Below are 240,981 nucleotides of genomic sequence, written 5' to 3' on the forward strand. Positions count from 1 at the left end.
AATTCTACAAGAAATCTTTTCTCAAAAACTTTCTTTTAAATCGAGCGAAAGACTAGTTTCATAATATAGGTTAATGCTTTTTTTAAGATCATCAGGGGTAGTCTAAATAATAAAATGGAAATGCGACATAAATATTTATTACAAAAACAATAATACTAAAATCATTACCACTATGTAAGAATACAATTTTATTTGTGTATCACAGATTCAACTCAACACAGGTAAATTCTAAATATCGTTACCAATATACAAAAAGATAATTGTATTTTGATACTACGCATATAGTAATTGTAACTACTTTAATTACAATTAAGTAGGTAGGTATATAATGATCCGATTAAATAGGTAGGTCCTTTCGTCTCAATTTTTATGATGTCAAAACATAAAGATACTTAATATAAATGTTTAGAGACACAACTACTTAAATATCTTGGAATAACTAGAAATATTAAACAACACAAAGAACATCCTTTTAATGTTTTATTTAAACAAAAATACGTTTTCTTACTAAAGTTTGAAATTTCGGCAGAGAATTCAAATTATATTAATAATATAAAATTAAGAATTATGTGTTATTAAACCTATATTTTTTTATGTTTGAATCAACAATTTACTTGCTATAATAAAATATTAATCTGTTCTGTCATATGTACCTACCTTGACTTATCAAACGAACCAATTTCTTTCGTTCATAATAAAAAAAACGAGATGCTTAATTTGAGATGTTGTAAGAAAAATTTTGTAACATTTTTCATAAGGCAGATATGTTGAAATTCAATATTTTATAAATATTAAACCTATATTAAAATTTATTATTTTAATTTTAACCATCTTCCCAGGTAGGATTACATCCAGTACAAACGCCAGGAGGATGACATCATCATTTACACATGTATTGTGTTCTAAAAAACACTGATTTAGGTAAATTGGTACAAAGGTAAGTGGTATTTTGAATCTGAACAAATCCACTCGGGCTTACAAAAGGTTGAGGCATCCTACTAAAAAAAATCTAAAACATCTTGCTTCTTGCTAACGATATTGTTCTTATAACCATATTTTTATCAAGAAAAGGCAGGATTTTTTGTCGCCCGCATATTTTTGCGCAAAACGTTTTACAGGTTGTATTTATTGACTTTGCGTAGAAACATTGTAGGTTAAAATATACATATATACTTTACAAATGCTTAATTTACTTAATCTGTCTATAAAAACACTAGGTTTGGTAACCATATCATGACCGACTAGATCAATCACATAATATCTAGTATATTTCCAACATAACCAAATTAATTTGCTATTTTTATAAAACAACACTCTAACCTGTACTTAAACTTAATTGCTAATTCATACTCATAAAATGCTACAAAATTAAGAATCAATCAAATAATTCTTCAGGAACTAAATTACGAGACATTGAGACAGCTACCTGGTAGTCGTCATAAAAACTACATAAAGGCCTCTCGAAACTCGAAACACAGACACCACGATGTGCAGGGTTATTCAATCGTCACTTGATAAGCAGACCAATACACAGCATTACATAAGTAGGTAAACTTATCACGCGAACACTTTCTAACGTCGTCATTGCCGTCAAAGGTCATCAGAGCAGCCAAATTGCTCCTTGAAATGACAGGATAAAAATCACAATTTCACAGATATTACTCGATTAGTTCAACACTCTTCAGGCAAGGCTGGCAAACTCAAGTACTGCCGTCGACTCCGCCTCCTTTTCTGCGTCCTACAATTCTTCAGCTCCATATTACTGCACTCTTTATCCTCTGGCAAAGGAGGTAGCCCCCGTTTTGGACGCCTTGGTATAACACACTCTGTTGAATAATTATTAATATATTCTTTACTCCTCAACATGTCCACGTCTGGGTAGCATAAATGTGTACCAACTTTCACCAACATTTTGTTTTGATACGCGTGCGCTTCGGTCTAAGCGAGCGAGGTAACTGTGCATCGACGGATTTATTTTTAGATTAGTGGCGTGCATATGAAAACATAGATTGTTTGGTTAGTTCGTAGTTTAGTAAACACGACTATGTGCCAAATCGAAGTACTTATAGCCAGACAAAGTCAATGAATGTTACTTAATATTGTTTACTAGCTTCTGCCCGTGATTCGCTCTCGTACCTACTCGTCTCGTTGTCGTAGTAAACAGCAATTTTATGAGAAACAGTACTTTTTCCACTGCAAAGGTTACGGAGTCTACCTGAGGCTATTAATCCGGGAGAATGATGATGATGAGTGCTTTTAAACGAGATAAAACATATATTTTATCCTTCTTAGTATTTCGAACTAATGGTCTATTATTTTTATTTAGTAGAAGAAGCGCACTCAAATTCTTATACAAACTCACTTTCGATTAGAAAAACAGTATATATTTTTCTAATACCTAACCATAGAAATCTAGAAGAAATTTCTTTTAAAATAAGTACTTATAGCCTCTCAAAAATAAGTATTTTTTACATCTTCAGCTCTACTTGTAAATAAAAAGAAGTTACATTCAGATATTTATGTAAATAATAATCTTTTTATTCCTCTTGGCGAAATCGCGTTTACATTTTCACCTGACTGGAGAGGCTGATTTTGGATTGGGTACGGTTTTTGACCTGAGAATACCCGAAACCGCCGAGCATGCGTCATGAGAGATAAGAATGTGGATGAAGCGAAAGAAGTATGCAGAAATCGTGGCAAATGGAGAGATATAGTCTCAAAAGAGGCGTGATTTTATGTATGTATGTATACTTAAATATGTTGCCTGAGGAATTCTTTCTGGCAAAAGTGTGACACATACACGACATACAACTAAATTTTGTATGTACACATGTGACTCGCGCTGCATGATGTAATGATTATCTCATCTTAAACCTCTATATTTTTGTTTTTGATAGATTTAATAAGTTTCAATGACGTGTTTGACGCAGTGGGTCTGTTCTTGCCTCGAAATAGATGTATGATGAACTCGTTCTAGATGTATGATAATGTATACGTTTCTTCTACTGTAGTTTATATCTTTAGTAATTGGCATATTGGAAATGTTAAAAAAGAAAGAAAATTAGAATAAAATAGGAAATAGATTTAATGGTCCTTTACTAAAGTTTTGGAAACCACACGGCAGTTTATTCCAATGTCAATGAATTCTCCTTAGACTTTTTTATGGTCCAAGAACCGGGTCATTCGGGAACAATGACAGGACATTAGCGTGAATCATCATGTATATATGCAATACATGTGGCCCATACAAACGACGAGTGATATTTAATTAATATATCACTTCACCATAAACTGAGTAACTATCAGTTTATGACGACGTGATATCATTCTTGCAAGTATTACATTTTATTTACTTATAGCTGTGCCCTAATGTGTGAATAGTTATTTCGGGCATCATTATCATGAAGCCCTCAAGGATTAATAATTTTCCCCTTTTTTTATTATTTCTTCGCTCGTGATATTATATAGCCTAAAGCCTTCCTCGATAAATGGTCTATTCAACACAAAAAGAATTTTACAATTCGAACCAGTAGTTCCTGAGATTAGCGCGTTCAAACAAACAAACTCTTCAGCTTTATTATATTAGTAAGTATCGCTCGTGATATTATATAGCCTAAAGCCTTCCTCGATAAATGGTCTATTCAACACAAAAAGAATTTTACAATTCGAACCAGTAGTTCCTGAGATTAGCGCGTTCAAACAAACAAACTCTTCAGCTTTATTATATTAGTAAGTATAGATTTATGTACACAGATAACATCGATAATGATAAACACAAGAAACAAAATTACAAAGGTTCTGCTTTTTCAAAAGAAATCTCTTCCAGCAGAACCGAGAGAGGAGGCATGGAAAGGGATTTTATGATATCTCATTACTTTTAAATGTTGTTTATACCAGCAGCAGTTTAAATGTAAGCAAGCATAATAAGACAACTCTGTTTTTTGCAAGAATATCGCTCTGTGCACCCCAGCCAATAGAAAAAGGCCTTTGGGACCTAATTTATGACAAACCTTAGGCTTCAAACTTTAGGCTGCACCTTTGGTGTTCTGACCCCGAAATAGTGCCTTGTCGAGTTATAATATTTTATGACTATCTACAAAATATTACTATTGTAGTTTAGGATGACATTTTATTCGTTAAGGAAATTTTCCCAGCATATTTTGAATATGAAACTTGTTTGGGTTACCGTAAAAAACATAGGAAAAGCGAAAAAGAATTATATTTTCCCTTACTAAGACGCCATTTTTCTAATAGAAATCTACTCATTTCATCGTCAGACAGACTGTGTTTTTAACATTTTATTAACAAATAAAGAATCACCTTGTATAGTTTATGTATAAGTAAATAGGTACGTAGTTATATCAATTACATCAAATCAGTGCCATGAAAAATATATTATAAAGGACCATTATTTAATTTAGAAACTTCAAATTTGATGCCAGTTTAGATGGCGTCCTATAAACAAAGTACTCGTACAAACCTTCCTATGAATGCAGAGGGTGCATCTACGGCGTAGACCTTCGTAGCGGTGTTCGTAGAGGCTACGCGAGGGTGCCTATGGCGTAGAGTAGACCGTCTTAGATTATGCTTCTAAGATATTTTTAATCACCTCCTTAAATTAATAAGAATAAAGATTTTCTTTGAGAAAAATATAGTTTTTTTTTGTAAATTCGTAGCTTTTTCTAGAGCTTGTTTTAGTTTTTTTTAAAAGTTTTATTTACTTAGTAAATTAAACAAGGAGACTGAATGGGAACGTTGGAAGGAGAAGGTTTAACGAATGTAAATTTGATTCTGGGATGTAGCGGTGAAAGGTCAGGTCAAGAGTCTGCATGAAGAGAGACATTGTGGATGAAGCGAAAGAAGTATGCAGGGATCGTGGAAAAGTGCTGTTGTGCTTACCCTCCGGGGAAAAGGCGTATTTTTATGTAAGAGGCGTAGGTGATAGAGGCCTTTTTTGTCTTTTTAAAACTATTGGCTCTGTCCATCCACATCACAAGGGATATAGATAGGGGTATAGTATCGACTATCACCAGAGAAACTTTATCAGCTGAAACCATAATGTAGTTATGATTAACATGGACTACTTTAATATCTTAAATTAAACTAAACAGCTAATCTTATCGAAAGATTCAACTCGAAAAACCACCAAGTTTAATTGAGTCGATCACGTGAAATGTCAGTCGGTCATGAAACTATTTGAAATTAGAACGGCATTTTGCTTAGGTGTGTAACTGTATAGAGTTGTCAGCTGGTGCGGCTTGGCGCGCTTCAAAGTTTGAAAACCGGTGCCAACTTCCGGGCTCTGTCTATTGATAGCAGTTGCAGTTAAATTTACTACATAGGTAATTACATATTTCGAACTTTTCACACTATTCTTTGAATTCCACACAATTTAATCGTGAAGTTTGTCGGTTGTGCTTTTACGGTTTTACAGCTGGATCAAATATAACTGTATTTATAATTTTAGTTGTAAAGGACCCGAGGCTATATTTTTTTCCTGTGCAGTTGTGGGTAACAGCTAATATTACTAACATTTGATCCATTCTTCCTTCTTCCTCGACATAATTTAATAAACGCTGAAATCACATACTTATCCGTTGGGTCCATCAACTTTTTAATTTTCTTTCCAAGAGACTGATCGAAGTATCCCGTGACTAGATGGCTGGAAACTTCTTGGGTTAAAGATTAGATTCTGGATACGTTGCCGTGGCCACAATTTATATATTAGATTTGTTTTTATCTTTTCTCTTTTTATTATTTATTTTTAACTTTATTTTGCAAATAAGACAGTTTTTGACATTAATTACATCTTTAAAGTAAGTATGCAGGGATCGTGGCAAGTGGAAAGAGGTAGTCTCTGCCTACCCCTCCGGGAAAGAGGCGTGAGTTTATGTATGTATGTATGTATTTAAAGTAAGTTTCAATGCTTTAGGATCTTAAAAGTATTAGCTGTCAAAAACGTCATTTATGACAATAGCAGTCAAGTTCCCGCTTGACGGCTTGTTGACGCGCCGCCATCTTAATTTCAAAAATGGCGTCTTGTGAAGAAGCTTACATTTTCTTTTCTTTGTAAATATAAATGAAATACCAACCTATTTGTATTAATTTGGTAGTGAATAGTGTTTATACCAGCACATAACAGTTTTCTATTGTTTAGGTAAAATAATTTATCATTGACCGGACTATAATCAGTAACAATGAAGCGTACATAAAAATAGTGCAGCGTTTTCTCGTACCTCTATTATTTTTTCAACTACTTTGAAACTTACTGTTGGATGAATTTCAAGTCAGCTTTGATATTTTGGTTCTCCCAATTTGTTATAAGGCGAAGCATAAAACCAGTCTTTGATGGCATACAGATACTCTAAACTCACAAAGTGTGTACAAACATTTTTCAACATCCACATACATACAAAATTGTGATGATTGGAAATGGTAGTTTAGCCAAATGCACTTTTCCTCAAATTGGGGATGTCCTGGCACAAGTTTAGGTCAAGAGTATTCTAAACCATGAGGCATAATGTGAGTCAAGAACTATGCCTGTCTATACTATTGTCTCTCCCTACCTGTGACAATAATAGAGGCATGATTTTATGTATTTACATATTTTCTATTACAGGAGCTGTTATGGCAACTCCCAATAATTACAAGACAAACACTTCAATGTCCATGCCAAGCCCACAAGGCAACCCGCGTTTGTATTCCTTTTTTTTTGTCTTTATTAGAAACTGATCAATAGATAATTAGTATCATTAGACCACTGACTCTAAATACAAACTAGTTTGCTGAACTGGAATACCTTTGTAAATTTATCATATTTTAATTATAATCAATCATCATCAATCATCATCAATCATGTCATTTTACAAAATTTTATGCTTTATAAAATACATATCCAAATAATATCATTTTTTTCTGTGTGTTTTGTTCATTAATTTCTATCAAAATAAAAAAATTTGCCATTTATTGTTATTGAAATTATTCATAATAACTTTTTATGTATGCTCAGTCCAGCAAGGTCAGTGCCTTAGAAGATAGATGTAGAATAGAATAAGCATAGATAGATAATAAAACATATAAATGGATAAAAATTTTATGTTGTAATGTGCTGCCAGTGTTACTGATAAAGTTTTTATTTAAAAATAAAAATTAGTTTGTTGTCTATGATGTAGCATTTTTGAAACTAACTTTTTAACATGCAATTAGTGGCCAGTATGCCATCGCAAGCTTAGCAGGGCTGAGTTCTTGGTATGGCTGGTTCTAACTGCAGTTTCCATAAAGCATGGCTCCAACTCTATGCTTTTTCAGAGTTTTGCATCAGTAACATACTATAATTTCTGTTGATTTTGAAATTTTCCATGCATTTAGACTTACATTTTTCTCTTATGTTGGTTTTGTTTCATGTTTTGTTATGTCGAAACAGACTACATGATTGCGGGGCCCCCCATGAGTTTCGGTATGATGAAAGGTAATACCTCAATCTGATTGTTACTATATTATATTTATTTTTTTCAAAATTGTTTTTCACCCTCATCTGGATTTAGGTACTCTATGGGGATTTTATAATTTGTAATAGCACAAAAATTTCGTTTCCACATCACAAGCCATTCAATCTCTTGTTATTTTGTTTTTTATTATTATTTCAACATTCTATTCTTTCTTGCTAGAAGCCTACTAAAAAACTAAGCCAGTACTGACTGCTCGCTCTCACTAATCTTTTGAATAGCGTTAGTGCATATTTGATTACATTTTATTTGCCCCGCCCGCCTCCCGTCCCCCTCCTTATGCTTTTTGTTTTTTTCTTTCATTGTATTGCCGCCGCTGCTTGGCTTGAAGGCGGTATGAATGCACCGCCGCACCATAACCAATACCAGTACCATCCGCAATACCAGGGTGGTCCCCCGATGGGTCACCCGGGGGGTTACGGAGGTTGGCAGCCTCAGGGTCCGCGTTTCGGTGCAGAGAGCGCGCGGCGCTCCGCGGGCGGCGGCGCGGCCGCGGGCTCGCAGCCCGGCAAGGACGATAAGACGAGCCCGTTCGTAAACACGTTGCATTCACACCCCGGGTTCCAACCGCAGAAGATTGGGAAAGGAGCTGGAGTGGTGAGTTGAATTTTACTATTTTAAATATTAGGTTAAAGTTTTACTGCATGTATGGCGCAATTTATTTCACTACTTAATTTCCTTATACATTATTCTATTGACCTTTATCATCATAGAAGCAGCAATGTGCAAACTTAACAATAAGACACTGATTTCCTGAATTATACTGACAGAAAGTTATAGCAATCAAATAATTGTCACTGCATGGTTTACAAAATAAATTTATAATATGAATACTTACTATTAAATTACATACATACATATAATCACGTCTATATCCCTTGCGGGGTAGACAGAGCCAACAGTCTTGCAAAGACTGATAGGCCACGTTCAGCTATTTGACTTTAAGATAAAATTGAGATTCAAATAGTGACAGGTTGCTAGCCCATTAGTTTTTAAAAAGAATTTTAGTCTTAAAAAGAATCCTAAGTTTGTAAGCCTATCCCTTAGTCGCCTTTTACGACATCCATGGGAAAGAAATGGAGTGGTCCTATTCTTTTTTGTATTGGTGCCGGAAACCACACGGCACTATTAAATTATGGTATTATATTTTATATTTATACATATTTATAAAAATTTCCAAACCATTCCAGGGCGCCGGGCTTCCAAAGCCACCGAAGCCTCCAGAGAAGCCGCTGATGCCTTACATGAGATACTCCCGTCGTGTGTGGGACAGCGTGAAAGCCTCTCACCCTGACCTGAAGCTGTGGGAGATAGGGAGGATCATTGGAGGCATGTGGAGGGACCTCCCCGAGGCAGATAAGGCAGGGTTTGTTGAGGAGTATGAAGCTGAAAAGGTAATTTCAATTATTTTTCCCACATTCACTAGATAATTACATTAAAATGTTTTAAGCAAATTAAAATATGATTATACCCGCCCAATCACAGCAAGCTTGATATCCTAAAATACTATTTGTCATATCTAAGATGATTTGAGTTTAAAATTTTTGAGGATTGAAGAATTAAACTTTAAGGGTTCTAAAACCAGATGAAATGGAGAGACAATATTAGAAAAGAGACCTTAAGCCCCAAAGAATAATGGTTGAAGGTGTAAAAGAAACTATGCAAAGATGAGAGATAATAGAAATTTTATTTATGTACATAATCTCTTACCTACCGCAAATCCTAAGGAACGTCTTTCTCGGTACTTCTTTCTTTTATCAGGAGTATGCAAAATTTCAAATAACTGATTTAGTAAATGAAGATGTGGCGGTAACAAACAGACATTTCGACTTATTAGAATTCTAAAAATTCGTAAGAGACCACTAAGGATATAAGGCGTACCTCAGGCTCCTATCCAAAGATGGACGCAAGTGAATCTCCTTGGTTTGAGATTTATATTCATTTAACATAAAGATATCCTAGTATTACAAAAGAAGCGTAGCCACTGGCATTAGTTATTAATCAAATAAAAATATATTAATTTTGGGCTCAGGCGCAGTACACAGAAATGTTGAAAGCGTACCAATCTTCGCCCGCGTACATACAGTGGCTCGCTCACAAGTCTAGAGGTACAAACTTGGACCTTACGCCGGTGCAATGGGGATCAGTGTTGCGTGTAATGCTACGTCACAGCTTTCTAACACGGTTTTTGCATGTGGTCTTCACTGTGTATTTTTAAAAAGATTTTTAGTCAATGGCAAACTTTGACGCCAAAGCAAATTTAACTTTACGTCTTTAAGTATAAAGGACCAATTTTGTATGAAATTTTTTATTGTTACGCAATTGACTCCGTTGTACGCAAAGATTTGCATACACGGTACTTTCGGTTACATTATTTTTCTAAATAATTCTAAATAAAAAAGTCTCTTAAGTAGAGAAATCACATCTGGTTGTACAGTAAGACTTAAAATGCCTATTGCATATTTCGTGCAGACCACATGCGATTTTTGAAGTCCTTTTAGGAGGTGATATACAAAATCAAACCTTATACCTTGGTGATAATATGAAAGAATCATCAAACTCACCATTACTGTCTACAACTAAAGATGATGACTTTTGATGATTTCTTCTGAACCATATAACCGAAATGTAAGGTTCAATTTTGAACAAGCAATATTGGTACCCATTGTGACGATTCCATCAACATGACATTATATTATAATCACTCGGAGTTAATAAAGGCCATTGTAAAAATAAGCACCATTTTAAGACATGGTTAGACGCCTTTCCTTTTGTTATTTTTTTTTTTACTTTTTTGTCTAATTAAGGCAACAAAAGAAAAATACAAGAAAGAAATGTGTGCAATCATGCTAATTGATACCCTAGTTCATTGGGTGACGTTGTTTGGTAAAAATACAGTATACGGCAGTAAGTAAATTAGTTGTAAACTTTGTTTTATACTTTTGTTTAAGAATAACATTTTATTAAAATTTTGACTCAAAAATTATAATCAAGTCTCTTTATTTGTCTGAACGCAAATTATTTATGTTTAATGTTTTCAGTTCGTAATATCGCCACTGAATTAATAATTATTAACAATGGCGACTCACTGGTCCTCAAAGTTAAATATGATTCGCCATTAAGAATAAGAAATCTTTATTATTATACTCAAGTATACTTTATTTCCCTGCCTATTTCTACTATATTGTAAACCTACAACGCCACCCAACATCCCCACACCACCAGTGACTAACGCACATTAACGCAAATTTTGTACTCTACATGCACATCACCCATACTTGCACCGGGCATAGACGGAGTATGAAAAAACACTAAAAGCCTACCACAATTCGCCGGCTTACCTGGCGTACATAGCGGCAAAGAATAAGGCAGTAGGTAAGATGACCGCGTGTTTGTTAAGCATGTGACATTTTTGTACCACTCTTGGCAGATTTTGTCGGGTAAAACATTGATTTTTTGAGGTAATTGTAAAAAGTAGTGTGAACATTTTTAGAAGTTATATTTTCGTGATTTTGTTAAGTTTGAATATGGCAACACTTGGTGTATGATGTTACTTTAAATATTAAAAAAAAAAAAACGGTTATATAGTAGTATTTTTTGTTACAAGTTACAACCAGTTCAAACACAGACAAAAAATTTTTTTTTTTTACTATTTGTGACATAATCTGTGAAGAGTCGACAAATGCGCAGTTAAAATTTGAATTTGACGTATTTTTTTTTTTCTTATTAAATATATAGAAAAACTTATTGGTATATGATTTTGGCGATAATTCTTCGTGCTTTTATTAGTCGTCGCATGCCTGAGATTCGAAAAATTTAATTTTACTGAAATACTTAACATCTATTACACTAGACAATTTCATCACTTTTTTAAAACATCTTTTCATATTTCATTGTTTTCATTTCGACTTCTTTCAATTCTATTAAATAGTGTATGTATTTTCTATGCTTAAGGCGCTAACTCATTTGTTCGCTGAGTGAATTTGCTATCATAAATTTCAATTTGAGTCTTACAAATTGAGTACCACAAGTTTGTAACGGATTTTAAACTTTCGCATTGTTTTATACTATTTAATATTACATTAGCATGACACGCGCTATGACGTCTTTGTCGCGCGATAAACCATCGCTGTTACGCTTTTTATTATGACGTGACGCGGGACAGCTATAGTTTATCGAGCGATATTACAATACTAGCGCATTTAATAATATTTGTAAACGCGAGTTTGAACTTTCTTGCCATATTAAAGTGGTATACTTTTGTATGTGAGGTGGCGACCTAACTTCGTAATTGCTTGGTGATAGTGTAATTTTTTTCACGCTAATAATAATTTCAAATAGTAGTTGTTTGACAAGCTATAAAGGTATGGTTATACCAAAGCGTCTTGCGAATAATTATGCACTAAAAGGAAAGATTTTAACTAGTTATAATATAAAATTTATGTTGGTAATCTCAACATCAAAATACCTTTATAGTTGTTTAATATAAATTTATTCTCTTAATAATTTATAGTATGCATGTTTGTGATATACTAACATAAGAAATCTAAGTCTTTTGTACATATTTAACAAAAAGCCAGGCCAACATGAAATAAAATGACGTTACTCTTTAGTATCGTCTCGTTGTGTGACTGACACTAAGTCGCTTCAAAAAATGTTGATACATTTTTTATTAAAACATCCTCATTATGTTTATTCTTTTAATAGTACAACTTTTGAAGCTCTGCATATTTTATCTAATTCCACTCTGGAAAAAAGGACGACTGAATGTTTTTTTTTTAATATAAAATTCGTGAGTATAGTCACATTGCAGCCACATAGATGGCGCTGTACTTAAAACTATCTATTTGGAATACAGTAATGCTTGGCCGGCGCTTTTTTGAATATGTACGTTACATATACCGTGTAAGTCATGAATGTTAAAACAATATTCTTGCGTAAACAGTAGGTAATTTGGAGGAGGAGAGTTCGAGCAAGAAAGGCGCTTCACAGAAGGAACAACAACAACAGGACAGAAGAATAGATATCCAGCCCGCAGAAGATGAAGAGGGTGCGCACTCTATTGTTTTTTTTTATTTGTAACTCGCTTTTACCCGCAGCTTCGCACGCGCCAACTAAACGTGTGAATTTAACGCCACCTACAAAAGCATACAGGTTTTTCTCACATCCCACGGGAGCTATAGTTTTTACCGGGATGAAAAGTGTACTTTTCATCTCGGTCCTTCTCCAGACTTACAAAGAATTAATCGTATACGCGAGATTTCCAGAAGATTGGTTAAATAGGAAGAGGTAACAAACAAACAAGCTTACTTTCGCATTTATAATATTATTTGGAATTACATCAATATCATACATACATATAATCACGTCTATATCCCTTGCGGGTTAGACAGAGCCAACAAGTCTTGAAAAGACTAGTAGGTCAGGTTCAGCTGTTTGTCTTATTGATAGATTCAAATAGTGACAGATTGCTAGCCCATCGCCTTAAAGAAGAATCGCAAGTTTATAATGTTATCGATATCATAATTTTGAATTTCTTAATAGTCAACCAATGTTAAGTTGTGAAATAAATCTCTGTGCCATGGCCTGCTCTAACATGAGAAAGATCCTCTAACATGAGAAAGATCCTCTAACATGAGAAACATCCTCTAACATGAGAAAGATCCTCTAACATGAGAAAGATCCTCTAACGTGAGAAAGATCCTCTAACATGAGAAAGATCCTCTAACGTGAGAAAGATCCTCTAACATGAGAAAGATCCTCTAACATGAGAAAGATCCTCTAACATGAGAAACATCCTCTAACATGAGAAAGATCCTCTAACATGATAAAGATCCTCTAACATGAGAAACATCCTCTAACATGAGAAAGATCCTCTAACATGAGAAAGATCTTCTAACATGATAAAGATCCTCTAACATGAGAAACATCCTCTAACATGAGAAAGATCCTCTAACATGAGAAACATCCTCTAACATGAGAAAGATCCTCTAACATGATAAAGATCCTCTAACATGAGAAACATCCTCTAACATGAGAAAGATCCTCTAACATGAGAAAGATCTTCTAACATGAGAAAGATCCTCTAACATGAGAAAGATCCTCTAACATGAGAAAGATCCTCTAACATGAGAAACATCCTCTAACATGAGAAACATCCTCTAACATGAGAAAAATGCTTATTACTCAATTCCACCTTTACCTCAATTCCAGACCAAGACGAGGGTCTGTCAGTGAAGCACGTGGCGTACGCTCGCTACCTCCGCAACCACCGGCTGATCAACGAGATCTTCTCCGACACGGTGGTGCCGGATGTCCGCTCTGTGGTCACCACCGCCAGGATGCAGGTGAGGGGACCAACGTCGTGGTGGAAGGCCATGGGATCCCCCATGATTCTCCCTCGAAATGGCATGGCGCACCATATACCCCATCTCGGCCGTGTAGAAATGACTGTTTGCAGAAGTTATGTACATTAGTTTAAATACTAACCGATCAAATTAAGGACGTCCTGGTAAAGGGTCAGGTCAAAAGTACCCGAAACCGCCGAGCTTGCATGAAGAGAGTTATGAATGTGGATGAAGCGAAGGAATTATTTATTTATTTATATTTATTTATTTATGTATGTATGTATGTTTCTACTAACCGATGGTCTTACGGTGAGGGAAAACTTTGTGAAGAAACCTGCACATTTAGGCAACTGGATGTGTAACCATGATCGATACTATACGGGTTAGGTTCCCCTGGAAAGGTTGCGGAGGTCAGACCGGAGTCGCTTCGTGTGAAAACCTGACTCACCCCATCCAGGATCCATGGTCAAGGGCTTAACCCGGGTTCTTCTCTAGAGTGGTGAGAATGCAGCCGGGACAAAAGCCAGGAGGAAGATGAAGGCAAGAAAGGCGCGTCAGATGGGTTTTCCTAAGTAGAACATAGTATATAGACAGGTCAACAAAAAGGGAGTTATTTCGTTATCAAAAACAAGGGACACATTAATTTTAACCTGAAGTTAGACACGACGGTCACCAAAATAAAGATCTCCGGTTTAGTAATAAAAAACAATTCAGCTTTACTTATTAAGCAAACTTCACATAAACTGACTTCAATATCAACTAATGCTCCGTTTCAGATCTTGAAGAAACAAGTGCAATCGCTGACGATGCACCAGAAGAAGCTGGAGGACGAGTTGCAGCAGATCGAGGAGAAGTTTGAGAACAAGAAGCGGAAGTTCATTGAGAGCAGCGAGACATTCCAAGAGGAACTAAAGAAGGTGATAATGCATACATACATATAGTCAAAGTCCCTTGTGGGCTAGACAGAGCCCGGAGTCTTGAAAAGACTGATAGGTCACGTTCGTTCGTTCATGATGGTATTGAGATTCAAGTAGTAATAGGTTGCTAGCCCATCGCCTTAATAAAGAATCCTAAGTTTATAAACCTATACCTTAGTCGCCTTTTACAACATCCATGGGAATGATATGTAGTGATCCTATCCTTTTTTCTATTGGTGCCGGGATCCACACGGCACTGTATTGTATGTATGTATACATATAACTGTATATGTTGCAGCACTGCAAGCCGGCGGTGGATGAGGAGACGTTCGGGCGCATGGTGGAGCGCGCGCTGGAGCAGATGCGGCGCGGGGGGGCGCCCGCGCCCGCGCCCGCGCCCGCCGGCAGGAGGGACGAGGTGCGAGCGAGAAACTGTGTCTATTGATACTACGTTATCGGATAGTGTACAATGATCTAGGGAAGCATGGTGAATGGGTGAGAAACTATCGGGCGCGTGCGGCGTGAAGTCTTAAGACACGCCGCCCGCGCTCGCCGGCAGGAGGGACGAGGTGCGCAAGAGAAACTGTGTCAATTGATACTACGTTATCGGATAGTGTACAATGATCTAGGAAAGCATGGTGAATGGGTGAGAAATGTGGTGAGAAACTATCGGGCGCGTGCGGCGTGAAGTCGTTTTGACACGCTGCCCGCGCTCGCCGGCAGGAAGGACGAGGTGCGTGCGAGAAACGTGTGCCAATTGATACCACGTTATCGGATAGTGTACAATGATGTAGGGAAGCGTGGTGAATGGGTGAGAAATGTAGCGAGAAACTGTATGTCGCGTGCGGCGTGAAGTCTTAAGACACGCTGCCCGCGCTCGCCGGCAGGAGTGACGAGGTGCGCAAGAGAAACTGTGACAATTGATACTACGTTATCGGATAGTGTACAATGATGTAGGGAAGCGTGGTGAATGGGTGAGAAATGTGGTGAGAAACTATCGGGCGCGTGCGGCGTGAAGTCGTTTTGACACGCTGCCCGCGCTCGCCGGCAGGAAGGACGAGGTGCGTGCGAGAAACGTGTGTCAAATACTACGTTAACGCACAGTGTACAATAATCTAGGAAAGCATTGTGAATGGATAAGAAATGCATGAATGTATGTATCATCAAGTTTTTCTAAACATGAATGGTTAATTTTTTTTTTATATGAATTTATTTTCTTTCTCAGCCAATGGACCAAGACCAGAATCCGATCAAAACAGAGACGAACGGACCCAACCCGCCAACGCAAGTGGACAAGGTGTCCACCACGGAAGTGAAGCCGGACGGCAACGTCACCACCGAGTTGAACAAACCGGAAGTAGAGGTCAAGAAGGAGGAGAATGGTACCAATGGGCCGGAGAGCGAAGGTATATATTTAAATTTTCTAATTTATTTTTAAATAATGCAGGTATCAAAAAGTGCCGTGTGGTTCTCGGGACTAATGAAAAGAATAGGACCACTCCATCTCTTTCCCATGGATGTCGTAAAAGGCGACTAAGGGTAAGGCTTATAAGCTTGAGATTCTTATTTTTGGCGATGGGTTAGCAACCTATTACCATTTGAATCTCAATTCTATAATTAGGTCAAACAGTTGAACGTGGCCTATCAGTCTTTTCAAGACTGTTGGCTCTGTCAACCCCGCAAGGCATATAGACGTGATTACATGGATGTATATCAAAAAGTGACGGGAAAAGTTTAAAATCTATCGTTTACCTTTCCGCATCTACAAATGTAAGTCTTTTATGGTGCCTATAAACGGGCTTTAAAAATTGCCATGGCCGTCTTTCAAGGAGCCGTAAAAGAAGAGAAGCCGGAGAAACCGGAGCCCCGGGAGCCCCCCGCGGCGCCCCCCGCACCCCACATGGCGTCCCCGCCGCATCACCGTACGTACACTACACTCACTTTACTTATCTGCTATATGTATTGATTGGCCCGGGTCTTTGATGTTTATCTATATAAGTATTTATTATAAAATATAGTATCGTTGAGTTAGTATCTCGAAACACAAGTCTCGCACTTACTTCGAGGCTAACTCAATCTGTGTAATTTGTCCTGTATATACTTATTTATATATATTGATGATTAGTGGCAAAAAAAACTAACATACTGTGCCGACCCCACGTAGAAAGTGGGAAAAGGTAACGACGAAGTAGAAGATATATTGATATTGATGATATATATATGTATATATTGACGGTAACTGATTAGCTATCGATTGTCAACACTCGTGACATTTATTATAATCATTTAAATATAAAGCTCAATGAAATCATCATTTCCAGCCATGATGATGCCCGCCCCAGCGCCACATGGCGGCCCGCCTCCGCCTCCAGGTATTGTAAAAAATGTTATCTCAAAACGAGAATGATGTTTATGCTTTGTTATGTGATGGAAAAATGTTAATAGACACAAAAAATACAAAATATCGTTTAAATTTTCCGATTCCAAAATATTGCTGTTTCTTTTTTTATATTTAACATAAAAATATATATACAGTTAAATATTTTTTTCAATTGTTGTCTTACCTGTGTTTGCTATTTACCGAAAACTGAAAAAAAAACACCTGTTTCCAATAAAATATTTTTAATAAAAAAATATCCATCTCTTCTAAATGATACAAGGAGTGGTTGTTAAACATTAAGGCCATTTTCCTTCACACAACAAAACATAATAACAAATTTTTATACTTTCTTAACATTTCGTCTAATGCCGGGAATTACTTTAAAATAATTTTCAATTAAACAGTTCAATTCCTTCATTTCATTCAATGGCTAACACACTGTCATACTTCTTTTGTTTCACTAAGAAACTATCTCATAAAGGGATGAAAGTCAGTAAATTGACATTACCAATTGGTCACTGTTTCAGTTACCTCCATAATTAATATAATTTAATACAATACGTTTACTGAGTAAGAGGAACCGCCCAGAGGAAATGTCTAAATTAAATCTAATCAAAGCTTGTAAGAGTATCATAAATGACAAGGAGCGTTTTAAAAACGCTCACCTAATTTTTTTACCTGAATCGGAAAGTCGCCACTGCGTCAAACATGACATACAGACTTATTAAATATATCAAAAACAAAAATAAGGAGGTTTAAGATAATCATTACGTCATGTAGCGCGAGTCTCATGCGTACATACAAAATTTACTTGTATACGTATGTTGTGTATGTGTGACATGTTTGTCTGCCAGAAATAATTTCTCGGGCAACATATTTAGGTATACACACATACATAAAATCACGCCTATTTCCCGAAGGGGTAGGTAGAGACGATTTATATTGGCAGAAACCATGTAGGTTCCACTTGCTACAATCTCTGCATACTTATTTCGCTTCATCCACATTCATGACTCTCTTCTTGCATGCTCAGCTGTTTCGGATACTCTTAACCTGATCGTTTGCCAGGGCGTCCTTAATACAAGAAAAACCTTTATATGAAAACTAAAACTAATAATTTGGTAATGTCAATTCACAGATTTTTCAAATAACATTAAGTTCCAATACGGTTAACGGGTGCTAATTTTTAATTCGGTGAGTCACCCCAAGCTGAAAAAGTTATTGCTTTCTTAATAACTACGAGTCGACGCTTACAACATTAAATAACTCCATCAGAAGAATCAACGTATGGATATTCTTCTGTATATGTTCAGTGTTAATTGTCTTATAGCCATTTACAAAATAAACATTTTATAATTGGTATTACTTTATTCCTGGCTTTTTTCAAAACCCACGGTCAGCTTTAAGTGGCTCGCCTATAAAAATTTGCGCTCAAACAAATACTTGTGGCTTCCATTACGTGTCGCTTCTATTGCACTTGTGCCTCATCCTTACTGTGTGTGCGCATTGTATAATTAACACGGACAAACAACAGACAAACACTTTTTATATATGTCTAATTAAGAAATCATTTATAATGCCTACATTTTGAAAAGGCGTCAATATTTTTTTAACATACCTGATTTTATATGATTAATACACATTTATAATGTGTAAATAAGCAATATAATAAGCATATTGTATAATTAAATTAAATTTTAAAACGACCAAACTTTTACTTAAGGCCATGTAAAGCTGTCTGTATGTAAAATACATATAAACACAATTCCATTGTGTTTTTTTTTTCATTTGAATTAATTATTAGTTTTCATTAACACACACATACCGCCAAAAAAAATTATATTCTATATAGTGTTTGTCCGTTGCGGTACATAATGGTAACGGGTTGTAGGCGCGTACGGGTCGTACGGCGGGCGGTACTACGGCGGGTACGCGGGGGGCTTCCCCGGAGGGTACCCCCACTACTACCCCGCGCCGGAACACTTCGCGCACCCCCACCACGCGCACCCGCCGCCACATGACGTGAAGCGTGAGTAGCACGGCACTCGGTGGGGTGGACGACTGGTTTATATAAATATATAAAATAAAATTGTATATGTTATAGAATTTAAATATAAAAAATTAACTGTTTATTAAACGCACGGGTAACATGATATGTACATATAAACCTGCTTCTTGAATCAATCTATCTTTTAAAATTTGTTGTGTAGTTTTAAAGATTTAAGAATACATAATATAGCCATTGAGATAGACTAGACACGTGAAGCGACTTTGCTTTAACTAGTGATGAAATGTATATATAAAACTCTTCCGTTACTAAGTGACTGATGGAAAACAAACAAAACAGCGTAGAATGTTGAAATTAGTATGGAAATTCCTTAGGGAGTGTAGGAAAGAACTAGAAGAGTATTGCCCAAAATTCCCACGGGAAGGGAAGGCTCTCTAGTTGTACAATAGTTAGTTAATTTTACATGTTAAAAAACGACCTTGTTTTTAGACCGCATTTTCAAGTGGTTTTCCGAAGTGAAAAACATTCACTAAGTCCTTATTTTCACCATAGTGGGTCACGTGCTGATCACGCTCTCCCCTAAGAATTATACAAAGACGCATAGATGATATCCCGTTAATTCTACCCTCTTTTCCATACTTATAGAAAAAATTGATTTTTATCTGAAAAAAATAAGATTCTTTTTAATATAGACCAAACATAGATATACTTATTTCTTTACGTGGTAGAAAGGTTCAATTTACGATTTATTAGTCCTAACAAATAAAGATTAACGATAAATTTATTTCCTTGCTGCTGTTTCACTTTATTTTATGACGTGATACGGGATAGCGATAATCTATCGCGCGATAAAAACGTCGTCGCGCGTGCGTAGTAATATTAGCTCCGCAGGCGTTCCAAATACTACATAATTATGCCAAAAATAACCAGTCGTGTACCCCCACTGCGAATTACTAACAATTTCTTCACTCAGTATAAATGCACCCTAACTATGTGCACAAAAAAAACTTTGGTATTTTCAATGTTTCAATTAATTTTCAAAAGGGATGTTACTAATGTCAAATTTCACTCACTTTTCGTTTTTCACACTCATTGTTTCATGATGTTTGCTTTTTAATGTAAGTCTCTTTGGGGTTTTTGTTTTCAAATAGATCTAGAAGATTGTAAAGTTCTCTTCTTCATTACGCGTCGGTACAGAGACAAGACGAAAAGGCTTTGGCGCCGAGACGATTTCAAACTACTATTCTAATCTGAGGTGGCCTAAGTTTACTTGAAACAGATTATGGTGACCTTTTCTCAGCGGTGGGACAAGCACAGACATGGATCTAGCTAGATACCGCAATCTGTTAAGCGAGCCTTAATACATACATACATAAAATCACGCCTCTTTCCCGGAGGGGTAGGCAGAGACTACCTCTTTCCACTTGCCACGATCTCTGCATACTTCCTTCGTAGCGAGCCGTAACTTTTTTCTTTAAACTGTAAAGTCAATACGATTAAATAGTATGACTAATTCAATTTTTTGATTTTATTAACTGAGAAACATCAAACTGATAAACTACTATCACAAAAAGAACAGTTTCGAAAAGAGGTAATATGATCACATTTTTTTGTCATACGAAGTACTTACTCACGGTGTTTAGCTAGTTTATGTCTGTGTCACGGGATAGAGCATTAGATATATATTAATTAAGTCAAGTCCATATCCCTTGCGGGTAAGACAGAGCCAACAGTCTCGAAAAAACTGCAAGGCCACGTTCAGCTGTATGACTTCATGATGGACTTGAGATTCTAATAGTGACAGGTTGCTAGCCCATCGCATACAACAGTGGTTCTATTTTAAAGTGTCGGAAACCACACGACACATAGAACATTTGATGAATAGAAAAACTTTTGCCTTACAATAGAACAAAAATGTATATATGGGAAAGAGGCAGTTCGTGGCATACCATCACGCCTGTTTCCCATACATAGATTTTTGTTCTATTATTTTTTAAGCATTATTTTGTACTACATACATAATGTAGAACAAAATAATGCTTAAAAGTATCAATGATTTTGTTCCAGCGGAAGAGCCGCCGGCCAAGAAAGAGAGCGAATGATTATCGCCGAAGCGCGTCGTGAAACGGCGTCGCAAGTCCTCGCCGAAGGACAATCAGTGAACGATTCACTGTTCTCAATAAAACAGGCCTAGGCTAGACTTAGAAATAGATTTTCTAAATAGAGGATACAAGATATCACTTAATGTGAGGATAACGTTATAGGAATGGTTAATTTAATATAGAAATTTATTGTTAACTTTTCTCAATTTAAATATTTTTTAAATGTTGACTTTCTATTTATGTGACAAATTGTTGTATACAATAAGTGGTCATTAGCGTAGTGACATGGATTTTTTCTTGTGAACTTGACGTATTGAGTTCTAGCCTCGGTCAGATCAAAATGGAAAATGATCTTTAACACATTGGCCAGGTCTAAGATGTTTTTTTTTTATAATTTCCTAATATAGTTTGAGTAGAACCACAAGGTTTAACTACTTTTACTGACTAGTGATGGGTGATTTGTCCTTATATTTTTATACACCTACGTTCTCTAGCATTTTTTGCGTTATTATAAAACTAGTCTAGGCCTGTTTAGTAAATACTAAGCCCAGAATTTGGGTATTTTTTGAGGTGTCAGCCAAAACCAATATTGTTTTGGACTGCCATTGGACCTCAGTGACAAGTGAATATTATTAAATATGACATTATAGTATGTAAATTCCATTCATATTTTGTATAACCGATTTATGAGTTGATTTAATTATTAGTTGTATGAATGATGTATGGATATAAATATAATTATATGAATCATATCTGTTTGTTATTTCTTGTTTTCATCAAGTGTTGAGCTAGGTTCCTTATACACTTATCGACTTCCATTTAACCTCCACTACCAGGATCATGATAGCTATTTGTTGGAATATGTAATTTTTCTCGACCAAATAATGCTCAGTAGCCAGTAGAACAGCTATTGAAACATATAAAGTCACATCTTTATCTCTTGCGGGGTGGAAAAGCCACGTTCAGTTATGGCTTTATGATGGAATTAGATTCAATTAGTGACAGGTTGCTAGCATATCGCCTACAAGAGGAATACAAAGTATATAGGCTTAGTCGCCTTTCACGACATCCAAAGGAAAGAGAACTAATTCTATTTCAAAGTGCTGGAAACCACACGGCTCTTACAAACCTCAACTAATAGGCTGGCTCTTTCTAGCATAGGCAAGAGGTAAACATGGATTTGGTGTCTGTATACAGGGAATAAAATGTAAACAAAATTTTCATTGGGACATAAAAGTATATTTGGAACATTGAGATAAGAACTTACATACTAATTTTAATCACTAACTATTCCTATAATACATTGACTCTTAAACTTAGAAGGTAAACACTCATAATAATTATATCTATTACACACCCCACTCAGGCATGTACGGCGAAATCAAGTTATGGGGGTGAATGTATATTGCGCCATTTTGGATAAATTTATATATCTCATATGGCACTTAGGCTCCCCATAACTTGACCGCTGTATTTATTTCTATTATGGCTGGCGATAACGCGCAGATCGCCGCCATTTTAAATTCAAGTTATCGGTGCGGTACCCAAGTATTGCTCCCGAGCAAATACCTACAGGTATTGAACCTTATTAATTAAGGTACAACAAAGTACCTAAACACGCTACGCTGTCATTTAGCGTGATTGTCGTGTCTATTTTTATAAAACCATTTCTAATACCGGTATATTTTTTGTGTTATTTATTTATTTACTAATTTATGTACACAGAAAACGTCGAGACTGATAAACACAAGAAATGAAATTACAAATATTCTGCTTATTTTAAAAAAAATTCTCTTATAGCAGACTCGAGATAGGAGACATGATGGAAAGGGTGACAGGCGTGTACTCCACTTATTCACAATGGGCATAAAAATACATTCCAGAGAATAAAAAGTACCATTTTGCAACTTATATTTTATCTAACATTGGTCGCTACGAATTTGTTACTTTCGCAAGGGGCTATTGCTGAAATTTTGTCACTATTACAAATCCTGACTTTCTTACTTTGGGTCTCAATAAGTCATTTTCGCAGTTCGTCACCTTCATAACTTAACAATAAACATATTGATTACTAGTTGCTGCCCCTTTAGCACGGCACCAGCGACGCCATTTTTATTGCGCGAAAACATATCGCTGTCCCGTTTCACGTCATAATAATGGACAGTGGACCCCATGTACAATGTTAAAATGACAAAATTGAAGTGTTTAATATTCAGCGATTGCCATTTGCTAGTGACGAAATGCGTTACAACTCTAACACTGGTATCAAAAGTACTGGTGTGGTACCTGTATCGAATCAAGGCAAATAGTGGTATTTCAAATCCTAGTTGCGAGTACAATTAATAACATTTCAAATTTTCCCTGTATATAGCAATATAATTTGCAGTGGATTTGTGAGATTGATATTGTTTTGTAAGAAAGATAAAACTGTTTCTTTTTCACACAAATTTGCATGTACCGGTATCAATACCAAAGAGGTAATTATTTCTAAGTATTGTCCTAAAAATGAAGTGATGGAAAAAAATGGCTTCCCAAAAATACCCGATTTTAAGTCGGATGACAATAAAGAAATGCTTTGTCTACGCTGTGAATATCCGTGATCTCAAATTCTCGATAAAGAACCTTAATGGTACATGCCTTATCAATGTTTGTGTAGAGCTCTACCATAGAAATCGGAATAATATGAGACTATAGAAATGGCTAGTACTGATAAACGTGACCATAACGTTTTGACAATGGCAGTTTATAACTGCGCAATAAAAGACGACGACACGTCATTTCTATAGTTTCGAGTACAGTGGGCCACATAGGAAATTATACCACCATCGTACTGTAGAATCAAAAATGATTTAATTTTCTATTCGGCCGATTGTACAATAAATTATTTCTATTCTCTTATATGATTCCGAACTGTATGCTTACAGAGCAAAATTTTTGGTAAGTAACGCAATTTGTAACCTTAAATTTATTTACATTATGTGTACTCTTCTTCTTCTCCGCTCTCCTCCTCTCCTTCATCTTCTTCTTCAGTCTCGTAAGCGTCTTCTCTGTTTGTATTGTTGTTTCTCCCAAACTCCGCTATGATCGGCCTTCCGCACATTATTGTACCGTTGACTTCCTCCAACGCTTGGATAGCTATGTCCTCACCTGGAAGAGAAATTGATAATTTTAGTGACATCTTCTTTATTAAGGATATGCATGTACCACGAGAGAAGCCGTGGCGGGACGTTAGTGCATATATAAAAGAGGAAACTGACTGAATGATTGACTGACCTGACCTGCCACATATCAACACAGTCCACACCACTGGGTCTATTTGAAATTAGGCATGTATGTACTTAATTAGGTCTAGAGGTGCACTAAGATAGGATTACATTAAATTCCCGCGGGAACGAGAATTAACAGGATTTTTAGCAGGCGGAGCGCTCGTTTATTTTATTCCGCACATGTTTTTTCTGCCACACCTTACTTTCACTCCCATACATTAGCGTTGGCACAAACCAACCTCTATGCACCGCCAGATAAACCTTTTTGTATAGCTCTTCATTTATAAGGGCACTCCAAGAGGAAAAAGGCCTGATTTCACTTGTTCTCGTGTAATAACTAGATTTTTCAAATTCATGGTCAAGGGCGCATCCCGGGCTCTTATCCAACGCCGTAAGGACGTTGGGAATCCGGATAAACACCAGTACCATGATGATTTTCATACTGGTTCTAGCCTAAATTTATCCTAACTACAGTCGATACGCTAAAAAGTGGTGAAGTTGTAACCGGTACTAAAGTCAGGAGGAAGAAAGAGTAAATATGCTTGTAGGCAACCTTCTTGCTAGACGCCATAGCAACGGTTGCCATGGTTTTGTTAGTGAGTTATGTCAAAAATAATTTTTATTGTAAAAGCTTCTCAATTTTTATGTTCATAATATAATTATTTTAAACAGATTATTTTCTCCTCTTTTCCCCTTCTTTCTTCTGTAGGAATTAAATAACTTTTTAACTATACTTCCTACAACTGGTGACCCCGACGTAATCTGCATTATGGCAAACTGGCCCTCCACTTGCGCGAACCATATCGCCGGTTTTTCAGGCCAAAACGGAGGAATTTTCATATGTGCGATTATATTATACTGATTATTTCTCTCCTCTTTTCTCCTTCTGTAGGAATAACTAACTTTTATAACTATACTTCCTACAATGCTTATAAGAAGAATAAGGTTACTTACTGGTAAAAGAAACAAATGCCTGCCCCCTCATACGTCCGGTGAGGAGGTCCACATTGATCGGGCCTCCGTTAGACATCATAAACTGGTTGAACAGCAGAGCTAGCTGCTCTCGGGTCACTGAGGAAGCCAAGTTCTTGAGGTACAACACCTGATGAAGAAATCTTGAATTTAATAGATGACACGAGTTTCAACGTCGATGGTCTAGCGGTTGAAGTGCTTGAATGAAAATACGTGATGAAAACGTAGGCTCAGGTGCAAATCCTAAAACGGCCATTTATAATGTCGTTCGTACATAGCCCCGTTACATTAGTTTAATTGCTAACCAATGCTGTTACGGTGAGGAAAAATATTGTGAAGACACATTCAGGCAACTGTATGTGTTACCATGATCCAATAAGTGTTAGTTTTCCCTGCAAAGGTTGCATAGGTCAGCTTCGTGTGAAAACCTGACTCACCCATGCCAAATTCGTGGTCACAGGCAGACCCCAAGCTCGTCTCCAGCAAGATGAGGACTCAACCGGGACTATACCTATCATACATCATGACGATGTTTGTTTGACCTTGGGTAATTATCTATCATACATCATGACGAATTAAGGTCAAACATAGGTTACTTTTTCGTCTGGGCAAAAGCTATTAAGCTCGTTCTACCATAACAATATAGAAAAATTTTAAAGACCTACCTTGGACGGTATCCCAGGCTCATAGTCTTTAAACCTGTCAATTTTCCTAATATCGTCCAAAGACATCTGTGTGCCTTCCAACAGCTCCCTCTCAGCGTTATTCACCGGAGCTACAATTTCCACCGCTTGATACTCCTCCTCGTGGACACACCCGCAGTCTCCTGGCAAGGCCTCCAGCCTCACAATCTTATTGTTCCTTATTGAATACATCACAGGTTTTTTCTCAGACGGACCTATAATAGGAATGTCAACGTTCTTTGGCTTTGGTAATTCTTTCACATCCCACAGACTGCCTTCTCTATTCACCGTTGGAACGGGAGCTGTTGGGATCTCAATGTGGCCGTCTTGGTTAAGTATTTTCTCTTTACTCCGTTCGAATCGACGTAACTCTTTTCTCCTTTTACTAAGAGGTGTGACATCGCCGTCTAAGTGACCGAATAAGTTTTGTTCAATCTCCTTGAGGTTGTTCATCGGGTGATTCGGGTCTGGGTAAATGGTGATAGGTTTGTCTCGGAGCCTCTCGAATACATCAACAGATGGTGGGGATGATGTGCTCGGATTGTCTTTGGATTCTTGACTGAAAAAGAAATAAATAATAAATATATACGGGACAAATTACACAGATTGAGTTAGCCTCGAAGTAATTTCGAGACTTGTGTTACGAGATACTAACTCAACGATACTATATTTAATAATAAATACTTATATAGATAAACATCCAAGACCCAGGCCAATCAGAAAAAGTTCTTTTCCTCCGGTGTCACAGACAAGCGTACAACCGCTGCATCACAGAGGCCGTCAATGAAAATAACTTTTTGACACATTTTTTTAACTTTTCAAAATATTAAGAGTCCATCTACCAGAATCCACGAGCTTGCATGAAAAGAGTACTGAATGTTGATAAAACAAAAGCGGAAAGATGTTAAAGCTGCTTACCACTCTGTGAAAGTGACCTGACTTTTTGCATGTATGTACATATACTATATCACCCTCGAAGTAAGAAGATATATCTCTGGACTTGTGCCCATAAATAAGTATCTGCCTTATCAATATCAAAATAATCTTCTGATACAATAATTAAAAAAAAAGGCTCTGGATTTTTATCAGCATCCAGGTAACAGTGATGTAAAGATGAGACTAAGCTCATATCAAAACAACATGAAGATACGACCTACCTCACCGTCTTATCATAATCACTAATCTTCTCATATATAGACTCCAATTTTCTTTTGAGAGCTGACGCTTCTACTTTTGGTTTCTCCACACCGTTTTCATTGTCCCTGTATAACTTAACTTCCTCTGAAGACAGGCCGGCCTTCTTCAATTTATCCAACATACGTATTTCAGCCTCCGCCCTTCGGAGATCTTCAATTGTTGAAATCCCGTAAGTCATTATGGGCAAGACTTCGGTGGACCTCTCAAACTCCTTGGGCATTGTTTGGGAACTAAAATAGAGAGAGATAACTATAGTTTGTACAACATAATTGTGGTTGAATCGGTAAGGCTTAAAATTTCGTGATGTGCAGAAAGGCATAGGTTCGAATCCCATCTATGCCATGTACAAATGATATTCTTAGATTTTTTATGTAACGCTGTGATGTTTGAGTTTGCTACATTAATAAAAGTTTTTTTTTTAACTTTGTAGCTGTCATCCTTTGAAAAACTATTTTCACCACAATACCAGAATTCTGGTATTAATACTGATATTGAATTATTTTCCGTAATAGATACAGGTATTTGGCAGCCCTAATCTTTATCCCTTATGGGATAGACAGAGCAAGGTCCTAAAAATTAAAACAGCCATGTTCAGCTGTATGAGATTTAAATAGTGACAGAATGCTGGCCCATCACCTAAAAGAAGAATCCCAAATTTGTTGACTTACTAAAAATTAAGAGATACTCAGCGGGCATACATTATGTTTTTAATTGCAACCAGCTGCTTCTTTTCCTTAGCAGATTGTAAAGGTTTATCAAGGGATGAAGACAATAATTTGGAGATCCTTCTTTGTTGACATTATTTTTAAGACTTTTCCTGTTTATGTTAGTAATTTGTTATTTATATAAATAACTAACTTTTATACTCTGCGTGATTCTACACACTCCACACTATATGGGAAAAATTATGGAGTTTGATTTAGTGGTTTAACTGTGAAGAGGTACAAACAAACTCATATTTGGATTTTATATTAATAAAAATAATATAAGTAGTATTACTATATGAATAAAGCAATTCAACTAATTTATAAACCCAAGCAAGTCCTTATTATGATAATTATTATTATCACTCATCCATTTCTGCCATATGAAAATGTAGATTATTAATAAATAACATTTCATAATCATGTATTATTTCTGAATGCTCAAAAGATTTTCAATATTTTACATTAAATTCCCTTTGATTATACCAGGAAAAGAAAGTTATTCATGGCGTTTTTATAGTCAGGTTGGTTAAATAATTCAAGATTATAGCAACTGGTGTATGTAAGTGATAAATATAGTATATTAATGTACTTCTAATGTGCATAAACAATAATAAAAGTGATTAATAATGTAGTACATACCTCATGATTAAAATTATGTCGCTTTGAAGAACACAAGCGTCTAAGTAATTACATATTCATTTTAAATGAAATTGATATGTAATTACAGCTGATTTTACAACACAAATTATTTAGAAAAAAACCACGGAGCAACCAAACTCAGAAAATAGTACACAGAACAGAAATGAATAGTATGACTATGAGTATGAATCGATATTTTGTTGGATGATTGACAGTAGTGTTACTGCTCTATAGTCAATGTCAACTATCGATAAACGTTTCGTAAGTTTGAAAAACTAGGTACCTACAAAAAAATATATATTATAAATTAAATGTTTCGGTTTATTGTGTTTAAAGTAAAGAAATCTTTTGTTGAGGAAGAAGATATAGTGACAGGAATAGGAAAGGAAAGGGTATGTTAAGATGGTTTGACCATGTGGAAGGCATAAATGCAAGCGAGTTGACTAAGCAAATATATAAGAAACGTGAATAAAGAGGTTGGAGTTGAAAGGCCTAGATGAACATACCTAGACCTAGATAACATACATCAAACTAAGGACGTCCTGGCGAATGGTCGGGTCAAAAGTACCTAAAACCGCCTAGCTCACATGAAAAGAGTTATCAATGTGGACGACGACGTGAAATTGCGTGAGCAGGGATTGACAGTTGCAAGTTAAAAAAGTATGTTATCTCTACCTACCCCTCCGGGTAAGAGGCATTACTTTATGTATGTGTGCTTTTGACAATATTTTAAATAAATATAGTAAAAGTATACGCAAGTAATTCATGTGGCAGGTTCAAATTCTACCTCGGTCATCTACCAATGACTATTTTCTTCACTACATAGTATAAAACAAAGTTGCTATTTTAGTCTGTTTGTCTGTATGCTTAAATCTTTAAAATTACGCAACGGATTTTGATGCGATTTTTTGTAACAGGTAGAGTGATTCAAGCGGAAGGTTTTTATGTATAATGTATAATATATATAATTTTGCACCCGTGCGAAGCCGGGGCGGGTCACTAGTAATTTTATACATTGGTTAGAGTTCTAACCAACCAATGCAAGGGAAAACATCGTTCGGTAACTTGCACATTCAAGCAACTGAATGTGTAACCATGTTCGAATAGGCATTAGATTCCTGCAAAGGTTGTAGAGATCAGATGGGAGTTGCTTCGTGTAAACACCTTATTCCACCCAATCCAGGATCGTAGTCGTAAAGAGGTTGCTGGATGTAACTGCGACTAACGCCAGGAGAAAGAAGAATGATGACATATTAGTAGTATCAATAGAATATGTTATCCATTCATGAAGTTAAACTATCGATAGGCAAACTACCGATAGTTAAACAGCCAACACTAGTGGACACCATGTTGTTAATTTCCCTTTGACATACGATGTCATGATTGACATTGACAACTTGTGCTTGTCATGCAAAGACAAAAAATATGTGTTTGTTCTTGTAATCTACGTGTTGTGCAATTTTTTCACAACACAAGACCAAACATTTCATTGGTACATGGTGGCTTGTTTTTTGTATGTACATATTTCTCTGACATTGTATTGTATTTCTGTGTGTTGTATTTTGCATATTTATTTTCATTTATATATTTTCCATGCGCATTTTAAAAACAGAATTTGCTGTTTTCAATAATTGATACATCGTCACATCAAAAGCTAAGCAAGCGTCGGGCTCCACTCGCGCCACAGTTCGTCATGAATTCTTGGGTAAACGAGTACCCCGGCATGCCGAACCAATTCGGTATACCCATGAACCAAATGATGGGGATGATGCCCAATCCAATGGTGATGATGCAAGAAATGCCCCAGCAAATGAGTGGTAACCAGCCGCCTGAAAACGTGCCTCCTCTTATCGGTCCTGTTGCGCCAGAAGGTTTCGTGGCAGGCAACAGTAATGATGCAAATGATAAGGACGGGGATGACAATGCTAAACTACAACATGAAAAGACTCAGAGAAGCTCTAATCGTAACGATAACAGAAGAGATCGAGATTTTCGTGATAGAGGTACATTTATTTTACACATACATTTATTGTACACTAATTTTATTAAGTACAATAACACGTCTGTGGTTCTGCTCGATTCTCAGTATACTCCTAGACCACTAAGGAAGCTACATGCCAAACTTCAAAAAGATCTAACGGTTTTGTCTCAGTGTGCCCAAGCACCCAATACCTAATATAGTATATCCCTTTAGAAGGATTTAATAAAATAATAATAACAATAAAATTATGCTTTAGTTATTGGTTACAATACACTCTCTAAATAAATACTATACAAAAATAAATTTTTATAAAAGTAGAACTGTAGCCATTACAAACTACAACTATTAAGAACAAAGTTGCGGGCAATACCCTAAAAGTGATGTCTTTCAGACCGTGGCCGAAAGCGTTCCAGATCTCGTGACCGGAATGAAAGGATGGGAAGGAACAGGGATGACAGGAGTCGTCGCCGCACCAAATGGGATAATGGGCAAAGTCAGCCAATACCTGATCAGGGAATCAGTCCAGGAATGAACCCGGTTATAAATCACGGAATGAATCCTGGTATGACTCCCGGAATGAATCCTGGGATGAATCCTCCAATGGCAAATATGATGATGCCCGCAGGTAAATGATCCTTTTTTTATGATACAAATTAATCATGAATGAAAAGGTTTGTAACATACATGAAATTACGCCTTTTTCCTACTTTCTCCTCTGTGCCTTGGATTTAATATTTTCCTCTCATATAAGTAATGTTTTTCTTTTCAAGATCATAATTAGTTTTTATTTACATATGTACCAAAATTGAAATTAATTATTAGATACATAAGTGATTGTTAGTAAGTAAAATGAACTTTAATTGTTATTTTAGGCATGATGCCATTCAACAGCAACATGATGGGGCAGCCGCCAATGGACATTCAAAATGCTGGCAACATGCCAAACATGTCGCACATGGGCAACATGGGCCCCATGCCCAACATGCCAATGCCCGGCATGAACATGATGCCAGGCATGAACATGATGCCCGGTATGAATATGATGCCAAACATGATGGATCAGAACATGATGATGATGATGCAGAATCAACCCATATACGTGGCCGATGGAGTCCTACTTCCACCTATACCGGGTTCGTCGACACCTAACCGTAGAGAAAAACCAGACGGCTGCAAGACGATATTCATTGGTGGTCTACCGAATGGCATTAGGCAAGAGATTATAACTGAGTTGTTTCAACGTTTCGGTAATATTATCGGTGTGAAGTTACACAGGCAGGGTGTATGCCATGTGCGTTATGAGAAACATGAGAGTGTTGAAGAGTCGTTTGTGATGACCGGATGGCGATTCAGATATTCAGATCAGTCGGATAATGAAGCAACTACGCTGTTCATTGATTACGCTTTGGTAAGTTTGTTTTGCAAGCTTTCTATAATTTGTAAGCTCACTCATCTTTATTGCCCATAAAAAATTATATATGTAGTAAGTGCCTCTTTCTTATTTTTGTTTTGTTACCTACTTAAATTTTGCAATCTGGCAATTATAAATTACAAAATATTCTAATTGCAAAGGTTTTAAATCGCAACAACTAATTATCGCAAAGTGGGTTTCACGGAAGCAATTTATTTGCTGTACCAAAAGCATTCTATTTACGTTACAAGTTTTTAATCATTTGTTTTTCAGAACCGCGAGGACCAAGCTGAGTTCGAGCGTAACAAGCGCAGACGCGAGCCGACGCCGCCTCGAGTGGAAATGTTCAGTCCGGCCTCGCTCACCGCAATCTGTGAGAAGATCAAGACAGACGACCAGTTTGCTGAGGCCGCACCTGTGAGTATGAATGGTTGAGCGGAACGAGCGTAGTTCGAGCGCAACGAGCGTAGTTTGAGTGCAAAAAGCGGAGCCTCACGTGGAAATGTTCAGCCCGGTATCGTTCACCGCAATCTATGAGAAGATCAAGACAGACGACCAGTTTGCTGAGGCCGCACCTGTGAGTATGAATGGTTGAGCGGAACGAGCGTAGTTCGAGCGCAACGAGCGTAGTTTGAGTGCAAAAAGCGGAGCCTCACGTGGAAATGTTCAGCCCGGTATCGTTCACCGCAATCTATGAGAAGATCAAGACAGACGACCAGTTTGCTGAGGCCGCACCTGTGAGTATGAATGGTTGAGCGGAACGAGCGTAGTTTGAGCGCAAAAAGCGCAACCTCACGTGAAAATGTTCAGCCCGATATCGCTCGGCGCAATCTGTGTGAAGATCAAGACAGACGACCAGGTTGTTAAAGCCTGTGAGTTTGAGCGTAACGAGCATAGTTTGAGCGCAATGAGCGGATTATGAGCGTAAGAAGCGGAGCCACGCTTGCTGCGCTCATAACGAAGTAATGCGTGCAAATGTTTAATCTAGCCAGACAACATTTTTTATGTCATGTGAGATTTAACTGTCCCCAATCGCTCACACATGATATATTTTAATAACTAATATTTCGCCGCAAATCACAACATTTTATGTTTCTTTACCAATCAAGATCAAATCACCGGCACGAATGTTTCCGCGCATTCTCACTGACAAACGAAAAATAATTTTTCCTCAACGTGTTTTATAAATGTTTAATTGCAGACATTGGCCGCATGGCTGGAACGTGGGGAATGCAACAAGAAAAACGCGAACACTTTCTATTCGCTAATCCAAGCCAGCAATAACCAAACTCGACGGCTTTTCAACGAGAAGATGTCCTTAGATGAAGACATTGAGAAGATGAAAACTCAGCTCCGAGAGAAATTCTCGCTTATCATCGGGCAATGTAAGTTATTTGAATTGTTTAATTGTAGATTGATATTTTTGATTAGGAGCATTGACTGGTTTGAGGACGACTGAAGACATGCGCTAATTCCTTCCCCCTAAAGATGTCCTTAAATGAGGACATTGAGAAGATGAAGACTCAGCTCTGGTAGAAATTCTCTTCAATAATTGGGCAATGTAAGTTTTTGGCCATTTTTATTGTAGGTATTTTAAAAGTAGCATTGCGGATTTGAGAACAATGGAAGATCAATTTCCTCTTCGAATCAGAAACAGCCAAACTCGACGGCTTTTTAATGAAAAGATGTCCTTGGATGAGGATATTGAGAAGATGAAGACTCAGCTCCTGGAGAAATTCGCTTCAATAATTGGGCGTTGTAAGTTTTATTTTAGAATAATATTTTTGAAATTTAGCGTCGCCAGATTTGAATGAGGACATCTGAAGACCGAGCAGTAACAACCAGACCCGTCGGCTGTTCTATGAGAATATGTCCTTAGATAAGGATATTGATAACATAAAGACTTAACTCCTGTAAAAATTCTCATCATAAATGTAGTTTTTTATTGTGATATAATATTCCTTGAATAAGCGTACAGAAGACCCATTCTCTAATTCAAGCTGGTAAAAACCAGTGAAAATGTCCTTAGATGAGGACATTTAGAGGCATGCCTTAGGACAGGCGTAGCAGTATGTTTGGTAAGTACTTCTGCTTAGGTATCATCTGATTTATTTATACATCATAAACCCCGTCTCGTGCAAGAGAGGTGCTGTAAGATACTCGGAACATGTTGAACCAAAATGGCGGCGGTCTGCATGGGTGCTATAAAAGCAATGACACCTGTAAACATGTTCTAAGAATTGGTCAGCTTAGGAGCTCTGCGCCTTTAGAAAAATGCTTTTAGTTCCTTGTTCTGTCTTCCCCGCAAGGGATATAGACGTGACTATATGTATGTATATCACCAAGTGTAACTATTCTTATTATTATTCTTATATAATATTTCGCAAAGAAAATTTCATTGCGACATTACAGCTCTTCGGAATGTTGATTCGTCAAAAACACTATTCGAAGACCTATCGTATTTACGAGACTTCGATCCCGAGATGTCCATCTGACCACAATATTACAAGAGGGAGAAATACTACCACTGTATGGAACGCTAGCTGACTTAAACCTAAGGACGACGACGACTGGAGAATGTCAAAAAACTACTCCGAGCTGCGAAGTATAAAGGCTTAAGGGCAACTGGATAAATGCAAACGATTAGAGAGAGAGGGAGAGTGCTTCTAGCCAGATGTCGTAAAGGTTGAATGTGGATAAAGCGAAAGATGTATGCAGGTATCGTGGCAAGTGGAAAGATGTAGTCACTGCCTACTTCTTGAGAGAGAGTGTCGTAATGTAATGTATGTATAACGTTCCTCACCGCTCCAGAAAGCTAAATGCTGTAGATTCACCATAAATCGTCTTGTCTTCATGTCTAACCATGTGACTACAGTAAGTGTTGTAATTTGTCGAAAACAGTCGAGAACATCGCGAAAATATTGACAGCGGCGAAACACCAACGGGTCTCCGACCACTTCAACAAACAGCAGAGGAAGAATATCGAGATGTGGCTCAAAATGACTGAGGTGGGTTTATGGTTTGGTAATAGACGTAGAAAAAAAGGCGGACGGAGTGTGGCTTAAAAAAAGTGAAGCATCGTAATGGCGGCAATTTGTTAATCTATGACGTACTGTCACTATTGGTGAGGGTGTGTGCGTGAAGCGTGTATATATACAGTGGGTCGGCATACTATTTGTGCTTCATTTTGCCGTATAGGAAAACTCCGTCTGCCTTTTTTTCTACGTCTGCGGGTTTGGTTATGTTTTTATTGCTTGACAGTTTGACTGGCCAGGAGCGAAGAATATCCTCATTTGCTGGTAACTATGGAGGAATCTAAATAGATCGTGTAAATGCTTGGATTTCCAAATTTGTAAGCCGTCGTCGTGAATTATTTTTTTGGAAATTCAACAGGAAATAACGCGACGATTCGCATAATTACTACCTATGAGTCGAGTAGTCAGCAGAAGTTGGTGTAATGGTTATTACTTTTGCGCAAATTATAACAATCCCTGTAATCAATTTTACCAAAACGCAGAAAGGAAGATGAAAATATCTGCATTTTCTTTGCACTTGGCTGTCAAATTGTCAAGTCGAAAGTGCTCATTTTGCAAGAAGGGTTCGTATCACGACGCGTCATAAGTAACACATATAACTACACTAGAGAGCGACCGCAGTTTCGCCCGCGTTTAACGAAAACTCCCGTTATCTTCCATTGCCGCGGCAATTTCCAAAAATACCGTAACCCATGTTAGAACGCGGATTTTTATCTATATGCATACCAAATTTCATATGAATCGGTCCAGCGGTGAAAGCGGAACAGACAGACAGACTAACAGACTCGCATTTATAATATTAGTAAGTTATACTTGCCCCGGACACTCCATACAATTGCAAACTCCTTTCTTTAGCTCCTTTAGAATTAACGTGCGTGCCTATACATATAAAGCCAGTATGCAGCGCCGAATCGCCTCATGACCTCGCGATACGAACATCATCTTAATGGACAACGATAAAGGTGCGTTCTCACATAAACCGAGGAGGGCAGAATCGACATTTTCATACACATAAATGTTTAGAGTGTTAATAGGGCCAATGATATTACAGCAGTCGCAACTTTTGATTGATTTCATTGAGTTCATGTTTCATAAAGTTAAGATTAGTTGATTTCACGCATCTCCGCTTATGTGGGAACGAACCTTATTTTTATAATGTAAGGACGAGGGAAGAATTTTTGATTTGTACAGTGAGCTGCATGTAAAGGTAGATATCGGCGTCGGCGTTTTTCTTCTACCGTGTAATTTTATTAGTTTCTCAGTTTTTGCAGGACGATTCTTTTTTTTGTGCCGTGTGGTTCCCGGCACTATTACAAAAAAGAATAGGACCACTCCATCTCTTTCCCATGGATGTCGTAAAAGGCGACTAAGGGATAGGCTTATTAACTTAGGATTCCTCTTTTAGGCGATGGGCTAGCAACCTGTCACTATTTGAATCTCGGTTCTATCATTAAGCCAAATAGCTGAACGTGGCCATTCAGTCTTTTCAAGACTGTTGGCTCTGTCTACCCCGCAAGGGATATAGACGTGATCATATGTATGTATGTATGTATGTATTCTTTTTTTTTTCTTACTGGTGAGCTGCAAGGATTTAGCAATAGAGAAAGTTTGAAACTTTCACATTTTATCGCTGAACCTGAATGCAGAAACTGGCATTTTTTGACATCCTTTAATACCAGGCAATTTTTACTTGATGACCGAGGGAAAGCGAGGCATTTCATCTGGTGACTAATTTAACGATTACCTAAAATACCTTCATATTATTATGTCATTATGAAAAATGTCCCTTTTTTTAAGGTCTTTAAATACCTATAAGCTTGCATGAAGAGAGTTATGTATGTGGATGAAGCAAAGTAAGTATGCAGAGATCGTGGCAAGTGGAAAGATGTAGTCTCTGCCTACCCCTCCGGGAAATAGGCGTGATTTTGTGTATGTATGTAAGCTGTTTTTTATTAAGATTTTCTGGACACCATAGATCATCAATAGTCATCGAGCTGTGCTGGATTTGCGAAGATCCTGATGAGGAGATCTAGTTGTAAGAAACGTCGCAACAAAAGCTTTAGCAAATCGAGAGGTGCGTTGGAGGGGTACATCATATATGGATGGAACTTCTGCCCACGCCGTGTCGGAATGGAGAGAAATCAACTTATACCAATCCAGTGCTTACTCTTCTCAGTGAAGCCGGTACACACAGATTCGCTACCAGTGGGTTTTCAAGGATTTGCAGCCGTCCAGTTGTAAGCAGCTCTTCTGGCAAGACTATTCTACCACCACCCATGGCTCTCAACTCTAATTATGCGTGCCGAATCATGAGAGGATTGCGCTGCTCTTTAACAGCACACTCTTTCTTGACTCCCTACAAACCTGTGTCCCTTTAGTTCAGTATTACTCACCCGCTATTCTAGGGAAGGTGACGATACACGTTACGCCTCGCGTAGCGATGCCATCACCCAATGGTACTACTTCCAGGTGCAGCATTACTCCATACAGGATCAGCCTTGAGCTGTATAAATGTTCAGCCGTTGGTCCGGTGTAGAACACTTCGGACCCTGGAGAGAATGTCCAGTTTTTACAGCAGTCGTTCCCACAGGTGCCAGCAGTTCTCCATACAGGATTGGACCTAAGCTACAGGTTTATTTTTTGGTTTGGTGTAAAAAAAACGTCGGGCCTTGGAGAGGATGTCCGGTTTTTGTAGCAGTCTTTCCCACAGGTGCCAGCAGTTCTCCATACAGGATCGGACCTAAGCTGTGTACAGGTTTATCCTTTGGTCTGCTGTAAAAAAAAACGTCGGACCTTGGAGAGGATGTCCAGTTTTTGAAGCAGTCTTTGTCACAGGTGCCAGCTGTTATCCGTACAGGATCGTTAAAAAGCAGTCTTGAACTAGAGTTCCTGGTTTTTGGACGCAATCGGTCATTTAAGGAGTTGTGAAGGTAAAAATTAAGGTCAAATCACCAGTGATATGCGGGCTTAGATTTAAGCTATGATACATTTTCGGTATAAAAAAAATTAATGTAAAACATTTATTTCTTTCTTTTATTTATTGTATCAATAAAATTAACAAACTTTGTACTCACATTATCAATGTGTTTAAAAATTAGTAGTTTGATAAATAATAAAACTGATAATAAAATTCTTTTAATAGATTATTTTAAATGTTTTACTTTAATCACTAATAAGTTAACTGTATAATCACTTATCACATACTGACCATACGCTATTGTTCTTTAGGAGGTAAATAACATGAAGGAAGAATTCAATTCTCTCTTTGACGAGGAAGAAAATGAAAAGCCAAGCAGAAACTCTGTATCTCTGGAGAAATATGAACAGCTTAAGGTGAGTATTCCTCTTCGCCGTAATAAGCCCATCTTATTTTTTATCGCCTTAAAACAACGTATCTTGATCAAATAAAGGACGTCCTGACAAAGGGTTTAACTCCCGTGCTCGAAATCCCGAGTTTGCACGAAGAGAGTTATGCATGTGGATGAAGCGAAAGATGTATGCAGTGATCGTGGCAAGTGGAAAGATGTAGTCTTTGCCTACCCTTCCGGAAAAAAGACGTGATTTTATGTGTGTATGTTAAAAAAATGGTGAATATCATTTTGACCCATAAACATGTATGTATGTTTGTCTGCGATTATTTCGCGTTTGGCTGAACCGATTATGATGTGATTTTAAGAAAATGTTTATGACACTTAGGGAAAGGTTTTAACGACTTCACAAAAGGAGGATATCGATTGAAGGCGGTTTTTCTTATAATAAAGTTATTTATGATTACATAAGTAGGTACGCCTTTTTACCGGAATAGATGATGCGAAAGAATTTTTCAGAATCTTTCCTATCGCTATCTTAAAAGGTGACTAATGGATATAGACTTTTAAACTTGGAATTCCGCTTTTTGGGGATGGGCTAGCAACCCATTACTATTTGACTCTTCATTCCATCATAAACGCGGCCTTTCAGTCTTTTTAAGATTGTTGGCTCTGTCTATCCTGCAAGGGATGTATATTCAAGTATTATTTTTTTCTCATAATGAAGGCGGAAAATGAAAACTTAATGTTCGAGCTGGAAGGGTACAAGAACGAGGCGTACCTCGCTAAAGACGAGGCGGAGAGGAAATTCGAGAAGTTCAAAGCGCACTTCATCGCTCAGAACGCACTGCAGAACAAACAGGTTAGTTATATATTCATTTTAGGTTTAACTACTGTTTATTTTCAAGTCCCGGCACCAATACAAAAAAGGATAATACCACTCCATCTCTTTCCAATGGATGTCGTAAAAGGCGACTAAGGGATAGGCTTACAAACTCGGGATTCTTTATTTAGGCGATGCGCTCATTGGAACTGTGGCGACATCTATACGCCACACACAAAACTAACAGCCAATCACAAAACAACTGTCAATCATAGGAAGAAATTTATTTAGGCACAAATCGTATCTATTTCGTAACGACTTTCAATATCCAAAACGAATTATTATTTTATGGATAGAATATCCATATGTTGGCTCTGTCTACCCCGCAAGAGATATAGACGTGACCATATGTATGTATGTATAGAATATCCAAAACGAATTATTATTTTATGGATAGAATTGATCTATTAGCATGGGACGAAGTCGCGGGCGGCCTCTAGTTAAACATACATATATACGTAAAATTTCGATATGTTCAGTAGATACAGCGTAAATAGAAAACAAATAAACAAACTTACATTAGCATTTTATAATATTAGTTAATACCAACTCATTTCATCCACAGCAGTACCCGCCTCTGCCCCCGCCACCGATGCCAAACATGATGATGTCTCCGGCGCCCGCGCAGAAACCCAAACCCCCACCGCCGTTGCCTGATGACGACAAATACATGACTTCAGGTACGCATTCCTTTTTCTTCTAACTTTTTACCTCTATTGATACAAGAGAATGTATGAAATATAAAAATATAAAAAAGAATAGGACCACTCCATACCTGTAACATGGATGTCGTAAAAGGCGACTAAGGGATAGGCTTACAAACTTGTGACTACTATTTTAGGCGATGGGCTAGCAACCTGTCACTATTAGAATCTCAATACCATCAAAAAGCGATAAAGTTGAACGTGGCCTTTCAATCTTTTCAAGACTGCTTTGACTACCCCGCAAGGGATATAGAAGTGACTATATCTATGTATGTATGAAAACTATCAAAATGTTAACCACATTCTCTCTGATTTTATACAGGTCCCACGGTACTGCCCTCAGAAGCGAAGCTGATCAGCGTCCTGACTTCATTCCTCCTGGTACATCCACTGGGAGCCTCTCTGGACTATATCGTGTCATATGTCAGATCTATACTGCCCAACATAAGCCGTGCCACAATCCAGGAGATCTTGCGGAGACATTCCGATGTGTATAGGAATATGGGTAGTAATCATGACAGCAAATGGACCTTTGTTATGTTTGATATTATAAAGAAGGAGTAAGAGAGCAGTTTTGTTTGTATCTAAAGGTTTTAAGACTAGCATTTGACTGCGGTTTTGACAGCGAAAATGAATAGAATTTTTAAAGCTGTCATGTAAAATGTTTACAGGCATACATACATTCATAAAATCACGCCTTTTTCCCGGAGGGGTGGCAGAGACTACATCTTTCCATTTGCCACGATCTCTGCATACTTCTTTCGCTTCATCCACATTCATAACTCGCTTCATGCAAGCTCGGCGGTTTCGGGTACTCTTGACCTGACTTTTTGCCAGGACGTCCTTAATTTGATCACATACGTTCATCTAGGCATTCCCACTCCGATCATTTCCTCCCACACTCTCCTTATATATTTGTTTTTTCAACCTGCTTTCATTCATTTTCTATTCCTGTAACTTCATCTTCTTTCACATCACAACATTTCCTTATCACGCTGTTCATTATCCGGTCACTCAATTTCACACCCATCATACTCCTTAACGCTCTCATTTCTACAGCATTTGTTCTGCTTTCGTGCTTCTTTTGCCACACCCAACTTTCACTTCCATACATTAATGTTGGGACCAACACGCCCTTATGCCCATTCACCATGTTACTTAAAGACAAATATAATGACGCGACGGATGAATATCTAAATATATTAGCACATTACGGTTATACTCCTGGACATAATTACCGAACGAGAGAACACAGAAATCTAGATCACTGCATGATTAAATCAACGTTTTCCTCTACTACTGTGGTTTGCCACGCCGATATTACTGATCATAGCACTGTATTATGTAGTCTTAACACATCTTTAGAACACGAAGATCACAGCTACAAAAGCACTAAAATAGATTTCGATGCTCTTCTAAATACCATCAAAGACGTTGATTGGACTGATTTTTACCAGATTAATGACCCTAAAGAGGCTATAAATTACTTTTTGAATGTCATGAACAGTGCTCTTGAAAAACATAAAACAACACGAAAAATTACTAGTCGTAATGTTATACGTAAAAAATGGATTACTCCGGGTTTATTAAAATGTATTAGACGTCGAGATGAACTTCATATGAAAACAAAAAAATTTCCTGATGACTCTGATCTACTAAACCATTATAAATCCTATAGGAATTATTGCAACAATATACTTCAAAATTTAAAAACCGAACATGACAAAGCAAAAATTTTAGAAAATAAAACAGATATTAAAAAATTATGGGACTCAGTTAAATCTATATGTCATATTAAAACTACAAAAAATAAAAGTGAAAAACTACTTCAAATTAAACGTGACTCCTTTGAATCCTTGAATGTAGTTAATGATTATTTTAGTTCTATAGGGGAAAAACTTGCAAATAATATTCTAGATAAAAGCGGACAAACTGAAATAGACCTAGCTAAAAAATTTAAATCTAAAACCGATTCAACAACCCCCCATTCATTATTTATGACACCTACAAATGAAATAGAGGTAACTAAATTGATCACATCGCTTAAATCTAGTTCAGCAACCGGACATGACAATCTTAGCAACAATATATTAAAAAAAGCCAAGAAATTCGTAGCAAATCCAATTGCGCATATCTGTAACTTAAGCTTGTTGTCGGGTACTGTTCCCTCTGAATTAAAGGTTGCAAATGTTGTTCCTATATTTAAGTCTGGAGATCTTCTACTACCGGAGAACTATAGACCCATATCTCTGCTAAGCGCACTGTCGAAAATTATTGAGAAAGTGGTTAATTCGAGACTCTTAAGCTACTTGGAGGCAGGGGGACTGTTGGCCGAGAACCAGTACGGCTTTCGTTCAGGCAAATCCACGGAGGATGCAGTAACTGATTTGGTTACACATACCATTGAAAAAATCGGTGAGGGACAAAAATGCGTCGGTGTCTTTCTGGATTTTGCTAAAGCTTTTGATACTGTTTCTCGGCCAATACTCCTCTGCAAGCTAGAAAAACTTGGCATAAGAGGGATTGCTCTAGAGTGGTTCCGCTCATACCTTTCTGAACGTAAACAGAGAATCTCCTTAGAGGGCTGCTGTAGTAACTATGCTGACATTAGGTTCGGAGTGCCGCAAGGCAGCGTTTTGGGTCCTACACTCTTTCTCGTTTACATAAACGACCTGTGTTCCATGAAAATGACAAATGCAAAAATTTTTACATATGCTGATGACACCGCAATCGTCTATCATGACGAATCATGGGACCGGGTCCATACTGTAGCTCAGAGAGGGCTTCAGGATGTACATGTATGGCTGCAAAGTAACCTTTTGAGTGCAAATGTTGGTAAAACTAAAGTTGTCTCATTCAAAATTAGTAACAGAACAGGTCCAAATAAATCTCTAAAACTTCGTCTTCATAGTTGCCAACAAGAATGTCAATGTGAGAATCTTGAGGAGGTTAAAACGATCAGATACTTAGGAGTTATCATTGATGATAAATTTAATTGGTCTGCACAGGTTGAAGCAGTTTCTAAACGTCTAAAAAAACTCATGCATATATTTAAAAGGTTAAGATCTGTTGCTGACCATGATATTATTAAACTAATATATTTGAGTTTATGTCAATCAGTAATCTGCTACTGTATAGTGGTATGGGGTGGAGCTCCAAAAACTTTTATATTAAAACTAGAAAGAGCTCAACGAGCCATTCTAAAAATAGCATATAGTCGTCCCAGAAGATACCCAACTAAAAAACTTTATTCAGAGCGTCAGCTCCTTAGCGTGCGTCAATTGTATATATCAGCAACTATTCTACGTTTTCACAAAAATGCCATGAAATTAGCAAGAAAATTCTATAGAGGTTACAGATGGGACTATCCAAAAATCAAAACAGTCTTCGCGCGTAGGTCATTCAAATTTATGGGTCCATACCTATATAAGAAAATTTACAGGGTGGATAAGACCATTGTCAAAATGACTAAATTAAGATGTAGACGTACTGTATGCAAGTGGTTAATGACTAAAAACTACAATGAGACGGAGAACTTGTTACTTAATGTCATATGAAATTATGCATTAAAAAAAAAAAAAAAAAAAAAAATATATATATATATATATTTTATGTATAATATATATAATGTATAAAACATATGTTTAATATATATAATATATATTTTAAATATTTGCATGTTGTTATGTATATATGTATTACATGTATTTCTAATGTACATATTTATATTTATTGTGTTTATTTATTTATTTATTACAATTATATGTAAGAATACTTTACAATTACTATTTAACGTACGCTCTCATCCACAAAAAACACAAATTAAAATTGTTTAATAAATTTAAGGGGAAGACACTGGTCGCCACGACACAGGGAATCCTAGTGTGACGGTCAGTGCAACTGTTGTAGAAAACTCTGTATTTTTTGTACTGAATAAAACATTTTTCATTTTTTTTTTTTTTTTATGTTCCCCGCTTTCTCTCCTCTCCTTTCAATATCACTATCACACTTGCCATCTGATGTTAACTTTGATCCAAGATATACAAACTCTTTCACTTGCTCAACTTTTTCTCCTCCAATCAAAATATAACATGTTGTAATTTCCTTCTCCATTTCAAAAACTGTGATGTTTAATGTTTATAAGAGAGCATTTTATGAGAGGATCATGTGTTTTGTAAATGTAAGACTAGAATTAAAACGAGGTTTCACTTGTGTTCCTCAAAATGAATGAAAGTTTAAAAATAAAGCTATCATTTTTGATGGAATTAATGTTGATTTTGTTTAGTAAATAAGTATACTGGTAAAAAAAAATGGGCATTTGTCTTAATAGTAAGCTTTTGCCCGCGGTTACTTTTTTTTAAGATTTTTAATGTACAGATTTTACCCGTCTGCATATTTTAATCTTCATTTCCAAATGAGACGTTTATATATGAGAAGTAAAACATTAGTTATGTAATTAAAAAAGGATAGTAGATTTGTTGTGTTGTGTTGCAAAAATATGAAGGACTTTTTTTCGAATGAAAAATAAAATAGGTTATAATGTGCCGTGTGGTTCCCGGCACCAATATAAATAAGAATAGGACCACTTCATCTCTTTCCCATGGATGTCGTTAAGGGTGACTAAGGGAATAAAGCTTGGGATTCTTCTTTTAGGCGATAGGCTAGCAAACTATTTGAATCTCAATTCTATCTATAAGCCTATCAGCTGAACGTGGCATATCAGTCTTTCAAGACTTCAAGTCTTCCGCGCAAGCGATTTAGACGTTATTATATGAATGAAAAGGGTAGAAGATAGGCTTTTACTGTGCTTTTTCCTATAGCTTTACCCATGTGATAAAAATGTAGCAAATTCGTATTGTATTAAGTATACTTATCCGTTGTATCCGTGTATCACGGAATTTTTCATAGTAAAAAGGGCAGTCTTATTTTAAATGATCAAGCTAAATTTTATCGGCTTTAGTTGTATTTCTCTGTATCTAATGTATATTTTCCTAAAAATTCACACTATAGTTGTATTTTTCAATAAATAATATTTTACGAATTATTCCTTTTTTTAACAATCCTAAGTAGAATATACCGTCTAAATACTATAGTGACGACCTCTGGGGCACAGCGATAGAGCTGTTTGTGTGATTGATTAGTATCTCGAAACACAATACAACTTACTTCGTGGCTTACTAAATCTGTGCAGTCAGTCTCGTATTTTTATGGAACCTGTAGATCGGAAATAGCTCTTTATCAAATTGTTGGCCACAGCACCCGGTATCTTTATCCGGTTGAGTCTAGAATTAAAAACTGCCAGGCATCGCATTTTTTTTCATAATAATATAAAACTTACGCGCCGGGCACTAGGTATACCTGCCAATTCACTAATACACTAACACCGACTAGATCAAGCTTTTAGTACAAGATCTTGGTATAAACATTACTATAAATACAAAAATACTAAATCTCATTTTTAATCTTCGACTGTCTTTGATTGTTGCATATTACGACTTGCATGGAAAGTTCTTCTGTTCTGAAACAGATCTGATTATACCAAAATAGCCTCTGTAAGTTGGTACCTACCTAATTTACAGGCACTTTACAATGGCATTGAAACGGGCTGGTGAGCACGTACCTATTTTTTTTTTATTACAATATTTTAAGATCTCCCGCCTTCTTTTTATGGTAGATTTGGTAGAACAATTGTAATGGCAATTCTTTGGTAGAATAAATGATTGGCTGCAGCAAGTGGAGCAACACTATGAAGTAATGTCAACGTCATTTTACTTTAGGTTTTAAAACTTGTTTTGGTAGGTTCGTGTTGTGTTGTGTAAACGTTGTTATTTATTAATTTAATTCAATTTTTGTTTCTAAAATGAAGAAATGGTGGAATTGGGTGCTTGGAGTAGCTTTAGTTTGCCTTTTATTCCTGGCGATACCTTTAACGTATTCTAGTAAGAAGCAGGCTGCGTTACATGAAATGTTTGAAGAATACGTCGAAAAGTTTAATAAAACTTATAAAAATAATACAAATGAATACGAAACAAGGTATCAACATTTCGTGGTGAGTTATTTATTTATTCCATAACGATGTACCTACCTCGTTTTGAGGTATTAAATTTGTTTGGAAACTGATAAAAAACGTAGGGTTAATAACATTATTTTGTAAACAATAATAAAAGATAATCCGTGAATTCTTGCTGTAGTTATTTAATTAGGTACGTAAATTATTTAGGTTTAACCCACTGGTATCTTTATAAACACTATTAAATTTTTATGCGGTACGTAACTAGTTATGCCCGCGACTTCACACGTGTAAGAAATAGCCCATCGCAATTTTCGTAGTACCCCAATTTGTTTCGTCAACTAAGGTACCTACCCCTTGCACCATTTACTATGAGTACAAAATTTAAATTATTGTAAGTAGCAAGATATAACATAAGAGGTGATAGATTAATAATAATTATATGTTTATCATAATTATAAGAATTCACTTTTTAATATTGTTGGAATGGGATGCAATACTAATTAGACTTGGTAATATGATCATCATAGAAATTTAAAGGATTTCTTAAAAAGTCTCTTATAAATGTCACTATTTGAATATCAATTCAATCATAAAGCCAGACAACAGAACATGGCCTTTAAGACTGGCTCTGTCTACCCTGTAAGAGATATATATGTGATTATATGTATGTATGTCTCTTAATTTAAATCTCTATTTAGAAGAAAACCGTAAATACATGAGCTGCTTATAACCTTTATACTTATATTGCGCCATATTTAAAAACCATTCAGTCATTCTTAGTTTGTGTTAATGATAATGTAACTATCATAATATTACATTACTATAATTAAATGCATATTATACACTGACCGAAACAGGTTTTGTAAATAAGTTGAACATAATATATTATTCACGAAGTAACTGGTTACTTGGTTCAGATTTGATCAAATTTAAATTGTCAATGTTGTAATTGAAGCTTCTAGAATGAGCAGGCTTTTATTCATTATAACTTTTTTGACCTTAATAATATATGGAAATAGGCAAAAAATATCATGAACAGACTACTGATGTTCCAGACATGGCCCCGAAAAAATATTTTTAAATATCCACATGTCAATAAAGCTCAAGATAAAAAAAAGTTGTAACTGTATTATTGGTAAAAATTATATGCTGTAAAAGAATTCCATGTGATAAATATTTTTGAATTTTTTAAAAAAACTATCTTTAGCACTGTCTTTCTGTAGCAGACCATAGACTTTGAAGGCAACAGTTACAATTAAATTGGACATTGACTGACAATTTGAAATTTTATAGGTTCCTGAAATAAATATAAATGGGACAAAAATACACAGATTGAGTTAGCCTCAAAGTTCGGGACTTGTGTTATAAGATAATATTTTAATAAATATTCTAATGTAATAATCGCAGTTTGTTACCGCTTCTTCTGCACTGACGCCTTGGAAGCGGCAGTAAACTTAGTTTTTAAGTAATTTATTTGACGTCAACCAATGTTGTTAAACCATACGACAATTATTAAGCGATATATAGTATCCTATAATAATGAATAAAAATTTTGAATTTGAATTTGAATATGCATAAAGATAAACATCCAAGACTCAGGCCAATCAGTAAAAGCTTTTTTCTCATCATACCCTGACTGGGATTCGAATCCAGGACCTCCGGTGTCACAGAAAAGACAGAGGTCGTCTTTGGCTAGTTGGAATCTTTAAAATTCTTGTGGGAACATGTTTTTTCTCATGATTTTTCTTTTCTTCGATTTCTTTATAAATTATATAAATAAATTAATATCCACAATATTATTTCAAGGCTTCTGTAGCGGAAATAGAAAAGCTGAACTCCGAATCACGAGGGCCAGACCAATACAAAGCTCGATATGGTCTGACTCACCTGTCAGACATGTCTAAGGCGGAATACAAGGATATACATCTATCTGATGAGAGGATGAAGAAACCTCCAAGATTGTATGGTAAAAGGTGTGTATTATACAAATTACTACACCATTCAATTCATACTACTTTTTAACCACCTTCAAATAAAACTTGGTTAACAGTTTGACCTGTATGTTTACATGTATGTTTGTCCGCGATTGTCTCGCGTTTTGCTGAACCGATTTTGGTGTTGTATTCAGAAAAGTGTTTGTTACATTTAGGAAATGGTTCTAGTAATTTGACTGACAGAATCAAAGTCATCAAAGAAGGTATATATATATATATATATACTGTATAGGTAGGAATACGCCATACTGCTCCAAAATTCATCTCTCCTCCTATGGGTCTACTGGAAGAGTACTTCTTTTGAAATAAGTAGCACCTTTGTACTAGAATTACTGTAATAAATGCTCCTGTATATAATTTTGTGTACATAAATAAATGAATAAATAAATAAATAAGGTTAATATGGGGATCTTTCAGATTGAGTTTGTACATAGCCTATAAAACCCGCAGTTGAAGAATGTACCTTTTGAAAAGTGAAATACTTAATTTTTGTTTGCAAATGTTACCTTTTTATAATATTAATAAAGATTCATTTTATTTTCTTACAGTTGGAGCAAGACTAACGACCGTGACAAGTACTATATGGAAGAGCCCCACGGTGACCACCAGAGGAACAGATGCTGTAGTGACTCCCATGATAACATTTATATCATCATCAGGAAGAGACGTGCGGTGCTGCCTCTACAAGTCGATTGGTATGTTACATACAGACATATACTCGTATAAATCATGCCACGTAGTGCCGTGTGGTTCCAGGCACTCTAGAATATGACCACTCCATTTGACATGGATGTTGTAAGAGGCACTCGTCTTGTACAACATCTGTGGGAAAGATATGGATATGCCTTGCGGGATAGACAGAGCCAAAAGTCTTGAACAGCCTGAAAGGCCACGTTCAGCTGTATGGCTTTATGATGGAATTGAGATTCGAATAGTGACATGTTGCTAGCCCATCGCCTAAAAGAAGAAATCCAAGTTTAAAAGCCTATCCCTCAGTTGCCGTTTACGACATCATAGAAAAAATTTGGAGTGGTCCTATTCTATTTTCTATTCGTGCCGGGAAATACACGGCAATATGTTTAAGTTTTATAGGAATAAACTTTATATTCTTTAATAACAGGTTTTTGTTTCAATTTGTCAGGCTTCCGTGTTATGTTGACCCAAGGTGACTCAACAAGATTAACGATTTTAATATCTTTTTAAAGAAATAAAACCCGTTTAGTACCTATACAATTTGCCCGCAATTCTATTTTTAATGATTTTTAATGACATATATACATATAATCACGTCTATATCCCTTGCAGAGAAGATAGATTGGGTGAGTCAGGTTTTTATACGCGAAGCGACTCTCATTTAACCTCCGCAACCTTTGCATGTAAACCTAACCCGTATTGGATCCATGGTTACACATTCAGTTGCCTGAATGTGCAGGTTTCTTCACCATGTTTTCCCACAGCGTCAAAGCATCGGTTAGTATCCAAACTAATGTACATAACTTTGAAAATAGTCATAGGTATACTGCCGAGGTGGGATTCGAACCTGTGCCTTTCTGCACATTACGCATTTTAACCGGGCACCTTATCGATTCGATCACCGACGCTTGTCGTTTAGGAACTTCTATACAGGGTGACATTTAAAACAACAGCATCCTTTTAAACATAGACTATACACATGCTTCTGAGCCGTTTGAGCCTATTTTTATTTAAATTAAACGTCATCATTTTCACATTTAAAAAACCCTCAAAAACTACGTCACATGCTTTATTAAAGACCAATACTACAAAAAGAAATTAAAACTAAACATGTAAATAAATGTCTGAAAAATAAATTATTTTTCTACTATCAAGATCAAGTCAAGATTCACAGTGCGAAATGGTTATTAACCGTTTACGCTATCCACTGAACTCCGCATGGCCATAGCGCATTGCGACATTCAACCTTAATTCCATAACATTGAGATTAAAATCCTATCAAATTGCACGATGGAAAATGAACCGATATTTTTCTTTTAACGTTTTTAAATATCCTTTAGATGAGTACACTTAACAGTTAAATTTATGCAGTTGAATTAAAAGTCACCCTGTATAAGCGTAAAAAAACCCAATAGGTATTCTAAAAGTATTATTTATTTCAGGAGGGCGAAAGGAGTGATAGGTCCCATACGAGACCAGGGTCTGTGCGGGGCGTGTTGGGCGTTCAGCACGGTGGGCGCTATGGAAGCCATGGCAGCTATAAAGACCGGGAAACTGGAGACCCTCAGCGTTCAGGTATACATCTAATGTTTAAAGAACTTTATTTCTCATAAAAAATACAATGGTATTTCACTTACTGAGAAAACATTTTTACAATTAAATTATACAATGTGCGTGTGCGGTTATCAAAACTAACAAATAAAATGAAGGTACAACTAAAAAGTTAGCGCATTCGCATCGCAAAGGAAAAACGAGAAGTCACCAAACAATCATGGATATAAAGCTTACCTTTGACAGTTAGTATAATGTTCAGAGAAAAAAGTGGGGGAGGTGTTTATTGTACACACATATATATGTAGGTACCTACGCATAATCACGTCTATATCCCTTGCGGGGTGGACAGAGCTGACAGTCTTGAAAATACTGATAGGCCACGTTCAGCTGTTTGGCTTACTGATAGAATTGCGATTGAAATAGTGACAGGTTGCTAGACCATCGCCTACAAGAGGAATTACAAGATTACTAGCCTTTCCCTTAGATTTAAAAATACTGTCTGAAATAGGCAATGAGAAACTATTTTTGGTATCACTCTTTTATTTATCAGAATCATCTTCATTGTCACGGCTCCTCCACCATTCGGGAGCCATTCTGAAGCCGGGGGCACTGCGGCCTTTCAGTCTTTCAAGACTATGGGATTTGTCTACCCCGCAAGGGATATAAACGTGATTATATGTATGTATGTATCATCCTAGCGTTGGTTCCAGTTGCGTCCTCATCTCTCTGGAAAGGAGAAAGCTTTTTCGACGACAAATTAAATGATACTTTTGCAACATTTGCAGGAGAATTTTACCCAAATCGGATCATGGTAAAAGCTGCATTAGATGAATTTATTTATTCTCTTAGTAGTCCTTGACCATGGATCTAATTTTTAATTAAAACTGTTGTCTTAAATGATCTACAGGAGGTGATAGACTGCGCCGGACTAGGCAACAGCGGGTGCGCCGGTGGCGACATCTGTTTGCTGCTCGATTGGTTGCTCATAAACGACACTCCCGTGGAGTTTGATAAAGAGTACCCGCTCCGGCTAACAGATGGCGCCTGCAGAGCGAAGAAAAACGCGACCGGGGTGCGCGTGGCCAGCTTCACTTGTGACGAGTGAGTTTTTTTAATATACCGTCTTATTATTAATATTATAAATGTGAAAGTGTTCCGTGTGGTTCCCGGCAAAAATAAAGAAAATAATAGGACCACTCCATATCTTTCCCATGGATGTCGTAAAAGGCGACTAAGGGATAGGCTGACAAACTTGAGATTCTGTTTTTAGGCGATGGGCTAGCAACCTGTCACTATTTGAATCTCAATTCTATCATCAAGCCAAAAAGCTGAACGTGGCCTATCAGTCTTTTCAAGACTGTTGGCTCTGTCTACCCCACAAGGGATATAGACGTGATTATATGTATGTATGTATGTGAAAGTGTATGTTTGTCCGTCTTTCACATCATAACCACTGAAGCGATCTCCATCAAATTTTGCATAATTGTAGCGTGGAATACGGAGAAGGGCATTGGGTACCTTTAATTCTGGTAAAAACTAAAGTTCCCGTTTGATTTGCAAAAACCGGTATGCTTTTGTTGGTGGCGCCAAATTCTTCGCTTTTTGTAGATGGAATTAAATTCACAGGCAACGCTACGTGTAAAAGCTAGTTATTAATTTAAAGTATAATGCAACGCGGAACTAAAAAATCAGTTAAATAAATAAGTATAAATAAATAAATAACAATACAATTCGATACAAATTATCTTTATTGCCTATAAAAAATTACATATATATATGAAACGTACATTTATACTAATATTATAAAGTTGAAGAGTTACGTTTGTTTGTTTGTTTGTTTGTTTGAACGCGCTAATCTCAGGAACTACTGTTTTAAATTGAAAAGTTCTTTTCGTGTTGAATAGACCATTTATCCAGGTAGGCTTTAGGCTGTATAACATCACGCTGCAACTATAAGGAGCAAAGAAATAATGGAAAATGTGAAAAATAAAACGGGGAAAGTTATTCATCCTTGAGGGCTTCAATGATGCCCAAAATAACCATTCCACGCGGACGAAGTCACGGGCACAGCTAGTTAAGAATATGTTAAGCAAAGACGGACTTATCTCTAATCAAACTCTTACGGGACAAATAGCACAGATAGAGCTAGTTTTATAGCGAATTATTTGTCATTTCATTACATTTCAGTTTCGTGGGCGCCGAAGACAAAATCCTAGAAGCACTTGCTACCCACGGACCAGTATCTGTGGCGGTAAATGCCCTTACCTGGCAGAACTACCTCGGTGGAGTTATACAATATCATTGCAGGTAATTATAAAATACATTATTACATGTGCCGTGTGGTTCCCGGCACCAATACAAAAAAGAATAGGACCACTCCATTTCTTTCCCGTAGATGTCGTTAAACGGCGACTAAGGGGTGGGCTTATAAACTTGGGATTCTTCTTTTAGGCGATGGGCTAGCAACCTGTCACTATTTGAATCTCAATCCTATCTTAAAGCCAAATAGCTGAACGTGGCCTATCAGTTTTTCAAGACTGTAGGCTCTGTTTACCCCGCAAGGGATATAGACGTGGTTATATGTATGTATGTATGTATTATTACATATATAAATATATACGGGACTAATTACACAGATTGAGTTAGCCTCAAAGTAAGTTTGAGACTTGTGTTGCGAGATACTAACTCAACGATACTATATTTTATAATAAGTACTTATATAGATAAACATCCAAGACCCAGGCCAATCAGAAAAAGTTCTTTTCTCATCGTGCCCTGGCCGGGATTCGAACCCGGGTCCTCCGGTATCAGAGACAAGCGTACTACCGCTGCGCCATAGATGCCGTCGACATACATACCATCACGCCTGTTTCCCATTGGGGTAGGCAGAGACTATGGATTTCCGCTTGATCCTTACAGTAGAGACTTCTACCGCTTCTTCCACACTCATTACTCTTTTCAGGCATATTCGACGATTATGGGTTATAAAACATACATATGCCGTGTGGTTCCCGGAACCAATAAAAAAAAAAGAATAGGACCACACTTTCCCACGGATTTCGTAAAAGGCGACTTGGGAAAAAGCTTATAAACTTGGGATTCTTCTTTAAGGCGATGGGCTAGCAACCTGTCACTATTTGAATCTCAACTCTTATCATCATATCTTATGGGGTAGACAGAGCCACCTCGGAGGGGTCATGTAGTACCACTGCAGCCCTCATAGTATGCCACTATAGCAACAAACAAATGATTTATCTATCTTTCTAAGAGTTTTAACCTCTTTGTGTACTGATTGTTTGTACTGGCCAGTTATAAAAACATTTATATTCCGAGTTCCAACCTACTTAAAACTAGTCTTTTGATATTAAGAAGAAAATGCTGCAATGCAGGGTGTTACCGCTACTTCTGCACTGACGCCTTGGAAGCGGCAGTAAACTTAGTTTTAAGCAATTTATTTGACGTCAACCAATGTTGTGAAACCAAAAGATTTGTCAATTATTAAGCGATATGAAGTATTCTATAATAATGAATAAAATTTTTGAATTTTGAATTTGAATTATTTGATTTCGTATGCAGAGATCGTGGCAAGTGGTAAGAGGTAGTCTCTGCCTACCCCTCCGGGAAAGAGGCGTGATTTTATGTATGTATGTATGATTTCGTATGTCCTTTTTTTTCCAGCGGTTCACCATTCGACCTCAACCATGCAGTAGAGTTGGTCGGCTATGACCTCACGGCTGATGTGCCGTATTACATCGCGAAGAACTCATGGGGCTCCCAATTTGGGTTAGAGGGATATCTCCATATAGCAATAGGGAACAATATATGCGGTGTCGCGAACGAAGTCGCTAGTGTTGATGTTAAGTAAGACTTTTTGGTGGGAGACGAAACGTTATTAAAAAAAAAGGTCGACTTTTTAGGCCCGAATGGATTAATGATATCACTTATTATAAAATTATATTAAACATTGGCGTGACTGAGATTTTAACAAATTATATAAAAAACCAAACTTGAAATAGCTGATGTTAAGACTGACTTATTAAAAATACCTGACAAACTGATGGGAAGAGTGAAGACTGACATATACAAAAGTAGGACTGACGATTCATTCATGCCCTTAAAAAAAGCATTTAAAAATAAGGGTCTCAAAGTGAAAAATGTGATTTAAGAAGAATTTGTTCGATTTGATTAACATAATTTTTTTTTGTTTAAAAAAAGTCCCAATTATGCAAAATTGAAGTTAAATAATTTAAAGTTTATTTTATATAGGTAAGTATATTGTCTTTTTAGCATTAACCAAATATTTCTAAGTTCAGAACATGAGACATTAGGGCTAATAACGTTTATTTTAATTTTTTGTGGAATCTCTAGATTAATGCTTAAGTGAACTTCAGAATTTATGTGCCAAATATGTGCCTCATAAAGTGCCATTTTTATAATTTTTAAATAGGTTTAATTTGTGTTGATTTATACATAGACAGATACTTTATGGAACAAATAACAATCATAACAACGTTTATAATTATAATATTGAGTTAGATTAGAAAGATGATAAGTATACTTATTCGAACAAGAAAAGTCATAAGAATATTAAGCTCAAATATATATTCTGCTTCGGGTGGTCGAGTTGTTAAGCTGTCAGATTTTAAAACTTAGCGATTAGCATGGTCGAACTATCGATATTTTTAATATACGATAGTTGACCTCTAAAATCATCTACTCTATCGAAAAAATAGATAGCTCAGTTTGGTACAATATAATCGTAGACTACAATACTATCGATAATAATTTCGATCAATACTATCGACGGTTTTGACCAATTGATAGTAGCGACATTATCGATACTATTGCTACCAGGGAGTAACCAAAGGGATATAATAAATTTTAATCGATCAAGCTTTTTTTAAATTTGTATGTGATTTACTTAAATACATATGATTACGTCTATGTCCCTTGCGGGGTAGACAGAGTCAACAGTCTTGGGAAAACTAATGTTGTTATTGCACAGGGTTTATAGGTATTGCCTTAAAAGATTATACAAATTTTTATACATACATATATTTAGCGTAAGAAGTACAAATGTTTAATTTCATCACATTATAATTATTTGTTATTGTTGCTGGTTTTTGATGTATGTATTTTATTACATTTAAGTGATATGATGCAATAAATAGTTTAAGTTTAAGAAGCCTCATAGTAGAATGTTTGTACTTTCTAAAAATATGTTAGTATTTTTGTAATATCGATTTTCTGTTATTGACTGTAAACATATCTAGTTGAAATTAAAATAAATAAAAAGGGTTCATAATTAATTTCTTTTTCATTGGATCTCCAGGAAAATCATGCATCGGCCCAGAACAAAATTTATAATTTATTTATATCATTTTGTTCGTATGTTTCCTTATGACTTCAGTATTTTGTTCGATTCTTCGGAGTAGTGACGTAAAAATGAAATATAATTTACTTTCGAACAATAACGATAGAATAGAATATATTTTTGAAATGTTGGTTTATATAATTAGTTTATTTTTAATTGTGACGTTTGTGACAATATTTTCCTGTATTTTAATGAAAAGTTGTTGGTATTTGGAGGAAAATTCTGCATTCATTGAACGGGTAAGTTAGTAACAGTCCATATAAGTAAACAGTGAGTAGGTATAAGAAATTGGTACGCATTTAGTTAAAGATTCTAATGTGTATGAATCTATGTGGGTAGTTAAATAGGCAGTACCAAGGCGACGGAGAGACGGCTTAATGTTTTTTTCTTAATTGTTTCAAAAACCACATAAAAGCATTTTGTATGTATTATATAAAATTATTAGTCTTCAGGCGAAAGATAAAAATGCATACTTACCAGATTTACTTACAATGATTTTCCTGGTTACACAGAAATTTATTGTCTGTAAAATATTTTAATGTAATGGCAACATCTATTTCCATAAAGTATGTATGTGCCTATTCAATTATTTTTTTTATTTTCTTAACATATTTTTGGTGCCGAAGCCCAGGTTAGGTACCTACATAAAAATAATCATCAGGTCTTCTTTATATTTTCGGGTTTTTCTTGAGTCGCGAGGGATTTTATCGCCTTTTCACTCATTTCGGTAATCGCTGCACTTATTTATTTATGTATATTGTTTATCTATTGTAGTTTTTATGTACATATATATATATTGTTTATCTATTGTAGTTTTTATGTATGTATATTATAATTATTTTATTTTATATTTTGTGTAGGTATAAATATATTTATTTAGTTTAACCCCACATGAAGTTCTCTGTAAGACCCAATGGTTGACTGGTAGATAATGCTTCTAGCATTAAGTCCGCCAATTGTGCTATACATTTGTATCTTGTGCAATGAAGTTTAAATAAATAAATAAATATATTTTCAGAATTTTACAATCTTGCCAAGTGAGAAATTTAAACCGCCTTTGCACCCAATAAAAGGGTGTCGACCTACACATACAATTAGAACATATGATGAGAATTTTCCTGATGCATTCGACTGGTAAGGGATTCTTCACACGGCTCAGGAGGAACCTGGGTCCTCTCGGGCAAAAGTGTATTACCCTTTCCCTTAGTTGCTTTTCACTACGTTTATGGGAAAAATATGGAGTGGTCCTATTCTAAAGTGGCAGGAACTACATGAACAATACAATTTGTAGATAAACTATGCGATCATCTGCCTTCTCAGGTCTGTCACCTGCTATCTGGTCAGGATTATCTGACTTCGGATGTTGTATTTTTGTATGTTTTTTTTTTTACATTCACTCATTAATTATTGTAATCACGTCTATATCTCTTGGGGGTTGACAGAGCCAGCAGTCTTGAAAGACTGATAGGCCGTGTTCAGCTGTTTGGCTTAATGATAGAATTAAGATTCAAATAGTGACAGGTTGCTAGCTCATCGCCTAAAAGGAGAATCCCAAGTTTATAAGCCAATCCCTTAGTCGCCTTTTACGACATCCATGGGAACGAGATGGAGTGGTCCTATTCTTTTTTTAATTGGTGCCCGGAACCACACGGCATGTTTCTTTTCAGGCGAGATAAAGGTGTGATCGGAGATGTAATAAATCAGTTATACTGCAATGCTTGCTGGACTATCAGCATCTTAGGTGTGATGGAGTCTATGGTAGCCATCGATGAGATGGCAAGGGGCAAATTTGATGGCGTCACGAGACTTAGCGTTCAGGTAAAGAGATTTATTTATTCATTTAAAACTTTAAACAAAAATGTACAAAAGGTGGACTTAATGCCGTTTGACATTCTTTACCAGTCAACCAGCTGACCAAACAGAAAAACTAAGTAGGTGGTGCGATAAAGTGCACATGCATACTGAAAAAATACATACATTACAAAAAAATGCATAAAGATACATAATATACATTAGAGAGATGATTATATTTAGAATAGTTTGTTTACAATTTTAGTCGTATAAACATACATATAATCACGTCTTTATCTAAGGGATAAAGTGTCAATCTGATTCATTCATCATGCTGCTTTCCAGGAATTGATAGACTGCTCATACAGAAATGGTTGTTCAGTAGGAGACCCACGCACGGCCCTCGAGGATATGATGGAGAGGAACATGAGCGTGGTCAAAGAGGAAGAATATCCTTTGACCTTGAAAGAGGAGCAGTGTAAGATTCCAGACTTCAATCGAGTTGGTGTCATGGTGAAAGATTTTTCAGTACAGTGGTATGTATCGTTTATTTTGTAAACAAATCATGACTATGTCCCTTTACGGGGTAGACAGGGACTTGAAGACCATAGCTGGATAGTGTAATGATGGAATTGAGATGCAGATAGTGAAAGGTTGCTTCCCTAAAAACTTAAGGAGAATTCCAAGATTATAATCCTTTCCCTTTGTCGACTATAACAATGTGCGCGGAAGAAAAAGCTGGCTACCGCAAGCTGGTATTGAAGCTTGTACTGAATGAATGAATGAATGAATAATTTCTTATGTAATGAATGAGTCATATATTAATGAATGTGTTTTGTTCCCGCAGTAGCCTTTTACGTCATCCATTGACGATCGAGTGCCGAGAACTGCTATAAGATAACTGCAAAATTTCTGTAAAAATCCGTTCTGTAGCTTTAACTCTACGTTAAGAGATAAAAAAAAACTAACTATATTAAACCATTTAAATGGCTGTGTTATTTCTTTTTTTTACAGCAAACTCTCGGCTGAAGAAATGATGGCCCTTATTTATCACCATGGCCCCGTGGTCGTCACAGTGAATTCCTCACCATGGCTGTTTTATACGGACGGAGTCATCACGTGGAATTGTCCTTCGTGAGTTCATTTTTATTATACACTAGAGGCCGCCCGCGACTATGTCCGCGTAGAACCCTTATCATAACATAACAATCAATCCAGCGGGAACTCCGGGATAAAAAGTAACCTATATGTTATTCTGGGTCTTCAGCTTTTTAGTGAAAGTAGTTTTTGCGTGAAAGAGTAACAAACATCCATACTGACATACTCACAAACTTTCGCATTTATAATATTAGTATGATAAATCTGTCACGTATCTTTATTCCTTAAGGGGAAGACAGAATTAACAGCCCTGAAAAGACTGAAAGGCTACATTCAGCTGTATAGCTTTATTATAAAATTGAGATTCAAATTATGATAGGTTGATAGCCCATCGCCTACTTCATCCCAAGAATAAGCTTATCCCTTTGTCCCCGTTTTCGTCATCCATGGGAAAGATATGGAGTGGTTCTTTTCTAGATTGCTGGAAACCAAACAGCTATACATACCATACCATACCATCACGCCTGTCTCCCATTGGGGTAGGTGGAGAATGGATTGCCATTTTTTTTTATATTACTTATTTATATCGACATCTTTGCAGTTCCAGACCAAATCATGTAGTACAAATCGTTGGCTATAATCGAACAGCAGAAACGCCGTATTATATCGTGAAAAATTCTTGGGGCGCCAGCTTTGGGATCGACGGATACGTAAAAGTAGAGATGGGAAAGAATATGTGTGGTATTGAAGATTATGTAACTTCAATTCGAGTTAAAAAATATTTATAGCTGCTAATAATTATGTTACTAGTTAAAAACTTACATACATACATACATAAAACACGTCTCTTTCCCGGAGGGGTAGGCAGAGACTCTTCCCACTTGCCACGATCTCTGCATACTTTCTTCGCTTAAAAACTTTAATGAATAAATAAAGTTTTTGATTTAAGGGTAATTATTTATTTTTATGTTGGTACATGTAAAATGTGCTCGTGCCCATAGGGAGGGTCATTTGGGAGGCGTTCATGGGGCCGAAGCCAACATGAAGAGGCCCTTTGTATTATTTTATAAGGCGGCGTTCTCATTGTTATAATATTCTGACACATTTTGATGTTAGAAATGATATTGATATTTATTTTTTTAACAATACACCCGCCATTTTTGACTCACACCATTTTATTGTAATTTTTATACATTTTGTAATGTTCTTACATACATTGACACATTTTATTAAACACATTGTAAATCATTTAATTAATTTCCCAATTCAAGCAGCGACAACAGTAGGCCCAACTAATTCAGAACCAAATTTGTACACGACAATATGCTCATATACATCGCCGGGAACCAAAATCGCGCTGGGGAAGTTCTCATGATGGATGGCATCAGGATAGTTCTGGGTTTCAAGGCAGAATGCTCCGTGGCGCCTGTACCCTTCACCAGATTTACCAACGAGAGCCTGTTCAGAAGGTTTTGGTAGAAAATTTGCGGTGTAAAATTGAACTCCTGGCTGATTGGAGTAGACTTCTAGAGACCGACCTGTAGGATGCTCCACTCGCGATACGAAGTTGAGATTCTGAAAGTGGAATAATTTTAAATATATAATATATACACCTATGGGTGAACGTGTCCTATATCCTATACCTACGACAAAAATTTCAATGAAACTGTTAATACAACTGGTATTTTTTGTGTTGATTTTAATTATCAGAATTATTGCCAACACACCTAGATACAAATCCCATCTTTATTAGACTTTCCCTAAGTCGCCTTTTACGATATCCACGGGAAAGATATGCACACTAAAGTGCTAAGAACCATACGGCATAATAATAAAAAAAATGAATTAAGTTCTTAGAAAAAAAAATAAGTAGGTAATAATTTAGTTTATTATGACATCACATCATTAGGAATCAGTTCTTACGACAGAAATAGAATCGAGAGTTCTTACCTTATTATCAAAGGTAGTTATCACAAAGTTATCATCAAACAAATCCTGTTTCTTCTCCATGACGTCAGCGAGGCGGCGTGGCACTCGGAAGTCGAATGCTGTTCCTCCCACGGGAATCAGTTTTCCAGTTGGAATTGATTCTGAGTCTGTTTCTGTGATTCTGATGGCAAAAAATATATAATTTAACTAGCTGTCCCTGCAAATGTTGTTTTGCCATATAAATATTCTTTACGCAATTCCTAGTTAAAAAAATGTTGCGGGTCGAGAACCCTATAGATGTTGGCCGATTCTTAGACCTACATAATATGCTCACAAAATTTCATGAGAATCGGTCAAGCCGTTTCGGAGGAGTACGGAAACGAATATTGTGACACGACAATTTTATATATAAGATAAATATTATAAGCTTGCTTAAAAAAAGAATGAATGCGGATGAAGCGAAAGAAGTATGCAGGGATCATGGAAATTAGAAAGAGGTGGTCTCTGCCTAACCCTGCGGGAAAGATTCATTTAGGTATGTATGTAAATAATATGAGAGGATGGGCTTTAGATACAGAAAAACGAAATGTGTTTTTGCAAAGTTGAAAAAGGTCATAACAAGCCAAATTGTTTCCGATTTTGATAGCAACTAAGAGTAATTGGGTTAGCCAGGTTACTCAGTCGTCGTTTTTATCGCGCGAGAAACTATCGCTGTCCCTTTTCACGTCATAATAAAAAGCGAAACAGCAGTAGTTTTTCGCGTCATAAAACTGGCGTCGGGCGTGCCTTGCTACGGGTTATATACTCTATGTCAGAGAGACCCAAACTTATTTTGTCTACTGCCCACTTTGAGAATAAATATTTTTTTAGCGCCCCCAATTTTAACCTATTTAAAAACCACTATAACTTCAAATTTGTTTAATTAATTATTATTAATTGTTCTGGGTCTCTTACCGCGCCCCTTGAGACCTGCAGCGTCCACAAGGGGGCGTTATCGCCTACTTTGGGAAAGACTGCTCTATGTAATGATAGTTGAAGAAGATATACCTGTCAGCATTGATAGTGACCACATGGTCGTACAACTCCTCAGCACCAGCCTCGTGTCCTCCGAGATTGAAGTATGAGTGGTTGGTGAGGTTGACTACTGTCTTCTTGGTCGTGGTGGCCAGGAATTTGACGTGTAAAGAGTTGTCTTCAAGAACCTGTAACATTATTTGTTTTGAAGGTAGAAGGATAACAATCCTTCCTGGCATTGTCAAAAACCAGGATAAGAAACAGCGTTATTAGAGAATGTTGTGATGTGAAAGAAGATATGGTAACAGGAATAGAAGAGGGTGTGTTAAGATGGTTTGGTCATGTGGAGAGGATGAATGAAAGCAGATAAATTAAGCAAAAATATAAGTAGAGTAAACGGAAAGGTATGAAGGCCTAGACGAAAGTGCCTTGATCAAATCAAGGACGTCCTGGCAGAAGATCAGGTCAAGTGTACCCGAAACAGCTGAGCTTGCATGAAGAGAGTTATGAATGTGGATGAAACGAAAAAAATATGTCTACCTCTCCGGGAAAGAGGCGTGATTTTATGTATGTAATACAATGCAATAGATAAACTTAGGGCTTTCTTTGCCAGTTGAACCCTTAGACTTAACTAAGAAGTACAAATGGAGAATATTACTTCAGACAATAGGTTTGTATGAAGAAGCCGTTACCTCATAAGTAACATTGGTAAGAAGATCACCAGGGTACCCCTCCTCGCCGTCCTTTGAGAAGTAGCTGAAAGTCACCTTCTTTCCGCTCACATTAGACCTCCAGTTGACCTGTTGAGGAGATCAGTTTAAACATACTCCGTTAGGAAATATTATCTCATTTACAATGTACTAGCGGTCCGCCACTGCTCCGCCCGTGGTATACATATATACATATGGTCACGTCTATATCCCTTGTAGCCGTAAATAATCGATTCAGTATTTTCGACGATTAGAACTTACAAGAAAGTGAAAGAAAAATTTTACCTCTTTGTTATCCAAATAAATATAAAAGCAGAAACTGACTGGCAGACATATCAACGCAAAGCCCAAACCGCAGGATTTTCCGAAATTCCCGCAGGAACGGGAATAACGGTAATTTTTTACGTTTTACACGGGCGGAGCCGCGGGCAACTTCGAGTACTAGTATATAGGTAGGTAACTGTTAGTAAAGATAAGGAACTTTCTAAGAAGGAGCCGTGTGGTTTTCGGTACTTTAGAATAGGACCACTCCATCTTTCGTTTTTCGTCCCGTGGATGTTGTAAAAGGCGGCTAAAGTAATAGGCTTATTTGTCTAGTGCAGCTTTTACAATGAACCAATATGCGTTAAGTTCCCCTGCAAAGGTTGCGAAGCTCAAATGGAAACCGGTTCGTGTAAAAACCTGACTTAATCAAGGATCATGGTCAAATGCGCACTTCGGTCTCCTCTCCGGATAGTGAGGATGTAAACGGAATAACACAAGAAGACTTTTTGTAAATCTCCTTTCATTTCATACAAACATACATACATAAAATCACGCCTCTTTCCCGGAGGGGTAGGCAGAGACTACCTCTTTCCACTTGCCACGATCTCTGCATACTTCCTTCGCTTCATCCACATTCATAACTCTCTTCATGCAAGCTCGGCGGTTTCGGGTACTTTTGACCTGTCCCTTTACCCTTTCATTTCATAGCCTCGTAAATAATTTAATACGCACCTTATCAAACCCCCTCACTCCTCCATGCAAATGGTTCTCACCAATGTTCTTCGCCAGCTGATAACTGACCCCGTCGAGTTTGAACCTGGCTCCTCCGATCCTGTTGGCGCACCTGCCGACCGCTGCACCAAGGTACGGGACGTTTCTTGTTGTATATGATTGGAGGTCATCGAACCCTAGGACTATGTCTTTGTAGATGCCGTTCTTATCTGGAACCTGAAAGTTATGACCTGACTGTCGAATCTGTCCCCTCTTTTAGGGGTAAGAAGTCATAGGCGTAAAGGTGTTGAATCGGGAAATTCTTTTCGCAAAATCGTATGGGTGGATGAAAACCTTTAGGTACGTCATAGTTTTCTTTTTCATATTTCGATTTTCACATTCATGAAGTTTATAAATGTGGAAACGGTAATAACTTAAAATATACAAAGTAACTATGAATCTTTCCGTATTTTTGCCTTTATGTTCAAAATTTGTGTTAATACATACGGGAAAATACTGAAATTTTGTGAATAGGTGTTTTGTGAATGTTCTATTCGTTGGCAAAGACCGTTAATAATAATTAAATTTTTGTGACCGTCACACGTAGGTATCTGAATACATAATAAGTATTAAAATGGTAAATACACAAAATAAAATGTCACAACATTCATTCATTCATATAGTCAGTCACGTCTATATCCCTTGCGGGGTAGACAGAGCCAACAGCCATGTAAAGACTGATTGGCTACTTTCAGCTGTTTGGCTTAATGATAGAATTGTAATTCAAATGGTAATAAGTTGCTAGTCCATCGTATAAAAATATCCCGATATTATAAGCCTAGTGCTATCCCTTAGTCGCCTTTTATGACATCCATGGGAAAGAGATGGAGTGGTCCTTTGCTTTTTTCTATTAGCCGGGAACCACACGACACCAATAGAAAAAATAAAGGTCACAACTCTAAAAAAACGGCGTTGTAATTTTTGAGCTGTCTGTGGTTCATCTCTGATGGATGATGGTAGGTACCTTACTAAGGTATCGATTTAATTGGGGCTAAAAAGATCAAAAGTATGAAAAGTTTAGAACGCACCTTGATAGACTGAATGATGGCACCATATGAGATGACTGACAGACAGAGTCCGCTGGGCGTCTTCCAAGTGTACTTCTTTACCAGGTCACCTTCGAAGGACCCAAAGGATTCTTCACTCAAAGTCACCATTGTTTTGTCTGTAAATAGAAAATGAACAACACCCTACTTTTTATTACGTGGTTCGAATGCTTTAGTACAATTTCTATGGGTTCGAATATTTTTTGTAAACAATATAAGTTCAAATCATTCTATGCGTAAAAGATTTGTTTACAAACATAACGTAATACAAATATTCTTACATTAGATATTAAATTGTGTTCTTATCAGCCTACCGCTCACACACTACACTACAAACAACTGTAATAATTTCCTGTGAAGTTGGTCTGAATTGTTCTATATAAGGCTGCAGTTAGACGACGCGAAAAAATTCTTGCGGCCGCCGCGCGGCGACCGCGCGGTGGCCGCGTACTAACTGTTCAGTTATAGCAAATTTATGTTTTATTATCTAGGACGTAAAGTTGAAATTAATTTTGAGTAACTAACTGCGCGGTGACCGCGCGGCGTTCGCTCCTCGATCACACGGCGGCCGCGCGGCCGTCTCGCTCGAATCACTCGAATGTTCTCGATGTACGCCCCGCGCCGGCGTCCCCGCATTCTCCTTTCATTGGACTTGCGTAGACATCGTGACGCGCGGACATCGTGATTTCGAAGATGGATGAACTGAGTATCAATCCTGAGACATTGATATCTTTAGTGGAAGAAAGAAATATCCTTTGGGATAAAACAAGCGAATCCTATAAGGATAAACGTCAAACACTAAAAGCCTGGCATGACCTATGTTCAATTATAAAAGAAGATTTCAATGACCTTCCAATTGGGGAAAAAAACACATACGGTAAGTTTTCCATCTTTTATTTGGTAATTAAAAAATTGTGAACATTCATCATCATCATAAATCGCAAAAAAATATTATTTGAGTTAAGTTTAAAATTGTTTTTTAACTGTGATATTCTTGCAATAAACGAGTGATTTGATAATTTTGAGTATCTATATATATTTGTTTTGCCATGGTACACTGCCCTGAGGAGAAACAAAATATTCAGCAAAATTTTGACGAACATTGTCTGCTATTAAAGGATCTGCATATTCTGATCGTGACAGTGTCTGTAGTTCAAAGCCTGAATCGACAATTAAATTACCTATGCCCTGTTCTTTATGTATGAAGTTTTGTAATAAACAACAGGTTTTTACAATGTCGACTGTGAGCTCCAAAGATACATTTGAAGGCCGATGGAGGATCCTCCATTTATTGGCCATTATGCCGAAAGCGCATTCCACATAACGTCTTGCTCTAGTAAGACGATAATTAAATATTGACATTGTTTCATTGAGTTCTCGACCACTAAATGGTCTCAGTACATTTTTGTGCAACGCGAATGCTTCATCCGCGACAAATACGTACGGTAATTGAAAATTAGTCTCTGGAATCAGAGCAGGCTGTGGTAAGTTAAGTGTATTGTTCAGCAGTCTCTTCCAAAAGACAGTTTCTTTAAAAACACTTGAATCGCAGTCCTTGCCATATGCACCAATATCTACAAATATAAAATTATAATTGGTGTCAACGACTGCCATTAATACAATAGAAAAAAAGTGTTTGTAATTTAAGAACATTGATCCAGATTTTGTAGGTTTAATTATTCTGATATGCTTCCCATCCACAGCACCTAGGCAGTGGGGAAAATTTGCAATAACAGCAAAGTCTTCAGCAATATTCAGCCATTCATTTTCTGATGGTATTTTCATATATATGTTTACTAGTTCTGACCATATACAGTTACACACTTCTTTAATGATAAACGATAATGTTGTTTTTCCAATTCTAAATGCGTATCTTAAATCGGCAAACGTGTGACCTGTTGCCAAGTACCTGTAAATATATAAAATGATATTAAGGAACTTATTTCAAGCAATTAATTATACTAATAGTATTAATATTAATTAACATGTTTCCTGATAATGAAACATAAAGAGGAATCATGCGAATTAAAAATAACTATATTTTTTAATGTGAATATTATTTTTAAATTCCAGGTAAAAAAGTTATTCAGAAATGGAAAAATATGCGAGATGGGTGGATGAAATGCGAAAAGAAAATGAGGGAAAACAAATCTGGATCTGCAACAAAAAAAGTTCATAAGTACCCATACTATGATAATATGTTGTTTTTAAAGAAAATATACAACCCCCGCGAAACTAATTCAAATTTTAAGAATTCTGAGCCAGGAAAAAGTAAACCAAATACGAAAAATAAAGAATTGAGTGATGTGGATGCAAAATTCATGAAGTTTATGGACTCTGTTGAAAAAGAAGAAGACAGTCGTATGATGTCGTTCTTTAAAGGAATTTTACCAACTGTTGAACAATTCAATGATGAAGATACTGTTGAGTTTCAGTACCAGGTGATGTCTATTGTGAGAAATATAAAAGCTAAAAACCAACAGCTCCAGAATGCTGGTTCGAAAAGGCCTTACTTTACTCCACCACCCGAGACTACGTATCGTCGAGAAGGCGAAAATGTATCATACGAAAGCACCTATCAGTATGGTTACACTACTGCTGCTGGATCTGGACGTCCGACAACACAACAATCATCTTATTCTGAAGAGTCCGAATCTACCGTAGGTGGAGAGCAATACAATTTTGCCAGTCCATCCAATTCAAGTATCGACGATTTAGATTTTACAAATATATAGTCTGCCTTACAAATTTATATATATAATGATTAATAAATACCACTTGACCAAGTAATTGTTATTATTTATTTACTTACCGCAATGTCACTGCTAATCTTTCTGTGGGGGTAATACTGTCCCGCATGTTAGTGTTCTGGTGCTTCAATTTATCATGTATGAAGTTGAGTAGTTTATCAAATGTTTTAACATCCATTCGGAAATAATCTGCGAATTCTTTTTCATCTTCTCGCAATTGGTTGTATAGCGTATGAAATTCACCAAACTCTTCTCGCCGTGCTAAAATAGGATGAATCCAAAATTTTCTACAATTCTTTTTTTCTTTCTTTTTGCTTTGTCGGTACAAGTAATATGCAATCATAATTTTATTCTTCTTAGTCAAATAGCTCATAACGAACACGTGTGAATTTTAAGAAAGACCAAGATCAACTGGAAATGGTTCGGGTTCGCAGTGGCGTGGCCACCAGGCCTGACCGCGCGGCCGCCGCGCGGTCACCATACTTTCGTCGCGCGGCCGACACGCTGTAACATTCCGCGTCATATAAACGCGCCCTAAGAGTGAAGTTAACCGCATGATAATGATATCATTAATTTACACTGGTCGAGTTGTTTGTGCGAGTTTAATGCACTTTCTACTACTGAATTAAAAGAATTAAAAAAAATCAAGAAATTAGTGTTTATTACTTTAGGTAAATCACTAAAATTGGTAATAAATTATGTAGAACCATTGTTAATTAACGGGCTTTACAATATATCCATTTCATTTCTCTTCTCTGGATGTTGTAAGAAGCCTAGCGTAGCCATAGACCATGAGGAAACCACATGCCTGATTACAAATCTCTAGATTCAGCGGTTTTAGCTTTTTAGGTATTCAAACATACATACATATCATTACGTTGGCTCTGTCAACAGTCTTGAAAGGCCACGTTCAGCTGTTTGGCTTAATGATAGAATTGAAAGTCAAATAGGTTGCTAGCCCGTCGCCTAAAAGAAGAATCCCTTTATAAGCCAATCCCTTAGTCGCCTTTTACGACATCCGTGGGAAATGGAGTAGTCCTATTCTTTTTTTATTGGTGCTCGCTATCCTCAGACGGCTACTTGCTGAATCTCGTGTCTATAACTAAACCCACGCCCGCTTAAACATTGTAAAACTAGTCGTAATAAAGATTGTAGTTATTTTATGGATTTTAAAATTACTTCATAAAACTCTTACCTGCGACGACCTAAATATCACATCCTCTTTTGTAAATTTAAATTTATCTGAGCGTACTTAGTTAATAGTTATACCTATGTATGCGAAACGAAAAGATATGACAGATATGACATGTTGCGTTTATTTTCTTCACAGGTATTTTCATCTCAGTAGAAATACTTACTATTCCCGTGAAATTTGTGAAAATATTCGCCAGTGAAGCCGCAGGTAAAATCTAGAATATACTGAATATAATTTAAATTCAATCAAGTCCATTAAACATACGCTGTTACCTAATAAGTTACTTGCGGTGATCGATTTGTCAAATTAATTCGACCAATGTAATTTTATACAGTAAGTACTTGTAATATGCATTATTTTTATTGTGGTATAGATATTATGTAGTTACATACATACATGTGCGGTCATCGATTGCTATCATTTCAATTAGGCACTTACTGATAAGTGCAAAATTATGTTCTAATTGTATATGTACTTATTAACTGCGTTATGAAAACATTTCCGTGAAATAGGTATGTTATGATACCAGTTTTTTCTAACAACTGCCTGCGGATATCCAAAATTATTAAGTATATTTTATATAAAATTCCGGTTGGAAATTTCCATGGAATCTTTCGATCCACATGGTACTTAGTTCTTTTGTCCTTTAGTCGCCTTCGACAACTTTGAAAGGAAAATTGTTCTTTTCTACTTTGTGGGATTGGCGTTTAAGTGAAATAATTAAAGAGTAATAGATATTCAAAGAAATCTGTTACTTAGTATAGTTAAGTTTGTGATATCAAATAAAATATTTTTCTTTCTTTCTTTCAAAGACGTTTTCATTTATTAATTAAAATACAACATCATGAAGTAGATATTTAACTACCAATAAATTTACGAGTACATAATATGATTGAGATTGCTGTGTAACGATATTTTCTTTTTAATTCATTTAAAATATTTCGGCATAAATTATTACTCGATATTGCATAAGAATCCCTTATAGGTACCTACAAAAAGCAATAGATTAAGTGTTACAGATATAATAGGTAATACAAAAACGCTCCATCTCATGTATATGAATGGAAATTTACGAAATTAATATACCTACTAAGTATAATAAAACAGAAAATTTTGTAACTGGAAATGCTTTTGGTTACCTACGCTTATAAGGTTTTAATTAAAATTCAAATGTCTTGCGATAACCTAGACATTGTGTTATGATAAGCAGAGTAGATTCAGACGAGATTTATCATAATGTTATCTATAATTAAAGATATTCATAAAATTGTTCTTTTCCACGTCATTCAAATTTGCTCAAGACCAATTATAAGTAGGAGCCCTTTACAGAATTCTTTAAAAAATTAGATGTCTGTGTTTTTGTTATAAAATACTATGCCCGCGACTTCGTCGGCGTGGAATATTTTGGGCATCATTTAAGCCCTCAAGGATGAATAATATTCCCCGTTTTTTTCACATTTTCCATTATTTCTTTGCTCCTTATAGTTGCAGGGTGATGTTATATAGCCTAAAGCCTTCCTCGATAAATGGTCTATAAAACACAAAAATAATTTTTCAATTCAACTTTTAAACGTTCCTGAGATTAGCGCATTCAAACAAACTCTTCAGCTTAATAATATTAGTATATATTAATTTATTACAGTATGCATGTTGAAAGTTCCTACATAGATAATATCCTGCTCTTTAGACACTAGCCATAGCCGATTTTTAACAGACTTCAAGTAAAAGAGGAGCCTCTCAATTCACCCATTATTTTTTTTTAGATTAGCTATAGTACTTGGGATACCTAGGTAAAATTCAGATAGAAATTCTCTGTCTTCATCTCCGGAAAAGATGTGTTATTTCATGTAGGTATGTCTGTAGGAATTATAAGTCGTAATATAAACTTTACAGTTCACACAAAATGGCATCACATCAGTAATACGCAATTTTTTTTAAGAATACCTTAATTTTTTAATTTTTATTAAAACACATAATTTTTAAAGTAATCTCTACATCTTAATATCAGATACATACATTCATACATATAGTCACATCTTTATCCCTTGCGGGGTAGACAGAGCCAACAGTCTCGAAAAGACTGATTGGCCACGTTCAGCTATTTGGCTTTAAGATAGGATTGAGATTCAAATAGTAAGAAAACCAAGTTTATAAGCCTATCCCTTAGTCTATTATCAGATTCATGAACATAATTTGGTCGAGAAATACCTACTAGTATTCAATGAGACACTAAGAATATACATTTTTTTATTGGGTACCAGTGCCTACTAACAGCATACATTAATTCATCAAGACTTTATCACTACAAGATGTTATCAGATCACGCTATCTCCAACTTGTCAATGTCGCCGCCTTCGTTCCCGTTCTCCTGGACGTTGTCCCCCCACGTGAGGTTCAGGCTCTTCTTCATGCCGTCATCCAGGGGGGGGATCAGGGAGCGAGGCAGCAGGAATGTCGACAGGTTGAACAGGTCCAAGAATACTTTGTAGCGGTCGCTGGAATGGCATAAAAAGCATATGGTAGTAAGTAACAATACATACATACATACATTTGTTTCTTTTATAACTATGTAGTTACTATTTTCTTCTAACATACATACATATGGTCACGTCTATATCCCTTGCGGGGTAGACAGAGACAAGAGTCTTGAAAAGACTGAATGGCCACATTCAGCTATTTGGCTTAGTGATAGAATTGAGATTCCAATAGATTTATTGTAACTGTGTCAATTTCTATGCAATAAAGATATTACAAACAAACAAACTAACATATAATCACGTCTTTATCCCTTAGCGGTTGCCCCGCTATCTTCGTGATAATTTATCTGCAGGATTAAAAATGACATACCATCTGTTTCGTAAAAGGCGACTAAGGAATGCCTCATGATATGATATTTATTTGTAAATTGATAACTCAAAAACTTCACCTTTAATTTTATGAAAAATCTGAGCCAATCTTTGATTACTAACTAGATCTTCAAGAGTAAAAGTAAGTCAGGAGTGAAATACACCAACAGCCAATAGGAGCGAAAGATCTAAATTTTAACCTTTTTTTGCCTAAAACAAATTTAAATTGCTACATACATTACACACGATCACGCCTGTTCCCCATTGGGGTAGACAGAGACTATGGATTTCCGCTTGCTACGATCATTATAAACCTCTCCCGCTTTTTTCACACTCATAACTCTTTTTGCTAGGCAACGATAATTGTGTTTTCTTTTTAAATGTCATTTAAAACCATTGACAAATTAGTTACTGACTTGAATTTCTATAACTAGTTCCAGTGAGCGGAACTCTTTGCAGAAAAAAAACATGTTTACAAAAGGTTTTTAGCACCAAAGACGATACAAAACAAGTTAACATCGAAATACCGAATATCTTATCACTATTTTTATTACACTCGCGTGTCTCACAGAGCGATATGAACCGATAAAAAATACTTATACAGTTCGTGGTCACAATTTGACCTCTTAACGGTAGCCTTTTTGATAACCGCTAAAATATTACTTGACAGTAGAGGTAGGATAGTTCATTTCTCTGGGTATATTACCTACTGGAATAAAAGTATCTAAATAATTTTATTAGATATACTTTTTATTGAAGTTTTCTAAAATAAAGTATGGTTAATTCATTATGATCCATTTCAATTCTGTTTTATATAAAATTATTTTACACAAAATTATTGCCGTGTGGTTCCCGGCACCAATAAAAAGAATAGGACGACAGTCTCATTTCCATGGATGTCGAAAAGGGCGACTAAGGTATGCAGTTAGAGTAGTACTAAGTAAGTACCTGAGTGTGGACCGAAGGTACTGGTACCCTGAAGAACCACCAGTGCCCAGCTGCTGGGATCCTATCATGCGCTGCACCATGATCACGTGGTTATCTGCCAAGAACGTAATTCAAAATCACTAAGTATTAATCTATTAAGGCAGAGACTACCTCTTTCCACTTGCCACGATCTCTGCATACTTCCTTCGCTTCATCCACATTCATGAATCTCTTCATGCAAGCTCGGCGGTTTCGCGTACTTTTGACGGTAGTCTCTGCCTACCCCTCCGGGAAAGAGGCGTGATTTTATATTAATGGTATTTTTATCAATTATAACGGCCTCTGTGTGTGGTGTCATGACCATAATGGAAATAAAATGTATGACGAGGAAGACTTGATCATAGCTACATACAAACATATATTTAAATCAGGTCTGTATCCCTTGCGGGGAAGATAGAACCAACAGTCTTGAAAATACTGATATGCCACGATCAACTGTTTGGCTCAATGTTAGAACTGAGGTTGAAATAGTAACAGGTTGCTAGCCCATCGCTTAAAAGAAGAATCCCAAGTTTATAAGCCTATCCCTTATTATCTTACCTACAAGTGGAACTTAAAGCACTATGATGGTCGAAATGTTCTTCCTCCTAGCTTTAGTCCCGGTTGCATCCTCACCACTCTGGAGAGGAGCCCGGGGTATGCCTTAGACCGTGGATCCTGGATTGGGTGAGTCAGGTTTTTACACGAAACAACTCCCATCTGACCTCCGCAGGGGAACCTAACCCGCAATAAAGATACAGCTAAAACAAATTAAATAAATAAACCCGTACCTATTGGATCGATCATGGTTCAAATCCAGTTTTTGCTGAATGTGCAGGTTTCCTCACAGTGTTTTCCCTCATCGCAATAGCATCGGTTAGTATTCAAACTAATGTACTTAACTTTAAAAATAGTCATTAGTACATGGCCGAGGTGGTATTCTGAATGTGCAGGTTTTCCTCACAGTGTTTTCCCTCACCGCAATAGCATCTGTTAGTATTCAAACTAATGTACTTAACTTTAATGATAGTCATTAGTACATGGCGAGGTGGTATTCTGAATGTGCAGGTTTTCCTCACAGTGTTTTCCCACACCGCAATAGCATCGGTTAGTATCCAAACTAATGTACTTAACTTTAAAAATAGCCATTGGTCCTGGTCCTGGTGGGATTCGAACCTGTGCCTGTTTTCGCCACACGCATTTCAAACGGGACACGTTACCGATTCGTCCACCAACGCTCTGTCTATGAATGTCGAAATACTAGACTACAATGGGAGAACACTTACGAGATAGGATGGACGGCGTAAAGGACAGTATGACGAGAAAGGGAGTGACCAGTGTGATGGCAATTGACAGAACGCACCTTTAGAATTAAAGAGACCTAATCCAAAATTTTGACTTTCAGTCATAGAATTACTTAAAACGACCATACCTACCAACTTTTATTAAATTTATAAGGCCTATTTTCGCGTGAGAGGAGCTACGCGTATATTTCGGTCTCTTTCATGCCCTCCCATCACCCAATGTGCGTTCGGTTTGAGATCGGTTTCTTTTTCTTCTCTTTTTTTGGATAAGCTCTCTATAATTCTAAAGGTGCGAGAAGTAATTGGAAAAAACTAACATGGTTTTCGCTGTTTTCCTAAAACTGCTTTTTTTGGATAAGGTCTCTATAATTCTAAAGGTGCGCTGAAGTAATTGGAAAAAACTAACATACCTAGATACTGTGCCGACCCCGCGTAGAAAGTGGGAAAAGGTTACGATGAAGATAAATGGGTGAACACTTACACCGCCATTTGGTGATGAGGCTGTCGATGTCCATGAGCAGCGTCAGCAGCTGGTGGGGCTGAGAGAAGCGCGGCTCGTCGCGGTAGATGGTGATCATGATGGCGCCCTGCAGAGCTCTGTGCGATAACCTGGTTTGTGTATGTACAGAGACATATTTATGATCTCCGTCTGGTTTCCAGCACTTCAGAGAAGGCCATTTATTAATATATATTTGTGCCGTGTGGTGCCTGGTACCAATTGAAGAAAAGGATAGGACCACTCCGTATTGTTCCCATGGATGTCGTAAAAGGCGACTAAGGGATAGGCTTAAGGCGACTAAGGGATAGGCTTATAAACTTGGGATTCTTCTTTAAGGTGCCGTGTGGTTCCCAGCACCTATACAAAAAAGAATAGGACCACTCCATCTCTTTCCCATGGATGTCGTAAAAGGTGACTAAGGTAAGGGATAGCCTTACAAAATTGGGATTCTTTTTTAGGCGATGGGCTAGCAACCTGTCACTAATTGAATCTAAATTCTATCATTAAGCCAAATAGCTGAACGTGGCCATTCAGTCTTTTCAAGACTGGTGGCTCTGTCTACCCCGCTAGGGATATAGACGTGATCATATGTATGTATGTACCTCCTCTCTCCCCGGGACCTCAATGCGTTATGGACTTTAGGGTCGAAGATGGAGCGGTAGATCTCCCGGCGATTCTCAGCGTCCTGCAGGCGGTGCTGGCGAACATTCTCGTTGGGTTCCGTCTGAAATTTGTATTTTTATATATATAGTTGGGGTTCTATGAAAAAATATTGTTGACTAGCTTCCCCCCGCGACTCCGTCCGCGCGGATGTCGGTCTTCGCGTGGATTGTTGATTTATATCACTACATAGTATAAAACAAAGTCGCTATTTTATTCTGTTTGTCTGTATGCTTAAATCTTTAAAATGACGCAACGGATTTTGTTGCGGTTTTTTGTAACAGGTAGAGTGATTCAAGAGGAAGGTTTTTATGTATAATAACATTTATAATTTTGCACCCGTGCGAAGCCGGGGCGGGTCGCTAGTAATTAATATAATTCCGGGAAATCTTCTGTTAATGCACCCCTAGACTTCTTAAAGACATGGCTTTGAAATATGTACGTTAAGATGTCAGTTAATCGGTGTCCCCTTAAATTTAGATTTTGTGACCTTTCCATGCATTATTTACTCTTCTTCCTCCTGTATCTAATCCCGGTTGCATCCTCGCCACTCTCGAGAGGAGTCCGGGGTATGCATTTAACCATGGATCCTAGATTGGGTGAGTCAGGTGGGTCAGTCAGACGGAGTCAGTCAGAGTCGCTTCGTGTAAAAACACGAAGCAACTCCCGTCTGAACTCCGCAACCATTAGGGGTAGACAGAGCCACCAGTCTTGAAAAGACTGATAGGCCACGCTCAGCTGTTTGGCTTAGTGATAGAATTGAGATTCAAATAGTGACAGGTTGCTAGCCCATCGCCTAAAAGAGGAATCCCAAATTTATAAGCCTATCTCTTAGTCGCCTTTAACGACATCCGTGGGAAAGAGATGGAGTGGTCCTATTCTTTTTTGTAATGGTGCCGGGAACCACACGGCACCTTAACCTTTAAACCAAACCACTTCAATGATTTTCATCTAACTTTCTCTCTCTCTTATATCTATTCTTACATGGTTAGAATAAGTGAATTAATAAAATACAAACCATAGCAGCTTCAATATCATCCGTGATAGTTTTGTTCACGGCCGCTTGGAACTTGCCCCAGAAATTGAACCCGTGAGCTTGAAGTCCAGGCGTGCGTTCTAACCACCGCTCTATAAGGGCAAGGAGGGCTGGCTCTTGTTCTGATCTGTAAGAAGTTGGACACTGGATTGATAATAATCTAGATAAATACATACATATAGTCATGTCTATATCCCTTGCGGGGTAGACAGACAAAGGGATAGTCTTCAAAAGACTTACACGTTTAGCTGTATGGCTTAATGATAGAAATGAAATTCAAATAGTGTCAGTTTGCTAGCCCATCGTATGCATAGTAATCCAATGAATAGAATGGAATAGAATAGATTTATTTTCAAAATTGGATACAAGGTATCACTTATTGACGTCACATAACATAACTTAAATCTAATTATAACTACTACCGCTTCCAAAGCGCATGTGTAGAAGAAGCGGCAAATGCAGTAAGTAATGTAACGTTAATATTTAGTGTTTTATTTTCTGAAAAATTAACTGTGGTTTTTGACGTGACAACGTCTTATAATTCGATTGAGCCGGCTGCACGCACGAAAAAACATGACTCATGCGGCGTTACCTCGCTCTGAGGCGTTCCATGCAAGGCTTGAAGTGCAAGCGAGAGCGCGGAACGAGCGACAAAGAGGCACAATCGGCCTTCGCATTCGTCAGCGTTCGACATCCGTCTCTCTCCTACTTGAGTGAGCGATGCGTCTGCGTAGACAGTTGCTATACTATACTACATTTACATCTTTCGGTCGAGTATCAAGTGCAGTGAAAAGTGAATGTGGCGTATCAGTATTTTCTTAAGACGTTGTCACGTTCAACTATCGTCAGTAAACCGACTTTACAGACAACCGATTTTTTTTATTCTACATACATACATACATATTATCACGTCGATATCCCTTGCGGGGTAGACAGAGCCAATTAGTCGCTATTTAGCTTTAAGATAGAATTGAGATTCAAATAGTGACAGGTTGCCAGCCCATCGCCAAAAAGAAGAATCCCAAGTTTGTAAGCCTAGCCCTTAGTCGCCTTTTACGACATCCATGGAAGAGAGATGGGAGTGGTCCTATTCTTTTTTTCTATTGGTGCCGGGAACCACACGGCATGTTTCTTTTCAGGCGAGATAAAGGTGTGATCGGAGATGTAATAAATCAGTTATACTGCAATGCTTGCTGGACTATCAGCATCTTAGGTGTGAGGGAGTCTATGGTAGCCATCTTTTATTCACACAAGTCTAATTTTAGTTTAATTTAGTTGCAGTTTTCATTTTCTATAGCTTTAATATTAATTTCAGTTCTTAAATTTGCATAACACGGACATCTCATACAAAAAAAAACTAATTTGTTTATTACAAGAATAGATATTGTAGTTTTGATTAAATACATTTGACATGATGATGAATAATTTTCCCTTACTTGTGTAATGCGTCCATGGCGGCAGGATCGTCACCGAAGACGGTCTGGTAATTCTGGTTGTATTTCACTCGTAAAGCCTGCTTCAGTCCCAACTGGAAATGAAGTCGGGACCGTAAGTAACATTGAATAATTCATTCATTCATATAATCACGTCTATATCCCTTACGAGGTAGAAAGAGCTAACAATCTTGAAAAGACTGATAGCCAACGTTCGGCTGGCTTGGCTTAACGATAGAATTGGTATTCAAATAGTGATGGGTTGTTAGCCCATCGCCTTAAAGGAGAATGTCAAGTTTTTAAGCCTATCCATTAGTCGCCGTTTACGACATACATACATGTATTCACATGGGCCTAAGTAAAGAATTTTCAATTTAATTTCAAGCATAAAAGCTTACTGCTGCTGCGCTGCGCAAACTTAGTCGAATAGCCGTGGAGTTCGATCCTTTTTTCGCTCAGTGAATTCAAGCGTCACTTACTATAGTAAATAGAAGTAGTAGTATAGTAAAGTAGAACTCTAATATACTGATTATAATCAGTTACCAAATTAAAGGTTTATAGTCTATTTCTCATTATTCTGGCCTGTAATTATAGTGTAAGAATGATAATTATAGTATAAATTAATACCTTATTTTCCAAGAGACGAAACTGTAGGCTCTGAAACCCGGAGGCAGGTCGGAGGTAGTTTCGGAAGTCCATGAAATCTAGTGGAGTCATGGTCTCCAAGATCATCACTTGGTCCACCAGCAGCTGTAAATCAAGTTTAAAGTTAAGTTTGGAAAGAAATAACCTAAACCGCTTAGTTATAAATCATCTGCCTCTGTGGCGCAGCGGTTGTACCCTTGTCTGTGGTAAACTATGTCCCGGGTTTGAATCCCGGTTTGGATAAACATCCAAACACAGGAGTGCTTATTTGTTTCATTTTACGACATCCAGGTAAAAGGCTTTCATTTTAAAATGCCGGGGACTACCCGCAAGATTTAACTGCTTCGGATTATAGTTTTATATTAACTAAGTATATACCTATAACAAGCCGAGCTTGCATAAAGAGAGTTATGAATGTGGATGAAGCGAAGGAAGTATGCAGAGATCGTGGCAAGTGGAAAGAGGTAGTCTCTGCCTACCCCTCCGGGAAAGAGGCGTGATTTTATGTATGTATGTATATATATATACGCTGTATGAAATAAGAGACGTTTTTTTCGGAAAACTACTACACAGTTTTTAATTTATTTTTATTTAAACTTTATTGTAAAAACAATGTTGATACAATGAGCGGACTTAATGCTAAATGCATTATCTAACAGTCAACCTCTGGGTTAAGCTGAGAAATTAAGTGGATGTTCAAGTTTATCATAAGTTATCTCAAACCGCCTCATGATCTAAGTATAACGAGTTTATTAAGATCATCAGTTACCGATCACTTTCATATCAACCTTAAATTTCATATCTATACTAATATTATAAAGCTGAAGAGTTTGTTTGTTTGAACGCGCTAATCTCAGGAACTACTGGTTTTAATTTAAAAAACACTTTTTGCATTAAATAGATTTATCGAGGAAGGCTTTAGGCTGTATAACATCACGCTGCAATAAGGAGCAAAGAAATAATGGAATATGTAAAAAAAAACGGGGAAAATTATTAATCCTTGAGGGCTTCAATGATGCCCAAAATAACTATACCACGCGGACGAAGTCGCGGGCACACCTAGTCTTGCTATACAAGCTTTAATGTTACTATACAAATTGGAAACAATAAAACGATGAAGTAAGTACCTTAGTTCGGACACTGATAATGTCAGGTCAAATGTTAGATTACGACTGTTTATGTGGAAGCGACTGGTTTTCTTGTTAAAGAGGTTGTGGTCCAAAATGTGGTTTTATATACAAACTAGCTGTTGCCCGCGACTTCGTCCGCGTAAAGTTCGAGTTGAATCTTAATCATACAGACAGACAAAAATGTAAAAAAAAAATTTTCTATCCGTTTCAGTAAAAATATTAAATGTACAGACAAAATATTTTTACCGTTTTATTATATGCAGTATTTTGATTTTCAGTTTTTTTAAATAAAATACACAAACAACACAAAAAAAAATATTGTTAATAAAAAATAATATCTTGTTTTTGTTGGGACTCGAACTTGGACCGCCAAATTCGCAGTCATGACAAAACTTAGGCCGGTACGTTAAGTATAACTAAGACCACACGCAATCATAGGCATCTTTGTCCCAAACGGGATAGACAGGACAACTCCATCCTGGAGTGGTCCGATTCTTAAGTGTAAATTTACCTTATCAAATGTTGCTACATTATCTTCAAAAGAGCCTATTGTTTTTTTTTTGACTCGAAAATATTATGAGAATATTACGTCCACAGAATTACGTCGATAAATTATTTGATAATGATATCAGAACGCGTGTTTATGAGAAGAAAACGTCATTGATAAGGGCGATAATTCCGGTTAAAAACAAAGTTAATGTTAACCAATAAAATGTGCATGACAGCCTACTATTTGTTACTAGGATTTGAAGGCCTGAGGCTTCGCTTCCGTGTAAATTTCCAGTAATAAATGTTTATTCTGAAGTTTTAAACGCGTGGGCGGTCGAACGGTTAACGTTCCCGAACCAGGGAGGCCCAGGTTCATTTTTCTACCACGATTATGCACTAATGACTCAGTTTTAAGTTGTGTACATAATAAACTCAAGAACTGATTGACCGAATTTGACGTAATTTAGCCCAGCGATTGATTAAACCTTCAGGAGTAACATATGCAGATATCTAGTATATTTCACGGTAATGGGAAAAAAGGGAACTTAAATTTAACGCGGCAGGAGCTGCGGTTATTATATGTACATAATGTGTACAATATGTACATTAGTTTTATTGTTAACCGATGTTCACGCTGAAGGAATACTTTGTAAGGAAACCTGAATAAGTATTTAGGCAACTGGATAGCCGTGATCCAATATGTTAGGTGAAATGAGAGTTGTTTCGTGTAAAAATTAACAATTGCTGACTTTTCTTAACCAGGATCGGGGTCAGAGGCCTCTTTCGAGTGAGGTAATTATGTATGTGATTGTGCAACCTTACCAACTTATATATAAAACTGGTGACATAACTTTTAATAAACACTAGCTGTGCCCGAGACTTCGTCCGCGTGGAATAGTTATTTTGGGGCAACATTGAAGTCCTCAAGGATGAATAATTTTCCACGTTTGTTTTTCACATTTTCCATTATTTCTTTGCTCCTTATAGTTGCAGCGTGATGTTATATAGCCTAAAGCTTTCCTCGATAAATGGTCTATTCAACGCAAAAATAATTTTTCATATCAAACCAGTAGTTTCTGAGATTAGCGCGTTCAAACAAACAAACAAACTGTTCAGCTTTATAATATTAGTATAGATTAAGAAGATACAAATTTTACAAAGCTTTTACAAGTCTTAAGGTTACCTACTTGGTAAGGATTTACTTTTTTTTGGTCTTTAGGTCAAGGAAAGCACTTTCTTTGACAAAGGCCTCATAAGTAATTTGAAATATGTCACCTTGGGGACTAAGTAAATGAAGAAGGGATAAAATATACTTAAGTGACAACATTCTTAAGAAGGCTTATAAACTTAGGATTCCTCTTTTAGGCGATGGGCTAGCAACCTGTCACTATTTGAATCTTGGTTCTATCATTAAGCCAAATAGCTGAACGTGGCCATTCAGTCTTTTCAAGACTGTTGGCTCTGTCTACCCCGCAAGGGATATAGACGTGACCATATGTATGTATGTATGTTCTTAAGAAGATAAACCATTTATCGCTCACATGTTCTCATAAATCATATAAGTAGGACGAAAATAGATCTCATTGCTGCTAATATGTAGGTATAAATTATTTATCCTGTTAAAGGATCTATAATAAAATATACCTAGTAGGTACTAGTGGGTTCGCTCTCGTACTTATTTTAGAAAGAGTATTTTTTTTTGCTAGGATAAAGATAAACCTGGTAACAGCTGGTTGACTGGTAGAGAAAGCCAAACGGCATTAAGTCCGCCTTTTGTATATTTATGTTTTGTGCAATAAAGTTTTAAATAAATAAATTAACCCTATGGCCTCTTAACTTTGTATAAAGTAGAAATTTCAACAATACATAAAGAAGTACACAAGTAAGAATGAATGTTTATGCTGAAATGAAAAAGAGTAAGTAGGTATATTCGAAATGTTCTTTTCAGTAAGTACCTACTCCTTTACAAATTGGTTAAATATTCGACGGATCATAAAATATTTATATTACCTACTTAGATCAATTTTTGGTTTGAATTTTGACGCCAACGTAAATGTTATAATATCCGTTCGAAATTAGGTAGGAAAGTCCAAATAATGTTGTATTATACATATATACTATGTGTTAGTTAATCGATAAGATTTATGCGAAAATAAATTGGTAAACATCAAAACATAAAATAGTTTAAGTATATTATATCTACCTTAAGAATTAAAACCACTCTGTTAAGTCTCTTCAAGATCTCCATTGTGTGACTCTCGTCCAACCCTTCCACATCCAGTAACGACCTGACAGAGTCTACCTCGTATATGATCTGTTTGAACCAGAGCTCGTATGCTGGAATTAGAGAAACAATAGAGATGAGAGAACGAGGGTTCGTGGCAAGAGTAAAGATGTGGTCTCTGCCTATCCCTCCATGAAAGACATACATATAATCACGTCTATAATCCTTGCGGGGTAGACAGAGCCAACAGTCTTGTAAAGACTAATAGGCCACGTTCAACTGTTTGGCTTTAAGATGGAATTGAGATTCAAATAGTGACAGGTTGCTAGCCCATCGCCTAAAAGAAGAATCCCAAGTTTATAAGCCTACCCATTAGTCGCCTTTTACGACATCCATGGGAAAGAGATGGAGTGGTCCTATTCTTTTTTCTATTCGTGCCGGGAACCACACGGCTATGGCTCCATGAAAGAGGCGTGTTTTTATGTATCTATCAATGCTAGGCGTCACTCGTGGTATTCTTAACCTCCTCGACCGGTTCGGCTGGAGTACCACCTCGCACTTCCGAGCAGCGGCGCCGAAGATTTTAATTTCCATGACATGATGCTGTCTTTGTAACCTCCAATAAGGAATACAAAGAAGAAGATGCTAGCGCCGTGTGGTTCCCGGCACCAATAGAAAAAGAATAGGACCACTCCATCTCTCTCCCATGGATGTCGTTAGGCGACTAAGGGGTAAGCTTATAAACTTGGAATTCTTCTTTTTGGCGATGGGCTAACCACCTGTCACTATTTGAATCGCAATTCTATCATTAAGCCAAATAGCTGAACGTGGCCTAACAGTTTTTTTCAGACTGTTGGCTCTGTCTACCCCGCAAGGGATATAGACGTGATTATATGTATGTATAGATGCTGGAAGTGTTCTCATCTCTCGGAGAGAAGCGCCACGTCTCTTGACCATGACCTTGAATTGGATAAGTCAGGTTTTTAAACGAAGCGTTTTCCGTCTGATCTCGGCAACCTTTGCAGGGGATTTTACCTTGATGAGTGACTATGAATAGGTGCTCGTCATGGACCGGCCTGGAAGACTCGGCGCTGAGCATCCTCTGGGCGCTGAGCAGCTTGTCCAGCATGAGGTACTCCCCATACAGCATCCCGGCCTCGTTGCCCAGGTGGCTGCCATCCTGGCCTGAATCTTCCATTGACCTGGGGGTGTAATAGTTTTTTTTTTAATTGAGATGTTGATTTGGTTAAATCAATGTATATTAATAAATAAATAAATATATAGATAGGTACGGGACATATTATACAGATTGAGTTAGCCTCGGAGTAAGTTCGAGACTTGTGTTACGAGATGCTAACTCAACGATACTATATTTTATAATAAATACTTATAGATAAACATCCAAGACCCAGGCAAATCAGAAAAAGTTCTTTTCTCATCATGCCCTGGCCGGGATTTGAACCCGGGACCTCCGGTGTCACAGACAAACGTAGGTACTACCGCTGCGCCACAGAGGCCGTCAAAATTTTAAATTATTCATCTTAGCGTATGAAACCCCGCCATGTCGAGATCCCAATTTCACGTTATCTCGAATCCAAGATAAAGTTCCCTCGGTTGTACTTTTTTCTGATGAAAGAAATGCAAAAACGCCAACGTAGCCTTCCTTGCTCTCTGGTTTATAAAGAGCTACCTATTTGATCTCAATATACCGATATAAATAATTCATTTACCGTTTCAATCAACAAGAATTACTGGTCCGGTGACAAAAAAAAATATGGCCGCCTCTCGCGGTCAATGGTTCTGTATAGTTCGGCCTTGTCTATTGATGGATTTCAATTGTTTATGATTAACACTGATTTGCTGAAATTATTGTTCTGCGTGATATTTTTTGTTAAGTTTTTATTTAGTTATCGTGGTATTTAAAAAATAAAAGTCTTGTTATTAAATTGTACAGAGTTACTTACAAAAAATTAATTCAGGTTATTATCATAAAATTGCATCCTTGAATTGATGTAATACACAGTATTTTTTTAAATTTATCTACTCCAAAATTATAAAAATTTCAAAATCAAGTTCATTCATTCATATAGTCACGTCTATATCCCTTGCGGGGTAGACAGAGCCAACAGTCTTGAAGAGACTGATACCACGTTCAGCTGTTTGGCTTAATGATAGAATTAAGATTCAAACAGTGACAGGTTGCTAGCCCATCGCCCAATCAAAAATCAAATTAAAGTAAAATTTCATGTTCCCATGTTTAGTGTTTTGGTACCTTGGTTGTTTCACGAAATTTACAAATTTTATTACCACAATCTATAACATTCTTACGATGTAACTTATTATATAACCTCATGTTTCTAATGTACCCGAAACCGCCAAGCTTGCATGAGAGATCGTGGCAAGTGGAAAGATGTAGTCTCTGCCTACCCCTCCGGGAAAGAGACGTGATTTTATGTATGCATGTATCTAATAAAGGTACTATGTATAGTGCAGGGCACGTATATTGACCTTTTAGCCTCTTACATCATCATTGAAGGTTGACCCTATGGAGTTAGAAATTCTATTTCAACGGTCGTTAAATTAATTATTGAATTGAACCCTAAATTTTCGTATGCTTTATTGTAATTTGGGTACGTCATGTCATCAACCTGCCAGTTTTTAAGTATTAATTTTTAAGTTTTTTTTTAATGTATGTTTGTTTACAGTTACAATATGTAAGAGTAGATTTATCCAAATAAAGCACCTGCGAAATATCTTCTAAGAAAAATAATGCCATACATATACTTATGCTTTAAAACTAATAACGCATTAATTCTTAAAAGCTTTCAGTTAAAAGTAAGAAAGTTTTATATTTTTCAGTTAATTTAAAAAACCTACATATGGATCATGGAAATCTGAATAAGAAATATTTTTTTTTAATAATCTCATTTATAAGTTCTAAACTGTAAGCAGGTAGGTAACCTATGGTATAAACTCTGTCTATAACGAATATTTCAAACATAAAATTGTAGATATTATTTTGATTGTAGTAAGTATAAAAAAGAAATAACTTAAAATTGAACTAAATCTGTAAAATACCTAAAACAAATAAAAAGTGCTTCCTCATAGGTAGGTACTTTCCTCTTGTTAGTATAATTCATTTATTTATTTTTTAGCTTTATGAAGTTATAGTTATATGCATACCAACATAATTTTATTTGCATCTTTAAAGACACTAAATCAACGTTATTAAATTGCAATTTTATATATAAATACTACCTACCACGTGTGTGTTGTTTGCTTTTACGTAGGTACCTACATGTGCCCATGTGCGTAAATACAAATACATATTTTAGAAAAAAAAATACATAAAAGGTAGACCTACACATTTAGAACAAAATAAAAAAATGTTTAATTGTACCAACAAGATTTTATAATTTATCAGACAACCAATAAGTACGTTTAGCTAATTTAACTACTTAGGTCTTAAGCACATGCGAAAATAACCGCTTGTGTAGATTAACCGTACCTAATAGGAAAGCATAATGCATATGTACGTATACCTTAAAAATAAAAAAAAGAATTAACTTACCTCATAGGACAGGCCATTTTTCGTATTTCCCTAGCTAACCACTTAAAAAATAAATAAACTTTTAAAAATCGAATTCAGAACGCGCGCACACACCCGGCGCGCTGTTATTTGATACTGACTAGCACAGACTACGCTTGCTTGTAGCCGGTGTAGGTTTCGTCACCCCTTGCTTGATAACACGAAGACTTGAAATTCAAAACTATGAGATATTGATTCCGATATAAACAGCCGTACAGTGGAGGAAGTAGTGCGAAAAACTATGCTTTCTAAGCGCGAAAATGATCGTTGTAATGTGATACCTCATTCAGGGTACCTGCATACGGAATAAAATACTTTTTTTACTTAAGTTTCTGGCTAATAGTTTGACAGCCCTTAGTGGATTTGTCAGATGATAGGCCAGTGCATTTGCCCACAAGCTGTAGAAGACGCTTTTTATCATAGATATAAGAAATGTTATTGAGATTTCGACATTTATTTTTGCCTTGGTGTTTTTACACCCAAAAAATAAATTTCAAGATCGCATTCGCATTAAATTATAAACAAACGTAGCCTGCCTATAGATATATAGAAGATTTTGTCTGTCCTGTGCCAAATATGTATTATTAAAACTATTCAGTAGTTTCTAAGTTAATTCGTTACAAACAAACACACAAATTTCTTTATATTGTATTATAGTATTTTTATAGGCTAGTAAACTTTTGATTCATCTTTTACTATTTGAATCTCAATTTTATCATAGCTGAACGTGGCCTATAAATTTTTTTTAAGGCTGTCCGTTCTGTCCATCCCGCAATTGATATAGACGTGATTATGTGTATGTATAATATTTTTAGCATGGTTCCCGTAACTCTCAATTTTATTGCCTCAGACATGATGATGCAATATAAATTACAGAGAATCAGTTTCTGCTCCACGGCAGCATAATTGCGCGTCGCAAATGCTTGTTTATGGTCAGTTATGTTAATAAGTGTGTTTTTCCTATGAATTAACAAAAAACATTTTTTTTAAACTGTTCTCAATAAACATTAGGATTTTTTATTTACTTACTAACGACCCGGCAAGAAATGTTTAAAACTTATAAACTTTTCTCTTGAATCTATTAAATCTATTAAAAAAAAAAACTGAATCAGAATCCGTTGTGTAGGATATTTTTTACCAATTTTATGGAACCGAGTGAAGACCTAATTGAATGTCCAGAATTTCTGGTTCTGACTATAATTTAACAGTAAATAACTGTTATAAAAGCAAGTTATGTTTAAAGAACTTTATTTCTCATAAAAAATACAATGGTATTTCACTTACTGAGTAAACATTTTTACAATTAAATTACCTATACAATGTGCGTTATTAAGTACACTTAGGTACTTACATGCTTAGAACTTTGATTAAAAAGTTAGCAACGGGATGTTTCCCAAGTTATAGGTCTATATAGAGGTTATACCTAGCTAGGAAAAATAACAGGAAAATGGTTTAAGTATGCAATTTTAAAGTGATTCACTTTTACCGGCATATTTCCAAGATTTTATACATCTCATTGGATTACATTGTAAGCGAGTAAGTCTGACGGAAGGTACCTAAATAAGTAAGTATATAATGCTAGTTTATGCCGACGACTTCGTTCGCGTGATTGACTGCTTTTTATTGATGTGTTATTTGTGTATTGTGTATGTATGTATTTCCTATAGTTCAGCTGAACTATCATGACGCTGCATCAGGTGTCCCACATCTTCAGAATTACAGTACCGCGTGGTTCCCGCCACTTGATAATACGAAAAGATACTCTATATCTTTCCCAGGGATGACGTGAATAGCGACTTAGGGAATTGGTGCAAATCAATCTAGTGTAAGCGTTCATGCTGGTATTGTAGCAATGAAAAAAAATCAAAGAGAGTGCCTGCTGGTTCTCTTCCCGTGCACATTGTAAAAGTCAATCAAGGGAAGGGCTAATTAACTAGAGATAATTCTTTATTCTATTATGCGATATTGGCTAGCAACCTGCCACCATTTGAATCTTAAATGTACCATTTAATACAGCTGAACGTGTCCTTACAGTCTCATTAACCTGACCAACCTTTTGGCTCTGTTTACCCCGTATCTAAGGGATATGTGATTTTATTCATTTATTTACTTATTAAAACTTTATTGAGCCTTGGTGTGAGCCTTAAAGGTAAAAATGTTAATTTTGTGTAACATACTTACATACAATCACGTCTACATCCCTTTTAGTGTAAACAGAGCCGACAGTCATAAAAGACTGATAGGCCACGTTCAGCTGTAGGGCTCATTGATAGAATTTCGATTCAAATAGTGCCAGGTTGCTACGCCATCGCCTCAAAAAAGAATCCTAAGTTTATAAGCCTATCCTTAAGTCGCCTTTTACGAAATCCATGGGAAAGAGATGGCGTGGTCAATGTACCTACTTATAAATTGTTTCTATAAAATGTTTCCAAGCCTACTTGCTCTATTTATTTTTAAATCATGACATTAGAAATGTGTATTATATCTCGTATTAAAAAAAAGCTGAGATAATGTCATATTTTGACAGTTTGCTTGTACTACTTATTTGGTGATTTTTTTATAAAAATTTAATGTTTGGAGTATCATTACTTGATATAGCCGATGTCTAACGAAAAACTGTTGGAAAGTCATTAGAGTCATGTATAGTGCGTCAAAATTGATAAGGTACGTGTATTTTAGTAAAATTTAAAGTATTTTAACTATATGGTTCTGACACGGTGGTGAGTACCATAGGTAATATCAACTAGCTGTGCCCGCGACTTCGTCCGCGTGAAATAGTTATTTTAGGCATCATTGAGACCCTCAAAGATGAATAATTTTCTCAGTTTTTTTTCACATATTCCATTATTTCTTTGCTCTTTCTAGTTGCAGCGTGATACTATATAGCATAAAGCCTTCCTCGATAAATGGTCTATTCAACGCAAAAAAAAAATTTCTATTCGAACCAGTAGTTCCTGAGATTAGCGCGTTCAAACAAACAAACAATATAATATTAGTATAGATATATGTAATTTGAACCAAAATGGCGATGAGAATGTGCAAAATGTGAAATGGGAACGGTATGTAAGTGCTTTCATGAACTTTGCACATTCCATGACATGACATGCGAGGGGAAGGCCAAGACGAACGTAGTATATCTACCGTACCTACGTAACTCATTGTTGCTTAGAAGTTAGTGACGTTTTGGTAAAATAAAAGGTCAATTAAGTATATTCCATTCTATTCAATTCAATTCAAGAGCATCTTATATCGACGAGCTAACATAAAAACAATGATGAATCCTGGGTAGCCCAAAAGAAGTCTACCAGTATGCAGTCGAGGGTGGGAGGTCAAACGGATATTGTGCCCGAATAAAAAAGCGCTTAGGTAGCATAAGGATGCAGGTTCAAATCCTACCGCGGCGATGTACCAATGACTGTTTTCTGAGTTATGTATATTAGTTTGATTGCTTACCCAATCTGCAGATTCGCCATACCATAATCTTTTAAGGCTTAGATTCCCCTGCAAAGCTTCCTAAGGTGGAATCAAGTATTTATTTATTAAAAACTTTATTGCACAAAAATCTATCTCTACAAAAATCTATGTACAAATGGAGGACTTAATGTCGTTTGGCATTCTCTACTAGTCTACCAGCTGATCAACTTTAAGTTGGTGGTGCGATAAAGTGCTCATGTATGTACAAAATACAGACATTACAAAAAAAAAAATGCATAAATACATACAAGATACATAAAATACATACAAAGTATGAAGTATCGTGTAAGTATCGTGGTCACATGCGTCACGGAGCTCGTGATACCATAGGTGAAGACACAGCCGGGACTAACGCTTGGGCGATATATTGTGGTTTAATATGTCTTTATCCACGAAACTGACCATAGCGAAATTACCAAACTCTTTTGTTTAAATCCTTGTTCACAATAATAGTTTTTATTAAGTACTTACGCAAAGATATGAAAAAGTTAGTACGTACCTAAGTTTTTACTTGGATCTTTATATTTGTACTAAGTTAGGTAAGTAGGAGGAGTTGTTGTAAGTAACCTAACCTAACCTATCCAGTAGGGTGCTTCAAAATTGTTCGAAAAAATTTTTTTTTTAATTATTGTAACCGGGCACCTTTTCGATAGTTACCATAACACTAAAAACTTACGGGGGATTTTTTTCAGATTTTTTAAATAGGTTTTAGGGGTCGCTACCGCCTTTTGAAATATAGAGAAAAATAAAAAATCATGTTTGACATGAAATAATTTTTATTAGAGCATTATTATTTAAAAAATGAGAGAAGCTTTTAAAGTGTGATGTTAAATCAATATTTTAATATGAATTATTTTAAAAATAACGTATTAAAGATGTTTAGAAATCAAATTAAGATATCAAAGTGGACTTATTTGTGTTAGGAAATCTTTTCCTATAATCTTTGACCGCCAAAAGCAAATATTGTTTCTGCTCCTCATTGGTGGTATGAAGACGATTATATTCCTCCATGAGAGCTACTCCTCTTTCCGCTAAATCATTCACAACTTTCAAACATTGTACATATTCTTTACATTTGGTGTAATCATTGTCATAATTCCAAGAATTCACATCTTTTTTCAAAAAATCGCACGGCACTCCAATTGTTTTGAAAAAAGTGAATGTATTGTTTGTAACAAAATCTTCTAAGTTTTTGTTGAGGATAAGGTCACGATCAAGGGTCACTCTTTTAGGTGGATCTTCTGACCCTTGAATTTCGAGAGCACTGACCATCTTTGCTTTTGTTTCCGCTGTAACATTGTCGTCGAAAAATGCCAAGGCAACGAGCTCCTCAGACAAGTACCAAAGATGTCCTGTCATTTTTTTCAGTGCAACCTGTGCCAGTGATTTGTTAACCTTCTCGTAAGCCACCAAGTCCTTCAAAAGCTGTAAATCATTCTTTGGAGCTGACCTCGCGCAAGGTGCTTGGTACCAGTATTTTGCGTAAATTAGGACAACAAAAATGCAAACATCTCTTAAACCTTTGATTTCTTTTTTTGTAATTTTTATCTGTTGTCTAAATAAATACATTTTTAAAGCATAAATTGCTTTCGCCATCCATCTGGCTCGATGCAATCCTGCAGGTGCTCTAAACGATACGCCCTTTTCTGGTGTTCCTCCCAAAAAAATCACAATGAGATTTAGCAACTCCTTGTAATCGTCTCGTGGTTGAAACTGATTCAACTGTTGTGTGGCAAAAGAAATCATTGTGTCACTTATATCTTGGACATCCTTTAATGTGTCAGGGTCAGAAGTAACTGGTTTGAAGTCTCCTTGGTCAATTTGAGGCCAGTTTTTTTGAAACTTTTTAAATATCTGTATTTCTGGCCCACTTGAACAACCCAATGCCAAAACTACAACCGCTTCAAGTACGATTTCTAAAATATGGTGTCTGCACGCCAACCATAATAGCGGTTTTTCTAATTTTTGCTCAAGTAAAGTACAGGCTCCATTTATTCGCCCAGTATTTGAAGCAGTGGTATCAAATCCCATCGCCTTGATTTTATCACTTAGACCCCATGATAACAAGGTATCAACAACAGCAGAGGCCATTGCCTGTCCAGTTCCATTTGGCAGTTTTGGAACAGCTAATAGCTGATCTATTCCTTGGCCTGAAGCTAAGATTGGTAAACGGTCGACAACTTCATGTCCCGTTATATCTTCAAGCATTTTACCATCCCAGTGAACGGTTAGTGGGACCTCGGGCTTGAATTCACTTTTAAGGGACTCTGCAATTTTTTGTCGGCGCTGGATTCGTTGACGGCGAATAGACGATGAACTAATGTTGTAACTTGAAACGTCACAACCTGCGCTCTTAAGAGTTGATGTTAAAACAATGGCTGCTTTTCGGTCACTTAGCTTAGCAACGTCGAGACTTACAGCCAAACGGTCGTCGACTATTATCTTCTTACTTCTTTTTGGTTTTGTAATCGATGTAGATGGTTTTGGCGACGGAGTAATAGGTGGACTTGATTCTTCAATACCTTCCAAAGACGATGAAGATGATGACAACAACTCACACTTTTCAGTTAGTCGTTTTATACATTCTGATTCGCGCACCTTTCTTTTTTCTAACTTTTCATCCTGTTGTGATTTGATCGTTTGTATTTGTTCGAATTTTCTGTCTAGGCTGCCTATTTGTCCTGGACGTCCCATTGTTCTTTGTGCAAGTAGAAACTGTTTGTCTTCCTCTATAGTAATCAAATCTAAAGCACTGGCATGAGCGATATCAAAAAGACAATCCAGACTTTGCTTCCACCGTTCTTCCTTTAATTGTATCTGAGCTGAGCGCTTTTTCTTATTTTCTTTATTTTTTTTAAGCTTCTGCCATTCAGAGAAATATTTAAGTATTTTTGCTACGACATGTTTCTGAAGTCTAGTGGGAATACTGGCTTTTTCCCATATTTCAATAACCTTGTATGCCGCACGACCCGCAGCTTTGTTATTTTGATCCTTCTCTATAGTTTTGAAGTAAAAAAATAAACTCATTACTTCTTTGATAGACGGAAGTTTTACATGAGACAAAGTTGGTGTGACATGTCCTATTAACCAGATATCAGTATTTTTTCGCGTTGTTACACCACTTTTACTGGTAGACGCCATTATTCACCACAATCACAATATTGGCGGACTTATCAAAAATACGTCTTCACACTGGCTACTTTGTTTGCGATAGTGACACGTTTTAACACGATATTTTTTGTTTAGAACAATGCTGAGTCCTTGTACGCGGTTTATTTATGTACTTGCGGCGTGTTTAGATAACTTGCAGGGACATGTTTAGATTAAAGTACCGGAGTCATATTGCACCAAATAGAGTTTATTTTGCAAAACTTTGATGACCGGTAGCGACCTCTAAATTTCACTTAATTCTAAAAAGAAAAAATACGTATTCGTTTATTTTTATATTGAAATCAAATGAGAGTGTGCCCCACAAAAAAAATTAAAGTTAGATTTTTTGAAGCACCCTACTATCCAGGTACTTACTTTCATTTGTTATAAAAATATGATTTCATCGAAGAAGTAAGGAGTAATAGATAGATGTAGCGGGATTGATGATTCGGACTTGACTACCACCTAGCGAAAGATCTTCCGCCAGGCTAGGTAATATGCCCGAGATGTCGCCTTATGTCTGTTCGCTACTAGGTATTGAGAGCATTATACTTATTTTTACTATGATAGTTGTTGTGACTTATGGCGTAAAGATGCACATACATTAGGCGCATTCTTCGTCTATCTTTTTTTGCAGAACTGTTTGGAGGAAGACTCAAATTACGCTATTTACTATAAGGGTCTCCTACTTCCGCAGGTAAGAGTTGTTGAACTGTCGGGATAGGTACGTAGGTACAGTTGCAAGCCCAACATGATATCCAATGAGACTCTAATGCTTAATGGAACGATATTTTATTTTCGCTTTTAAAAATGAATATTTTTGTACCTAACCATGCCGCCATCATCTTGTGAGCATTGTCCGTCAGAATGCCTTTGCCTTTCTTTGTTGTGGATTGTTTTAATTCGACAATGTGATTTGTCTTTGCGATGTTCCATGTTTATGGTTTACAAGGTTGCCAACTTAGGGATATTGTTCCCGAATTGAGGAATTTCAGTTCCACATGTTATATGATAGTTCATTTCAAAAATTATTTTTTTATTAGAAATGACTACTTTTATTATGATATTATATCCATAAATGCAATAAATAAGGTTAACAAAATAACAGCTCATGACGCAAACAAATTCAGGTGTGATGTCATATTTAAGTAGCGTTTTGTAAGAGGCATGTTGGACTCACCCAAATAATGTTATGTACTTTTAATACCTGAGGCAGTTTTTGGTTGTTGATGCTTATATTTCAGTAAAGTTTTAGTTGTGAAACAATTAGTAAACACATAAAACTAAAACTCGGGAGATGTATGGTGTCGACCCTATTTGAAAGCTTTGACAAATATTTGTTTAACTTTTCCACATCTAACTAGTCGGTTGTCCTATACTACGGGTTTTGGTGACATTCAGAAAAAGTAATTGGGGTAAATTTTGATAAATGTTGGTATCACTGAGTTTTAGCAAACGTCAGTTTGATTGACGTTGAATGTACTTCATATTTACGCACTTCGTCTGGCGAAAAATAACTCATTCGGAAAAATTACAAAAAAGGACGCTTTGTGTATTTTACTGTGCATATTTACACTCTAGTCTTGAGTTTAGATTAACGAAAGTAATTTTATTGCTTGAACTTGGTAAAATATCGCGTGTGATTCATAAAAATCAGGTCCGTTTAGGTTGAGTAAGTACTATCTTGTAGTGTTGTTTTTATATCAATAATAATGATAAAAGCCTGTATTTATGATAACGATTATTGAAACTCATTTAATGTAATATTCTGCACGTAAATCTCCAATTATTTATGCGGAAGACATTGCAGTTTCCTAGCTTTTGATATTTTTTCTAATGACATCAGATATTAGTCATTGATTTATTCTCTCAAAATAGCTGGAATTTGACCTGCGGTCATAATTTCTCAAGGTTTAGGAAGCATATCCCGTTCCGTATAGTAAATTTTGTGGGTATTGATTTTCTAGAAGATTTACCTTTGTGATTCTAATACACCTTGTTTGTTTTTTTATGACATTATCATGTAATTTGGCTATGCTTGCCAATGGGAAGGACCCTTAGCTATTAAACTTAATCTGTTAGGGTAGTCTGATTTATGTTTTGAACAAACATTTTGAACTGGGTAGCTTTTGTTTCCTATATTTCCTTCACTATTCAAATCTTAATTCCAGCATAAGCCAAAGAACCAAATGTGGTCAGTTTCTGTCTTTACAATACTGTTGGCCCTATCTACCCCACAAGGCAGAGACAAGTGATAACTTGTTTGTATGATATGGGATGACTCATTTGAAAATACCATAATAAATTAAAAAAAAATAATAATATAAAAAAAAACATTTTTTTGCAACCTTTACTTATTTTTACCTGACTTCATGTTATAAAATTTTGCAAGTTCTATTCTTTCATACAAGCAATCATAGGTGCTTTTTTATACTAGCTATAATTTTACTGTTCTTCCCTCATCATATAATTTTTTCAAATTCTCTGATAACAGAATCTATCTCCTTGTACTTATAACCAACTAGTGGCCGCCCGCGACTTAGTCTGTGTGGAATCATTAACACCGGGATAAAAAGCCTATATGTTATTCTGGGTCTTCATCTACCTACAAGCTAATTTAATCGTAATCGGTTCAGTAGTTTTCGCGTGAAAGAGTAACAAACATCCATACTGACATCCTGACATTCTCACAAACTTTCGCATTTATAATTTAAGTAGAAAGGATGGTACAATTAAATTGTTATCTATACAGCACTCTTTGTGATAAAATGCCCTAGTTTCCTCTAGTTCAATAATACCAATTAATACTTCATTAATCAAATAACCTATTTTGTGATTCTTATGTATAAATAGATAAGCAACACTTTAAATTTGAGTGGCACACAAAAGACTTAACATGTTTTTTGAGGGCCCATTTGGTGCAGTCATCATATTCTTCACTCTTGAGTCAAAGGTCCCAGGTTTAATCCCCGGTCAAGTCATGATGGAAAAAGAAGTTTTGCTTATTGGCCTGAGTCTTGGATGTTTATCTATTTAAGTATTATAAATATATATAGTATCATTGAGTTAGTATCCCATAACTTAATGTCTCAAACTTGGTCCTTCCGTCGTTTCCTAGTCCTTTTGGTGAGGATTTGTCCTTTCACCCGCTCAGAAAGCCAAACACTAATAGTGTGAAGCCTCTATTTGTTTATTTGAAACTTTATTGAGCCTCAAAGATAGTTAGACTCTTTATTGCACCATAAGAAAAAGAAAAGCAGAAAAAAAAAATCTCAATGGTATATACTTGGTGGACTTAATGCTGATAGCATTCTCTACCAGTTAACCTTAAGAAAATAGAAAACATATAAATAATCCAATGTCAATTTAAGAGTGAGAAAAATATCTTATACACATATGTTTTATTCATAGATATATGTACCTTGATAAATAAGAATATAGATAAACATACATAAATATTCACATAAGTAAGAGATGATGAATCATTCCGCCGTTTGTTTTGCTTGTAAGTTTTTAAGGACATTCAACACTTGACCTGTTTCCAGAGTGATGGGTCAGACCCTGTCAGAACCTGTGACAGAGAAGCAGTCGTCGACATGTCAGGACTCGAGGTTCCTCGTCGGCTCGTCCTGCATGCAAGGCTGGAGGGTGTCAATGGATGACTCCCATACCCAGATCCTGTCGCTGCCCGATGACCCTGGCACGGCATTCTTTGCTGTTTACGATGGACATGGTGGTATGTCTCATTATGCTGCTGTGGTATAACTAAAATGCCATTATCTGACATCAGGATTTTCCCCATTTTTACCAGTAGAATAAAAAAAAAATCTCTTTCGATCTGTATATATGACTTATTGGTACCTTTAAGTCATAAATAGGCGTTCTCATTGATGAATGGCATCAGTTTAAATTTTTACCGCATTTTTGACGTTTTACTTAAAACAAGGATTTGGCAGATAACAGCATTTTAGTTATACCAGGGCAGTATGGCTTCTATCTTTGACAATTTATAAATAATACAGTTATTAAACGCGCACATAAGGATGAAACTTTATCTTTCAGTTTGAAATCATGTCAATAATGAATCTGCTAAAAGCGACTAATCTCCATACTCATTTTTATCTCCATACTCAAATACATACATATAATTACGTCTTTATAACATAAGAAGTCGCGTGGGTCTCGGTACTTTAAAATAGGACCATTCAATCTCTGCCGTGGATGTCGTAAATGGCGACTAAGTGAATATGCACATTCTCTAGTGCAGCCTTTACAATAATTGAATATGGTTAAGTTCCCTGTTAAAATTGTGGAGGTGAGAAGTAACTCGCTTCGTGTAAAAACCTTACTTATCCAATCCAGGACTTTGGTCGAATGAACCCCGCTTCCCTCCATAGAGGTCAAAAATCAAAATCAATATTTTATTCAAAAAATAGGCCTACGCAAAAACTTTTTCACGTCATTTTTCTTTTCAATAACTTAAATTTAATAAAACAGTTGCAATGTATTTTATTCTCTGCAATCTGTAAATATGTTGACAATTGCCTATTAAGAATATTCACAAAATGTGTTCTATTAAATTGTATATGTTTTTAATATCCATTTTAGGAGCAAACATAGCAGAATACGCCGGGAAGCATTTACACAAGTTTATTACGGCCAGACCAGAATACCATCTTGGAAACATTGAGGAGGCAATGAAACAGGTGAAATATTGTCAATATTTTTTTTTTCAATTAATTCAAACTATATCTATGCAAAATTTCATGCAGACTGGGGTTTTTACGTGAAAGACAGACAAACACACATCTTTACTAATATTATAAAGTTGAAGAGTTTGTTTGTTTGAACGCGCTATTCTCAGGAACTACTAGGTAGTTCAAATTGAAAAAATATTTCTGTGTTGAATAGACCATTAATCGAGGAAGGCTTTAGGCTATAATATAACATATTATACATTATACATATACATAACATAAAATAAAACGGACCCACTATAGTATTAGATTTTGGGGATCAGACCAAAACAACTCAATTTTTTTGTTCTTTCTAAAGATAAGTTCACCTATAACACTTCATATACAACTTTTTAAATAATTTTTATAAAAAATACGGTCGAATTCAGAACCTCCTCTTTTTTGCAGTCGGTTAAAATATAACTTGCCAGTACTTACGTTTTCCTTTCGTTCTATTTCAACCGACATTCGTCTTCCCGATACAACTGTACCGATCTTTTATCGTCGAGGGTTAAAAAAAACGCGATACATACAGTCACGGCATTGCCTTGACGTGCAAAGAAATGATTTGCATGTTAGTAATTTTATATTAGGTCAAGTTTACACCACATTCCTGTTATATATTTCTTACTACAGGGTTAAGAGGCAATTAATTTGAACTTGACTTTTACGTGGGTGGGTGATTTTAATACGTCATTAGCTATTTTTAACCCTTATTAAGGGTGGTGGTGTGTTTAGTTTGGCGTTAGTATGTGGATGTATCAAAGTTTGGTAGGTGAATTGGATTCACGCAATTTGTACACCTATTATGAAGTTTTGTCGATCCACGCTAATAATAGAGCTTTATAAGTTGTGACTGACTGTGAACTTTATATGACGGCCTCTGTGGCTCAGCGGTAGTACGCTTGTCTGTGACACCGGAGGTCCCGGGTTCGAATCCCGGTCACGGCATGATGAGAAAAGAACTTTTTCTGATTGTCCTGGGTCTTGGATGTTTATCTATATAAGTATTTATTATAAAATATAGTATCGTTGAGTTAGTATCTCGTAACACAAGTTTCGAACTTACTTCGAGGCTAACTCAATCAGTGTAATTTGTCCCATATATATTTATTTATATTTATATTTATTTATTTATTATAAGTATGTGTATTTTTGTAACGAATTAACTCAAAAAATATTGAACCAATATTGATGAAATTTGGTACACGGATAGAGTACTAACATAGGCCACTTTCTTTATCTCGAAATACCACCGGACGCGAAACCTGGCGCAATAGCTAGTGTATCAATAAATAGGTTTATATAACTTTATTTATATTATACGTGCCGGGAACCACACGGCATATTATATATTACAAAAATCATCCTTTCATCAAAAATCTCTTTTCTTCATTATATTTGTATGGATTGTTTCCAGGGTTTCCTCGACCTGGACCAGGCTATGCTGGAGGAGGACATGCTGCAGGAGAAGGTGGCCGGCAGCACAGCTGTTGCCATCCTCATCAAAGACAACACCCTGTATTGTGCCAACGCGGGGGATTCCCGGGCCATCGCCAGTGTGAGGGGAACTGTAAGTATCTGAACTTGAAAGATATTGCCTTGTATAAGTAAATAAATAAATATATAAATATATACGGGACAAATTACACAGATTGAGTTAGCCTCGAAGTAAGTTCGAAACTTGTGTTACGAGATACTAACTCAACGATACCATATTTTATAATATAATACTTATATAGATAAACATCCAAGACCCAGGACAATCAGAAAAAGTTCTTTTCTCATCATGCCCTGGCCGGGATTCGAACCCGGGACCTCCAGTGTCACAGACAAGCATACTACCGCTGAGCCACAGAGGCCGTCAAGTAGATATATATACATACATACATACATATGGTCACGTCTGTATCCCTTACGGGGTAGACAGAGCCAACAGTCTTGAAAAGACTAGACTAGATATATATGGAAAAAATGAATAGGAGCACTCCATCTCTTTCCAATGGATGTCGTAAAATGCAACTAAGGGATAGGCTTATAAGCTTGGGATTCTTCTTTTAAGCGATGGGTTAGCAAAGTCACTATTTGAATCTCAATTGTGTCATTAGGCCAAACAGCTGAACGTGGCCTGTCAGCCTTTCAAAATTGCTTGCTCTGTCAATCCCGCAAGGGATATAGACGTGATTATATGGATGGATGGATTTATATATATAAGATAAATATACCTTGATCAAATTAAGGACGTGTTAGCAAAAGGTCTGGTCAGGTCAGGAGTATCTGCACTACATAAATTTACTTATTCATCTATCGGAAAGAAATGGAGTGGTCTTTTTCTAATTTGCCGGGAACCACACGACGAAATCGATTTGCCTCAATTTTCCATCTTTGACCATTCCGGACTGGAGTTTAATTTAAATGGGTCCCGACCTGACAGTTGAAGTTTCAATTCTGCTTTTGAATTCATTCATTCAGTCATTCGTATAAAAACAAAGCGCCGTGTGGTTCTCGTAATACAAAAAAAAGAATAGGACCACTCCCATCCCTTTCCCATGGACATGGTAAAAGGCGACTACAGGATAAACTTATAAACTTGGAATTCCTCCTTAACGCGATGGGCAAGCAACCTGTCACTATTCGAAGCTCAATTCTCATCTTTTTTTTAAAGGTTGAATCTCTGTCACTATTTGAAGCTCAATTCTCATCTTTTTTTTTAAAGGTTGAATCTCTGTCACTATTCGAAGCTCAGTTCTTATCTTTTTTTTTAAGGTTGAATCTCTGTCACTATTCGAAGCTCAATTCTTATCTTATTTTAAAGGTTGAATCTCTGTCACTATTCGAAGCTCAATTCTTATCTTTTTTTTTAAAGGTTGAATCTCTGTCACTATTCGAAACTCAATTCTTTTTTTTTTAAAGGTTGAATCTCTATCACTATTCGAAACTCAATTCTTATCTTTTTTTTTAAGGTTGAATCTCTGTCGCTATTCGAAGCTCAATTCTTTTTTTTTTAAAGGTTGAATCTCTGCCACTATTCGAAGCTCAATTCTTTTTTTTTTTTTAAAGGTCGAATCCCTCTCATACGACCACAAGCCCAACAACGAGGAGGAGCTTCGCCGCATCACGGCTGGCGGCGGCTGGGTGCAGCTGAACCGCGTGAACGGCAACCTGGCTCTGTCCAGGGCGCTGGGTGACTACGTGTTCAAGAGGAACTACCGGCTGTCACCGCAGGAGCAGATCGTCACTGGTGAGACTTGGGGGCTTTGAGTGCTTATTGCCGTGTGGTTTCCGCCATTTTGGAATTGTCAAAGGCGATAGAGGTATAGGCTTGTTGATTTGGTATCCTGCTGTGGGCGATGGGCTAAGACATGTCAGTTTTTTAACTCCTCAGCTCCCTAAGCACAGGTCTCGACTGCTTAAGCTCTGATCAGCGCTCGCTCTACCGGCCACGTTTTTTATTTTATTTGCATTATCTATACTAAATTAGTACAAAACAAACTCTTCAGCTTTATAATATTAGTCTAATAATATAATCTAATAATAGCTTTATAATATTAGTCTAATATTATAAAGCTGAAGAGTTTGTTTTGTTTGTTTGTTTGTTTAAACGCGCTAATCTCAGAAACTACTGAACCGATTTGAATAATTCTTTCACTGTTAGATAGTCTATTTATCGAGGAAGGCTATAGGCTACATTTTATCCCGGATTTCCTACGGGTAACGTCAACAATGCAGGTGAAAGTTGAATGAGTCGGCCATCTGCGAGCTTTCCACGCGAACGCTGCGCAAACCAACAAAGATATAGTAAAACAATGTACTAAAGATGTGAAGTACTCATTTTTTGCCACAAAAAAGTCCGCGAGAGCATATATCTATCTTTTAAGGTTTACTTACAATAACCACTTTTATGTTCATTTTTTAAGATTATTTTTTCATTATAAACATCAGTTATTTTGAAACCAATTTTCTTTAATTCAGTATTAATCCTTATCCAAATAAATATGTTTATTACTTTCGGCTTTTCATGTAGACTAAAATTGCCATTTACAGTATATAAATCAGACGAATAGGTTTTGAGATATAGTCGTTATAAGCAATTTGCAGCGAAACATTTAATACGGCGAACCAGCGTTCTTTCTAATACGCGTGCCGTACCGCCGTAACGCACAACCTCTCACCCTAAACGGATATATACGGTCTCCGTTCGGTCGCGGGTAATGATGTGGGCCAAGTCGTCGCCAAGTCGCATAACAATTAGCAGCTATAATTGATAAAGCCGAGGAGGATGTTTGCAAAAATAAATATGATGCCCAAAATAACTATTCCACGCGGACGAAGTCGCGGGCACAGCTAGTATACTACAGGGTGGGCCAGGAATTAGTTAACATTTTAAAAATTCATTAAAAAAAAACTATTATATTTACATCAAAAATTATTTATTTAAGAGATAGCTTATAAAATGGAAATTACTTTTTAAAAATAATATCATTTAAATAGCCACAATCACGGCGTTGGCATTCCTCTAAACGAGCACGAAAATTTTCGAATACTCGCCGTAATAAAGATCGTGGGATCGCTGACATTTCGTCTCTTATTTTCGCCTTTAATTGAAGCAATGTCTTTGGTTTGTGGGTATAGACACGATGTTTTAGATATCCCCAAAGAAAAAAATTGGCTGGCGTTAGGTCAGGGCTCCTAGGTGGCCACGGAATGTCACCTCTTTGGGAAATGAGCTTTTCTGGGAACATTTCTTTGACGACCGGTAGGGATTCATTAGACGTGTGGCAAGTCGCTCCATCTTGCTGAAACCACGTCTGCCGATTGTAGCCGGCAAATTCTTGCAGCTGTGGTGTCAAAAATTCTCTCAGCAGCTTCACATACTCGGAGGAGTTTACTGTGATCGTACGGCCACGAAAATCCTCAAAAAAATAAGGTCCAATGATTCCTGTAGCTGAAATGGCTGCCCATACAGTGACCTTAAGGGAATGAAGAGGCCTTTGTTGTTTAGCCCTGGGATTTTCGCTGCTCCAATATCTGTAATTTTGTTTATTGACGTGCCCATTGAGATGGAAGTGGGCTTCGTCAGAGAACAAGATGTTGTCAAAGTTACGGAAGCGATCCAACATTGTTTCAGCATATGTTTTGCGTAAAATCAAATCATTAGGCTTTAGTTCTTGCACTAATTGAATCTTATATGGATGTAATTTTAAATCACATTTCAAAATGCGGCGTAAAGACGTGCGAGATATGCCTAATTCAGCCGAGCGTTTGCGCGTCGACAAATTTGGATCGCGCCGAACTGAAGCTGAAACTCTCTGTACGTTCTCATCACTCCGTGAAGTCCGTGGGCCGCCGGTTTGCTTCACATTTAGCGTCGATCCGGTCTTTTCAAATTTGTTTACCCATTTCTTTATTAAAACTGAGCTTGGGCACTCATTTAGGTCGTGTAAATGGAATTCCACGCGAAATAGACGCCGCACAGAGTGAGCGAACTATTGTTTAAATAAAATTGCTTTACCCAAAAGGCACGCTGCGGTCACGTGAAGCTATCCATGTCAACTAAATTTCCAAGAACTGAGCTAGCTGTTAGACCTCTCCCCGCACCACGCCCCTCTGCTGTTTGCGCGCGAAGTCAAATTCAAATGTAAACAAATTCATGGCCCACCCTGTATAAGTTTGGAAGCACTCCTTTCCCGCTCGAAAAATTGTTTTCCCGAGGCAGGGTATAAATCGGATCGCGAATCATTTCAATTCAATTTCAATCATCATGTATCTGAAAATGGCCTTTCAGTCTTTGCGAGGCTTTTGTCTGTTTCACTCCGTAAGTTGTGATTATATTTATGTACATTTATATGAAGGACGAATTAATTGATAAATGTATTTGTTTTTAGCTTACCCGGACGTGCAAGTGAGACAACTGAATGACGAGTGGGAGTTCATCGTGATCGCTTGCGACGGCATCTGGGAGGTTCTCTCAAACGAGGTATGCTGCTCATGATGAAACGGAATCTTTGCCGTGTGGTTCCCGGTACAAATACAAAAAAAAGAATAGGATCACTCCATCTCTTTCTCATGGATGTCGTAGAAGACGACTAAGGGATAGGCTTACAAACTTGGGATTCTTTTTTAGGCGATGACCTGTCACTATTTGAATCTCAATTCTATATCATTAAGGCAAATAGCTGAATGTGGCCATTAAGTCTTTTCAACACTGTTGTCTCTGTCTACCCCTCAAGGGATATAGACGTGACCATATGTATGTAGGAAATGGAATCAAATATAACATTGAATAGGTATGATGGTCTGAAATAAATTACAAACAAATCAATTAATCATAAAAATTCTCTTGTATTGTCTCGTTCCCCTTTTTTATTAAAATTCTAAGTTTGGATACTTTGTGATAGATTGTGAAGTTAACGTTATTGAAGAATATGCTGCAGTGCAGTTTGTTATAGCCTCTTCTGCATTGACGCTTTGGAAGCGGAAGTAAAGTTTTAAGTTATTTATTCGACGTCAACCAATGTTGTGAAACCAAAAGATATGACAATTATTAAGTGATGTTTTTAATTTGAATTTGAACAATATAACTTAATGATGTTTTAGAATAATCATAATAAAATACATCACGTGAACTTTTAGTTAAAATCTTAAACGCCAAAAATATTTTATATTCTTGGCGTTTAAAATTTTAACTAAAACTTTCAAAATGTGACGTGAAAGTCCATTTAGTAAAATTCTAAATTATATAAGAATTACTATGCCATCTGTGAATAAAAAAAATTGAAACAACTTTTATTTAGACATCATATCTATCTATCAGCGCAATAATTAAGCTATCTGTCAAACCAATAAGGTTCACAATGCGGACAAAATAAATGTGAACTGGCAATATTCAGTTAAAACTATTACGCAACAAACTGCTTGTTTCCATTCGATCGTAACACTCCCTTTACTTATATCAACAGGAAGTGATATCATTCTGCCGCGTCCGCCTGCTCAGCGGCTGGGAGCCCCACGCCGTGTGCGAAGCCCTAATGCAGCGCTGTCTCGCCCCCAACTGCGCCACCGGAGGCCTGGGCTGCGACAACATGACCGTGCTGCTCATTTGCTTAGCACCTTTCCCGCGTAGCATAGCTCCGGTAAGTTAAAATATGTCTCATAGATAACCTTAAACCGGTTAGTTAAAAAAATCTTAAGGTAGGACTTTAACTCCGGTGAGATAGAAAGATAATGTCTCTATTGTACCAACAAAAAAATAAACAATTGAAAAAAATCTTAAGGTAGGACTTTAGCTCCGGTGAGATAGAAAGAAAAAGTCTAAAAATTGTACCAACAAAAAAATTAACAATTGAAAAAAAATCTTAAGGTAGGACTTTAGCTCCGGTGAGATAGAAAGATAAAGTCTCTATTGTACCAACAAAAAAATTTACAATTGAAAATTACACTACATGTCACTTTAGGTCCTTAGCCTCAAATGAAGAAGCGGGGGAAAAATGGAAGGGCAGGGGGTGGGGGGCAACAATTTTATCACAATAGGTTAAGGTCTCACTTTTGCCACGATACGAACAAACGTTTATAATGGCTCTAAAGTGAATTGTAAGTATGGCAGAGGAGAGCCAAGTCCAACATTAAAATGTCATTTGAACTATTAAGTTGCTGTGGTATATGTGTTTGTATTTTTCTGCATTGCTTGTCATGTTTAAATGTTTAAGTTTGTCGCATGTTAGTGCATGATACTGCATGTAATGTGGCGTTTCTTGTGTTTATTGTGGGTTATTATTTCAACTGTTTATTTCAAAATGTGGGGTCTGCCAGGTATATGATATTTTTGTGCGAAATGGTGCACTTTAAACAAAATATTAACTTTACTAACTCTGATGAAAAATATACTATGATGACAAAAAGATTTAAGGTCAGATCAACATAATAATCTCAATATTTGCTCCGCAGTGCGCTTACAAGGTACTCGATAATCGAGGCCAATACTGGAATATGGCCCCGACCCGCCGTTTCTCTTAACAACGCAAATACGAACTCTATCCCAATCGCACAAGCTTAAATTTCAAACCTCCAGTGTGTCTCTTGAACTGTGATTGTGATCCAAACATTTGGACTTGGCGGCATTTTTACCTTTAATATTTTATTATACTTAACTTTTTTTTTTGTTATCTTAATAGGGAATATATTTTTTAAATTATGGTAACTGTTATATCTTTATTATATCTAGAAATCATGATTCTTATTTTGAATATCAGATGAAATACTGCCAAGTTCAACAAATAGTATCTGTGATTTTTAATGACGTATCGATCTATAGGTCGCCGTATAAATGTCAATTGACATTTACCTACCGAAAGGTAAGACTGATTTGTGCCATGCATGTTTTTTTTTAAAACTAATTTGAAAACAATAAACACTAGTATTTGATATTTTAGGGGTAATATCAGCAGGAATAATATCTAACCGTAAATTTTACGTAACTTTTTGAAAAGATAAAATTTTATTAATAGATTGTGTACGAAAAAGGTTATGGAATGTGATTGTCTTGTAATATCATCTAATAAAATCATAAGTAAAGCATATATTAATAAAGAACATATGTATGTTACGATTATGCGGTCTTTTATATAACCATTGCCAAATCAAATTGTTAATTTAATATTAGTTTAAAATAACATTATCTAGCCATGATGTGCTATTTCCCAACAAAAGGTACTGGTTTTAATGCTTCGGTATAACGTACGTAATGAATTAATACAATGAAATGTACACTTATAGAAATAAAGTAATTCTTTCAGAATATTATTGTTAACTAAATATATTATGAACGTCGGTTTAGACCATTGACTTCCACTTTTGGAGTTGACCGTCCATTCTGTGACATTTAACTTGAGACTGAGTAAATACTTATTTCATATTTAACTAAATTTACCACCTTAATATAAAATAGAACAGCACGTTAACAATCTTTTGCGTTATATCATAAATCATTGATAAGTGTACATTTTAATGTTTGGAATTATTTTTGCTTAAATATATTCACATGTTGTTTCTGATTTTGTTCAGCACGTTTATTGTGAAAGATTTGTATGTCTGTCTATGTCTGTGATAAGCATAATGCATGTATCGCTTTGATTGTTTTTTTTTTTTTTGTATTTAACATTGATAACGTTGAAATAATTAAAACAAATTTTGAATTGAAATTTAAATATGTAACTGATTCTTTTTTCTTAAGCTTCTATATGTTTTAAAATGTTAAATTCAGTTATTTGTATTTGTTTTTTTTAATGTGATTGTCATACAACATTTCTTGCGCAAGTTTGCATTTGTCATGGGATTTAATGTTAAATAATTAATTTTAATAAACTATGTATTTTTTTATTGCATCTATATAAACAACACAAATTGAGGGTTTTCTATCATAGTGTTACATCGAAAGTAGTTCCTATATGAAATGCACGCATTTAAAATGTTCCTAGAAAAACAAAATGAATTAATATTTTGTATTTGTATTGAAAGATATATAAAATAGTCCTGCATGTTTGTATATGTTGCATGAAAATATAAATTATTTAATGAATTTCATAGTATATATGTTAATTTGTGTTTTGATGTTATGCTTGTTATTTTCACAGAAATTTAAATCTTGCGTGTTTGAAACAATAAAAATATTGCATGAAATAGAGTCATATTATTGTAATATTTGCATGCAAAGAAAAATGTTTTTTGAATAACAGCAATTTTATTAACGCTTGCCTTGTTTGTCACTTGTTTGCTTCTAATAAATTCTTTAAAATCATATTTTTTTTATTTATTTTATATTGCCTTATTGATTATAATTAATTCAATTTTTTTTATCTCGAAGTATGAAAATCATCAAAGTATTATTTGACTTGGCTCTGTTCACTTCCGTGCTGAATGTGAATTACTTTCGTGGAATTATTTGAAGTTGATAAGTGTAGGTATACACGAATTACTCTAAATTCGTTTTCAGCATATAACTTTTGCACTATAGCCTTGGTCATATTTACTTTGTTGTTAGTTTGAATTCGAGATAATATAGATAGATTCTATCTAATAAATTTCGAATAAAGGGTGAGTACAAATTGGGAACACGCAATGATGGCAGTGAGATGATGAGAGCATTACTTAAAGAATATGTAGGTACGATAGGATTATCGATAGTTCAGGTCCCTGAATGTGAAGTGCCGTTTCTTCGTGATGTTTGTCTCTTACACAAATTGAGGTAAGGCATGAGCTGGGTAAAGAGCCTCCGCCCTTTATCTTCCATTCCAGCGGGAATTCCCAAAAATTATTTCTAAGCGTACCTACGTCTCCTATTCACAATCTATCTGCATGCCAATTTTCACCACGATCGGTCTAGTAATTTAGGCTGTGCGTTTGTAGATCAGTCAATCAGGCGCTTCTGCGTAATAAAGAGAGAACACCTGCGCATTGAAATTGTATGTCATGTCTACCGTTCTCTCATCGTTCTGAATCCGCCTGTAACCACTCTGGTGGGTAAGTCTGGTCACACAAAATGTCTCCTGGCCGGCCTCCGAAGCCTTTGCCGGGGAACCTAACCCATTGTGGATTACGGTTACACCTAGTTCCCTAAGTGATAACATGTTTTGTGAAGCCCTTTTTCATCTTGTAAGACCTGATAATATTGTTAACTAATTTCAGGATTCTCCAGTACCCGTGGAAGACGAGTTAGACGGTAAATTCATGACGAAAATGGACGATCTCTTATACGTAGAAGACGAAGAGGACGACCTGAAATGAAGACTAATCGGTTTGTTTGTAAATAGTTAGGTTACCTCACTAAAATTATTTAATGTTGACTAACGTTTAAAAAAGTAGGTATTTAAACAAGGTTTCTTGTAAAACATCAAGAAGTTCGCAAGTCGGAAGTAGCTAACATCATCAACAACAACATGAGTTTTAATAATTTATATTACTGTCATTGCATCGTGCCGCCATTTTGAAGCGCGCGGGTCGTGACCTGCCTCAGACTGACGCGTCTGGAACGCGTGGGACATAGATTTTAAAAAATATACACTTTGTCATTACAATTTATGAGTAAGTTAGTGACAAAACTCGTAAAACATACTTATTAATTTTGTTTTCGTTTGTTGTTTATGTTGCTGGCCATATAGCCCTGTGTTGATGACTTACAAGTAACCCAGTTTACACAGAGCACACGCGCATTTAACTCGAAGTAGATAAACGCGAAAGATTACAAACTAAAGTGTGATTTATATTTGACTGTTTTGTATAATAAATAATAAAAAAAAAACAACTGAAAAAAGAAAGCGATTGAAAATGGAGAAAAGTAAAAGTTTTGAATAGTTAAATAAACAGAATTATGTACAGATTATTACAATTCAAATTAGATATTTGACATAAACGGTCTGTACAAATAAATAACTGCTCCACAATGAAATAAAAATGTTCTTCATTTAATGAACACCTTTTAAGTAACTTTTAAAAAATATATAAAGCAGTTGTGTACATTATTAAAAAAAAATAGTAGTTGGATCATATTTTTTTTGTAAGTGACGTGTTTAGACTAATTGTTGTCAATTAAAATAATTCTAAAATTTAAGATAAGTAAGTGTAAAACAATAGATTTACCTACGTAAAGTTTAGGCCCTATACAATATGTAACAAAAAGGCTATGTAGGTGGAAACAAAATAAAAAAAACTTCCTTATTTGATCGTAGCTTAAATATTTCTCTCTCTTTATTATACGGGAAGAAAATATAGAATGTAGTCAGTCATTCTTCGTTGTTTGAATTGATTGAAAAATACCTTTTTGGTACAACCTGGTTTTTTACATACATTTTAGATTCCGTTGATTTTAGCTGAAATGGTTAAAAAAAAATTGAGAATTAATTTTACAATGTTTGAAGTAGGTTGGCGTGTATTTTCGCTTTAATTAAGCAGCTTTCACTACGTTAACAAATAATTGTTTTAAATCTAAATGTCTTGCTTTTTTTAAGTATTCTAAAGTAGTTAAGGGATAAAAATTTTCCCCTTTACCGGATTTAGGCAGAGACTACATTTATCCTCTACCAGATCTCTGCATACTTCTTTGCTTTATTGATATTGATCGATTTTTTCATGCAAAGTCGTTGGTTAAGGGTACTCCATAGCGGTTATATATTCTTTGGGGAACTCTTGACCTGAACGTCCTTGATCAAGGTACGTTCGTCTGACCGCTTTTCCTTTCAACGTTCCAATTTATTTATATTTTAATTAATATTGCAATTAATTAATTATTATTTCTTTGAATTAACCTTAACGCGTAGATTTGTTTACGTTTTTGGTAGGTACATACCTAATTTGATGGTATTAAATAATGTTACCATTACTTCATAGATATATTTATTACAATATTGATGTTTTGACAAAAATGGACATAAAACATGTTCCGTCTTAGGTATACTTTTCATTAGTATATTATTGTTGTTAGGATCCGTCCATTTTTTTTGTCAAGAATTCCACAAGCATATATTTTCTTATCGACAATATAAAGACCACCAAAAAGACATTATGGTCCTAAACGAGGGTACATTGTTCGCTTAGAAACTATGGAATAACTGAACCTACATTTTTGTTACACCTATTTGAGTATTACCGTATTATTTGTAAGTGTCCTTATTTTTTTGCGATTAAACTTTCAGAAATCGCTATATTAGGTACCTAAATTTTAATTCTTTTGACGTTTTAGTTATATGTGAATTGTGTGAAAATGTTAGCTGTAAAAGTTATCAAAATTTTTGTAAAAAGAACATTAAAATTTTGAACTAAAAATGGATATGCAAGTAATTATTATATTTTTTTTATCAATGTGACATTAATATTGAATAAAAAATATAAATTTTATTACGATAAGTAGGTAAATTATAACATTTAAAAATATAACTTTTCGCATTTAAGTAAACTGGTTATTACAATAACACACTATCACAACGATATACTAGTGCAACTTGTTTTAAGCCAATCACGTTTGAGATTTGATAGTACACGTGTGTTACATTAAGAATTGATACGTATGTGTAAAGAATTTGACCAATCCTAATTTGTTTGAATTGTATAATAATTCCACTCGCACTTATGCCCAGGTTATTGTGACTTTTATTTTAAAATCGACTACCTACTAAACAATGTAATTTTGTAAATAACAATTCAGTTTTGAAAATTTCAAATTACAATTCATAGCTTTAGCTTAATTTTTGTTTGTGTTACATGCAGACAAATCGGAATAATATAAATATGACAATTGAAATCCCATTTTTTTATTTGAAATTTCTAAAATGACGTGTCACCGTGTGGCAGCACTGGCAGCGCGCGCAAATTTCTTAGCCGTCATTATGTTGTCAAATTATATGAAACGTCATGGTGACGGATGGTCCACCTCCAGATTTCGGCGAAAAATTTACCAGTATTTACGAATGGTCTTATATTTTTCCGAATTATAGATATGTTTGCATGAGTGTTTTCTAAAATGTTGTAAAATAATTTATCCAAACTAGGTAATCCTGACACCAACCCTTCTTGGGATTTTGTAAAATAACTTGTAACTAGAATAAATATAATTGCTTGGGCATATATTGTTTCCGCTTGTTTTGATGTAGATATTGTGAGTTACATATCTGTAAATGCACTAGTCATGTTAGAGTGTGTACAGTACCTTATGTTGAATAGCGACGATGTTGTAATAAAATTTTACATTTTTTATTAGTTTTTATTTTACATTTTCAAACGAAAAAATATTTATTTTTTATACATATACATAGTGTCACATCTATATCCCTTGCGGGGTAGACAGAGCCAACAGTCTTGAAAAGACTTTATGGCCACGTTCAGCTATTTAGCTTAATGATAAAATTGAGATTCAAATAGTAACAGGTTGCTAACCCATCGCCTAAAAAAGAATCCTAAGTTTGTAACCCTATCCCTTAGTTATTTATTTTATTTGGAAAACTAACAATCTTACATGTCTATATGTAAGAAAGATTTAATAATGATAGATGTTATTATTTTACCTATATATAACCTATAATTAATTATGTAGATACATATATGGATGTGGCAATTATAGCAAAAGAAAAAAAACTTGTAGATATTATTTAAAGTTTTGCAAATGAAGTTTTAATTAAATGAATAGAAAGACCTTTTACATTGAATTGATATTAAAATTCGACAGTGAATCTTAAATTTGTGATATCTATGCTCCCGAGAAACAAAACAGCACAAGCGAGAAACTTCGCAAGCTGATAAGTTTTCTCATATCAAAAACAAAAATCTTAGGAAAGTATACACACTAACAAAATAAACATTACATAACTCGTCATGTCACCGTCATGATTATCTTTTACAAGTTGGATATTAGGAATAGTCCTACTATCCAACTTAAAAAAGATAATCATGTAAGCTGTCTATAATTTCTCAATAGACTTAATATATTTAAGTTCGCCAAATCATGAGTTAAACTGATGTGAGCTAAATTTAGTTTAACGTTAACATAGGGTTCCTAATTTACCTTAGGTATCCAACCTCGAAGTATGTCCAATTTTATAAAACCAACTAGATAATTTTATTCAAAATTTATAAGATCAAAAAATGATGAATTCAATTACCTACACTTTACAAAAAAAAATTCACGATGTTAGAAGATGTAACTTGCGTACGTATACCGCTTCAAACCAGGTGAAGAGTACCTCCCTGCTCCCCCCAATAATTGGATGAAGACTGGGGGTGGTATATATAATCTGTGGCAGCCTCCACCGCGCAGGAGTGGCGCACCGTCAGCCTCAGCGTGTGTTATATGTAAGTATTTGAAAATAGAACAAAAAGTGTTTGTGTTTAACGGAAAAAATAAACAGGTAAGTATAGAAGATTTTTAAAACGGAAAGAGGTGCAGTCGCCATTTACTTAGTGGTCATAATTTAAAGGTAAAATCATATCCTTAGAACTTATACATAAATTTGCAATCTTATATATGTTTGTATGTAATTTCTTATCTGCGCTTTAGATTTCGGTGATTCTTCCTCACGTTTGCATACACGTTCATATTTTGGGAAACCTTTCGATCAGCAAGGTAAGGCCATGCGATTTTGTTTTGTTAGTTTGCTAAAAAGAATAGGACCACTCATCTCTTTCTCATGAATGTCGTAAAAGGCGACTAACGGATAAGCTAATAAACTTGGGATTCTTCTTATTGGCGATGGGCTAGCAACCTGTCACTATTTGAATTACAATCACATTATAAAGCCATACGCTGTACTTGGCCTTTCGATCGTTTTCAATACTGTTGGCTCTGTCTACCCCTGAAGGGATACAGACGTGACGATATGTATGTATGTAAGTTGCTAGTCCATCGCCTGCAAAAATATCCCATGTTTATATTAGCCTTTTCTTTAGTCGTCTTTTACTACTCCAATGGGTAAAATCCACGGGGCATACCATGTGGACGGGGACGGTCTACCGGGCATTCCATACCACATACCACAGATTGCCACCTCACTAGATACTCCTTTCCTTTTCATGGTCTTTTTAACGCTGACCATATTAGCTTAGACCCTTTGTCTTTCTCCACACTATATGTACCTATGCAAAATTGCAACGAAATATAAATAAAAATATTCATACTACTATCACGACTATTTTCTTTTTCCGATGGATGTTCTAAAAGGCGACTAAGGGACTTTAGTGCAGATTTTACCTTTATCCAAAATGGACTTAGATACCTCTGTTGCGGAGGTCTGATGGGATTCGTTTCGTATAAAAAATCTGACTTATCCGATACAGACTCAAAAGACGCACTCCGGGATCCTTACCATGTAAAGGTTTAACGCTAAAAGAAATTAAAAAAAAATTAAAAAAATTTATTCATTATTATAGGATACTTCGTGTCGCTTAATAATTGTCAAAACGTATGGTTTAACACCATTGGTTGACGTCAAATAAATTACTTAAAACTATAAGTTTACTGCCGCTTCCAAGGCGTCAGTGCAGAAGAAGCGGTAACTAACTGCACTGCAGCATTTTCAATTTTCAAATGCAAACTTAACTCAGCTTCTTCCCGGAGGGGTAGGCAGAGACTATTTCTCTCTCGTCGGAAATACACGGTCGATTGATCTAACATAAGCACCAATTGAATTAGGATGTAAGGTTATGTCACAAGCTGGGTGACGGCCGTTTCCCGGAGGGGTAGGCAGAGACTATTTCTCGTCGGAAATACACGGTCGATTGATCTAACATAAGCACCAATTGAATTAGGATGTAAGGTTATGTCACAAGCTGGGTGACGGCCGTTTCCCGGAGGGGTAGACAGAGACTATTTCTCTCTCGTTGGATATACACGGTCGATTGATCTAACATAAGCACCAATTGAATTAGAATGTAAGGTTATGTCACAAGCTGGGTGAGGGCCGTTTCCCGGAGGGGTAGGCAGAGACTATTTCTCTATCGTTGGATATACACGGTCGATTGATCCAACATAAGCACCAATTGAATTAGGATGTAAGGTTATGTCACAAAGTGGGTGAGGGCCGTTTCCCGGAGGGGTAGGCAGAGACTATTTCTCTCTCGTTGGATATACACGGTCGATTGATCTAACATAAGCACCAATTGAATTAGGATGTAAGGTTATGTCACGAACTGGGTGACGGCCGTTTCCCGGAGGGGTAGGCAGAGACTATTTCTCTCTCGTTGGATATACACGGTCGATTGATCTAACATAAGCACCAATTGAATTAGGATGTAAGGTTATGTCACAAGCTGGGTGAGGGCCGTTTCCCGGAGGGGTAGGCAGAGACTATTTCTCTCTCTCGTCGGAAATACACGGTCGATTGATCTAACATAAGCACCAATTGAATTAGGATGTAAGGTTATGTCACGAACTGGGTGACGGCCGTTTCCCGGAGGGGTAGGCAGAGACTATTTCTCTCTCGTCGGAAATACACGGTCGATTGATCTAACATAAGCACCAATTGTATTAGGATGTACCTAAGGTTACGTCACAAACTGGGTGAGGGCCGTTTCCCGGAGGGGTAGGCAGAGACTATTTCTCTCTCGTCGGAAATACACGGTCGATTGATCTAACATAAGCAACAATTGAATTAGGATGTAAGGTTATGTCACGAACTGGGTGACGGCCGGTTCTTAGTGGCTTATCTCATTTGTAAGGCTTCCACGCGTTACATTACAACTGACAATACTTTGTTTGTTGTACATAATGTATGTATCTACAATTGTACAATTATGTTGAATTGTTACAGTACATACATATATATATATATGGTCACGTCTATAGGTATCCTTTGCGGAGTAGACAACCAAACCAAGGGCCAATAGTCTTGAAAATACTGAATGGCCACGTTCAGCTATTTGGCTTAATGATAGAATTGAAATTCAAATAGTGACAGGTTGCTAGCCCATCGCCTAAAAAAGAATCCCAAACTTGTAAGCCTATCACTTAGTCGCCTTTTACGACATCCATGGGAAAGAGATGGAGTGGTCCTATTCTTTTTTGTATTGGTGCCGGGAACCATACAATTGTTACAGTATTTTGGAATTAATTCTTTTCCCTCCCACCGTGACACCCGGTTACAAAATCGCTTGGGATCCTGGAATTAGTAATTCAGGTTTTTACACGAGGATTTCAGACGACTTTTTTTTACTAAGGTAACAGGTTCATTCATCTAGTGCAGTTTTTACAATGATTCAATATAGGTTAGGTCCCCCTGCAACGGTTGCAGAGGTCGGGCGGAAGTCATCTAAAAACATACATACATATAATCATGTCTATATCCCTTGCGGGATAGACAGAGCCAACAGTCTTGAAAAGACTGATAGGCCACGTTCAGCTATTTGGCTTTAAGATAGAATTGAGATTCAAATAGTGACAGGTTAGCCAGTCGCCTAAAAGAAGAATCCCAAGTTTATAAGCCTATCCATTAGTCGCCTTTTAAGACATCCATGGGAACGAGATGGAGTGGTCCTATTCTTGTTTTTTTATTGGTTCCGAGAACCATACGGCACGTAGGTAAATAGGTTTTTCACAGCAAGTAGGTTTTCATATTTTTGGAAGTGGTCATAAGAGAACCCTGGACTCTAAGACTGAACTAAATGATGATTGTAATTACAGAACATCTCGCTAGCGGGGGCGGCGACGCTGCTCCGTTGATATACAGCGCCCGGGGCAAACCGCCATCATGGTGGAAAAGAAGGACCTGGAAAGCGTAAGTTATTCTTCTTCCTCCTGGCATTAAGAGAGAGCGTAAGTTAATCTTTTTCTGGAGAGCGTAAGTTAATCTTCTTCCTCCTGGCATTAAGAGAGAGCGTAAGTTAATCTTCTCCTGGAGAGCGTAAGTTATTCTTCTTCCTCCTGACATTAAGAGAGAGCGTAAGTTAATCTTCTCCTGGAGAGCGTAAGTTAATCTTCTTCCTCCTGGCATTTAAATGTCCATCCACCTCAGTTTGGTCCAAAGGTTCGACTGGCAGAGAATGCCTTGTGGCATTAAGTCCACCCGTTGTACATTTAACGTGCATAAAGTTTGAAAAAATAAATAAAAAAGTTAATTACTGAGGTCATGAGTTTTTTTCAAACTTGAGTTTGGTCAGTCTTTGTCACTTACAATAAATAGCACAATATTAGTTGGAATAACAGTCAATGACCTTTAAGAATCTTCTATATACATCTTCCTCGCTCTTATAAGGTTTATGCGTTGGCAACAGTTTAACACATCTTAAGACTATCTTACAGAGTATTGTTTATAGACAGCAGCAGCAGGTAATGACACAAGTAGGAGATGTTGTCTACTTAAGCCAAGAGACGTGATAATAATGCGACGTATTAAGATAATGCCGAAATACGTAAAATGACGAGCTGTCAAACTAAAAAGCTAAACCAAATCGCTCAACGTGTTGGTAAGGATGTCGGTGATCCAAGGGTTAAGATACATGATTATAATATTTATTTCTGTAACAGGTAAATCTTTTAGAACTCAATATGCATATTTAATTTTAATTGATGACCCCTTCTGAGAAGTGAGAACGCACCTGAAAGTTGATAATGGTAGCATTTTTGGATTGCAGGGTGACCCCGCCATGGAAGGCAGGAAACCAATGGATCTGCCTACCCTGCCGAAAGCCCTTACATACGAGGAGAAGAAATACTTGTTAGCTGTGGAGAGGGGTGATATGGCTAATGTTAGAAGGTAACACCATTTTTAATAGTCTCAGTTAATTATATAAGAAGGTACCTAGTAATGTAATTATTTATTTCTTCAGAAATTTTTTATTTCTTCAGAAAGTCAATCTTTTGTCTCGCGGCCGGTAATATGTTTGGCTGTTGAAAAGTAACGTAGATATTGTCTGCTTTGCCTGACATATCAAATCTTTTTCAGTCTTTTAAATGAACAAAAGAATCTTAGAAATAGCACTAGCACCTAGGTCATAACTGAAAATCAGCGTATTGCTCTACAGCAATAAATTCGTTGAGTTGTGACCTTTTTGTATTGCTGCAACTCACACCCTATTAATTTGTATTCGAAATGAAATTGTAAATCGTGTGTAGCAAATCAAATAAATGAATTATCTATCTATCTAAAATAGCTATAAGTTAAAAATAATAAACAAAAGTTATAATAATGGCCATTATAATGAATGAGAATCAAATTGAGAACCTCCTCCTTTATTGAACTCGATCAAAAATATCCTCCTTTTACACAAACGTCAGTTCTTTTCAAATGTATAAAGCATCACGTGATTATTTCATCAGTTCAAAAGCAGGCTGGCTCGGCCTAATCTGATTATAAAATCGACTAATTAGTCAACTAACAACCCGATTGGATTGTAACGATATTAATCAATTTGTGACTGTTGACTGTTCATTTGGACCTTGGGAATTATTGCAGTCATTGTTCTACTATTGGATATATTGTAAGCCGCAAAATGTTTGTTGTTCTTTGGGTTTCATTCTGGTATTTTAGGATTTAACTTAGACGAATTGAAGGCAATTATGTTGTTATGTCATTTGACGGCTAAATCGCTTTTAATAAAATCCTACTAATATTATAAACGCGAAAGTTTGTGGGTATGTCAGGATGTCAGTACCTATGGATGTTTGTTACTCTTTAACGCAAAAACTACTGAACCGATTACGATGAAGGCTGGGTCTTTACCCAGAATAACACGTGGACTAATTTTTACCCCGGAGTACCCGCGGGATTGATAGGGTTTCTATGCGGACGAAGTCGCGGGCGGCCTCTAGTTAAAAATACGTATGAGCCACAATATTTAATTTGTATGGCATATTAGAATAGGTTTCAATTTCCCGTTCTCCCGAAGCATGGCAGGAGCGAAGCGACTCCATTTTTAGCGCGCGAAAAACTATTTCTGTCCCGTTTCACGTCTTAATAAAAAGCGAAACAGCGGGGGCTACATGATACGGACGCTGGAAATCGAACCCAGTACCTCCAAATCTCCTCCAGTATAATTAATTTCAGTTCTAATTATTATATTTTAACACAGACGTGAATATCACCGTGTGTTATAGATTTGGCGCATCTTTCTAACTGAGAGGTTAGTGCGAGCTTTCTTCGTTCAAACGCGTCGAGGGAGTTATCGCGATTTGTATGGAATTGCATTAGTGCCATCGCGTTACTATTAGGTGGCGCTGATCAAATCACATACAAATTTGCGTTTGCTTGTTCGACGCGACTTTTAACCGAGTAAATCTGGCACTGACCCCTCTGTTGCATCGTGCATGGATGTCGTACAAGGCGACTAAGAGATAGGCTTATAAACTTGGGATTCTTCTTTTAGGCAGACTAGCAACTTGTCACTATTTGAATCTCAGTTCTATTATTAAGCCAAACAGCTAAACGTGGCCTATCAGTCTGTTTAATACTGTTGGCTCTGTCTACCCCGCAAGGGATATGAACGCAATTATATGTATGTATAATTTTTCTCCTTAGGATTCTCCAGAAAGCCCACAGGCACAAGCATATAGAAGTGAACTGCGTAGACTCCCTCGGTCGAGGGGCTTTGACCCTGGCCATTGATGGGGAGAACATGGAGATGGTGGAACTCCTGGTGATCATGGGGGTGGAAACCAAGGATGCACTGCTGCAGGCCATCAATGCTGAGTTCGTGGAAGCAGTAGAACTGTTGTTGGAGCATGAGGAGTTGATCCACAAGCCGGGAGAGCCTTACGTGAGTTATATTCTGAAAGTAGAAAATCAAAGAAAAAGCCACTGAATATTTTAACATTAAGATAGATAAATAAATAAATATATACAGGACAAATTACACTGATTGAGTCAGCATCGAAGTGAGTTCGAAACGTGTGTTACGAGATACTAACTCAACGATACCATATTTTATAATAAATACTTATATAGATAAACATCCAAGACCCAGGCCAATCAGAAAAAGTTCTTTTCTCATCATGCCCTGGCTGGGATTCGAACCCGGGACCTCCGGTCTCACAGACAAGCGTGCTGCTGCTGCGCCACAGAGGCCGTCTATAGATATATAGATAGACTCTTTATAACACTATAAGAAAAAGAAAAACAGAAAAAAAAACACTGGTAATGAGGTACAAAGGCGGACTTATCGCTAAAGCAATCTCTTCCAGTCAACCTTAGGGTGGGAGGAAATTAGTTAGGTGAATTAAAAATGTAGGTGAAATATAGAACAGATTTGTCATACTTATTCAGACCTTCGGTATTTCTATGATAATGCTTACTTTAGAATATGAATTTATTGATTTAAATTTGACCAACTTTTTCACACTACTGTCGGGTCAAATATTTGTTATCCAGGCAGGTAGGTGCTGTGTGGTTCCCGGCACTAATACAAAAAAGAATGGGACCACTCCATCTCTTTCCCATGGATGTCGTAAAAGGCGACTTAGGGATAGGCTTACATACTTGGGATTCTTTTTTAGGCGACGGGCTAGCAACCTGTCACTTTTTGAAATTCAATTCTATCTTAAAACCAAATAGCTGAACGTGGCCTATCAGTCTCTTTAAGATTGTTGGCTCTGTCTACCCCGCAAGGGATATAGACGTGATTTTATGTATGTATGTAGGCAAGTAGGTGAATGAAGTCATAGACTACTAGGGAGCTAATTCCATCATCAGTGCACTTGGTGCTACAGAGGAGTGTATGCTTAAAGTTCTTCTTTATCTTTCAAAAGGACATCAACATATACGAGACTAGAAACAGATAATAAAAGATCAAAAGAGCAGTTATCACGTAGATATTATATACATACGTACATACATATAATCACGTTTATATCCCTTGCTGGGTAGACAGAACAAACAGTCTTAAGAAGACTGATAGGCCACGTTCAGCTGTTTGGCTTAATGATAGAATTGAGATTCAAAAAGTGACAGGTTGCTAGCCTGTCGCCTAAAAGAAGAATCCCAAGTTTATAAGTCTATCCCTTAGTCGCCTTTTACGACATCCATGGGAAAGAGATGGAAGATGGTCTTATTCTTTTTTATAATGGTGTCGGGAACCACACGGTCATTAATGACATATATACAGCACTGCATTACTCTAATATGTTTCTTTCTCTTATTATTTTCATAAGATCAACTTTTTTCTATAGAGCTGGCAAAAGCAAGACCCTAACACTGCCATGTTCACGCCTGATATCACCCCGCTGATGTTGGCAGCTCACAAAAATAACTACGAGATCATCAAAATCCTGCTGGACAGGGGAGCGACACTGCCTGACCCGCATGATGTCAGGTAAATTTTTTTACAACAGGTATATATAGTTCCTTTTTTTGTTGTTTTGACTTGTATTACTTTACTAATATGTTTTTGGTAAACAATTTTTTTTTTCTTTTAGATATCAATTTGCGAAAACCTTGAAAATGTGTTCCTAGATATTTGTTTGCACCCTTTCTAGTTAGATATGATGAACTGTTGGTTTTCCTATTAAAATAAAATAAATATAATAAAATATCATGTCTTTATTTGCAGTGTAGTTTGTTCCGCCGCTTCTTCTACACATGCGCTTTGGAAGCGGCAGTAGTTATAATTAGATTTAAGTGTTATGACGTCAATAAGTGATATCTTGTATCCAATTTTATTGGTGCCGGGAACCACACGGCACACGGTAAACCAGTTAAAAATCATTTCCTGGTCTCCACAGATGCGGTTGCGACGAGTGCATAAGGATATCCAGCGAGGACTCTTTACGTCATTCCCTTGCTCGGCTTAACGCTTACAGAGCTTTGGCGTCGCCATCATTGATAGCACTGTCGTCCACTGATCCCATACTGACTGCCTTCCAACTGTCCTGGGAACTGAGGAACTTGGCATTTGCTGAACAGGTTTGTTTCCAATCACTTGGATATATGCCGTGTGGTTCCCGGCGCTAATACAAAAAAGAAAAGAACCACTCAATCTCTTTTCCATGGATGTCGTAAAAGGCGACTAAGGGCTTACAAACTTGGGATTCTTTTTTAGACGATGGGCTAGCAACCTGTCATTATTTGAATCTCAATTCTATCATTAAGCAAAATAGCTGAACGTGGCCATTCAGTCTTTTCAAGACTGGTGGCTCTGTCTACCCCGCAAGGGACATAGACGTGACCATATGTGTGTATGCACATATATCACGTCTTTTATCTTTTACGAGGGTAGGTAGAGACAAAAGTTACAAGACTGAAAGGAAAAGTTTAGTTGGATAGCGTCGTAAACGGTGACTTAGGGATAGTTGGCTCAACTTGGGATTCTTTTTTGGGCGATGGGATAGCAACCTGTCACTATTTGAAGACAGCTGAACGTGGCCATTCAGTCTTTTAAAGACTGGTGGCTCTGTCTACCCCGCAAGGGACATAGACGTGACCATATGTATGTATGTATGTACATATATCACGTCTTTTATCTTTTACGAGGGTAGGCAGAGACAATAGTTACAAGACTCGAAGGAAAAGTTTAGTTGGATAGCGTCGTAAAAGGTGACTAAGGGATAGATGGCTTAACTTGGGTTTCTTTTGTTGGGCGATGGGATAGCAACCTGTCACTATTTGAATTTCAATTCCATTATAAAGCCAGACAGCTGAACGTGGCATTTTATTCATTGTGAGACTGTCGGCTCTGCCGACCCCATAAGGGAACAAGACAATATTATATGTATGTATGTATGTAAAATGAAAGGTTCAATTTATTTTCTACAGGAAAGCAAAGCCGAATATCTGGAATTGCGACGTCAAGCCCAGAAATTCGCGGTAGATTTGCTGGACCAGTCTCGGAGTAGTCAGGAGCTGGCCATCATACTCAATTATGACCCTGAAGAACCGGCTTTTGTGGAGGGAGAACATATGAAGTTAGCTAGGCTTGAACTGGCTATTGACTTTAAGCAAAAAAAGGTGAGAATATAGATAAGACAGCTATTTTTTTTTTGGTAAAACTTGTAGATGAAAAATTGTGATAAAAAAATACATAAAATTAGCTGGTGGCACAAAAAATAGTCAATTATTTTGTTTTTCAGATAAAGATAAGAATGCCGTGTGGTTCCCGACATCAATAAAAAAGAATAGGACCACTCCGTCTCATTCCCATGGCTGTCGTAAAAGGCGACTAAGGGATAGGCATATAAACTTGAGTTTCTTATTTTAGGCGATGGGCTTTAGTTTTTACGTAAGACTGTTGGCTCTGTCTACTCCGCAAGGGATATAGATGTGATTAATGTATCTACATAGATAATAGGAATTGCTTAGCCAGAGCTGTAGCTTTATGGTAATAACGTGTGAATCTACCAACAAAAGACTTTTAAGGATTCTCAAAAAAAAAGGAAATCACAGCAAATACTTTAAAAAATTCCAGTCAAGATTTTCTCATTACACACAATACGTATGAACACTCTAGTTTCAAAGACGAAGCAAATTATTATAATGATGCAAGTAATTTTATAAAACATACATACATACATACATGTTGTTACGTCTATATCCCTTGCGGGGTAGACAGAGCCAACAGTCTTGAAAAGACTGAATGGCCACGTTCAGCTATTTGGCTTTATGATAGAATTGAGATTCAAATAGTGACAGGTTGCTAGCCCATCGCCTAAAAAAAAGAATCCCAATTTTGTAAGCCTATCCCTTAGTCGCCTTTTACGACATCTATGGGAAAGAGATGGAGTGGTCCTATTATTTTTTCATTGGTGCCGGGAACCACACGGCACTAAAAATCACAAAACATCCATTTTAAATACATGTTGATGTTACGGTTCGAAAGTAGAACCCCGGGCTCGTCTTCGAACTTAAGGTACCTAGTCAAGGAAAAACACATCACTTAAAATATTCATCTATCGAAAATCTGAATAATATATTTATGTATGCGATGGAAGCCGCCATGGTAACAACAGCCCGGTAACAAAACGGTAACAATATGATTTATATATACATACATACATAAAATCACGCCTCTTTCCCGGAGGGGTAGGCAGAGACTACCTAAATCTTTCCACTTGCCACGATCTTTGCATACTTCCTTCGCTTCATCCACATTCATAACTCTCTTCATGCAAGCTCGGCGGTTTCGGGTAATCTTGAACTGACCCTTTGCCAGGATGTGATTTATTATTATGAGGAAAGTTATGGCGTTCTGATAAGTATTTTCTTTTGATGTAGTTTCGTAGATAAGACTATTTTTCAATTAGTGGAAGTGATCAAGTTTGATCAATTACTTCCTTCTATAGCAGCATTTTTCTAATTTGTAGTTTCAGTCGTTGGGTTCGGAGTTCAGGGAACGCTGTAAGATTTGGCAAAGCATTTAGTTCTCTTTTTTTAATGCAAATCTTGTTAAAACCTTTGAGACTTTAATCTTCGCACGCACATTATCTAGTTTTCATTCCCGTTCATGTCCAATAAATCTATTTTAGTGCTTTTATAAGGGCCTTAGTTCATACAAACTGAATTTTTAAGTTCTTTTCGAGTGTCAGTTTCGGCTGACCGTTGTTTACCAGTTAGTCAAACCAGTAATTCAAAATCTCGGAATGTAACAAATGTTAATTTAATTTCATTCAACTTTTATATTTAATAGGTAGGTAAGTAATTTGATCTCAAACAATAAAAACAATGTTTAATGTACAGTATTCTATAGCATTATTTTATTGAGAAATATTATTTTGTATCTAGAAATCGAAACGCTTTCTTAAAAATAAACGAAAACAAAATTATAAAACCATTTTTATTCCAGCACTCCCATCTCTCAAACATCTAATATGAAGGCATAATGGTGCCGCCGAAAGACCCATATGGAGATGATCATGATGATCTCCCAACTGGCGCTAATATTTTCATACTACTGCATACTATACATAGTCACCTTGAATAAATACCCTAAAATCTGTCTTCATTTTTTGCAGTGCCGTGTGGTTCCCGGCACCAACAGAAAAAAGAATAGGACCAATCCATCTCTCTCCCATGGATGTCGTAAAAGGCGACTAAGGGGTAGGCTTATAAACTTGGGATTCTTCTTTTAGGCGATGGGCTAGCAACCTGTCACTATTTGAACCTAAATTCTATCATTAACCCAAACAGCTGAACGTGGCCTATCAGTCTTTTCAAGACTGTTGGCTCTGTCTACCCCGCAAGGGATATAGACGTGATTATATGTGTATGTGTATGTGTATTTTTTGCAGTTCGTGTCTCACCCCAACATTCAACAACTGTTGGCATCGATCTGGTACGAAGGCGTGCCAGGGTTCCGTCGAAAGACCGCCATGGAGAAGGTCATGATAATCTGCCGAGTGGCTCTGTTATTCCCGTTCTACTGCATGCTGTACATGGTAGCTCCAAATTGTGCCACTGGAAAGCTGATGAGAAAGCCGTTTATGAAGTTCTTGATCCATGCGTCGAGTTATTTGTTCTTCTTGTGTGAGTATTCTTAATGCTAAAAGTTCATTAATAATAGACTTCGGAAGTTTTCGTTGTAGCCAAGTATGAATGTTAAAGGCCATGTTAGAACTCATGTCAGACTATGATCTGGTATTTACCTAGGTAGTAACACTGTAGTGGTAGGTCTGGCATGACAATGAAAAGTTAGATACATCGAAAATATTAGGGGATTTGGGAAAAAGAAAATTAGATTAACAAGTGGATAGTTGTGTTAGAGGATCTTTTAATAGAAAGAATATAATTAGAGAGATGTTGAACGATAGTAATAATAAGTCACGATAGTATAATTGTCAGTGTTCAACTTTTTCTATTTATCTTGTTTCTTATTTGTGAGGACCTTTAATTGGCTCTTTTGCTAACTAGCTTTATTTCTACTACTATATTATGTTTGTAGCTGTTGGTCTTCCTATTAAAAATAAAATAAAATAAAAATAAAATAAGTAAGAAATCAGGAAAGAAAAGAAAAGAAAAACCAAAAGAAGATAATAGTTGAAGAAGCATATACTGAACATTTTTAACTTTAACAGTGTTCTTTCAGTGATATTGATATTGGTGTCACAAAGAGCGGAGGTGCAAGCGATACAGCTGTTTGGTCCAGAATGGATGGTAAAAGAGTTGGAGAAAGAACTCCTGAAACAGAGAGGCAACGGACCCACGTATTTGGAGGTTGTCGTCGTGGTATACGTTATGGGTAAGATTTAAGATGGTATTAATATATATTATACTAGCTGTTGCCCGCGACTTCGTCCGCGTAAAGTTCGAGTTGAATCTTAATCATACAGTTAGATACAGACAGACAGACAAAAAATGTAAAAACAAAATTCTCTATCCGTTTCAGTCAAAATATTAAATGTACAGACAAAATATTTTCACCGTTTTATTATATGTAGTAATTTGATTTTCAATTTTTTAAATAAAATACTCAAACAACACAAAAAAAATACTTTAAATAAAAAAATAATATCTTGTTTTTGTTGGGACTCAATCTTGGACCGCCAACTTCACAGTCTTACGCGCTAACCACTGGACCATCGAAGCCGTTGCGGTGGTGTCGAAATTAAAGTAGACTACATACATATGGTCTATATCCCTTGCTGGGTAGACAGAGCCAACAGGCTTGAAAAGACTGAATGGCCATGTTCAGCTATTTGGCTTAATGATAGAACTGAGATTCAAATAGTGATAGGTTGTTCGCCAATCGCCTAAAAAAGAATCCCAAGTTTGAAAGCCTATCCCTTAGTTGCCTTTCACTTATATTTATATGTTATAGGTATTATGCTGTCGTACAATGATAAATGACTTTGAATTTTAAGTTTCGTAACTTATTTGCAGGCAAACTCATGCCTTGAATTCATTCAAATGTCGATAACTTTTTTTTAGTGAACCGATTTTGATGAAACAAACTTTAAATGTTATTCTAAGTCAAAACAAAGCAATTGGTGAAAGTTTCAAGTAAATCGGTTCAGTATTTTCGGAGATAATCGTGATCATACATACAGACAGACAGACAGACAAAAAAATTAAAAAAAAATATTTTTGCTTTCTATTATTCATTCTAAGTGTCCCTCTATTTTTCAGTCAAAAATACTAAATGTACAGACAAAATATTTTTACTATTTTATTATATGTACCTATAGATATGCCAAATATGGTGAATGTAAATGCGGATTTGATTGCTATTGAACTATTGGAAGGCATTGGTTTCTTCCTTTCTTCGTCCCATAATAAGGCTTCAATTAGTAATATAATTTATATTAATCAACAGGTGAGATTACGGTGTCTGCACTTCACTTCATTTATTGCTTGCTTGTAGCTGTTCACTAAATTGATATAGCGTCTTCCTTAAATTCACAAGAGGCTGCCTTCAGATCATTCAACGAACTCAAAGTAACAACAAAAATTTCTTCTTAACCAGGATTCATCTGGGAAGAAACACAAGAGATTTTCATCGAGGGTATCCGATCCTACCTCCGAAACATGTGGAACTTCATAGATTTCACTCGCAATTCTCTATACGTTGCTGTGACTGTCTTGAGGTTCGCTGCCTATCTCCAACAGGCTGCTGAGATCAGGAGAGACCCACAAACGAAGTTCATTCCCAGAGAACAGTGGGATGCTTTTGATCCTCAATTGATTGCGGAGGGGTTGTTTGCTGCAGCTAATATTTTTAGGTAAAATTCTTTGTCAAGTGCTCAAATGTCGCATTATATTGTGTATTTACATACCACATAAATTTCGTTTGTTGTTAATTTGAGAATACAACAAATGTATTGGACAATACTAATTTTCTCTCTCATTTTTAGTAGCAATATTTTGGCATGTTAGTTTCTTGCAAATATATCTTTTCGCTATTGATTGAAAAAGATGAAAAAGTGTATTTAAAATCTGGTAAATCAAATTTTGCTTTATTCCATGTGATTCTATCTCAAACAAGATTTAAAATGAATAACTGTTTTGTGTAATAGTCACATGTTTGTTTGTTATAAGAGTATTAAATTCAAATCTCTTCAATACATCCATTTAACTTTACTTTGTTTTCAATAATCATACCACTATATTAGATTTACAGGGATATAACCTTATTTAATAAAACTGTGATTTTTTTTCCTCAGTGCTTTGAAGTTGGTCCACTTATTCTCCATCAACCCTCACCTGGGACCTCTCCAAATCTCTCTCGGTCGCATGGTCATCGACATTGTCAAGTTCTTCTTCATTTATAGTTTGGTACTCTTCGCTTTTGCTTGCGGTAAGTTTAAGATTGTTTTTATTATTATTTTTCGAAGTCTCAGTCTTTTATTCTATACTTAATTTATCCTTTATATTTGAATCCCTATGAAGTTTCTAAGCCTATCTACTATTATATTAGTATGTGTAATTTTTGTGATTGTGCAATTTTCCGTATTCCTCTATTTTACAAATAGAAATTTAGTAATAAACTAGTAAGTATCTCCTAGGTCTTAACCAGCTTCTTTGGTATTTCGCCGATCTGGAGAAAAAGAAATGTTACGTGTTGCCCGGAGGTCTGCCCGATTGGGACAATGCCGGCGACTCTTGCATGAAATGGAGAAGCTTTGGAAAGTGAGTCGTGTGGTTTATTGTAGGCTTCTGAGGCTAAGTGGTAGTGTGCTATCTTTTGAGTCACATGATCCTGGATTTGAATCGCGGTCAGGTCAAGGGGGAAGAACAAAAGTTTTTGTGATTGGTTTTGCTAGACTGCAAGGTTCGATGGTTATATTATAGTTAAAAAAAATTTACTTAGTATTGATGAGATAGTTTGCAATTGCATAATAAAACATTAAGGCTAGCTCTGTGATTTGTGCTAATAATTCTTGTAAGGAAATCTTATGTAAAATTTCATTTCACCGTAAAGGTTAAAAGTGCGAAGCTAAAATGAAATTTCACTACCTTAAGTAAACGTATTATTTAATTAGATACTCTAGGGAAAACGCTGTCAGCCTTTTTAAAACATTTTTTTTTGTGTCATAACGCATAAGTTTTTGACGATTATTTTTACAGTATAACCTTTTTCGTATCATCGGTCGTTTTGTTACCCTTAGTTCCGCAATTGCTACACACTAGAGAGTTACCATAGTAACGCTTAAATTGTTGTGTCAATTTTTTTGGAGAGAATATCTTAGTGTTATGTTTTGTTGCGTAATTTCGTATAAATTGTTAGGTTTGTAAATTTTTATTCGTCAAAATGGGGGAGGAACAGTTTGGGGTACGACATGTGATAGGCGCTCCAATTGCGACCACAAGACTTGCTGAGCAGGCGTTAGTCTGCATACCACCGAGAGCTGCCAAGTTTACTCTAGCAGAATGGAAGCTGAGCAACGATCAAAGATGCAGAAACACCGAAGACCAACAGCAATTGGCAGACAGAGTTCTTGGAGAAAGCGACAGAATTCGCAAAGAAACTGGAGAAAGGTCAGATATTATGAAAGCAACCGTCGACAGGAGGTTGGAAGAACGAATTGGTGACGTGGAGTTCAATAAGAACGAGCTGCAAATTCAAAGACGGGAAATTTGTATTGAATTAGAGGCTCTTGGCGTTTACAAGACTAGACTTTTAGATTGTCTTGCATCGTTACAAAGTAATGCTCTAACTATATGCCGGAAATGCCTTATGTTGAGAGATGGTCGCATTGGGATTGATCTGGTCGTTGACGAAGCAGAACATGCTCTTCAGCAAGAGATAACAACTATACTTGGAGGGCAATCACTTTTGAAGAGAACACTGGAGCAGCTCAATGAACAGATGAGACGTTTGCGAGCTACTCGGTACCTTCTCGACCGAGATCTTCAATATAAACAGGCAGCAATTGATTTGGATGCTGGCTCACTTTCCCTAAAGCCAACGGATCTTTGTTTGTCAGTGTATGAAGGCTACGCTAATTTGGATCCGGCAAATATTTCCGCTGAAGAATACAACGCTTATTCTGCAAACAATATTAAACTTGCAGCTAGGGAAGTAACTAGCGCCCGTCCTATTCGTATGTTTGTTGATACCTTACTCAAACAGGTAATCGATGACTTATGGGTTGCTTATAAGAAATGCAACCACGCATTTAATGAAAGAATAATTGAGACGAAAATTGCGAAAGCAAAGCTTGAAGATATGCATCGTGAAACTACGCAAAAGATCGCTGATATGCAGAATAACATATTGGAGTTGCAGAAAGCCTTGGCCCAGAAGGAGGGTAACGTGGGCCTAGCTCATGTCAGGCTTGGAAGAAGAGCTCAACGGGTTGGTGCTGAGTTGGTTCGTGATCCGCCAGGCCAGGCTTTGTATTATGAATGTGAAATGCTCCGCCATAGCGTTGAGCAACTTCAGCAAATGCTTCAAGAGGCGACATCATCACTCCGTTACCTTTTGCAAACCCAGATTCAGTTAGAAGAAGACATAAATGTTAAAATGAACACACTGAAGATTGACGAAGTCGACTGTATGACTTTGAGAGAAACTATGGACTATCACGCGTATTAATGAGCAACAATAATAAAATGTAGAATTTTATGTTTGGGCATTGATATTATATTTGACTCACATCTTTTTTAGTAAATTTATTGATTCATTCTTTATAATTAATATGATTTCCAATATATCGTTTTATTTTATTCTCATACTTATATGGCATCCTTAGCTGAGCCTTTGAAGCCTGAGTCTGCTACACAAATCACCATCAGATACAATGGAATAATCAATACTATCATAATTAAACATCATTGATTTAATTTTACAATCAGCGTATTCTAGGCGTAGGCCTTCTTCAGCATTGTGGGTCTGGGAAACTTCAAACTGGCTGGCATCAAGAGCTACAGCTTCTTCTGGGGTACCGTAATGGTTGGCTCTACTATGCTATTAAACGAGCAATATGTATTTGAACCCATTTCAGTGCTGGTCAGGTGATCAGCGTGTTCATTATCCCGTCGGCGTTGTAGGTTCGATTTCCAACTATGAGTATAGATTTTTGTGTTTTTTATTGACTAGAAAAACGAAATACTTACTTGTTTAACTAAGTATTGATTCAATATCTTTACCGCCAGCGTTTTCGAGGCGTCCCAGTCCCTCTTCTGGGCCTCCTTCGGCATGGTGGGCCTGGAGAACTTCGAGCTGGCCGGCATCAAGAGCTACACCCGCTTCTGGGGCCTACTCATGTTCGGCTCATACTCTGTGATCAACGTCATTGTCTTGCTGAATCTACTCATCGCTATGATGTCCAATTCTTACGCTATGATTGATGTAAGTTTTTGAAAATGAATTATTCTACTGTAATTTGACTTCAATGCGAATCTAAAGTAATTTCTGCATTTTTTTCTCTTAGGAACATTCCGATGTGGAATGGAAGTTCGCCAGGACTCGTCTCTGGATGAGCTACTTCGAGGAGAGTGCCACTTTGCCTCCCCCATTTAACATTATGCCGACGCCCAAGCTGCTCCTCAAGGTCTTGAGGAAGAAGGATAAAACTAGCAACGAGAAATCCGAAGTGAGTAATTTACTTATTTTACTTCTTCTTTCTCCTGGCTTTAGTCCCAGTTGCATCCTCACCACTCTGAAGATGATGCCTTTGACCATGAATCCTTGATTGGGTGAGTCAGCTTTTTACCGAAGGGACTCCCATCTGATCTCCGCAACCTTTGCAGGAGACCCTGACTCGTATTGGATGGATCATGTTACACATCCAGTTGCCTGAATGTGCAGGTTTCCTCACGAAAGTGGGATTCGAACCTTCGTGCCTTTCTGCGCAACACGAATTATATATTTATTTATTTTACTTCGTTAAGAAAGGACTTTTAGGAATACCCGCGGGACTGGGAGATAAAGGGATTTGATTTGATTCGGCAGAGCCGCGCTTGGGCGCTGTCTAGTTATCATTATATTCGTATTTTAACAATATAAGCATTTGTCCGCAATGTTGTACACTATAAAATAAAGTGAGTAAATATGTACTTTTTTAATAATATCTTGACGATTAGCTTTTGTCCTGTTCTTCCCGTTCACGTGAGAATATGCGTATTCACTTAGTCGCCATTAACGACATCTATGGGAAACATTACGAGGGGTCCTTTTTTAAAGGCGGTTTTTCTAAACCACACGGAATTTAATAAATAGTTACTATCTATTCCTTCCGTCTGAAGACAGGCGCCATTACAAATAAGCATTTTTTTTTAATTTGTTTTTACATCATTTCTGTGATATTACCCAGTCAATTAACGTATGTGTTGGTAACACAATGCAAAGCCATCATACGCAGGATGCCGAGCAAAACAGGAAATTATTTCAGTCACTACACAAGAATTAAATAAAATGTAAACTTGGAAACATGTGGAAATTACACACTTAATAATATTGAGCATGAACTAGTGGATAAAGTTCCTTGTCCTTTAGTTGCTTTCTACGTCATCCATCAAAATTGTAATTATGAAGGTTGTAACAAACATACCTACCTAAAGGTATTATTGCAAAACAGTACGAAAAGTGTGCCTGCATTTAAATTGAAAATATATAAGTATTATAATATACATACATAATCCATCCCGTGAGTAGGTCCGTAGATTAGTCTGTACAAACCAAACAGACATAGGTATACTATCGCTTTAGAGCCGTGTGGTTCCCGGCACCAATACAAAAACAGAATAGGACCACTCCATCACGTTCCCATAAACGTCGTAAAAAGCGACTTAAAGATTGGTTTATAAACTTAGAATTCCTCTTTTAAGTGATGGGTTAGTAACCTGTCATTATTTGAATCTCAATTCTATCATTTAGCCAAGCAGCTGAACGTGGCCTATCAGTCTTTTCAAGATTGTTGGCTCTGTCTACTACTAGCAAGGGATATAGACGTGATTTTATGTTATGTATGTTGAAATTAAAATATTTTTAAGGTTTACAATTACGTATGTGGGCGTAACAAAAGTATACAAGGAAACTCTTTGTCAAGATAAAGGAATATAGTCGCGTTTGTTAATTATAAAATTAATTTTGTTTTTAAACACAACTCATTGAATAACCCCTGTGGTTTCAAAGAGGCCCATAATTTATCGTTTTTTTGACATGTTAATTAAATTTCGTATAGAAATAATTTTATTGTTTTTGTCCCTGCTGTGTGTTTATTACTGGATATACCAGGAAGATGTTTTTTAAGAAATTTAACTGTAAAAATGAAGGTAGATTGGTATAATTATTACTATCACTATCCCTAACCCTGACCCCTAGAAATGACCCGATCGATCTATATAAGACCAACCATATGACTTATTTCTGTCTGTCTGTATGTATGTACACGCATGATGCGATAACTATTGCTTCGATTTGAATGCAGTTTTGTCACGTGTGATAGGTTGGTCCGACTTAAAAACAGATAATTTAAAAAAAAAACTTGTAAAATAAAACATTTTAATGTGTTCACATTTTGAATCATTTATTTGCAATATGTACATCAAAGCAACCATTACCATAGAGGATATGTCATAGAGTAAGTATGACTTTATCATGAAGTGTGTTAACAAAGAGTAAGTATATGACAAAACTGATGATACAAAAATTTCCCCACCCCTCTAAGATGCAATACAGTTATGTTTATCTATTAACTTGTACGGCGAACGAAGTAGCAGGCAATAGCTTATATACATCATTTTATTTGTCGGCCTCTGTGGCGCAGCGGTAGTACGCTTGTCTGTGACACCGGAGGTCCCGGGTTCGAATCCCGGCCAGGGCATGATGAGAAAAGAACTTTTTCTGATTGCCCTGCGTCTTGGATGTTTATCTATATAAGTATTTATTATTATTATATATTTATCTATATAAAATATAGTATCGTTGAGTTAGTATCTCGTAACACAAGTTTCGAACTTACTTCGAGGCTAACTCAATCAGTGTAATTTGTCCCATATATATTTATTTATATTTATATCATCCTTTCTTCCTCTCCCAGGAGCAGAAAGAGAAAGAGCACGATGTTCGTTACCTTGCGGTGATGAGAGCCCTAGTCTGGCGGTACGTCTCAGCAATGCATAGGAAGATGGACGATGAGCCTGTGACAGAAGATGACATTAACGAATTGAAGGGAGACGTGTCAGCGTTGAGATACGAGCTGCTGGAAGTCTTCGAGAAGAACGGGATGGACGTGTCGTTCACTGACAGGAAGGAGAAGAGTAAGTTTCGATCTGATCTCTCTTTTTCTCTTTCCGCAACTATATGTATGTTTGTATGTCTTATAAATCGTAGCAGATTTTTATACATACATAAAATCACGCCTCTTTCCCGGAGGGGTAGGCAGAGACTACCCCTTTCCACTTGCCACGATCTCTGCATACTTCCTTCGCTTCATCCACATTCATAACTCTCTTCATGCAAGCTCGGCGGTCTCGGGTACTTTTGACCTGACCCTTTACCAGGACGTCCTTAATTTTATCAAGATACGTTCGTCTAGGTCTTCCCACTCCGACTTCAGATTTTTATACTTGGGTTTATCTTTTTGCTGCAATTCCTGCAATAGGTATTTATAGCAATAGTCTTTTGCTTCATCCACATTCATCAATCTATTCATTGAAATACTCTTTATGAAATTCTTGATATTCTTCTTTGTAGCTGTCCTCGGCAAGCGGATGAAAGTCTGGGAGCGTCGCTTGATGAAGAACTTCCAGGTAGCTCCCGTAGCTGGCATTGATGAGGAAACTCCCGCAGACGAAGGTGGACTCTCCAAGTTCAGGAGGATAGCGAAACTGGCCATCGCTAGTACTACGAATGCGAAATGGGACCAGACATTGGTCGGCGCTGGAGTTGCGTGAGTTTAACGATATTTTTACTTCATTATCCCATAGTCTACATGAAAATATATGTTTAATCACATCTCTATCCCTTTTATACATACATACATGTGGTTACGTCTATATCCCTTGCGGGGTAGACAGAGCTGACAGTCTTGAAAACACTGGATGACCACGATCAGCTATTTGGCTTAATGATAGAATTGAGATTCAAATAGTGACAGGTTGCTAGCCCATATCCCTTAGTCGCCTTTTACGACATCCATGGGAAAGAGATGGAGTGGTCCTATTCTTTTTTGTATTGTGCCGGGAACCACACGGCACATATTCCCTATTATATCCCTTTTATTTATTTATAAGGCAACACAACACACACTACGTAATAAGATACAAGGTTTCTTAATAACTTAAATTGTTCCAACTTAGCATCCTAAATGTGTACCGTACCGTGTTTACCGTAGATTTACGTATTGTATGGATTGGCTGACCAGAATCACCTTCTGCATTGTGAAGGTCAGACGACAGTGTCTTCTACATACATACATATATATTATTTAATCACATCTATATCCCTTTGCGTGGTAGACAGAGCCAACACTCTTGAAAAGACTGATAGGCTACGTTCAGTTATTTGGCTAAATTATAGAATTTATATTCAAATAGTGACAGGTTGCTAGCCCATCGCTTAAAAAAGAATCCCAAGTTTGTAAGCCTACCCCTTAGTCGCCTTTTACGACATCCATGGGAGAGAGATAGAGTGGTCCTATTCCTTTTTTCTATTAGTGCCGGAAACCACACAGCAATGTGGCTTCTTATGTAAAAAGTGACCTCTTTTACTGACCACAACGTGCCTCTAAAGCGTAAAAGGATGCAATTGGGACCTTGGATGATGGTGTTCCTGATTACGTTGACTTTTTATTCCATCCAGCCCTAAAAATAGTTCGAATTTGAAACAAAATTTGGAATCAGAAAGAGAAATAAATGTATTTACTTGAAATTTTTATCATCACCATTATTGACCAGGTCACAAATCGGCAAATGCCGTAGCAGGGAGTCTTACAAGAACCAGCAGAACTTACAACGCGCCATGGACGAGGCCAGGAAGTTGGTTCTAAGATCGCCATTGCCTGGTAAATACATTCATTTTCTCCTACTTTAAAACCATCTACTTGAATAATAACTAGGAAATAATGCAGTCTTTTACAAATATGATTTTAAACTGAAATTTGCCACTGACTTCTAGCACAAGACTTATTAGAGCGTGAACGTTTTTTTGCTGACCTAGGTATTTAAATTATTTGCTGCTCTGTCTAAATTAGTATAGTGGAGTTTAAGGAATGTTTTAACAATGCTGAGATGATGGTTCATGATCTCTTTGGTATTTAGAACTTTAGAAGACGTACGTAGGTGATAAATGTGAGATTGCACTGGTGTGATTTTCACAGATATGATTACAATATTTATGGTAAATGTTATGGATTCGTTTTGCGCGGTAAACCCGCATCTGTCCTTGCTCCAGAAATCCCCCTATATAGGGGCAGGAATAAATAAAATACAGAGATTTCGAAAAAACAGTCTTTACTTTTCCACTGACAAAACGAGACACCAACAAAAACACTATTCGAAAAATAACATAAGAATAAAAGAAACAGTTTTTGAACCCGACCTTTTTGGTCATCCCCAACAGTAAACACTAATATCTAGTATTTACTAGACACTTCTTAGAACTTAGAACTAGACATTCGACTTATGTCCTGACGTGCGTTAAAATTTTAGATAGTTCCCGGGGAGCTTCACCCATCGAGATGCCCGTGACACCTGGTCATACTCTGTTGGAGCTCATCAAAGATATATCAACAGAGGTCGGGGAGCCTGTCGACTTGTCTTCACCTGTACCCAAGTCACCATGGAAACCAGGTGAAAACGCTGACCGTCTCATTCCGTGGTTTTGCATAAAATTTAATGCTTCACTTGTTATTTTGTTCGGTGAAGTTGCGTGTTTTTATTCATTTCATATGTTCGTTTTTAATTTGGTTTTTATTTATTTTATATTAATTTATTTTTTCAAAGCTTATTCTATTATTTTGGTCCAAGACAATAGAACTAGCAATATTTGTTAAGTTGGGTCTTTATTAGATAATTGGGTCCTAAATTTGTAGATTACCATGAGATGATTTTCATGAATTTATATCTTTTTCACTGTGTATTGTCTATTCTGGGTAAATGGATATTCAATACTTCAGCTTTTTTATCATTTTCATCCGTATGGATTTTATCATTATCTTACTTTTTTCTATGTACATTCACAATATTGTTAAAATGAACTTCCATGATGATGAATTTAAGTGATTTATTTCTTTTATGACTATGCTCTATAGATTTATGTGCAGCAAAGTTATTACAAACAAACAAATCTATGTTTAACCACAGGTGCCGGTGAACCGACTCTGGGCGCGTCGTTACTATCAGCGGCACAGAGCAGAGCAGTCTCTCCAAAACCAACCAGCCCGTGTTCCTCTAAAGTAAGTCTCATTAATGGAATTCAAAACAATATACTTAAGCTTATAAATCATTTTTATCTTGATATAGTCTGACCTATATTACATGCATTCATTATAACTACATGAGAATATCCATTGACAAGTAAAATGTGAAAACACTAATGTAACTTATTTAAAAAATATAATTTTGTATAATAACACCGTATAGCAATTTCCAAGAAAAGACAAAAGTACTTCTTTTTTCTATTAACTTGATGATTACTAAAATTTATTTTAATATCAACAGCCACCGTCAAAAGCTTCTTCACCAGCGCCCTCTAGAGGGCCAAGTCCTACGCCAAGATCTGTCAGTCCTGTGGGAGAAGAGTCACCTCAACCAGGTAGGTCAATGATCTAAAATGACTCTAAGTCTTTCTACGGAACAGATGTTTGAGAAAGACATAGAGTTGTAAATAATAAAATTTATAATATTCAGGCTCTGTCGAGTAGCCGAGGTATTGGATCAACTGTAGTTGGTATAATAGCACACCTTAGTATAGTGGTTTTAAGATCCAAGATCCCCAAACAGGGATCGGTAGTTTGTCCCTTACTTTCCAAGCACGGAATCATTTATTCAAGAATTTCTTATCGGAGTGTCAAATAATTCAGTATCGATGTGTCCTATGATATATCTTGTGTGACGTTACTTAGTTCTATTTATAAAGAAGAATTTTTAAAATCCAAACACTGAAAAAATCTTTTCACTCTTAGAACCAAGTCCCTGGAAAGCAAAGCGAGTGCCGGGTGAATCTCCACCGAAAGTCATCAAGAGGAAGCCATCAGTGCCTCTTGCTCAGGCTGGGGACGATCAGGTGTGTAACGTAAATTTTTGATGATTTTGATGATGTAGAAAACCTACTAAATGAAACGGATGGAACAAATTATAATAATAATACTCAAGACGATTTAGTTAAGTCCAACAATCTGGTAGATGAAGAAATGAAGTTCTTGCAAATAACAGCACACAAACTCCGAGATGTTTATGATGATTTTTACATCATAAATTCTATTTTTAGCCACCAGAGGCAACTGCAGAACCGGACACTAAATCGCTTGAAGATATAGCGGTGGCAAGACCAGTTGCTCCTGAAATCAAGCCTGCAGAAGGTGCCATTCCTCCACCACCGCCAGTTGTGAAACCAAAGGTAAAACCAATGTTATCTCATTACTAAAGGTAATTGTGTTGAAGACAAATTTCTTGAACAATCTTGTCTTTGTAGTAAGCTCTACTTTCATAGCTGCTTCAGACGTTGTATATGGGGCTTCCAGGGTATGAGTGTTAGCAATGTTTAAAATTTTCTAGAGCTGCATATTTTATAGCACAGAATTTCGTGCTAACAATATTTTCCAATCTCTTCAGATTATACTATTATCCATTATAACTTTTCTATAATAAATTAATTTCGAAATATACATTGGATTTATAGTACAAGCTTACTGGGGTATATTTAGGGTGGCCAATTAATTTGTCACGATTATTATTCTTTGATTCGATTATTTCATAAATATTTCACAGGCACCACCGGCGCCCACCATGGAAATCACACCAAGTACTCCACCGGTACATGCCGCGTCACCTCCGCCTGTGCCTGCCAAGCCACCGTCACCTCCTAAATCAACATCGCCAAAGCCACCAACACCACCTAAATCATCATCACCAGTGCCAAAGACACCATCTCCGACGCCAAGATCACCATCACCGCAGGCGTCGACTTCTGTACTGCCAGATGTAAGTTTATTAATTGTTATAACTTCTCTATCCACTTAGAAAAGAATTATTGGTGATGTTGTCAAGGAGTCCAAACACAGCCACGTTTAAGAATCGTGTTTATAGATAGCAATATGGTGTCAAAATTTGTCTTTATTTCAATTTCCGTGGTTGAATGGTTAAAGCGACTTCTTGCATTACCCAAAGGTAATTGCATTAAGTTAAAACTCTTGTTTATACACTTTTGTGAGTGAATTTAAAATAAAAAGCCGGTTGCTTTCTTGGTTCCAAGGTAAGTTCAAATCCAAATCCTGGCGCTTTTGAAGCTTTACCATTATGTAACCTTTTCAGACTACACCACCATCGCCGCCAAAACGGCTGTCATCAACTTCCAGCACGGAACAGCTGATACCACCCCCCTCGCCGCAACCCCTACGACCAGTAAAGAAGTTGGATGATGTGAAGACCATAAAACGACAGCCGAAGACCGGATGGCTGTAGACAACCTAAATAATTTATTGTTTGTTATTTTAAAGAAACCTTTGTAGCTATTTTTGTAACATAGAATTCGGAATAATGTTACACTAGAAATGGTAAGTGCTGAGGAATCTGACGTCGCAACTGATGATAGCGACACCATAACGTTTTAGTATTGTATTTGAGATTTATTTGACAGATTTACATCTGTGCGTGCTTCCTACAGTCTCTAAAACAATATGGCCTTTCTTTTGTTTTATATTATTATGATTTCTATGATTTGTGTGCGATTTAATGTATTCTATTACTTTTAAAAATTGAATAATTCCTACATAATACTTTTTGTATTTATCTAGTTACCTTAAGCAAAATATTTTATGAAGGTATTTTATTCTGTTTTGCATGCAAAGTCCACTGCCCTAGCTTTTTATATTGTAAAAATATTTACAATAGGTACGTATTTTACCCCTTGTTCAATGCTTAACTATCTTTTTCTCTGACTTATCATTTTCTGATATTTTATTGATAATCCATCCAGAATTAAGTATATGACTCAAAAACTGTGTCAATATTTAATAATTATGTATCTACATACGTCTAATTTTATAATTTCGTCAGTTGTTCGAGTTTAAATCTACATCTACCTTAACATTTAAATACAGTGGGTAGCAAAAATAAACAACTATGAATTGATATTTATTTATTTTAATTTTCTATGTGGCCCGTTCTACTTATATCGTTTTTTACTATGCTTTGTCTTCGTCGCGAACCTTCACGTCTCGATAACAAATCGATACAAAATCGAATGCGTGATAAATGGGTGCGAGCAAGGCGTGTAGTTTCGGAGCGTCAAATTCATGACTAATATGAATGTCCGATAGACAGCTTTCGTCGACTCAAATCATTCGAATTTGTATCGATTTGAAAAATTTGATTAGATATACGTTGTTTGATATTATTTCAAAATTTCAAGTCGGAACGGGCCAGTTAGATTACAAAATTTTGATATAGGTACGTTTATGAAAATCTGTATTTAAAAAAAGGAAATTATGAACAAACTGCTTTATAAAAATCTTATTCTTGAAAAATTATTTCCCGAAATCAATCCTTAGCGAATTCTAATGTTATTTTAATTGTCTACTCAAATTTGCGTTGATAGATAATGTAAGTAACATTTTCTATTATTATAAAGAATAATTAATTATTTATTGTATGATATTTATGTTACCAACTATTAAATTTATTTGCCTACCTATGTCAGATATAAAACCTATGTATAAAATTGGATAATTTAGGGCCAAGGACACCCAAAAACTTTCAGATCATATTCGGGTGATATCATTTACTTATTGAAACCCTTTGAAAACTTGATATATTGATTTGAATAGGAGCTGATTTATACCAATTGAATATCTAAGGGTTTTTCGTAATAGTACTAACTTCAGATATCAACATAACTTAGGTCCAAACTCGATCTAATGATATCTATGGTTTGAAATTTCTAAATTTGATCCTCAGAATGACAGGTTGACCCATAGAATTCGGAATACTACAAGACTGTAGAAGTGGTAGAAGTAATAGTTGGTGAATGTGACATTCTCTTGTCTTATATTATTCCAATTTCTATGGAATAACCTATTTTACTCTCTCACTTTTTATACGTGTCTTTCCGTCTATTTCTTACCTTGTTTGATTTGAAAGGTCTTTTGGTAAACTCGGTCTGGAAATCATATAGTCAGGAAGTGATGAGCTAGTTAAAATATTGTTATTTTATCTTTCACGTCAAATTGTCTTCAAAGTTTTTTTTTATTATTTGCATGAGTGTTATCTTCTTAAAATAATTGTGTATTAGTTTCTATGATTTAGATTAATCGTTCACTTGTCATGTAGAACCTAGTTTATTTCTGGTCCTAATATTTTTATGAGAACATCGTAATCCTAAGAAAAAATGTGCTTTTTATATTCTAATCTAATTTAATACTTACCTATTACGCAGATTCGGCAGGATTCTGAGAAAGTCTATATTTTGATAAAATGTAATACGAGATTAAAGGGAAAAATAAATAAAAATATTTGTCTATTCTTTGATGGCTTTTAAATTTAGAACAAATCTGTGTCAGCAGGCTCATCATCCTCATTAGTTATTTCCGGTTGTGTCTCTCATGTGTACATACATATAATCACGTCTATATCCCTTTCAGGTTAGACCTTGGATCCAACAGACTTGAAAAATCTGCCATATCCCTGATGGGATAGGGCCTACAATCTCGAAAAGACTAGCAGGCCACGTTCAGCTGTATAGAATTAAGATTCAAATAGCGACATGTTGCTAGCCCATCGCCTTTAAGAAGAATTCCACAATCATTAGTCTTTTCCTTAGTCGCCTTGTTGGAAATCCATGGAAAAGTATGGTCTAGCTATTCTAAAGTGCTATATTATAAAGCAGATTTAATACATCATAATGGTTTATCAAAAGAATGTGTAATCCCAAAAATAAAAAAAGCTTCAAATGAAATATGTGGGCTTATTATAAATTCTATAATGGTTTTGAGAAGGATTAATTTTGTGGGTTCTTTATATTACAAATAGCTTTAATAATTGTTGGTATACTTAATGCACACGCATAGGATATCATTTGTTTAATTACGTTGTTGCGGTGTAGTGATAAGAGCCAAGTCATGTCACTTTGTTTATTAATTAAAATTAAATTTTTATTACGAGTACAGGTATGCCGTGTGATTCCCGGCACCTATACAAAAAAGAATAGGACCATTCCATCTCTTTACCATGGATGTCGTAAAAGGCGACTAAGGCATTGTTTTTAGGCGATGGGCTAGCACAAACTTGGGATTGTTTTTTAGGGCGATGGGCTAGCAACCTGTCACTATGTGAATCTCAATTCTATCATTAAGCCAAATAGCTGAACGTGGCCATTCAGTCTTTTTGAGACTGTTGGCTATGTCTACCCCGCAAGGGATAAAAACGTTATAAATAATTTAAAAAAGTCATTGTAGATAGGTATCATAGATTAGGCAACCTAACCATTTTAACATTCTACGGACTTGGCTCACACTGCCGTGCACGCACTAGAATATAATGTGGAAATAATGTGTTTTAAACTTCAAAGCGTAAAAAGGTCCCAACGCCTTTAGGCAATGCGATTATATGGGAAGTGATTCAAAAGGCAACCTTTCAAATATATTAATAACCTAAGGAGAGGATTCAAATAAATTTAAGGATTCAATTAACGCAAACATTTATTGTATCCAAATATAACGATAACTTAAAAAAATACAACAATATACCTAAATAATATTACTTTCTTTTACTTAGGGCCTATTTATGTACCTATTTATTATTGTAATACTTAAACAAAACTGATTCAACATTTCTATTGACAACTATGGATAAATTGGATAATATTTTGAAATTTAATACGCCTAGTAACTGAATTGAATCTAGATGTGTCAAAAAATATACAAGATGATACGAGAAATAGTTTTTAATGAAATAAACACAAATTAAAAATCCCTTTTACAAATTTTATCCTTCGAAAACATTTGTAGTAAGTTTAATAACAATTTTAGAAATGTTTGTAAAGTTGATTTAAAAATACATACATGTAATCACGTCTATATCCCTTGCGAGGTAGACAGAGCCAACAGTCTTGAAATGACTGAAAGGTATTAAACTACGTCTAAAATGATCTTATACCTTCTAGATTATCTAAATATAATTATTGCTATCAAAATAGGGCATTTATTATCTCACTAATACGTCAATTTTATAAATTGGTCAGATTTCGTTAAGCAAGTAGTATTTACCTATATATTTTTGATCGTGTGGGCATTAAATACCAAGATGATAATATACTTACATGGAATGATACACCAGTTAATTTTTGGTATCCAACACACTTTATCAAATATTACGATTTTTTCTTAATAATTAAAAAGATAAATGCGAAATTTCCAAGGCCATGCCCATTAGGTTGTAGCTATAGATATAATATTAGTTGTAGCTAACAGTTTCTACTTGACCCACACTACTATAAGAAGTTGAGCTACATAGTACTTGAATCATCTTTGGTAATACATTTTGGTATACTTTATAGCCAACCAGAAACCATTTTACCTGTCACCTTGGATTTTCCTCTTTCAGTTGTAGAAGGAGTTGGAGAAGGCGATGGACTTACTCGGGCTGATCTTGGACTACTTATAGAAGACCTAGATGCAGGTCTAGGTTCTAAAGTTGCTCTAGATTCAAGTGCTGGTGATACAGATTGCGCAAGAGGTCTAGTTCCTAAAGCTGATGCTGATCTTGATTCAGATGTGGATATTTCCGGCTCTGGGGTCAGACTAAGCTTTGTTTCTGGTAAAGGTATTGTCATGTTCTTGTACTGTTCCTCTAGACCAGATGCAGATAAAATTTGCTCCGAACGAATACTGGGGCTTGGAGTTATAGGTTTTTGTAAAGTGGAATCTTCTTCTTTTGTCATGCATAAAGTTTTTGTTGGGGATTCCGGTTCGTCTATTTGGATGATATGATCTTTTGAACCGAATTGAGATGGTGGAGTGAACCGTCTGTCGCTTATAGGGTCGAAAGCTGGGGTGCTTGGTTCAGAAGGTTCTTGAGATGATGATTTCAATGGCCTAGTCTGTTCTGAGCATCCTCCTTCGGACCCTGTGTAAGACAAATTGACAATTAAAATATCGTTAATGAAATCGTAACTATGAACAATAAAATTGGGACAAAATTACAATTTTTACTCCTATTTAACGGAAATTTTGTGAAAAAAAGTGGATATTCAATAAAAGTCATTGGTCATTAACGAATATTAGTTAAATCTCTTCACCGGTTTCTGTTAAGCATTCATATAATTTAGATTTGCTAAGAATTTCTTCACTATCTTCTATTTACACGTACTTTCTGCGATTCACGTTAATTTGTTTTTTGTTTAAATACTAAGAAAAAAGGCGTACCTCTATCTTCTATTTCGGCTTCCACTTGTAGTTCATGGTCATTCAGTGTTTCATCATCTGAATTCTCAGGTATAGGCGTTCTGCTACGGAATGATCGACCTACCAAAGTCAAAAGAAGCGAAGTTATTAACCTGTTACTTGCGACAATATAAGTATTATCGTCATACTTATTTATGGAATTTTCTTGGTGACTTATATTCTGCCGAGTGGTTCCCGGCCCCAATAGAAAAAAATAATAGGACCACTTCATCTCTTTCTCATGTATGTCGTAAAAGGCTAGACTAAGGGATACTTGGGATTCTTTTTTTAGGCGATGGGCTAGCAACCTTTCACTATTTGAATCTCAATTTTATCATTAAAATGGCCTATTGGTCTTTTGGAGACGGAGATAGACGACTTCAAGACCCTAAGCCTATACTCATAAGATATACCTAACAATTGCCTAACGACTGAAGATGCAACTGCAATAAGAAACAAAATATATATATGCCTCCTATTGGGGTAGGCAGATACTATCCACTTGCCACGATTTTCGTAGACAGAGACGAAATATCCTCCTAACTCCTGCATTATTTTGTAAACATTTCCGCAAAAGATTTGAGACAACAGATCTGAGAAACGATGTGTTCTGATCGATTTATGTAAATGTCCGTGCGTAGATAAATTGAATGAAAGCCTAAGATCCATAACTCATACATTTTTTATTTCATGAAGGATTTTAGTGAGTTCAAAGAAATCAATTTGCTTAATTTATTGACAGCAAGATTTTGACATCTCGATTTAAAAATAAATTTGAATTTCGAAAAAAAGCGAACAAATTAAAACAGCATTATTTGCCATAGAGTATCAGCATGTCAACTGCCTGTCATTGTACAATTTGTTAATATTGCTTGTTATTTTTTTTCTTTTGTGTTTTTGTTTGTTATCAATAAGATATATTACCTAAGTAAATTTTAACCATTGTAAAATAGTTTTATCATAAGCAGCATATATATTTCGATCATTACCATTTTGGTAAAAGTAATTCTCATCTCAGCGCCTTATTCACGCGGGCAAAGCCGCGTATAAAAGTTACCTCTAATATAAAAAAAGAAATGTGCATATATCTATCTAGTGTAAAATATTTTAAGTCACTTAAGATGTTCATTGTTAGGTAGTTACTTTGACAGGTTCTAAGTGTAATCAGAAAAACAATATACTCACGACTTCTCCTCAACTCTCTTTTTGGGGTTTCAAAGACCTCGTCTTCCAAACTCAGGTCGCCTATAGAGCTGCCCCCTCTGATCTCTCGAGCTGTGAAGTCAGACTTAATCTTGCTCCTCATAAATTTGGCGTAAGCAACTCTAGTTGTTGGAGTGACACCCGAGAGTTTAGGATTGAATTCTGAAACAAGGAATTGTTAATTATAAAAAAATCGAAGTATAATATAAATATACATTGTTGTTGTTAATATGCCGTGTGATTCCCGGCACCAATACAAAAAAGAATAGGACCACTCCATCTCTTTCCCATGGATGTCGTAAAAGGCGACTAAGGGATAGGCTTACAAACTTGGGATTCTTTTTTAGGCGTTGGGTTAGCAACCTGTCACTATTTGAATCTCAATTCTATCATTAAGCCAAATAGCTGAACGTGGCCATTCAGTCTTTTCAAGACTGTTGGCTCTGTCTACCCCGCAAGGGATATAGACGTGACCATATGTATGTATGTATGTATAATTTGTTTGTTCGTTTGTTTGTAATATCTGTATTGCACAGATATGTACACAGTTACAAGAAATAGTACCTATATAGTTATAAAAGAAATAAATCACTTGCAATGGCGGACTTATCCCATGAAGGGATCTCTTCCAGTCAACCGGCAAACAATAAAGGGACTAGATAATAGATAAATATTATTTTTGTAATGCTTGCCTACTAGTATGAAAATAGATAAACTCTGAATTTGATTTTAGTCGATAAGTAATAGCTTGGATGCATGAATAGAAAATTATCTAAATTAAATACAAAAATATTTTAATTATATGAAATTCAATTTTTGAGGGAGTTTAGATTTTTTTTTATTACTTATGTATTTATTTGAAAAAAAAAAATTAGAAGTTAAATACCATACTAGTCTAAAAGCTTGGCTTCAAAATATACTACCTATACCTACTTTAGGACATTTTTTTATTACATTTGTGAATGCATTGAGGTTTTTCTTTTCAAAACTCTTGTCTCTGTCTACCCCGCAAGAGATATAGACGTGGTTATATGTGTTAATGTTTATTTTTTAATATTATATATCCGAGTAGGTATATGGCGTATATTTTTAGAGGAAAGTACTTACCGAGAAGTTTCTGGGGGTCAATGGTCCTGGCAGACACATTCTCCAGGATGTGAGCTCTGAGGGACTGCCTGCTTCGTTTCTGGGCGTCCGTGGTGCCGATAGGATCCCGTCGGATGGTATTAGTCCGTACAAGGGCGTTCCAGTCGCGTTTTTTGCTATAAGATAAAAAAAAAAAAAAAAAACTAGGAACTATACAGTAAAAAAAAAATAAGTGTTCCAAGAAAAATCATAATTACGTAGAAACCTAGTAACGGAAGAATTCTGGTAGTTCAAGCGAAGAGCAGTTTCATGTATAATATACTATGGGCACAAAAACTCCTAAAATATTACAAGAATTGTTTTTATTAAATTACAAGGCAAAAGGTAAACGTATCATAAGGCAGCGATTTATTCCAGGTTACCTTTAAAGGTACCTAAGGTGAAACCAAATATCAACGCTGCCCTCGTACCATGGCAAGCGCGACGCCGTTTTTATCGCGCGAAAAACTATCGCTGTCCCGTTTTTCTGTCATAATAAAAAGTGAAATAGTTTTTATATATGTATTAGATAGTGAAATAAGGTTTGAAATTTTACCTGTCAGTACTTCCTCTCCTCACAATAGCTTTGGCAATTTGACTGAAGACATCTTTAGGTTTGCTCTCTCGAGATATGACATCTTTTATTATGCCTTCCACTATACCTATCTGGAAGTCTTTTAGTATTCTCCTTTCCATTACCTTTCCTTTTTTGCCTGACACTGTTAAAAAAAGGGAAAGAAATTTTGATTGAGCAAAAAAAGTTATATTGATGACATGATGCGATGAAGCAATCTTATCAAATTCACGATTTTTTATTTATATCTTTATCTTCTGAACGTGGCCGATCATTCTTTCCAAAACTGTTGGCTCTGTCTACCCCGCAAGGGATATAGTCGTGATTATATGTATGTATGATTATTTATGTACCAACCTGTAGACTCCTGCATGTTGAGTCTTGGAGTTTTCATGCCATTATTATGCAATATATCAATAAGTTCAAAACGGAGTGTAGATATATCTTGTCTTATCTCCATTACATCATCCTCCGTCACTCCCACCTCGTCCCGGGCCCTTTGCTCGGCTGTTACGTATCGCCTCACTAACACCCTCATTACAGCTTCGTGTTGCTGCCTCGCTTTCTCACGGCTTTTGTTCTGAGGAAGAATGTTATTACAGTGAGAAACATCTATATACTAATATTATAAAGCTGAAATGTTTGTTTGTTTGTTTGAACGTGCTAATCTCTGGAACTACTGGTTTGAATTGAAAAATTCATATTGTGTTGCATAGACCATTTATCGATGAAGGCTTTAGGCTATATAACATCACGCTGCAACTATTAGAAGCGAAGAAATAATGGAAAATGTGAAAAAAACGGGGTAAATTATTCATCCTTGAGGGCTTCAATGATGTTCAAAATAACTACCTACTTCCACGCGGACGAGGTTGCGGGCACAGCTAGTTATGAAATAAAAACAAAGCGTGATTGAGATAACACGAATCCGTGTATTCAGCCCCCGTTGCATGGATCACGCGACGCCGTTTTTGTCGCGTGAAAAAACGAGCGTTGTTTGGCGTTTTATTATGACGTATACGGGTGACTTTTAATTCAACTGCATTTTAACTGTTAAGTGTACTTATCTAAAGGATGTTTAAAAACGTTAATAGAAAAATATCAGTTCATATTTCAGAAAGTAGGAGAAAAAAATATCAAAATCCACGATCCTTAATACCTCATATCACCCCAGCCGGCGGAAAAGCGACGCGTAAGATTCAGAGGTCAACGACACAATTCATTCAGCTGAGCGATCTCGACAACTTTGCACTTTGACGACGTACGTGTGACGTAGTTTTTGAGGGTTTTTTCACCCTGTATTACGTTAGTTTTTCGCGCGATAAGAATTGCTTCGCGCGTGCCATGCTACGTTTTATTTATATGTATAGATATGTGTTTAATGATGAAATTTTCCGTCATAAGAGTTTATTAATAGTTAATTGCAAAATTATTAATGAACTCTCATGGCAATCTCGACCTTCTTCAAGTCTAATATTAGCTCGCTTTTGTAAAAACTTGTATCCGAAAAGCTGGTACTGTCGACTGGACCCTTTTCGCTTGGGTGACCACAAATAAGAAAATTAATTATTTCATAACCATCGGTGACGAAAATAAAACAGAGCATTACCATGAAAATGCAACGGTTATCGTACGCAGTTGCGAGTAATTATCAAAAAAATTAAAAGTTGATTAACTGAAGAAAGTGTGAAACTAGCTTTATAGAAAAGTTGCAAATTAACGCTTTACATACACAGATTGGATAATTTCTTATTCAATCGAGTTCTAGGATAAAAAAAGACATGGACAACTTGACACTCGCACGAAATTGTGACTGTTTAATGTGTCATTAAATAAAATGTAACTATGCAGTATGGTCAAAATATTTGTTTATATCCCGTATATATTTATTTCTTTGTATGCGAATTTGCTGTGCCGTTGCCTTAAATGTCGTGTGGTTCTCCTCACTTTAGAATACCCCTATACACTCCATATCATTCCCATGGATGTCGTAAAAGGCGACTAAGAGAAGAAGTAGGCGATGGGTTAGCAACGTGTAACTATTTGAATCTACATTCCAACATTAAGCCCTACAGGTAAACGTTGCTTTTCAGCCTTTTCAAGACTGTTCCTCTGTCTAACCCGCAAGGGTTATCGACGTGATTATAATGTTTCACATATTGTTGCCTTAATGTACGCAGCTGCGGACGAAATACTTTTACAAGCTTGGAGTAAGGGACCTAGCCAAAATAGATCAACTGTTATTCAATTGTAATAAAATCCGTGAGACTATAAATTGATATGGTTACGTACATTTTATGCAACGTGAAGGGAAAATAAGTGACCGAATTATAAGTATTGTCTAAAAGATAGGTTCGACATGAAAGAGATCTAATGGAATTGCCTAAAGCTAGTAAGTGATAGCTTAATCTATACTAATATTATAAAGCTGAAGAGTTTGTTTGTTTGAACGTGCTAATCTCAGGAGTAGTTCATGGTGTGGTTCGAATTGAAAAATTCTTTTTGTGTTGAATAGCATCACGCTGCAATTTTCAGGAGCGAAGAAATAATGAAAAATGTGAAAAAAGGGGAAAATTATTCATCCTTGAGGGCTTCAATGATGCCCAAAATAACTATTACACGCGTGCGAAGTCGCAGGCACAGCTAGTAGGGTAGATAAAACTCTTTATTGCATTATATAAGTAAAACATACAAAACAGCACAAGTCTCTTTTGTATGAGATTTTGTAAGACGTGGTACAAAGGTGGACTTATCGCTGATGTAAGATGCTAGGGGGCTTCTCGTAAGGTGCCCGATTGAAATTCGTGATGCGCATAAAGGCACAGATTCAAATCCCAAGTCATATACTAATGACTATTTTCGACGTTAATACGACGTAAATTAATTATTATTTGAATACTGACCGATGTTCACGCCTCATTGTCTACCCCGTAAGGGATGTTTAAATGTATGTATGTATGTCTGCATGTTTTTAATTTTTTGACGGCCTGTATAGTGCGCGTGTCTGTGGCAACGGCAGGTCCCGGGTTCGAATTCCGGCCAGGACATGAAGAGAAATAAGTTTCTTGTATTGGCCCAGGTCTTGGATGTTTATCTATATAAGTATAATATATATATATATATAATAAATATATACGGGACAAATTACACTGATTGAGTAAGCCTCGAAGTAAGTTCGAAACTTATGTTACGAGATACTAACTCAACGATATTATATTTTATAACAAATACTTATATAGATAAACATCCAAGACCCAGGCCAATCAGAAAAAGTTCTTTTTTCATCATGCCCTGCCCGGGATTCGAACCCGGGACCTCCGGTGTCACAGACAAGCGTACTACCGTTGCGCCACAGAGGCCGTCAAGTATTTATATACACATTCATATAATCACGTCTATTTCCCTTGCGGGGTAGACGGATCCAACGGTCTTGAAAAGACTGATAGGCCACGTTCAGCCGTTTGGCTTAATGATAGAATTGAGATTCATATTCTATTGGTGCCGGGAACCAGACGGCACTATGTAAGTATTTATTATATAATACTAGAGACCGCCCGCGACTTCGTCCGCGTGCAGTCAATCTAGCGCGAACTCCGAGGTAAAAATAGAAGCCTATATGTTATTTTGGGTCTTCAGCTAACTACATACAAAATTAATCGTAATCGGTTCAGTAGTTTTTGTGTGCGTAACATACATCCATACTGACATACTCGCAAACTTTCGCATTTATAATATTTTATTTATTTATTCTTTATTGTAACAATTACAATTTGTAAAGTACAATAGGCGGACTTAATGCTAATAGCATTATCTAACAGTCTACCATTGGGTTAAGCGGAGAACCTTTGTGTGGGTGATAATAATAATGTATAATAAACATACTTACTATACTATATTAGTACGATAGTATCATTGAGTCAGTACACAAGTCTCGAACTATCTTCGAGGCCAACTCAATCTGTGTAATCTGCCTGTTAAAAATTAAGACATATCGCTTTCCAATACTTACTATGATGGATCCTCTTTCTCTTCTACCGAAGCAGTGTTTGATCCAGCACACTATATGTTTAGGAGTAGGGATGATGTTGAACGGTGGTGGCACAGTGTCGCCATCTTCGAAATATGACATCCAGAGGTTGCTGCGGGCGAATTTCCATTCGATATCAGCTCTTTCCTGATGATAAAAATATTTATTTTATTTTTTTGGGAAACATGCAATCGTAGTTATTCTGCCGTGTGGTTCTTAGCACTAATAAAACAAAAAGAATAGGAACACTCCCGCCTCGTTTTCATGGATGTTGTAAAGGCGACTTAGGGATAGGCTTATAAACTTGGAATTCTTCTTTTAGGCGATGGGCTAGCAACAGCTAAACAGCTGAACGTGGCTTATCAGTCTTTTTAAGACTATTGGCTCAGTCTACATATAGACGTGATTATATGTATATATGAACAATTGTAATAACTCTGTCACAATATACTCATATTACAATACATAAATCAATATAAGTTTCCACTAGAAAATAGTACATAGAAAACGTTAAAAAGACTTTGATAATTTAGATAAAACAATTGTTGTGACACCCCACTTATTTAGAGTCTGCTTGATTATATTTAAATCGAAATTTGCTGAAAATGCTGTAGTGTAGTTTGTGCCGCCGCTTCTTTTATCATGGTTACGAGGCCACTCGCTTGAATATGCAGGATTTTACGCGCTGTTTTCAAATCTTCGTCCTTGTCTATGGGATTTTTATCATTAGATTCTATAATAGAAATAAATCTATTTCTTTTTAAACTTAATTTGTACGAAAATCGCCATCACCCGTAGGTACACCTAACTCAATTTGATCCAAAGGTGCGACTGGCAGATAACCTTTTGTGGCATTAATGTAGTCCATCAGTTGTGCATTTAACGTGCATCAAGTTTAAATAAATAAATCAAATCAAATCTTTTCCCTGGGAGCTACACAGAGACTCAGTCAAAGAAAAGAAAGTGGAAATATGTAGTCTCTGCTTAATTTTCCGTACGATACTTAATCATGTACCGATATGGTCAACTTGTTTACTTACTTATCACATCTTTCAATTTTAGAATTGGTTCCATTCGTTCTCAAAACTTGCACTCACTGCATGTCAGATTATGTTATATCTAAATGTGGGTAGTTTGTAAACGATTGTGAATACGTTTAATTTCAACAATAGCCCTGCATGGTCTAACAGACAGCTTTCAGATTCAATATAAAGCCACCTATTGTTTTGCTAGACTTCCCGCTTTTAATTGTTATGGGAATTTAATATAGATTCATTCATATAACTTTTTGAATTGAAGTTTGTAATACTAATTTTGTTCACAGCTATTACACGGCTTGTAGAGTATCGTGTGATTCCGGGTTGGGAACAGAACCACTTCTGTTTTTTCCAAGGATATCGCAAAATGCGACTAGGGCTGTAAGTAATTTCTTTTAGTGCAAGCTTTCAGCTAGTCTGGTTGAAAATAAGCCCAGCTTGTAAAAGTTCAGGATTGTAACTTAGGGTTCTCCTTTTAGTAGATGGGCTAACAACCAGTCACAATCTTTTCTTAAAGTAAATTCTTGCTCTTTCAATTCTAGTATTAAGCCATTAATGCCGTCGGCTGAACCTTTCAATCTTTTGAAGACTCTTGGGCTCTATTTATCCCGTATGGGACAAATACTTTTAAGTATTCAAATAAATTTTGAACAATAATATCTTCGATCAACGTCTATTAATAAAACCTATGTCTTCAACTTACCGAAATGATCTGATATGAATTGGACATCATAGCAATCAGCATATTCAACAAGACGATGATGTTGATCACCGAGTAGGAGCCGAAGGTGAGGAGAGCCCAGAATCTGGTGAAGCTCTTGATGCCGGTGAGCTCAAATGTGGTAAGATCCACCAGGCCGAAAGACGCCCAGAAGAGCGATTGGGATGTTTCGAATAAACTGAGAAAAAAGCAGAAAACTTTTAAATTTTGTAAGAAATTGAAATAATTGTTTTAGCACTAGGTATTTCAACTAGACTATAAATAAGAAAAATAGGAACAGACTAAAATAATTCTTGCAATAACGCTTGAGTCAACAATTAATATAAAGAGTGGGTGTAGACAGAGTCAACCCATACCAAGTACCAGTGATTTGTTTCTTTAATAACTATGTAGCATTTTCTTGTTACTGTGCAAATTTTTATGCAATAAAGATATTACAAACAAACAAACCAAATCATAATCTTTCTACCACTAACAGTCTCTGAGTAAAACCCCGGAGAGACAGACAGACATGGTATACTATAAACCATGGAACCCTTAGAAGACAATGTTTGAGGTTTAGAAGAAGACTGAAGGTTCTTGAAGGTAAATTGTCTTCTAGAACATCCTGAGAGAATGCAAGCACTCACTTGGCATATCTTCTCCATATCGTACAAGCGCGTTCTTGGTTATCAAAGTCCGGTAAACCATTGGCAGTGTGATAGCATTTGTTTTTCTCTAGCTCGGCGTAATACCACATCAGTTGGTTTAAACCTAAAATAAACATAAAATATCTTAATTTAGCAAGTAAGGTATATGATCACCATAATTTTTTATCCCATGTTCTACTCTAAATGGGGTCGAAACAGTATATTTATCTTTTTCAATTTGGTCTATATTTCATTCCTGATAAGTAAGACAATATGTATACAAGTCATCATCATAAATGCGTACGCCCGTTGATAATTCCTGGAGAGAATCGAAAGTCCGTGTTTGGAAATGAAATAATTTGAGAAAGTCAATGGGATTGTGGAGTATCTGCCGTTTGATGGCATGGCAAATCGGAATAGTGCCCAAATGAAAACATTATCATGCTAAATAAAATAATATTAACACACAACTCACCACATCCAAAAGCAAATAGCACCAGCATATAAACGAAGAAGAATTTGATAATGTCCAAGATCATTCTTCCAAGTGACACCTGAAGAGGTCCCAAATAAGGGTTGATGGAGAAGATATGCACCAGTTTTAGGAAGGAGAAGATCATGCCCGCAGCAAAAGCACCTTCGGAAAGCAGCATGGGGTCATAGGAGTCCCATCTTTCACGAGGGTACCAGGGGTCTAACCCGTTTTTGAAGTCACGCTAAAAAGACATTTGCTAGTATAAATTTTCTTTATGAACGACTTTTTTCCATTTCTGCGGTATAATATCGTTCAAACTTCCACTCAAATCTGTTCAAGTCCCAAGCGTAAAATACAAATAGATAGTTAATTTCACAAATGTATCGTAAGACTGGTAAAAAAGGTATGATATAGTTCTAAGGCTTCTAACAGCACAAAGTGTGTAATAATATGCTGAAAGATTAAGATAATTCTACTAGTTGAAACATACAGTGATTATCAACTAAATACATACTTGAACTATGTACCAGGAGGAGACCCTTAGGCTGATCCAAGCAATGTAGAACATGTTAGTGATGAAGTCCACAATATTCCAAAGATCACTAATATATTCTGTGATACCGCCTGTCCAAAGTGACCGGATTTCAGCCCATATTAAACCTAAAATAAGTAAATCGACACTTAGAGTGGTATATTTAACTTTTTATTAAAAAAATTCAGTTCATGCATAAAAATGGAGTGATGTAAGTTCAATGAATGAAAGAAGAGACAGGGAAATGAAAATTTTAAGTGAGATAGTTTGCGATAAAATGCAGTAGTAGAAAGTTTAAAGCAAGATGTCAAGCGAAGAACCAAAAATTACCAAGCGAGACGTCAAAAGAGAATAAAAAAAAAATCTAAAAATTAAAGTAAGACACAGAAGAAAAAGGAAAACAAAGTAGCAAACATTTCAAGCGAAATGGCAAAAAAAAAAAACAAAGGAAGATGTTTTATTCAAGATGATAAACATAAACAGTGGAAGTAGTTTCATGAGATGATGCTGATTTAAAAAATTACTTAAGATTTGAGTGAGAACGTGAAAGCATGCCAATAAACTCAAATTTACTTGCTATGAAGATGACGACTGTGAATTCTATGAGGCCTGGTAATGATCCGCGTTCGTGCTCTTTCCAGAATTCTACCAGTTGTTGTAACCAGCGGATCCCGGACCATTCCAGGACTAGATATTCCGCTCGTTGAGATGCCAAGGACAGGAGAGCTGAAAAGATAAGTCAAAGTTAGATATGATAAAGATTCGCTTACAGCACAAACTCAAGTGAGTTACCTATATTAGGTAAATCTAGAATAGATTAAGCTTATGCTAACAAAGATAGAGAGGAGACTTAACCCAAAATAAATAGAAACATTTGATCGGTACCATTATCTTCTTAATTCCAAGAATTTCAAGAATTCCAAATCATGATCATGATCTTATTAACGTTATGAACGCAAACCGTAGATATTCATACGCCTGAACGGATAAATTTTTTATAACACATAATGATTTTGATCTAGTAAGAAATCCAATTAATAGTCGAAGTTTTTAATTTCATTTGTGCTGTAGAGAAAAGGAAACATCGACTTGTTATGTTACTATGAAAACTTACTGAGAAACAACATATAGGAGGAACTGTGGCAGATGAACTTGACGAAAGGCTTCTTCATAAACCTCCCGTATTCCGAATTTGGAGCCAGCATGTAGATGGTGCAGTAGACCGGGAACATCACTCCCAGTTTTGCTACCTGGAAACTTATTTGATGTTAGAAGAAAATGATTTCCCCTGATGTTAAAGTGTACCAATATTTTGATCGTTAAGTTTCCCTTCAAAAGAGGAACGCCAATAAATTCAAGAGTTGGATGGTCAGGCTGGTAAAGAGTCAGTCGGGTCTCCGATGCCCTATTATTAATTAATCACTTAAAATAAACTGGACAATTTTAATTTACAAGTCAAATTCTCCTGCGCAGTTCATGTAAGTTGTTTGAAGATAGAATGAGATGTCATTTTGTCTCTTGAAGATCGCCTATGACTCTTCTTCTTTCTCCTGACTTTAGTCCCGGTTGCATCCTCATTATTCTGGAGAGGAGCCCAGGTATGATCATGGATCCTGGATTGGGTGAGTCAGGTTTTTACACGAAGCGACTCCCGTCTGATCTCGGCAACATTTGCAGGTAAACTAAACCCGTGGATCGATCATGGTTTCAAATCCAGTTGCCTAAATCTGCGGCTTTCCTCACGATGTTTTCCCTCACCTTAAGAATAGCCCGTCACTATTTTCATATTAAATATTACATGTGCCGTGTGGTTCCCGGCACCAATAAAAAAAAAAGAAATACGACCACTCCTTCTCTATCCCATGGATGTCGTAAAAGACGATTAAGGGATATGCTTATAAACTTGGGATTCTTCTTTTGAGGCGATGGGATAGCGACATGTCATTATTTGAATCTCAATTCTATCATCAAGCCAAAAAGCTGAACGTGGCCTATCAGTCTGTTCAACACTGTTGGCTCTGTCTACTCCACAAAGGATATAGACGTAACTATATATATGTATGTAAATATTATATCATTTTGCATTTGTTTGCTTACATTGTAACTGTTTACCTGTATACATTGTCCAACAATGTTTTTCCTCTTAAACCCGGGTAGTCCTTCATACCAGATCGCTCCCAAAAGTTGTTGCACGTTTGGATGTGCTACAAACTGTGAACAAATGAAATAAATACTTAAGTGGTTGCTAAGAAAATACATATTTCATAAGTACTCTTCATATATATAATCACATCTATATTGTTGGGTAGACAGAGCCAACAGTCTTGAAACTACTAGAGAGATAGGCCACGTTCAGCTGCTTGGCTTATAGTAGAATTGAGATTCTAATAGTGACAGGTTGCTAGCCCATCATATAAAAGTAGAGTCCCAAGTTTATAAGCCTATCCCTTAGTCGCCTTTTACGACATGGGAACCAGATGGAGTTATTATATTCTTTTTATTTATTGGTGCCGAGAACCACACTCCAACGTTAATATTTATTAAATTCTTATTTATAGAGTCTCATCTGCATTATCAGTAGATGTTGAAATTGATATCTTTAATAAATAGCATTCCTAAATATAGGCGGACTTTTATACAATTCCTTTTACCAGACGATGTAGTCGATGGCTTATCAGAGATGAGTTTCACAATAATATTTTTTTATTTACACTGTTGTTGAAATTAAGTTCTTTTAAATCAAGTAAGTAGATGTTAACTTAGTTAAAGTAAGTAATTTTTTTTATTTCTTTATAAATAGTTATTGTTGAGCGTTTAGAGATTGATATAATCATTTTGTTTTATATTAGTGAGGACTTGTAATTGACCATTTGATCATATATGTGGCGCTATTTTATGTAAACGATTGTCGGTCTTCCAAAAAAAATTAATCTTAATTTTATTATGATCTAATTCCTTATAGCTTGCTATATTATCTATCGCATATGTATAAAATAAGTGAATTTAATTTCGTAGTCTCAAACTTAATTTACAAATAGAAATTACAACTTTGTAGTACCTATCTACGGATAAAATAAGTGAATTTAATTTCGTAGTATCAAAATTAATTTACGAAAAGAAATTACAACTTTGTAGTACATGTAAATAAGGTTTTGCATTCAAGTCATATAAATGATGAGCAAAGAATTCTAAAAGATAAGAAGTCATATGTTTCTTTTAAGATACAAACCGTAACAAACTATCGCACGTACCCTTATACACGTAACATGAGAATAAGGCTTATACTCAGTACACAAAAAATTACTTTTTATTTAAACCTATATAACTTTATATAGTTTTATGATGGTTTCTAGCCTATTGCCCAAAATAAGAATCCCAAGTTTATAAGCCCATCCCTTAGTCGCCCCTTACGACATCCATGGGAAATGAGATGGAGTAGTCATATTTTTTTTGGTGCCGGGAATCACACGGGGTAGATAGAGCCCACAATATCGAAAAGACTGGCAGGCTATGTTCAGCGGTATGGTTTAATGCTGGAATTGAGATTAAGATAATGACGGGTTGCTATCCCATCGCCTAAAAGAATATTAAGTTTATTGCCTTACTTGCCTTTTACAGTATTCACGGGAAAGAGATGGCGTGGTTTTAAAGCGTGGGGAACCACACGGCATGTAGAAAATAATTATGATTTAATACATTTTCTTAGTGTGCCACGGACTTTACGTTGAGTTATTTGAAGAAAACGCTCCCAGGATTCAGTACAATGAGGAGTTACGACGTTAGCTCACTTGAAGCCGAACGAAGGAATCGTGTAGGTTTTCGAGTCGAAGTGGACGGTTTAAGAAATAGGGGAAGACCGAAAAAGAGATGGATGGATAGTATGAGTAGAAAGGAAATGACCAGTGAGAAGGCAAGTGACAGAAGTAATTGGAAAAAACCAACATACTGTGCCGACCCCACGTAAAAAGTGGGAAAAGGTAACGTTAAAGAGAAGTTGAAATCTCAAGACCCAGCGCTTTAGACTATGCATTGATATATCCGTTGTCCCTTTCATGAATTTAGGTCACTTTTACTTCTTCCCCCCCTTTTTCCTGGCTTTAGTCCCAGTTGCATCCTCACCTCTCTCGATGGGAGCCTGGGGTATGCCTATGACCATGGATCCTAGATTTGCGTGAGTCAGGTTTTTATACGAAGCGACTCGTATAACCCGTATTGGATCGATCATGGTAATACATCCACACGATGTTTTCCCTCATCGTAAGAGTTAGTATTCAAACTAATGTAGTACATACTTCGAAAATAGTCATCGGTACAGTGCCGAGGAGTGATTCGAACCTGCGCCTTTCTGCGCATCACGCATTTTAACCGGGCATCTTACCGATTTGACCACCGACGTTCTGTTAAAACTTATATTGTGTACTTGTACTGTAACTTACTATAATGTAATGTAGTTGTTACTGTAATGTACTTGTACTGTAACGTACTGTAACTTGTATTTATTGATGTATTTGGGTACGTTTGAGACAGGTAAAGTTTTGGGGGTGGTTTTAAATATCTTTTTGACACACCAACAGTATACACATTCCACTATTTACAACAAGACAACTAATGTGTACAAAAAACATGTAATTTTCATGTAACAATTAACTATTTTAGTTCATAAATTAATGATTTCTCGCAGGAGACCAATTACATTTGTTGTATTATCAAACTGCTTACCATTTTCTGCTTATATTTTATTGCCAGCTTCAGTCTGCCCAGGGTCTGTCGTTCCCCGGGCTCCCACGTGTCCAAGTCCCAGGGGTTGTAGTTCAGCATAATCTCCAACTCCTTAGAAGTCCGGGTGTGGTCCAGCAGGGAGGTGGCGAACTCTTGGCACTGCTGTCGAAGAGCCTAGGAAAATACAATTAACTTTGTTTATTCGAGTCATTTAAATTTATTCATTTATATAATCACGTGTATATCCCTTTCGGGGAAGACAGTCAGCAGTCTTGTGAGACTGGCAGGCCACGTTCAGCTGCTATGCTTAATAATAGAAATGAGATTCAAATAGTGACAGATTGCTAGCCCAAAGCCTTAAAGCAGAATCTCAAGTTTATAAGCCTATCCATTTGTCACCTTAATCATATCCACGGGAAAGAGAAGGAGTGGTCCTATTCTTATTTTTTATTGGTGCCGGGAACCACACGGCACGTCCGTCTTATAGTTTCCACCATACCTTATACTCCACCCGGAATTCCGTCTCCATGCGACTCAGCCTCCCCAGCTCCCAGGAGAGTTGGAAGGCGGTCAGGAGAGGGTCTGCCGATGAGAGGGCGATGAGGGAAGGCGAGGTCAATGCCCTGTACGCGTTGATGCGTGCTTGGGAGTGCCTCAGGGAATCCTCTTGGGAAGACTGGACGCATTCGTCGCAACCGCACCTTGAAATAAAGAAAAGGGATTGTAAATTATCCTTATAACTATCTACTATCGTTGAGTTAGTATATCGTAAAACAAGTCTTGAACTTACTTAATAAATATTTACTCTTATGGTGTAAAGAGTTTATACATACATACATATTATCACGTCTATATCCCTTGCGGGGTAGACAGAGCCAACAGTCTTGTAAAGACTGATAGGCCACGTTCAGCTATTTGGCGTTACGATAGAATTAAGATTCAAATAGTGACAGGTTGCCAGCCCATCGCCTATAAGAAGAATCCCTAGTTTGTAAGCCTAGCCCTAAAGAGTTTATCTATATACATATACATATATATAAAACAGCACAAAATAAATTTATTATACAAATACCTACTATCTACCTATAGTTACTATATTCTGTATTAATATATAAAATATAACATACTTATCAAGTCAAATCGCACGAACCAATCGAATAAACTTGTCGATTGATCGATACCGTTTTGATCGCCGTAACGTCTATTTAGAGATGGTTTGTAAACATTTTCACAGGAAATGTGTTCAAACGGCAATAAACTTGTAGCTACGTACTTCTTAATTTAACTCACATCAAATAGAGATTAAAATTTTGCGTAGCTAACCGACTGTGTAATAAAAGTTGAATGTTACGTTGACCTAGCGGCCAAAATTTTAAGGTAGGAAGGTGAATAGGCGTATCACTTTAATGTATTTCGAACATTTAATGCATACATAGTTAAATGTGAATTTTTTTAAATAGCGTATTCAAATTCAATTGCCGTGTTTTTCCCGGCACCAATAGGAAAAATAATAGGGCCACTCCATATCTTTCCATGGATGTCGTAAAAGGCGACTAAGGGATAGGCTTATAAACTTGGGATTTTTTTTTCAGGCGATGAGCTAGCAACCTGTCACTATTTGAATCTCAATTCTATCATTGAGCCAAATAGCTGAACGTGGCCATTCAATCTTTTCAAGACTGACAGAAGACGGGGCTCTGTCTGCCACCAAGGGATATAGACGTGACCATATGTATGTATGTAAATATGTTAAAGGAAATTGGTGGAATCATTGCTTGCCCCATTGACATACTTAGTATAACACTGACATACTTATAATAACGGCAAATTTGCGCCCGTGTCTAGCAAAATTTAAGTCTTAGCTATATCTAAGATGACAGATCTAAAACTAATGGGATGATAGCATAAAATGTCTATATACCTACTTGACGTCGTGTGGCACAGGCAAAGTGGCACCTCTGTCAAGCAGGATCTTCAGTATCTCGTAGTGGTTCCTGTGAGCCGCCAATATGAGGGGCGTGATGTCTGGTGTGAAGGTCGCTGATGACGGATCAACTGACTCCCAACTCTGAGGACAATTGTAAATATAAATAAATATATACGGGACAAATTACACTGATTGAGTTAGCCTCGAAGTAAGTTCGAGACTTCTGTTACGAGATACTAACTCAACGATACTATATTTATTTTATAATAAATACTTATATAGATAAACATCCAAGACCCAGGCCAATCAGAAAAAGTTCTTTTCTCATCATGCCCTGGCCGGGATTCGAACCCGGGACCTCCGATGTCACAGACTAGCGTATTACCGCTGCGCCACAGAGGCCGTCATCAATTGTATACATAATATATGTACATATAGTCACGTCTGTATCCCTTGCGGGGTGAGTAGATGTTTATTGGGAATTCTGGGACACTTTTGTGTCCCAGAATTCCCAATAAACAAAATTCGATTCATTCTAAACACAAAACATTAGTCGAATGCACTCACCTGACTCCATTATAAAATTGATAAGAATCACCCGCGAGCTCGGGGAAAGATCACACACCGAACACACTTTTTACACATGATTCATTCTAACCATCAAACATTATTTTGTTGTGCTTTCCTGATTCCTGTTTTACCAACAAGATTTTACATGTTAAATTATAAAACGTGTTTATTCGTTAAATCTAAATTCATTTCGCTCAAATTCGTTGAGTACTGCAGACGAGTTTAAGCACATGCTAATAACTAGAAATGAAATTTGTGAAACAAAAAGACTCACTACAATTAGATTGTATTTGTCCTGCTTCATCACAAGAACCAAAACGACACGGAAACCTTCTGCCGAACACAATACGTTGTATCGTTTGTGGTCCATCAAATTGTGGAAAAACCAACTTAGTAATAAGTTTATTGTTACATACAGATGGTCCACGATTTTGTAACTTATATGTTTATTCAAAATCTTTATATCAAGCAAAATACTTATTTTTAGAGAAAGTTATGAACATGGTTTCTGGTACAACCTTTCATAAATACAATCACAATTGTGAAATTTTTAGTCCTCACGAAGCGCTACCTGATTCAATTATAATATTTGATGATGTAGCTTGCGAAAATCAGAACAGCATTAGAGATTATTTTGCTATGGGTCGACATAAGAAAATTGATTGTTTTTATATTAATCAAACATATACAAAAATACCTAAACAACTAGTGAGAGACAATTCCAATTTGATTGTATTATTTAAACAAGATGATATTAATTTGAAACATGTTTATGATGAGCATGTAGGGTCTGATATGTCATGGAATCAATTTCGTGAAATGTGTTCAAAAGTTTGGAAAAAGCCTTTTAATTATCTTGTTATTAATAAGGATTGTGATAAAAACAAAGGATGTTATAGGTCAGCATTTGACACTTTTATAGTTCTAGATTAACATACTTAATACAATGTAGTGATAATGAAAGGTCACTTTAAAGTGTGATCTGCGACTGAACACAATATCAAGCAGTAAAATGGAAAAAACATTTAAAAAACAAATAGTAAAGTCAGCAGCAGCTGTTAAAAGAAAAGTGGGGATGATTAACGATACAAAAAACGTAAATAATATGACACTGGAGAAAATTTTCAAACCTATTGTTGATCCCCTTAATTTGATAGCCAATAAAAATAATGAAAAATGGGTTGAGAATGAAAATAATTACATTCCCTCTGTTGGGAAAAAATTTAAAAATGAAAGTACATCGTCTTATTCATCCAATGAAGAATCGAATGACACTGTTTCTGAAAGCGACTTTCCTAATAATTACAACAAAACTTTTGGAGTAAGACATGAGCGGGGAAAACTAATGCTTGGCAATATTCGTGTTTTCGATAATGATAACATTCTGAAAATAGGAACTCGAATTTTAAAGAAGACAGATGGTTTAAGAGAGTTACTATTTAAAAGGAAACCTGATCTAGAAAAAGTCAGAGAGGAGGACTTGCAAAATTATAAATTGTTACTAATTGATACTAATGCACATCGACGTAATTATGAGTCATCTAAACCTATAAACAGTAACAAAGGTTTTAAATACATTAATGTCATTAAGCCTTTATTTAAATTCTCAAAAAATATGACTTCAAGTGTAGAAAGTCTTCCTCAAGGAAAAGGTATTCCACTTCTGAAAAAAGTAAAAAAATATACTGATTATGTTTATTGGGATGATCCCAACGAACTGGTAGAACGATTAAAATTGTTGTTAGGATCACGAGCGGCTGGCAATAGTGGTGTAGATAATGAAATTATTGCAGTCATAGAAGAATTACGAGAAGCTGGAATTATAAATATAGAACATAAACAGCTATCGCCACAGAAAATGACCAGTATAATTCGAGATCTCTAATCATCTAGACAGCAATGAATGTAGATAAGTTCGGTCATCACGTCCATAAACGTTTGCGATTATTGGAATTTATCGACACTTTAAACAATACATTGGTGAAAACTGATGCTGGACACTATGATTTGAAAACATCTAAATTAAAAGGTCTTTCATCTCCAAATGAAGCCGATGAAGCAGTGAACAAAGCATACGTCGATAATATACTACAAGAGTTAAGAAAAGAAATAAGAGTGGTTAATGATAATATACAAGTATATTTAAAAAAATTGGAAAAAGCTACATCAGACCGTTTGTCAAAATCGTTTTATACAAAACAAGAAATAGATAATTTGATTGAACTTAAATTGAACCAACACAATGAGCAAAAAAAACATAGTGGATGAAATTCATAAAGCAGCAAGAAGAAATTTTCCTCGTCGATTTACAATTATAAAAGGAATAGACGACTTATGGCAAGCTGATCTTATGGATTTTCAGAAATATTCTTATTTTAACAAAGGATATAAATATGTTTTAGTTGTAATAGATACTTTTACAAAATATGTGTGGACATATCCTATAAAATCAAAAAACAAAAAATGTGTGACAAAAGCAATGTTTGAAATTGTATCTCGTTCAAAACGAAAACCTATAAATTTACAAACTGATTTAGGCAAAGAATTTTATAATGATGCTTTTAATAAATTGTGTAAGAAATATGACATTAATCATTATTCCACCTACTCCACCAAAAAAGCTTCTATTGTGGAAAGAGTTATTCGTACAATAAAATGTAATCTTTACAAAATGTTTAGTTTGTATGGTTGTTATAAATGGTTAGGACCAAATTTAAATTCCGTTGTAGAAAAATATAACAATACTACTCACCGTACTACTAAATTTAAACCAGTCGACGTAAATAAAGTAAACCAGATACAAGTTAGATGTAACATATTGCGTGCACAAAAGCGAGTTTTATATCGCAAGCCTAAGTTCCACGTTGGTGATAGTGTTCGGATAAGTAAATTTAAAGGTGATTTTTATAAAGGATACACTCCCAACTGGTCGACAGAAATATTCGTTATTGTCAAGGTAAATGATACGAATCCACCAACATACCTATTAGAAGACAAACATAAACAGAAAATTTTGGGAGCTTTTTATGAATATGAATTACAAAAAACGAAATTTCCAGAACTTTATCTTATTGAAAGAGTTATTAAACGTAAAGGTCATAAACTTTATGTAAAGTGGTTAGGTTTAAGTGAAAAAGAAAATAGTTGGGTGGACAAGAATGCATTACTATTGTAATATAAAGTGAGCGTCATAATAAATATCTTCATTTCAAGAATATCTATGAAGAAGGGAAGAGGTATTTTAAATAACGTCATCAATAATTTACCTTTCGAACTACATATTCCTGGATATCAGTTTTGTGGACCAGGTACTAAACTTCAAAAACGATTATTAAGAGGTGAGCGAGGTATAAATAAATTGGATGAAGCTTGTATGTACCACGATATTGCATACAATAATAAGGATTTAAACATTCGACATAAAGCAGATTTAGACCTTTTGAATATGGCTAAGAAAAGAATAAAATCGAAGAGTGCTGGAAAAGGAGAAAAATTGGCTTCATGGATTGTAAAAAATGCAATGAAAGCAAAACTCAAAGCTGGCGCTGGAGTTCGTTCATTTATGAAAGTAGTGAAAAATATACAATCTAAGCTTAAAAATATTAAATCAAAGGACAAGCGTTCAACTATAAACTTTGCATATGCAACCGCAAAAAGACTATTTTCTAAAAATAACGGATCACGTACACGTTTACCACGATGTATACCCATTCCTAAATGCGGAGGCTTTTTACCGCTCATTCCCATCTTTGCCGGTCTGTCAGCTTTAGGTTCACTTGCTGGTGGCGCGGCAGGTATAGCAAAGGCTGTTAATGATTACAAAGTAGCTCAGAAAAACTTTGAAGAGTCTAAACGACATAACAAGATGATGGAATCTGTTGCTTTAGGAAAGGCCTTGTATATAAAACCATATAAAAAGGGAGCAGGATTATATCTAAGTCCTTCAAAAAACTGAAAAAGCGGCTACCCAAACGAGCACTAACCAATTTAGATATAATGGAACATGCTATTGATATTCCTTACTTTCGCGGAGTGTATATGAGAGATACTCTTCCTCGGAAACCAAAAAAAATTGAGTGTGCTATATTAAATTTAGATAGTTCTGACAATCCTGGAACACATTGGGTAGCCTACGTTAAATATATTAATTACTGTGAATATTTTGATAGTTTTGGTGATTTAAAACCACCATTGGAACTAGTAAATTATTTAAGTCCTTTAACTATAAATTATAATTATTTGCAATATCAATCTTATGGTACTATAAACTGTGGACACCTTTGTTTAAAGTTTTTAAAAGAATTTTGGAAACATCATTTGTATAAATAATATAATAAAAATATATTTGTATCAGTATAATAATGTCTTTCACTGTGTCAATAACAGGCAGAGGAGAATTTTTAACAACTAACTATTCCCCTACATTACAACTGAATGGAGAGTACGAATGTGGGCTTTTGTATTTTTCTACATTTAATTCTATACCTAACATAGACGCAAAAAATAACAAATTTTACTATGGAAAAGATGAAGTTATTGAAATTCCTGAAGGATCGTATGAGTTTCAAGATATTTGTGATTATCTGAAAAGTAACATAAAGAATGCAGCGTTGAAATTGGGTTGTAATAATAATACGTTAAAAACAAGAATTTTTTGTTCCAAAGATGTACACTTTAATAAAAATAATTCAATCGGAAAAATATTAGGATTTAATAGAGAATCAATCAAAGCTAATATAAGTACTGAATCTCAGCATCCTGTCAGCATTTTAGCAACAACTATCGTACGCATCGAATGTGATGTTATCAGCGGATCATTTGTAAACGGAAAAGCAAGCCATATTATTTATGAATTTGTGCCTAACGTACCCCCTGGTTACAGAATTATTGAAATACCTAAGAATTTAATTTACTTTCCTGTCAATCAGAGCTCAATAAATTCACTCAATATAAGGTTGTTAGACGCAGAAAACAAGCAAATTAACTTACGCGGTGAAGAAGTACAGTTGTATTTGCACTTTAAACCAAAATGTTAAATTTTCATAAAAACACCTTCACTCCTATTAAAAGACTCAGTCCTAAAGGATCACCTCACAAAGAAACATCGCTGCGATTTAAAAAAAAACTAACAAAAAAAAATAAAGACTTTTTAAGGCTACTAGGTTTGTTAATATGAACATTTTAAATATATGCCAACCCGCGTCTTACGACAATAGCATAGAAAGTTTTGAATATCATTCGTATAAGCCTTATGTATCAAGTTTTAACAAAAATGATGAAATACGGATACCGATTAATCAACAAGACTTGTATGTGTTGCCTGCACTCAGCTGTTTGTATATTGAGGGCAGAGTCGATGTGTATAAACAAAATAACGCTGGCAAAGAAAAAGTGCCGAGTGTGCATTTCGTAAACAACCCCGTACTATTTCTATTTCAAGATATAAGATATGAACTAAATGGGATAGAAATAGATAAGATTAAAAATGCAGGTATTACCACAACAATTAAATCTTATCTATCATTGAACGAAAATGAATCCAAAAGCGCAAAAGTTTGGGGTTGGTCTCCTTCAGGCATTACCTCTGATGGAGGATTTTCTGTGTATATACCGTTAAATAAAATATTAGGTTTTGCAGAAGATTATGAAAAAATCATAATGAACTGTAAACATGAATTAGTACTATTGAGAAGTAATACAAATCTCAATTCCTTATTACTAAGTTCTGGAGAAATTGTCGAAGATATAATTATAAATAAAATAATTTGGCGAGTTCCTCATGTTCGAGTGTCGGACCGTGAAAGAGTCAATTTACTTAAACATTTAGAAAAAGATCGAGCGATAACCTTAGCGTTTCGTAACTGGGATTTGTATGAGTATCCATTGTTACCCAAAACCAGGAAACATACTTGGTCCATTAAAACATCATCACAGTTGGAGAAACCAAGATTTGTTATTATTGCTTTACAAACAAACCGTAAAAGTAATGCAACAATGTCGATGGCAGAGTTCGACCATTGTCATATTCGAGACGTAAGAGTATTTCTAAATTCTTCATATTATCCGTATGAAGGTTTAAATATTAGTTTCGCAGGCAACAGATATTCATTAATATATGAACAATACGCAAGATTTCATCAGTCTTATCATAGTCGCCGAGCGGAGCCGTTGATGGGATTAAAAGAATTTAGAGACATAGCTCCGTTATTTGTTATAGACTGTTCACGACAGCATGAAATGTTAAAGGGATCAATTGATGTGAGAGTTGAATTCGAATCTGACCAAGACATACCCGATCAAACGGCTGCATATTGTCTGATACTGAACGATTGCATATTTGAATACAAGCCATTGAGCAATATTGTTAAGAAGTTATCATGAATGCTAATACAATAATCATAGATTTACAAGGGTTTAAGGATTTGAAAAATAATTTTATTGTTAAGGAATTTTCGATTGTAACTAAGGAATACACACAAACTTTCTTGGTTAAAGCACCTTATTCTTTTAAAACTCTTTCTGATGAAGAAAAAAAGCGAGTTCGATGGTTAGAAAATAATCGGGGACTACATTGGTATGAAGGGTTTATCGATTATCGAGAATTCCGGCGAGTTATAATTCCATATTTAAAAAGTAAAAATGTCTTAGTTAAAGGAAATGAGAAGATTGTATGGATTCAAGAGTTATGCAACGATTGTGAAATTATAGAACTGGGTGAAAAGGGTTGTCCTAAATTACTTAAATTATATGAGGATTATTGTGAGCAGAATAATCAGGTGTTAAATTGTGTTCATCATAAAAAAAGGTGTGCTTTGAAAAATGCACTCTGTTTAAAAAAGTGGTGTCAAGACAATTTTGTGTTTAATTCTTTATTTAAATTATAATAAGATTTTTCGAATAATAAAAATATTTTACTGAATAAAATATACTGTGTTTTTTTAATTTATTTAGGTTATGGTTCCTAATTAAACTATAAAATAAAGGCACATATCTTTTAAATTTTACGTTTATTGATACTAGTCAAATAACACAAATCTGTAAAAAATAACACAATGACATGAAAACTGATAAAGGAAATTACATTAATTGACATACATTTATATATAATTTTAAAACCAATTGGTATAACTATAGTTACAAATTTTTTTTGAAATATTACTAATAATTTTTTCAGTCTGGTCCATAATTTCATCACCAACATCTTTTACCACATATTGAGAGCTCAATAAGACCCTATCGTCCTGAAGACAGTCACTTATTAATTGATTACACTCTAAGTCAAGCACTTGAATCTTGATCAGTCTAAGACCTTTGTGGGGAGCACTTTTTATCACAAACGATTGATGGGGAAAATGTGATTTGACAATCTTTTTGGAAAAATCTACCTTATTGCAACCCCCCTTTAACTTCATTTTCCGTTTATGAGTACTTAATTTTGATAGTTCGGTGGGACGACTCTGTATCTTGAAAAGTTCTTCGGAGAATCCAAACGAATCTCGAGGACATTGAAATGACTCTGGTATTAATGTTTCACTATCTGGAAAGATAGCGATATCGCGTCCTGTTGTCTGTAACAAAAAATAAAAATACACATTACAATAATTCCAATAAAACGGGTTTGTTCCCCTACCAGGCTAACATGGAAAAATAGTGTTTATCTTATTTAAATCAATAATAAAGAAAGATTTTTTTTGGTACCTTCTGTTCACGCGCCTTTGCTTTTGATTTTTCGAAAGCTTGTATTTTAATTAATTCCTCAGTCAATCCATCTGATAGACGTTGAGCATGTTCAAAAGAATCGGGAATAAATGTTTCATTATCTGAATTCGCAGTCACATCATCTACGTATTGCGGCGTCTGTAAAAAAACATAAATTTAGAATAACATTAAATCAATCTTATATCTATAAGAAACAATTAAGTATATAAAGCAACTTACCATTGTTTTAGTTTTTAAATACTTAAATTTATTGGAAGCAACGTCCTGCGGTGTGGACTATGCGCTTGATCGTACTAAAATGATACATGTCACATACATTTTTGCGCACTGCATTAAAATAAAAATGCATGCGCAGCGCGATTTTGTCCTTGCTAAAATATTTTCTGTCATAGTCGTTCAAATTACTGTTCACGTTAGAACACGTTCATTCATATTGTAATTAGATACCAAGGTCTATCAATAAAATTTATTACAATGAATACATGCACAGAACGCTTCGTCCACACAGCGGTTTGACGAGCTCCGTGGCTCAGCGGTTATCAAGATGAACTGAGACACGGAGACCTCGGGTTCGATCCCCGATCTTTTTTTCAGTTTGTCCCGAGTATGGTTTTCTATACGTGAATCAACAAAATGTACTATTGTTGAGTTAGTATTTTGCGACTCAAGTTTACAACTTACTGTAGGGCTCAATTTATGTAATTTATCCCTTGTGAGCATGTTCATAGTATTCTTTCGTCATTACTTTCTTTATAAAACTTTTTATTTTAAAATATGAATTAATAAAACAATTTATTATTTTAGTATACCCATTTTATTCTTTTTCCTACATATTTACAAACAATACAGACATTTTCTGACTTAGAATATAAACAAAATATGAAATATGTTACAAATATGTATGTTTTTTTAAAACATTTAAATTTAACAAATAAGTATCCATTTTCAAAACCTGTTAAAAATTAAATATACTTGTGTGCCCCCATGCTTTAGTCGAAATCTTATTCTTTGATATGGCTCTCTTATCATCATCAGCTGATAAAGCAATTTTATTTACGGCACATGTAAATAATTCATGTTTAATTGATTTAAATAAAATATTTGTTTTACGAATTACGTTACCTTCATGCAGAGATTTTTCATAATCCGATACATTAAAATCACGCACAATGTTTCTCTTAATTCCTTTTGCTTTTTTTATTGTGCTATTGGTGGTTTTAATACAATATAACTTCGATCGAAGTCCAACAAATTCGGTTATAACTTTAGTCCCCATTTCAAGTTTAAATAGACCAGGAACTTTTTTATTTTGAATTGGTAAACTATATTCATTACTTTCACAATTACTAGTATCAAAATAATGTAAAAAGTATTTTTTTAAATCATAATAAAAGTTATTTGTTTGTATATGATATATAAAACTATCTGTATCAGTGTAACACATCTTAACATGACTTTTGTAATGGGGTTGTATAACTGAGTAATGAAAATCATACATATGACTTTTAGAAAGTTCTAAAACAGTAAAACCAATGTAAATGGGTTTGTTCAAAATAATTTCTTCAGGGTTTAATTGAACAGCTACTAAATTATCAGAAAAAACTGTTGCACTGTGGAAATTTGGACGTGCGATAAGTTTTTGAGCACAATTTCTTTTTTTAGTAAGATTTTCATTATCATCCCACTGATTAACCAGGTGCACATTAACTCGCTTCTCATTGTTTTCTAAAGTTTTTCCAAAAACGCTATTGTTCAACAGTTTAAAAAAATCTTGTTCAAAAGGGGATGAACTTTTTTGTCTTAAAGTAGTATTCAAATCAATATATTGTTTTAAATACGGTCTTTGTCTAAATGTTATTACCCTATGTATTTTTTTCAAAATCAGTCCATGTTTTAAACAAGTTTTTAAATGAATGTAATGAATTACATAATAAAATTTATCATATAAATTCGGAATGAGTTTGTGATTTTTACCACCAGGTGGAATGCATTTTTCTGGACAAAATGGTAAATCATTATGTAAATTATGCAAGTGCTTAGGATAAACTAGGTCTACCTCTAGTATAAACCCATAGTCAGCATCATTTTCTACTTGAATTATATCCAATGTATTGATTTCATTTTGATTAAGAAACCTAAAATTGGATAATGGTAAATATTGACACATACTGAACCCATATAAATTGTTGCAGTCGATATAAGTAATATACGATGTAGGCTCTAAGGGTTTGTAATCAGGTAAGAAAGAATTATTTGCTTTAGCATGTCTATGGGAACATAGGCACACACCGCCGCGAATGCCCTGTTGTAACATTCGAATCATAGATAAATCATTTATAAGCTCTAACTGAACGCCTGTTTTAAGCAACATTGCATCAAAAGATAGACTAGGTGCGGTCAAATAAAATGCTGGATCCAACTGATAATGCTGTTTGCAAGTCCGACGAAAATTTTCAAAAATATCTGATAGTAATAGCACATCAGTTTTCAAATAGAGATCCGTATATGAACCTAGGTCAGAAATTTTAAAGGTTGACCAAATTAAATTCGCATGCCTGTAATCCTCATCGGAGATATGTTCGTCATTCAGCGAACTGTAAAATAATTCTTTTGGTGGAAGTTGACTTTCTTGATAACGTTCCCATGAGCTCATGTACTCGTACGGATATACACCTTTACGAGTAAGTAACTGAAATTTCTCATCACAGGGGTAAAAATTTTTAAGGTATTTAAAGTCATCTGGTTTCAAAGTGTCTGATAATTTACTTAAACTTGTAGCTAGAAATTTAAATGAATCAACAAAACGAAGCTGATAAAACTGATCATTTGAAACCGGTACAAATTTGGTGAATGAAACATAGTTTTCTTTAGTTTTGGGTATAATTTTTATGTCACCAGGAACTTCAGCCAAAGCTTTAATGAATAAGTGACAGTCATAACCGGCTAGGTTGTGGAAAAAGATGGGTACAAACGAGGGACGTTTAAATTGCAAATTGCATTGTGGGTGGGCAGGTCCTCTGTAGCGACCGGTAACATGACAATGGTCGCGTACCCGGTCCGAAAATACAAAGTTGTTACAAATATGGCAGCGAGTTGCTTTGATAAACTCCATTTCATCATCATCAGTAAATATCATTGGGACTGGTTCGTTCACTATATCATATATTTTCTTTACGTCTTTGATAATAGACTCTACAAACCTTCTAGCACAATCTGGGCCTCGGTATGATACGTAACTATTATAGTCAGTATTGTCACAACAAACAATATGGTATGCGAACGCTATAGGTATGTGTTTGTTCAAAGTCATAGTGTTATTAGAAGAGCAGCTTATGTCAGCGTTAGTTTGGAGCATTGATTCAAAATCAGCATAAATACAAAAGGGCATATTTTGTTTACGCTCATAATTTTTAAATTGTATCAGTGACCCGTTGTCAGGCAAAACGGTCACTACACCTCCACATGGATGAGTGTCAACTTCTTCTAAAGTCCCAAAATTTAGTAAACAAAAATCACAAAAATAAACCTTACCGTGATGTGATGTGATTTGACTTCTAAAAAGTCTAGAACAGTCTTTTATTAAACAATAATGAGAGGAATTTTTATTTTCTAAAAAGAGTAAATGAATAATTTTGAAATTTCTGTTCCTATCCATTTCTGATTTGTATAAAGGGCCTACAATAGATTTGTTATTTTTTAAACCATATATGATAAACTTAATATTTGAGTTATTTTTTTCAAAAATTTTTATGTCATGAAAAGTAACAGGAAATGACATACCGCTTGTATCAAAAAGATCGTAAAAATGTGGATATGACGATGTTCGGTTAGGCCGTTTCTTGGTTGGATATAAAGCTGCTGTCACGCACCATAAAAAGCAATACTGATCCTTATTTATAATATTTAAACATGCTTTTTTAGATTGAATTGATTTAGGTAAACTTATAAAACTGGAACCGGCTAGAGGTTGGTATTTATTAAGATTGACCTCCATATATAAAATGTTTAAAAATGACCACCCACTGTCGCGATGTTCGAATTCCTCAATACTTTTTTTAAATTTCAAAACTGTCTCTAAATACAATTTGTTGAAATCATAATCAAAATATAATATTTTGTTTTTGGTAAGAAATGACTTAACTGATTGCGAGTTATCTTTGAATTGTACGAATGTACCAAATAATTCAAAATTCACTTTCACACACGTGTGTTGTCCCAGGTATTTATCTAAAAGCGATTTTAACTTATCATGAATTTCATTAAAAAATACATCTAAAGAGGATGATTGAGATTCAGTATTCGCTATTATCTTGTAAGTTAAAATACGATTTCGAAATGCAGTGCTGACCATTTCTATACCATCATCATATTTTATAGTATGATTATTCTTTTTATGTAAATTGCTTCTCAAATGACCAACCCATGATTTATTGTGTATAGATGAGTTACACACAGTACAGAAAGGCATGTTAAAGGATTTTTTGATGAAACTTGAATCCAAAATAAAGGAATAATTAATGATTTATTACTTATTACACTACTTACATTGAAAACATTTAAGACGAAAATTAACACAAAAGTAATAGGTAATTTATGCCGAAGGAAAGAATCTTATTTTTTTACTTAAAATTAACCTTGTGACTATAGTACACGGGTTCTACCTCCTCAAATAGACTCCAAGCTCGACCTAGGAAGGCTTGTAGTGATTCCCAAGACTTTGTGGATTCATCACACTGTAGCTTCACCGTTATAAGAGCCTTTTTATAACGAGCATCAGCAGGGTTGTTCACGTAATCCTGTGTTTTGTAGACCTTAAGATCCACAAAATAATCACCCTCGGTCTTCAAAGCACGTCGAGAGGTCCCCGTCGAAACTTTGCTGGAGAAACTTGACGTTACTTCTCCACCGCGATTCCTTGGTTTGCTGCAACCGGCTTCCTCTGCTTGGAGGATGTTAAAAATGTTCTTTTTTGTTCTGTAAAAAAAAATATTTTTAATTTTTTAATATATTTTAATAATAATTTTTTTGCAAGTAAGAGACATAGGAAAAATTGTGTTGAGTTAACAAGCCCTGTCCGGCTTCTATACGTTCTGCATGAAGATAAACATTTTTCCCTAAACAAGAAAATAAATTAATAAAGTAATGATGAACAAAATGTAAATCGATGTTTTTGCGACAAATAAAGAAAGGAGTTATATTATTTACCTGTTCGTTGAGGGAAAATCAGGTGGTGGTGACGTAGCTTTGCGCTTCGATCCAGCAGCCAAGCTATGAACAATTTCTGGATAAGGCGATATGTCTCGGGTCTGCTTCGCAGCAACGGTTTTGCGCTGGCTCGTTTTCTTGCTCGCTTTCTTTGGGGGAGCTACAGCAGATAACACTGACGAGGCTTCGAATTCTGAGTCAGACCTGTAAAAGATATTAAAATTTTAAGTTTTGATACATTCTTAAGTACCTGAAAAATAAAAATGTAAATTTCACCAAAGATGAAAATACATATTTAATACTTACTAACATTTTTCAAATTTATGAAAAATATGCAGTATTTATATAGCAGTTCTTTTGGCGCAGCGGTTCCGGAGCACTCACAAATAATAATTTAATTTTCTTTATTGCTCGACTATTTAAACAGAAAATATCACTTGCTCATCAAAAAAATTGGTCAAGCGTAGGTTGATTCTGAATTTAATTATTGATAATCAATATCTTAGACTAATGTGAACCTTAACAACTAACGGTGAAGGTATATATTTTTTTTAATACTTGATAAAAAAGTAAGGTTTATATTTTTAAAAAAATACGTAGTTCAAACCGATACATGTATTAATATTTTAATTTTTATAATTTGAGTACTAAGTAAAGATGATAATATTGTCAACTATCAATTTATTTTTTAAAATACTTATCTCCAACATTTGGTTTGAAGATAAAATCGAATCATAATGTAAGCAGAATATATAAATCCCAGATCCAGATATTTAAATGTAAAAAAAAATGTAAGTATATCTTAATTCAGTTGTGATCGAACCCGAGACCTCAAGTTACGGGCAGACTTGTTAACCACTATGTCACGAGGGTTATCATTGCATTCGAATACAATGACTACATAATTTGCTGTACAAGAATAATATTAAAATATCAGGAATCGTGTGGTGCTGACAGAGTAGAAAAACACCACCCAATATCTGCCTGCGGGCATTGTAAGAGGTGATTAAGGGGGAGGTCATCGGATGCTGTTCTTCTTGTATTAGACATTGTAGGTTGAACATAAAAAAGTCTTCAACCCTGGTCGTTGTCTTTGACAATGGGTAAACTATGTTAGTAACCATTAATCAGGGGTAGACAGAGCTAACAGATTTAAAAAGACTGAAAGGTCACATTTAACTGTAAGGGTTATGATAGAATAGAGATTCAAATAGTAGCAAGTTGATAGCTCATAATATACAAAAAGAATTCCAACTTTATTAGCCTAATTCTTTCCTAAAGCAAGTCATCATAGATAATATTCAAAATTCAAAAATTGTTTGTTATGAATAGAAAATATTTTTATCGCATAAACTATTCAACCGATTTATATAGGATATACATACATAATTATGTGTAATCACGCCCATATCTCTTTTGGGGTAGACAGAGCCCACAATTTTTTCAAAATATAGATTATATAATTTATGAGAACGATGGAGACATAGGATTTATAATGATTACCATACCCCATTCAAAATCAATATTAATTAGATTAAAATGAAGAAATTCATGAATAAGGTTTTAATGTGAAATGTATGCGTTGAAAGCTTTGAGAAACATTTAATATTGGTATAAACAAAATGTAGCGGACCCCGGGCTCCCAAGCCATACCCTTGAGGATGCAACCAGGAACACGCTCTAATGAGAAATAGTCCATCCATCCATATAATCACGTCTACATTCCTGACGGGGTAGACAGAGCCAACAACCTTGAAAGGCTGACAGACCACGCTGAAGCCTATTTCTTACTCGCCTCTTGCGACATCCATGGGAAAGAGATGGAGAGGTCCTATTTTTCATTGGTGCCAGGAACCACACGGCGGATGAGAGATCGGTATAAACAAATTATGTATTTTGTTACAAAACTTACTTTGATATTCGATCATCGTCATTCTACAAAGCACATCCGCTAATGCTTAAACATAATTTTTATTATATTGCATTTGCATGTTTGCATATTGTTATTAGGACGACTACACACTTAATTTACTTACAAACTCAAAGTATGGTATTGATATTCTGTGTTACATACATACCTATGAAATCCTTAAGTAGGTAGCGGTTGTCCAATTACATCTACAAGTTTCAATAGGGATTCATGTTATTCTCTAATAATAATATTGATTACGTAGACTTAACTAACACGGTGCTTGATATAGCAATAGTACGTAACCATAAGAAAGCTGGAATGTAGCCCAAATTCTAGTACATATACCTATGAGTACATACTTGAAGGTGGTTTTGTCTTTCAAACAAATTACAATTGATATAAAAGTGTTTACTCAGTAAGTGTGTAAACACCCTTAATTACTGTGTATCTGCTTACTTTGCGTATTTCACTCGTTCGTACATTAGACCATTTTGTTGCTAAGAACTAAGTTGTGATGTTGTGTTGTGTGTGATAATTTATTAAGATTATAATGTCGGTCTGTTTATTTATAATTTAAAGTTTCTGCTATTATTGTTAAACAAAGTGAACTTAGGAAGTATGGTTGGTGCGTGATCTTACCAAGGGCTCGCAGGAAGTTTACTTACCACGGTTTCTTCCAGCCAATCATCAGTTAGGAATTAGGAAGTATGGTCGGTGCGTGATCTTACCACGGGCTCGCAGAAAGTTACTTACCATGGTGCTTTCAACCGATCATCAGTTAGGAATTAGGAAGTGTGGTCGGTGCGTGATCTTACCACGGGCTCGCAGAAAGTTACTTACCACGGTGCTTTCAACCGATCATCAGTTAGGAATTAGGAAGTGTGGTCGGTGCGTGATCTTACCACGGGCTCGCAGAAAGTTACTTACCACGGTGCTTTCAACCGATCATCAGTTAGGAATTAGGAAGTGTGGTCGGTGCGTGATCTTACCACGGGCTCGCAGAAAGTTACTTACCACGGTGCTTTCAACCGATCATCAGTTAGGAATTAGGAAGTGTGGTCGGTGCGTGATCTTACCACGGGCTCGCAGAAAGTTACTTACCACGGTGCTTTCAACCGATCATCAGTTAGGAATTAGGAAGTGTTATCGGTGCGTGATCTTACCAAGGGCTCGCAGGAACTTACTAACCACGGTGCTTCCAACCGGTGAACAGTTATGTGTAAAAAGTGTGTTCGGTGTGTGATCTTTCCCCGAGCTCGCGGGTGATTCTTATCAATTTTATAATGGAGTCAGGTGAGTGCATTCGACTAATGTTTTGTGTTTAGAATGAATCGAATTTTGTTTATTGGGAATTCTGGGACACAAAAGTGTCCCAGAATTCCCAATAAACATCTACTGGGGTGGACAGAGCTAACAGTCTTGAAAAGACTGATAGGCCACGTTCAGCGTTTTGGATTGATGATAGAATTGTGATTCAAATAGTGACAGGTTGCTAGCTCATCGCCTAAAAGAAGAATTGTTTGAGTATAAATTGATTGCCGTGTGGTTCTCGGCAATATAAGAAAAAAGAATAGGACCACTCCATCTCTTTCCCAAGGATCTCGTAAAAGGCGACTAAGGGATAGGCTTATAAACATTGGATTCTTCTTTTAGGTGATGGGCTAGTTATAATTTTGAAGAGGACAACGCTGTTGAAGACTTACGTAAGGTTCTCCTGGAATGTGATGTTCTTCTTCCCATTGAAGAAGCAGTTCCACAGCCTCCACATATTCTTCTTTGATAGCGTGCAGAAGGGCATCCTGAAAATAAATACGGCTTTATATAAAAACTTTCCGTGTGGTTCCCGGCACCAATAGAAAAAAGAATAGGACCACTACATCTCTTTCCCATGGATGTCGTAAAATGCGACTAGGTATAGGCTTATAAACTTAGGATTCTTCTTTCGGGCTACGGGCTGGTAAACCTCAATTCTATCACTAAGCCAAACAGCTGAGCGTGGCCTTTCAGTCTTTTCAAGACTGTTGGCTTCGTCTACCCCACAAGGGATATAGACGTGACCATATGTATGTATGTTTAAAAATATTAAAGGGTTCTTGACCATTTACAGTTTTGTTCAGTACTCCTTTGTTTAATATCAAAACACAAAAAAGTTCCTTATCAAAATATTTTTTTCTTTATCTTGTAATGTAATTGAACACTTTCAGTACCTAGGTAACTTTTATTAGTTCAAAAATTAACATTCTTAAGACTAAGTATGCTTTTCCCCGGAGGGATAGATGGAGTCTTCATGTTACAAAAGTACAGATTTATTTAAAGCCTAATTAAAGTCAATAAAAAAACACCGACATGTACATAGCTGTAGTTAAAACTAACAAAAGTTTATAAAACGGTCTGACCGGTCCTTCCGATTCGAAATATTCAACTAGATAGTCGCTTTATTTCACCACGAAAACATTTTACTTTCTAATGACATAGACTCTTCACCCGACAAAAGGTTACCACACGTGACCTCTCCACAAGATATTTGGGGCATTTTTACCGCGATAACGACGTGCAAACAATACAATAGAAGGGTTAGTGTGCGTCCTTATATACCGAAGGTAACGCTTTCAAAATAAAAGGCTCTATGAAGGACATCAAACAGGGACTTTCTGGCGTAAAGTCAGGTGAAGAGTATCGTAAACTGGATATTGAAACGGGAGTGAAGTCTCACGTAGCTTGTATATCTATAACACAGTTTTATGTGCCGTGTGGTTCCCGGCATGAATAAAAAAAAGATAGGCTTTTAAACTTGGTATTCTTCTTTTAGGCGATGGGCTAGCAACCTGTCACTTTTTGAATCTCAATTATATCATTAAGACAAAAACCCCAACGTGGCCTTTTCAAAACTGTTGGCTCAGTCTACCTCGCAAGGTATAAAGACATGATTATATGTATGTATGTGTAGGTGTGTATTGCAAAATAGTTGATCTTCCTGTTGTTTTACATGTAAGACATAAAAAGATAATTGTAAGACGGCGAAGAGAGATTTTATCGTATCTGCTATAGTTTCCAAATTCTAGCATCACAAAAGAAGGATCAGCTTAGAGTAAGTATAGTTTTTCAAATGAAGTAGAGCGCGATTCTAACAGCTGAGCGTGAAATTTTGTGAGCATACGAAAATCAAAGAGAAAATAAGGGCACCGAGTCTCGTCTCAGTATGAACATACCCTAAGGTGACAATACCTACAAAATTCACTTACTATCAAAAATTTGAAAAATGTCTGCGATAAACTATAATTTCACATGTATCACTACTTTAGTCTTATTAAAAAAAATACATAGAGATAAGAAGATAGTTTTGTCAGAACGTCGGTGGTGGAATTGGAAAGGTGACAATGTGATGCGCAGAAAGGCACAGGTTCAAATCTCATCTCGGCCAATGACTATTTTCGATGTTATGTACATTAGTTTGAAAACTAACCGATGCTCTTACGGTGAGGGAAAACATCGTGAGGAAATCTGCACATTCAGGCAACTGGAAATGTAACCATAGATTCAATATGGGTAAGGTTTAGCTGCAAAGGTTGTTGAGGTCAGATGGGAGTCGCTTCGTATAAAAACCTGACTCACCCAATCCAGGATCCATGGTCAAAGGCATACCCCAGGCTCCTCTCCAGGGAAGTGAGGCTGAAACTGGGACTAAATCCAGGAGGAAAAAGAAAATTAGTTTTATCTGAATTACTAGAGAACGTTCGCTAGCTTTCCTTCTTTGAACCAACACGAAACCATCATTTGAGCACACTCTATAGCTGTTAGTTACTCTAAAATGTCCCATAAAAATGCAATGTTTCACCCGATTGTTAAATAAATTCTAGTTTGCATGAATTATTGCGACGTAGTTTTGATTTGTTACATTCATATACATTTCAAATCGAGATGTTTTTACGAGTATAACCGTTGCAATTCGTGGTTATCATGGTCACATGGTCAGGTGAGCTTATGTTACAATAGAAAAGGTGAAAATAAACTATTATTTTGTTAATTAATTAGGGTAATAACCTATTAGTGACAAGTAAAACAAATCTAACTAAGTCAGAATTATTTACGTTTTTTTTTCTTTAGGAGTAACAAAAGGTTAAGGTAGGTATTAAAAATTTAACCTGTTTTCTTGTATTTTATGGAATATCGGTGTTTAAAAACCCACGAGAGTGACACAAGCCCATCACATTTCATCTTCGCAGGATCGTAAAAAAAGCAACGTGAAACAAAATTAAAAACGTTCAGGCTACCAGTAAACCGAGTTATGATGGCGGCTGCACAGAATTCAATTTCTATGTTGCGTCTAACATACGCCGGGGGCTCATTTAGCAGGCTGTAAGGTCGTGTCACACTAAATAAAGCTATACTCTAGAAGCAGAGCGATATTAGAGATGTAATCAGGAAAATATATATACTTTGAGAAAAATTAGACATTTTTATATCACAGAAATCTGTTTTATTTACAATATATGTAGTTTTGTTTATATTAATAAAAAAAGGAAGTAACTATCTTTAGTTGCTTAAACGATTCTACAGATAACATTTTAAATGTGAAATCTTTGTATGTTATTTAGAAAATAAATATGTGTTACTGTTAAATTATTAACTAGTATTATAATTTTAACGTACGAGGTCTGAAAATTTAAGGCGACTGGAAAAAGTGAAAAGCATGCGCCAGGCCCCGAAGTACCATGGTAGATGGTGCAATTAGGATTGCGCAAAGATGCCATACATTATTTTTACGAATTGTCATTATCTTGGGCATAGTGCGATGTTATATTTAAAGGTTACAAAACTAGTCATGGCACTCCCGCTTGTATGTAGTTATTGGAAATTGCAATTGTAGACATCAAGCTACAAAATATAGTCGTAGCTTCTCTTCAGCTACATTATTAGCTTATCTTTTAGTGAGTGAAAACTTTAATGATTTCTTTTTTCTTTTTGACTTTGTGAGACTTTTTTTAGACTGTTCTATATTAATCCGGGGTGTTAAACGGGTGTTTCCTAGATAAAAATGAGATTTATGGAAAGATACTACCCACTTGGTGCTAAATCTAGACATGTAATATCTAGATACATTTCTCAATACATTAGGAATGTCGGTGTCGGTTAAGTGTTGAAATAAGCCTGATGCGCAGGTTCTAATCCTACCGTAGCCATATACTTATTGATTAGTTTCATTGGTAGCTGATTCTCTTACGGTAAGGGTAAACATCATAAGGAAACCTGCACATTTGGGCAAGGGTTACCACGAGTTTGGTTCCCCTGCAAAGTTTGCGGAGGCCAGACGGAAATCTCTTCGATTAAAAAACCTGACTCACCCGCTCCAAGATCGAGGTCATAGGATGACCACGGTCTCCTTTCTCGACAGGTGATGACTAACGCTAGGAGAATGATGATGAGAAAAAGATGACACAAAATAATGCGGCGAAATACACACAATTTTTCAGAACATTTTGTACCTGGTTGGTAACAGATTGTGTTATTGTAATTTTGGCATTCAGATGTGTCGGAGACTATGGCGCCGTAACTATTGATAGATTTCCCAAAGGGTCCCTGTAGAAGAATGCCGTTATATTTATGTTCTGGAATAGGGCTTTTACGCCATTTTGGTACAAATCATAAAGAGTCACAGATGTGACGCTTCATGCAAAGAAGGTATGATAATTGGAAATATATACATACTTGTGATTCTTCTTTTAGAGCAACTAGCTTTTCTAGCAACCTGTCACTATTTGAATCTCAATTCTATCTTAAAGCCGAATAGATATATAAATATATAATATAAATATATACGGGACAAATTACACAGATTGAGTTAGCCTCGAAGTAAGTTCGCGACTTGTGTTACGAGATAGTAACTCAACGATACTATATTTAATAATAAATACTGAAATAGATAAACATCCAATACCCAGACCAATCAGAGAAAGTTCGTTTCTCATCATGCCCTGACCGGGATTCGAACCCGGGACCTCCGGTGTCACAGACAAGCGTACTACCGCTGAGCCACAGAGGCCGTCAAGTCAATGAACGTGGCCTATCAGTCTTTTCAAGACTATTAGCTCTGTCTACCCCACAAGAGCTATAGATGTGACGTATGTATGTATGTATACTGTTTTCCTGTCTTGGTCTTTTTATCTCGCTGCAGGGACCCAAGATTCCTCTAATTGGCTATCTAATTTATCTATAGTTAAACTATCTCTGTTTCGCTTTTTTATGACATGAAACGGGACAGCGACATTTTCGGGCGATAAAAACAGCGTCGCGCGTGCCATGCTACTGGGTCTGGATTGGACATTTAAAATCCTCAGGTTTTTAACTTCCGACTTCTGCAATTTATGTAGAAGCTCCTGATTTATACTGGATTGTGATATAGTCCCATTACGTCAATATGCAGGTATCATCACGATGGTTTTCCTTACCCTTAGAAAATTGGTAATTAAACATACCACTAGGGATTCCTTTCTGTTCTTTAGTTATTTTGTATTTTTATTTTCCGTATCGAGGTGTCATTCTGAACCATTAGATATACATACATATATGTATTTTTTGTTGTATATAATGGTAGAAGCACATTTTTATGTTCACGACTTTCAGTTACTGAAAAAATCCAACGTTTTATGTAAAGAGAAATACCTACTTAATATTTCTTTTGTCTTTTATTTAAATTATAAACTATTAGTTTGGGGTTTCGACTAGTAAGTAGTTAATATTTTTGTAGGGTAAATTAGAAAGTACTACAATAATGTCATTCCATTCCAAACAGGAACGAACATCAACAAATATCCATTATAAAATCTTGCGTTACTGTTTCACTGACAGAAAATATAAATGTAAAAAATAAAAACAAAATTTGCTGCGCGAAAATAGAAAATGGTACAAATAAAATTGAAGTATTGAATTACCAAAAATATTAAGGCATTGTTGTCGGGTCTTGAAGTGGGGTATTCCCTCGAAAGGGTATTCAACATTAGAAAACAATTTGACATCCTTCACGCCAAACAAACGAGAAGTTTTAATATTTCGTGTAAATGAGGTCAGTACAAATTCTGTTCGAATGTTTTATTCGGTCAAAGGATGCCTGCTTAACATTTATCCTAAAACTAAAACAACATCGAAAGATCAAAAATATTTCGATTACTTATTTATTAAAAAAAAATCTAGGCTAGCAACCTGCCACTATGTGAATCTTATTTCCATTATTAAGCCACAAAGCCGAATAAAGCCTGTTAGTCTTATCGAGACCTTTGGCTCTGTCAACCCCGTATCGGATAAAAAAAATATTTTATACATGTATTACGATTCTATTTTATGACTATAATAACTATCACGGAGACATATGTAACTTTTTTTTAAATTAGTTTTTCTCATGTAAATTAAATATTGAGTATTTTTAAATCATACATAAAATAACGCCTTTTTCCCGGAGGGGTAGGCAGAGACTACATCTTTCCACTTGCCACGATTTCTGCATACTTCTTTCGCTTCATCCACATCGGTTTCAGGTACTCTTCACTAATACATAAATCATGTTTACCTATATTTTTCAGTTATTTTTAGGTTTGAATACCTGTTATTAACTTTGTGAGTTAAAATCTGCCACAGATATTATTTTTGGTTTGCTACTTCGGGTAAGCACGTAGCACACTTGATTGAGATTAACCCTAATAAATTCTGACCTTTCTGCCCAAATCCGATGATTTTCAATACTAATTTGAATAGATATCCGCCATTGGATGTTGAAACAGCTGCTTTATTAACTAAATTTATAACAATAATATTTCTATAGTTATGTATATCATTGGCATCATTAAGACGTCCAGCTGGATTTTCAAAACTGTTGGCTCTGTCTAACCCTTAGAGTACAAATACGTGATACACGTGTCTGTAGGTATGTAAGAAAAAACAATGGCGGAAATTTGCCTTACAAAAGGAGCCTTATAATAACGCATTTATTAAATTTAATTCTAAAACACATAATATCACATTTATAATAATAATATGGATATTTATTTAAATAAAATTTCTTTATATGAATATCTCATCTTCTTCTCAGATACTATAAATATTTCACATTAGAATTTTCGTTACAAACAATTTGATATTTGTCAGTTTAATGTTAAAAATATATTTTGAGGATCGTAAAAATTGTTTAGAGTGAAATTCTGATATAATGTATCCTTGCCTGAGGTTTGCCATTTGTCTGAAGTTCATGGGAAATCCGCAAATTAGGGACTTTCTGAAGGGAGCGCCGAGGTTTCTTTAGTTATACCTCAACACAAAAACAGCGCAATTCTTTTGTGTCATTTGAAATTTTTGAAGTATAAATCATTTTACAATACGTCGCGAAAAAAATTGTCTTAAATATTCTGTTAACATTTTTTTGGTAAAATTATTATATGAAAACGAGGTTTCAGTTAATAAAAGATTAATAAATTTATTAGGTCAACAGATAACTTAGTTGATTATTAAATTAATTATAAAAAAAGTTAATATGTACCATGTTTTTATGTTTTTCAATCCGTTCCAGCTATTAACAATATACATTTAGATAAGTAGTATAGACTTATTCGTGTTTATAATAGAAAAACTGTCTGTTACGCTTTCACGGCTAAATCGAAGGACCGATTTTAATGGAATTTGCGGGCACAAACTTATAAAATACCGTTTGCCAAAGGTTGCAGAGGTCAAATGGGCGTCGCTTCGTGTAAAATCCTGTCTCACTCAATTAAGGGCAAATCGCGAACTCCTCTCCAGAGTGGTGAGGATGTAACCTGAAATAACGACAGGAGAAAGAAGAAGGAACTAATAAAATAGACCTTACCTTGACCAGGATACCAGCTCCAAGCAGCAGCTTGATCAGCTCAATGTTTTCATTCTCAATGGCCGCGATGAGAGCTGATCTGTTCAGGGGATCCACACAGTTTATGTCCAAAACATCAGAGTTCGAGGCGTATTGGTCTATTAATCTGTGGAAATTAAAAAGTTTAAAAGTCAGAGAAAGGGTATCTACCTTAAATTTCGCATGAAAAGATTGAAGTTAAAGATGTGAAAGAAGTATTTAATAGTAAAAAGTAAGATTTAATACTTTTATTTATTTTGATTTTAGATAAGGTTATGGTTGCCGTGTGGTTTCTGGCACTAAAGAATAGGACCACCTTATCTTCAATCCCATGGATGTTGTAAAAGGCGACTAAGGGACAGGTTTATTAACATGGGATTCTGCTAGTAGGCGATGGGCTAGCAACCTGTCACTATTTGAATCTCAATTTCATTGTAAAACCATACAGCTGAACGTGGCTTTTCGGTCTTTTCAAGACTGTTGGCTCTGTCTTCCCCGCAAGGGAATTAGACGTGATAATATGTATGTTATGTTTGTAAATACGAAGACATCAAACTTGGCCTAAATCAGTGTCAGTTGGTCGTAATTCATACGCGTAGGAAGAAGCGATGAGTAATGTGTAAATAAGTGCGCATTCAAAGTGATAATTGTTATTGAGTTTTTTTTTTAAAGTAAAGTTCATTATCTAAATTGATGAAAATCGGCTGTATATTAAGTAAGCAATGTAAGCCATTGGAATTCCAAATTTACTTATTCAAGCAACAAAGTTTTCATTTCCGAAGAAAAGTAAAATAAGTTTCTAACACCTTTCCAAGCTCCTCAATTATATCTGGCGATCTTAGGTCCAAATATTTTACTAATTTACACGTTTTACTTTAAGGTGATTTGTGCTTCTTGTATCAAAAAAGAAAAAAAACTAATAAGTCTTCGCGAAAAACGAAACGATATCTTTTCCAGAACCACGTGCGCACTCTATGTATTATACGATACTGCACTAAATATCTAAAATACAACTTATAAGGGCTCAAACATGCGTGAAGTCATTTGTAACTCAGAAAGGGACTCCTAGGTACAAACTTCAAACAGACCCTTATTGAATCCTTGTCTATTGAACTGCATTTCAGTACAATATGGATGTCATATTAATGGAAATACTTGATTGGGAAGAGCGTCGGCGGGTGAGGGGTTAGATCCGATTAAGGGTTAAGTATGAATCATTTTTACAGTGGGGGTCATTTTAGTACCTCGGGTCCAATAAATGACTTACTCGTTTCTATTTTTGATAAATTAAAACATAATTATATAGATATACAAGGAGAGTGTGGAGGGAAAGGTCGGAGTGGGAAGACCTAGACGAACGTATCTTGATCAAATTAAGGACGTCCTGGTAAAGGGTCAGGTCAAAAGTACCCGAAACCGCCGAGCTTGTATGAAGAGAGTTATGAATGTGGACGAAGCGAAAGAAGTATGCAGAGATCGTGGCAAGTGGAAAGAGGTAGTCTCTGCCTACCCCTCCGGGAAAGAGGCGTGATTTTATGTATGTATGTATGTATGTAAAACATAATTTTCAAAGGGAAATCATTATCTAGTAAAAAAAAATTATAAAGTCGTTAGAACGAATTTGTAGATAAATATCATTGTAAACGTGCAATTCCGTCTCTTTTCTCCTTCTTGGTCAGATAAGGCTGAAAAAAATGGCGGACTTCTATCAGCTGATCAATTATTCCCGCCAAAAAATTGTACTGAAAACCGTCTTACTTTTTTATTGTCTCTGATTTTATTATGTCTGCCATTTACCGAAGGTAGAATGGTAGAAAATGATCACTTGTTGCTTTTTGAAGGCTCAATAAGGTTTTAAAGTTAATTAATATAATATTACTTAGATGCTGTTCTTGGCCGACCCTGACTGGCTGAAAATGCAATTCATTAACCTAAGCACTATCATAATGAGGGAGAGAGATCTTTGTCTTGTGATCATTATTATCGATGTCTTCAAAAAGTGGCTATTTTTTGTGACAAAATTGCCTTTAAACAACTTCCAAGCATCATCAAATATTGCCTCCAACTTCGCCATTGTCATAATTTTTCTTTGCGACAAATTTGCATGATATTTACAAATGCTTTTTATAAATTATGCAAATACTGCGGATGTGTCCATTTCGCCATTAATTCCTGTCTTTGATGTATAAGCTGTGTATAATAAGAGTTTTTATGAAAATCGGCTCGTTGGTTTTTGAGATTGAAAAGCAAAAATCATGAAATTTCATAAAATTCTAAATTTTGCTGATGATTTAAACTTCCGCGTTGCATTATACCTACTATTTAAAAATATATAGTCGCTAGATGACCACGGATCATTGTGACGTGATACGAAAAGTCCGAGATAAAATAAAGGTAAGTTACGTGCGCCTTTAATATAAATATGTAATATTGCTTGCTCCTGCTACTAGCTACCAATGTCTATAGCACAGGAATATCATTGGAAGCCAATTGTGTTACTTAATTATATAATATTCAATTTAAATGAATTGTTACTAACCCTAGAATAAGTTAAAATTAATTTTTACTAACATAATATGGATGCAAATCTGAAATAAATTATTTTATTATTATTATTAAAAAAAAAAAATTTAAAAATAAGACAAAAAAAAACTCTTTATTGCACCATAAGAGTAAAACAGACAGAGATGGTACAAAGGCGGACTTATAGCTAATGCAATCTCTTCCAGTCAACCTTTGGGTGGAAGGAAACCAAACAGGAGATTGGTGTTGGCACAGAGTTAATCAAAAATTATGTTAATTTTTTCAAAAATTATTTCAATTTTTTAAATAATGTTTAATTTACACTACAATGTAAAAGAAAAGTAGGACAAGGCGAATGGTTTTTGGAAGTAAATAAGATTAAACTTGTAGTGATTCTTAAATGGATATCTATTTAGGCCGATTACTGTTTCGGTTGCTTGTTGTGTCACAAACCTATTTTTTTTTTAAATTGATTTACATGAGCTGGTGGTGAAATCCATCATAGACTGCCTGGGGAGCCAGGAAGGTCCGGACTCTTACCGTGCTAAAACACCACTTGCTCATGGAATCCATCCAAATCCACTCCATCACGAGGGATCCTGTATAGAAGGACATACATACATACATATAATCACGTCTATATCCCTTGCGGGGTAGACAGAGCCAACAGTCTTGTAAAGACTGATAGGCCACGTTCAGCTAATTGGGCTTTTGATAGAATTGAGATTCAGATAGTGACAGGTTGCTAGCCCATAGCCTAAAAGAAGAATCCCAAGTTTATAAGCCTACCCCTTATTCGCCTTTTACGACATCCATGGGTAAGAGATGGAGTGGTCCTATTCATTTTTGTATTGGTGCCGGGAACCACATGGCACAAGGGAGAAAACAACCGTGGTATAATACCAGGAGGATACCGAATGTGTAGTGTATGGACGAGGATGACGAGTAGCTGAACGAGGCCATTCAGTCGTTTCGAGACTGTTGGCTCTGTCTACCCCGCAAGGGATATAGACGTGACCATATGTATGTATGTATGCATTACAATTTTCCACTAAAATGTCTGGGTATCAATTCGTTTTCATTTTCATTAGCTTGGTACGTTAGTATTATTTTTTTAGAGGCTGATTTATAACCACGATAAGGTTTTGTATCATCATTCACAGAAACTTTGCATGTTTGAAGCCCATATCACAATATTATATTACCAAAAAATACAGATACCTACCTGTTTGTATTTTGGCAGATTACAGATATTCTAGCTTTTTACCAAACCCTGAATCTATCTAATCTACTACTACTAGGATACTATGTGACAGCCATACAAACATATAATCACGTCCCTTGCGGGGTTAACAGTCTCGATAATACCTACTGATATGCCACGTTCAGCTGTTTGGCTTAATGATAGATTTGAGATTCAGCCCCTCGCCTAAAAGAAGAATCCTAAGCCTATTCCTTAGTCGCCTGTTACAACATCCATGGTAACGAGGTGGAGTGTGAAAGCCATACATACGAGTATATTTAAATAAACTGGCAGTATTTTAAGGATATGTTCAGGTTCTCTATATACATGGGATACAAATACCTACATTTTATTTAGTCAAGCTACTGCTAAAAAGGTAAATAATTAATAACCATTTTTCAAAAGTAAGTAAGTTAGAAGTACCAGAAGATATTTGCTTTCCAAATCTTTACCATTCCCACGTTATTCTCTAATGCAAATAACTCATTATAAAGTCAAATGGAAATAATTTACTGGCACAAAGTAATTGATATTAGGTCCCCCTTTTATTTTCAAAGGAACGGTAATATGCCTTAATGTAGGTATAACAATCTATATATTTTCATTACAGATACATACATATCATCGTGTCTACATCCCTTACGGGGAAGACAGAGCCAACAGTCTTGAAAAGACTGAAAAGCCACGTTCAGCTGTTTGGCTTTTTGATAGAATTGAGATTCAAATAGTGACAGGTTGCTAGCCCATCGCCTAAAAGGAGAACCCCAAGTTTATAAACCAATCCCATAGTCGCCTTTTACAACATCCGTGGGGAAGAGTAGAGTAGTCCTATATTTTTTTCTTTTTTTCTATAAATGCCGTGTGGTTCCCGGCACCAATAGAAAAAATATAGTCAAGACATATATATTTTTTATTTATTGTAGTTTTTATGTATGTATATGATAATTATTTTATTTTATATTTTGTGTAGGTATAAATATATTTATTTAGTTTGACCCCACATAAAGTTCTCTGTCAGACCCAATGGTTGACTGGCAGATAATGCTTCTAGCATTAAGTCCGTCAATTGTGATATACATTTGAATTTTGTGCAATGAAGTTTAAATAATTAAGGACAATTAAGGACGTCCTGGTAAAGGGTCAGGTCAAAAGTACCCGAAACCGCCGAGCTTGTATGAAGAGAGTTATGAATGTGGACGAAGCGAAGGAAGTATGCAGAGATCGTGGCAAGTGGAAAGAGGTAGTCTCTGCCTACCCCTCCGGGAAAGAGGCGTGATTTTATGTATGTATGTATGTATAAGTTTAAATAAATATATATATGAAATGTCACCTCTTAACAGTAGCATAGTCCCCCCTATCAGCATGTAGAAGGTAAGTCTTCTCCTCCCTAGTGAGTGGTCTCTCATAGGCGTTCCTCAGGTCATGTTGGCTATTCCTCAGCGCCTCCTGGGAACTCCCCAAGAGCTCCTCCCTGGACCCTCGGTTCATTATCATCTGTGGACAATGTTGATGATTGTGAGGTAGAGGTAGGTAGTATTGAGGCTAACAATAACATGAACGAATGAATGGTTTTCCATCATGACTTGAATCGATCACGTTATCTGTGTCTATATAACATATACCCCTACTCATATGTCTAACCATACATACATATACTTATATAATCACGTCTATATACCTTGCGGGGTAGACAGCCAATAATCTTTAAAAGACTGATACCTGCCACCTTCAGCTGTTTGGCTTAATAATAGAATTGAGTTCAAGTAGTGACAGGTTGCTAGTCTATCGCATAAAAGAAGAATCTCAAATTTATAAGCTATCCCTTAGTCGTCTTTTACAATATCCATGGGAACGAAATGGAGTGGTCCTATTTTTTTATTGGTGCCGGGAACCACACGGCACATGTCTATATAGATGGAAAGTTGAAATTGAGCTGTTTCGCATCTAAACAAAGAGGTTATTTTCACTTTCATCGTTAACAGAGACGTGTTGCTTTGGCAGAAAAGGATTTAAAGAAAGAATGTGAAGAGAAGTCGGGGGGATATACGATAGTATATATCTATTCTTCTATACTAATATTATAAAGCTGAAGAGTTTGTTTGTTTGTTTGAACGCGCTAATCTCAGGAACTACTGGTTCGAATTGAAAAATTATTTTTGTATTGAATAGATCATTTATCGAGGAAGGCTTTGGGCTATATAACATCACGCTGCAATTTTCAGGAGCGAAGAAATAATGCCAAATGTCAAAAAAAAAAACGGGGAAAATTAATTCATCCTTGAGGGCTTCGATGATCTCCAAAATAACTATTCCACGCGGACGAAGTCACGGTCACAGCAAGTGTAATATAAAATCGAAGTTTGGTAAGATTTACATAATCATGTTAAAATCAATAGTATATCCTTCTCGGGTGGTTCTTTGTCTAACAGCGGGATGTAAAACATTTTAAAACACCCACTCATTAATAAAAAAATGGGAAATATAAATATTTACAACTACATTTAATTCCGAGCCAGTGAATACGTCGACATAAAACCCGTGAAGATCTTAAATCATTTAGTTTGTATAGCTAAAATTATACACAAAAAGCCGAAATGTTATTCTATTTTTGTTAGGAATTTATATTGAAATGTTTATTAGTGTTCCACTATTAGGAAGAGAAGACTAGAAGTTAGGTCACGACCTACGCTTTAATACGAAAGTAATATTTAGGGCAATAACTTGAGAATTCTGTCTACCCCGTAAGGGATAAATACATTGTAAAATATGTGTAGGATTTGTCATCAAGTAAGCTAATAAACTGGGGATTCTTCTTTTAGGCGACGGGCTAGCAACCTGTCACTGTTTGAATCTCAATCAGCTGAACGTGGCCTATCAGCCTTTTCAAGTCTGTCGGCTGTGTCTACCCCGCAGGGATATAGACGTGATTTTATGTATGTAAAAGACGCATCTTCTGAAAGTCTTTGTTTGGGAAATAAAATGATCTAGTAACAAGGTATGTGCAACCATCTTTTATTCCTGTGCAGTTTCAAAAAATCAAAACTTAGTAAGTAATCTATCATTATCTTTGCAGCCTTTACAAGACTATTGGCACAGTTAAGGCCACATGGAATAAAGACGTGATTTATATATGAAAAAAATACACGACCTTCCCAATTTTTCTATACGAAAGTAAGTCATAAATCAGTTAAGATTACAACATAGTAGTGCGATGTATGATATATCTTTGTGTTTTTGTATGGCTAACGTCACAGAAGTACATCATATCTCAGGGTGAGCTCTGACTCAAGGATAACTCCTAACTTCAGAGGATTATGTCCTTACGTTCAAGATGCTTCTAAGAATCATATATAACTTAAACCTCATATAAAATTTGCCGCCTTCTGGTTAGCCCTTTAAAAATATATAAATAAATTCTTTCCCGAGTCTTAAATAGGTAATTAATATAAACATGTATGTTTATACATTTTACTTTACATAATATATGTGCCGTGTGGTTCCCGGTACCAATAGAAAAACGAATAGGACTACTCCATCTCTTCTCTCACATTAGTTTATGGACTGTGCTAGTGAAGGTACAAAACTTAAAAATAATAGTATTCAGTAAGCAGTTCATATTAGTAAAGATAAAAAGAAATTACTCAAATGTCACTTATAATGTTATGCTTATATAAAGTAATTTCTCTTTTTACCATTGACTTTATAAGCACTAACATTAAGAACTTTATTTAGAAAACTATGTATGTACAATTATATAGGTAATTATATTGTTTTTAGATAAAGTATTAGATTAGATTTAAAAGCTAAATTAAATAACTCACCGTATTTATATTAAATCTGACTCGAACACGGCTTTGTTTTTTTCTTTTCTTCATTTTGACTATTTATTTATAACACTACGTTAAAACATTATTTCCTTTTCAAAGTACCACTTTGCTTTTATTTCGTTTATAAATGCACTTTTATTCATAACTTTGTCACTTATCCTAATGCCGGTCACGACGAAAACATATTAATTAATTAAATAAAACGTTGTTAATTAATTTAATGCACTAAGAAAGGGTCTATTTGTTTCATTTATAAAATATGACATTCATTTTATTACTATTAATATAACTTAACAGTTTTCGCTTTAATAAAAAAGAAGGGTAACTTAAGGCTTAAATTTTTTATCATTGATTAAATGAAGTCCAAAGAAAATTATTATTGTTGACTTAAAAATTATTAAGATTTGTATTTACAACAACCATCACTTTTAAAGCTGATTACACACACACTATTTATTAAAAATTTTACTTCACTGAACTAAGATTTCTGCGGTCTTTTTATAGGCTTTATATATGTATTTAGGTATATATTTTTGATTAAATTTTGAACATGATTTTGACCGGTTTAGCACACGCACGCCTATTTTAAATTTCACTCCACTCAATAAAACATACATATTACGCCCTTTTTAGTGTATCTATATATGCTTTAGGTACATATTATTTAAATCAAATTCAGAAAGTCATCGGGCCGTTTCAGTGCGTACGAGTTCAATCGAGTCGCGGCACTAATTCGAGATGTAGAGTGTAAGTGAACGAAGTTATTTTTAAACCGTTTGTATGAGTGATATACGTTGAGATTCAGATAATCCTATAACCCAGTATTCTGGCCTTTTCATGGCTTATATATTTTTTGGGTACTTTTATTACTAACTTTTATCGCAAAGAAACTTTGAATGGTGAGGAACCTGTGTAATAAACTTTGCTCACAGCCCGCGCCGGTTAATTCCGTTCCCGTGGGAATTTCGGTACATTCACCCTTAGTGCATTCCATAGATCACGGAAGAACGGAAGAAAGTTCTAGACCCAGAGGTTAGGACTGTACGTCATATATACTTCTGGATTAAGTATCTGAATTGTGTCACCATGAAGACCAGTTAGGTTTCCCTGCAAGGTTGCAGCGGTCAGACGAATGTGTGAAAAGGCTCTTAGGCCATGATCATAGGGTCCTCTCAATCAGAACTTTTCGAAAATGATTATGATGCGAACTTCAGAAAAGATGTCTTAAGGAGATTGCAACTTAAAATTATTTCATAATGCCTACCGCTACAATAGGGAATTCCCTTCTCGAATTTCTATAACTCTTTTATAGATTTTCAAGGAAAAGTAATTTTATTTAGGCATTATTTTAGTTCATCACTTATAGACCTTATCTTTCTAAACATTAGGCAGATTGATTTTTAACGCAATCAAATTAATAATTGCCTGTTAAGAACAACTGCTGCTTGTCTAAATACCTACTTAACTGTTGCAAAAAGATCTTGGTTCCACGCGTTAAAATTAATTAATCGATAGACGCTACTTTTACGATATCGTTGATAACGGTCACAACAGTTTTAAAAACGTTTACGATTGGCTGAATAATACCGGCGGGGTTATTACGTAAATCTAGAGAGCGATCGGCAAGCATTTACAAAGATACTGGTTTAAGAAATATTTAATAAAACAAATTTGTTGAACAAATTATGTACGCATAATAAGAGGATTTATGTAATGCTAGAAACATTACTTATCAGTCAATCATTGGGTCTGACAGAAAGCTTTAAAATGGGGGTCAAACTAAATAAATATACATATTTATAATTACACAAAAACAAAATAATGTAATTAAGTCTTATTTTTTAAATTATATTAGGTGATCCCAGATTGTTCTTTAAGAGAGAAAGAGGTAGAAATCGATGGAATGTAATACAAAAGTATTAAGTGAAAATTTTAATAAATCCGCTAAGAGGTGCTATCATTTTTATAATTATTTTAGTAAAAAAATGCTCACAGGGAATATTACTTTTTATAGTTATAACATTTAATTAAAAAATATTGTAATTATTGTTTCATTTAATTCCCATGACACAATTCTAACTTACTTTTGGCAAGCTCAAAAAAAAATAAATTGCGCTCGCGCATTAGCCAATGTATAAGTACCTACACATAATAACCCATAGACATAGGTCATAGTAGATAATCACTTTACCGTTTGGCATAGAATTTGAATTACGAGCATGTCTGATCTAGATGTTTAGATTATACTTACTTGAGTTTTACGGCCTAAACAACATGTCTGCGATCAAAGACGGCTCATTTTATTTCAGTTCAATCGACGATGAATAGATCAGTAAATTACAATTTACTGGATATGACAAACAAAACTGCCGCGTGGTTACTTGAACCTATAGAAAAAAATATAGGACCACTCCTTGTCTTTCCTATGGATGTCGTAAAAGTCGACTTATTGATAGGCTTATACACTTGTGATTACTCTTTTAGGCGATGCGCTAGCAACCTGTCACTATTTGAATCTCAATTCTATCATAAAGCCAAAAAGCTGAACAACTACTATATATACACATTTATATTTTTTGCGTCCAGACAAACACACATACATGTCAAACTGAGAACCACCTTATTTTTATACGATAAAACACTATAGAATCTGTATTACTATAAGTAGTTAATTTCCTTCGAATCGAGATTTGATTAAACCTACAGCTTCAAGTTTACACAAACAATAAATTAAATATTCATTTAGTTATGAGTTAATGCAATTGTTGAACCTCAATTTGTTGACCAAAATACTCATCAAATAAAATGAAAGCTCATAAAACGTGTGGAAGTCTCTAGTTACAAAGTTGATTTACCATGATGGGCAGTTAATGTCACCAAATTTTTTGTACATTGCACAATTAAACTGATAAAGCTGCTCAAAAAGTAAGTTCGAGACTTGTGTTATGGAAAACCAACTCATTGATACTATATTCTGACATACTTAAATAATATAACATGACTAATAATCACGTCTATATCTCTTGCGGGGTAGACAGAGTTAATAGTCATCAAAAGACTGAAAGGTCACGTTCAGCTGTTCGGCTTAATGATAGAATTGACATTCAAGTAAATCGTTTTCCATCATGGCCTGATCGGGAATTGAACCCAACACTAGCTTCAGACGCAGACTTGTTGTCTAGAAACTGTGATGGACATTGCACGTGGTCACCAGTTTTATGTGGAAAATATATTTAATAATGTGAGACAATCCACCAGACCTATGTCAACAAGAATATGATCGATATTTCTTGTTACTCTTCTTTTAGGCGATGGGCTAGCAACCTGCCGCTATTTGAATCTCAATTCCAACATTAAGCCTAACAGCTGAACGTGGCCTGTCAGTCTTTCAAGACTGCTGGCTCTACCCCGCAAGGGATATAGACGTTGAACAGGCCTAGGGTCTGATAGGTCGGTCAGAATAAACCAGATTTTTGGATGTTCAAGGCGTCGTGTCTTGTCGTCGTTTTAGTAAAATTTCATCCTTTTTTCATCAGTCTGTCAGTCAGTTTTGTTCACCTAAAATGTCAAGTCAAAGTGTCTGTCTGTCCGTGGAGTCTAAACGGCCGCTACAGACGTTATTAAATGATTGAATGAATATCTTGAGCAAACCTTACCTTATTTTCAATTCACAACACGGGACATGTTGGCACACGCTACGATTTCTAAAGTCTTATGCAAGAAAGCGACTGTGTCCCTCAGGAATGGTGACCAATATGGTAAATGTACACTACGTTAATCGAATTTTCGAAGTGGGCTCGCCGTAGGGCGGGGTTGAGGCGATATCGACACACATTCATACGCCGTGCCGTGTGGTTCCCGGCGCACGGTGTTTTAAAATGATACTTTTCCATCTCTTACCTATAGACTGATGTCGTAAAAGTTTTATCTATTGCATGCTGGTTTTACAGCGAGAAAAACATAGCGTGTGCCATCTGCTTCTCTTCCCGTGAAAGTTGTAAAAGACAATCAAGGGAATGGCTAATAAACTTGGTATTTGAATCTCAGTTCCATCAGCTGAACGTAACTTTTCTGTCATTTCGTGACAACTAGGCTTTGTCTACTCCGCAGATGATATACATGTGATATGTATTTTAGTATGATGAAAATAAATTAAATATTTAAGATAGATTTATATATTAGAGAAAAAAAAGTCATAACTTTTATGCCTCATTTTTTTTATTTAATTCTGTCAATTTTTGGCGGGATTATAAAAATACTAATTCTTGAAGTCATTGACCCCCACAGCAAAGTATCGGTATAAAGGGTCCCTAAAATTACAATCCCTCGTTCAGGTAGACAGTTCCTCTGACAATCTTGATCGATGGTGACATAATTGTTTGTCCTCCTTTACTGGATATGTTTACCGTAGCCGAAGAATCGATAATAGTTCTTACAGAAGTGTTTGTTAAAATTTCTATATTTTAATCTCAATATAAAATTAAAACTAAAGGCAGCTGAACTTGGTGGCTCTGTCTACCCATTGAGGTGAGGGATAAAGACGTGATCAGATCAGAATAGAATTACCATTTGTAAAGCGTCAATGGTCATACCATTAGATGCACGAATAAAATGTATGATGCGCATGAAGGTACAGGTGTAATCCTACTACGGCAAAACATACATACATACATATAATCACGTCTATATCCCTCGCGGGGTAGACACAGCCAACAGTCTTGAAAAGACTGATAGGCCACGTTCAGCTGTTTGGTTTAAAGATATAATTGAGATTCAAATAGTGACAGGTTGCTGGACCATCGCCTAAAATAATCCCAAATTTATAAGCCTATCCCTCAGTCGCCTTTTACGACATCTATGGGAAAGAGATGGAGTGGTCCTATTCTTTTTTTTATAAGTGCCGGTAACCACACGGCACTTCTACTTCGGCAATTCTGAGTAATGTAGCTTAGTGTACTTTATAGCTTACAGCTGATGTTGTTACTATAAGTCATAACATTAGAAGGAAACCCTGAATATCATCACTACATAGTATAAAACAAAGTCGCTATTTTAGTCTGTTTGTCTGTATGCTTAAACCTTTAAAATTACGCAACGGATTTTGATGCGGTTTTTTGTAACAGGTAGAGTGATTCAAGAGGAAGGTTTTTATGTATAATTTTTTCCGAATTTTGCACCCGTGCGAAGCAGGGCGGGTCGTTAGTATAAGCATATATGAATAACCATGAACCAATATGCCATAGGTTCTCCTATAAGGTTGCAAAGGTCAGACGAGAGTCGATTCGTCTAAAAACCTTACCTTAAATCTAGGATCATGGTCAAAGGTCTGAGTTTATCTACAGTGAGATGAGAACAGAGAGGAGAAGGAAGAAGAATAATTGAATTAATTATTTACAGTCAACGATTTTATCGATAAAAACACTGTACATCACTAGTTGGCTAGCCACGTTAATGTCATTAATGTAAGTCTGTTGCGATATATGTATCTATCGATATGTTAATATTGTACAAATCAACTGTATGGCACTTTTAATCAATATTAATCACTCATTAATATAATCATGTTTATTATTGTTACATACATACATACATAAATCACGCCTCTTTCCCGGAGGGGTAGGCAGAGACTACCTCTTTCCACTTGCCACGATCTCTGCATGCTTCCTTCGCTTCATCCACATTCATAACTCTCTTCATGCAAGCTTGGCGGTTTCGGGTACTCTTGACCTGACCCTTTACCAGGACGTCCTTAATTTGATTAAGATACGTTCGTCTAGGTCTTCCCACTCCGACCTTTCCCTCCACTCTTCCTTTCTCTCTTTTTTTCTATATTATGGCTTCTACCAGACTATCGGTGATTCTGCCAATGTCATGGTTTAAAGAGACACGAAGTTACGAAATTGGACGGTATACAATCTGAAAGGAGAAGGTTAACAAATATACAAACACAAAAAGACAAACACAATAAGTAGGTATTGTTAGTAAAAGAGAAGACAATAGTCTAGTGGTTGAGTTATCTGACAAGAGAGCAAGAGGGATTATAAAAAGTTCAAATCCTACTTCAGCAAAACATAAATATAATCATGTCTATATAGACTAAGGGATATCCCTTGCGGAGTAGACAGAGCCAACAGTCTTGAAAATACTGAAGGGCCACATTCAGTTGTTTGGCTTAACGATAAAATTGAGATTTAAATAGTGACAGGTTGCAAGCCCATCGCCTAAAAGAAGAATCCCAAGTTTATAAGCCTATCCCTTAGTCGCCTTTTACGACATCCATGGGAGAGAGATGGAGTGGTCCTATCCTATTTTCTATTGGTGCCGGGAACCACACGGCACTGTTATGGTGAAATAAAGAGTTTTATCTATCTATCTAGCTCATTTGAAGCAGAATATACTGCCTATAACAATCTCAAAGTCAAGGTATATCCAGTTACCCGGGTATGATTACGACCTACCAGGGGACACGTTGCGACCACGCCGGATGCTCTTGGACGATGACATTGGCCAGTGGTTCCTAAACTTTGTTATTCCCGGAGAATATGTGCAACAAAAAAAATATTTTGAAATTTATTAAATATTCCATTCTATGGGGTAGGAGGGATAAAATAATTCCATCGTGGGACTATTGATGATAAATTACCGCAATTTTTTGCGACCTATCACTAACTATAGTTCAGTTCCGAATAAACATCTACATACATACATATAATCACGTCTGTATCCCTTGCGGGACAGAACCAATAGTCTCGCTTAGCTTTGGGCTACCCAATTTAAATCTTAATTTCATCATGAAGCTGAAAGTGACCTATCAGTCATTCCAAGGCTATTGGCTCTGCCTGCCCTGCAAGGGATATAGACGTGATTATATGTATGTATGTTGATGCTCGGTAAGTACTACCAGATATTATATTTGATTATTTGCATTTTACGAACGTTGCATAATAAATTTACTGTAGCCTCACTAAATATAGAAACATGACAGTTGTTTACGCGGAGAATGAAAACCGTCTATGACTCCCGTTAGCTTTTAAAAAAACATCTTACAAAAGCAAAATTCTAGCATAATAAACACTAGAATTGAAGACCTATATCTGTGCAGAATATCATTACAGTAGTTCATAGTTTTTTAGTTTATTCCGTAGAAATAAAAATACAAACATATTCTCTCTCTAACTTTCTTCTTAACTTTTGTATTGTTACTTGAAATAAGTAACTGTTTATTTATTTAGTACGGAAGTATAAACAGTTTGAGAAACACTGTATCGATAATAAGCTTAGTCAGTAAACCGCATATAAGCTAGCCTTATATAAATGCATGTACGCAATGCAATCCTTTTAGATGTCATTTGGTTTACTTTGAACGGGAATTATTCAGATACTTATGTAATTATGTTATAATAGAGGCCGCCCGCGACTTCGTCCGCGTGGAATTAATCCCGTGGGGATTCCGGGATAAAAAGAAGTCTATATGTTATTCTGGGGCTTCACCTACCTACATATAAATCTCATCGTAATGGGTTCAGTAGTTTTTGCGTGAAAGAGTAACAAACATCCATACTGACATACTCACAAACTTTCGCATTCATAATATTAGTAGGATTAGAGATTTCTTTTAAAATAGGTAGTACCTTTGTATTAGAACTACTATGCTTGATGCTCATGTGGGTATATAATTTTGTGTACATAAATAAATTAATTAATTAATCAATAAAAGGTTAGTATACGCACTAATTCAATAAGGTCAGATTTTAAGCACTCATATAACGAAATAGGTAGGCAGCAATATTGTTTATACACTAATCTCCGATACGTCCCCTCAGGGACGATGCCAAGAGTCCGCCTATAATCAGAAGGGTAGGCAGAGACTACATCTTTCCCCTCGCTACGCTCCTACACGCTACTTAACTACTTTCAATTCATACACTTTTATCTTTTCATTCAAGCTCCTTAAGTAAGAAGCATGGGTAAAAGGGCATGGGTAAAAGGTCATGACCCACTCTAACCGTGACCTTTTAACCATGGTTAAGACCCGCGCGACAAATTCAGCCGGAGTACCATCACGCTGTTTCGACCAGCGGCTGGGACAATTAAAATCGTCACGATGCTGTCTTTGCAACCTCCGATAGGACAAGAACTCCAAGGAGAAGAAGTAAGTTATCAACATGGATTACTTGCAAGCTCAGCGGTTTCGGGTACTCTTGACCTTGAGCTAGCATGAAGAGAGTTATGAATGTGGATGAAGCGAAGGAAGTGTGCAGAGATCTTGGCAAGTGGGAAGAGGTAGTCTCTGCTTACCCCTCCGGGAAAGAGGCGAGACGATTTTATGGTTGTATGCATGTATGTATAGAGTACTTAACTCTTGTCCCATCCTCTTAACCTTATCAAGAGGAAGAATCAATTTACCTTACCCTTACCCGGCATCCACTGAAAATCCAATTTAAGTTTTCAGAGGTAATAAATGTAATTAAGGATCTGTATAATATGTAATTAAGGTTTGGTCACGTGGAGATGATGAATGAAAGCAGGTTGACTAAGCAGATATCCAAGGAGAGTGTGGAGGGAAAAGTCGGAGTGGGAAGGCCTAGACGAACGTATCGTGATCAAATTAAGGACGTCCTGGCAAAGGGTCAGTTCAAGAGTACCCGAAACCGCCGAGCTTGCATAAAGAGAGTTATGAATGTGGATGAAGCGAAGGAAGTATGCAGAGATCGTCGCAAGTGGAAAGGGGTAGGTAGTCTCTGCTTACCACTCCGGGAAAGAGGCGTGACTTTATGTATGTAAGTATGTAAGAATCTGTATAATATTATTACTTGGTGTCTGTTGACTTAATAATTAAAAAAAATACAAAGATTGGTATCTTTTAGTGTTTCTATTCCTTAATACAAGAAACCTTACGGTATAATTTCATTGCACCATACGGGGCAGTAGGTATATCTTCATTTGGTTAAGAGTTACGTAAAAAGTTACAAGTTGTGATTGAACTTTACGATTGTCCACATTTTCGTGGCTAGAAATAAGGATCCAATTCAGTACTATCCATGTTTATATGAAAGTGAAGAAAAAACAAAGTGTGTCTTTGAAGTTAATTATTAGGATGCGCTAGCCACCTGTCAATATTTGAATCTCAATTATGTAATTAAGCCAAACAGCTGAACGTGGCCTATCAGCCATTTCAAGACTGTTGGCTCTGTCTACCCCGCAAGGGATATAGGCGTGATTATATGTATGTTTTGTCGAAGTAGGATTTGAACTTTTTATAATCCCTTTTGCTCTCTGAACTTGGCCTTTAAGTCTTTTGACCCTATTTATCCCGTTCTAAACCAGGATATTTTTAAATTGAAATCACTGAACGTATTTGGTGACAAGAAGTAATACAGATTATAATAACGATAGCCGACTAGCTGTTGCCATTAACTTCGCCCGCCTTAAATTTGAACATACGATGTTATTCCAATATCTTAACTCCCGCCTGGAAAAGTAACAAACTTTCGCATTTATAATATTAGTAAAGGTAATAATAAAAGTATGTCAGTAATTAGGCGACTAAGGGATAGGCTTATAAATAGGTTTTATTATCATTTTCCACGGGACTAAAGCCGCGATCAAGTAGCTAAGTTCACACTTAAATTATATCGCGAAAATTGATTACACACGTTAGTTACAAATTACCTTGTAAACTTAAAGCAATCAAATCAAATATAATTAGTGGGGATAAGACAAAGTCTTGCCAACAATATACATTACTAGCGACCCGCCCCGGCTTCGCACGGGTGCAAAATTATAAATGTTATTATACATAAAAACCTTCCTCTTTAATCACTCTACCTGTTACAAAAAACCGCATCAAAATCCGTTGCGTAATTTTAAAGATTTAAGCATACAGACAAACAGACTAAAATAGCGACTTTGTTTTATACTATGTAGTGATACATACAGAATGAAATACATACAATTCTCGATTGACATACCTTTTTGCTTTTTCTAACAACCAACCGAGAATTGTATGTATTTTATTACGTATGCAAAGATGTTTAGATGTGATGTTAATGTTCACATGTTTTGTTTCTTTCTCTCTCATCCGTGCCGTGTGGTTCCAGGCACCAGTACAAAAAAAGAATAGGACCTCTCCATCTCTTTCCCATGGATGTCGTAAAAGGCGACTAAGGGATAGGCTTACAAACTTGGGATTCTTTTTTTGGCGATAGGATAGCAACCTGTCACTATTTGAATCTCAATTGTATCATTAAGCCAAACAGCTGAGCGTGGCTTATTCAAGACTGTCGGCTCTGTCTACCCCACAAGGGATATAGACGTGACCATATGTATATATGCTCTCTCATCCCACCACAGTGCTTAGGGGCCTGGGGTCTGCTTTCCTACATTTATCTTTTCACTTTGTCCGGTCGTCGTCCTCAGTTTTCAGACCATTGGCATAACTTGTAATTAATTGAAATACTTAAATAAATAAAAACTTACACGTATACCTATCACGCCAGAAACCTGACTCACCCACTACAGGATTCATGGTCAAAGACATACCCCGGACTCCGCTCCAGAGTGGTGAGAATGCAACCGAGACTAAAGCTAAGAGGAAGAAGACCTATCACCTCTATCCGTCACTAGGTAGACAGAGCAAACGGTTTCGAAAAGACTGAAGGGCTACTCACAATTCTCACGTATCATTTTATTAATTACTAGCTGCGCCCGCGACTTCGTCCGCGTGGAATAGTTTACCCCGTTTTTTTTCACATTTTGCATTATTTTTGCTCTTAGTAGTTGCAGCGTGATGTTATATAGCCTAAAGCCTTCCTTGATAAATGGTCTATTCAACACAAAAATAATTTTTCAATTCGAACCAGTAGTTCCTGTGATTAGCGCGTTCAAACAAACAAACTCTTCAGCTTTATAATAGTTGCAGCGTGATGTTATATAGTCTTAAGCCTTTTTCGATAAATGATCTATTCAACACAAAAATAATTTTTCAATTCGAACAAGTAGTTCCTGAGATAAGCGCGTTCAAACAAACAAACAAAAAACTCTTCTGCTTTATTAGTTTAGATTTTATAAATTCACTAAGCGTTTTTTTGAAGAGTAGTGTGGGCTGACTTAAACGTTCTTTCCTATAAAACCGTTTTTGGCAAATAGGTAGCATGCACCATTAGGCTATCAATTATTGACAGATGTTGCAAAACAATCATAGTATGGAAATAAAACTTAAAGTACAATGTAATTAATATTGATTGTCAATCTAAGAAACAAAATAATACTGAAATTTTATAAGGAAAAAAGATATAAAAGTATTTTTTTGTAATTTTAATTTTTTTAAGAATAAACTCAGAAATTACGAGACTGATTATTATTACTTTACGCTTTAGGAGTTTTGTTTTGTTTTTTTCATACATTTATATAATCACGTCATCCCTTGCGAAGATGCCAGAGCCAGTATTCTCGAAAGACTGATACGGTCAGCTGATAGGCTTAATGATAGAATTGAGATTCAAATAGTGACAGGTTGCTAACTCATCGTTCAGAAGAAGAATCCCAAGTTTATAAGCCTTTTTTACTTGTATAATATTGGCAATTTTGGCAACCTTATAAGAGGCAAAGTATATTGTGAGATCATACATACATCATGCGCATTGTCTTGGAGGAATGGGACAAAGGTATATCAGTCGGGAGACGCGTGATAAATAACCTTAGATACGCTGATGATACAACCTTTCTCGCACAGTCTAGAGAAGACATGAAAAATCTTCTGACTCGTCTCGAAACTATCAGCCTCAAATTAGGACTTTTCATCAACCGAGATAAGACGAAGATCATGATAGTAGATCAGGCTGAACAAAGTGGAATTAACGTACAGAGCATAGCTAACTGCGAAGTTTTCGAACCCATTCTTTTTTAAATATACTTCATTTTATATAACATTTAATGTAAGATGTCTATTGTGATTTGATGTTTTTTTCTTTTTGTAATAATTCGATACCAATGTCTACGAATGGAAATTTAATCTTAGTTATAATCTTTTCTGTTAATTAGGCTTCCTCGATACAGGCTTGCCTAGTGAGGAAGTCACTATGTCTCTTTAGTTTGTAAGTACTCTCTGCAATATACATATGTGTACAGTTGTATGTTTACAGTTACATGTTTTTTTTTCAAGTTGTACAGAGCTATATCTACCTCGGCTCTACTATCTCCAGTACTGTAGGATGTGGCGACGAGATCAAACGATGCGCCATCACTAGGTCGGTATTTCCTATACATAATTTCATAACGCTTGTTCTCTATACCTTGCTCTGTGATATTGGGCATGACAAATAGTTTGCTTTGTGTAATGATGGTCTGACCAGCAAAACGATTTTTAATGTTGAACCAATTTATCTGAGCCTGGGCCATGATGCCCTTGCTTGTCAGTTTAGTTCCGTAGATTGAGATGTTTTTGTCCAAAAATAAATCATGAACCTACAATTTGTCTGTCGAATATTCTTCTTTCCACTGACATAAGATTAATGAAATTCATAAATATATGGTGCCGTGTGGTTCCCGGCACTTCATATCTTTTACACGGATCTCGTAAAAGGCGACTAAGGGTAAGGTAACAAATTTAGTGTTTTCCTTGTTGGCGATGGGCTGGAAACGTGTCACTATTTGAACTCAATTCCATCATTAGGACGACAGCTGAACGCGGCTTCTTCACTTTTCAAGTCTGCAAGCTCTGTCTACACCGTAAGGGATAAAGCGTGATATATGTATGTATGTATGTAAATATATCTTTTCTTTTGGCGTTAATTCTCATTACATTCTCAGTTCCCTGGAGTGGAAGCCCGGGGTAGGTACGTCTTTGGACCGGGAAACTGACCTCCACAAATTACGCAGAAGATCTGTATTACAATTATTAAGACCATATTCATTTTCCTCACCACTCTAGAGAGTTAGCCCGGGGTATGATCATGGATTCTGGAGGAGTCTGGGGTCTGGGGGAGTCAGGTTTTTACACGAAGCGACTCCCAACTGATCTCCGCAACCTTTGCAGGTAAACCTAACCCGTATAAGATCGATCATGGTTACACATCCAGGTGCCTGAATGTGCAGGTATGGTCTCACGATGTTTTACATCGCCGTAAGAGCATCGGTTAGTATTAAAATTGATTAATTATTTAGACAACAGTCTTGATAAGGCTGATAGGCCACGTTCAGCCGTTTGGCTTTATGATAGAATTAAGATTCAAATAGTGACAGGTTGCTGGCCCATCGCCTAAAAGCAGAATATCAAGTTTATAAGCCTATCCCTTAGTCGCCTTTTATGACGTCCATGGGAACGAGATGGAGTGGTCCTATTCTTCTCTATTGGTGCCGGGAACCACACGGTTATTTATGTAGTTTAAACAGCTCTGGTGTAAGTATTTACCACTAGCATACAAGCGACGATGTGTAACAAACGATAGTGTTGTACCAAAATGATAATCGATATGAGAATAAAAAAAAATACAACTTTTATTTTTTAAATTCTTATTTCATTCAGTTTTGGTTCAATACTCAATACTCAATCATTTATTGCATCTCATGTGTTTACATAAATTGTACATATGATGTAAAGAGTACATTAGATCAAACATGAACCCTGTTGGGGCGCAGCAAATTAAATTAATTTAAAAATATACAAATTTAACAAATTAATTTCCATGCATGAGTCAGTACTAGTAAAAGTAGTAATAGTTAAATTTAACAGTCAAATTATAAAACATCATAAATCGAGGATGATGTCAAGATTAAATTAAATTATATTATTTACCTTTTCAAACATTTATTGAGTTCTAGTATTAAGTACAGTCCTTTCAGAATAACCTGACCTTTCTTTGATAGCTAATATTATATATTCGATAGTAAATTTATTGGTTGGTTTGTTTGTTATCTCTCTCTATATAATTAGGAGTCTGGAGAAGGACATGGGGTACTTTTATACTGGTTTAAATTATAGATCCCGTGGGATTGCGAAAAATCTGTATTCTCTTGTAGGTGGCGCTTAAATCATGCGAGCAAAGCTGCGGGCAAATGCTAGTAAGAAATAAATGAGATAATAGACCATGATGTCTTACCTATAAGTATTATTTCCGTTGATTCATTTTTGCTCATTTACCTATTAATTTTGGTGGAAAAAACTGAATGTGCATTCTTCATTAAAAAAATAGATAGATAAAACTCTTTATTGCACCATAAGAGTAAAACATCACAAAACAGATAAGATGGTACAAAGGCGGCCTTATCGCTCATGCAATCTCTTCCAGTCAACCTTTAGGTGGAAGGAAACCAAACAGGAGATTGGCTTTGGCGCAGAGAAATAAATGATTAATAGCAAGATATATAAATGTTTAATCAAATGCACACAGAATATATACCTACATATAATACATACAAATACATATACATACATAAAAAGAAAGAATAGGTGTTACAATCAAAACTAAAATTAAAATTCAATTCCTTTTTATTCATTATATCGATATCGATAAACTTACGTATGGGCCCTGTCCTAGCCGTTACAAGATAGCAGATATAAATCTCGCACGCCTTCATTTTACAGGGTAGGTTCAACTAATTTATAGTTAGTAGACACCCTGTAACTAAGGAAGACTTGTGTTTGCATCTCTCATAATAACAAAGTAAGCAATAAAATTCTATAACAAAACTAACCTATATACCATATTATATTAACTATTAACAAGCACTTATTAAAAAAAAGAAAAGGAATCCATTTCGTTCACATGGATGTCGTAAAACGCGACTAAGGGATAGGCTTATAAACTTGGGATTCTTTTTTAGGCGATGGGCTAGCAACCTGTCACTATTTGAATCTCAATTCTATCATTAGGATAAACAGCTGAACGTGGCCTATAGGTAAGTATTTTCAAAACTGTCGGCCCTGTCTCACCCGCAAGGGGTATAGACGTGATTATATGTATGTATATTAACTATTTCAAATGACATCAGAAAAACTACAAACGATTGTAGCCTAGCAACATTTGAAAGAAAAATATTTTAAAATTATTTTTCTTACAAATTTAAACGAATTTTTAGAGCTCTTTGGCTATATCTATTTCGTGAAAAACAATATATTTGAATTACACACATACTTGCACTTTTATTTCAAATATCAACGAAAGAACTCTGGAACCATCCCGATTTGTCGCTCGAAATTTTGACATCCCCACGGTCTTCTTATATAAGATCTCTATGTAACCTTGACCGACTCAAACATTCAGAGCGGGAACCATTTTTTTTTTTAAACAAAAGAGTTGGAAGTCAGTCGGAACTAATGAATCGAAATTTAAAAAGTTGTTTTCAAAATAAAAGATACGTTTACAGCATGTTTTGCAATTTACTATTATGTTTTCTTGGCATACAACTACTTTATTCAATTAAAACTACGAGTAGTTTTGTTTTGTAAGATTTATGTATCTGCATTGTATCTTTTAAACAAATATTTTTTCTAATTCAAACAAAAAAACACAGGTTGGATTGCATAATGTTACTCAATTGAGGATGAATTGGGAGACTTATACGTTTATATCCCTTGCGGGGTAGACAGAACCAGCAGTCTTGGAAAACTGATAGGCCCCTTTCAGCTGATAGGCTTAATGATAGAATTTAAATTCAAATAGTGACAGGTTGCTAGCCTATGCCTTAGTCGCCCTTTTCGACATACATGGATAGAGAGATGGAGTGAGGGAGAGGCTTAAATACTTGGGATTCCTCTTTTAGGCAATGGGCTAGCAACTCTCTAAAACTCTCTAAAGCTCTCATTAAGCCAAAAAGCTGAACGTGGCCTTTCAGTCTTTTGATGACTATTGACTTTGTAGAATATTAATATATAAATAATAATTGTGAAGTTGACGTTGTTGAAGAAAATGCTGCAGTGCAGTTTGTTGCCGATTTTTCTGCACTGACGCCTTGGAAGCGGTAAACTTAGTTTTAGGTAATTTATTTGACGTCAACCAATGTTGTTAAACCATACGTTTTGACAATTATTAAGTGATATGAAGTATCCTATAATAATGAATAAAATTTTGAATTTGAATTTGTAGACCGAGCCAGCTATCTAACTTAGGGTAGACCCCGCAAGGAATAAAGACGTGTTTATATGTTATTATGTTATTATTTTATTAAACTAGTAGGTACCTACTATATTAATCGTAGGTAAAGGTGTTGCGTTCTTATAATCTTTATAATTTTTTTTTCTCATCAGAGCTCATATAGGTCTTAGGTGACTTAAAATATTTTTCTCTATTTAAAAATGTTCTATTAAAACCCACTCAATTTGATCGTTCTAAGATGCTGCGAAAATCTCCACTTGAATAATAAAAATTCAATTGTATATCTATAAAGCTAAGGTACATTTTTCTATGATGACCACTGTTCGTTTTCATATCACAACTTTCACTTGAAATGCATCGAGTATCGGCAGGCGAACCTACCATCATTAATGATGGGTACTACAATGATTGCTTTGTTCCGCTTTGATCTGCTGATGAGATAGGTACAATGGGATTACACATTATGCTGAAAGCTTCGTGGCTTTATTGGCACTGTCTGTTTTTGACCCACTTACTAAAATATCAGTTCTCAAATTTTATGTTTATCGATTTGATTTGCTTGACCCACGCTCTCTGAAAAAAATGTTAAGCTAGTCCATTAAAGATTTTTATTATTCTATAATTTTTTTTGATTGTCTCTCATCCCCCTTTTTCCTAAACGTGTCAAAAATAAAAAAACTGCGAACTTTTTAATTTCAATTAAAATATAAGGTACATAATTACAACAGTAATAAAAGGTTGTGGCGAAATCTATAAGCCAGAAGTCACAAAAATAAAAAATAAAATCACGCGACGCGAAAAGTCAAAAACAGCGAGAAACCTAAATCGCGCAAGCAAAGATTTCACGGATTGGAGCATATATACAACCTCCGACACAACATCGTCTGTCGCGCGGTTCCCCAGGCATAACACCTAGCCTGGCGGAAGATCTTCCCTTTGGTGGCGGTCGAGCCCGAATCATCGCTCCCGCTACAAGGTTTTTTACCGACTGGGCGTAGCTATAAAAACAAATCGCTTTCATAATAAGTAGGGATTAAAATTATGCAAAATGTGAGTAATGATGTAAGAGATGGATTACCTAACGTTACGTTTTGCATAATTCAACGTTAATTGGGAGTTATCAAGGATACAACCTTTAAATTAAACTCTCCTTCCAAAAAGGGGTGATATAAGACTAATCATTATCACCGCTATCTGAACGTGTCCTTTGAGCCTTTCCGAGACTATTGTCTCTGTCTACCCCATAATGCCAGGGGGGTGAATTGTATATCTGTATGTCTCTTCGCTCTGGAACTTTTTCAGGACCCGAATTCTTAAGGAGGTTCGCGATATGTCTTGTTATGTAACCTATAATCTAAGCCTATGTTATTGATAATCTAATTTTATAATAAGTTTTACGGTACTATAGAATGGGACCTGTTCATCTTTTTAACATAGATGTAGTAAAAGGCGACTTAAGGATAGGCTAATAAACTTAGTATTCTTTTTGTAGGCGATGGGCTAACAACTTGTCACTAATTGAATCTCAATTCCACCATTAAATCATGCAGCTGAACGTGGCCTTTCATTCTTTTTGATTCGGTTGGCTCTGTCTACTCCGCAAGGGATATTAGACGTGACTATATGTATGTATGTTATAATATTATTTTAATCGAAAGTCCATTCTGTCGGAGGGATCTTTAACCTTATAGAAGTTTCAAATAAGTAACTTTTTAGTAAAAAATACTAAATCGATACAATATCGAGAGCGCCGATGGTTGAATCAGTAAGGTGCCCGGTTAAAATGCGTAATGCGCATAAAAGGCACAGGTTCAAATCCCACCTCAGTCATGTTCATGTCAATCACAATTTTCCAAGTTATGTACGTACATTAGTTTGAGTAACCAATGCTCTTACGTTGAGAGAAAACATCGCGAGGAAACTTGCACATTCAGGTAACTGGTAACCATGACCGATCCAATACGAGTTAGGTTTCATTGCAAATATTGCGGAGGTAAGAGTCGCTTTGTAGAAATCCTACTAATCCTACTACTATTATAAAGGCGAAAGTTTGTATGTATGGATGTATGGATGTTTGTTACTCTTTCACGCAAAAACTACTGAACCGATTACCATGAAATTTGGTATGTAGGTAGCTGAAGACCCAGAATAACACATAGGCTACTTTTTATCCCAGAGTTCCCGCGGGATTGATAGGGTTTCCATGCGGAAGAAGTCGCGGGCGGCCTCTAGTATTATAAATACGAAAGTTTGTGAGTATGTCAGTATGGATGTTTGTTACTCTTTCACGCAAATACTACTGAACCGATTACGATGAAATTTGGTTTGTAGATAGCTGAAGACCTAGAATAACATATGGGATACTTTTTATCCCGGAGTTCCCGCGGGATTCTATCAATCTCGCGGGTTTCCATGCAGACAAAGCGCGGGCGACCTCTAATAATTTGACGGCCTCTGTGGCGCAGCGGTAGTACGCTTGTCTGTGACACCGGAGGTCCCGTCATGATGGCCAGGTCATGATGAGAAAATAACTTTTTCTGATTGGCCTGGGGTCTTGGATGTTTATCTATATAAGTATTTATTATAAAATATAGTATCGTTGAGTTAGTATCTCGTAACACAAGTCTCGAGCTTACTTCGAGGCTAACTCAATCTGTGTAATTTGTCCCGTATATATTTAAAATATATATTTAAAAAAAAAATATAAGTGTACGGGTCAAATAACACAGATTAAGTTAGGCTAAAAGTAAGTTCGAAACTTGTGCTACGAGATACTACGAAAAAATCCTTGCTGTGTAAAAACCTTACCCAATATCCATGACCAAAGACAAACTCCATTCTCCTCTCCAGGGTGGTAATGATGCAACCGGGACTAAAGCCAGGAGGGAGAAGAAGCTAAAGTTACACCAATATGTTAAAACCTAATAATTGTGTTTTAGCTTTGCAATTTGTATTAATTTTGTTATAAGCACTGTTAGTTTTTTAAATAAAATAAATAATAACGTAGGTATTGGTATCAACATGTCTAAGGTGGATCTGGCTCCATACTGTAGCATGTTTCAACATGACGATAAACCATTTAAAACACCCTATAAATAAACGCTGTGAAGACGATACAGCGTGCTACTTTAGTCTGTTACGCTGGTTTTATGGCCCTACCGGGTTTAATTGGTCGTTTTGAGCAGTAACTTCATTTGACACTGCACTTATAAAGGATAATGATACCTAAAGGTAGCAGTGGTGTAGTGAGAGTTCAGGGTTCGAATCCCGGTGTGATTTTTTAAAAACTTACATTAATTTCAACTTTCATGAAACGACTGATGAATGTCGATGAAGGAAAATAGATGATTCAGAGATCATAGCTAGTGGAAAGAATGTAGTCTCTGCCTACCCTTTCGGGAACGAGTTAGTTTGAAATAATTTCAAGTTTATAAGGCTTTTCCTTAATTGACTTTTACAACTTACAGCTGGCAGATCATCATGGAAGTATTCAATAGGTGACTGTCACCGTTTACGACATTCACGGGACACAGATGAAATTGTCTATTGACCTTCTTTTTCTCGCTTATTTTAGCTTGATACTTTTTTACTCAAGCGGTGACTAACGTAATAACAATAGGAATTGTTTGTAATGCCTAAGTAAATAAAAAATATTGTCGAATAATACTCGATTGAGTTTAATAAAAATATCGAGACCATATTTTATTTCTTATTTACTTAGGAACAATAAACAATAAGATAATATGGCAAGCACGTTACTCACAGCTTGAGCATAAAAAGTCACATTTAATTTTAAGATTTATTAAGTTATTTATCTGAGTAAAAATCTTAAGGCAAGCCATCTGAAGGTGTTTTGTCATTTATACAGGTTAGCACAAGATGAGGAATGGCAGCCTCCTGGGTATATCTCGTGGAAGAGGTGAATTTTTATGAAAATAGAATACATTTTCACTAACCACTTATTTATGCATAGAAATAGTATGCCAAGTGAGATAAGCGTCAAAATGTTAAGGACAAATTGGGACTTTTCCAAGAATTCAAATCAGATAATAGATATCCGATATTTTTATTTCATAATAAAGAATTCTAGAAACATTATTTTACTGTTCAGATTTTAATGATTGTAAGATTTCGGTAGCCAAATGGCAATAAAAGAAAGAAGGGTCCATAATTTTATCATATCCGTCCGTAAGTCAAAGCCAATTTGTTCAGAGACTATGCATATTGTAAGGTTGAAATTTTATCGATAAGTGAATAATTCATTAATAAATTAAATTGTTTAAACCTTATATTATTTAACACATTAGAAGCGACTCTGACCATTGAAGTATGCAGAGATCGTGGCAAGTGGAAAGAGGTAAGTAGTCTCTGCCTACCCCTCCGGGAAAGAGGTGTGATTTTATGTATGTATGTATGTGTTATATTATTTTAAAAGTTGTAGCTTTGAGGCTCAACAAAGTTATATATAAATAAATAACTGGTCTAATACGAGTCCCTAAGTGTCTTACGACGAATTTTATGAGATTTTTCTCTAAGATTGTTTTAATGGTTTTTATAGGTATCTACCAAAGATATTCCCGAAATTCCTACGGGAACTATCACTTTACTCTAAATCAAAAGGAAACATTGAAGATAAAATAAAGATAATTAACTCTGATTTGCAATATCGAACCAACCTATTTATTGCAGAATAAATTGGGCACTAATTGAGAAATTTTCTTGTCTAAATATTTCTTTACATTCATATCCATTTTTGTGAGGCATTTTTCATTTGTTTATACTTTTAATGAGATGTAAATAAAAACAACCGTGACTGAATAACGCAAATAAAAAAATATTGACATTGGTAATTTTGGATATTTTAATGGATTTTTTATAGCTTTACTACACTTAAAGATAAAAATATAGTTTTTTCCCAATTTTAGTGCTTCCTTACATATTTCAGAAGAAGAGCCACATTTTTGTTACCTGCTCCTCTCTCTCTCTAGTTAACTTTACGTTATCTGCGTTGGTTGATAATTAAGTATTTATTTATGTGTCTCATTCTATATAATATTACTCGTATATTCACAAAAGGTTAAGCTTATTGCGATGCATTACTCTACCAGTGCGCATTTGGTATGTAGCAAAATTTTACACAGTCTTTTTATAAAAATATTTTTTTTTCAAAAACTATTATAGAGTTTCGGATATTTCTCTCTATCATTGCGTTTTATCATATAAAACTGATGTTCTAATTGTGATGGAAATATCGTAAGCAAAACTGCATATTCAGGCAACTGGTTGAATTAGCTTTTGAGTAGTCTTCCTCCCATATTCTGAAAAGGTCACTTGAGAAGTCTCGGAACTTCAATAGTGTAAATTTTTTGACCTAATTTTTTTTAGCCTAAAATATTAAAAGTTTATCTAATGAATTAGTATTGACGTGTCCGTTAGTAATGAATTAAGCTCATTTACACAATTAATTAATATTTTTATTTTCCAAAAGATTCATTCGAAATGAAAAGTTGAGATTCATACATTTACATATTAATGCATTTTATTTATTGCAACAACGTACATAATAACTATGTTTAACATCGATTTATTTATGTCAAGTAAGTAACTATGTATGTGTGTTTTGTGAAAGTATCCGAAACATTTTTCTTTTTCCCAGCCTTGAATTTTTCAGATTCTTTCACTGCTAATTAGATTCATTATGGATCAATTAAACAATCAGTTTTGATTTCACTATGACATAATAGCTTACATATTTTTATAACAGTAACAGATTTTTCAATGAAAAATAACTATTTATACTGTATTTTGATAAACTGATGAATACCTATATAAAATGCAACATTGAACAACTAAATACATAATTTTACTGAAATAACAATGTTATACTTATGTAATTAAATTTAAGTAAAGTTGCTAAACTTAAAATGACTAGAAAATATACTACAACAATTTTCAACATCTTTTTCTTTTATTAAGCGCATTTTGCTTATAATTCTGTTCATAGATAATTCGACGGTAATTATTTAATCCTAATTTAAAAACATTTTTCTATTATATGCTAATAACTATGCAATATACCATTACGTACGTATTAATTTAAAATTCATATACATCAATGCACCACGTACTTAGCCTCATTAGAAGATCGTAGCCGATATAACATCCATAGAAATTTGGGAATAACTACATTTAATAATCTGAAATCGGCGCGCATAAATGACATAAAACTATTTGGCCTAACAACATTTAATTTTTTTTTTTATTAAGTTGAATACATTTTAAAGTTGGAATAATTTTTATTACGACCGAAATATTCGTAGTAATTTATTTTATACTTGCCAATCTGAAACGACAGATCATAAATGTTACAGTATTCTTTTAAAGGAGGCTTTTAGGTAAATTAAACATTTTACAACATTCGTCTTACCAGCAGTGGCGATAAAAAATACCATAAGATTATTTAAGAGGGAGTTGTGAATTTATAAACAGCTCATTTCTTAATAAAAAATGTTCTTTATTCGTATATTCGCTTATTATTTTACTTAGGCATAAAATTTTACCTCATAAATAAACAAAGAATGACATAAGATACTCGATTAGTTACACAGTTACATACTTATATTGCGTAATGACATATATTTTATTAAAATAGTTTCAGTGCAGATTATAATATATTTATAACTAAAAATATTGACATAACAATTATTTCACTTTATTACTGACATTTTATAGAACATAGAATTATGCGTTATAATTTATCAGATAAATTCCCAACATTTTGAGAAAAATATTTATGATACAGAATCTTTTAAATGCGCAATAGTCATGCGCGCCGATGTCAAACAAAATTTCTCTATACGTTAATGAAAAATCACAAATTACGCCTCGCACCCGTCGCATTCAGTGGACCTTTTCCTTCTCTCGTCTTCTTCAAACTCACTCTTATCCATTTCCTCACTATCCCTGCCGAGTCTGATGAAGTGGTCCCTCGCTCTGCTATTTCTGTGAGGGTAACCACTTACTATCAGCTCAGCACTTTGTTCCTTCTCATCGTTGGAAGAACGGCCCAATCTGACGAAGCTAGGGTTGCGACCCAGGCGGATGAAACTTGGAGATCTTTTAGAGGTATCGTATTCTTCATCATAACTTCTCAGGAGAGATACTAAGTCGTCGGTGGTCAAGGAAGGCGGTTGTGACCTTCCGAAACGGAGAAAGCTGTTTCCTCTACGGACCGGGAGCTGCAGAGCCTCTCGAATGTCAGCCGCTGACACTTCTGGTGGATAGGATCTTCCGAACCTGTGGATAAAACGATTTTTATAACTTTTACCCCTTTGACCGTACTGCGAAGCGTAGTAGTGTTAGACTGTGACGCTTTAAAATCGAGCCTCTTCTTTCTCCTGGCTTTTGTCCCGTTCGCATCCTCACCTCTCTGGAGAGGAGCCCGGGGTATGCCTTTGACCATGGATCCTGAATTGGGTGAGTCAGGTTTTACACGAAGCGACTACCGTCTCCCGTCCAGCACATTAAATAGAGCCTCTCCATCTCTTTCTTATAGACTCGTCGTAAAAGGCACATGTATCTTTAGCAGCTTTTACCATGGTTCAATATGTATTAAGTTCCCCTGCAAATCTTGCAGAGCTCAGATATAGTCGTATCTTAGACTCGGATATAAAATCATGACTATGCTCTTTGAATCCAACTACCGTGTGGTTCTTGGCCTAGAATACGACCACTGCATATTTTTCCTATAGATGTCGTAAAGCGACTAAGGGAAAGACTAATAAACTTGGGATTCTTCTTATAGGCGATGGACTAGCAATCTATCACTAAGTCAATCACAATTCCATCTAAAGACAAACATCTGAACGAGGCCTTTCAGTCTTTACGAGACTGTTGGCTCTGTGTACCCCACAAGGGTTATAGCTTGGCTAGGCTCAGGTCAAAAGTACCCGAAACCGCCGAGCTTGCATGAAGAGAGTTATGAATGTAGATGAAGCGAAGGAGGTATGCAGAGTTCGTAGCAAGTGGAAAGAGGTAGTCTCTGCATACCCTTCCGGGAAAGAGGCGTGATTTTATGTATGTATGTATTAATCCAAGTTTCTTTGGACGTAAATTAGATTTACGCCAAGTAGATGAAGAAAATGCCGTGTGGTTCCCGGCACCAATCCAAAAAAGAATAGGACCACTCCATCTCTTTCCCATGGATGTCGTAAAAAGCGACTAAGGGATAGGCTTACAAACTTGAAATTCTTTTTTAGGCGATGGGCTAGCAACCTATCACTACTTGAATCTCAATTCTATCATTAAGCCAAATAGCTGAGCGTGGCCCATCAGCCCACAAGGGATATAGACGTGACCATATTTATGTATGTATGTAGATGAAGAAAATACCTTATCATACTGCGGTCAATGGCGCTTCTACGTCTTGCCTCCAGGTCGGGGGAGCGCCTCACTGGAGTGGAAGCTGCTCCAACTACCAGCCACAACGCAGCCAGCACAACCACGCTTCGGGAACAACACATGGTGAGTAGGTGGGGGTTCTGAAAAGATAGGGGAAGGTTACGGATAGTCTTCAGCTCTTATTGAATTCTGCAGTGTGGTTTGTTCCGCCGCTTCTTCTAAACGTGCGCTTTGGAAGCGGTAGTAGTTAGATTTAAGTTATGTGACGTCAATAAGTGATACCTTGTATCCAATTTTGAAAATAAATCTATTCTATTCTATTCTATTCTTCGTAAATCCTGATCTTAGTTTTGTATGTTGGTTTGAGAACAAAAAGATAGTAATTTTATTTGTAGACTGGACAAGTCGGTTAAGGGACGAGTCAGTTTGTTTTCAAATCGGCGACGATATTTCAATCATAATTTTTTACGGTTTCCAGAATAATAGTATCTACATTATCTTTATTTATTCTTGTGATATCTTTTTTTTTAGTGAAAATCATGATTTGTTTAGGAATAGAAGATTTATTTTCATAACTAACGACCCGTCCCGGCTTCGTACGGTTATCATTTATAGACCTTCCTCCCAAAAACCCCTTATGTTATACGAGTATGAATGGCATTGCGCATAATAAAGATTTTAAAAATTGCCGTGTGGTTCCCGGCACCAATACAAAAAAGAATAGGACCACTCCATCTCGTTCCAATGGATGTTGTAAAAGGCGACTAAGGGATAGGCATGTCTATATCCCTTGCGGGGTAGACAGAGCCAATAGTCTTGAAAAGACTGATAGGCCACATTTAGCTAATTGGCTTAATGATAGAATTGAGATTCAAATAGTGACACGTTGCTAACCCATCGCCTAAAAGAAGAATTCCAAGTTTATAAGCCTATCCCTTAGTCGCCTATTACGACATCCGTGGGAAAAAGATGGAGTGGTCCTGTTCTTTTTTCTAATGGTGCCCTTTACCTAACTTAATCTCCCTCTTCCTAATATCTCTTACGATATTGGCATCTATTTTAAAAAATGTACAATATCAGCGTAGAATTTAAATCGGATTACTTTGTTGATTAAAAGATGGGTCCCCTGACAAAACGTAGCGCTGAGAAGACCTTTCGTTACGTCGATATTTCAATCCCTTTGTTCAATACAATGTGTCTAGATTTAATGCAAAACCTGTGAGACGCATTAGATAATACTTTATTTAATTATAAAACTTGCCGTGTGGTTACCGCCACCAATAGAAAAAAGAATAGGACCACTCCAACTCTTACCCAAGTATGTCGTAAAAGGCGACTAAGGGATAGCCTTATAAACTTGGGATTCTTCTTTTAGGCGATGGGCTAGCAATTTATCACTATTTGAATCTCAATTCTATCTTAAAGCCAAATAGCTGAACGTAGCCTATTAGTATTTTCGAGACTGTTGGCTTTGTCTACCCCGCAAGGGATATAGACGTGATTATATATGTATGTAACTTGCCGTGTGGTTCCTGGCACCAATAGAAAAAAGAATAGGACCACTCCATCTCTTTCCCATGGAAGTTGTGAAAGGTGACTAAGGGCCTGTCCCTTATATACTTGTGATTCTTCTATTAGGCGATGGGCTAGCAACCTATTACTATTTGAATCTCAATTCTATCATTAAGCCAAACAACTGAACGTGGACTTTCAGTCTTTTGAAGGCTGTTGGCTCTGTCTACCTCGCAAGGGATACAGACGTGATTATAAATGTTGCTTGGAAGAAAAAAGCTAACTACTTTTTAATCAAATAATAATAGTAAGACATTAGAATTCAAAATGTAGGAAATAAGATTTTTCAGATAAGTATTTCTTTTTGTATGAAAACGTAAGTTATATTATTTTGGTGCCCAGATTTTGGATAGGTACGGTTTGTAACTGCGATATATTCTCATTTAACTATCTATATATAATAATACATCTATATATCTATCATCAAGCCAAATAGCTGAACGTGGCCATAGAGTCTTTTCAAGAATGTTTGCTCTGTCTACCCCGCAAGGGACATAGACGTGACCATATGTATGTAATAATACAAAAATGATTGATAACATATGTACATACATATGGTCACGTCTATATCCCTTGCGGGGTAGACAGAGCCAACAGTTTTGAAAAGACTAAATGGCTACGTTCAGCTATTTTGCTTAATGATAGAATTGAGATTCAAATAGTGAGAGGTTGCTAGCCCATCGCCTAAAAAGAATCCAAGTTTGTAAGCCTATCCCTTAGTCGCCTTTTATGACATCGATGGGAAAGAGATGGAGTGGTTCTATTCTTTTTTGTATTGGTGCCGGGAACCACACGGCACCAATACAAAAATTTTGGCTTAAAGTCGTGATTATATGTATGTATGTATGTATGCATCTCTGTCCAGCTACAGAAGTTAGAAGTTATGGCTATAACTCTACCTAGTCACGACGCAAGGCCACCGCGTCAGACCAGACGGCGCCTGGAAGCCCACTTTGATGCAATAGCAATTTTGAATGGGTAGCAAATTCTATTTATAACTAGCTGTCCCGGCAAACGTTGTTTTGCATTAGAATAGATTACATACATACACACATATGGTCACGTCCATATCCCTTGCGGGGTAGGCAGAGCCAACAGTCTTGAAAAGACTGTATGGCCACGTTCAGCTATTTGGCTTAACGATAGAAATGAGATTCAAACAGTGACATGTTGCTAGCCTATCGCCTAAAAAAGAATCCCATGTTTGTAAGCCTATCCCTTAGTCGCCTTTTACGACATCCATGGAAAAGGGATGGAGTGGTCCTATTCTTTTTTGTATTGGTGCCGGGAACTACACGAATAGATTTATTTTCAAAATTGGATACAAGGTATCACTTATTGACGTCACATCACTTAAATCTTATTATAATTACTACCGCTTCCAAAGCGCATGTGTAGAAGAAGCGGCGGAACAAACTACACTGTGCAGCATTTTCATCGGATGTCAATTTCAGTATTTAAATTTTGTACATAAACATTTTGTGGGTATGAAAAATAGATGTTGCCCGATTCTCAGACTTGCTTAATATGCTCATAAAATTTCATGAGAATCGGTTTATTCGTTTCGGAGGAGTACGCGAACGAACATTGTGACACGAGAATTTTATTAAGTAACACCTAACACTCCACGGTTTATATTTGATGCGAGTATCTATATTTCTTAATTCGTCGGTGAAAATGCAGTGTAGTTTGCTCAGCTCCTTCTTCTACATTTCCGATTTGAAATCGGATGTAGATAATTTCTTTATGACGTCATTTAGAGATACCTAGGTATCCTATTTTGCTTATTCTAATTGTAACTAGATTACGCCCGTGAGTCCGCTTACATAAAACGAAAACATTATTTCCGTTCCCGTGGAAATTCTCTCTTGAAACTTGCCAGGAACTACAAGGCTTGCACGTGCAACTCGTAAGCTATTAAACCAGCCATAGAAAAGATTTCTACAGCTCGCTCGCTTCGGCAGAAACTAAAGTCGGGAGATTAAGTCATTTAACTGAAAAGATTCGCATTTATTGAGCTACAAAAACCGAATAAGTGCTTGTAAAGAGTTTTATTGGGAGCGTGTCTTATACGATTGAGTATCAACTGATGCTTAATGTCAGCATATCTTAGAAATATTTGTTACAGTTAGAGAAAGGCTAACGTTATAACCATAATAGTTATGTCATATCATCTACATTACGAGTATAAAAGAACGTCTCAATCCATATTATTTTGCCCTATTGCTGAACGTGGTTCAGTATTTACAAGACAATTAGCTCTGTCTACCCCGCAAGGGAGACAAACGTGATTATAACGTAATTTTCAAGAAATCTTTGACCGATTAAGCCGAAAGTAGTTTTTATCTAGGTCTTCGCTCCTGGTTGAAACTTCCAGGACTAAAAGTATTTAAGAGCTCCTCAAATCTCCTGAAAGTCTAGACTATATCTGAACCTGTGTACATAAAAAAATACAAACACACAAATCTACGAAACAAATACTTATTTTCTCTTTATAATCGTAGACAGATAGGAAACTGTTGGAGACACACATCAAGAAAAATGTATTGGATAGTTGGGACTGAGACTAGTCAAACTATTTATTGTATTTTTATTGGCTTTATAACGATTGCTATACGTAAGTTAGTAAGTAAGTCAGTAAATGATTTATTGTGCAGTAAAATAGCACATTAATGGAGTAATGCTTGTTGAAAATTCTGCTATTGAACTCGGCAAGGAAACTATTCTGCTGGACCGTGCGATTCAGTGACAACTTTCTGATTTTTTTTAATGTTCCTTGCTTCATAAAGCTTTTTGCATTTACAATCATTGTTTTGATGAAAAAAACCTAAATACCTGCATACTTATTTCGCTTCATCCACATTCATAACTCTCTTCATGGAAGCTCGTCGGTTTCGGATACTCTTGACCAGACCTTTTGCTAGAACATCTCCGAATTGATCAAGGTATGTTCGTCCAGGCCTTCACACTCGAACAGTCTTATTCACCCTTTCTGTGTATATTTGCTTAGTCAACCATTGCCTTTTCTGTTCCTGTCACTAACTTCATCTTTGTCGAATGGTCATCTTCATCTCCCTGGCTCTCGGTTGCATCCTCGCCACTCTGAAAAAGAGCCCTGGGTATGCTTTCTGACCATGGATTCTAGATTAGGTGAGTCAGGTTTTTACACAAAGCAACTCCCATCTGACCTCCCCAACTTTACAGGGGAACCCAACCCGTATAGGATTGATCATGGGTACACATCTAGTTACCTGAATGTGCAGGTTTCCTCACGATGTTTTCTCTCATCGTAAGAGGCGGTGTTTTCCGATTGGCCAATGATAATTCAGTTTTCTATGCGTTAAAAACTTATCCAAGTTAATGATCTTGACGCATTGTTACCCGTCTTGCGTCTGTCTGTCGTCGGATATATTTTTATATTGTTATTTTTACTACTTTGTTTATTACGTCTATGTTAATATATTATGGTCGTTTTATAGCTTTGCGGTTAAGTTCCGTGAGTCATTGAAGTTCAGCGTTCTAGGGTTGGATAATAAATTGTTGTCTTAGCAAATATACAAGGAAAGTCTGAATGGGAACGTTAAATTATAAAATAAAAATAAATATAATATAAAAAAATAATATAATATAAATTATAAAATCAGAAAGGCCTAAGCGCATATAAGTTTATTAAATCACGATTGTCCTAGCAAAAGGTCAGGTCAAGAGTACTAAGCGGACAGTTTTCATGAAGAGTTTAGTTCCGTGAAATCATTAACGTTTTGTTTTTAGGGTCGGATATAAAATCGGGGACAAAAAAGGTCTAGACTTACGTATTTTCGGCCGCCGTGGCAACTCAGTTTCGCAACTAGTTGTGAAAAAGACTTTAATTTTATTATTAGGCAACTAGATTGTTAGCGTATAGGAGAGACCATGAATTTCATATTCGGCTAGACATCTTGCTGGCGTGAGACTTAAAGAAACTCAGGCCGTACCTTTTATCACAATCCAGGTAAGTCAGGATTTTACACGAAGCAACTCCCAACTAACCTTCGCCAACTTTACAGGAAAACCCAATGCATATTGGCACATGATATCTATGATTACACATATTGTTGCCTGAATATGCAGGTTTTACGATGTTTTCCCTCGTCGTTGTTTAAGACTCAAACTAATATACATACATACATACATATGATCACGTCTATATCCTTTGCGAGGTAGACAGAGCCAACAGTCTTGAAAAGACTGAATGGCCACGTTCAGTTATTTGACTTAATGATAGAATTGAGATTAAAATAGTGAAAGGTTGTTAACCCATCACCTAAAAAAAACCCCAAGTTTGTAAGTCTATCCCTTAGTCGCCTTTTTCGACATCCATGGAAAAGAGATGGAGTGGTCCTATTTTTTTTTTTAATTGGTGTCGAGAACCACACGGCACAATAATATACATCACTTAGAAAAGTCATTGATACATAGTCGGAGTAGGATTTGAACTTTAGCATCGTGATCTTTTATTCGGAAACCTTAATGGGTCGACCATAAATTCTACTCTCTCTTGTAATAGTTACAAGTGGAACAGAGTATATCAATTTATAAATAAATAGATATAATATACAATACAAGTTAAGTTTTATATCCTACTAGCTGTGCCCGCGACTTCGTCCACGTGGAATAGTTATTTTGAACATCATTCAAGCCCTGAAGGATGAATAATTTTCCCGGTTTTTCTTTCACATTTTCCATTATTTCGTCGCTCGTAATAGTTGCAGCGTGATGTTATATAGCCTAAAACCTTCCTCGACAAATGGTCTATTCAATACAAAATGTTTTTTTTTTTATTTGAACCAATAGTTCCCGAGATTAGCGCATTCAAACAAACCAACAAACTCTTCAGCTTTATAATATTAGTATAGATAAACAAATTACCCTTTGTCCTTTTTCTAAACTTTGCCATGTGTGTGCCATGTTCCATTTGAATTGATTCAGTTTGGTTGTCTATGAAGAGTGTTTAACTCAACAACGAACACAAAAAAAAATCTTTAATCAATTTTGTTATTTAATTGAGAACGACATCTGACCTTCGCAACCTATACATAGAGTCTAATCCATATAAGATTCTGGTTGTATTACGATGATGCAATATGGGTTAGAAAACCTGCACAATTGCAAAATGGATGTGTAAAGTTGGCTAAATGTGAACGTTTCCTTCCAAAGTTTTCACACTCACAACGATGCTATTACTAGCATCGTTTACCAATCAAACGAGTCACTGGTTAGCTTTCAAACTAATGTACGGGCAGATAAATGTGACCAGCTTATGGTGTTGGTTTACATGGAGAGGTGGTCAGTCAGTCAAACATATCTTGTCCCGACTGCGGTGGCATTTGAATTTGTGCACAAAGGTAATGTTTTACATACTAACGGGATAGACAAAGCCGACTGTCTCGCAAAGACTGATAGTCTTCGTTCAGGTATATGGCTACATAATGGAATTGAGATTCAATTAGTGATAGGTTGCTGGCCTATCGTTTAAAAGAAGATTATTATTCTGGTAACATATCCGTCCGATCACTGCCGTTCTAGATAATATTTGGAGTAGGTATCTTCTTCTTGTGTCGTTGCTCAAATAAGAACAGATGACGTAGCGCAAATAATAATACCTCAAGTTTTGTTCTAAACCTTCAAAATATCGTTTTCATGCTTAGTACGTAAGTACTGAATGACATCTTTACTGACATCAAAGACATTTGAAAAAGTCTCAACAACAAATGATGCCTCTAGCGTTGTTCCGGAATCTTGGTCTATATTTTGTAACGAAATTCAGAAAAGAAAATGTAACTTTGAATACGAACGGTAAATATGGCTACGGTGAAGGACCCAAGTAACAAAATTTTGTACATATAGGTATCCCTTGCGGGGTAGATAGAGCCAGCAGTCTTGAAAAGACTGATAGGCCACGTTCACCTGTTTGGCTTAATGATACAATTGACATTCAAATAGTGACAGGTTGCTAGCCCATCGGCTAAAAAAGAATCCCAAGTTTGTAAGCCTATCCCTTAGTCGCCTTTTACGACATCCATGGGAAAGAGATGGAATAGTCATATTTTTTTCGCTATTGGTGCAGGGTACCAAAAAAAATTATACAATAAAAGATTTAAGAATGTTTTAGAGAACGTGCTGCGTTTAGTTATACCTACTCATACATACCCGATTTGATATCTGATTTGGAAAAAAATTATTTAAATCTTTTGTTTCATATACCTATTACCTTTACATGCCAAATTTGACGTTTCTATTCCCAGTTGTGCGTTTATATGTCAGTCAGTAAGTTCTTCCCTCTGGCTTTTAGTCCTGGTTGCATCCTCACCTCTCTGGAGAGGAACCAAGGGTATGCTTTTGACCATCAGTAAGTATCGTCTTTAATATATTTAGATTTGAAAATTAAAACTGATCAATTTTCAGTTATTACGAATAGTTCATAAAAGCACAAGGTAGGTTGAACATTAATGTAAATCAGATAGATAGGTAAAGCTGCCGGCGACAGCTAGTAACCGTAGTTAAATGTCAACAAATCACACGTCTCATCGGTTAAATAATCTGTTAAATTAACATGTTGCTCTCTCATGATTTACCTTTCAATTTATCGAGCCAAGCAAACACAGTTACCGCGTTTTTCCGGTAAGCAAACACGGTAGGTAAGTAAGAATTGACGAATTTAGATTACCAGCTTGCAAGCATGACTTGTTACGTTGGTCGTGTGTTTTGAAAATGAAATATTCGAGCAATTTACATCCGGAAAAATAAAATGCATTTATGTTATGGACCGTTATTAAAAACAAGTTAAGACCGTTATTAAATAAAAAGACAAAGAAAATTCTAAATCGCGCAAACAAAGATTTCACGGATTGGAGAATATACAACCTCCGACACAACATCGTCGGAGCTGCGTTTCTCCAGGCATAACACCTAGCTACCTACTACTACTACCTAGCTACCTACTACTACTACTTCTACTACTACCTAGCCTGACGATAGATCTTCCCTTTGGTGGCGGTCGAGCCCGAACTATCGCTCGCGCTACAACCTTTCTACTTAAAGAAATCCATAAATATTCTAAAAAACTTTTATCTATTTGAAGAAACAAAACAAACCCTCTTTATCGGAGTGGGTTAAATCTTAAACAAGCTGTAAGAGACTAAAGATCACGCCGGAAGCACTTCCGCCCCATTGTAAGTCAATCCAAGTTGAGACTGCATTTATATTGTGCATTATGCACGAGGAAAAGCATATTGTTTACACTGTCAATTCCTTATTGAAATAGGTACGGGAGACATCATGAGATGAATATCAATGACTTAAGACTGAACTTCGATTTGCTGACGTGCGATATGACGTCTTATGAATAGCTGAATGTACTGGGAAAGATAAGTTCAATCGGGTATCAATCATCAACAATCAATCAAGATGAGGGTAATCGGAATATTTTAAAACCATATACCAATCTCAAAAATTTATAACATGCACATTTGGTCACGTCTATATCCCTTGTGGGGTAGACAGAGCCAACACAGTCTTGAAAAGACTGATAGGCTACGCTCAGCTGTTTGGCTTAATGATACAATTGAGATTCAAATAGTGACAGGTTGCTAGCCCATCGCCTAAAAAGAGAATCTCAAGTTTGTAAGCCTATCCCTTAGTCGCCTTTTACGACATCCATGGGAACGAGATGGAGTGGTCCTATTCTTTTTTGTACAGTGCCGGGAACTACACGGCAAAAATTTAAAACGTCGTAATTATTACTTTCATCCAAGGTTTCAATCACAAAATGTAAAGAAAACCAATCATATTAGTTTTTCAGGACTTTTCTGTTCTACATAAAATAGATAAATAGAAAAAACTCTTTATTGCACCAAAAGAGTAAAACATACAAAACAGCACAAAACAGACAGAGATGGTACAATGGCGGAGTTATCGCTAATGCAATATCATCTCGACCTTTGCATAGAAGGAAACCTAACAGAAGATGGGCGATGCAAATGCTTAAATCCTACTACTATTATAAAGGCGAAAGTTTGTATGGATGTTTGTTACTCTTTCACGCAAAAACTACTGAACCGATTACCATGAAATTTGGTATGTAGGTAGCTGAAGACCCAAAATAACACATAGGCTACTTTTTATCCCAGAGTTCCCGCGGGATTGATAGGGTTTCCATGCGGACGAAGTCGCGGGCGGCCTCTAGTACTCATATAATTCAATACATATAGATTTAATTACCTTTGCTTAAGATAGAGTAAAGACATAATGAGACCTTACGAGAATGTTTAAACTATCAATAGTCTGGGCTATCCTGAAATCGATAATCCAGAAAAAATACATACATATAGTCAGGTTATATCCCTAGCGGGGTAGACCTTTGTCTACCTGTCTGTCTTTAGCTTTGAAGAGACTGATAGGACGTTCAGCTAGTAAGTAATGACAAGTTGAAAACATTACTCAATATTTTCGTATTTTTTTATAAATGGTGCCGTGTGGTTCCCGGCACAAATAGAAAAAAAGAATAGGACCACTCCCATCTCTCTCCCACGGATGTCGTAAAAGGCGACTAAGGGCTAGGCTTACAAACTTGGGATTCTTCTTTTAGGCGATGGGCTGGCAACCTGTCACTATTTGAATCTCAATACTATCTTAAAGCCAAATAGTTGAACGTGGCCTATCAGTCTTTACAAGACTGTTGGCTCTGTCTACCCCGCAAGGGATATAGACGTGATAATATGTATGTATTTTTTATAAATACATACCCGTAAAACAAATCGTCTCTCTGATTTAAAATAATAAGTTAAATACGTTCAGTTTATTTTCCCAACGGTCGGCATAACCTGGATTCGATATAATCTGCTTTACAAACGTATTTATCTTAAACCATACGTAGGTAAATCTCTGAAGGAAAATACGTTTTGAGATTTCAGCAATAAATTTTTCATATTTCTGAAACACACAAACCGTCGAAGTATTTATGAGAATTTGGTAAAAACGGAAGGTTTTCTACCGATCTTAAGGAACCGATAATCTATTTGATGACTTATAATTACTTGTGAATTTACTGTCCAAGCTGAACGTGACCTTTTAGTCTTTTCAAGATTGTTGGCTCTGTCTACCCCGAAAGGGATATAGACGTGACTTTATGTATTTATGTGATTTTTTTATGGATACGGTTACTCGATAATTATGAATCGATTTTCGTGAATACTTTTAGTAGGTACATTAAAAGGATTCAATATTATACTCGTATCTTTCACTAGATTTTTTTGGACAAAACTGTTATGGATGTATGGGCAGGGCGTTAGCTCCGTCCTAAGTCAGAAGTCACTTATATAAATCTGGCCACCTCACAATAAACGTTAGATGAATGTGTCTGTATATTTTCTTTAAATACCGTCTAATAAATTTAAATTTCAATACATAATTTTTAATTTTATATTTATTTATAATATGGTGATGAATAAATAATCTTGCATTATTTGAATCTCGATTCTATCATTAAGCCCATCAGCTGAACGTAGCCTTATCAGTCTTTCAAGACAAGACTGGCTCTGTCTACTCCGGGATAAAGACGTGATTATATGAATAAATGAACGAAAACATCCTAGTTTTTTAAATAATATATTAATTTAATTTTTTTAATTAAATTAACATTTCACTTAAACATTGAATATAAATAATTGTATGTAATTATTTGTATATTCAATTTATTTCGTTACAAGTTTAGGTACATTATTTTCAGATAGAAAATTTGTCAACACTATCAGTATCGGTAAACTAATATATTATTATAAAGTTTGTCCCGTCGATCCATCTTTCGGTATAAAAACGGTTGGAATTTTATTAGCTATCTATTTGGGAACTTTGTTTTTTTTTATATTATATTTTTTTTATCGGCAAAAACATCACATTGACATGTGTATTTTTTTTATAGGCAAAAACATCACATCGTGTGTGAAGCCCGACTTTAATCCAGGATTTAAGTCAAAAGGGCGCAATCCGAGCTCCTCTCCAGAAAGTGGAGGATGTAACCGAGACTAATACTAAGAGGAAGAAGACCATAAAAGAAAATAAGGACATATAGTACCTTTTACCCCGAAAAAAGTAGTTAGGTGCTACTTTTAACGGGTACCTAAAAAATTACGTAGTAGTTACGTTAGTAATTAGTACAGCGTTGCAAATCTAGTTTTACATATATCATAGTCACGTCTATATCCCTTGCGGAGTGGACAGAGCAAACAGTGTCAAAGACTTTATGGTCTTACAGCTGAATAAAGCTGAACGTGTTCAGCTGTATGGTTTTATGATGGAATTTAGATTTAAATAGTGACAGGCTGCTAGCCCATCGCCTCCGAGAGGAAACCCATGTTTGTAAGCCTATCCCTTAGTCGCCTATTACGACATTTATGGGAAATTTCTATTCTAAAGTGGCGAAAACCACACGGCACGGCTAGTTTTACGTAAGAAATTCATTCGCACCAGAGCTTTTGTTGTACGCGTGAAGGAATATAGCCTGCAATATATTACATTCGCCATTACCCAGGGTCCTATTGCATTATAACAACGTCTTGTGGTCACTCCGTGTTTATTTAAGATCCCCCACAAACATAGAATCTAAATATACTAGTTTATGCCGTGTGGTTCCCGGCACCAGTACAAAAAAGAATAGGATTCACTCCATCTCTTTCACATGGATGTCGCAAAAGCCGACAAAGGGATAGGCTTACAAACTTGGGATTCTTTTTTAGGCGATGGGCTAGCAACCTGTCACTATTTGAATCTCAATTCCATCGTAAAGCCATACAGCTGAACGTGGCCTTTCAGACCGTTGACTCTGACTTCCCCGCAAGAGATATAGATGTATGTATGTATTATTTTTTAATTAACTGTGAATAACCTTAGCCTTATAAAAGGAAACAGCACATCATTACCGCACCACAACACAGCTAAATTAACTCTACCCGTATACTTACAAGAAAAATCTTGTTCGACACAACTGTTTTATTAAACGTTAGATAGTCATTAAATAGCTCCTGGTTTTACTATAAGTAAATAAAAAAGAAAATAAAAACACATGTAGTAAGTAAAGTGTCTAAATGACAAATAAATACTGAACCTAACTATTTATTAAAATGTGCATTAGAATTTAGATAAAATAAGTAAGAAAAGAATGATAAAGTAATTAAAATAATCATAGTTATTTTAAATAGTTATCAAAATTTTGTAAATCATTTTTAATTTAAATTTGCGTAATGATTACAATAGACTTGTGTTGATCAGAATTCATGAACACAGTCTTAAATTAAAAGGATGCCAGTGCTAATAAAAAACATACATTAATTCATACATATATACATTATGTAGATTGAGCCATAAAGCTGAATGCGGCCATTCAGTCTTTTTAACACTGTTGGCTCTGTCCACCCCGCAAGGGATGTAGACGTGATACAATGTACGCGTGTAGTTTTCATCATCCTCCTAGCGTTAGTCTCTGACATCCACTTAAAACAGAGTCCAGTGTCCGCCTTTAAGAATATGTGAGTACATTTTTATATTATGTTAAATTAATTATTTTGACAGACAAAAAAAAATGTTATGATAGATTTTTAGTATAACAAAAAATCTGTATTATTCCTAGAAAAATCTGTAAGTTTATATGTATTATTTCTTGTTTCCATACCATTTAAATTCTTAATATGAACGTCTTCCAACTGAAAGGGTAACCAATTTAGTGAAACTACATATTTTCATATCATTTTCTGATATTTTTTTAGGGATCCAGTTTGAAGCCGGAGACCAGGAGAAACATTAAGTACCTTTTACATGGTCCATATTAAATTATTGAATGGAATTTTCATGTTTTCGGGTAAAGATAATCGCATTTATGAGGATAAAAAAAATAAATAAAAAACCCGGAAAGTGTTAACACTTGGGAATAGCGAGGGTCAAGTTTTTACAAAAATATTACACGTTTTTGTCCTACACGAGGTAGTCAGAGCCAATATGCACAAGGTACAAGCCCATATCGTTCAGTTTCCAAATAAAATATTTGGAAATTCAGAACTAAGACGATTCCCGAAATTCTTGAGGGAACGGTAAAATCGTTTTCACGGCTAAATTGCTCAACAAATTTTGATGAAATTTTGGAAAAAATAGTTAACCACCGGGAAAGACGCGTGCTTGTTTTATGTATTTTTTCTCGTGAGAATTACAAAAAAAGGTAACCTATATTACGGAAACTATGACGTGCGCCTTACTCCAAGCAAAATCTAGTTAATTATATAAAAATTAACATTAACTGAGTAAGATATGCCTTAAATAATAGTTAATCTAAACTAATATTATAAAGCTGAAGAGTTTGTATGTTTGAACGCGCTAATCTCAGGAACTATTGGTTCAAATTGAAAAATTCTTTTTGCGTTGAATCGACAATTTATCGAGAAAGGCTTTAGGCTATATAACATCACGCTGCAACTATAAGGAGCAAAGAAATAATAAAATATGTGAAAAGAAAAAACGGGGAAAATTATTCATCCTTGAGGGCTTCAATGATGCCCAAAATAACTATTCCACGCGGACGAAGTCGCGGGCACAGCTAGTTTTACATATAACAACTATGTTCACTGAGGTGACTTAACTAAAATAATGCTGTTTCATTGGAGCCCTGAATTGCACTATCATAGCATTGTCTCAACTAATTCCAGTAAGACTAAGGGTCACGTGTCCATTGTTTGTCCTGGAGCATCATTTGTCATAATCTCACCATAAGATCCCTTAATTTTCCGGCAGTAATGTTGTAACATATTTTTTACTAGCCGTGCCCGCGACTTCGTCCGCGTGGAATAGTTATTTTGGGCATCATTGAAGCCCTCAAAAATGAATAATTTTCACCGTTTTTTTTTAACATTTTCCATTTTTTTGCTCTTTAAAGTTGTAATTTGTCTACCCCGCAAGGGATATAGACGTGTCTATATGTATGTAAGTATGTATTAAAAAATACATTGATCGATAAACTGACATTATGCTGACAATCTGAATCTCAATTTAATTACAAAAGCATGCAGTTTAACGTAGCCTTGGAGTCTTGTGTCTACCCCGCAAAAGAAAAAGACATAATGTATAACCTTATTTTTATACGAGCACAAAATGTTATTACAAACTGAGAACAATGAATGATAATGGAGATTTCATCGGAATAACAGTTTAAAATAATGTCTCTACCTCCAAGGACATTACGTTTGGATGTGATCCAAAGCTTCAAGGTCTGTTTAAATTACATTATTGTATTTATTCTTAAACTAGTGCCCGCAACTTCGTCCGCGTGGAATAGTTATTATGGGCATCATTAAAGCCCTGAAGGATGAATAAATTTCCCCGGTTTTTTTTTTTCACATTTTCAATTATTTCTTCGCTCCTTTTAGGTAGTTGCGTGATGTTATATAGCCTAAAGCCTTCCTCGATAAATGGTCTATTCAACACAAAAAAAAATTCTATTCGAAGTAGTAGTTCCTGAGATTAGCGCGTTCAAACAAACTCTTCAACTTTATAATATTACTACCTATAGATTTGTCATCCTAATGTTAAAAATACAGTTGTGTGAAATTCTAAAATAGCGTGTTTTTGTTATTAAATACCGAAGACAATATTATTTTCATTATTTATCTACTAACTAGCGGTATTTATTCATTAATTCATTCATATGATTAGGTCACGAGCCAGCAGTCTTGAAAGACAAATAGGCTGAGGTTGCTAGCCCATCGCCTAAAAGAAGAATCCCAAGTTAATAAGCCTATCCCCTAGTCATCTTTAACGACATCCATGGGAAAGATACGGAGTGGTTTTATTGTAAAGTACCGAAAACCACACGGCACACCTTGTTGTTCTAAGCGTGGGAATTAGATGGAGTGGTCATATTCTTTTTATATTGGTGCCGGGAACCACACGGATCTTATTGGTATCAAACTAAAATAAGACTTAAGTAAGTATTATTAAGCTTCTTCCTAACGTTAGACCCAGTTGTGGAAAAAGTGGTGTGTTATACATCGTCATCATTTTGAAGATAAGCCAGGGGTAAGCCCTTGACCATGGATCCTGGATTGGGTGAGTTAGTTAGTCACGAAGCGACTCACATCTGACATCCGAAACCTTTACAGGGGACTCTAAACCCGTATTGGACTTATGGATACAAATCCAGTTGCCTGAACGTGCAGGTTTCCTCACGACTATTTCCTTCACCGTAAGAACATCGGTAAGTATTTTTTTAAATTTTACTTTCTTCATTTTTTATTTAGTATACCTTATGAGAGAAAGAGGCGTGATTTTATGTATGTATGTATAACTTATTAATGTTAATTTTTTTATTTATATATTGTTCCTACATTATATATACTACTCTGTCAAGAAAGTAGCAGGAAAAGATCAATAATACACAAACTGTTTGTTATTCATCCAAATTTATTTTATCACCTTCAAAATATGCTCCTTTAGAAACGATACACTTACGCCAACGAATAATCCAATCATCAAAACATTTTTTAAACGCTGTTTCCGGAATTGAGGTCAGTTCTCGCCGCGAATTCTCTTTTATGTCTTCTACCGATTGAAAACGGGTGCCACGAAGTGGTAATTTGAGTTTAGGAAAAAGAAAAAAGTCGGCTGGAGCCATATCTGGTGAATATGGTGGTTGCTCGATGGTATTTGTTGAGTGTTTGGTTAAAAATTCGTTCACAATGATGGCCTTGTGCGAAGGTGCATTATCATGGTGCAAAATCCAAGAATTTTCTTTCCACAAATCTGGCCTTTTTCGTCGGATTTGCTCTCTTAAACGCCGCATAACACTCAAATAATATTCCTTATTTACCGTTTGACCTTCCGGCAAGAATTCCGAGTGCACAACACCGCGATAGTCAAAGAAAAACAGTCAACATGACTTTGACTTTTGAACGACTTTGGCGTGGTTTTTTCGTTTTCGGTTCAGTTGGAAGGCGCCACTCCGAAGCTTGTTGACTAGTTTGCATGTCAAACTCGTAAACCCACGTCTCGTCACCAGTAACAATGCGTTTCATGAATGTTGGGTCGGAATTGACTCGTTCTAGCATGTCCTCAGCGACTCTCATGCGATTGAGTTTTTGAAAAAAATTCAGGTCTTTTGGGACTAGCCGAGCGGCAACATGTTTCATACCCAAATTATTAGTTAAAATGGTACGGATCGACTCGTGAGATACAGAAAGTTCGGTGGCTATCTCTCTCAAAGTTGAATGAGGATTTTCAGTCACTATTTCCTTCACTTTTGCGATGTTAACTTCAGTTGCAGACGTTGATGGCCTACCAGAGCGAGGCAAATCTTCCATCACATCTCGACCGCTGTTGAACGCTTTGTACCACTCATAAGCACGAGTTTTTGATAAAGTCGATTCACCGTAAGCCTTCTGTAACATTTTCAGTGACTCCGAACACGATATTCCATTGGCAATGCAAAATTTAAGACAAACTCTTTGTTCGATGTTTTTATCCATTATGAAATTAGCAATACACACTAGATATGATATAACTAAAAATAGCACTGTATTTAATGTAAACAACAGATGCAACTCAAACTCCGCGCCAAAATGGAAAACAGTTGTGCCAATCTAACAACAACAAAAAAAACAAAAATTTGAATTTGGAACCATAAATAAATAATCCATTCCCGATACTTTCTTGACAGAGAGTATATATATATTTCCTTTGTTGTTTTCATTGTACGAATGTCCGTGATGCCTACCCGGGCACCCCCGGAAGATCAGCGTTGGCTGTGTAGCATATTGTTTACAGACAGCATTATGCTTAGGGGGTTCCCTTTCGGGAACACCATACTACATGTCTATTTTTGTACATGTTCTTGTTTGTTTTTTTTTTGTCTTTTTTTGTTATGGTGTTTTATGAAAGGTCGGGGTGGGAAGGCCTAGACGAATGTATCTTGATCAAATTAAGGACGTCCTTGCAAAGGGTCAGGTCAAGAATACCCCAAACCGCCGAGCTTGCATGAAGAGAGTTATGAATGTGGATGACGCGAAGGAAGTATGCAGAGATCGTGGCGAGTGCCCCTCCGGGAAAGAGGCGGGATTTTATGTGTGTATATACTTATACATACACACATAAAATCACGCCTCTGTGTTCTCTCTGTGTTCTGTCTGTGTTCTCTGAATTTTTATTCTACTTTTATACTTTTTATTCAAACTAAAGTACTTTTCGAAAATAGTTATCGCATTTCAACCGAACACAAAAATAAAACTATCAATTTAAACAGACGAAATTGTTAAATAATTTCACTTAGCAAAATGCTTAAATGGGAAAAGTTGTAAGTTAAATACTTAATTTTAGGTGCTATTAAATTTAAGTTCGCGACGTAAAGACATTCTTTTCATCGCGCTGAGCTTTAGAGGAAAGTTCTTTAAGCGCGTTAATTTCACGGGAAGTACAATTAAGCTATTTCTTGTGATTTGAATTCTAAAGTTTTTGTATAGATAGCTGTTCTGTGATTGCACGAAAATAGATGTACCTACAGGATTGGGATAAATTGGGATCCCGATTTCACTATTTGAATTCCAATTCCTTTATTTCCTTTAGTCCTTCAGTTGCCTCCTACAATATCCACAGGAAATAATGTAGTGGACATATTTAAGTCTGCCGGAAAAAGCACAGCTTAAAGATAGCTTACGGATATAATTTATATGAATGATAATTTTTCTAATGTAAAGGTTTTATACATATGTATATGTAAAATGCCTATGCAACTTATTTATTTTCATAACCAATTTAAATAGATGTGTTTTGTTTCCTTCATTGAAATTTATATTTAAATTTTATCTTATATATCTTTTAAAATTTGAAAAAAAAATTATAATTTAAGTTCAAAAAAAAGTTTTTTTTTTGACGAATTCTGTGGCGTAGAGGTAGTGCGCTTGTCTGTGAGACCGGACGTTCGAATCCCAGCGAGGGCAAGATGAAAAACGAACTTTTTCATATTGGCCTGGGTCTTGGATGTTTGTTTTTATTAATATATATTATAAAATATAGTATCCTTGTGATAGTACTTATCTCGTAACACATATTTCGAACTTACTTCGAGGCTAACTCAATCTGTTGAAAATTGGCCGGTATATATTTATTTAAACTTCATTGCACAAAATTCAAATGTATAGCACTAAGTTAACCATTGACCATTATATATTTAATTATTTATTTTTAATATATTTGTGTCGCGGTTACTAGCCAGTTATGATCCTAATTTATTCATTCATTTCGTCTATACTTCCAATCGTCTTACTCATCAGTTAAAGATCTCTGATCATGAAAAGTTGGAGTAACAGAAAGACCTACATATATAGCTAAAGCGATTTTAGAAGCGGTAGTAGATATAATTAAATGTAAGCAATGTGAAGTCAGTAAGTGATAACTTGTATCCATCCTTGAAAATAAATCTATTCTATTCTATTAAAATCGTATAGCCAAAATGAGTTTTCCAATGTTATTTCTAAAGCTATTCAGGTATTTGCATCGGGAAGTCATCATGTTGAACAGAAAATAAGAAAATAAAATTAATTTTGACACGTGGAAACAATTTAATTTATTAAAGAAATTATTTTGCGTATTTTAAATTGCGATAACACTCTGAAGTCAATCATTTTATTTTTGAAAAAGTAAATAATAAATGCAAAATGTAAATACAATCCACAAAATAGGTTTATATTTTTTTAGAAAATTAATGTAAAATTAAAAAAAATATTCGTGTGTCATTATTGAGAAATTGATTTATAAAGTTTAATTTTAAGACCTACCTAGTAAAAATTACCGAAGTAACTTATGTCAAAATAAAATATTATTTTCGTAACTTGACTGTTAATGTTAAAAAGTAAATTTTATTATTAATTTCTCGTGCGTACAATTCACAAAGTCATACCTAAAACTGAAAAAAATTGTTTTGTTAACAATTTTATGTTATTATTGTATAAGTATCTATAGATATTATTCATTTATAAGAAATAAGATCATTCACTAGTAATGAAGAGTAAATTTATATTATAATACAGAAATAATAATTTTCAATACACCAAAAAGTTTTATACCACTTTTTATATTTTCCTATTCATTTTCCAAATTCAATAAAAAAAAAAAAATAACTCACCCTTACAGCGTCTCCAAGTTATCGTTCAAAAGTTCCGTAGCACTTTCGTAGCACGTCTACGCCGTAGCGTCCTTAGCACGGTATGGGAGGCTGTGGTGGAGTGCTACGGTTTTATCTACGGGATGAGCCCGTGACGTCACTTGGCTGAAGATCAAAACGTGGGCCGGGCGAATGGTCAGTTAGTACTGTTAGGGACAAAATTGTAATACCTACGTTTACATTCATTGATACCAAAAAAAAAATTGGCAAAATTTAATTTGTATTTTAAGACATATTTATTAAGGTTGGTTTTTCCTTATGTCACTTTTTATTATGTTTGTAAATTCGTAAAACGACCGATTCCCCCCGGAACTTAGGGAATTCAATTTTAGTGCATCTCTTGACCATATGGGAATCTAAATACAAAATTTAAAATCTCAACACCTAGCTGTTTGAAATGTACGCTGAAATTTCAGTGAATCGGTCAGTCAGTGTCCACTTTAATATTTTTAAGACTAAAATATTCCCGTGGCTCCGTCTGCGTAATAGGAATATTTCAAAACATATCATATTTACATGCCAAATTTAAAATTTCCATATCCAGCTTTTCTTTATTGCGCTGTACGTAGGTCAGTCAATTAGTTAGTGTTATCTTTAACATACAAAATAGAATTGGTTTAAAGATTTTTATATTAATCATAGACTTAATAAGAAAGGAAACCTGACCTTGCGGCGGCCGTCAGACGCCTTAAAAAGATATCAACGAACTTCTTTCACAGCGAATACAGTTTTCTGTAGCATCATTTTCCTTTTTGGCTGTTGGCTCTGTCTACCCCGCAAGGGATATAGACGTGAATTATCACGTCTATATCCCTTGCGGGGTAGTGTGTGTATGTGTATGTGTTTCATTTTTTTCTCTGCTGGTTTGGTAGCGATGAAAAAGGTGGTGTCTTCTCTCTTCTTCTTCCTCATCATTACATCATCACTTCTCTGGCGCAGAGCCCGGGGTCTGGGTCGTGTCTTTATCCTGAATTTGGTAAGTTAGGTTTTTACATGAAGGTCTCTGATCCCGATCGCATCATGGTAAATGCTACACTAGGTGAATGTGCCTGCCTATTTTCCTTGGTCGCCTTTTACGACATCCATGGCAAAGATATAGTGAAATAGTTATAGTTCTATTGAAATGCCGGGTACCACACAGCTTAACTTATATAATATCCTATGACTTTTTTGATTATTAAAATCATCATTGAAGCACTCAAGGATGAATAATTCCCCCGTTTATTTCACATTTTCCATTATTTCTTCGCTCGTAATAGTTGCAGCGTGATGTTATATAGCCTAAAGCCTTCCTCGATAAATGGTCTATTCAATGCAAAAAAAGAATTTCCAACCAGTAGTTCCTGAGATTAGCGCTTCAAACAATCAAACAAACAAACTCTTCTTCTATAATATTACGAGTAGTATACATAGATTATGGTACTTTTCATCCCGGCAAAAAACTATAGTTCCCGTAGAGTTCGCGAAAAACTTACCTTCCTTTTTGGGTAGCGCTAAATTCGCGCGGACGAAGTCGCTGGTGAAAACTGTATAATGTTTATTGTAGACATCGTGGGCGTAGTTAGTGACCGTGAGAAAGAAATAAATCTTACAGCATGATTCATTATAGGATGTCCAACCATGATAACTTTGTAACAAATTTTGTATTTACTCAATCTATACACAAGATATACATTTCTTGCAGGGTAGAGAAAGCCCAAAGTCTCGCAAAGAGTAATAGATAGAAAGAGAAAGAAAGATAATTAATGATAGCATTAAGCCAAACAGCTGAACGTGGTCTATTGGTCTTTATATATCTTTTATTATTAATCTATATTATACATCTATTAAAATAAATATGTACATATCTATTATTAATCTCATAAATAACTTTGTAAGTAATTATAAATATATTATTAGTTTATATATTTCATAAATATAGAAATATGGATAATATGTAATTTCTCAAATAAAATTAGATTATTCCATATTTTCTGCCTCAATTAGATTATGTCTAGATGATTCAATGATGGAAAATCGCTTAAAAGAAGAATTCCAAGTTATAAACTTTTCCTTCGATTAATTTTTACAATATGTGCAGCATTCCTGTTTCCCATTGGGGTAGGCAGAGACTATGGATTTCCACTTGCTACGATCCTTACAGACCTCTCCCGATTCCTCCACACTCATCTACATACTTATTTACTACTAACTTCACTACCTTTTAAAAAAATACCTTCCGCCCTAGAACTTAGTGTGATTTATCTTAATAAGCATTTTGTGTACACTAATGCTTCGTAATAATTTTGTAGACGTTTGGCAAAGCGCCAGGAATAAATGAGTGGCGCTCCCACACGGGTCCCACCAAGGACATAAGGCATACATATATATAAGCACGTCTATATCCCTTGCGGGGTAGACAAGGCCAACAGTCTTAAAAAGAGGCTTATAAACTTGGGAAGGACATAATGTACAAAATATTACGCATGTTAGGCTAGACGTTCTAAGTTACACCCTGTAGGTACTTATGTCTTGTAGCAACAAATTGGTAATTAATTTATCTTGGAGTGGCAGCGATTGAAAGGTTAAAGTGCCCGAATAAAGTGTGCGATACGCAGGTTCAAAATTATGCGACCAAAGATTTTTTTTTCAACTGCCTTAAAAATAAGGTGGTTCTAAGTTTGACCTGTATGTGTGTATGTTTTTATTAATGTATGTTTTTCCGCGATTATCTCGCGTTCCGCTAAACCGATTTTGATGCGGTTTTCAATAAAGTGTTTGTTACACTTAGGAGAAGGTTTCGGAACCTAACCGACTTCATGAAAGTGGAAATCTAATGGAAGCGGTTCTCTTTTAACAAAACTTAATAAAGTAATATATTTTTTTTTCTAGGAATCTGTTTTTATTTGAATTTCAATTCCACCATTCAGCTATACAGAACGTGGCGAGCAATCTTTTCGAGACTGTTGGCTCGGTCTTCCCCGCAAGGCATATAGACGTAACCGTATGTATGTATGTATGTATTTACTTTTTTTAATTTTCCTTGATCTTAAAGCTGAGAGACAAGTTGATTTTAAAATATTGGCTTTCCGTACATCACCACAGTAATATCTTTATATTAATAATTAAGTCTTATATTATAAGTACCTATTACTTATAAAAGGTACTTATAAGTACTAAGTATACCTATTTAGTTCAGTAGGTACATTTAATTAAATTATTATTATAGAAAAAAAGTTGTTGTGTTCTATTTTATATTTTTCGAACCATCCCTAGCGCCTATATTTTTTTATAGACAAATATAATAAATACTTCACCGCGTCTATCTATATTTTTCGTAAAAATACTCACACGGTGCCGTTTCCAGATACGCAATTATTTTTGACTGACATCGAGATGTTAGAATGAGATCAACGGAATTTTTTATTCCAATTTAACTGCTAGTTTCAATCATATTTTTAGTTAGTTACATACGATACATTTTATAGTTATATACGGGTACATCATGCACTGGCCGGGATTCGAACCCGGGACAACCGGTGTCGCAGGCAAGCTTGCTACCGCTGCGCTACAGAGACCGTCAACAAATTTCTTACTTATTAATTACTTAGTAGTTAATTAACAAAATAGTATTAGGCTTTTACGGCGTTCACTGGAAGAATCAATAACCATTATAAATCCTACCCTTTATCCTATTAATATTATAAATGCGAAAGTTTGTTAGTATGTCAGGATGTCAGTATGCATATTGTTTACTCTTTCACGCAAAAACTACTGAACCGATTACGGTGAAATTTGGTATGTAGGCAGCTGAAGACCCAGAATAACATATAGGCTACTTTTTTTTCCCGAAGTCCCCGCGGGAATGATTCACGCGGACGAAGTCACGGGCGCCCTCTAGTTTGTACATAATATTCGCCGACCTTGTGTCAAATAGTTGTAAATTCACTAAAATAGCTACAAAGCGTGTTATTATCGGATAGTTTTCAGCCATAAATTGAAGAAGAAGGCGCCAGGCGGCTGCCTTGTAGTAATGAGTATCAAATATCGTGTATAGATGATAATTCTTGGGCTATGGTATGGCTCAATTTTATTCTTAGTTAACTTGACCTTAAAGCATTTCATAGTCTGGTCGAAATAAAATATAAGTAGGTAGGTACTTACCTACAATTGATATATTTTTACAAGTTTTTACATCTACTCATCATCTTCATCTCTTCATGAAAACTCAGGTAATAACTTATTGCTCAGTAATTTCTTAGTGAGATTCAAATAAAGCCAAACAGCTGAACGTGGCCTATCAGTCTTTTCAAGACTGTTAGCTCTGTCTACCCCGCAAGGGATATAGACGTGATTATATATACATATGTATGTATGTATGTATCTTAAAGCCGTGTCGTTCCCGGAACCAATATTTAAAAAATAGGACCGCTCCATCTCTTTCCCATGGAATTCGTAAAAGGCGACTAAGGGATAGACTAACAAATTTGGGATTCCTCTTTAAGACGATGGGCTAGAAACCTGTTACTACGAGTATATAAATCTTAATTCTATCATTAAGCCAAACAGCTGAACGTGGCCTATCAGTCTTTTCAAGACTGTTGGCTCTGTCTTCCCCGCAAGGGATATCGACGTGATTATATGTTTGTATAGAGCGTTTTATCCTATCTAATCCGATCGAATATAGGTATTTACATTAACAGAGATCCTACAAATATTATAAATACGAGAGTTTCCGAGTAGGTATGTCAGGATGTCAGTGTGGATGTTTGTTACTCTTTCACGCAAAACCTTCTGAACCGATTATAATGATATTTGGTATGTGGGTAGCTGAAGGCTCAGAATCACATAGGCTACTTTTTATCCCAGAGTTCCCGCGGGATGATAGGGTTTCCATGTGGACGAAGTCGCGGGCGACTTCTAGTAAAAAATAAAGTGAAAACGCTATAGCTGAGAATGGCAAAAGAAAGATAACACAACATCGCATACATTTACGTTCCTGACACGATCTTGATTTGATTTCGTCAGAGATGTTTAACGTACCTACGATTTTATTACCTACTACAGATTTTCGAATGTAAGCATTTTCATTTCCAATGGATATCGTAAAAGGCGACCGAGGGTTAGGCTAATGAACTTGGGATTCTTCTGCTAGACGATTGACTAGCAACTCGTCACTATTTGAATATATCGTCGCTATCATTAAGCCATATAGCTGAACGTGCCTTTCAGTCTTTGCGATTTTATTGGCTCTGTCTACCCCGCAAGGTATATAGACGTATATGTATGTATATATGTTTACTTTTGTACCATGCGGGTCGGTGCTTTAGAATCACTTCATTTTCCATGTCGCAAAAGGCGACTAAAGGAATAGGCAGATTCATCTAGTGCAGCTTTAACCATATTCCAATATGGGTTCCATGCCAAAGTTTTGGAGATCAGACGGGAGTCGCTTCTTGCAAAAACCTTACTTATACATACATACATACATATGGTCACGTCTATATCCCTTGCGGG

The 240,981-nt window shown here is 35.9% G+C and overlaps 14 protein-coding genes across 21 annotated transcripts; 8 read left to right on the forward strand and 6 right to left on the reverse strand.

Annotated features, from left to right (window-relative positions):
- Positions 1-6,000: 6,000 nt before the first annotated feature.
- Positions 6,001-22,009, forward strand: LOC106136637 (SWI/SNF-related matrix-associated actin-dependent regulator of chromatin subfamily E member 1). 5 transcript variants are annotated; one of them, XM_013337250.2, is made up of 15 exons: positions 6,001-6,157; positions 6,620-6,694; positions 7,424-7,468; positions 7,837-8,102; positions 8,696-8,899; positions 9,538-9,613; positions 12,451-12,555; positions 13,719-13,852; positions 14,629-14,769; positions 15,068-15,187; positions 15,995-16,175; positions 16,599-16,691; positions 17,091-17,141; positions 19,041-19,178; positions 21,225-22,009. In XM_013337250.2, the coding sequence occupies exons 2-15, from the start codon at positions 6,628-6,630 to the stop codon at positions 21,257-21,259; spliced, it is 1,656 nt and encodes a 551-aa protein (XP_013192704.1). In that variant the 5' UTR covers positions 6,001-6,157; positions 6,620-6,627; the 3' UTR covers positions 21,260-22,009. The 5 variants fall into 5 exon arrangements, with proteins under 5 accessions (XP_013192704.1, XP_060806239.1, XP_060806240.1 ...); XM_060950256.1 differs by lacking the exon at positions 9,538-9,613 and adding an exon at positions 10,799-10,880; XM_060950257.1 differs by lacking the exon at positions 9,538-9,613 and adding an exon at positions 10,799-10,880 and having other exon boundaries at positions 7,963-8,102.
- A 481-nt stretch (positions 22,010-22,490) lies between these two features.
- LOC106136625 (RNA-binding protein 41-like) lies at positions 22,491-28,911 on the reverse strand. Its single transcript, XM_013337230.2, has 5 exons — positions 28,724-28,911; positions 27,338-27,607; positions 26,163-26,739; positions 25,480-25,627; positions 22,491-24,406 (listed from the first exon to the last, which is right to left on the reverse strand). Exons 1-5 carry the CDS (start codon positions 28,726-28,728, stop codon positions 24,234-24,236), a joined length of 1,173 nt encoding a protein of 390 aa, XP_013192684.1. The 5' UTR covers positions 28,729-28,911; the 3' UTR covers positions 22,491-24,233.
- A 1,262-nt stretch (positions 28,912-30,173) lies between these two features.
- On the forward strand, positions 30,174-45,089 carry LOC106136648 (ecto-NOX disulfide-thiol exchanger 2). Of its 2 annotated transcripts, none has more exons than XM_060950230.1 (10): positions 30,174-30,726; positions 31,096-31,329; positions 31,577-32,112; positions 32,389-32,532; positions 33,317-33,500; positions 35,017-35,123; positions 38,379-38,483; positions 39,186-39,320; positions 39,907-40,021; positions 40,368-45,089. In XM_060950230.1, exons 1-10 carry the CDS (start codon positions 30,417-30,419, stop codon positions 40,607-40,609), a joined length of 2,112 nt encoding a protein of 703 aa, XP_060806213.1. In that variant the 5' UTR covers positions 30,174-30,416; the 3' UTR covers positions 40,610-45,089. The 2 variants fall into 2 exon arrangements, with proteins under 2 accessions (XP_060806213.1, XP_060806214.1); XM_060950231.1 differs by having other exon boundaries at positions 39,910-40,021.
- A 740-nt stretch (positions 45,090-45,829) lies between these two features.
- Positions 45,830-55,589, forward strand: LOC106136622 (cathepsin O). The gene is made up of 7 exons (XM_013337228.2): positions 45,830-46,094; positions 47,865-48,031; positions 48,601-48,747; positions 50,188-50,320; positions 51,207-51,400; positions 52,487-52,606; positions 53,978-55,589. The coding sequence occupies exons 1-7, from the start codon at positions 45,906-45,908 to the stop codon at positions 54,162-54,164; spliced, it is 1,137 nt and encodes a 378-aa protein (XP_013192682.1). The 5' UTR covers positions 45,830-45,905; the 3' UTR covers positions 54,165-55,589.
- A 244-nt stretch (positions 55,590-55,833) lies between these two features.
- On the forward strand, positions 55,834-68,496 carry LOC106136611 (cathepsin O-like). The gene is made up of 6 exons (XM_060950236.1): positions 55,834-55,912; positions 56,692-56,807; positions 57,341-57,491; positions 57,810-58,000; positions 58,479-58,598; positions 68,377-68,496. Exons 1-6 carry the CDS (start codon positions 55,865-55,867, stop codon positions 68,438-68,440), a joined length of 690 nt encoding a protein of 229 aa, XP_060806219.1. The 5' UTR covers positions 55,834-55,864; the 3' UTR covers positions 68,441-68,496.
- Positions 59,720-64,717, reverse strand: LOC106136646 (galactose mutarotase). Its single transcript, XM_013337265.2, has 7 exons — positions 64,578-64,717; positions 64,279-64,415; positions 63,212-63,427; positions 62,198-62,305; positions 61,539-61,693; positions 60,513-60,672; positions 59,720-60,137 (listed from the first exon to the last, which is right to left on the reverse strand). Exons 2-7 carry the CDS (start codon positions 64,405-64,407, stop codon positions 59,829-59,831), a joined length of 1,077 nt encoding a protein of 358 aa, XP_013192719.1. The 5' UTR covers positions 64,408-64,415; positions 64,578-64,717; the 3' UTR covers positions 59,720-59,828.
- Positions 64,990-67,315, forward strand: LOC132903041 (uncharacterized). The gene is made up of 2 exons (XM_060950235.1): positions 64,990-65,173; positions 66,370-67,315. The coding sequence occupies exons 1-2, from the start codon at positions 64,990-64,992 to the stop codon at positions 67,029-67,031; spliced, it is 846 nt and encodes a 281-aa protein (XP_060806218.1). The 3' UTR covers positions 67,032-67,315.
- LOC106136645 (uncharacterized) lies at positions 65,326-67,419 on the reverse strand. The gene is made up of 2 exons (XM_013337264.2): positions 67,109-67,419; positions 65,326-66,205 (listed from the first exon to the last, which is right to left on the reverse strand). The coding sequence occupies exons 1-2, from the start codon at positions 67,417-67,419 to the stop codon at positions 65,326-65,328; spliced, it is 1,191 nt and encodes a 396-aa protein (XP_013192718.1).
- A 593-nt stretch (positions 68,497-69,089) lies between the features above and the next one.
- Positions 69,090-85,182, reverse strand: LOC106136650 (tryptophan 2,3-dioxygenase). The gene is made up of 10 exons (XM_013337271.2): positions 85,045-85,182; positions 82,509-82,675; positions 81,453-81,586; positions 77,613-77,735; positions 76,989-77,080; positions 75,535-75,679; positions 74,459-74,580; positions 73,839-73,966; positions 72,036-72,129; positions 69,090-70,736 (listed from the first exon to the last, which is right to left on the reverse strand). The coding sequence occupies exons 1-10, from the start codon at positions 85,059-85,061 to the stop codon at positions 70,562-70,564; spliced, it is 1,197 nt and encodes a 398-aa protein (XP_013192725.1). The 5' UTR covers positions 85,062-85,182; the 3' UTR covers positions 69,090-70,561.
- Positions 85,183-93,153: 7,971 nt separating this feature from the next.
- On the forward strand, positions 93,154-110,160 carry LOC106136641 (probable protein phosphatase 2C T23F11.1). 3 transcript variants are annotated; one of them, XM_013337258.2, is made up of 8 exons: positions 93,154-93,358; positions 95,232-95,422; positions 96,295-96,392; positions 97,843-97,995; positions 99,483-99,663; positions 102,308-102,399; positions 103,382-103,555; positions 107,103-110,160. In XM_013337258.2, exons 2-8 carry the CDS (start codon positions 95,236-95,238, stop codon positions 107,199-107,201), a joined length of 984 nt encoding a protein of 327 aa, XP_013192712.1. In that variant the 5' UTR covers positions 93,154-93,358; positions 95,232-95,235; the 3' UTR covers positions 107,202-110,160. The 3 variants fall into 3 exon arrangements, with proteins under 3 accessions (XP_013192712.1, XP_013192713.1, XP_060806442.1); XM_013337259.2 differs by having other exon boundaries at positions 93,154-93,343; XM_060950459.1 differs by lacking the exon at positions 107,103-110,160 and adding an exon at positions 104,367-107,089.
- A 4,483-nt stretch (positions 110,161-114,643) lies between these two features.
- Positions 114,644-137,380, forward strand: LOC106136612 (transient-receptor-potential-like protein). The gene is made up of 23 exons (XM_060950483.1): positions 114,644-114,670; positions 115,527-115,648; positions 117,410-117,647; positions 119,056-119,198; positions 119,608-119,788; positions 120,638-120,829; positions 123,106-123,340; positions 123,900-124,052; positions 125,277-125,532; positions 125,974-126,107; positions 126,316-126,439; positions 128,909-129,104; positions 129,187-129,348; positions 131,797-132,016; positions 132,453-132,648; positions 133,655-133,761; positions 134,408-134,548; positions 135,062-135,153; positions 135,419-135,512; positions 135,883-135,953; positions 136,188-136,316; positions 136,688-136,900; positions 137,231-137,380. The coding sequence occupies exons 1-23, from the start codon at positions 114,644-114,646 to the stop codon at positions 137,378-137,380; spliced, it is 3,576 nt and encodes a 1,191-aa protein (XP_060806466.1).
- On the forward strand, positions 127,062-128,348 carry LOC106136626 (tektin-1). Its single transcript, XM_013337231.1, has one exon. The coding sequence runs from the start codon at positions 127,062-127,064 to the stop codon at positions 128,346-128,348; it is 1,287 nt and encodes a 428-aa protein (XP_013192685.1).
- A 3,875-nt stretch (positions 137,381-141,255) lies between the features above and the next one.
- LOC106136619 (transient receptor potential protein) lies at positions 141,256-191,309 on the reverse strand. The gene is made up of 21 exons (XM_060950248.1): positions 191,185-191,309; positions 188,694-188,857; positions 183,580-183,724; positions 176,435-176,530; positions 159,324-159,466; positions 157,898-158,099; positions 157,399-157,572; positions 154,792-154,890; positions 153,794-153,929; positions 153,253-153,405; positions 152,662-152,807; positions 152,148-152,388; positions 151,673-151,796; positions 151,026-151,221; positions 149,268-149,432; positions 145,616-145,838; positions 145,241-145,403; positions 144,667-144,821; positions 143,542-143,721; positions 142,339-142,437; positions 141,256-142,039 (listed from the first exon to the last, which is right to left on the reverse strand). Exons 1-21 carry the CDS (start codon positions 191,236-191,238, stop codon positions 141,465-141,467), a joined length of 3,633 nt encoding a protein of 1,210 aa, XP_060806231.1. The 5' UTR covers positions 191,239-191,309; the 3' UTR covers positions 141,256-141,464.
- A 22,853-nt stretch (positions 191,310-214,162) lies between these two features.
- On the reverse strand, positions 214,163-215,806 carry LOC106136613 (FMRFamide-related peptides-like). Its single transcript, XM_013337217.2, has 2 exons — positions 215,676-215,806; positions 214,163-214,580 (listed from the first exon to the last, which is right to left on the reverse strand). Exons 1-2 carry the CDS (start codon positions 215,804-215,806, stop codon positions 214,163-214,165), a joined length of 549 nt encoding a protein of 182 aa, XP_013192671.2.
- Positions 215,807-240,981: the final 25,175 nt, after the last annotated feature.

The sequence above is a fragment of the Amyelois transitella genome, chromosome 21 (assembly GCF_032362555.1).
Source record: "Amyelois transitella isolate CPQ chromosome 21, ilAmyTran1.1, whole genome shotgun sequence".
Classification (NCBI taxonomy): Eukaryota; Metazoa; Arthropoda; class Insecta; order Lepidoptera; family Pyralidae; genus Amyelois; species Amyelois transitella.

What these genes read in the sequence shown, in the direction of transcription:
- LOC106136637 (XM_060950256.1), top strand. Translation starts at nt 6,628, where the DNA reads ATGGCAACTCCCAATAATTACAAGACAAACACTTCAATGTCCATGCCA. An exon ending in AGGAGTATGAAGCTGAAAAG is followed by an intron (nt 8,900 to 10,798) that starts GTAATTTCAATT and finishes CACCGGGCATAG; the next exon opens with ACGGAGTATGAAAAAACACT. An exon ending in GGCAAAGAATAAGGCAGTAG is followed by an intron (nt 10,881 to 12,450) that starts GTAAGATGACCG and finishes TTGCGTAAACAG; the next exon opens with TAGGTAATTTGGAGGAGGAG.
- LOC106136625 (XM_013337230.2), bottom strand. An exon ending in GATTATGATAAGACGGTGAG is followed by an intron (nt 26,740 to 27,337) that starts GTAGGTCGTATC and finishes TTTCTTTTTCAG; the next exon opens with TCAAGAATCCAAAGACAATC. An exon ending in AGCCTGGGATACCGTCCAAG is followed by an intron (nt 25,628 to 26,162) that starts GTAGGTCTTTAA and finishes TTTCTTCATCAG; the next exon opens with GTGTTGTACCTCAAGAACTT.
- LOC106136648 (XM_060950230.1), top strand. Translation starts at nt 30,417, where the DNA reads ATGAATTCTTGGGTAAACGAGTACCCCGGCATGCCGAACCAATTCGGT. An exon ending in TCGAGATTTTCGTGATAGAG is followed by an intron (nt 30,727 to 31,095) that starts GTACATTTATTT and finishes GATGTCTTTCAG; the next exon opens with ACCGTGGCCGAAAGCGTTCC. An exon ending in CTCGCTTATCATCGGGCAAT is followed by an intron (nt 33,501 to 35,016) that starts GTAAGTTATTTG and finishes TGTCGAAAACAG; the next exon opens with TCGAGAACATCGCGAAAATA.
- LOC106136622 (XM_013337228.2), top strand. Translation starts at nt 45,906, where the DNA reads ATGAAGAAATGGTGGAATTGGGTGCTTGGAGTAGCTTTAGTTTGCCTT. An exon ending in CCAAGATTGTATGGTAAAAG is followed by an intron (nt 48,032 to 48,600) that starts GTGTGTATTATA and finishes ATTTTCTTACAG; the next exon opens with TTGGAGCAAGACTAACGACC. An exon ending in CTGCCTCTACAAGTCGATTG is followed by an intron (nt 48,748 to 50,187) that starts GTATGTTACATA and finishes TATTTATTTCAG; the next exon opens with GAGGGCGAAAGGAGTGATAG.
- LOC106136611 (XM_060950236.1), top strand. Translation starts at nt 55,865, where the DNA reads ATGAAAAGTTGTTGGTATTTGGAGGAAAATTCTGCATTCATTGAACGG. An exon ending in TTTCCTGATGCATTCGACTG is followed by an intron (nt 56,808 to 57,340) that starts GTAAGGGATTCT and finishes GTTTCTTTTCAG; the next exon opens with GCGAGATAAAGGTGTGATCG. An exon ending in AAAGATTTTTCAGTACAGTG is followed by an intron (nt 58,001 to 58,478) that starts GTATGTATCGTT and finishes TTTTTTTTACAG; the next exon opens with CAAACTCTCGGCTGAAGAAA.
- LOC106136646 (XM_013337265.2), bottom strand. Translation starts at nt 64,407, where the DNA reads ATGGTGACTTTGAGTGAAGAATCCTTTGGGTCCTTCGAAGGTGACCTG. An exon ending in CCATCATTCAGTCTATCAAG is followed by an intron (nt 63,428 to 64,278) that starts GTGCGTTCTAAA and finishes CATAACTTTCAG; the next exon opens with GTTCCAGATAAGAACGGCAT. An exon ending in GTCACTATCAATGCTGACAG is followed by an intron (nt 60,673 to 61,538) that starts GTATATCTTCTT and finishes TTTTGCCATCAG; the next exon opens with AATCACAGAAACAGACTCAG.
- LOC132903041 (XM_060950235.1), top strand. Translation starts at nt 64,990, where the DNA reads ATGGATGAACTGAGTATCAATCCTGAGACATTGATATCTTTAGTGGAA. An exon ending in TGGGGAAAAAAACACATACG is followed by an intron (nt 65,174 to 66,369) that starts GTAAGTTTTCCA and finishes TTTAAATTCCAG; the next exon opens with GTAAAAAAGTTATTCAGAAA.
- LOC106136645 (XM_013337264.2), bottom strand. Translation starts at nt 67,419, where the DNA reads ATGAGCTATTTGACTAAGAAGAATAAAATTATGATTGCATATTACTTG. An exon ending in AGATTAGCAGTGACATTGCG is followed by an intron (nt 66,206 to 67,108) that starts GTAAGTAAATAA and finishes ATATATTTACAG; the next exon opens with GTACTTGGCAACAGGTCACA.
- LOC106136650 (XM_013337271.2), bottom strand. An exon ending in ATTCATAGTCACTCATCAAG is followed by an intron (nt 81,587 to 82,508) that starts GTAAAATCCCCT and finishes CTCTAATTCCAG; the next exon opens with CATACGAGCTCTGGTTCAAA. An exon ending in TTCGTCTCTTGGAAAATAAG is followed by an intron (nt 77,081 to 77,612) that starts GTATTAATTTAT and finishes CTTCATTTCCAG; the next exon opens with TTGGGACTGAAGCAGGCTTT.
- LOC106136641 (XM_013337258.2), top strand. Translation starts at nt 95,236, where the DNA reads ATGGGTCAGACCCTGTCAGAACCTGTGACAGAGAAGCAGTCGTCGACA. An exon ending in TGTTTACGATGGACATGGTG is followed by an intron (nt 95,423 to 96,294) that starts GTATGTCTCATT and finishes TATCCATTTTAG; the next exon opens with GAGCAAACATAGCAGAATAC. An exon ending in GCAGGAGCAGATCGTCACTG is followed by an intron (nt 99,664 to 102,307) that starts GTGAGACTTGGG and finishes ATTTGTTTTTAG; the next exon opens with CTTACCCGGACGTGCAAGTG.
- LOC106136612 (XM_060950483.1), top strand. Translation starts at nt 114,644, where the DNA reads ATGGTGGAAAAGAAGGACCTGGAAAGC. An exon ending in CACTGACAGGAAGGAGAAGA is followed by an intron (nt 132,017 to 132,452) that starts GTAAGTTTCGAT and finishes TCTTCTTTGTAG; the next exon opens with CTGTCCTCGGCAAGCGGATG. An exon ending in CGACTTCTGTACTGCCAGAT is followed by an intron (nt 136,901 to 137,230) that starts GTAAGTTTATTA and finishes TAACCTTTTCAG; the next exon opens with ACTACACCACCATCGCCGCC.
- LOC106136626 (XM_013337231.1), top strand. Translation starts at nt 127,062, where the DNA reads ATGGGGGAGGAACAGTTTGGGGTACGACATGTGATAGGCGCTCCAATT.
- LOC106136619 (XM_060950248.1), bottom strand. Translation starts at nt 191,238, where the DNA reads ATGAAGAAAAGAAAAAAACAAAGCCGTGTTCGAGTCAGATTTAATATA. An exon ending in AATTCCGGGTGGAGTATAAG is followed by an intron (nt 157,573 to 157,897) that starts GTATGGTGGAAA and finishes GTATTTTCCTAG; the next exon opens with GCTCTTCGACAGCAGTGCCA. An exon ending in ATTCATATCAGATCATTTCG is followed by an intron (nt 149,433 to 151,025) that starts GTAAGTTGAAGA and finishes TTTTATCATCAG; the next exon opens with GAAAGAGCTGATATCGAATG.
- LOC106136613 (XM_013337217.2), bottom strand. Translation starts at nt 215,806, where the DNA reads ATGTGTTGTTCCCGAAGCGTGGTTGTGCTGGCTGCGTTGTGGCTGGTA. An exon ending in ATTGACCGCAGTATGATAAG is followed by an intron (nt 214,581 to 215,675) that starts GTATTTTCTTCA and finishes TTTTATCCACAG; the next exon opens with GTTCGGAAGATCCTATCCAC.